This window comes from Ptychodera flava, chromosome 17 (genome assembly GCF_041260155.1).
Source record: "Ptychodera flava strain L36383 chromosome 17, AS_Pfla_20210202, whole genome shotgun sequence".
Taxonomy (NCBI): domain Eukaryota; kingdom Metazoa; phylum Hemichordata; class Enteropneusta; family Ptychoderidae; genus Ptychodera; species Ptychodera flava.
In genome coordinates this window covers 2311037-2552500 of record NC_091944.1, presented here as the reverse complement: position 1 = coordinate 2552500, position 241464 = coordinate 2311037, and the positions used below count along the sequence as shown (strand labels likewise).

The window sequence follows — 241464 nt, the reverse complement described above, 5'->3', positions numbered from 1 at the left end:
AAGCTATTTTCCATTTGAACTTGTGCAAAGTTGTGCTCTTATGAGTACCCGATGATCTGTAACGATTCACTACTTTTCATTTCGGCAGAGCCTTTTACATTTGTCGATGATGCGGCGACGAAACGAGGGCAACGAGGTCAACAACGCTTACGAAACCAAAACCAGAGAAATCAAGACGGAAACAGCAAGATAAGGACGATAAATCTACCGGATTATAGCGCTCCGTTAGTATTTGCCAATAAATATATTATATATATATATATATATATATATATATATATATATATATATATATATATATATATATATATATACAATAAATATTACAATAAATATGAGAACACATCAAATATATGATACCTATTACTCGAGTTTCACGCACACACGCGATCGTCAGATAGGTAGATTTTATTGTATGAAATTTGCTTCAGGTGCTTACATATAAGTATCAGGTCGGGTCAAACCATTCGGTGTTGTGGGTTGGATAGAAATTTGACAAGTAAAATTTGTTTTCGTGTCGGCATTTGGAGACCAACTCGGAACGCTTGTTTAAAAGGCTAGATTTATCTGCATCGATGTATGAATAGCTTCTCTGTAAGGCAAAGGTTGCATTTCTTTGACACATTTGAGTAACTGCTTTCTTTTGATAGGATTGACCATGATATATTAAATGGTTTGTCCTGAGATTTCAAGTGACAGACATATTTTGATAATTCTGTGCTGTTGGCATATGCCTTACTTCGGAAAGATTGGACATGATTTGCATAGCGTGTTTTAAATGTGTTGTCAGTTAGACCGATGTAATGTTTCGCCTCATTGGCATCGCTTGTAACAGTAGCTTTATAGATTATAGATTTAGACTGGCAAGTCCCCTGGAGTGGGCAATTGGTCTTGATGCGACACTTACATACGTCAGTAAGATTTTTATCATTGCGCTGGGTGACGCAGCGCAATGATAAAGAAACGTACTGACGTATCCCGGCATCGAGCACTTTACCCCTCTGAGAAGATACAAACAAGTTTTGGTTTATAATTAATATATATATATATATATATATATATATATATATATATATATATATATATATATATATATATATATATATATATATATATATATATATATGTGTGTGTGTGTGTGTATGTATTATAAGAAAACTGTATGGAGCACACTACTTTACCCGGTTGTATGGTCCATGCATATTTTAATGAAGATGCAACACAGCGTTTCGCTCCAACACCGGAGCTTCTTCAGGTGTAATGTATCATTGAAAATACATACATACAGAGAGAGAGAGAGAGAGAGAGGAGAGAGAGAGGGAGAGAGAGAGAGAGAGAGAGAGGGAGAGAGAGAGAGAGAGAGAGAGAGAGAGTACTGATATATGTCCTAGTGGATCCTCCATGCGGTATTTTCGTGATAACTTCAAAATACGTTACATAGAAATGCACATAAAATGAGGAGAGAGCCACAGTTCACAGTTATAAACGTATGTGTTTGAATCTTGTGCCTGGCTCTGTATTGTGCTTTATACGGGGGACATTATAAATCCAAATGTTACTTGCTGGAAGTGATATTTGTCAAAAGTTTTTTTTTCAAAATATCTCTATTTTTCATATTATCTTAAATGAATTAATTATTATGCTACATTGATATTTAAAAAGCTGATTTTCCTTTTTAAGATTGAAACGCACAGATAGCGGTGAGGAGAATTTACCACCAAAACAATCCGATGAAGAGAGAGAAGAATTCATCCGTCCTCAAAGTGAGTTTTGGTTTTGACTGAAAAGTATGAATTATGATAATTTCACCATGACAGAAGTGGTCATTTGAAGAAGGCCACAAATTTTCGATTGTAAAGACAGTAATTTTTTTCTCGCCCAGAATCTCGAGTTCAAAATCTTACCCAGATTTCCTGTGACTCTTATCACCCCTTCCTGTTAAAACTCTTTTGCTCAAAGAATCCACCCTTTCTCTTCAAAACTGTTGGTGCGAGCAGAGTCGAACAAATTTACTTTTCTTGCAAAATCTTCGTCCTCAAAGAATGCTCCCGCTCGAAAAATAAGCACTATTCAGAAGGTCGTTAAGTCGCACACAAGACGAGACGAGGGTATTTGTCTGCTTTACTTGCTTTACTAAGAGCGAATCGCTTGTTGATTTCTTTCTTCTGTCGTCCAGAGGCCATTCATTTTGCCTGGAAACAATGTTCCTTCTTTTAGAGCAATTTTCGTTAATCCGGTTTCGAATCTCTTAATTCTCAAATATTGCTCTTTCGTCAGGCGAAACGTTGGAGTCTCTGGCTGAAATCAAGAGTATGTTAAGAGGTGAGTAAAGCCATGGTCACTAATGTAAGGTTCGCTGATCGATGACCTTTGATCCGACCGTCGCATGGTTCAGTCAACATGGATGGGCCATGCGCACAGTTTCCATTACCCAGACTGCACTGCGGGGTGGGTTCTCATCCGTCCGCCTTCGCACATGATGGAAATCTGGAGAAGATACTGTACTCAGGGCGAGAATTATTGTCACTGGTTTGAAAAAATTTCAAAGTACCGTTTGTTCAATACCCGAAAGAATTTATTTCCATTTCAATGACTAAAACAGTGAGATTGCAAGGGTCCAACAGTGGCGGTAAACTATCAACACGATTGGAACTAATTTCAGATAATGGATGGTGATGTAATGTCAATTTAATCTGCAAATGTGACCTCGTCTACTTTTCGTTCTAAGTTACACACTTGTTTTTATGAGTAAATTGTAATATTAATTCATCAATTTAGTAATTACAGCGTTCAGCTACAGGGCACTTAACACTTTTGAGATATTTGAAAAATATGAAGATCCAATTATAGAAAATTAGTTCCAATCGTGTTTATCATTTCAGTAGGAGAATTTACATAAAACAGACAAGTAGTCAGTAACGTTTTGTAGTAACAACAAAGTTATCTTATAAAGGCCTCGCAACATACCTCAGAGTGGTTATTCCTCTAGCATTTTAGATGTGGTTTTTACCTCTAAGTTTTTAGGTTTCTAAAGACGTTGGAAGACGTTTTCAAAATCTGTCTAACTTCATAGAATGTTAATAAACTAAAGTACGATAAATTTCTCTCATTACTACCCATTTCCAGGCCGGTAACTAATATCATGGAACTCGCGCTGTTTGGCTTCACATATTTGTATGCTTCTCAATGGGACACACCTTTGAGTCAGATCCTTCCCAGATTCAGATCCCTCTAGATTCAATAATGTTTAAGATGTGTTCGGGCCAATGCATACTCCTGCTTTGTACTTTCGATGTTTTCTCTTCTTTTTTCTGGTTTTTACCATGGTGCCAGTTCTCAGGTCAATACACTGACCGTGTCTTTTGAATTGCCTGTGTACAATGTTCATCGATTGTGCATATAGTAACAAATCACAAACACTCATAAATACATAGACACGTAGAGAAACACAAAGCCCATCCATCCGTCCATTCATCCATCCATCCATCCATCCATCCATCCATCCGTCTGTCCATCCGTAAGTAGTTGCATACATATACACACTCGCAAACATACACACATCCATCCGTCCATCCATCCATTTGTTCGTACGTTCATACATAAATACCGCGCGCTATTAAGTCTTCGGTTAGCTTATAATTCGTTTCATTAGTCGGGTAGATCACTGATCTTTGTAGATTTTTCGATAATCAATCAACTAGAATACAATTGATCTCAAAGTAACAAGTCACCAATTTGCATTGCATATAGTCTCCAATAACTCTCACGGATCAAAATAAACTTTTCTCAAAGTCCCAGCGGCCTAACTTATCCTGAAACAATTAGATATACCAATCTACAATGTTTAGTCTTTCAGTCATGTAATTATCATGCTTGTTATCTCAAAAAACGAATCGACATTGAAGCATTAGTGCCTGGATCGATAATATTATTACTCTGCCCTGAGACGCAAACATGTTTTGTTTGGCTTATCAAGCAGGTTGCTCTGACAACGGGTTTTGTTTGTCTTTCAGACTATCTTTCAAGGGACGCCAATCCAAGCGAAGGGCTGTCACTGAGAGACTACGGAACGGGGTAGGTCATTTGAAAACAGCATGCGCCACGAATGTGAACGATTATGTTTTAGCTCAAACTTCCCTCAAGAAAACTTCCAACCATTCTCTTACCAAATCAAACATAAATTTAAGTGTCACCTTTCATCAAAGTTTGCTACCAGATCAACAAATCACTTATCATTTACCGACATTTTACATTCAAAACGGCCGCCATCTCTGTGTCAGCTCAATGAAGATAAATAATTTTTTCCATCTTTAGAAAAAAATGAGACGGTGAAAATTGTCTTTCTCCAAGGGCTTTAAAATGAGGCCCCACGAGTTGTAGATGAGAAAAGTTTAAAAATTACTAAGAGTCCGAATATCTGTCCCCGAAGTGCATTCTACCTTATGATTGTTTGATTTGCTTATGTTTATAGAAGTGTGACTCGGTAAAGATATTATCTATAGGGTACAGCGGACTCACCTTTTGAATTGGGTTTCAAAACTTTATAAAACTTTATACCTTAACATGATTTGAAGTATTTTGGGATAATTGGATCTTCATATTTTTCAAATTTCTCAAAAGTGTTAGCTGCCCTATAGCTGAATTTAGCAATATTACAAATTACTTATAAAAACATGTGCATAACTTAAAAGAAAAGCAGATGAGCTTACATTTGCAGATTAAACCGGCATTATTTCACCATCCAATTATCCCAAAATAGTTCCAATTGTGTTTCTTGTAGATTTTTGCGTGAACCCCCTTCAAAAAAATACATTCACGTTCTTCCTTTCTAAAGAATAAATAACACTCATTTTCTAAAATGAAAATATTCTTGAAAACCCAGTTTTCCGACAGCCTTTCCGGATATTTGCGTCGGTAATATTTGAATTTTTGCTCGTTTGTTTTCCAATACTTACAGCATCAACAGTGGAACGGCTGACCAAGCACAGAAAGGTTAGTACTACCAGCACCTTGTTTCAGGTGCAGCCAACGAACTCGCGAACAATGCACTTTTAAAGGGGTCTTTACTATGATAAGATATTTTGTGCATGGCAAGTAATGTGAACTGACTAATTTTAAGTCATGAGGGTAATTAATTAGCTGTTCATAATTTGCCCTGCCACTGAAAACTTTTCGACTTGCCCTCCCGCACTCAAACTTCATTTTTACCCTCTCCCCACTTATTTTTGCCTGTTTCCCCTCCCCACTGTCAATTTTTGAAGCTCCCCTGCCCTGTGACGGAAAAAAACTTGCCGATTTCCCCTGCCCTGCAAAAAATTCCCCTAAAAGTGTGTCATTCCATTTCCCCTGCTAACATAGAGCTACCCTACCCTGTGATGAAAAAACCTGTCGATTTTCCCCTGCCCTGTGAAAAAATTTCCCCTGAAAACACAATGGCTCAACTTCCCCTGTCCCCGGGACAACCAATCGATATCTGCCCTGCCCAACAAAAAAACTAAAATTTGCTCCCCTGCCACCTAAAATATGTCCCCTGCCCTAGCAAACTTATAATTTCCCTGCCCTCAAATATTGCTCCTGGAATAGCTTTTTCGATGAATAGCTCCGTTGGCTGCACTATTGTTTAACAGTCATGATTGTCAAATTTGTCCGTTAGGGTCGATCAGTAGATCTTGGCGGTGTTAGGTGTCAATCAGTTGATCTTTGGGGTTACTAGGAGTCGATAAGTAGATCAGTTGTTTTGGGTAAATCCGTTGATCATGCGGGTGTTAGAGGGTGTTGGGGGCCAATCAGTAGATCTTGGTGTGTTAGGGAGTCGATCAGTAGCTCTTGGGGTTATAGTCAAAATGAAACAGAGCTGAAGAGCAAAACTTGCGAAAAAATTTTCAGCATTGATGTATATCAAAAAGTTGAAATTGGGAATACACAGAGCGTTGATACGGTGCACATTGTGTCAAACATTGACACAAAAGAGACAAATTTCATTCCAAAATCCTAACCGACTCATCCTAAGATCCAATGGTCATGTTTCATCGAGTCGTGTTGAATTGCACGCCTTGTGAACTGATTCTAAACGTTGTAGAGAATGTTTACACGACACTACCGTCTTTCCTCGTCGTGTCTCCATCGGTCTGTCTTTACTAATATCTTCCTCCCCCCGGTAACGCAAATCTAAAACTCGAGTATCCTTCCCCTTACAGCTGTGCCTCGCCTTGACAAATCGGCGAACATAATTTTATCCGAGAGCGAAGCAATGATCATGATAATTATCTCTGATGATGATGATAATGCACCATATTGCTTGTAACACAACAATAATCATTTATGCTAAATTTCGATACACACGTATTGGACATCTTTAAAGGTAGTATGCGCCTCGAAAATGAAAGATTTAAACGTTTGCTCAAACTTTCCTGAATGAAACGTTCAACAATGCTCTCACTATAAATCAAGAATAAAAATCAGGGGTTACCGCGAAAAGTTTGGTACTTAGAGAAACGTATCATCTAATTAGATTTCAAAATGGTTGCCATCCCCATGGTAACTCTATCAAAGGAAATAAAAATTAGAATTAAATAAGAGGGTGAAAATATTTCTTACTCCAAAACCTTTAAAATGAGCCCCAATAAGCGATGGACCCTGAAAGTATCGTAGAAATTTGACAGTACAAATATCTGTCCCCGAGGGGCATTCCATATTGATCAAGTTCCACTATTCTGACTTTGATCAGGTGATCTTGAGATCAAATTCAGTGAATAAACAACTCTCCAATAGTCTCTTTCCCGTCTGTTTTCGTCAAAGGAGTAGTTTCAACAACAAGTGCTTGGAAACGACGAAAGGGAAGAAAACACAGGATTGTACCTCTTTATGACACTAACATGATGTAAGTTTTGACATATTTAAGCTTGTCTTCCTCAAGCGTTGATATGATGTTATAATGTTGCCATTGCAAATGAAGAAAGTGGTCATCATCACGTCACACTTTTCATGTGATTTCATATCATGTTTGTCTGTCTGTATGTCATATTGTCTGTCTGTATGTCATGCCAAACACAAGCTAACACTCTATCACTTCTTTTCTCTCCCCGCTCCTTCCCTCTCTGTTTCTCTGACTCTCTATGTCTGTCCGTTTGTTTGTTTGTTTGTTTGTTAGTGTCTATCTCTGTTTCTGTTTCTGTCTGTCTCTGTATCTCTATCTCTGTTTGTCTGTCTCTGTCTGTCTCTGTCTCTCTGTCTGTCTGTCTCTGTCTCTCTGTCTGTCTGTCTGTCTGTCTGTCTGTCTGTCTGTCTGTCTGTCTGTCTGTCTCTCTCTCTCTCTCTCTCTCTCTCTCTCTCTCTCTCTCTCTCTCTCTCTCTCTCTCTCTCTCTCTCTCTCTCTCTCTCGCTAAGTGCATGTCATGTGTTTGACTACACTATCTCAGGAACACAATGTTAGTTTATTCATTAAAGCCATATTCGAACTTTAGATTTACAAGCAGCTATATATAGAGTAACTCAGGGCCCATTTGATTTGGACGCGAACACATTCTTCCATGAAAATGCATCAGCAGAGACATATGTGCGTTGGGGTGCGATACACTTAAGAATGAGATGCAATTAAACAATGTTTTGTAGCAGTTATACTGATTCGGTAATACGTGAAGAAATTTCGACGAAGTTTCGAACATATCACACATATCATACACATTTTGAAAGTGACTATTCGTGCAGTTTGATCACAGACAATGTGCTTTTTGTTACGCATAGTCAAATGAGGGGTTGCTAGAAAGACAAAGCCCTGTGTGCTCCACCGAGAACACTTTATTTGGTTGAATGAGATGGATTAATAATTCCATTAATAGGGGTCATTTTCTTCACCAACATTTTGTGTAATTTATTCTAATATGAGAAAATTTACATAGAAAAACATGCTTGTGTTTGAACAATGTGCGATAGAGAAAATTAACATCACCTACGTGTACGTTTAATTTTCATTATTGTGCGAGCAATCAGCCCGCACATCAAAGAACGAATTAATTGACCAATACCGTCCGCTTCACATGTAGGTGTGACAATTACAAAAATACACCTTCTTTTATGATCCATTAATAGCTCGAAATGAGGGTTTGAAAAAATAATACTTCAGAAGAACAAGCCTCTTAAGGTTCGTTACTGTGTTACCCATTGGTTGACAGATTCGTCAGGTCACGTCGTTTAAAACCAGATATGTTTGCGCTATCAGCCGAAACTTTCAATATATATTCCTTAACTTTTGTGCTGTACATTTCATAAGACGCATTTTAAAATATCGATTCTTATGATGGTTCAAAACTGCATTGATTGTTAAAAACAATTTGTCAAAGTGGGGTTTTTGTCGAAGTATTCCTGCAATAATTTGTATCCATGCTTAATGATACTCTCAACAGGAAAACCAATAAGAACATAAAAAATATATATCTTACCGAAACGTACTGTTTATAGCAGAGTTGATAATCAAATAGAATGTATTTCAACGTCATTTTACATAGGGATAGATAAGTTACCATTACCTTTTGAGAGAATGTATTTCTTTAAGGAGGGGTCTCCGAAATGGCTCCGATATGAAATCCAACTTCCATTGATGGTTATCGAGTTTATATAGACGAAAGATGATATACGTACTTTTGTTTTAGGGATGACATGTTGAAAAAGGCAATTAGTGAATAGTTTTCAGTTTTCCTAAATTTTAGAATGACGGCACTATTTCGTTACCAAGGCTGAAATCTATGACTCGTCTCGACGCCAATAGTTCGATTTACGCTTCAATTGACAGCGGCACATTGAACCGTAACACAATTGCTCATCGTGCTAATTGCTCTCAGAATTTGTAATTTAGCTTAATTGTGTACGAACATCAATATTGATATGTTGATATTATTGTCTTGAAAGCTGAGCGATTAGATTAATTTGTCAAATGATAATTCCCTTCAATTTCAGGTTGAGACGTAGTGGCACTGGTGTCGCAGGAGTGAATTCCTATCAAGGAGAGAGAGATACAAATGGCCAGAATGGAAAAGGTACTGATATAATAATCAGCTTGTCTTAACAACGTTGGGTTGTAAATGTTAAAAATGCGGGTCGTCAATAGTTGCGTTGCTTTCTTCTTTCCGAGATCGTTTAAGCGGAGATGTGCTACAATTAAATAGAGGTCATAACACGGTATTAAAGCACGACAAGCGTCAGCTACGCATGCCCCAATGTTTCTTTTCACCATTAACTCCAAAAATACCAATAAAATACTTGAACCAAGGTTAGGTTTCAGTGGCTGGCTTGCTTATGACGGTTTCTTCAGGAGATGATGAAAACCTCGAAAAATCGGTTGGGCGCTTGGAGCAATAAGCAATTCCCTTTTGGGTATATGTCAAACAGAAAAATCACGTGATTTTTACATTAGCAATACTTTTCAACACAATAAGATGAATGTCCGGGTTTTGTGAAAATCTTTCCTCTGCTGGAAGTTTAAAAATGAATGCTTCAGTTCTGACGCAGGAATGCTTTAAGACTTTCCGTTATGACTTCAATTTCACCTTGTACATTTCCAGGTACTATACCAGCAAGTAACAACCGTAGACCTCAACCGAAACGAATTGGTGATCAACTTGGAACAATGTAAGTTATTTAAGAGCACTGTCAATCAGATTTCTTTACAGGGAAAACTGTCATCGTTTACTAAATAAAAAAATAAGCCAGTTTATTATTAGGGTAATTAAATCAAGCTTTACAGCATACATTTTCAACCTTCTCCATGACTCGTCATTTTTTATAAAACGTCCTTTTGTGCAACAAAATTTTTTACTTTCGCTCATATTTAACTCGGGAAACTTTAAACCATGTCATTCATGACCGATAATAAAAATCTGGGGTTGCCATCATGCAAATATCAGATTGGAGAAACGAAATACCTGCATCTTACCTATATATGAAATGCAAAATGGCTGTCTGCCTGCTTGCATGTGTTCAGGGGCAAAATTGTGTACGGCTGCCTGCCTGTGTTAACTCTAAGGGCTAAATTTTAATGTACAATTTCCACAAAAAACATCACAGTAAAAACTTTATTTGTTTGTTAGACGTAAGGTGAATCGACATAAACAGCAGAACTGCAAATTTCTGTCAAAATTTGACACAGTCGCTTTTGGTTCGGAGAACGATTCTTCTGACCTAGAAAACCAGATATGAACTGAATATGCTCACGTGTTTTACAGCAGGTTCATAATAGTAGTATGCTTCACAGAACAATAAGATATATGTTATCACTAATGAAGCAGGTTTTTTCAACTTAGCACAGTACTCTCAGAGTTTAATCGCTAATTACAAAATTTTATTTAATATGCAATGAGCTGTTAATTGACTTGACACTGCTCAATGCTTCATGGGACAATTAGATATCCATCAGATCAACATTTGTAGCACGTTTCATTTAATTTAATGCTGTAATTTTAGAGTAATGTCACTAATTACAAAGTTCATTAAATATGCAAATTATCCCTAAATTAACTTGACACTGTTCAATGATTCATAGCACAATTAAATATTTATCAGATCAATATCTGTAGCACGTTTCACAAAATTTGGTGCCGTAATTTCAGAGTTATATACCTAATTACAAAGTTTATTAAATATGCAAATGAACCCTTAATTAACTTTACACTACTAAATGCTTTACAACACACTTAGATATCTGTCAGATCAGTATATGCAGCAGTTTTCATCACATTTGATGCAGTTATTTCGGAGTTATATGACTAATTATAAAACTTCATGAAATATGCAAATGAGCTAATTATTAACTTGACACTGTTCAATGCTTCTCAGTACAATTGGATATTTATCAGATCAACATCTGCAGCAAGTTTCATCAAATTTAACGCTGTAATTTTGGAGTAATATCACTAATTACAAAGTTCATTAAATATGCAAATAAACCCTTAATTAACTTCACACAAATAAATGCTCTACACCACAATTAGATATCTGTCGGATCAGTATCTGCAGCAGATTTCATCACATTTGGTGCAGTTATTTTGGAGTTATATCACTAATTACAAAACTTCATAAAATATGCAAATGACCTATTTGTTAACTTGACACTGCCAAATGCTTCTCAGTACAATTAGATATTTATCAAAACAATATCTGTACCAAATTTCAAAGACTTGGGTGCCGTAATTTCAGAGTTATATACCTAATTACAAATTTCATTAAATATGCAAATGAACCCTTAATTAATTTCACACTACTTAATGCTTTACACTACAGTTAGATATTAGTCGGATCAGTATCTGCAGCAGATTTCATCACATTTGGTCAAGTTATATTGGAGTTATATGACTAATTACAAACCTTCATAAAATATGCAAATGACCTATTTATTAACTTGACACTGCCCAATGCTTCAAAGTATAATTAGATATATATCAGATCAATATTTGTTGCAAGTATCATCAAGTTTGGTGCAGGAATTTCAGAGTTATCTCGCTAATACAAAAGTTCATTAAATATGCAAATGAGAAGGAAATTGCCATGACACTAACAGTACCATCATAATGTTCTGAGATTGTCATCTGTGAAAAGTTTCATGACATTTTGTGCAGTATTTCTTGATATATGGCTACACTGTCATTACCGTCTCCATAGGGAAACCATTGTACGGAAAAAAAACGATATTGCATAACTTCATTAATATGCAAGCCACACTAACCAAAATCTAATCAGTTCTTGCAAGTAGCATACTGTACCTGTGTACCAAATCTGACTTGAATCCGTTCAGGCGTTTCGAGTTATCGTGTAAACAGACAGACAGACAGACACACACCCACACACACTAACACACACACACACACACACACACGGACAGACAGACAGACATCGCTATGACAATAGCCCACGTGTTTACACACGTGAGCTAGAAAAAAATGGGTCATCCGCCGTGTACCTAACTGAAAACGACTATGAAATTTGAGAGCATGAAAAATCTACGTGAAGTTAACGTTTCGGTCATTCAAATCCTAGCCGTATTATCCAAGTCTCAAAAAACTGTTGACAATGAAGGATTCTATAAGCAATTGAAATAGGAAACGCAACTCTTGTCAAATAATTTCATAAAAGTTCCAATGACTTAAAATGTCAAAATGGCGACGCCAAGGCAGGTACCCGTTCTCTAATTGTATCACTAATAATTTAGCGCAAACGTTTTTTCTTTATTTCTGTTCCTGTCTATCGATACCCACAAATACAGAATACACCGTGAATCAGGTGAAGAAAATGAAGGCTTGTCGAATGGTGAAATCAGTCGTGGTAAGTATGTTTTGCGTGAATGCGTTATTCTTCTGTCCCTGCTGTTCCAAGCAGTGGGATTCTGCGATATAGTTAAGTATGAGTGCATATGTTTTCCGTACGCTCTTGCCTATCCGTACACACATCTGTCTATTGCATTCGCGGCTCTCTTCCCCAAGACAGCAAAATTACCTGTAATGAAAGTGTATTTGTTACTATCAACGTTACAGTCTATGAGGACAAAGAGCCCGAGCAGTGAGATTTTTGCCTCGCATACAATATAACCAGAAGCGTAACTCAGTATATTTGTTTACCGATTACAAACATTTGAACAAGATCCAAACTATTAAAGTAGTTCGGGCCACGAAAGTGAGACTTAAACTTTTGCTCAAACTTTCATCAAGCAAACTTTCAACCATTCTCTCTGCCACAATCGAAAATAAAAATTGGTGTCACCGGGCAAAGTTTACTAGAGAAACAAATTACTCAATATTTATCTATTTTGAAATCCAAAATGACCACATCCTATCGTATTAATTCTAGGGGGGGGGGGATAAAATTCCCGATTTTCATAAAACTAAGGTGACAAAAACTCTCTTTACTTCATAAGCTACAAAATTAGTTTCCACAAGTAGGTAGGCCAAAGGAATATTGTAAAGGTTTGAGAGTCCACATTCTACCTTAAACTGTTCAACCCAGCGTCTACCTCGAACTGATGTCAACTTTAAGCATACCGTGTCTACAATGAACCGAGTTGTTAAGGTTTGATCCGCACTTACACTTGGCCCTATCAGCTACCCTCCGTACAGCATAGATGTATGGCCCTATCAGCTACCCTCCGTACAGCATAGCTGTATTGCTCTGTTTTGCCATTACACATTGTAAGAATTCAGTGTTCGCCTCGCGTTGGAGGAAAACAGCGGTACAGTTTGTGTGTAAACACAAAGCAGACCTCTCGTTCAACCATTTTCCAGCTATGTTGACAGTGTTTTTAATTAGAAATATCCTACTTAAATTTGATGAATATATTTTGTTGATTTCATCAAATGAGTGAGTCATCTCACCTGTTGTTTCTGTTCGATAGGGGATGCTGCTGATATTATGGCTGAAATCAAAGGTATCATAGACGGTAGGTGGATAACATTAATAACTGTTACATTAATAACAATTGAAAGTTTGTTCTTTGTTGTTTGAGAAAGCTATCCCCTTAATCTGAGAGACAGATTTTAAGAATCACTGTACGCAAATTGTGTGTGCTCATTTTGAAATCTGTGAATAAAATGATTATTTCTTGCACCTTGTCCTCAAAAAGCCGTCAGTAACATTTGATTGTTCACGAGTTATGATGATGAAAGGCCGCTGTTATCAACCTCAGAATATGGTCAATGTTTTCGGCAAATTGGTTTTGTAATGTCGAAACGTACGGTGACCTTATTTTTCTCAAGCTGTTGATTTTAAAGTCTTTTTCGAGGGAGACCTGAGACAAAACATTCAGCCGTATTTGTAGTATCGCTTTTCTCAATTTTATCATCCTTGCAAATCATTGGTAAAAAGCACTATGATACTAGGATTGCACATGGATACGAGCATGTCAAGGACAGATTCGGTCATTTTCAACTGTCAAATGTACAAATCATGCCTGATTTCTTATATTTTAAATGCATTTCCTGAAGTTTTCCTTCAATTCTGTCGCACTTTAGATATGCTTTCGGAGGACAAAGACCAAAATCAGAGAGCGGCGCCGTTTCAGATACCTGACTATGGTGGATCAATGTAAGTACGCCAAGACAGACAAATCGGCAACCGTGATGAATTGCTCCCGTACTAAATATCTTAATTAACACATAATGCTAACGTTTTATGACCATTATGGAGAGCGTATCATTCGATTTCAGCAATTAATTTTCCCATGAAGAGAATGATTTATGGCCACTTTAACGCTGAACGACGCAAGGAGGTCAGTACAATTGGTAGCAAATGTACGGTCGCAATGGTGGCCCGACAACCATGGTTTTTTGATTGTGAGTTTACCTGTCTCGGTACACGTAATTCACTCATTTTTATCACGTTTTATTTTCACATACAGCATTCTCCGTGAAGTGTCTGAAGGAAACCAAGAGTACGCAAATGATGATTCAACTAACGGTAAGTCCTATGCTACGTATTTCATCTTTAGTGTCCTCTCTCCAGATAGTTCGAGTCACCTGAGTAAATAATGTAGCGCCAAATACTATCACATCATTTGGTTTTTAAAGCAATGTGTGAAAATGAAACTCACTGTACAATTTTCATGGCGTCCATGAGATGCCACGTAAAAATATTTCATCGCAGTCTCTCGTACAATGCCGAAATTTTAAAACATCATGACTCTGCTGTGCCCCCCGATTCACCGCCTTAAGCATGTCTTTCTCTCAGTTCTGTCGGGTTCTAGTTCTGTATCACTGTCACAGCTGGTCACATGGCCGTACGTGGCGCATTTCTCTTTATCTCACTCGCTCCGTTCAGTCATGTTGCGCATGTACTGTAATCTGAAATTTTCTCAAACCAACAACTCCGCTTCCCTTTGTCATGTGTTTCATTTCTACCTGGAATCGAACCCTAAAATCATCAATATTTTCGCACCGTTACTGGTTGCAGTCCATTCGTCTCAGACCCCCTCGGTTTACTTCCTGTTGTTTCGGCGTCATATCCAATCTATCTCTGATTGATCATATGAAAATTCGAGCATGACGAAATTTTCACGCCTTTTTTGTCTTTCTATATCACAATGTCTTTGTCTATCTCTCTATCCAGAATTATTCAAGTCGCCTGGCTATACAAGCACACTCTTGCGCTCTGCGTTCGGGTAGGCATCTAAATATGATCTTCATCCTGTAATGATGAAAAATTACAGTATGAAGATCACAGCCCTTCCACTCAAACATCGAGTACAGTTGTCCATAGTTAATGAGTTTAACATTTTTTATTTGAATGTATGGAATGAATTATTAAAGTCGTATTAAGCGATGGCGACACTCAACCCAGTTTTTGTACAATGAATATTGAGGTAGTATGCGCCTCGAAAGTGAAAAGACTTAAACTGATCAAACTTTTCTCAATGAAACTTTGAACCTCTCACTCATTGAATCAAGAATGAAAATCAGTGGTCACCGTGCAAATTTTGGTACCAGAGAAACAAATTACCTAATACAATTTACCGATATTTGAAATTCAAAATGGCCGCCTTCCATGTGTTAACTCTATGGAGCAAAATAAAAATTTGGATTGTCGAAAATCTAAGACGGTGAAATTTTTTCTTACTGCGACAGTTTTAAAATGAGTCCCAACAAGTGGTAGATCAGAAGAGAGTTATTTAAGTTCGAGAGTCTGAATGTCTGTGCTGAGGTGCATTCCCTAAATAATTACTTCCATTGTCGATCAACTTGCAAACGATCAATCTTGTAGCTGCCAGATCGATGTTCTTATCTTCGCTCTGCATGCATTACAGTGTGTTCCCATAGTAACATATGCCTATGGGCGTCTTACTTTACATATCGGTGTTTAGTTATGGTAACAGGGCCTGTACTTGTAATTTTTGGTCTTTTCAGTTCTTATACATCAAAAATAACTCTGTAGTTCTGCCCTGCTAATACGATGATGATTTGATGCCGGTTCCGTTGTCTGTTGATAATAGACTTAAAAGACATTAGTCACTATCCAGTCAAGCTTTGAACTGAAACCATGGCTTTAAATAACTAAGGCAAGATCGGACACTATACTTTTTTTGTTCGTTAGCCAATATTCATATTGTTTCGTATATGACACAATATATGATTGCAAGTACAAACATTCTGGAACAGTATTCGCGAGAAAATCCACAAACAAATCTAAAGCTTGTTATTTTTATTTTTGTTTTTCAGAAAGTGGCTAGAAAATAATTTCAACGACAGTCATTGAAAGAAGATAGAAGAAAGATTACGATGATGAATTTTGGTTGAATTCTTGATAACCATACAGTTCTTTGAATACGTTTTACATAAATTATAGCCGTTTTACACGGAACATTACCACATATATTTATTATTATAATTAGCTCGTAACTTTTATTCACCACCATTCGATTTTTTTCCTTTGAAACCCCGTGATTGTCACGTGTCATCATTGCAACCAGAGGTCAATCCATCATGGTGTATACTGTAGTCAGGCTGGTGTAACTCCCCCGACAGAATATGGCGGACGAATTTCGCGAATGCCGCAATGATTAAATTAATATTCGTTTTACACGTATCGCCATTCCAATGATGGGGGCATTGCTGCGACCAATAAAAACAATTATTCTGCCGCTGAAAATTGTCACCAGGCAGACATAACGTCCTGGGAGGTCTCTGTTTCCTATGCTGCAGTCCCTTAGCCCAATACAAAAAATCTTCAGGGAAAATTGTAGACTAAGGAACTGCAGCAAATATTTCCTTTCACGAGAAATGGTAAGTCTCCACATCATCAATATTAAGGACAATTCCGCCTCCTTCTATTTAAACTTTTATTTCCTAGAATCACTGAAGATATTTACCTGAATTACCTTTTTGCAAAAATTCTCCACATTTATAAGGCTGCTGGATCATTAATTAGCCAACGTGTCTTTGCCATGCAAATATGTGACTGCAATATAGACACCTTTGATGACTTCGAGACATGGGTTTTCTAATATTAAATACCATAATTCGTAGATTAATTTTGTATTTAAGACAATATTCTTTACCAGAACTTTGAATCTAAATGGAACAACTTATTGGTATAAATTTTCATCGAGTTACAGAAGGCTGACGACAGGACTACACGCAATAATTCTACATTACATTCAGTTTTTATACGTTATGAACTCAGACAAGAACTGCTTATAGTCAAATATTTACAAATTAAATAATTGATAGGGAGACAGTGTGAGAAGACTTGTGAATGTAATGCGGCATCTTTGCGTTTACTCTTTTCAGAAAGTGACCGCTAGGTAAACCAGTATTATAATTGATTTTGTTCCCGCTGATTTAATCACACAAGTCTGTACAGTCTTGCGAACATAAGGTTTCATTGGAGTAGAGAAGTCAACAACAACGAATCGTATACAGATATAGAATAGACAAGTGAAAATACTCAGACATACACAGAAATAACCAATGAAATGAAGAGGTTTAGCATTGTCGAGCAAGCTGGTTTTCGTAATTTAGAATATATCTTGTCTATTTTGTGATAAAGTTTCTTCATTTGACGAGATTTACGCACTATAACGACGCACCTTCAATTGTACGAATTCATACTGTCAATTATGTTAGCTAGAACTTTTTAAAATCGTTTCAGATTTTGTTTTTAACCCAGCAAGAAGACTCTTTATCCATTTTATGAAGCGTATTAAATGCAAGTTTTTGTCACTGTGTTTGAAACGCTAAGTAATAATTATAACTGTTGTGTCATAGACCTGCGGGTCTGAGATTAAATAATTATGCAACTTGGTATTTTTTTCAAAACTGGCCCTGACTTCATAAACCGTTTTGACAAAACTCGTGCAGTGATTAGTGCCGTAGCATGCACAGGTTGCTGGCATCCTAGAGCTTTACTAAATTTAACAAAGTAATTGCTCCACGGAAACTATGGCAACATGGATGTGTTCAGTGCCGTATTGTATCAAACAAACTAGATAGGGTCCTTGCAAGCTCCGGCAGCAGTCACGATACTCTAAACAGTCTTATATCCAAACTCCAAAATTATTAACATTGAATTTCAATGCCTTTAAAAGCTGATTAATATGGTCAATACATGCTGAAATTACCAATTATTCACTGCTTTTGTGTGTTTACCTTGTGCGAGGTACACACAGAGATTTAATCTAATTTACTGACTTTATGAAATTGTGTTTCTTGATTTATAACAGCACATTATTTATTGATATTTCAATTTTAGTCTTCATTTAATATTCATGATATGCACCAATGAAAAGTTATTTGAAAATAAATAAAATATATATGTCAAAACTTTTCTCATAGTTTGGTCTCTTTCGGTTTTCTAATATTCCGTCACCGTTACTATGGTAACTAAGAAGCAGTGAAGAAGGCTCAATTGCTATGCAAAATATGTACATTCGTCTAAGGAATGGTTAAAGCTGAAAGTAAATCCACAAAGTTAGGCAAGGGAGCGGACGCTCGTCACCGAGGAATGAAGTATTGGAGTGGTTTTGGACAGAATTGTGACAAACAATAGTTTTGCATTCAAAACTTCGACAGTTTGATTCGCATTTCGCACGGCATGCGCATTCACCAAAAGTATATTCAAAACTTATTCGATAGGCCATGTCAATATTGTTTTTTTCCCCTCAAAAACTAGCATTTCTGCAATTTTTGCTCTCCCCCCCAACTTTTGACCACTTTTCCCCTGAGGATCTAATGGCTGAACCTTCTAATCAAGGATTCCGTTGGGAACATCTGTTTCTGAAAATTTTTATCAAGTTCACAAATAAAACCGCTGCATTGGTCAAGAAACGGGGCTTATTGCCTTTCCGGGAAGCTGGCTTTTTTTACTGTCACGTGACTGTCTCGTGGTTCACTGTACAGTTTTTGACTGACCCCCAGACGATTGTGCATTGTAGTAGTCGGTTATCTCATGACGGTTATAAAAGTTGACACCAATAACAAAAGTAAATTCAAAGTCACAACAAAATATAGATGTAAAAGCTCACGCCATAACCAGTATCCATCTATATAGAATCAAGCAATCAATCAATCAATCAATTAATCAATTAATCAATAAATCAGTCGATCAATCAATCAATCAAAGGCATTTATGTAGCGCCAAAATCCATTTCGAGGTAGGATGTTCTAAGGCGCTGAACAAGAACACAAAGATCAAAAAGCTCTCTCAAAGAAATGCGATTTCAAGCCCCTTTTAAAGGAGATCAACGTAGAATTGTTTAATTTGGATGGGAATCATGACAGGGTTTATCTGACAGGGCAGAATGTGAAAGTTCAGGGGGAGAACACGCGAGAGGCAGAGGGGGAAGTGTCAGAGGGAGGTGTCCATTCTCTTGCGCGGACAATTTTGAAGTTGAGAAATTGATTTGTGCAATGGTGCAGTCGGGTGCAATCTGAGAGATGTTTTTAATTTGTTTGTTTTCACTGAGTAAAACCGTTAGAACAGCCAAAGGGGGAGAGCACGAGAGGAGGCTGTCCCCTTCTAGCATAGAAAATTTTGAGAAATTTGCTATGTGCAATGGTGCAATGTGAGAGGTGTTTTAATTAATTTTGTACCAAAAATTGAGTAACCCCTTCTTTCTCTCCACATTTTAGGCGACCCCCCCTGTAGCTTTCAATTATTTGAGTGACCCGCTCTCAGATCCCTCCGACCCCCAGGCTGTAAATAATGACGGCTCTCTAGGATGCCCCCCCCCTCGATACTCTGAATACTATCCTGCAGTAAGATATGTGCCAAATAGTGGGCTAAAAGGGAGGCAAAGGTGGGCTAGGTTTTCTTAATGAGAAAATCTGTGTTTACTTTCAATCGTTGGGCATGGCCATCGGCATTGTGTGCTGATTGCCCGGCGGTGGCAGTCCCCGGGTTGGTGGGTACCCATGCTTGTTACCCAAGTTTGAAAAGTACCCCTTTCCTAGAATATTTCTGAGAAAAACACCCCTTATTTGTGGCAAATCTGGGAGAAATTAGCTGTAAAAAACATACCCTTATTTTCGAAATCTAGGAGGTTAGTATGTTGACTTCCAGGGTTGACCCTGGAGGTTGACTTTGTATACATGTACATACATCACAAATGTTTGTCGTCACCTGATTTTAGGTGATTTTAGATTTTAGATGGACCCTAAGTGATGGGCATGTATACGTCATATGTACATACAAACGTACGGTACTGTTTTTCATTTTCTTTGTGAGTGAGACTAGACCAGATTTAGTGTCCTAGGGAGATTATGAAAGGACTACCCCTAATCTTGGAGGTTACTCTGAAAAAGTACCCCTTTTTCACGATTTCACGGACCTAGAATTTCCGAGATGACTGAAGAAAAACATCCCCTTTTCCGTGAATTCGGTAACGCGCATGGGTACCCACCAACCCGGGGACTGCCACCACCGGGGCTGATTGTCATAGTGATGCGGAGAGACTGCGATCACTGATTTGGTTGCACGGCACGGCAGGCTTCCCTATATGTCACATGATCCCGGGGTCAGGTTACATGACCTTTGTTCAATGACCCAGCGAAGTTCAACATGGCGTTCGACCAGGGAGCGGGTATAAACCCCGACTTGCAAAAGGAAAGAAACAATGCAACTTTTGATCCGGCAGAACTTACGTATATCATCGACAAGGGCTCTGAACGAACGAGGAGGAGAAGATACCTCCGTAAGTATGCATTTCGAAAATGTGTATCCAGAAGAAGGTTTCATAGGGGCTACCTACACACCGTGTCGCGTAGGCTGGCTATACTTGCAGGTGCACTACATTATACAGCCTTTCCTCCTACACGGCCGGGAATACACATACAGTATCTGCTCTGTAACTGTTAGAAAATGAGTCTTCACTCAGATTTCAGGAGTACGATACATTTTATCAGGCGCTTACGTATCCTTGAACTCCGAAAAATATAAACCTTTTGAGGTAGCTAATGCTATTAAAGGTCGTTTATGCACCAAGTAGTTTCGGATAGCTGAGGTGATTTTAGCAGGTTTTGTTTCCAACAAATGTGTACAGAGTGTCGACACAGATGTAGAAGTCTCGTCGCTGGCGCCTTTGTATTGAGCAGAATTCCCGTCCGGAATAAAGATAGGGAAAGATACCGGCCATATATCTCAATGAAAACGTGCTATAAGTATAACAGTGAGTTTAGAGGGAAAGTAACACCGGTAAAATAATACAGTGGTCATGGACCCTCGATCGCAGAGTCCAGAGTTGAACGAACTGTCCAGTATTTGCATAGAACTCTAAGTGTCCGGACGAACTTTGACCCACGGAGTCGAGTAATGTGACAGCTTTAAAAGAAATGTCACCAAGAAACCGCAATAGCTTTTGCTGAGAAAACATTTTTTTTTCAAATTTTCCTCATCTTGTAAGTGTAGAATCGAGGTCTGTTTTTAACTCACTAAATTCATGAATTTCCAGCTCCTGAAGCTAATACATAAATGTGTGGAAAATTAAAATTCCCATATGCTACTGTTGATATGTTATGTTTGAAGGGTTAAGTTTACTGCACTCTTAAACTTAAACCAACTTGTGGACTCCAGGGACTCAACAGAGTAATTAAGTTTCCGAAATTAAAATGCAGTGCTTTTAGGAACTGTCTTAAAATTAAAACGATAGAAGTAACTCTTTGTACAAGAGTACAACAATGCGGTCAGTGCTCTCAGAAAATATCACTATCCATCAAAATATTGATCAGCTGATAACATTAATTTTCCAACATAAACCTTTGCCTCACTTACTTCCAGAATACCTGGCTTTGAATGATCCTGACCTGGCAGAAACAGACCCATCCTTTCTGACACGGGATGAAGTATATTCCAGTGTTGTCAGGAGATCTGTCATTTTAGTGAAGAAAATGAAGGAGTTGAATCTGACAGATCCTTCAGACCAACTTATTTATAAGGGGTGAGAATTATGTAAAGATATGCACTTTGAGTTTTGAATGTCCACAGAGGATTACCCTTCCTCTCAACTACTTAAAGTTCCATTTAATGTGTATTTTTACTTACAACAAAAATATCATTCAAACTTCAGAGAGAAGTTTTTATTCCTGTTATTAAGCTATGTTGTCTTTGAAAATGGTGATGGATACAGTTGCAGTGCTTGCGTGTTTACTTCTGGCAGCCACACTTCGGTTGCAACTAAAAAAATTTGCTAAACCTAAGTCGTACATTCTTCGCTAACATTTGAAAAATGTTCTGTTGTTTCACTGTGGTAAGCATTTTTACATGAGTTGCATTTGATTTCAAACCATCCTATCCAAACAAATTCAAAAAGATGCAGCTATTGGGGTTTCAATTTATATTTATGCGTGATTGACTGCATGATTGGTGACATTACAGCATACTCTATACTTACAAGTTATAGTCAACTTGTTTAGTTGAATATTGATACATATTTGTGTATTGTAAGGAAAATTTTAATATTCTGTGCTCATGAAATTTGTTCAGTCGTCAGATCAAACTTGACAGTGTTATGATAAATACTGTTTTAAGTTTTCGCTTGCTGGCTGTTCAGGCAGTTGATGCTTATGATCAGGTAGTAAAGATATGTAAATGCTTGCAAAATTTTCAAACCATATGAAACTTTATAACTGACAAGAAGAACTGCCATTCCAAATCACTTCAAATGTTTGTTTATATTTTTTTGGAGTTAATTCTCAATGATCAGCAAGACCATTACCATGGTGTCACCAATGTGATGCATAAGTGGAATATATTGTGTTACATTGTGGTATCTTCTTCAATAAGGGCTTCCCTTCGCGGAGACGGCAGTATATTTGCAATCCATGATCTGATGATGATACCAATGCTACAGACACAAGCTGATGAAACTCAGAAAAGGAAATGGCTGCAAAAGGCAATGAATTATGAAATCATTGGCACGTACCTACAGACAGAATTAGGACATGGTAAGTGAATAAAGTGTTGGAAAACATGCACTAGGCTTTCCATTCTGTCGTAAAACCAATAACGCTGATTGCAAATGACGTCACTGTTCTCTCTCATTAATATGCATAAATAAATATTTTTCCGCTTTTTCTGCATAAACCATGAAAATAAAACCTGGCAGTGTTACAATAGTCACACTAATTCGTATGAATTTATGGCTTAGACTACAAGCTGCAACAACAGCTGCACATTCCACAACAAAATTTGTCTGAATTTTAAGCAGCATTGTCCAAAGTTACACACCTGCAGCCATATTTAGTAACAAACTTGAAATCGCAATCAACGCAATTGCCAAATTACATGTTCAGTTTCATTCTATTTTATATAAAATAGCTTATACAGTTGTTTTATACAAGTATGAATATGAGAGGCAAGAGGTCGCTGGGTCATTACTTTCTCTCTATGACTGTACATTGTGAAGAGCCAATCACTTTAAGAGATTTTGTTTTATTTAATCCATGACAAAAAATAGGAAAATACTGTTTGAACTTTGTACAATTTCATGACTTCCAAAATATAAACAGGTTTCCAGACACAAAATAAATCTTTTAGCCAAAGTTGCTGCATAAATTGTGGAAGGACAGCGCAAATACAACCATCAAGTTTACATATGACTTTGGACGATGTCTTTCGCTAACTTTGGACGATGTCTTTCGCTAATTTTTGTTTTGTATGACAATGGCGAGTCCAGTTCTACTCCGCAAAGAATGTTTAAACATATACTATTTAGCTTGTCAACACAGTGTCTTTATCGTTAAAATCAGAATTCTAGGTTAGACTGGAGTTCACTTGTCAACAATAACAATGCAGTTTTTACATGTACAGGCTGAGTTGACAAACTGAATACTGTGTATCTCAACATGCTAGGGAGTATAGTGAGAAAATGTAATGAATATTAATAACAAAAATAGTGAAAAATTCATCAAAATATACAGCTATGAGCCTATAAAAAGTTCCAACAAGATTTTCCTATCCTTATTTTAACCCTTTGAGTGCCAAAGTCTATTTTTGTCCCCTTCATAAAATAAACCCCTGTCAACTTTTCTCAGATTTTTGCCAAAACTTTGAGAAAAAACTGTAGCCAATGAAATGTGACATCCATTTGGTCCAAAATTATCACAAAATTACAGAAAAATTCATAAGAATTGGTAAAATTTTGCACTAAAATTTTGGCAGGAGAAAATTACAGCATTCAAAGGGTGATACTGACAGCCCTTGCTGTCATTTATTGGCTGAATAACATAGAAGATGTCTAGTCTGATGTCTTCGTCTTATTTGCAATCAGAGTGTCATTAACTTTCCAAGTATCCACATGTACATTGAACCACCCACAGCAAAATTAATGGCAGTCTTGGTCAAAAAACCTGATGGACTTTGACAATTGAGTTTACTCTCTCCACCATCCATAGTTATTTTCATTGCACCACAACAACAAACGTCATTTTTGATGTACATGTAAAGTCCTACAACTGCAAGGAATCAACATGCTTTTTGTCAATTTTGAATGATGGTCACAGACAAGTACAACTTGAGTGCGGCAGAAGCCATGTTGAATATTAGATGCAATGCTCTGATATTGCTGTCTGCAGCCATAAATGAGGGGTATTGCATGTGAAAATATTTTACAAAAAAATAGAAATTTGTTAATTGAACCAAATCTGGGTCAGTTGGGCTCGTTGAACAGACATTTTTTTTCTCGCCTAATATATTGGTACCAAATTATGGTCAACATTTACAACAAACAAGTGTGCTTCCATCCACTCTCCTCCTGAACTCAAACTGCTCTCTCTTTTTAAATTGAGAAACTAAGTTGCACCTGCCCTTTGAAAAAAACTTTTTCAATTTGTACATGTCATTCGTGGAATTGTAAGTTTTTATTTTATACACATATATATGTATATATATGAAATACATAAGATTTGTAATAGTATTTGTCAGATTTTGGCAATTCACCAACAAACTTACTTCGTTATCATTTATTCCCTGAGTCACCAGGTATGCAATGTACTGTCTGCCAACACAATCCAATGATATAGAAATATTACCAGCACAATATAATAAAGCAGATAGAATAATATTAAAATTTAACCAAAATATCTTGAAAAAATGTTTTTCAAATCATGATCTGCTGATGAGAGGGTAAGAATTGCAAAAGACAACATACAGCAGTGTGAATTTGCAAACACTGATCTGAGACAAATGTGGTTTGCCTCTCAGGTACATTTATCCGTGGTTTGGAGACAACTGCGACCTATGACCCCAGTACCCAAGAATTTATCATCAACTCGCCGACACTGACTTCCACAAAATGGTGGCCTGGATTTTGTAAGTGTTTTATCACAATTTATGTCAAAATTATGCTGTACAAAGAAATGAAATCGCACTTCTAATGTAGATCTTTAATAAAATATACGAACATCAAAGAATTTGTTCCACTGTCAGTTTATTGTGTCTTTAGAGACTGAGTTGTTTGAACAGCACTATCTACTTGTGCGTGCTCATCATACATATCTCAAAGTTAGTTTTCTCTCACATTTCTGTACACTGTATGTGTAGATGTATAGCAATTTGAGATAACATTGTAGATGTGTCATGTCTGTGGTCTGTACGTTTAACATGTTTCTAGCATTTTCACAAGATTACATCATGTCACAGAACTTTCCCATTTGTGAATGGAGATATGTCTTGGTATCCATGTATTTTGATTGAAGAATTACTTTTCTTTTTGTAGTGGGCCGCTCAGTAAACTGTTGCATATTGATGGCCCAGTTATATTCGCAAGGGAAGAAATATGGTCTGCATGCATTCATTGTGCAGCTGAGAAGATTTGACAATCATGAACTCTTACCAGGTACAGTATTTGTTTACAAAGTGATGTATTTGTTTACAAAGTGGTGAATTTGTTTACAAAGTGGTGTATTTGTTTACAAAATGATGAATTTGTTCACAAAGTGGTGAATTTAAAATGAAAGTAATACTTGAAGTGTACCAATTCATTCTCAGTGATTGCCAACACTGTAGAACCTAGAAACAGATGGCTACACAAACTCCAACCCAGAAATTAAACAACCTTTGAATCACCAAAAGTACATATAGTAATCACAAGCCAGACTTATCACTTTACAAAACGTCCACTCTGTGATGACTGTTTCTGACTGAAGACGTCATCAAGTATCTTGCTGTAAGACTGATTTCCTCTATGCCAAACAAGTACACCACAGGCCATCTCAAATCTGTTAGACGTGATTTTTATCAGTTCAAAGGTCATGTCCAACTGGATAATCAATCTGATCATTTCTTTATTGAACAAAGAACATCTGCTTGAAAATGCATGTGCCTTTGGTCTTCACCATCTAAAAAGTTTTACATTGCAAAAATAATCCATGTCATTGTCATTTATAGGGGTGTGTGGTTATAGAGATGTTCATGTGTATTGTATTGTTTTGTTTAAACAGGTGTTAATTTGTTATTAATATTAGGGCGAGTGTGTTATCAGCTTTGCCTTTAAAACAATTGTCTTACACCATATAAATAGGCCAGGAGAATTAGCATGAGAAGGAGGGCTTGAGGACTGCCCCTTTAATAAGCAATGTGTAATATTCTCTTACAGAAATCATAGACCTTCGATAAAACGTTTTTCTCTAGGGTCTATGCGGAAATATTCAGATCATTGTAATTATTTATAAACAGTTAGAGATAATAATGAACAAGAACAAATTGAAATTTTGCACAAGGATTATTGTTTGTGGCAACATGAAAACAATGTAAAGATTGATTGGTATTTCTGTGCATGTGTTTCTTGTAGGTATCACAACAGGTGACATTGGTCCAAAAATGGACATGAGCGGTAACGACAATGGTTTCTGTAGATTTGACAACGTTAGGATTCCAAGAGAAAACCTCTTGTCGAAATATGCCAAGGTAATGTCAGAGTAATGATGCATGCTGGGAAAAATGGAGTGAGTGAAAAGGAACCACCAGGATTACAACGACAAACCTAACCAGGCCTGAAATTGATCCCCTATGTTACTGATGATTTAACAAATGCTCAATTACTTAATGCATGTCAGAATCATTTTTAAAGATTGCACATTTTTCAGAATTTTACTCATTTAATACTAATGGCTGACATTTCAAGAAGGTCATGTTTTTTTATCAATAAAATAAGTGCATTAATGATTAGCCTACTTACATATGCATATCTTACTGGTTGTACATGCTGTTGGTCTGGTTTGCATGCCACTCTAGAGAGTGTCTAATTCTTCATCTGCACAAACATTCAATGTCATTCCACTATGTACTCAAAACAATGATTTCATGGTCATTGACCTTAACACATTTTATAGAACACTTTGATAAATGTTAATACTTTTGTCTTTGCACTCTATGGCCATAAACAAATTTTTGCACAAAAAATATTAATTTATGTTTGTCAACAAGTCCACATGTACAAAAGATGATCTACCCTATAGGGTTCTGTGTTGGGTATTGTAGCATCACAAGCTGAGACACTGCATTTTCAACCATGATGATATTGATCTTGCCATTATGCTTTACGTTTCAGCTGTGATCAACAATTTTTTATGGGGGCTGTGGCACTCAATCATGATAGAAATTTGCCTAAGCAAATTAAATGTACCGTGTACATTCAATTGGTAACAACAGAACCATTTAGGACATCCTAGGGTTCCCCTCTGTTCAAGTTTTCAAGGTTTCAAATTTCAAGGTTTTTCTCAAAGCGATAGTAACGTTGTTGAATGAGTGTAAGAAGGTCGTGTCATTAAATTTTGTTTGTTTGTCAGATTTCGCCAGAAGAACTTACTCATATAATAGTTTGTTGTTGTAATATAAATATTAAACAAGTATTAAAAAATACTCAACAATGACGTCATCCTGAAAAATTATTTTGTGTGAACATTGACCCCATTTAAGAAGAAATTCTGAGTAACTTTCGTAAGAAGAGTGATTACAATCAAATTGTTAATTACAACTTTACAGTAGTGTACTTGCACAACAATATATCAGTCTTTTAATATTGTATGTTAATAGATTGATCCAGATGGGACATATCATCCTCCAATCAGTGACAAGATGGTCTATGCGGGGATGGTTTTGACAAGGGTCTCCATGGTTGCCATGGCAGCAGGGTCATTGTCTTCTGGCTGCACCATAGCAACAAGATATAGCTGTGTAAGAAGACAGACTGAGTTAACTCCAGGGTAAGTGATAATTTTCTTATCATCAAATTTTAATTCATGATTTTTAGTTTTCCATGGCAACCTGGTGTCTGTGACTATCCTTTCTTCAAGTGGACATTATGATGTTTTGTTTGGTAAGTGTATAAACAGAACAAACTCAAAAAAGTCCTAATGTAATTCTCTTTTATTGCCACTTCTATAGTGAGCCCAATTCAAACAAACTAAGTCCAGTACCAGGACTGTATATATCACTTGCCTTGTAAGGAACAGGTGTATTTAAATCTTTTACTTTCTAACAATTTATGAAGTGTTATGTATTTATGTGATTTATGGCAAAGTGTTTGGTCCAGCTATTTCACATTCCATGCTTTGTCAGATTTGATGTACCATGTTCACCACAAAGATTTAGCATGTGTAATATTAGCAGTCTTGTAATGTACATGTACTTGTAGAACCTATTCTATCAGTAGCCATAGATATTCACTTTGAAGTGGTTTATGTTGTACATTCCAATATCCACTGAAACGCCAACATTTACCTGACCATCACATAAAAGGATTGTACTGTCAAATACACATTGAAACACCAAATTCATGTGACAACTTATATTATTTATTAAGAGACAATAAGCAACAATCATCATTAAGGTGAAATTTAGTCACTCTATTTAGAGTGCTTTTTAAATGACTTCAACCATCTTACAGAGATTAACAAAGAATATTTTGATGTATTTCAGTGTCTCACAGAATATATCGATCTAGCTTGAACTGTTTACCTTCCTAAAATGTAATTATGTGATAAGTTTTCATGACATAAATACATCAATGTATTCCACCAGAACAACATCATTAAAGGGAAAGTCAGGGGTGAGCAAATCCAGTGGTCCGAGGTCCGGGACCATCGATTTTTTGCCGCGGACCATTAGTTTTCCACTTTGTCTGGTCCGACGGACCAATAAAAAAAAAAACAGATACAAAAAGATAGCAAAGTGCGCAATCCGATACCCGCAAGCGTGTACACAACGTTGCCAGTCCTGCACTGCCATCATTCTCGGGTCATATTTGGTATCAGGTGACTTCCACTGCCACTTACATCATCTTTCACGCAACAGGGTCAATAGGGGTACCCAGTATTGCTGAATTGACTTGTAGTTGCCGATCATGCTGTTTCTATAGACAGTACAGTAATTGAATAGAGCTCACACAGCAGTGGTCGATCGTCTGCTGCATTGAGTCAACTTTGTTCTGCATAAAGAGCAGGGTCTTTGAATGACTATAGCTAATCATTTGAGATATGATTTTGTCAGAAAACAGCTGGCAAAATAGTCCAGCGACAATGTGGAAACACAGTCCCTCCACCAATCGGTCGGGAAACGCTGTTGTCAAAATGTGCGAACGAGGAGATTAGCTGGTAGGATGCACGTTGCGCTGGCGTTCGCTGTTGATGACGTCACACCAGCTGTAGCGTCCCCTCAAAGAGTGGGTACGGTGGTGTCGTCTTTGACGAAGAAACTAGCCTGAATCGGCCGTAAAGTATACAGCTACTTTGAAACGTCAGTGTATTCTCAATAAGCAATATTTCTTGATAAGGAAAGTGGGTGATCTTTTTATTCCTAATCGATTTTCAGCGCTAAATCGGCGTTTGATTACGCTATCGCGTTTAGGTCATTTTCATTGAATTGCGTCTTTCATAATGTGTCAGGAGAACATGAATTTTTGTTCGCTCTACACTGCAAAATTATGACGGTCTGTTTCATTCTGATGTCTGTTCTTGTGATTAAGTATACGTAAAATTAAACTGACGAACCCAGTTTTTGAATAAAGGTTTATAATGAGACGCAAACTGATAGTTTATTGTGTAATGCTTTGCTCCGCAATTTAGAAAAAGGCGTCCACTGACGATCTGTATTCTTGTTGTGTGAAGAGTCCAAATATTCATGGTTTTCGTTTTGATGACTGGTCAAATAAGTTCGATTGGGACCTATTTATCTGATTGAAAGCAATTTCAACTTATTTTAGCGATTCAATAACTGCAAATCAAAGTATAAAGAATAGAAAAGCAGATGACCCAAACTCGGTCGAACGCAATTTTTTTTGCGACCCTCGCAGAGTCGATGATCGATTCTTTGAAATCTTTTCTGCTCGCTGTGCCTTGCGTACTACATGGTATTTTAAGGTAGATTTTCTTGATTTGGTACTTGTAACACTAACTGACGACGCAATTTTTGTGATCAAACGTATCCATTGGCGGGAATTTTACATGAAAAATATTGTTTTGATTCAAACCCCATTGCGATTTTTCTGGCGTGTCATGAAGCCCTATCGAGCCAAGTGCTTGATGTGTCACACAGGTCTCCCGGTAGCTGTAAAACAATGCCACTACGAATAGGAAAATTTACATTAAGAAAGGTCATTTTTGTTTCGATGTCCTTCCTATGTCCTCGAAAACCGCTGGCTCCATGCACTTATGCACTCGTTTTCACGGACGGGGCATGTGAACTTCGTTTTAACTTAAACTTAAAGTTATACAATCGGAACACTTTAGACCTCTTCACTCAGTTCCTCTGAAATGGTGTTGAAATCGATGTCTTGTCATGGTCATGGTCGTAATGATTACATTGGTGTTGACTGCAAGTGTAGTCCAGTCAAACGCAACCAGCACGTGTAAATACGAAACACAGCCTATGTACGCATGCGAATTGTCCTTTAGTTCATTGCATGTCAGGTAAAAATGGTGTCATCATTTATGCTAATGTTAGACCAAGTTGCGATAATCTCTTTACGCGAATAAACAGTATAACGGAAGCGCAACGCGCATCAGGACAATAGAAATACATCACCCCAACATCACTACGCTTGATTTTTATTGAAATTAAAGCGAATGTTGATTATGCTCGTGATTTTATTTATTACAATTTACAAAAAAATGGGGGGAAAGGAGGACCACCAGACCAAGTTGCAGGACCACTGAATTGTTTTTGCTACTGGTCCGGGGACCACTGGATTCAAAATGGATTTGCTCACCCCTGAAAGTTCAGCGAGGCAGATATTTACATTATTTATTAACACTTTCTGTGTTATTCCGAAAAAGCCATTTTTTGCCGTATATAAAGCAATTTATTACAAAAATGGACAAAAGTAGTGCCAGAAGTTACAGTTCAGGGCAATGTATTTTGCATCATGAGGGAAAAGTACCAAGCTTGACACTTTCATCATGTGATATGGCAGGGACCATCTTCTGATGGGTATGGCATTGTCCACTCTCTCACATTCACACTAGGCTGTGTGTATTTGCATCACATAAACAATAGTTATAGAAATACGCACAGCCTGGTGTGAACATAAATAACAATGCCAACTGCAACTTCTGGTAGTATTTTTGTTGGTTTTTGTAAAAAAATCGCCAGAGTTATGGCTTTTCCGGAATAACTGACCCCAAAGCTAGCACATATGTAAAAATCAGCCTTGGTGAACTTCCCCTTAAAAGAGCAAGAATGATTGTTGGTGAAGATCAACAATATGAGAAGTAGAATTCTGTCGTCAAAAGTTTATATTTTTATTCACTTGCAAATATAGGAAAATTAATTGAAGACTCAAAACACCAATGTTTTAACATGAAAGAATGTGTGTATTTTATGTCACCCACAGTGGTGAAGAACCACAGATTATTGATTACCAGTCTCAGCAGTTGAAACTGTTTCCACAATTGGCGGCAACATATGCATTCAGATTTGCTGCTCACAATATTCGCACACGATGTGATCAGATTCAAGCTGATGTTAGGGCTGGTGATATTTCCAGTTTGCAGGAGGTGAGTTTGTGTCTCTTGTATCTTTATTCCTATCAATAGCAGCAAAGCAATTTAACAATTTACAATATAAAATATCCCAAATTTATTTTTCAATAAAATGGAGGCAATAAGACCGTAGACCTGAGTGTGTTTTAGTTACGTTTCATATGAACAAAACATTGCTGTGAAGGAAAAAATTGAATGGACTGATTTCCCTGCAAAACGTCAATGTGAATTACATGTATTGCTATTTTGCCACAGTTACATGGCTTGTCTGCTGGTATGAAGGCATTCTCCAGCCTTGCTACAAGTATGGGGTTAGAGGTGCTGCGTTTGTCATGTGGCGGCCATGGTTACTCCCAAGCCAGTGGCTTTCCTCGAATTTATAGTGGTGCTACTGCTTTAGTAACAGTGGAAGGAGAATATAGCGTACTCATGCTGCAGACAGCAAGGTAATGAAAGACTGTTGCAATGGGTGTTTCCATAACAACGGTGTTCCCTCTTACAACTGATGAAGTTCCTTCTGGAAGTAAGACAGAGTTGACCATTATTGTTTACAAATACGTGTTGCCATAGATATGCCAATGATAATGTACCATAGTGACATCACTGAAAGATGAATGCAGTCGTCATATACTTAGTACCTGTGTTATCATAAAGTTGTCTACTACTAGTACACTGTATCACATTTTTAACATCTGAATTTTTTGGTCATGTAATGCAGATGTTATTTTGCATGCATGGTACATTACAGTCAGTGACAATATTGCTTTTTTTGAGAATATCGACTTGGTAATTTTCCATTGCTCTATCTGCAGGTATCTTGTAAAGTGTGTTGCCAAGGCTGCATCTGGTGAGAAATTACCACATTCTATTGCCTACCTGACAGCCAAACCAGAATCCAAGTGTCCAGCAAAATCTGAAAATGACATACTGGATCTGGAGGTCTTGGTGAATGCCTACAGACACAGGGCACACAGGTTAGGAAATACTGATAATTTATCATGAATATGTGCTTGTTTTATGAAATTCCTGTCAACCATTCAACATGGCTAACACAATGCACAATAGCAATTTCCAATACACGTTTAACCAATTAAAATCCAGATACATCTCAAAGCTGTCGATAAATCAATATGACTTGGTAATTATTCTTTTCCCCAAATGCTATATTGTATTTGTAGGTGGTTTCCCAGAATTCGAGGTGGTTTTCTCTGTGGAAAATAAATGTCTGGTCCAAATAAAGATACAGCCAAGTATTGGCCAATATCTCCTGGAAATCATCGGTACAATTTAGGGATCATAAAATTTTGAGAAATTACCCAAATAAAAGTAATAGACTGAATTCTTGTTAAACTACTATTGTGTATATTTTACGTTTTCTGGACAAAAGACCAGTGATTGAAGGTGATCAGTACCAACATGTAATCTTGTAACAACTTTATTGTTGTCTAATGAAGGTGAGACCACTATTGAGGGTACACTGGGTGAAAGGGTAAACCCTTTTACCTCCGTTTCTTTGTGTAGAAGTCCAACTTTTCAGTAGAAAACAATGGGATTGGGCCAAACTATGGCTGTGATAGGGTTAAATTTGACCTAAATGCATGATATCTCTTTTCTGTTCAATAGACTCGTGAACGAAGCTGCTGAACAACTGCAGGCCTGTCTGCTTTCTGGCAAGCCACAGCATGTGGCCTGGAATGAAAGTCACATGGTTCTCATTAAAGCAGCAGACGTGAGTGAATCAAGGTTTTCTTTCTTTGATTGACATTGTGTCTGTATCTCAACTCTTTATATTGATACATACACCAATATTTTTTCTGATTTTTTCATATGTATATATAACAATGGGAACTTATCTGATAGGTCGAAAATCCAGTTTCTGTCTGTTTGTGTGAATGTACATGTATGTCTGGCTATCTGTCCATGGCATCTATTCAAAAACCACTGAGTAGATACGGTAGCTTGGACATATAAATATCACATAAATACCAATGAAAATAGAACACAGTTAAATTTCATTTATAACCAATGTGATTTCTGTATTGCAGGCACACTGTCATTACTACACTGTTATGAACTTTGTACAGTATCTGCAATCAACAGAAATGTCACAGCCTCTGAGAGATGTATTGACCAGTCTGTGTCAGCTCTATGCCTTATATGGTATTGAAAACAACGCTGGTGACTTGTTACAGGTATTTATAGTTCAATATTGCCCTACATTGTGGATGAATACAGAGGTCTGTGTATGTTGCATTTCAACATTTGCAATAAGCAGTGTGCAAGAAGTGGAGCCAGGTGTACACAACTGATATGCAAATGAACCAAGTAGTTTTTCCTGACTCACACCCTTTATTGAATAATGTTGGATGTTGTTGGTCATAACCTGTATTTTTTGTCAAATTGATAAGAACACAAACCAGTTCCTGATTCACTTTTTGAAATTCAGCAGTACTGTCTATTGAACGAAGATGTGTACCTTTATAGCACACACACACACACACACTTATCATCATTGCTACAGCACATCTAAATATTTCAAATGTGGATGTAACTGATGGTGTAAGATACTTTGCATATCATTAGGTAACTCGTCACTTAGTACTTAGCAACATATCATCTCTCTGATAGGATGGCTACATGTCTGGGGAGCAGATTTCCATGGTAACAAACCAAGTAGCTGCATTGCTTGCAGTGATTCGTCCCAATGCTGTTGCCTTGGTAGATGCCTTTGATATTCCGGATGAGATGTTAGGATCCATACTTGGTAGATATGATGGGAATGTCTATGAGAACTTGTATAAATGGGCCAAGGAGTCACCACTCAATCAGACTGAGGTGAGAAATATTGATATTTGGTACCTGGCTTGTTTCCATCCTTCAACTCTAGCCTGTGGGACATTTCAGGTTTTTTTCTAGTTGATATGGGGATCCATAAACAGGAATATCTGCGTTAAAGGGTGAAGGTTTACTTTTTACCACTGACTGACCATTATTTCCCCACTGTGAAATAAAACCTGTAGTGTTGTATTGAGAGAGAGAGAGAGAGAGCAACAAAGAAAAGAGGAAGTAGCACTGCATACATTGAGAGAAAGACATGTCTGTAAACCATAGCTAGTCAACAACTTAACATAGCAGTACTTTCTCTATCTATCTATTCAGTTTTTTGACAAAGTCAAAAATATGCCATATTGAAACAGCAAGAAGCTGTCACATATGAACGAGGTGATCAAATTTGGAAGTGTTTATATTAATTTTACTGTGACTTAACTGTTGATTTTACTGAGAATGCTGCCAACACAGGCTGTACTGAGTAAGTATGGATTTTTTGTTGTATAGGTTCACCACTCCTACGATACATATCTCAAACCTCTGTTGCACCAAAGTCACATGGAGGCAAAGTTGTGATATGGGAATCCTGGAAAGACTGAGACCATCTTACGTACGATATGAACTGTTCAGATGTCAAGACTTGCTGAATGACTGAAATTCCAGCGGAATAAAGAACTGATCATATGATAAAATGCACACTCATATAAACGCACGAAAGTCCTGTCAGGTTGAAGATTGTTAATCTTTCATTATCACTGTCTCAAAAGTAAAAGTTGTATATTGATTGAGGTGATAGCTCATCTATACAATTTTCGCAAAAATATTACAGAATTCAGAAAAATTGTTAGACAAGGGGACATAACCAAGTATGATGTTGGAGTGATGTGTTCAGAGGATTTACATCATACTTTGAATTGTGATCAAAGAAAATCTCTACATTTATGAAGAAAAATTACAGAACAACCTCGGAGGTATGGATTTAAACTTGCCCACTTTCATAACCAAACTTAAGTTTATGTAAGAAGAGACGTAGAGATTCATATTGTCAATAATGAATGCACATTGGAACTTCTATTGACTTTGGCCCAAACTTGTTGTGGTATCCAAAATAAAGTGCTGGTTAGATAGAAAAAACACTGACATATTTGTCCAAGTAATTTGGTGAATGTCATCTAAGAAATGTACTCTCCGGAAATCGATGTTTACTGACAGGTATTATTTACTAGATTCATGGTGATTTGACAGGGTTCATTCCATTTATCAAATTTTCAAGTGCAAAATCATTTAACTGAGATATTTTCATTGTAAAAAAACTGATACCTTGAGCTCCCATTCTACTGCAAGAGTAAGATTACTTTCAAATTTTGAATGTGAAGTTAAGGCATCATGAAACATTACTGTAAATTTTTTCACACATTGCCTGTGACAAAATCCAGTCTCTTTTTGTAAATTTGTAAAATGAAATAATTTTATGAAATAAATTTTCATCTTAAAAGCTGTGAGACATTCTTTTTTATCGCACATCAAAGAAACAAAAAGAAAGGAAGTATTGTGACCACAACAGGTTGATCATCCCTCAATGTGTATCTCAATTTTATAAAAAATTCTGGTTACCATAATTACGATATTTTTAGGAATTCTGCACCTTCTATAAGTAGAGATTATTTCGATGATACATGTACCTAAATCTACTTGGCTTGTCAACTGAGCCTGTAGGTCCTTTGCCAGCTTTCTCACACCAAATGACTTTGAAATCCCGATACAAATTATTAATAAAAATAAGAAAGCAATATAACACTTGAAAAGCCAATTTTAGTGTTTCAAAATGAGGGAAAAGACAGGAGATCTGTAGCTGAAATCTGCCATGGTTTCTTTGTAAACAGTAATGCTGCAATGTCTGTACATAGATATGAAAATACTGAAATAGAGAAATACCTTGAAGACCTTGAAACAGAGACATGTACAAAGTGATTCATCATCTCAAAGAAAGACCAATAAATTACAGTTAATGTATTGAACAAACACATTGGAAATATGGTTTTCAATTGGGTTTGAACTCACAACATATGGCAGCCAGTCACCTAGTGGAGAAGCAACAGACAGAACCACTTGGCCAAATCCCCACTCTCGAAAAAGAGTGGTTCAATAACTGAGTTAAATTGTTACAATATTTCTGACTGAAATTCCTCCACACTGCTGTAGAGTTCATGGAGCACTTGCACTTACATACTCGCTGTCACAAATCACAAACAAACATTAGAAAAGCGACCAATATTATACTGCTGTGATATTTAAGATAATTAAGGTAAGTGTGGCGGCTTTGTCAGTTAAGGAAATACTGGATATATATGGATAGGATATGGATAGGAAAGTCCAACCTATGACCATCAGCATACATCAGGGCCGCTTGCGACTGCTTTCGCACTTTGCCTGAGTACTACTAGCATTTAAAAATAGCTTACCTGTCCAGACACGCATTTTGTTTGATAAAAAACTGCAAAAAATCATCAAAAATATAAGTATGCAAGTTTTATCATAATTTCAACAAATCTGAATCGGGTCGTCCCTACAAACCTGCATACAAAAGCAATTAGACAAGAGATTCTAAGAACTTTGATAGTTTTTGTTTTTTCTAATGTCAATGGAACCTTCGTGGACATTTGTTCTCTACCATGCAGAGTACTTTTTTTACCAACAAAGATAGTCTGTAAAGAACGTTATGCCTGATTGAGTTTTCTAAAACCAGCAATGTTTGTCTAACTTTAGCTTCACATTTGAAAAGTTCGTAAGAACTCAGGTTCAGTATCCAATGTCACTGGAAACTTAGTGGAGATTCGTTGGTTCACTGTCATTCGGACTACTTTTGTTACAGTCCACAAGGAAAGTATTACTGCACTCGATTGGTTTGTTCAACGTCATGCGGAATACTTTAAACATTCCCAAGGGGTGTCACTTCATTGCCACACACTTTTTTTCGATCGCCAAAAATGCACCTAGCATGCATCGAAATCGGTAAAATTCGACGTAGGGTCAAAGCGGTAAGAGGTAAAAATGTTGAGTATTATTGAGAAAGACTAATGTGCTTTGACCCTACGTCGAATTTACCGATTTCGATGCATGCTAGGTGCATTTTTGGCGATCGAAAAAAGTGTGTGGCAATGAAGTGACACCCCTTGGGTAATGTTAGGCTGTATTGTGTATTGAATTTGCAACGCACATGTATAGTTAGGCAGCAACGCACATGTATAGTTAGGCTGTGTTGAATTTGCGACGCACATGTATAGTTAGGCAGCAACGCACATGTATAGTTAGGCTGTATTGAATTTGCAACGCACATGTATCTGTGTATAGTTAGGCTGTGTTGAATTTGCGACGCACATGTAGGCCTATAGTTAGGCTGTGTTGAAATTTGCAGCGCATACTTTGTTCTTTTCTGCAAATAGTATCAACAACGACAACAACAATAACAACAACAATAACAACAAATTTACTGAGTCCAAATATATGTTTATTTATCTTCATTTTTAAATATTTAATCATCATCATCGTCATCATCGGAGATTGAATCCCCTGTGGCTGGTTTTCATCATTTGCACTGCACGATATTTCAATTTTCAGTATATCCCTCATTGGAAGAGCCAGATGGATTCTTGATGTAGAACGGAATTTCCGGGCCCCGATAGAAAATCATGTAAGTACTTTCAACTTGGCAGACTTTTCAAACATTTTGCTCGATCGATTCCAATGGGATATGTAGAATGAGAGTGTAAGTTATGTATGCTGGAGGAATGTGTACTTACTTCTGTCATTGTGTTAGCTGCAGTACTGTAGCTCGAGGTTTTGCTGAGGTTTTGGGTCGGACGCTAAACTCATGTGGCACAAAGACTACACAATGCATAGACAGTGGAATTATATAATCTGAAGTGACAGAATTACTCAAGTTACTCAGAGGGGTTATGACTGGGTGTCCCCTCCTGAAAGAAAGAAAATCGAATATTTAACATTAAAACGGAGTCATTTTGTAACCACTTGTGTTTTAATATCAGAGTTTTCAGGAAAATTTAAAAGTACATCAGACACAGAATCGTTTCCAATGATTACCTAGTAAAGAGAGAAAGGTACATATCCAACGAGGGAAAATTAATTTTGCTTCTATTCTGAGACTCTATGCCTCTAGTTCCATGTAAACTTGTGCTGCTGAACATTTCGTTGCCAATTTACTTTTTTTCATTTCATGTATTGAATAAAGTTAACAGAAAGAAGATGAAGTATTGACTTGAGCGTATGCGCGGGTGAAAAAAAAAAAAGATTCCTCCGAGAAAATTCGTACTGTTGAAAAAACTAAGTGAGGTAAGGAGAAAAAACAATGCCCCCAATCAATTTTTCAAGCAACCTTGATTTTCAATGCTCTATCAATAATATGATTTTTACGATATTCTACCTGGGAAAAAAGATGCCTCCGAAATAATTCGCACAGTTGAAAAAAAACTAAGTGAGGAAGGGAGAATAAAAACCAACGCTCCCAATCAATCTACCGAGCCCCTTGATTTTCAAATGGTCTACCCCTGATATGATTTTTACGATATTTTCCCTTTAATACCACTTGACTAGGTACATACAGCTATGCCAGCCAATGGGCACGGCAGAGTTAACCTAAACGACTCGGACCCGTCTTCCTGAACGGACAAAAAACCAACAACAACAATCAAAAGAAAAGTTACGGACCAACAAAATTAAAATCAAAACAATATGTTCAAAAATACTCTGTAATCTAACCGTTGGGCAACAAAATAGATGTCACTTTGTAAGCTTAAGCTTATCGTGTGATATCATATATTTTGCCAATAGCTTTTCAAAAACCGCGAAATGCATATAATTAATCTTATGCCTTGCACTTTTTCTTTAGTTTTTGTGTTTTATTTGAAAACAATTGTTTTTTTTGTAGATCTAATCATTCATGTTTATAAAATTTGTAAGCGAAGCTTGTGGCTAAGTCTGTATATAGGCCCTATAACAACAAATATTGCGAATCAATCTATAGATTGCGATGACAGTACAAATCTAGAATTTCAATAAAGTTGTAGCCTTTTACTGTGTCAGAAAATGCAATAGGAATTTGACTTATTGAGTTAAAAAGAAAAAAACCTAAAAGGGGCAGGGAGATATACATAGAACATTAAGTTGCTGACGAGTATAGAAAAGAATAATCTGCAATCAAACAAACCGGAAAACACTAGCTGGTTTTCATCATTTGCACTGCACGATATTTCAATTTACAGTATATCCCTCATTGGAAGAGCCAGATGGATTCTCGATGTAGAACAGAACTTCCGGGCCCCGATAGAAAATCATATAAGTACTTTCAACTTGGCAGACTTTTCAAACCTTTTGCTCGATCGATTCCGATGGGATATATAGAATGAGAGTGTAAGGTATGTATGCTGGAGGAATGTTTGCTGCGAATCCGTAGCCTCTGCCACTCGGGTAGGTTGGTCATTGGAGTGGTAGCCCCACTCCCAGCAGAACACGTCAAGGAGTGGCAGGCTCGTTTTCGCAGCAAGAGGAATGTGTACTTACTTCTGTCACAGTGATAGCTGCAGTACTGGAGCTCTACGTTTTGCCTGGGTTGTGGGTCAGACGGCAAAACCAGACTTTGCCGTCCGACCGAAACACCCAGGCAAAACCTCGAGCTACTGTACTTCAGCTATCACTGTGTCAGCTCTTGACTCACGTCAAATGCAACGAATGAATACACTAGTAAACACTGTTATCAACTGTAGGTTACTGGTTATGCCATCTAAAACCAACAACACAAGAACGGGTTAATTTGACCAAATACTAATACTTGACCCAGCCCAAGTCAATGCGACTCCATGATGTTGTAGGCCTACTCTGAATTATTTTAACAACAAAAATAAGTTCCTGTCCTTATTTATTTATTTATTTATTTATTTTGAGTCAGGGGTCGAGGTGCCCTATACGCGCGTACCCCGTACTTTTTCTACTAGATTAACAAGCTGCATTTTGCCATTTCTTGATAGTTTCAGCAAAAAGGACGCCAAAAACTTGTCAAGGAATATTGTCATGTTTTCAGATTTTTTGCATGTGTTGTGCTTTTATTTATTTTAACATCAAAATAAACCAGAAACAGAAGGTCGCCGTCCTACTTTTTAAGTTAGGGATCGACGTAGCCCGACCTCACGCTTTTTCCATTATAGACATGCAGACTTACTGTTTCCTCATTTTCTTTGATAATTTCAGCAACAATGAACAGAGAGAAAATGATGAGAAAGAGCAATGTTAAATCTTAATTTTTTGAGATACATCTTAAAGAAATAAGCCATACTGGTAGATTTTATGCATTTCACTCCTCTCTAAGACAAACTTCAGTTCTTAAGCATGCATAGAGTTGATAAGACTAAAGTAGTGCTATTTCCTGCAGTGAAGAGTTTGAAAAAAATCTTTTACAAATGACTGTTACATTGTGTAAGGAAAATGAGCATTGCTGACCACTTGATGACGTAAGCAGTTTTCTACATTCTTCTGTAGAGAGAGAGGAATACTCTTGGCAGTTTATCTTGAAATCTATCACGGCAACACCATTCTTTGAATATAGTTTTCAAAGTGACTGCTTGTTTCAAGTATTTTTTTGAAAGTTTCAAGAAAGGATTTTGTCTTGCATTTCTAAATGCAAAACTATGGAATTGGCTGATACTGTGTTATCCATTGGTATTTCCCCACCTTAGATTAGGATGACCCTGATTGTTATGTTTAAGTCATCATAATTCAACCTGTTAGTGCTAGAGAATGGCATTGGCATTGCTGCGACCATAATTTGAAATGTGACTCTGTAAACACAGCTATATATACACACAGATGAATTTTAATATTTAGACAGTTATGACAATCCCGGCAAGTACAGCTATATCATCCGATAGTACATGTGTATAAGAGCAAAGATTTCAGAGCTCATCACTTGAGTGTTTGCCAAGACCTGAACAGATACTAATACGGGCATGAAATCAAGGCCCTGTCCCTTTGATCACATCATGGAACACAATTGTGTACCAGTGTATGCTATCACAGGCATTCATAGAGATCAGTGTCAGACTGGTGCCTTCTTTGTTGGCACAAATCTGTTCTACAGCTTCCATGTATGGCCTGAACAGACCCTGTCACAGGGTGATTTTCATGCTATGGACTATATCTATAAAAGTATACTTAAAATTTTTGGGGTGTTAAGGCCCCACTAGCTGTATCTCTTAGCATAATTTTTATGATTACAGTTTCAAGCTAAAATAACTTTGTGATAAAGTACTAATTTAGGTGTGTGTATACACTGATTATTAACTACCCTCTGGGACTGTAGATGCAATTTTGAACAAGATAGAGATTACACTGTGATTAAATGTTTTTCTGAACATTAAACTGTAGTCTCATGCGGAAAAGCAAAAACAGCGGATACTATGCATATCTGCACTGAAATTTTCATATAAACTGCACAGAGTAGTCCAATGTAATGCATAGGGGTGAATGTTTTCAACTGTGACATTGTATGTTCTGTTTCCTTTGTAATATCACCAATTTTTTAAAAAGGGGGGGAAACCAAACTGACTAAAATGAAAAAATTTTAAAATTTGAATTTTACTTCTAAAATGTTTCACAAAGGAATGGTTTCCTAATGCAGTAAAAGCGATATAGCATTAAAGGTAGAATTCAGAGTAAACTAGGACAAATAGAAAGATATTTTGAGGTCAACATATTTCAAGACTTACAGCCAGTGGGGCTTTAATGTTTTCCTTCATTCAACTGATACATTTTACACCTTTATTAATCACTTTATACCGGTACCAGAGAGACCAGTGGCATGGAAATATAACCGGTTGTTTTCTTGCTGACACGGATCTGTGTGATAATTTCTAGTAGGATCCCTGTCACAGGGACGAAATCTTCTGTTACTTTGTACCGATGAGATAAAAAGTTTTTTTCAGGTTTAATATATTTTGCATCATTTTCTTGATATTAATGAATAAATTACATATATGTATCTGTACTTAGTTCATCATGTACACTGCCTTTTTCTCTCTCAACTTTCTAGCCTATTTACCATATATTACTAAGATGTACTATTGACGGTTTGGTCACATGACTAAGTAGCTCTTACTATGCAAACATGCCAAAATTACTTTAAAGAGAAGACAAAATACTATTATGTTACCTCAAATTATCAAAGGTTTCTGAAACAACAGAAATTACTTCCACAATACTCAGATGTTTGTAGGCTTGCCTTAGATGAAACATTGTACACACTCAGATAAAGTGTTACCAATGTAACCATTATTAAAATTCATAATGTTATCAGTTTTCTTACACACAAAACTTACTCAAAATATATTTAGAACTTTGTATCCTTGCCATGAATAAAACAAAAATCAAAGGCGCTTTTCCATGTACCGGTGCATACATGTTTTATTGCATTGTGGGTCATTATTTCTGTTTCTTTACAGAGTCACTTCTAGACTTTGGAACAGTATACATCTTTAGTCAGCTGTAGACCTGAAATACAATGTACATCATCACATGTAAAGACAGTTGTTGGAATACTGATGGGTCTACAAATACAAAGAAGAGTTTCTTATCCTACAGATCCAGATCAAAATATTTTTGAATGAAATCTAAATGTCACTTTGAACTTAAGGTGAAGGGCGACGAATTCGGACACGCACACGCTTTAGAACGTTTCTTCGCAGATTTAACTCCAGCCTGCCGCAAATGGGTTATTTTGTAGCATATATTTAACATCACCTGTCATTGTTGAAATTGCGCTTTTACCTAATTTTTTGACCCAGTGTCTTAGAAATACATGTGACCTATAACCTTGTCATATTTTGACCCCCTAGGAAGCTGGTTTTTATTCAATATGAGCGAAAAATTAACATTTCTCTCCCATTTATGTGGCGCAAATTACCCATTCACCTGGAGATATTGTAAAAAATAGCGTGGTGACACCCTTTTATTAAAAGTGTAAACTAAATGGTATTATGTCAGGATTTTATTCGCCAAGTTTGGTCAAAATGACACCATTCAAAGCGACAGGAAGAAAGTTCGAATATTATGTAGTGATATAATTTCGATATCGTCATTTTGTAATCGATACTTATGTTAAAATTTCTTTACAAACATCATGAAAACTATACATTCGATAGATATGGATCTTACAATTAACTCATTTGCTAAGCGTTTTATAATTGCTTTCTTTTTATTTAGTTCTAACGACGCCATTTTAAAGTCCGTTTCCACGGAAACCAGCTTGATGACCCCCATTTTTTTATTTCATTTTTGCACTTGCACAACTTCCAAGAATATTTGTGCAAAGTTTCAAGAAAATGACAGCACAACTTAATTTTGACGTAATTCGTAGTACTTCACCTTAAATGATAGAGTAGGTATTACTTTGTGTAATACTTTCACTGTTCATCAGTATTCCAACAACTGTTACTGTTATTAAATGTAGAGACAGTTGTTGTTGGAATACTGATGGCTCTTGCAAATACAAAGAAAACTTTCTTATCCTATAACCAGATCCAGATCATAAATATTTAAAGTCTTATTCAAATGCCACTTTTAACTAATAGTGTTAGAATAGCAGTCACTTTTAGTAACACTTTCACAGGTTTTATGCAAGAAAACAAATACATTATTCTCAATCCTCTCCGTAAAGTATGTTTACAATACAAATCATACATCCTGCCATCATGTTGGATTGAATACTGTAATGGTGTACCGATATGTCCTGTCATTGTTGACAAATAAATTCCAGTCTGGACTGGAGTTCAGTTGTCATTGTTGACAAATAAATTCCAGTCTGAACTGGAGTTCAGTTGTCATTGTTGACAAATAAATTCCAGTCTGGACTGGAGTTCAGTTGTCATGTTCTGGAGTTCAGTTGTCATTGTTGACAAATAAATTCCAGTCTGGACTGGAGTTCAGTTGTCATTGTTGACAAATAAATTCCAGTCTGGACTGGAGTTCAGTTGTCATTGTTGACAAATAAATTCCAGTCTAGACTGGAGTTCAGTTGTCATTGTTGACAAATAAATTCCAGTCTAGACTGGAGTTCAGTTGTCATTGTTGACAAATAAATTCCAGTCTGGACTGGAGTTCAGTTGTCATTGTTGACAAATAAATTCCAGTCTGGACTGGAGTTCAGTTGTCATTGTTGACAAATAAATTTCAGTCTGGACTGGAGTTCGTTGTCATTGTTGACAAATAAATTCCAGTCTGGACTTGAGTTCAGTTGTCAACAATAACACGGTACATGACATACAGATAGGTGTATTTACAGGTTGACCACAAGACAGTGCAATATTATTGTTAGTAGATTGTAATCTTCCATCTGTTACATGGAATGTGGCAGTGAATAATTACAATCATCATTTAAACAGGAAAAGTACTCATAACAAAATCAAAAATACCTGAGTTTATTTTGCCTCAACAATTTCATCATCATTGATCAATGGCTGCAATCTGTACCTCCAACTCCCAGTACCGGTACATCATGGGAGAAGTGCAGGAGTTTCCACCGCCCCTTATCAGCAATTTTCATTTGTTCCATGGACAGTCATTGCATGTTACATGCACTAAAGTGATGTTAGTAGACAAAATATACTATGAATGATTTTGTAATTAATGCACTGCATTATGACTATTTATGTTATTCCATTATGTTCAACATACAATAACTGTCCATAGAACAAAATATTGAAAAATATCAATGATATACAGAATATTTAACATATAATACTATTGATTGTATATCCAATATTTTATATACAGGGAATTGATTGCATTACAAGTTATAAAAATATAAATCGATAACAAAAATAGTAATAGAAGTAATAATAAAAATAATTATGAATATTACATAACTTACGGTAGGGTATATTCAATACAAGACATTCTGCATTCAAATGAAAACTTTCTACTGTTCTATATTTACATAGCATTAGAAGAATGCTCAGAGGTGTAGCGTATGAGATGATAGTGTTCATTTGAATTAACTGATGGATAAACTTGATGATACCAATTGTCTGGCTTTTCCTGCTTTGATACTATTGACTGTAATTCAGTACATTCAGAGCTGTTTTGCTTAATGAGTGCCCTTAGTGTGATTGAATCCAGAGTAACCTGATTTGTTTCTATTTCTTTGCTGACAGGTATTAGTAGATTGTTCATAACACTCAATGCATTGTCATCATACAGGGTTTCAATCTTCAAGTGTTTCAGAACCTTGTTTTCCCTCAGAGCTGCTGCTATGCTCTGACACATCTCATCAGTAACACCATAGTAGTTGTAGTCATAAATTGTCATTGACTTGGCATACTTGTTCTGTTTTATAACACTGCAAACTGATTCATCTGTTTCATCGCTGATCCCCATACCTATATCATTCAATGTCATGTTAGCTGACAAAGCATTGTACAATTCAGAATGAGGATACAATAAGTGCAGTGATTTCAAGCTGGGGCTTATTTTCATCAATGCTGTTTTAATTTTCAGAATTAAATCTGATCCGAAATGATGATCCATATACACTTTGAATGACTCTGTAGTATTACAGTTTTCAAGGAAAGCGCATAAAACATTGACTGATGCATTTTTCAAAGTCATGCGTTGACCACTGTCCTTCATGTAAACAATTTCTCGTGTGCCATTTTGTGTCATTGATTGAAGTATGTCATCCCATCGATTTGATACAAATTTGAAACATTTTACTGATGTGCATTCCTTAATTCTTTCAAGTACATTTTTTAACCCAGGTTTATTTTCTTCATTTCCTGCATCAAAATTTAATGATAAGGTAATACTTCTCCCCTGAAATTCTTTATTATAGCAGCCAAATTATCAGTATCTGTCAGTGTCCATTCAGATTTTGAATAAATAGTGAGAGATTTCATATGAATAGGATTTCCTTTCAGTATTTCTAAACATCTCTTGATCTTTTTATCTTCAGATTCTAGCACACATAGAGTGTCAAGAGTCATACTGTTTTTTCCAATGAGTTCCAACAAGTGCAGTAAATTTTGAAAGCTGCAGAGTTTTTCATCTAACTTGATTGGAGTTTGATATTTCAAATCCAAAAAGAAGAAGGTACCTCTATAAAATACCCTAGGCTTTCCATGTGTGTAAACTATGGATCCATGATGTAGTACATCAAAGCAGGTAATTAAGGCTTCAGAATACTTTGATTCGAACAAGTATTTTATGAAATCATCATAACGTTTTTTAAAAGCTGTCAATGCTTTTCTCATATTCTCACAATCAGTGTTCGACGACTGCAGCTTTCCATGCATTTTCTGCAGATTCTTGTTTAATTCTATGAAAAACAAACTTCCTGTCTCTTTGGTGACATTACCAGCAACAAATTTTAGTATTTGGAAACTTTTGTTGGGTGTTTTGATCAATTCTTGGAGAATTTTTGTGTTTTTTGATTTCAGTTGAGATGACACATGCAATGCTGTGAAGTATTCAAGCCATGTCATGTGATAGAAAAAGTAATTTTCCTCCTGAATTTTCGTAAAGCATGTCCAAGATCTTTCACTAGTAACCCAAAGTTTAGAGATGCTTCAGAAGAGATATCTGACTTATCAAACATCGTTTTTTTATTTCTGTAAGCTTTATAGGAGTCTAAGGCTAGGGCATCTATTTCACTAATAATTTCCTCAGGTAGCTCACTATCTATTAAATCAATCTTATTCTTAGCACAGTATCTCTTTAGTACACATTCAAGTATCTCAGAGTAAAGTTTGGTTAGTGTCTCTGGGAAAGAGTAACCCTGTACCTTGTGAAATTCCCAAAGAATGCATAGAAATGAGACATGTAATGGATTCTCCAGAAGATCTGTTATAAAATCTGTCCCAACCTTCTGTTTTTCAATTTGTTGGATCAATAAATCACCTTTTATGTTATCATCCTTGAAATACTTTAAAATGTATTCATTTGTGCGGTCTGATGTGAAACCCTTCACTAGTAAAAACAAATCACATGTTTTCAAGTAATTGTCACAAAGATGTGGTCGTGTAGTGATAACAGCAGTACACCAGTAATACAGGTTACCTGCAATGAGTTTTGGAATATCTGTTTTTGTCAAATGAGAGTCATCTAATTCATCTAATCCATCACACAAAAAGAGCAGAGACTCTTTGTACTGTGAAATTAGTTCTGAAAGCTCTTGCTTTGAAAGGTCGAAGTCATCTGGTATGAGCTGATGGAATATTTCAGTAACCATGTCAAGTTCCACTACATGCCTCATTTCCAGAAAGAAAAGCAGGGTGTACTGCTGTAACTCACCACAAGACCAATCGTAAGCTAACTTTCTACAGAGAGTTGACTTTCCCATAGCTGGTGCGCCCTCTATCCTTATACGCCTGTCATCAGACGACTTAAACATGTCATGAAGATTTTCTAGCTCTGCTCCCATTTCAAAAGTCGCCCCCTTTACTTTTTTCACTTCTAGTGTTGTGTATACGTCATGAAGATTGAGATGAATGTCATCATTCCATGGAATCGGTAGGAGTTTAGAGTAGTGACGTTTGTATTTGTCCGTCAGTAGTTTAACCAATGCTGATAGCTTAATAGACATCACACCTAGTAAAAATCAAAACATTTTTGAAAGTCAATCATTAATATTATAATTTGATATACTATCAAACACAATAAAGACAAATAAATAGATAATAAATAAATTGCATATTCAATAATTCTAGTGCTACAGCAGTAAACTGTCAGAACGTACAAAACACTAATTGGATTTTGTGTACTATGTATGATATTACATTGCTATGGAATAACGCTTTATGTCAAAACATGGTTGGATTTGTCTTACGAGCGATCGATGTCTTGTTTACAGTATGTGGTGTGACATAGTACACAATAAGAATGACTTCGCCAGCAAGACCTTTCATCAAAGGCGGTATAAAGAAGGCCATAGTAACATAGATTACAGTTCTACACTTAGTGTCTCACATTTTTACTGGTTCAACATGTCACAGTTCAGTATGCTGTATTTGAGTGTTTGTAAATGAACCTTGGAAACTTTTTTATTTTCTGTATCAGTAAAATTCGTATTCTTGACATTTGTGTTACAGTTCATCTAATAGCAGTGGTCCTCCTCTAAATGCTTCGAAAATTGTAAAAGCTCTCCCCAAACACTTTATAAATAATGACCCTATCCTAAATTGCACCAGCACTCCCCGTCGTCAATTCTTTCAAGGTCCTTACTGAAGGAGAAATTTCCCGTAGTTTTGATATTGAAAAATTTGTATTTACTTTTTCCGATTTATTGCTGGGTGTCACAAATGAAACATGTTCTGGCACAATCTTAACGAGATTATCAACAGATTACTTTTTTCTGACATCTTTTTCATTCTTAAGTAACGGAACGGCTTAAAATGCTTTTCATGCGACTTAGACAGTTACACATTTTATGGTTCTGTTTTTTATTTCGCCAAGCCACAAAAATCATATCGTCTTCAACGTAGTATTGTGACAGAACCAAACTTTTCCTAGTAAAAATGAAGCTATTTTGGCAAATTACTACCTGTCCAGTCAAACAACATCTGTCCAATAATAGAAATATCTGACAGGTATCGATTACGGCCAAGCCTCACATGTGTATCAGTCATTAATATACCAATTAAAGATATGGTAACGTATACCGAGTGGTGTTCTTTAAAATACAAAGTCATTTCGACATTTTGAAATTTGCTGTTGAATATCTCACAAATCTGATATGGACACGTAACCCGAAGTGACTCGCATTTGAAAGACGGCATTTTTTTTATTTAGGGGAACTTTGAAAGTACTTTGAAAACTATTTGTAAAATTTAATAGAAATCTACATTATTAACATGTAAATTATTAGCTCATGGTTAACGACTAACGTGCACAAAATATTCTCGTAAAATAGATGTGATGCTCATTTTGTTAATGGTTTACCGCCATTGCTACCATCTCGCCTTTCCCGTCACAAAATAGGCAATCATTTTGTTCTCAGTACGTATCTCTCCTGATGCTGAGAAAGATCTGGTATAGCCGCGACTATATATAACACAATAACACTTGATTTATATGCCGTTTCGCAAATTATCTCGCAAATTGTCAATTTTGATGTAAAATACTGGGGGCTGGCATGTCTGTCTATATGCATTGGCAGGAACACGTATCACAAGCGCTGAGACAGTGATCGGAAAAATTCGGACAGGAAGTCGTTTATTAAAGGTGAAGGGTATCTGTAATACTCTTGCCTATCTTGAATCCCTCTTTGGTGAGAAGAAGAAACCCCTCTAAGAAATTTAGTGTCAAAGTTTAAAGGTATGCGTCGCGATGTATCGCGATATTCAAGTTACCATCAGTCATATCTAATTTAATTTGACAACAAATGCCTATCAACAGGTACATTTGAAGTTACATTTCCATCTGAAGAAAGTTTGGCCTAAAACAGCAATTTTAAGAATTCGCTTTCTTTTCCAATACTTTACGAAAAAAGGATTTTGTTCAAAGAGGACAAACCATTCAATCGAACGGCACACGATATTAGTGATGTCTGACTTTACTTTCCTGGATTGATCAAGAATTTCACACATGTAATGGGTTCAAGTTGTAATGTGGCACAAATTTTCAATCTACGCATTTCTTTCCCTTTTTAATTAACCTTTCTGATACCTCTCTATTGATTAACCCTTTCACCACCATGGTTTGGTCCAATCCCATTGTTATCAATGGTGATTGTGGACCTGTTTACAGGGAATTGGGGGTGAACAGGTTAAAAGAAGGATATTTCAGAACATTAATATAGACTGATCATAAAAGTAACGGCATTTGTTTGTATCCTCAGGCCGAATAGTTGCCGAAAACTGGTGCGTTTCACAAAGCAATGGTAAGCTGCTTTGGACCCCTCAGCGACAACTCATTCCTCTCTGAAAATGCATAGACAGAAAAAAAACGTTTTCTGACAATATACGGAAGATCACCATCCGATTGCTGTAACATAACTTTTGACGGCGCTGTCAGCATCAAATGCGACAACTCAAAGCATGACTTTCTTCGTTCACAAAACATCAGTTAGCGTCAACGTTGCTAGTAGGCAATGCAACTTGACCTTCTGTGAAAACAGGGCACAGGGGTAACAATATATGGGGAATTAAGTGTGATGTTGAAATAAAACGATGGCGGCGAATGCTTAACCGTGGATGCTGACTATAATAACACTTGATTTATACGCCGTTTCTCAAATCATCTGGCATATTGTCAATTTTGATGTACAATAATGGGGCCTGGCATGGCATGTGTTTGTGCGTTGGCCAGAACACATCACAAGAGGTGTGACAGTGATCGGGAAAATGAGGACAGGAATTAGGAATGAAATAATTTCGAATAAATGTCGAACACAATTAAAAAGAAACTATATTATATTCATTGTTTTCTTTGATGTAAAGGGCAAGGTTCGAGGATAATTGTCGGTCAGTCTTACTTAAACTCTAGAAGTTAATGCATATTTCTAAGGCGAAGGCTGTAAAACAGTTATGATTATCAGGCAAAGTCGAAAATGACATGACTTGATAAAGTTTGTCACAGGTCGTTTACGTTTACGATATATCTTTCGTCGGGCTGATGTTTTGTCTATGTCGTCCCGACGTTATCAATGCTTTCGATGCATTGAAATATCGGACGGGCCATAAAAGATGACAACAGAGAATTTTGATGTCTCATTTGCACAAATTCTCATCAGCAGATGGTCTAATATTTCAGAGATAAGTAAAAACCCCTAATTTACAGAAGAAGTAGGGGTCGATATTGCTGCGATTTATTTATAGATTTATTTATTTACTTATTAATTGATTTATTGATTGATTGATTCATGTTTAGTAGTGTTTTGTATCACGGTCCCTCTATCACTGTGATAGAGGGACCATGATAGTATGTACGTTCCTTTTTGATTTTTGTAAACTACAAGTTCTAACAAGCTATGATCGATGAGCGCATACAGAATCACAGTTCTGAGCATGAGCAGAGGTTTAAGCTTTCCTATGGCGACAAGAAGCAGTGTTAACACAACAGGCGACTGGTCGGCTTGCCTCCGGGTGTAAACTCAGTCAGTTACAGAATGTCTGAGTCTACTCAGGTATAGGAATTTGATGTACATTATCTTACCATCTGTTACTTGTTGTGACAAGTATCTGCGACTTTCAAAATCGGATGAAGTCATGCTTGGAGGAGGATGTTGCCCAGTTGCAGTTGCCCTGGATGAGGCGAGATTTCTGTAACAGTAAAAATATCAACACAAAATTTAAGTATTTTAGCTGTAAAAATACATATTTGTGCACTATGTTTAAATATAGAATAAAGTTCATAAAGCGCCTCCAACTCCAGAGAAAAAGTCAATCTTGTCAAGAAGCACATAATCCCCCAACGATTATTAGGAAAACATGAAACATTATGTAAAAAAAAACAGTCATTCAATATCAGTTTGATGTTCGAGCTGAAACAGGATATACAATTTAAGTACCTTCCATTGTTTCTGTTCTAAGGGAGCATTCGTTTATACGGGAGGGGGAGGTTGGTGGAAATCGGGGAGGTTTATTTTTACAATCTTCTTTCAGGGGGGGGGGGGTCAAATTTACAGTAAATGATTGGAGGATGGGGTCAAATTTTACGAAGGTTTTGTCTGGAGTTGTGGCAAAAACCTACAGAATTGACCGAAAAAGTATATGAAAAAGTATATAAAATCGAATACAAACATGTCTTTATTCTGTCTGAACGGCTGATAACAAGTGTAGAAAAGAGCACTTTTGTTCATAAAAATTACAATTTTCAAGGTGACCAAGAGAAATGTGTGTCATGCCATGTTCACCATATAACTTTCTTGTGGGGGGGGGGTTATGTTTATGATTGATGCATTGGGAGGGGGGTCAAATTTTATAAATTTAATTTGGAGGTGGGGTTGCTTTTTGCATTTCATTTGTAGCTTAAATTCCATCGACCCCTCCCCCTCCCCGTAAAAAGCGAATGCTTCCTAACATTTTCTTGCCAGAATGATTACGGGGATTACAGGAGTGGTTTTGGCCAACAAGGAAGGCAGCACAAATTGTATTTACGAAATTGAAGGATTGTTTAAAGGAAACGAGAGAAAAAAGATAAATAGCATAGACGAAAATCTTAAAGTACAAATATATCGAAATATGACAATCATCCCTGCTCTCTAGCCATTGAAAGAATCAATTATTGCTGCTCTTCAACTGCCAGGGTTTCCAGGTCACGAAGAGGGCGCACTCCATACCACATACTAGTATTTAATGACAGAGTGGGATTTATGCTTTCGGATTTGGGAAAAGGAAAGGCATTTTGAATCACGGGAAAATATGAACAATATGGCGAAAAAATAAGATAATTATAGACAATGAACATGAAAAATAATTTACACCTGTTAAGTCGATGCAGGTTTTGATCTTTCAAAATATCCAAACAAGCTGCGCCATGGCATAATTTTGTAAGATACCTACGATAAAAACAAACTAAATTTGCATCCATCGCTTTCTTGTTTTCTCTGTAATGAACGCGCATTAAAAAACTAGCAGCTGCAAATTGTGATAATTATTTTTCCACTATTTTTGTTGTGTAAGTCTATTGCAAGTTCTTGTTCAAAACCAAAAGTGTTTTGAAACATAATTTAGGTTGTCACCACAGCGTCTATGAGGGTGAAATACAAGTTATCGTGTCAACAATGCAGTCTATACATGTACACGCTGTATTGACAAGCACAACTGCGTTTCTCAACACATGCTTCAGGAGAAAGATTAATTAATTGTAATTGGCATTAAAATCCAATATAGTGGAAAAACATCAAAAAGTTAAATTTACAATTACCACTTTGTCCCTTTAACATATAAATCAAACTGAAGTCAGCAGTAGTCGCACAAATGCATTACACGAACGGTTACAAAAATGTTTTATGAACATTGTGTACACGTTCAGTTAAATTGCCTTAATTATACCTGAAGGTTTGAAATGCTTTTCAAACAGAGCATTCAGGTCAATTTCGTCTAAGACATACACCTTAAATAACAACTTTCTTGAATAATTCTTACTTGATGCAATTAGTACGCTCCTTTAATATAGATTTATACATTTTCCTTCAGCCTGATTATCCAAAAATTTCAGATATACAAGGAAAAAATAGTTTGCTTTTCATCCTAACCATTCGCGTCGTTCAGCTTGAAAAATAAAGAGTAGATTATGCACTGCAGAAAATGTAATCTCTGCAAAAGCTAATCATCTGTTTCATAGTACTGACACAGTATAGAGCATTGGTGTTGGATCCAATGTCAGTGGTTTGGATAAAATTATGTTTTCCTTGCTTATACAAGTAACAAATGGATTAAGGTGCTGCAATGGTTCCATGTTTTCGATCTACCAGTTATCATTAATTGCCTTAAGTCAAGGGAAAGACAGTCCTATTTGAGTAGTGGTTGTATTTCATGTACTACTTTCTTGACACCGAAAGTTCACAGACAAGCGTTCCGATACGCAGATCATATGAATGTGTGATTCTACTTCGGGATGTTTTTGAAGATGGCTTCAATATCGAGAATATACTCATCTGGCAGCATCAAGCGTGTGCTACTCATTCATGAAACAGTTCAGGAACATTCAGCACAAGGATCACAAAGTGTAAATATAACTGTTATCGTGATCAATTATCCGAACTGTGCAAACACAAACATCATCTTGTTCATTTAAGCATGTGCTATTGCTGTATTGTTTGTTCAAGTTGTTTTCTTGTTATTGATCAAATTTTGTGAACTGAACACACACAAATTAAAACCAGTTTATGTGACCCAATCCTTCTGTATATGATCCCTGATAGGAATTTTTTTAACTGCTGAACCAAGGATGTCCAAGGGATTGTCAAATCAATGTTTCGTCATATCTTTCTCTATTCATTAATAAATAAAACAAAATTAATCAAACTATTCATAGTTCAATTACCTTGATATGTTGAAGGTTTGAAATATTTTACGACCAGTGCATTCAGACCAATTGTACATAACATGTCTTCCACAAGCACTGTGTTTGATTCACTAATGAGATTTTTATCACACAACATATTTAATAAATTGCTAGGATGTCTTAGTGAATCAAGTTCCCGTGGAGTCAATTTGTCCTTGCAAAGATTTTTCAAGTCCTCAAGCTTTGCTGTTGAAAAAAAGATAAATAGAAATGTTCAATATCATATAAAAGCACAATTGACTCTGATTATATTTATGTGATCAGGTAGGTAAAAATATGATATTCCGTTACAATAACTTTTCTGTAATATAACCATTATTTGACAAAAATCATTTTGACAAGTTGTGTGATTGCAGCGATGCTAACCATACAACAACCCAACTCTATATGTGCTTTGAAGCACCATCGTTAGTGTTGTCATTTTGTCATTTTATTCTGATCAGTTTTAGGAACGTTTTTCAGTTAATACGCTTTACTTTCGTGATGAGATGACAAAAGAGAACATTTTGTACCAGCAGAAGCCACTGGCCCTCGGCAAGGAATGAAGAATAGACTGTACTTTATTTACAAGAATACTCAGTAAATAGTTATATTCAATACATTTCTAAGACATTATTTGCCTTTGGGTTCGCTCAAGGACGCAGTGTCGATCCTTTCAGCGTCACGCTGCTAAATGCAGCATTACAGAAACAATGTAGTGCAGTTCAACTCTACATCGAAAAGAAAGCGAATGGTGGTCTGGAAATATACAATACAAAAAGAAAAGTAGAAAGTAAAGTCAAATACTGAAAGATGATACAATTTTAGCGTAAGGCTCCGCATTCTGGAACCACAAATCAAATGATTATCGTGCATTCACTTTATGAAGACAATAACTGTAACATATGATTATATAATCATGATTTATGTTTCTTATGCAACTTTTGTGTTAGAATACAAAGTATTAGCCTTCTTTACACAACGCGATATATATTCTAGTTCACACGAAAGCTTCAGTCGTCTATGATAAAGACGATTGGAAGTAATTTGGGATAATTGGATGGTGAAGTAATGCCGATTTAATCTACAAATGTTATCTCATCTGCTTTTCTTTTTACATTACATACTTGTTTTTATGAGTAATTTGTATTATTGCAACATTCAACTATAAGGCACCTAACACTTGAGAAATTTAATAAATATGAAACTCTAATTATCCCAAATTAGTTCCAATCGTGTTGATAATATAAGACATGCACAAGTTACGTCGGCAAGTCCAACACAAGGCGTTTCAACATGATTTAGAGAGTAGAACATAAAATGTACTTTAAAATCACAACATATTTACTTGAAAATAAATGAAAACATAGTTGATAGAGATTAATCAGCAGAAATCGTGTATATTTTTAATTTTACTGCATATAATACAGCCCATTTGTGATTATCAGTATATATTGATGTAGATGTGACCTTAAAATTGCGTTTTCCATTTACAAGAAGTTGAATGCTTTTTTCTTATCAAAAAGGTCAAATTGTTTCGTCTGCAAAATTCAAATTAAGCTGCAAAAGTGCTTTAAGAGTGCATGGAGGTTCTTTCTACCTCCATGTTCTACCTACCTAGTTTAATGTTTTTCATGTATATTCAGTTTCTCGGTTTCGAATAGATTGACCAGCCAATGACTCAGCAGGAGGTCTAAGCATAACAATTATATAAATTAACTTACCATCTGTAATTTCTTGCGCTAAATCATAAAGTTTTTTAGTGAATGAGTCACTCAGACGTTCATCGGTTGGTATTTGTTCAAAGTTATTCCGTGAATCTTCGCCATCACTTTCGATCTGATCAGATGAAACCCCTGTCATGAAAGGATTAACAAGAAAGCAAGTCGCCATGAGTATGATAAGCTTCAATTAGAATGAACCGTAAATACTGTAGAAGAATCATGATTATATTACCATGCACTGTCCGTCACATTTTAATTTGTCAAGCTGAACCACGTGACTGACCACAAATACACATTAATAGAATACATGCCCTTGAATATGAATAGCAAATACGAACATCGTAACTTTACAGCTAAAACGTAAATTGTGATTTGCACCAAGATCATAATCAATCACAAAACAAGACGAAACACTTGTGGGCCAACATTGGACACTTTAGACTAATCACTTGTCATTTCAAACACGGCAGTTTGAGTTCACCTTAAGCAATGAGTTGCATGATTGTATTGTTAAACATTAGCAGTACAAGTCGTTTCAACAACATATCAGATGAGCATAGCTAATTCCAGTGACGGTACATCTGAGTATCATGTTTTTATTATGTACAATGTCTTGCCTTATGTAATTTGTGGCGGGAAGTAACACTCACTGTTGTGTATTCAATGAATGACACCAACCTTCATGATTGGATGGAATCCTTTGACTAGCAGGATTGTACTGTCTTTGATAATCTTGCCCAGCTTCAATTTCTCTTCCTAATTGATTAGATAAAACTCCTGTCAAAAAAGTAAAAGAAGACATTGTGGCCAGAGTTTATATTTATATGCGATTAACAGATGACCAAAATTTATGATTCTAAAGTTAAGCAATACTATTGGGAATCCAAAATACCCTAAGTTGATTCAAGATGTACAGGCCAAGTTTTTTCGATGAAAATGCCCATTTCTTAATGCTAATATCAGTATCTGTGGCTATCTACAACTAGCTAACAAAATAAAACAATCATTAATACACATTCATCATTGACAAGGCAAACTGAATGAGAATCTCGTATTAATGACTTCACGATCTACATTTACCTTGGGTCGTCATTTGTGTAGGCCAATCAGATTGCCTTGAATTCAGGGAATCAATGTTACTTTCAGAAATCAATGAGATCGTCTGGGGTACAGGATAGCGTTGTCCTTGATAACCATGCATAGCGTGAATTTCTTTTCCCGTTTGTGTCGGATGTGATGACATCCCTGTAAAATATACAGTGATGGTATACAGTTTGAGGACTGCATTATCTGAGCAAAGAATTTTCGTCTTTCTTCATGGGACACAGCAGAAATGACAGAATTCGCCATTGGCATATTTTTTTCGACTTACACTTTTGACAAGTTCAAATAATGTTATCATACATGCATGGTTTCCAATGGAAAAGGTTACTTCGTCCAATCCTTTGAAATTCTTAAAGTCACAAACTGATCATGAAGTTCGAATATAAGTAATTTCATGCTAAGGTGACAACAGATCGTGACTGATTATTAGAATCATCGCCGGTAATATCCGACACACTTAATAATTCATTAAGTCGTCTATACCAGTTTATTCATAAGCTTGGGCTGTGACTGTCAGAGACAGATTACATCTGAATACTATGAATTATACCGTGAAAACTATCATACCTTGTGTACTTTGTGGTGGAATATTGTACTGTTGTGCACTGTACGGAGCATTCTGACTTTCATGATAGGACGGAAACTCTTGTGTTGCAGCGTAGCGTTGTCTCTGATCTTGCAAAGCGTGAGTTCCTCCTCTCGTTGGGTGAGATGAGACCGCTGTATATCAACACCAAACATGAGTATGTTAAGTTTCTTTGTATGTTGCGAAATGTTGTATGACAAATGTATCTAATCTATTTTAATATCAGTTCTATCACCTCTACACCCTGCATGCCAGTAACTGTACTGTGTGATCTAATATGTTTCACCATCGATCACTTTGACAACTATCACAAATTACAAGACTGTTTATAGAACACAATTCACATATTTTATCGCTCTTAGGATGGCTCTGCATGGTGTAGTCTCAATTGTTAAAGTTTTCATGCAAAAAATGTCATCTCACGAACACTCTTTTCAATGCAAATGAGAACTACCTCGGGTCTAATCCTGTGTTAGGTTTCTACAGTCAATTAGTCATTATGAAGTCCACATAGAATAAGTTAATGTTGATTACATATTCCTTCTGAAACGGGGGAAGTTTACCCTTTTTGAACGAACAGCACTTAACAGTTTGAACGCAAAAAAACTTTATTATTAATAAAAAAATTTTGCTCTCAACCGAGTTGTACCAGCATTGCAAACTGCATTGACGATATATACTGAGTATCGTGAATTTATTATGTACATTAACTTACCTTGTGTAATTTGTGGGTCATTCGTTTCTGGATTTAATGAAGAAATCTCACTTCCATAACGAGATTGGAGCCCTTGGGTTGCTTGATAGTGTTGTCCTTGATAATATTGCTCAGCGTGAATTACTCTTCCCGTTGGATCCGATGAGAATCCTGTCAAAAATGTACAGTAAAAAGTGTCTCCAAGTTTCCATAAAAATAAGAACTGCATTATATCACTGATTGGTAAACACTTTTTAAATTCACCAGCAGTATCGTTCAAATTACACTATTCACAGTTAATCTTGGTAAACCGTTTCAACAATCAGTTCAACTGCTTGTTTGGAATCCATGTGATGCCGTTGTATTTGACTCTACACACAAAGAAAATCCATAGCATACAAACTGTAATGTCTGGTACTTCAATAAATCAGACAACTCTCAGACTGTCTGCAGGCATGGCAGCTCGTCATACTGCATTTAATGCACAACAACAAAACGTGGTCTACATGGACTGATGACGCGGTGGTCATGACGTTGTAACATATACGTTTGGCCATACTGATTGAAAGTTTAGTTGCATGTCTGGATATTACATTTCTCCTTTTCTTTTGAGATAGCTAGGTTGTTTGTTTTGTAGTTAATGATTGTCATTACCGTGTTCTTTTTCCAGTGTCACTGTATTTGTGGTGTCTCTGTGTTTTGATCAGGTTCTCAATTTAATGTGACTTTTTCATGATGTATCAATACTGTCCGTGACCATTTAACATTAATCGTGAACAGTAAACGCATTAATAAAAAAGTGTGTGATTGAAAGTCTGAGGTATTTTCTCATGGTCTTTTTTTTCGAACAATTTAAATTTTGAATATGAACAATAAACAAATGTGAAATATGTACTGCTTAAATGCGTATTGCTCTTTTGATAGCAGAATTGAATATTGTCATGTTGCCTGCTATTCATAGTAGTCTTCCACGTAAGCTGTTCGCCGGCGTTCTCTCTGAGGTCGTAGTCTCCTCTCTGGCGACTTGATTGGTTCTGGCATTGGTTTGCATGAGATATCGCCTACTGATTCCATTTCTTGTTGCTGATCAGGTGGTTTCAATTCTTCCTCATCCTGGTTGGTTTTCAGTAGAGCTTTTTCTCGCCAGTCTTCTGTGTCAGGTTTTCCTAGTTTCCTTTCTGCTAGGTTTTTCTCATCTAGGTTTTGTACCACTGCATTTACGAGTTGAATTTGCTTGCATCGCGATATACTTCTCTTCCATCGGTAACTCGTCTTGCTGCAATACTTGATCCGTCCACTCTGTATATTACGTAGAATGCTGGTTCATAGGCTGTTGACCATTTGTTTTTCTTCTGTTGTTTCAGTAGTACATAGTCTCCCACAATGTAGTTGTGTGGTTTTGTGTTTCTGTTCTCAGCAGCCTGTTTTATCTTCTCTTTATATTCTCTGTCTCTCTCATTGATTCTCATCTGTTTTCTATCCTCCTGATTGTGATCTTTGATGCATTGGTAATCTAGTCTGGTTCTCACAGGTCGGTTCATCAGTGCTTCATAAGGTGTGGTATTTGTAGCTGGGTGTGGCGATGAACGTTTACCTGTCAACATGTCTTGGATGGCTGTTTCTCTATCTCTGCCTTCCAAGTGTGCAATTCTTTCTGTTTTATTCAACATTTTCATGAAGCTCTCAACTTCTCCGTTGGCTCTTGCATGTTGTGGAGTTACTGCGTGGTGATGGAATCCTTCTTCCTTAGCAAATTTGGCAAATTCTTCTGAGTCGAAGGGTGGTCCATTGTCACTCTCTAGCTGTCTTGGTATACCGTGTGTTGCAAACATTTTCTTCAATTTTCTTTGTGTCGGTTTTGCTGCAGTTGAGTATACAGTCTCCACTTCTGGATATCTTGTTCTTTTGTCAATCGCTACTAAGTTGTAGTGACCGTCAGGGTATGGCCCTCCAAAATCCACTGATATCACTTCCCATGGGTTTTCAGGTATGGGTGTCATCTTGATAGGTTCTTGTTTGTGTTGCTTGGTTGTTACTTGGCATTCGTAGCATTGGCCTATGATTTCTTCAACATAGCTGTTCATCATTGGAAACCAGTATTTCTCTCTCAACATCTGCTTTGTCTTGGTCATGCCTAAGTGACCTAGCTTATGTGCTGCTTTGATTACTTTTCTCTGCAGACTTTGAGGAATCACAATACGGTTTAATCTGAAGATCAAGTCTTCTGCTGTGCTCAGTTCTTGTTTAACTGTGTAGAATGGATTAATATCGGGGTCTTTCTTTCGCATCTCCCAGTTGCCTCTATGTATCACTTTGCTCAATTTCTGTAGCTGGCTGTCTGCTTTTGTTTCTTCTTTTATTCTGTCTATCACAATTGCATGCTCTGTCTCTATCACTTTCTTGATGATTTTCTCTGTACCATCTCTTTCTGTTTCTGGTAATGGGTGTCTTGACAGGAAATCTAGTGGGTCAGCAGCATCTTTCCCTGGTTCATAGAGTAACTCATAATCTACATCCTGCATTTCCATTACCCATTTCTCTATTCTTGGTGGCAGCTTCATTGTAGCTTTGTTGAACATCGGGATGAGTGGTTTATGTGCTGTGATGATTTTGAATTTAGGTGCTCCTAGTAAATATGTTCTGAATCTATTCTTTGCCCATTTGACTGCTAGTGCGTCTTTTTCTGTCTGGCTGTATCTTTTCTCAGCACTTGTCATGGTACGACTGATGAAGTGTACAGGTCGCAGTCCTTTCTCACTTTGTTGAAATAGTCCTGCTGATAGCCCTTCATGGTAACTTGCTTCTACTCTAACTGTGATTGGTCTTGATGGGTTGAAGTAAGCCATAGTATCTTCATTTGTGATACTATCTTTGAGTTTTTGGAAAGCTGTGTTTTCCTTAGGTCCCAATCTGAACTTGACATGTTTGTGTGTAAGTTCCCTCAAGGGTGCTGTCAGTGAGGTGTATCGCGGAATGAATTTTGAAAGGTATCCTATCATTCCAAGGAAACTTCTCACTGCCTCCTTCGTTGCTGGTGCTTTACATTCTTTCACTGCTCGTACCTTCTCAGGTGTTGGTTTCAATCCGTCTTTTGTGAATCGGTATCCGTAAAACTCAATCTCCTCAACTCCAAATTGGCATTTGTCAAGGTTGAATGTGATACCGAAGTCTTGTGCCCTCTGCAGAACTGTTTCCAGTGTTTTATTGTGTTCTTCAACTGAACGGCCTCCTAAGAGGATATCATCTCGCTGATTGAGACATCTTGGTATGTCACCAAATATTCTGTATATAGTTTCATCGAACAGATCTTGCGATGACTTGGCTCCAAAGATTAGTCGTTTGGGTCTCATGTTGTCCCAAGGTGTGCTGAATGTTGCCACTGATCTTGACTCTGGATCCAGGAGTAGCTGGTGGTATCCTTGCCTCATGTCAAGCTTTGAGAATATCACGCAGTCGTTGAATTTGTGTTCAAAATCCTCAACCACTGGACTTTGAGTTATGCGGTTTCTCTCCATGAACTTGTTTGGTACCCGTAAATCAACACTGGCTCTGATCATGTGTGGCTCTAATTCATCTCGTGACGTCTCACAAAATCTTGGTTTTGGTTGTAACTTGTACAACCAAAGGTGAACACCATGTCACTGGCTCTCCTGGTGGCACTTCCTCAAATATTTCCTCTTCTTTACAGTGCTCTAACCATTTCTTTAATGGCTTCTGTAGGTAGTATGCGACAGGTCTTGGTCTCTGTGCCACTGGTACTGCTTCTCTTTTCATGCTGAACTTGGCATAAATCTCTTGGTTGTTCTTGTTATCTCTTATTCTTCCTATTCCCTTGAATACATCCTTGTACTTATCTGTTATTTTGTTTACTTGGCTTTCAAGTGTTCTGTCCTTCACAACGGTTTTGATATTTGAAGTTTCTTTTATCCGTAGACTGTTTATTCCTGCCAGAGAACCATCCGGTCTGATTTGCATCATGCCCAATTCAGTGAGCGTGTTTCTGCTGAGGAGTGGTGGTGAATTTATTCTACCTCTAACCACGATGAATTTGGTTTCTACTCCACAGGTCTTGTTTCGCACAGTAGTTTTGAATTCCCCTTGACTGGTAGCTGACTTTGCAAAGTATTGAGTTTTGTGTGGCTGGTCTGTAATTTAAGCCTTCGGTTAGATCTATGCAGTAAAGCCTTGAACTGATGTTCATCCATGACATTGACCTCTGCACCCGTGTCAGGTTCCACTTGGGTGTCAACATCGTCTATTCTAACTCTCACAGTTTTCCCTGAGTGGTTTGCCTTGGTTATACCTTTGATGTGCTTCACTGTTTGTTCAAAGAAGTCGTCGTCTGAGCTTGTGGAGTTATCTTTCTCCTCCAGGCTGGTTTTCTTAATTTGCTTTTGCGGTTTTCTGTATTTGTATGTACCGCGTGTGTCGCCTGAGTTCTTTCTGTATTTACTATCTGTGTCTTTATTTCCTCTATCTGAGCTTGTTCTGCATACAGCAGCAAAGTGGTTCTTTTTCTGACATTTCTTACATTGTTTGCCGAAAGCAGGGCAGTTCTGTCCCTCTTTATGTACTCCAGTTAGCCCGCAATAGCCACATGGTTTGCCTTCTGGTGTGTGTTTTCGCCTCTCAAATTTCCCTTGTTTCTTGGGTTGCCTATATTGCTTTATTTTTGCGACAGATCTTTCTCCAACTGGCTTCATATCACGCATTTGAAGTGATGTATCTTCGATTTGGGCTGCCTCAGTCAAAAGTTGTGTCAGTGACCATTTCTTATTTATAGCTTTCTGAATCAGGGTACAGTTGTCAATAGTTTGTATGATATGCTCTAAAATTCTCTCTTCACAATTCGCACCAAACTCGCACTCATTGGCTTTTTCTCTAAGTCTGGCTGCGTACGCGACTGTTGTTTCATTCGGTGTTGGGGTCATCTTGAGAAACAAATATCTCGCGTGGTGCTTGTTTTTCTTTGGGGTGTAGTATTCATTCAGTTTCGTTTTTAGTTTTTCATAGACATGGAGCCCTTCTGTGGTAGGGTTGGGTAAACTTTTCTCGAGTCTCACTATTTCTTTTCCCCATAGATTATCATGGTGTCTTTCTTATCGACCACTTCCGTTATCCTAACATATCGGAATTCACACTCAGTGCCCTCTAACCATTCTTCCCAAGCTTTTCCAGTAGTGATCTCGTCATCGGTATGTACGAATGGTTGGCAGTTTAGGTTTCTAGTTTCTGTAACTACGGTTACCGCTGCGGGAGCTTCAACCATTGCGTTGTCTAAATAGTTCCCTTGCACGTGATTTAGATTGTCCCGCTCGGGTGATCGCCTTTTCTAATTTGCGGCAATATCTTCAATGGAGTTCTGAGAAATCATGGTTCAGATCACTCACCGGACATTTATAGTTGTTCTCTATCCCGATCTCGTCGCCATTGTAATGTCTGGTACTTCAATAAATCAGACAACTCTCAGACTGTCTGCAGGCATGGCAGCTCGTCATACTGCATTTAATACACAACAACAAAACGTGGTCTACATGGACTGATGACGCGGTGGTCATGACGTTGTAACATATACGTTTGGCCATACTGATTGAAAGTTTAGTTGCATGTCTGGATATTCCACAAACTATTAGTGTCAAGTTTTTATTATTGTCTTTATGGTACATTTTCTTACCTTGTATAATTTGTTGAGGCAAGTAAGACTGTTGCACACGTGTATTAAAGGGATCAGTCTGACTTTCATAATTGTATGGATGCCTGTGGGCTGCAGGATACTGCTGTCTTTGATAATCTTGCCAAGCTGGAATTTCTCTTCCTGATGAATCGCCTGAAACTGATGTCAAAATACAATAGCAGATGTATCCCATTTTTTCATGAAAATGGCGAACTACAGAATATGACAATCGTTACCTACGAAAAGGCTGGCATTTGATATTTCTCAAATAAGAAGACAACCAGTTCGTAACGATTGACAGTAGAATATTTGACGCTTACAACTAAATCTTGGTTAAGTTCCTTGGTACCATTGTTATTTACTAATCGATCTTATTAAGCAGGCAGTTCTATGACTTGTTTTCACAATCAAAATGACATCTTAAGTATAATCAATAGCGCTATGTACATTATCTTACCTTCTGTAATTTGTGGTGGTAAGTAAGACCGATGTGTAATAAACAAATCACTCTGACTTCCATAAGTTGGTGCAAGACTTTGGTTTGCAGGATAGTGTTGTATTTGATAATCTTGCCCAGCTTGAATTCTCATTCCCGATTGATCTGAAGATATCTCTGTGAAATATAATAACAATACAGAAAGTATTTTGAGTTTTTATGCAATCGTCGTATCGGGACTGATTCCCGATCGCATTTCATTCGCTCTGCATGGATTCTTTGCTCTCGCATCCTTGTTTCTGTATGAAAACAACCAGAACTGTCAGAGAAAACGAGTGGTATGTGTATCTGTCATTTCAACAAAAATAGACTGACAATGTTCCTATTGTTTCTGTTTATTTCTTGAAAAGAACCTGAACAGAAAGATAAAACGAGAACAGCCAGGGGTCTGACTGTGCTTATGTCCATGCCTAATCACTTATCAAAATATACGCTAAATAATTTTATTCGTAACGATTATAGCAGTGACACCAAGGACACCAGCGACCACCTTAAAACACAATTGACATTTATACAAACTTCATTCAGCAACTAGCGAAATGACAAGCATAAGCATATCTAAGTATCATGACTTGTACTATGTACATTATCTTACCACGAGGAATTTGTCCCGATTGCCATGTATTGGACGAATTACCCAGACTTTCATAATGCGATGGAATCGTTTGGGTTTCAACTTGTCTGCTGTAATCTGGCCCAGCTTGAACTCCACTTCTGATGGGATTGCGTGAATACACTTTAAAAAGTATAAACAACTATTGTAAGTAAATTGGTAAAGACTTTGATTGGATCCTAAAATGAAACACTGAAGTCACCTCCAATTTCTCAGGGATGTAATCAGTCAAATAAATACTATTCAGATACGAGACTATGATTGACACTTGCTGATAAAAATAACATTCATGAGGGATGGGCTATTCCATTTTGACAAGGGATGGTCTGCATATAAAATTCATTTTAGTTACATTGAGAGCCTCTTTTTGGTTTTCGTAGGTTTGGGCAGCCAGTGTATGCGTACTTTTGTTGCTTTAACGTCAAATGAATGATCTATAGTGCGTGTCAATTTAATCAATCGTTGCATTGTAATTTAACTGTTACGCTAATTCCATTCACCAATAAATGCCGTGACTAGTGAATTGCACTGAAAGCACGTATGAGAGTAAATATTTTATAGACGTGTGTATAATCGCAATCATACCAATCCATAATCCAATGACATTAGGTCAGAATTCGCAAGACAATAGTTGTAAACATAGACACAAGACAGCACAGAACAGACAGTAAATAGACGGTACACAAACAAAGTCATATTCATGAAAGAAAGATATATGGACCTCTGGCCAGAAGACAAAGAAGTGATGATATTATTTTACCTTGTGTTATTTGTAACGGCAAGTTACCACGTTGTGTTTCGAAGGAACCACTCCGACGTTCGTAATTGGATGGAACACTTTGGTTTGCAGGATAGTGTTGTCTATGATAATCTTGCTGTGAAGCAGCTCGACTTCCTGTTCCCATTGGATCAGATGAAACCACTGTCGAAAAGGTAAAATAGAGGGCGTGTCCATAGCTTGTATACAACTATATACCCTATTAACATATTGTTCTAATTACCTAGTTGACATTTATGGCGGCTTTTCAACTTCCTGTGTCATCACTAAAAGGTTTAATTTACATCATGGTATTATTGAAAATCTATGGTTTCTAGTACTAAAGAAGATTTAACTTTGGCCAGACTGTTTAGGGCATTCCAAAAATAAGGACGAAACATCAAGAAAGCAAAAGGTTTCTTCTCTGCTTTCTTAACATTAGCGGATTATTCTCAAGAAGCAATTATAAATTATGTTTGGAATTGCAAGCAGTGGGAACGTCGACACTAACGCTTGAACCCAGTTACCCAGTCTTTTTACAAATATTATTAGCTGACCAGGTTCGATGAGTTCCATTGCTCTTTGAAGTTACAGCATATCATGACTTACCATAAGTACTTTGCTGTTGGAAGTCTGTCTGCCTTGCATTGAACAAATCATTCCCGCTTTCATAATTTGATGAAGTCGTGTGGGTTGAAGGATGTTGTCGTCTTTGATAATCTTGCAAAACTGGAATTCTTCTTCCTGTCAGATGAGATAAGATCACTGATAAACAATATACAATAGATGAAGTATGCTAAGTTTTCATGAAATAGGCAGACTGCTAGTGATCCAACAAATCGAAAATTGAACCAAACAAACAAACAAACAAACAAACAAACAAACAAACAAACAAGTATACATTAAGGTCTGTAAAACATAAATTAGCGGAGTAATAATGTATCACTTTTCTAAGCCATTCATGCATTCAATTACGATATTTTAATACATTTGAATCAAGATTGAATTTTCATTTCACTCAATCGAATTCAATGATTATTATCAGTCTCAAAGGATGAATCTACCTTTTAGTTGAGTTACTTCACTGTCACTATTTTGCAATCTGTCACTTCTAACCCTCCAAAATTCAGTAAATCCATAATATTTTAGGTATGAAAAAAGAAAATTCTTAAAAGATTGATGAAAGGGATACCTTGTATGACTGTCAATAGGTGCAGCATTTCACAATCAATTCATTGGACTATGAGATAAATGTATGGATCAAAAAGTCCACAAGTAGTTACTTGAGAGGATTACTTACTTTACGATGTCAATAAAAAGTTTCCCGTAAAGGAAACCAATATATATTAATAATGTAACTTACAAATCTTGAACTTTATTAATGTTGTGATTAGTCAATCAATGTCGAGGAACTACATTTTTGGAGAGATAAACGACACACGAATTTTTCCCCCTTTAAAGATATCATTTCATGTGGCATATATTTAGGGCTGGTATTTGTTTACAAATGTGTGTTGCCAGCTTGTTCTCGAAAGCAAATTGTTCTTTGTGAGAAGGTGGCGCTGTTTTGGTGTACGACAAGTTTCGTGAGGAGTCTTCGTATTGCAGTGGATCACTCAAGGTTTCACAATTCATACTCATAAACAGAGTCTAATCTACATGGTGATAAACAGGTCAAACGGTTCACTTGGTTCTTAAAGTGATAGGGTATTTTCGTAGTAATTCGTAAAGCTGAGTTGTTGTCATATTTTCAGTTCCGTGACAACACAGTCACCTCTGAACTCAGTGTCGCATGAATTGTTTTCGCCAACACATTGTAGGGTAGCCAGGACAAGTATTTGATATTTTCCTGTGCTGTGTGAAAATGTACCGACGGCCAGTGATAATGGTGAATGTCGTCATTTTAAATAATTATGGCCATTGGAAAACAACTTCAGTCGACTAAATAGTTTGACCAGATAATTCTTATCCCTCCATGTAAGTATTTGCGTGGATTTTGAAACACAAAATCGGCTTGAAAATATGGCGGACAAAGTTAACTGAACGACAGATTCAGGTCGTCGGACAGCACATAGAATTATGTCTTCCCAATTTTTAAAAATTGCCCTTTTATAGAGTGTTCATTAAATATAGATTTCGATTATGGAGCATGTTAATGTAGAATCATGGACTTGAAAATATTGAGCTTTGTCAAATTTTGTTTCAAAATGCGAGTCGATCGGCAAACGTCCATTTTGAATCAGTTCTAATTTTATGACATTTGCATAGATCTGACAAAGTAACATTCTTAAATAATATCACGATTATTCAGACAAGACTAGCCTCCCTATTACGTACCGGCATGGGTTTCTCCTGATGAGTGATAGTTTCTATCAGGTGTATCAACTCTTCGTTTCTTGTGCTCAGTTTTTCCTGTATGACTTTCCGACGACTGACCGGACGCCATATCTAATCGACCGAGGCAAAAACGGTTAATTAATTATTAACCACCGGTTATTCATTAAGCATGTCCATAAATTTGAATCCTATGACAAGGTACAATGAACCAAGCCGAGCACGACAAGGACAGCTATATCCATTGATAACATGTATTTCTTGAAATACAATTACATTAACCGTTTTTATCAAAGTGGCCTTCGATAGCTAAAAAGGTACAGCTAATCTTACGGTAAAGATGCTGCAATTGCTGCGTTGAATGCGTCAAAATCACTCCATTGGTATCGTGCTTCTGAATGTTTCAGAGACTTTCAGAAAATCACTTTAGTGAATGACTCAGTAGCTCTAGTAAATACCTGACAACTTGAAGACAACCGGTCATTGAAGGGTCGATTAATTTTCACGAAGGAACTGTACTATTTGTCTTGCAGATTACCCGTTGTTCATAGAGTATATTATGAGTTACATAAAAAAGTTACATAAATGGTGTTTTGGATGGTAACGCAAGAAAATGGAAATGAAACCAAAAGAAATACGCCTGCAATAGACAAGAGAGCAGTGAATTTTCATGCGAATCAAAGGGTGTATCAATTGCGTGCGTTACTAGCAAAATAATTCGTAATGTCACGTTGCTGGGATCTCATGGTATCTGAGTTCTTTTACTCCAGATAATGATAATATACCCTGTGACTTGACTCGGTATGGTGATACCATCGAAAAGGCAATGTGGTCTCAGCCTGTACAACTCCTTTGATAGTAGTGGCGGTGTGATGCCATCGCAACTCTTAGATTGTTTTGAAGCTTGTTTTTAAGACAATAGTTTATGTTTAATTTTGCTCCGAATCTTTATTTGTTCTCTGTCTCTATCAAGAACATTAACGTAACCAATTCACATTTTCTCAAAGCAATATTTCTTATCAAAGATAACACGAAAAAAACACCTTATACTATATATTTTCAAAAAGCAAAGAATCTTAAATTTAGTATGGTGGCAAAAGGTTTCTTGAAGGATAACGGGAATACATCTTTTTGGTCGAAAACCCAAATTATAGTATTAATGATAAAAATTAATTTAAGTCAAAAACTGTGAACTGCTTCGTGAAATTTAGCGTCCAATTTGAAACAAGAGTATATGTAAAAACACAGACAATTATCTATTCTCATCCTTAAATGGCAGGGGTTGAAAGATTGACAGTCAAAAATGTGTTTAAAACATAATAAGCACACTTTTTGAAATGTTGATGACGCGAATGAAAAGAAGCCAGGATATTCGATACTTTGCATAAAAGGCACATAAATTTTCACTTCTTTTTCACCCAACTTACGACTACTTGTCATGCTGAAAGGTAAACCCAACCAAAATTTTAATCTTTGGTGACAATGAAAATTGAATCTTTACAAAAACTGATTTTTAATAAAATACGCTGTGTTTTGAGCAACGCCACCTTAAGGGTTCTCATACACACTTTCGAATTAAAGAGGCACGTTACGACTTACACGAACTTCAAATTTAAGATGGCCGCCATTCTTTGTGTTAATTCCATAAGACTTGTTCGAATGTCTTGTGTAAAAGATTATTCATAAATATCTCCAACAATGTGTTACACCGGAGAAGAACTGCAAGATTTACAAAAGTCAACAATTCAATGATCTGTCTTTGTGGTGCGTTAAAATACACTTTCTTTGAATCGGTTTGTAATGCATAGCCTATTACACATCATTGTCCACAGCTAAGTGAGGCATAAGGCAACGATCGCCTTATAACATCTTAAAACAAGTTAGTAACACAATACACGATTGTTAAGGTAATACATGCATGTAGACGCCATCGACTTCAGCTTATACGATAACCTCACATTAGTATACCAAATGTGACCTAAAAAGTAATCTGCCTCACCGTGATTTGATATTTAGTAAATTTCACTGTCCATTGATATTATCACTTTTGTGATACTTTCACTGTTTGATCATGTCTTGGGCACCAGACGATATTGTATAAGTCGTCGGTTGATAAATAATGGCAGCACAAAAAACAACAAGACAAAAGTTCTTGATACGATTGTTTTGTGAACCCAAGATATGGCTTACATCTCTATTGCATGGAAATTAAGAATACCAGTGTGAGTGTTTAAGGTAGAACGCACCTCGGGGACAGACATTCGGACTCTCAAACTTTTACAATTCTCTTCTGATATAGGGGGGTTCATTTTAAAGCTCTTGGTGAAAGAAAACTTTTCACCGGCTTAGTTTTTTGAAATTAGAAAATTTTTATTTTTCGCCATAGAGTTAACACAGGGATGGCGGCCATTTTGAATTTCTAATATCGGTAAATCTTGGGTTATTTGTTTCTCTAGTACCAAAATTTGCACGGTGACCCCCTATTTTTATTCTTGATTTGAAAGAGAATGATTGAAAGATTCCTTGAGGAAAATTAGAGCAAAAGTTTAAGTCTTTCACTTTCGAGGTGCATATTACCTTAAGGTAGTACGTGTCTTGAAATTGAAAGGCTTACACTTTTGTTGAAACCCTGCCAAAAGAAACTGTCAAACATTTTCTTTCAAATTATTTAACAAAAATGAAGAGACTACAGTACAAAACCTGGGACTAGAGAGACAAATTACCCTATATATGGCCGCCGTCCCCGTGTTGACCCTATAGTGAAATATTAAATGTTTGATTCTTCAAAAACTTAAGACGGCGAAAAGTTTCTATACTCAAAGAGCTTTAAAATGAGTGCCCACGAGCGGTAGACCAGAGGAGCATCATAAAATCAGAGAGTGCTAATATCTGTCCCCGAGGCACATTTAGGTGAGGCAGCGAGATGAAGGGGCCTACAATACTGGACAACTACATTGTTATTCATCTGCAAAAGTAAAGTAAGTGGATACCTTGCAATGAAAGTGATTAGCCATTAACAAGGCTGTAGGGAAAAAATCTTGAAAATTGGGGATGCAAATAACTCTCTCCACAGCATAACGATGGGAATACGGTGACAAACAGTTGTGTCACGAGTTTATCGTGACAAAACTCCCCGTGAATGCCAACTTTGTGAGCCATCAGTTAAAAGTAACAACAAATAGATATATCTTGTCTATTTCTTGGTTATGTTTTCATCATAACAATTGTACATGTATACACAAACATCTTGAATTATATTGAGAGAGTGTTTGGCAAATTATGTCTTCGTCAAATTCTCTTGCAGCAATATCTGCAAAGCGGCGGTGGCATTATCCCTGATATCTATCTTGAATGTATGAACATGAACGCGTACCCCGACAAAATAACTGCTAACCTCAGCTTCCCATACACGATCACAATTACTGAGTTAAGGTAAAATGTGCCCCGCGGACAGATATTTTGACTCTCAAACTTTCACAATATTCTCCCGGGCTACCACTTGTGGGGGTTCATTTTGAAGCTTATTGAGTTAATAAGGTTTTCACCGGCTTTTGTGAAAGTTTACTTCAGGAAAGTTTGAGCAAAAGTTTAAGTCTTTATTTTCGATGCACGATTATAAGATTGTAAGATGTCGTTTTATGACATATCAAAACATACAAAATACAGCGCCACGAAAAAAATGAGTGTTCTTGGTGTGGGCCATAAAAATTCCAGGGAAGGTAAGGGGTAGGCCACCAAAATTTTGCAAGAATGTTGTTTTCACTAAAGCATATATTAAAAGTTATATGGATTATATATGTGTACAACTTTGTACCTATGTAATCTTTCTTTTTGGGAGAGGGGGGCCACAAAAATCTTGTTGCCGGTGATGGGGGAGCAATAAAATTTTTGCTGGTGTTAGGGGGGGCTGTAAAAAATATATGCACCACATATTTCCTCTTCAAGCCCCCCTGCCGTTAATTGTGCTCGTTCCCTTATCCACCAGCAATTGATCGACAAGTGATAGCAAGAATTGACCAGCCCCGGTACCTGACATCCGAGTCCAAGTGCAAGAGACAGTGTCTTATTCAAATATTTACCGGTCATGTCTACACAAGGCATATACGAATCCTGAAAGACAACACAGACAATTTACAACAGCCGGTAATTGTGCTTTAACAAAACGTTTGAGGATCTCTAGGAGGACTGTAAGGTTACAGTTTCACCATGATACATCCCTTGTTACTTTTTTCTTGTGTTTGTATCTTTATCTTTTTAAGTAAACAATTTTATATAGGAGTTCAGGTAAATGCTTTAAGAATTATATGTATGGCTGCTACGATATAATATAGTTCACGTTTGAACTTTTTAGTAACTCCAACACCGTCATAAAAATAAATCATCGTAGCGTTTGGCATTATTCTCACCTTTCTAAAACCATTGAGTAATTTTTTAACTCTGAAAATTGAGGAACAAGTAAGGAGATACCCGTATAGCTTTGATTACAAACTTTACTATACAACGGCAATCCCATTAGTTTGAGATTCACCTATACAGATCATACAGTGTAGCAATTCTGTTGATGTAAATGTTTAAATGCAAGAACATGTTATCGTACTATTTTTTTCTTGCAAATTTCATAACTCCTTAAGAGAAGCCATTTTAAAAATGTATTCAAATCTTTTCTTCGCAATAACGGTGCTACATTTCAAAATCAATGGCAAACACGTGTTTCTTTACAAAAGACCTCGTGAAAATACCGACTCTGCAATGATTCATAGTGCTTAGATAAGTACTTAATTTAGTATCTTTTACTGCTTGGTCAGAAACTGTCTTATGCCTCACACATAAAAATTTGTTGTGGCGAAATATCTTAGCAAACTATCAGGACTGAAAGGAAACGACAGCGCTTCAATCTTAATCAGCTTCTTGCTTCTTTGAAGGTTGATGTTTGTAGTGAAGCGATATTAGCACAGAAAATTGAACAGCAGTATGTATTTCATATGATATATCTCAAAAAGTATAACTGAAGACGAGTTTTTTTGAATCATCATATGTATTTTTCCATCATTGGTATTTGCAAACACGATTGGAACTAATTTGGGAAAATTGGATGAGAGTAATTATTTGGTTAAATATAATGAAATCGAAATTTTTACAGCTGAAATTTAACAAAATGATAGAATAGTGTAAAATTTGAAATATTGTTCTCATCGGACAAAACAACGAAAACACAACGATTATTGCATACCTCTTTCATCGGATTCATTTTTATGAAAATAAGTTCATTTTTGTGTAAATGTACTGAAGAAACGAGACAAAATGCTTAAAATTCCTCTAATTGACGCATTTTGAGTCAGGGAACTTTTGAAATGCCCCTGACTTTTTCATGAATTTAAGGCTTCATAAACATAAAATTGAGTCAGGGCACATTTTAAAAGACCCTGACTGACTTAACTGTAAATCAATCGAAAATCTTCATTTTGGTCGAGGAAAAATGACAAACTGACATTATTACTAGTGTTTTAGTAATGGAGAAACTACAGACAAACTCTCATATTTTCATTCAAATATGAATATTGTTCATATGTTTTAAACAATATTGCATTAGATACTATCATACACTGATTCTTACTCATAAGATTTCAACAGCATCGTAAATTGTGTGTAAAATTTTAAAGATGGTGAGCAAAGATGGTGTAAAATTAGAGAAATTTCTAAAACTCTTGAGAAATTCTGCCAATCCAATTATCCCAATTTAGTTCCAATCGTGTTAATAAATTATACTCAAAGGAAAATTCCGATATTCTAACCACTATCATTACCTTTATTGTCCTCTAACCTGAATTATTCTATCTTTCTATTCTATTCTATTCTATTCTATTCTATTCTATTCTATTCTATTCTATTCTATTCTATTCTATTCTATTCTATTCTATTCTATTCTATTCTATTCTATTCTATTCTATTCTATTCTATTCTATTCTATTCTATTCTATTCTATTCTATTCTATTCTATTCCATTCTATTCTATTCTATTCTATTCTATTCTACTCTATTCTATTCTATTCTATTCTATTAATCAAGTCTTTTATACTGTCAAGTGTCAACGACCAAAGAATTCAAAAGCATTTCTTTTATTTTTAATGAAAACAGCATGTGCTGTAAACTCACCAGCGAGGCCGCCATATGTAAAGTACAGCTGATGAAGAGACGTAGCGAAAGAGCCCAGTAGTAAACCGCTCGTGCCCAGCGCACCAACTAACATCACTGTTGGCCGATGACCAATTCTCCTCACTAGTGCGCTGGACATAGCAGTCGCGATCACAAACATCAAATTAAAGATTGATCCAAGTTTTTCTCGAGGGTCTATAATAAAATGAACTTTTGAGAAGCATTGTATAATAAAATTGCAAATAAAATTGTGAAATGATGTTTAGTTTAACGTTTTATGTAGATTTGTGTTGTGACAAAGTAGTTATTTAGTATGTAAAACCATCCAATTATAGTCGTACATTAAGCCAAAAGGTCTAAAAATAGGTTTCAATATATTTAAGCAGAGGCGAGTACTCGGCCGTGTGAGGGCGTTTTGAGGTGCCTCAAGGGGAAAAGAAGCTCGGCCGGGGCGAACAAAAGTTCCTAAAATGGCCGAATTTTCCCCTTTTTTTCTCTTGAAATCCAAATTAATAAAACTCATATACAGATTTAGCTTATATTCAAGCATGTAATTGACCTTCTTTCGACATACAACCACCTAGCAGCTAAAATTGTAGATGAAAGCATCCACAGGTAGGTAAGCTTTAAAAATCCAGTCAGAAAAGTATGTTAGATTTTGATGCTTTGTTTTTGTTGCCTGTCTGAACATTTTCCAATATCGGTGGATCTCTTGTGGAGATGAGTTAGATGCTTGCCTAACTTGAGCATTAGATATGTAAGTTTCGTGGGACATCTAGCTAGTTCAATGTCATGCGGAGTACTTTTGTTATCTATAGTCCGCAAGGAAATTACTAGCTGAGTTTGAGTTTTCCGACATGCAGCAAATTCTTCTTTATCTTGAGATTAAAATGTGAAAGATACGTGATAAAAACCTTTCATATTCCTACAGATGTGTAAACTGAGGTGAGGAGTTAGTGTCTGAAAATGTTGTCCCTCTCAGTGAAGCAAAGGCGAGTACTTAAAAGTCAAAATAAAATTGTATAATGTCTAGAGTAAAATTTGATATAGATTTTGTAAGGTTATACGTAGTTGTTTATGATGAAAAAGATCCGATATTTTATAAATATTTTGGTCAATATGGACAAGAACCATGTGTAAGGGTCCATAAAATGGACTTCTGAGAACCATAGTACCTCAAAATTGCAGATAAAAAAGTAAACCAATTATGTTTCGATGATTTTGTGTCATTGGGCGTAATAATGAAATGGTCAATAAAATGGACTTTTGAGAACGATGGTATCCTAAAATTGCAAATCAAATTTTAATTAATGTTTAGTGTAACATTTCATGTGGATTTGTTTAAGGTTGTGATAAAGTAGTTATTTATGATAGACAGATGAAATCATCCCATTCTAAGACGTTTTTTGGTCAATATTACCATGTGCCATGAAATACAATTGGAACTAATTTTGGATAATTGGCTCTTCATATTTTTCAAATTTCTGAAACGTGTTAGATGCCCAATAGCTGAATAGTGCAATATTACAAATTACTCATAAAAACAAGTGTGTAACTTCAAAAGAAAAGCAGATGAGGTTACATTGGCGATTAAACCGACATTACTTCACCATCCAATTATCCCAACTTAGTGCAAATCGTGTTATGAGTAATGGTCCATAAAATGGACGTCTGAAAACCATTTTACCTCAAAAATGCACATAAAAAAGTTAAACAATGTTTTAATTGATATGATATGATTTATGATATGATTTATTTCACCTAGAAAAGGTATGATCACAAATCAAACAAATGTGTGTTTTGATTGTATACAATCAAACAGTGTTTACAGAACTAGGTGAAAGGCTAGAACGAACTAATCTAGTCTAGCCAATCAGAACACTAGTTTAATAACATAGAAGAATTTGACAGCTGCAGTTAACAATAAACAAATACATCAAATGGAGTGTGAAGAGAAAAATTCAAATATTTGCATAACAAAAAACCGTTCAGGTTCACCTAGCAGGTCAAATTTTAGATGAACTCTACCGTAATAAACAATTGAATCACGTATCTCCTAAAACATATCTTGCCCTACAGAGATAGTCTTGATCAATGCAAGCGTTTACAACCAGTGCCTTCATAACATACCATTGCTTAACAAATCATGACGTCACCTTTCTAAGGGCGTGTGTTTTTCATACTCTGCTATAAATTGGTATTTTTTACCGACCGCCTACTACATGCTGCTTACCATTTACCTTCCATCGTCTGCTGATGTTTAAGTTAATCTAGATTCATCATGTTTTTTCAGTGACAAAATATGCGACTTTCAAATTACTTTTCCATTATACATTAGTTTATGAAATAGCCTAAACAACCCACGTTTAAATTTCACACTTTAAATTTTAAACAGAGTGGACGTTTATAGAACCGTAGACCCTGGAACGAAACTTTCTCAAATCCACCATTATCAAATCGACACAGATTTTCATATTACAGGCCCCTCACCATACTTGTTTTCAATCTTTTTTCTAAATGATCAAAATATTCTATATTTTTAAATTACAACCACACAAGAAAAGAACCATTGTAGATCTGTTCAAGCGACGTCGTCTGCTTGGTCGTGTATGCATTGCTTGCATAATTTGGTAAGTCTGTTCTTCAAATACAAACCCACCAACGAAAAACCTGGAAAATGGCCAATAGTCTGCAAAAAGTAGTATAAAACAACTAAATTTCAAATGTATATTCAATCCTATTTCGAAAATTCCGAAATAAGTTCGTTGCTACTGGAATGCATAAGGTTACAACTTATCAGCAGAGATACAATTGATAGGTATGCAGGTAGATGTGTAACAGAACGATTTGTCTGTACGTGTTGTTAGGAGATAGAAAAAGTGATAAAAAAGAATAAGACCTTGAAATATTGAAATTTGGTCCAATTTTAATGTAAAATGATAATGTGAACTGACTGAATAATGAACTCTCCTACCTTACGATTTAAGGATGAAAAATGGTTAGCCGTAAAAAGTTACAAATCATGCCACAATACTTTACAATGCTAAGAAAGCACATTCCAGATCGAAATTTTGGTCCAAGTGAAATTAAAAGCTCTGGTACGAACTGATATGAAATAATGAAATTTGCACATATTTCAACTGTCATTGTTTGATTTTAGGGTGAAAAGCTGGTTGGCCGAATAATGTCACGAATTTAGCGTATTCATACTAAATTTACTATAACATTACATATCCCCATCGACCCCCACCCGCTACTCCATCCTACTCGACCACTCATCGAGCCAGCAGAACACGAACTAAATACATTGCCGACAGAGGGCGTCTACACTTCCCAATAAAACGTCGCACAAAGCCCAGCATCTGGATTTTACTTGTGGCAAAGGCCCTGTAAAGCATCAGAAAAATTTGGGCCTTCACTTTGTATAAAACCATAAGCGACTGTGATCTCAATCCTAACTGAAGAACCAAAACCTACTAAGGGGTTGGGCCATTTGATATTGGGGGGGAGGGGGCTTGGAAGAATTTTGAAAAAGATTCAAAGAGGTTGCCTTTGGGAAAAAATCTGGCCAAGGACGGAAGAAAAAATAAACAAAGATTGCAAGTGGACATGAATAAAAAAGCACAGTCATGTGCTTTCAGCCATTACATTTCGTTTTTGGTGCGCCCTTCTTTTGGTGCGCCCTTCGGGCTTTTTATTTCTTTAAATCTTTCATTTATAGAAACAAGTCAGTGTGGACTCAATTTGTACATAACCACTACCATTGTTAGTGATTAAGTTTGTTCGTGGGTAGTAAGCTAAACTCATGTGGCACAAAGACTACACAATGCATAGACAGAGGAATTATATAATCTGAAGTGACAGAATTACTCAAGTTACTCAGAGGGGTTATGACTGTCAGGGTGCCCCCTCCTGAAAGAGAAAATTTCGAATATTTAACATTAAAACGGAGTCATTTTGTAACCACTTGTGTTTTAATATCAGAGTTTTCAGGAAAATTTAAATAAAGTACATCAGACACAGAATCGTTTCCAATAATTACCTAGTAAAGAGGGAACGGTACATATCCTACGAGGGAAAATTAATTTTGCTTCTATTCTGAGACTCTATGCCTCTAGTTCCATGTAAACTTGTGCTGCTTAACATTTCTTTGCCAATTTACTTTTTTCATTTCATGTATTGAATAAAGTTAACAGAAAGAAGATGAAGTATTGACTTGAGCGTATGCACGGGTGAAAAAAAAATTCCTCCGAAAAAATTCGTACTGTTGAAAAAAACAAAAAAACAAACAAACGAGAGAGGTAGGGAGAAAAAACAATGCTCCCAATCAATTTTTCAAGCAACCTTGATTTTCAATGCTCCATCAATAATATGACTTTTACGATATTCTACCTGGGAAAAAACATTCCTCCGAAATAATTCGCTGAGTTGAAAAAAACTGAGTGAGGAAGGGAGAAAAAAAACGCTCCCAATCAATCTACCAAGCCCCTTGATTTTCAAATGGTCTTCCCCTGATATGATTTTTGCCCTTTAATACCACTTGACTGTGTACATGCAGCTATGCCAGCCAATGGGTACGGCAGAGTTAACCTAACGACTGGGGCTGGTCTTCTTGAACGGACAAAAAAACAACAACAATAACAAACAAAAGAAAAGTTACGTGCAAACAAAATAAAAATCAAAACAACATGTTCAAAAATACTCTGTAACCTAACCGTTGGACAACAAAATAGATGTCACGTTGTAAGCTCATCGTGTGATATCATATATTTTGCCAATAGCTTTTCAAAATCCGCGAAATGCATATATTAATCATACGCCTTGCACTTTTTCTTTAGTTTTTTGTGTTTTATTTGAAAACAATTGTGTTTTTTGTAGATCTAATCATTCATGTTTATAAAATATGTGTAAGCGAAGCTTGTGGCTAAGTCTGTAAATAGGACCTAGCTATAACAACAAATATTGCGAATCAATCGATAGATTTCGATGACAGTACAAATCTAGAATGCATAGAACATATAGGTTGTTGACGAGTGGAGAAAAGAATAATCTGCAATCAAACAAACCGGAAAACACTAGCTGGTTTTCATCATTTGCACTGCACGATATTTCAATTTACAGTATATCCCTCATTGGAAGAGCCAGATGGCTTCTCGACGTAGAACAGAACTTCCGGGCCCCGATAGAAAATCATGTAAGTACTTTCAACTTGGCAGACTTTTCAAACATTTTGCCAGACCGATTCCGATGGGATATGTAGAATGTATGGAAGACCGGTCACGACATGCGACATGCGACCTGCGACTTCAAAACTGCGACCTGCGTCCCGCGAGTTTGAAACATGCGACTGCGACTTCGGCATTTAGACCTAGGTGTATAACCTGCGACTTCACAACAGCGACCTGCGTGTTTGTCAAACTGCGACATGCGACTTCACAACTGCGACATGCGACAACAACACGTAACGTTTCATGGTGTTTTCCTCAGTATTAGATTGGAGGCGTCTTGCGTGAACTTTAATCCTTTGAGCGCCAAAGTCTATTTTTGTCCCCTTTATATAATAAACCCCTGTCAATTTTTCTCCAATTTTGCAAAAAAAATTGGGAAAAACCTGTAGCCAATGAAATGTGATGTCGATTTGGTCCAAAATTATCAAAAAATTACAGAAAATTCATACAATTGGTAAAATTTTGCACTAAAAGTTTGGTGGGAGAAAATTACAGCGCTCAAAGGGTAAAACGTGGAAAGGAGATTTAACGTTCAACATCGATCAATTAATAAGCCATTGCTTTCGCTTTGGTAAATCGTTCACAAAGTCTGGCAAAACTCAATTCATGTACACACCAGTTCACTCATTTTCATCTGGAGAGATAATTTTATGACGGAAATGTTGACAGTACGTGTTAATGCATGGAAAATAATATGCTACGTGATCTAGGCATTTATATGTTTATATTATAATTTCAAATTATTTTAGATATTCTTCGTCTGCCTTACCTCGCTTCTTTCCTTATGTATCAACAAACTTTTTGATTTTTAGAAATCTCTGGTATTTATCCTCATTTCACTGTGGTATAACCATCTAGCTGTCTGTTTAATTCATCAGTTGTCCCCCCTGTATCATAACTGCGTCAGTGTCATTGCAAACATTCGAATTTTCAGTTATTGTCGTTCATTTTCTAACATTTCCAGTTTTGTTCCAACTCTCAGTGATTGATCATCGGATGTTGCCATCTTTTCGTCTAATTTCCTTTTTACTTTTCGTCAAAAAATCGAATTGATCCAACTTTTGTTCAGTTGGAAAAATAAAAATATTCTTACTGGTTAACTTCGGACTACATTTGTCTACACAAATAACATATGCAAAGTAAAGCAGTTAAAATAGGGTGGCCAAGCCATTTTTTTCTCTTGTTTATACACACAGTTTAAATGGATTTTTAGCAAGAATGGGGTAAAAGAAGAAAAAAAAAAAAAAAAATTATGCAAATAGCTGTATCCAATCAAAAGTTATGAAGTTTTAAAGCAAAAAAAATGCCATTTTTTCGCGGACAATTTTCGGCAAATTTTAAAATTATTTCAATGAATGCCGATTCCTTCAAGTTTGGCAACCCATAATTTTTTATTTACTTCACATGGAATCATTAAACTATGTGTCTTGTGCACAGATTTACCAAATATTACGGAAAAATCAAGATTTGACTGATGCACAGTCTTGGATTTTGAAACTGTGAGTGTTGAAAATTGAAAATATTTTGTCTGACTTAGTCAAAATTGCGGCGGCACCGTACCATCGAAAAATGGATGGATTTTTATGTTTTTATGAATTTTGAATTCACATAACTTAAAAACTAGAGCTCACAATACAATGAAATTTTGTCACAATGTTATTAATAACACTCAATTCTAACAAATCAATTTAAACTGCCAATTGTCTTTTAATGCACTTCATTTTCAGCCATGAAATTGTAAGAAATAGCTGTCCCTAACTTCAGCCTCAGGCAGGCTGTCAATGGTGTGTCAGTACAGTGTGACTGCCTTCCGCCGCCATCTTGAGTTACACTGTACTGAGGTCTATGAATGAACATGATTTTTTTTTTATGATTCGAACTTGTGCTCGTGGACAGATTTTCGTCATATTTCACAGAAATGTTGGAATGATGTTTAAAAAGAGCATGCTACAAGTTTTATGGCAAAAATATGTATCTAAATGGGAAAAATCTACACCGAATTCACCGTACTCACTTAACCTCGTGTTTTGCTGGCTAAAATTCCCAGAATATAACAAAAACTCACCACTACATGTAAATGGGATGGTCTTCCGCTTCCTGGCCAAGTTTCACAGTTCTATGACAGCGTGCACAGGGCCCGAAAGCAGTTCCGTTGCGAAATAGGTATTGACTGGATTCAGAAGTGCGTGCCATGAGCGGCGACCGCTCGAGCGCTGTGGCCGGTCAGTACAAAGTGGCATTTTTGGAGAGGAAAAACACTATTTTTCTATCGTTTTTTTCTTCAGTTTTTTAATGAAACCTGCCTCATACATCGATTTTAATTGGAAATATCTATTTTTTCAGTAACTGAGCTACTTATTTTCAGAAAAAATGGCGTTTAAAATTCACGAAAATCAAATTTCACTTTCAGTGTGCGTGAGTTGCGTATAATGTCGCAACATTTTAGCTTAACTTTGGCCACCCTAGTTAAAATAATACTGATATTGACAGAAGTGCAAACATATTTGCTAACCATGAATAGCCAGAGACCGACTCAAGTTCTTTATAGATAACACGAGTTAAAACTGTAAAACAGGACATAATTAAACCCTCCTACAATCCTATTTTCAGTCTTTAAGCCTAATATGTACATACTATAATATGTACATATTATTTTTTGTGTGTATATAATATTTTAGATCATGTAGGCAGAAAAGTTCCAGAAACTATTAAACACTGATGTAGACGTTTAAAACCATATTGCTATTGCATTATTTCAGATCGGTGAGCCTTTCGTAAGAAGGAAAATAAATTTGTGCTCTTCGTTTGTGGAATTCTCTACCGTCACAGCTTCATGCACTTCTATCGCTGGTTGAATTCTTTCGCTGGCCGATTTTTGCGTAGGCCAGCGGTGCGAAAATAATGCTCTGGTCGCGAGAATGCGGTAAACCGGCTGTTTTAATATAGTGCAATGGTGTCCCTCGTGTTTTTCAGGCTCGTGTTCAGAGCAATGGTGCGAACAAATCAAGGCTGATATCGCAGTTTGACAAACACGCAGGACGCAGGTCGCTGTTGTGAAGTCGCAGGTTAGGCCTACACCTTGGTCTAAATGCCGAAGTCGCAGGTCGTATGTTTGAAACTCGCAGGACGCAGGTCGCAGTTTTGAAGTCGCAGGTCGCATGACGCATGTCGTGACCGGTCTTCCATATGTAGAATGAGAGTGTAAGTTATGTATGCTGGAGGAATGTGTACTTACTTCTGTCACAGTGATAGCTGCAGTACAGTAGCTCGAGGTTTTGCCTGGGTAGTTGGGTCGCATGGCCGTCCGACCCAAACACCCAGTCAAAACCTCAAGCTATACAGTACTGCAGCTATCACTGTGTCAGCTCTTGACTCATGTCAAATGCAACGAATGAGTACACTAGTACTAGCACTGTTAACAACTGTAGGTTACTGGTTATGCCATCCAACCAACAGCACAAGAACAGGTTAATTTGACCAAATACTAAAACTTGACCCAGCCCAAGTCAATGCTCCGTGATGTTGTACTCTGAATTATAAGTAAACGGAGTTCCTGTCCTTAGTAACTTTTTGAGTGAGGGGTCGTGAAGTACCCCTATACCAGCGTACCCCATACATTTTCTACTAGATAAACAGGGTCCATTTTGTTGCTTCTTGATAGTTTCAGCAAAGCAGACGCCAAAAAAATTGTCAGGAAATATTGACATGTTTTCAGATTGTTTGGATGTGTTGTGATTTGATTTATTTTAACAACAAAATAAACCAGAAAAAGCAGGTGTGACCGTCCTACTTTTTGAGTCAGGGATCGATGTAGCCCTACCTCACGCTCTTTCAATTATAGACATGCAGGCTTAATACTGTTTCATCATTTTCTTTGATAATTTCAGCAAAACACAAAAAAGTTGCTAGAAAATATTTCTATCAACAATGAACAGAGAGAAAATGATGAGAAAGAGCAGTGTACAATCTTAATTATTTGAGATACATCTTAAAGAAATAAGCCATACTGGTAGATTTTATGCATTTCACTCCTCTCGAAGACAAACTTCAGTTCTTAAGCATGCATAGAGTTGATAAGACTAAAGTAGTGCTATTTCCTACAGTGAAGAGTTTGAAAAAAATCTTTTACAAATGACTGTTACATTGTATAAGGAAAATGAGTGTTGCTAACCACTTGATGAAGTCAGCAGTTTTCTACATTCTTCTGTAGAGAGAGAGGAATACTCTTGGCATTTTATCTTGAAATCTATCACGGCAACACCATACTTTGAGTAAAGTTTTCAAAGTGACTTCTCGTTCCGAGTCTTTTTTAAAAGTTTCAAGAAAAGGATTTTTTGAGCATTTCTACATGCAAACCTATGGAATTGGCTGATACTGTGCTATCCATTGGTATTTCCCCCTCCTTAAACTAGGATGACCCTGTTTGTTACGTTTAAGTCATCATAATTCAACCTGTTAGTGCTAGAGACTGTCATTGCCATTGCTGTGACCACAGTTTGAAATGTGACTGTGTATGGACACGGCTATATATCTATATATACACAGATGAATTTCTATGCCTGTTATAGGGGTCATACATTTGTAATATTTAGACATTTATGACAATCTCGGCAAGTACAGCTCTATCATCCGATAGTACATGTGTATAAGAGCAAAGATTTCAGAGGTCGTCACTGTTTGCCAAGACCTGAACAGATACTAATACGGGCATGAAATCAAGGCCCCAGCATCCCTGTGATCACACCATGAAACACAATTGTGTACCAATGTATGCTATCACAGGCATTCATAGAGATCAGTGTCAGACTGGTGCCTTCTTTGTTGGCACCAATCTGTTCTACACCTTTCTGGTAGGGCCTTAACAGACCCTGTCACAGAGTGATTTTATGCTGTGAACGAAATCTATAACAGTATACTTAAAATTTTTTGGGGTGTTTAAGCGGGAATTGTCACCTGTTCCAATTTTGCCACAGTTACCATGGAAAGAGAAAATCTAACCAATCACAGATTTTAAGCGGGTGGCCGCTTTTTAAACTGTGCCCTCACACGGCATTTTGAATACAAAGGAACTCCCATTTGACCATATACGGGCATATTTAGATTACAGGTGACTGTATACCTTTAAAGCCCCACTAGCTGTATCTCTTAGCATAACTTTTATGATTACAGTTTCAAGCTAAAATAACTTTGTGATAAAGTACTAATTTAGGTGTTTGTATACACTTATTATTAACTACCCTCTGGGACTGCATATGCAATTTTGAACAAGATAGAGATTACACTGTGATTAAATGTTTGTCCGAACATTAAAATGCAGTCTCATGCGGTAAAGCAAAACCGTGGATACAGTGCATATCTGCACTGAAATCTCCAAATATACTGCACAGAGTAGTCCATGTAATGGGTAGGGGTGAATGTTTTCAACTGCGACATTGTATGAGGGTAGAATTCAGAGGAAACCAGGAGAGAATAGGAAGATATTTTGACATCAACAAATTTCAAGAGTTACAGCCAGTGGGGCTTCAATGTTTTTCTTTCATTCAACTGATAAATTTTACACCTTTATTTAATCACTTTATATCAGTAGAGACCAGTAGCATGGAAATATAACCGGTTGTTTTCTTTGCTGACACAGATCTGTGTGATAGGTTTTTAGTTGGATCCCTGTCACAGGGATGAAATCTTCTGTTCCTTTGTACTGAGGAGATATAAAGTTTCTTTCAGTTTTAATACATTTTGCATAATTTTCTTGATATGAATGGATAAATTATATATCTGTATTTTGTAAGTTTAATTCATTCATCATAGACACTGATTTTCTCTCTCTCAGTTTTCAAGCCTATTAATCATATATTACTAAGATGTGATAGATGCAACCTGCCAAAATTATTTACCGAGAAGACAAAATGCTAATATGTTACCAAAGTAAAATCTTATACGTCATCTCAAATTATCAAATGTTTTCTAAATTAATAGAAATTACTCCCACAATACTCACAGGTGTGTAGGCTTGCCTTAGATGAAACAAGTACACACTAAGATAATAGTGTTACCAATGTAACCATAATTAAAAGTCATGTTAATATCAGTTTTCTTACACACAAAAATTACTCCAAATATATATCTAAAGCTTTGAAGCTCTGCCATAAATAAAACGAAAAGAAAGACTTTTTTTTCATGTACATATAAGTTTTATTGCACCATGGATCATTATTTCTTTCTGTTTTCTTCACAGAGTCAGCTGTAGACCTGAAATACAAAGTACATCTGAACATGTAGAGCCAGTTGTTGGAATACTGATGGATCTACAAATACAAAGAAGAGTTTCTTATCCTACAGATCCAGATCAGAAATATTTTGAATGACATGCAAATGTCAGTTTGAACTTAAATGATAGAGTAGGTATTACTTTGTGTATACTTTCACTGTTCATCAGTATTCCAACAACTGTCTTTACTTGTAAAGACAGTTGTTGATGGAAAACTCATGGGTCTTACAAATACAAAGAAGAGTTTTACCTTATAACAAGATCCAGATCAGAAACATTTTGAATGACTGTGCGCATGCAAATGTAAGTTTGAACTTGAATGGGAGAGAAGGTATTACTTTGTGAAATACTTACACTGTTCATCAGTATTCCAACAACTGTCTTTATTTGTAAAGACAGTTGTTGATGGAATACTCATGGGTCTTACAAATACAAAGAAGAGTTTCTTATCCTATAACCAGATCCAGATTATAAATATTTAAAATCATATTAAAATGTCAGTTTTAACTAAAATGGTGGAATAGCTGTCACTTTTGGAAATACTTTCACAGTTTTTGTGCTAGGTAATAAGTACATTGTTTCTCATTCCTCTCCCTAAAGTATGTTTATAATACAAATCATACATCCTGCCATCATGATGGATTGTATACAGTACTGGTGTATGTCCTGTCATTGTTGACAAATAAATTCCAGTCTAGACTGGAGTTCAGTTGTCATTGTTGACAAATAAATTCCAGTCTGGACTGGAGTTCAGTTGTCATTGTTGACAAATAAATTCCAGTCTGGACTGGGGTTCCATTGACATTGTTGACAAATAAATTCCAGTCTGGACTGGAGTTCAGTTGTCATTGTTGACAAATAAATTCCAGTCTGGACTGGAGTTCAGTTGTCATTGTTGACAAATAAATTCCAGTCTGGACTGGAGTTCAGTTGTCATTGTTGACAAATAAATTCCAGTCTGGACTGGAGTTCAGTTGTCATCGTTGACAAATAAATTCCAGTCTGGACTGGAGTTCAGTTGTCATCGTTGACAAATAAATTCCAGTCTGGACTGGAGTTCAGTTGTCAACAATAACACTGTACATGACACACAGACAGGATGTATTTACAGGTTGAACACAAGGCATTGCAACACCGTTGATAAAAGATGTAGTAAAGATATTTTACAAACAGCAAAGAAAATACAGAATGTATGTCATACATGTCAAAGTGTCTTTTGAATGATTCTACTGTAAATGAACATACTATTGCTTTGATATTGCAAAGATGTTTGTTTTGTGAAAAAATATTTAAAAAGAGAAATGGAATTTAAACAAATTCACTAAAGATGCTTTGAGGTTTTTTAATGCATATGAACAAAGGTGATGTATAATTTCATCCAAGTAGATATCATTATCACTGCTAAGAACTCAATAATGATGAAAGACACTTCTTAAAATGAACTTCTAGAAAATTAAATATTATAATCTTCCATCTGTTACACAGAATGTGGCAGTGAATAATGATAATCATGATCAGGAAAAGTACTGATTACAGAATAAAAAATACCTGAGTTTATTCAGCCTCAACAATCCATCATCATTGATCTATGGCTGCACTCTTTGCCTCCAACTCCCAGTGCATCATGGGAGAAGTGCAGAAGTTTCCATTGTCTCTTTCTAGCCATGTTCAATTGCTCCATGGACAGTCATTGCATGTTACATACATTAAAGTTATGTCAGTAGACAAAATATACTCGTAATGATCATGGACTTAATTCACTGCATTGTGACTATTTTTAATATTTCATTATCTTGAACATAGCATATAGCATAGCACAAAATATTTAATTATATCAATGATATACAGTATATTTAACATACATTGTATATCCAATATATTATACACAGAAAATTGATTGCATTAAAAGCCGTAAAAATATAAATCAATAACAAAAATAATATATAATAATAAAAATAATTATGAATATTACATAACTTACAGTAGGGAAATTCTATACCAGACATTCTGCATTCTACACAAATGAAAACTTTCTACTGTTCTATATTTACATAGCGTTAGAAGAATGCTCAGAGGTGTAGCGTATTAGATGATAGTGTCTATCTGAATAAACTGATGGATAAACTTGATGATACCAATTGTCTGGCTTTTCCTGCTGTGATACTAATGACTGTAATTCAGTACATACAGAGCTGTTTTGCTCAATGAGTGCCCTTAGTGTGATTGAATCCAGAGTAATCTGATTTGTTTCTATTTCTTTGCTGACAGGTATTAGTAGATAGTTCATAGCTCTCAATGCATGCCGATCATAATAGGTTTCAATCTTCAAGTGTTTCAGAACCTTGTTCTCCCTCAGAGCTGCAGCTATGCTCTCACACATCACATTAGTAACATAATTGTAGTAGCTATAAATTGTCATTGACTTGGCATACTTGTTCTGTTTTATAACACTGTAAACTGATACCCTACCTGTTCTACAGCTGATATTCATACCTATATCATTCAATGTCATGTTAGCTGACAAAGCATTGTACAATTCTGTATCATTCAATATCATGTTAGCTGACAAAGCATTGTATGATTCATCATTAGGATACATAAAGTGCAGTGATTTCAAGCTGGGGCTTATTTCCATCAATGCTGTTTTAATTTTTGGAATTAAATCTGATCTGCTCAACTCAAAGTACAATTTTAATGACTCTGTAGAATCACAGTTTTCAAGGAAAGTGCACAAAGCATTGACTTCTGCATCTGTCATGGAAGAGTCATTGTCCCTCATGCAAACAATTTCTTGTGTACCATTGTGTGTCATTGTCTGCAGTATGTCATCCCATTGATCTGATTTAAATTTGAAACATTTCACTGATGTGTTTTCTTTAATTCTTTCAATTACATTTTTTAACCCAGAGTTATTTTCTCCATTTCCTGCATCAACATTTAATGATAAGGTGATACTTTTTCCCATGAAATTCTTTATTATAGCAGCCAAATTATCAGTATCTGTCAGTGTCCACTTAGTTTCTGAATAAATAGTGAGAGATTTTACTTGAATTGGATGTTCTTTTAGTATGTCCAGGCATCTATTGATCTTTTTGTTTTCAAATCCTAGCACACAAAGAGTGTCAAGCATGATGCTGGTTTTTCCAATGAGTTTTAACATATGTTTGAAATTTTGAAAGCTGCAGCATTCCTTGTCCAACATGATTGATGTGTAACTTCCTACGTCTAGTAATTCCATCAATTTTATGAGCTCTACTCTGTCATCTGTATTAATCTTTCCATGACTGTATATCACAGATTTCTTGCTTAACATGTCAAGACTCTTGATGAAATTTCCAGGATACTTTGATTCCAGCAAGCACTTAATACAATAACCATAAAGGTGTCGAAGAGACGTTGATGTCCGTCTTACACTCTTGCAATCTCGGTTAAGTGACCGCAGCGTCTCCTGCATATTCTTAATTTTCTCACCAAATTGCTTGAAAAACAAGTTCCCTTCTTCTATGGTGACAATACCCGCAATGAATTTCAAAATTTGGAAGTTTTGTGCGAGGGTGTTCAAAAATCTCATTAAGAATTTCAATGTTTTTAGATTTTAGCTCAGTCAGGATATGCAGTGCTGTAAAGTATTCAAGCCATGTCAAGTGATAGAAAAAGTATATTTCTTTGGATTTCCTTATCGCATGTCCAAGATCTTTCACTAATAATCCAAAATCAAGAGACGCTGTGGAAGAAATATCTGACCTCTCAAAACTTTTCTTTTTGTTTTTGTAAGCGGAATAAGAATTTAAAGCCAGTGCATTTCTATCTTGAAGAATATTCTGTGGTATCTCACCATCGTGTAATTCAATCTTGTTTTTCGCACAGTATCTTTTTAGTATACAGTCCAGTATCTCAGAGTATAATTCTGTGAGTGTCTCTGGAAAGTGATCATCTTCTAATTTATGATATTCCCAAAGAATGCACAGAAATGAAACGTGTAATGGGTTTCTCAAAAGATCTGTAATAGAAGCTCTACTATCTTTCTGTTTCTTAATCTCTTTGATCAGTAAATTACCTCTCTCAATTTTCTTCTTAAAATATTTTAAAATGTACTCATTTGTCCGTTTTGATGTAAACCCCTTTACAAGTAAATACAAATCACACCTGCTTAAGTACTTGTTGCAAAGTTGTGGTCTTGTTGTGATAACAACTGTGCACCAAGAATACAGATCCTCTGAAATAAGCCTAGGAATTTCAGAACTTATCACCTGATGTTCATCAGGTTCATCTAAACCATCACATAAAATAATACAGAGTCTATGTTTTGTGAAACTATTTCTGAAAGCTTTTGGATGGAAAGGTAAAGTCATCTGGTATGAGCTGATTGAATATTTCGTCGATCATATTATTTTTCGCTATGTGTCTCATTTCCAGAAAGAAAAGCAGGGTGTACTGCTGTAACTCACCACAAGACCAATCGTAAGCTAACTTTCTACAGAGAGTTGACTTTCCCATAGCTGGTGCGCCCTCTATCCTTATACGCCTGGTGTCTGATGATTTAAACATGTCATGAAGATTTTCTAATGCTTTGAACGTTTTTAACGCCACTCCCTTCATCTCTTTCACTTCCAACGTTGTGTATACTTCATGTAGGTTTAAGTGAACTTCGTCATTCCATGGAATTGGAAGAAGTTTAGAATAGTGACGTTTGTACTTGTCCTTCAGTAGTTTAACCAATGCTGACAGTTCAACAGACATCACACCTAGTGAAAATCAAAACAATTTTGAAGTGTTTTGAAAGTCAACTATTAACTATTTGGTATACTATCAAACCGATAAAGACAAATAAATAGATAATAAATAAATTGCATACCCAAGAATTCAAGTGCTACAGCAGTAAACTGTCAGAACGTACAAAACACTAATAGGAGTTTGTGTACTATCTATAATATTACATTGCTATAAATGGATGTTTCATGTCAAAACACGGTAGGATGTGTCTTATGCGAGCAATCGATGTTTTGTTTACAGTCTGTGATGTGACATAGTACACAATAAGAATGACTTTACCACCGTGAGTGTCTTCTCATCGAAGGCGGTATAATATGACATCAAATCGATTCCAGCAATCATTATCATTCAAGGCATAAATTACCAGGTCCAATAAACAGTAAAAACAAACACACAAAGAAACATAAGATCACTGACAAAATCGGTAGTACAATCTTGAACCACTATATAAGTGGTGGTACCAGGTGTCCGGAATGGGTAAGCGTACCCTGCTAGCATGCTACACCCGTCAAGATTGAACTAGTGTGACAAAGTTATTGTACGGTAATTCAGCTATCTGCTAAATTACTGTTCTGAGTCAAAGTCGGGAATACTGTCTTTCATCATCTGAGTGACAGATTTGCCATATTTAGATATAAGATCTCCATATCTACCATAGAACTTCTTAAAAGATCTAACCAACCTACTTTGTGAAAATCCTTGTCTCACCAGCTTTAAGACTAATAAGCTGTGTCTCTCTTGAAAATCTCCATATGAATCACAAGCTCTACAGTATCTCAGTAGTTGTGAAATGTACACACCATAAGCTGGACTCGACGGAATATTACTGGTCAAGTAGGGAAAGTTAATGATTTCAAAATTAAAATCATCCCTTTTATCATACAACTTGGTGTGTATTGCATTGTGTCTAATTTCAATAAATAGATCAAGATACGATGCTGAGTTCATGCTCTCCGTTGTTTCTTTAATTTCTAATTCATCTGGATATATGTGATGGAGGTAATTAGAAATTCCAGGATTGTTCAAACTGATGAGATCATCAATATATCTATAGGTATTATTAAAGGACTTTGCAACTCTTTTAGATCCTGAACTATGAAGAGTCTGCATGAACTCAGCTTCATATGAATACAAAAATAAATCAGCAAGAAGTGGTGCACAGTTTTGTACCCATAGGAATGCCTATAGTTTGCCTGAATGTCATACCGGCAAATGAGACATATATGTTGTCAATTAGGAAGTGTAGCATCTTAATTACTTCCGTATCAGTGTATTTGCATTTGGCATCACTGTTGTTACTAAAATAGCCTGAATTGTGTTTGATGACAATGTAATCATACCTACGACTGCCATTCTTGTAAAAGAAGGCCTGCTTAACCAATGATGACAACCTAGTTTTAAGCTTGTTGTGTGGGATGGTGGTGTAAAGTGTAGAAAAATCAAATGTGCGGATTGAACCATACTTGCTTTTGTTGGTATCTAGAGTATGTAATAATTCTTTAGAATTTTTCAATATCCACATCTGATTAATCCCACTCGTTTCATAAACCTTGTCACAATATCGTACCAGACCAGATTTGATGGTTGACAAAATTGTGGTCAAGAGTTGTGACAAGCGTTGGTTGTACATCTGCTGCAACCTGCTATAAAACGTTGCTTATATGGATTCTTATGGATTTTGGGAATCCAATATAGTCGAGGTAGAACATTGTCATCATTTGATAGCTTGATGCCAAATGCATTCAAAACCGATGAATGATTATCAAATATTTCCTGTTTGGACAGCTTGATGGACAGTAGGTGGTATTACTGTCACCTGAATTAATTTTCAGTTCATTCATCAAACACTGAATGTAAAATTGCTTGCAGACAAAAATGATGTTATTAGAAGCTTTGTCTGCAGGCACGACAACATATTTATCATGCAATGCATCTAGGCATTCACGTATGGTGGAGTCATCAAATGAAGATGTTGTCTTGATGACAGTATATGAAGAACGAAGACGTGATATACGTTTCTGAACTTTATCTCTGACAGTACGTAACCAGTCAGAGAGGCACTCAACGTCTTCATCTTCTACAGAGGCCCACTTCTTTGCATAAGTCTCGGCAGCATCCATAATGATTTTAAAATTATAGTTCCAGTTTATGGTTGGTGGCTCACGATATTTAGGGCCATACTGGAACAACTGCCGAAGTTTATTATTCGTGACGATGTTTAGGTCACCAGTTATTACATGACCATACGGCTTGTAACAAAAGGAAGATGACGTGCAATCACAAGTAATGTCATGAATGTTCTCCAGGTCTAGATCCTTTAAAACCTTGTTGTAATTAAATAGTTTCCTACCTATAGTTCTAGAATAGCTGTAGGAAACTATAGGTGGTTCTTGAAATTTAAAATGTGGAGGAACTTTATACAATGACATCCTTGTTGTGTAAAATATTGCTGATATTAATACTGTCAATTCCTTTGTTGACAACCGTACAGGGAAAAACATCCTCTGCTGACTGTTGATGCTGTCCGTCCGAACAGGTCTAAATAGCCGATGATGGCCTATATCTATAATAATAGATATTAACCGATGTTCGGGTGTTTCCAGATTGTAATTCATGTTATCAACAGTCAACAAAAGCGATCTTAACTTTTGCAAGGAACATCCAAACAGCTCAGTTCTTATTTTGTGAACACCAAAAGGTTGGTTAAGCATGGTAAGAGATCACTGAACTGGGGATTTCTAGTGTTGTTACCATGTCTATGACCATGGCTTCGTCGTCTTCTCGGACGAGAGTTGAACAAACCCATGACATTGACAGATTTCCCTCTAGGGCTTGATAGATTCCCACACCTAGAACATTGTCATTACAGCCATATGGCATAGCTGTGCCGAGTTCAGTGATCCAATGGTGTTCACGCTGTTTGCGATAGCTCCTGCTTAGTTTAGAACTATTGGAAGGATGGTAGATTTTTTCCAATATTCTAACTTTCATGTTTAAAACTGAATGTAGAAGGCCATAGTAACATAGATTTAGGCAAAATGCTACGTGTCCAGCAGGGTTTTCTCTTGACTGCGCAATTGCGCAAATTGCGCATTTCGAGCCATTGTCTGCCCTGAAAAAGTTACTGACAGCGCGGAAATCGCGCACAAAACACAGCAAGCAAAGACGCCCAATATATTAGGGTGTCCCAAGCACACAGTTTGGCTACCTGTGAATTTACTGTTGTTTCTCATAATACTCTCTCTGAATGACAAAATATCGCCTGTCATTCAGCCTTGGTGACGTGCATGACGTGGTACGCATCGAAAAGAATAGCCAACGACGTAGTTGCAGTTCAGTCCCCGTGGATACCGGTGCAATTTGATGTTAATGTTTTGATAGTGATAAAGTTTGAAAGCAGAACTTCAAACACTGCATCAGTGATTGAATTGTGGAAAATTCTAACGTTAGCACAGTGACTGCCCCCCCAAATGCCAAGCCTGCCCCCCTAATTTTGATGAATGGAGCGCAAAGTGCCCCTTTTCAATGAACATGTAGGGAAAACACTGGTCCAGTCAAACTGTAAATCAAAATGCGTCCAATGACAGAAATGTCCGACGGGTATCGATTACGGCCAAGCCTCTTGTATGCGTATCAGTCATTAATGCACCAAATAACGACATGGTAACGTATACCGAGTGATGTCTTTTTAATACAAAGTAACTTCGACATTTTGAGATTTTCTGTTGAAGTTGATATGGAAACGTAACCCGAAGTAACTTACGTTTGAATGACAGCATTTTTTATTTAGGGGAACTTTGAAAATACTTTGAAAACAATATGTAAAATTTATTAAAAATCTAAATTATTAACGTGTAAATTATTAGCTAATGGTAAAAGTTAGCGTGCACAAGATATTATCGTAAAATGGATGTGATACTCATCATTCAAACAATTCTATTGATGGCTTCCGCCATTGCTACAATCTCGCCTTGTACATCTCGCCTTACCCTTCACAAAATAGGCGAACTTTTTGCCCTCAGAATGTATCTCTCCTCATGCTGCGAATGACATAGCCGCAACTATATATAACACTTGATTTATATGCCATTTCGTAAACCATCTCGCAAATTGTCAATTTTGATGTACATTACTGGGGCCTGGCATGTCTGTCTATGTGCATTGGCAAGAACACATATTACAAGAGCAGTCAGTTGTGACAGTGATCGGAAATATTAGGACAGGAAGTCGTTTAGGTTAAAGGAGAAGGTTGTCTGTAATACTCTTGCTATCTTGAATCCCTCATGGAAGGAGAACCCCCTGTGAGAAATTTAGAGTCAAAGTTCAAAGATATGTACATAAGTGTATCGCGATATTTGCAGTTACATTTCAATCTGAAAAAGTAAGGCCAGACACAAAAATATTATTATAAGAATACACTTTCTTTTCTTATAGTTTACGAAAAAAATATTTTATGTTCAAAGAGGACAGACCATTCAATCGAAAGGCATGCGATATTAGTGATGTATGACTTTAATCTCCCGGATCGATCAAGAATTTCACACATGCTTTGCTGTTAGGTTGACTGAACATTTTGAACAAAACGATGGGTTCAAGTTGTAATGTGGCACAAATTTCCACTCCACACATTTCTTTCCCTTTTTAATAAACCTTTTCTAATACCTCTTGATTGATTAAAAGAAGGATATTTCAGAACATTTACATAGACTGATCGTGAAAGTAACGCCATTCGTTTGTATCCTCGCAGGCCGGATAGATGCCGAAACCTATGCGTTTCACAAGGCTATGGGAAGCTGCCTTGGACCCCTCAGCGACAACTCATGCCTCTCATAGACAGAAAAAAAAAAACGTTTTCCGACGAAGTACACGAAAGAGCACTACCAAGCTACAACATAACTTTGGCGGCGCTGTCAACATCAAAATGCAACAACTAAAACTAAAAGCATGATTTTATGCGTTCACAAAACATCAGTCAGCGTCAACGTTGCTAGCAGGCTATCTGTGAAAACAGGGCGCATGGGTAACAATCTTGAATCTATGGGGAATTCAGTGTGATGTTGAAATACTAGTAAAACGATGGCGGCGAATGCTTAACCGTGGATGCCGACTGTAATAACACTTCATTTATACGCCGTTTCTCAAATCATCTCGCAAATTGTAAATTTTAATGTACAATAATGGGGCCTGGCATGTCTGTCTGTGTGCGTTTGCCGGAACACGTCACAAGAGGTGTGACAGTGATCGGGAAAATTAGGACATGCAATAGGAATGAGAAATTTCTATTAAATGACGAACACAATTAGGAAGAAACTATTCATATTCATGTTTTCTTTGATGTAAAAGGGCAAGGTTCGAGGATAATAGTCAGTAGAAGTTGATGCATATTTCTAAGGCAAAGGATGTTAAACAGTCATGATTATCAGGCAAAGTCGAAAATGACTTGCTGAAAACGAATGACTTAATAGTCTGTCACAGGTCGTTTGCGTTTACGATATGTCTTTCGTCGGGCTGATGTGTTGTTTATGTCGTCCCGACCTGATCGATGCTTTCGATGCGTTGAAATACCGGTCCATAAATGATGACAACAGAATTTTGATCCCTAATTTGCACAAATTCTCACTCAGCAGATGTCTAATACTTCAGAGATAAGTAAAAACCCCTAATTTTCGGAAGAAGTAGGGGACGATATTGCTGCGATTTATTTATAGATTTATTTATTTACTTAGTTATTGATTGATTGATTTTTAGTAGTGTATAGTAATACGGTCCCACTGTCACTATGATAGAGGGACCGTGATAGTATGTACGTTCCTGTTTGACTTTTGTAAACTACGTCAGGTCCTAACAAGCTACGATCGGTGAGCGCAAAAAGAATCACAGTTTTGAGCATGAGCAGAGGTTAAAGCTTTCCCATGGCGATGAGACGCAGTGTTTACACGACAGGCGACTGGTCGCCTAGCCTCCGGTGGTCAACTCTATCAGTTACGGAATGTCTGAGTATAGGAATTTTGATATGCATTATCTTACCATCTAATACGTGTTGTGACAAATATCTGCGACTTTCAAAATTGGATGGAGTCATGCTTGGAGGATGTTGCCCAGTTTCAGTTACCCTTCGGCCCTATCATCTAAAGACTTTAGGTATATAAGGAACATTGTTTGCTTTTCATCCTAACCATTTGCGTCGTGCAGCTTGAAAAATAAAGAGTACATCATGCACAGCAGAAAATAGAGTCTCTGCAGAAGATAATCATCTGCTTCATAGTCCTGAGTAGGGTATCGGTGTTGGATCCAATGTTAATGGTTTGGATAAAATTCTAGTTTCCTTACTAATACAAGTAACAGATTGACTAAGGTGCTGCAATGGTTCCATGTTGTCAATGTACCAATAATCATTTATCGCTTTTATGTCAAGGGAAAGACAGTCCTATTTCATCAGTGGTTGTATTTCATGTACTACTTTCTTGGCACCAAAAAGTTCAGGGACAAGCGTTCTGATATATAGATCATCTGAATGCGTGATTTCTACTTCAGGATGTGTTTGAAGATGGCTTCAAGATCGACATTACACTCATCCGTGTTAGGCGTGTGCTACTCATTCATGAAACATTTCAGAAACATTCAGCACCGGATCACAATTTACAGGTGTAAAATAACTGTTATCGTAATCAAATATCAGAACCGTGCAAAACACAAGCATCTTCATGTTCATTTAAGCATGCACTATTTTCTGTATTGTTTGTTCAAGTTGTTTTCATGTTATTGATTAAATTTTGTGAACTGAAAATAACACACACAAATTAACAGTCAGTTTATGTGACCCAATCCTTCCGTAGATGAATCCCTGATAGAAATTTTTTATCGCCGAACTAAGGATATCCATGGGATTGTCGAATCAATTTTTCGTTATATCTTTCTCTATTCATTAAAAAATTTAACGGCATTAATCAAGTTATTCATAGTTAAATTACCTTGATATGTTGAAGGTTTGAAATATTTTCCGACCAGTGAATTCAGACCAGTTTTACACAACATATTCTCAACCAGTGCTGTGTTTGATTCACTAACAATATTTTTTTCACGCAACATATTGAACAAATGGCAGGGATGTCTCAGTGAATCAAGTTCCCGTGGAGTCAATTTGTCCTTGCAAAGATGTTTCAAGTCCTCAAGCTTTGCTGTAGAAATAAGGATAAATAGAAATGTTCAATATCAAATAAAAGCACTATTGACACTTGTAATATTCATTTAATCAGGTGGTTAAAAATTAGATATTTCCGCTACAATAACTTTTCTGTAACATAACCATTATTTGACAAAAATCATTTTAACAACTTGTGTGATTCCAGCAATGCTAACCATACAACAACCCCAGTCTATGTGCTTTGAAGCTCCCTCGTTAGCGTTGTCATTTTGTAATTTTATTCTGATCAGTTTTAGGCAAGTTTTAGTCAATAAGCTCTTCTGTCATGAAGAGACGACAAAAGAGAAAATTTTGTACGAGGAAAGAAGAATAGACTGTGCTTTATAGAAGAACACTCAGTAAATAGTTATATTACAATATATTTCTAAGACATTGTTTGCGGTTGGGTTCGCTTTAATAAGGAGGCAATGTCGATCCTTTCAGCGTCACCCTGGTAAATGCAGCATTACAGAAACAATGTGGTGCTGTTCAACTCTACATCGAAAAGAAAGCGAATGGTCTAGAAAAGTGCAATATAATATGGGTAATGCAAGAAAAGTAGAAAGTAAAGCCAAATACTGAAAGATGATACAATTTTAGCGTAAGGCTCCGCACTCTGGAACCACAAATCAAATAATTATAGTGCATTCACTTTATAAAGACAATAACTGTAACGCATGAATATATAATCATAATTTATGTTTATGTGCGACTTTTGTGATAGAATACAAAGTATTAGCCTTCTTTACACAACGTTATATTCTAGTTCACACAAAAGCTTCAGTCGTCTATGCAAAAGTTACGTCGACAAGTCCAACACCAAGCGTTTCGAGATGATTTTGAAAGTAGAACGTAGATTGTATTTTAAAATCACAACAAATTTACTTGAAAATAAATGAAAAATTAGTTGATAGAGATTTATCAGCAGAAATCAGGTATATTTTTGATTTTACTGCATACAATGTGGCCCACTGTTTGTGATTATCAGTATCTACTGATGTTGATATGACGCTTTTTTTATTCACAAGAACTAAAATGCCTTTATTCTTATTAAAAAGCCCTTTTGTTTTGCCTGTGGAATTCAAATTAAGCTGCAAAAATGGTTGAAGAGTGCATGGAGGTTCTTTCTACCTCCATGTAAAGCGTAAGCACATCGTTTACTTAGGCGATCTTCTTGGTATAAGGCTTTTCATGTATATTCAGTTTCGCGGTTTCGAATAGCTTTACCAGCCAATGATTCAGAATGAGGTCAAAGCATCACGATTATGTAAATTAACTTACCATCTGTAATTTCTTGCGCTAAGTCAAAAAGTTTTTGAGTGAATGAGTCACTCTGACTTTCATCTGTTGACATTGGTTCAATGTTATTCCGTGAAGCCTCGACATCACTTTCGATCAGATCAGATGAAACCCCTGTCACAAAAAGATTAAGGAAAAAGTAAGTCACCATGAGTATGATACGCTTCAATTAGGAATGAATCGTAAATACTGTAAAAGAATCATAATTATATCACCATGCCCTGTTTGTCGCATTTTAATTTGTCGAGCTGAACCACGTGACTGACCACAAATACACAGTAATGGTGTGTGTTTATGCCCGTGAATATGAATAATAATATTAACATCGTAACTTTTCAGCTAAAACGTAAATTGTGATTTGTACCAAGATCATAATCAATCACAAAACAAAATGAAACACTTGTGGGCCAAGCGTATACACTTCTTTCCAAAAAGATCTCCGGATTTGCAATTTTTTTACAGCGCGTGTGACAGTGCGTCGCGTATTGCACAAGTTCTGGGACCCTGGTGTCTTTTGTGTTGGAAATTTTCGAAAATTCTGATTGTTATCTGGGTTCGTTGATAATATAATGGAAATAACAGACTCCGCCCTGACCATTAACATTTATTTATGGGCACAGGCGACTTGAGAGGAAAGCCAAAATTAACGAGCTCCGCTTGCCCTGACCATTAACATTTATGGGCAAGGGTGAGAGGACAGCCAATAACAGCAGCAAATATCTTTTTCTACGAACAAGGAAACCAATTAGCAGTAATACCCTTTATGGACGGAATGTATTGCATTAAAATTTAACTCGTTTGTCATTCGTTCCATTCATTCATTCATTCATTTAAATTTTGTCTACCTGCTAATTCAGTGATAGTATAATTGAAGATACTCTAACTTGCATTATCTTACCGACTGTACTTTGTCGTGGAAAATTAGGCCGTTCTGTATCAAATGCAACACTCCGACTTTCATAACTTCCACATGGATCCGTCTGCGTTGAAGTATTGTGTTGTCTTTGATAACTTTGTCTAGTTTCAATTCCTGTCGTCATTGGAATAGATAGGACACCTGTGAAAGATTTACAGAAAAGTTATCATCTTGACTTTGTGTACAATCAGAGTACTGCACTTTATGACTTTCCAATCCTATCTTTGTACATTGAACACTACAGACTAATCACTTGTCACTTCGAACGTAACAGTTTGCGTTCACACCAATACCTTCGAGACAGTTTTACGGAGTATATTGCTTGCATTTTGCGATCAATAAATGGTCAACGCGACAGTCTGCCCTACTAACTCTTTTAATTTACGCTGTTATGATTGTACGAGTCTAGATACTTGAAGTAAGTCTTGGGACACTGCAAAAATGATTTAATTCGTCAACGTTGTTCAAATTACACAAATCACATGTTCTACGACAGAAATTGTTTATGGAATCTTTCAGTCTACAAACTTATAGAGTTCACATACCATTTTTCTAAATACACGTTGACAACCTATCAGTCCTTAAGCAATGAGCTGATTTTCTTGTTAAACATTAGTAGTACGATTAACCCATTTGAACAGCATACCAGATGAGCATAGCTAATTCCAGTGACGGCATATCAAAATGCTCTAAGTTGATTCAAGGTTTTTTTTTCAATGAAAATGCCCATTACTTAATGCTGATATCAGTATCTGTAGCTACCTACATCGTTAATAAAATAAAACTATCATTTATACACATTCATCATTGACAAGGCAAACTGAATGAGAATCTCGTATTAATGACTTCACGATCTACATTTACCTTGGGTCATTTGTGTAGGCCAATCAGATTGCCTTGAATTCAGCGAATCAATGTCACTTTCAGCTATCGATGAAATCGTCTCGGCAACAGGATAGCGTTGTCCTTGATAACTATGTATAGCTTGAATTTCTCGTCCCGTTTGAGTTGGATGTAATGACATCCCTGCAAAATATACAACGATGGTATACAGTTTGAGAACTGTATTATCTGAGCAAAGAATTTTCGTCTTTCTTCATGGGACACAGCCGAAATGACAGAATTCGCCATTGGCATATTTTTTTCGACTCTCACTTTTAACAAGTTTAAGTAATGTTGCTTCGACCAATCCTTGGAAATTCTTAAAGTCACAAACTGATCATGAAGATTAATTTTTATTTTATTTTATTTTATTTTTATTTTATTTACACTTTTACTAAGCGGCCGAGTTACTGAAATAATTTTCATCGGGGCTCATACAATTTTCGAAAAAAGGAAAAGATACATCTGTCAATGCAAGAAAACAAAAGTATATTAAAGGGAAACATTTCTTTGAACATATTCTTTCAGTTTACATTTGAATGTGTACAGACTGGTCATGGAATATAAGTCATTTCATGCTAAGGTGACAACAGATCGTGACTGATTATTAGAATCATCGCCGGTAATATCCGACACACTTAATATTCATTAAGTCGTCTATACCAGTTTATTCACAAGCTTGTGCTGTGACTGTCAGAGACAGAATACATCTGAATACAATGAATTATACCGTGAAACTAGCATACCCTGTGTACTTTGTGATGGAAAATTGTACTGTTGATGTGCACTGTACGGAGCATTCTGACTTTCATGAGAGGATGGAAACCCTTGTGTTGCAGGGTAGTGTAGTCTCCGATCTTGCCAAGCGGGTATACCTCCTCCCGTCGGATGAGATGAGACCCCTGTATATGTATATCAACAATAGACATGAGTATAAGCATGTTGGGTTTTTTTGTAATTTTCGAAATAATGTATGTCAAATGTATTTACTGTAGTTCCTTTTTGGCCCACGCGGTGGGCGAAGCCCACCTAAGTGGGCCTCTGTTATAGGTTGGCGTGTGTTAGTCTGTATGTGTGTCTGTAATATGTCTGTGTGTGTGTTATGGATTTGTGTCGTCGATATCTCTCAAACTCATTCATCAAATGTCATGAAATTAGGTACACAGAATCTTTAGGATGGAAACTAGATCTGATTAGGTTTTGGGGGTTGTTGGTTGCATAGTTCAGCAGAAATTAATTTTTGAAGTAATATTTTGACTTATTTTTGCTCATTTTTGCTCATTTACATAGCAAGGGAGGATGCACTAAATTATGAGCAGTGGGGCATGCAGGACTTGCATAAATTGAGTATTAAAAACCCCACCCTTTAGTATAAAACGGTCCAGCCCTAGATCACGTGCAACATCAAGTGCGCAAGCGCATACAGTCAACGTCGTCATGAAGGTAGTTGCTCCAAGGCCGACATGATTACCTGCTAGCAACCGTGATCGGTATGACTGTTGCAGTGTGAAGTATTTAACGTAGCTTTCTTTGAGAACTATACGGTGATATGTTGTTGATATACCGTACAGCAGGTAAGTTATTTTATGGCTTTTTCAGAGTGTGAGGTGTCATGTGTGATCACAGCACTGAAAATAAAGTATTAAAGCATAGATAGCTCCGATAATGCGCCAGTCAATGTAAACCCCCACCCCCCCCACCTCGGGCGATACGGGAAAAATGTGGGGGATTAGACCGTGTGTGCCATGAAACTGTGCCCGAGGGGGTGGGGCAATTGCCTCGTTTTGATCCCCCTATTCCTTTGACGGACAGGCCCAGAATATGTTCGTAAATAACTACGCATGCGCACGTATGCAGGGCCTGAAATTACCCTAGGTCCCGGACCAGTGTTTTTATTCCCGAACCAGTACTAATTACCCCTAAAAAGTCCGTGCAGACCAATACAAAAAAGGAGCCAATTTATTTTGCAAGGGAATGTCCAGTGCTTTCCCAGATTGTGTTCTAGTGTCTTTTGACGAAAAATTAGAAACTACATCCCCCCCAAAATACCGAAGTTACTGAAACCATGGAGGTAGCAGAGACGCACTAAAGCCAGTTACACTAAAACTAAGAGCCCATTCCATTGAGAGACTACGTCTTATAGGTACAAATTTACAATAATTATCGCGTCTTTAAGTCGATATTTAAAATTTAGTCTATTTCTTTCATCACAACATAAACTCTAAAGGAAAATCAGTTACTCTATTACAGTTTGCGATTCATGATATGAGCCAGGCGATGTGCGTCCACTAGCCACTGCACTGCAAAAGTCAAATGACGGGCCACGTACTCATTTTACATGTAAAATTTAATGTGGTAAAAACCAGACCATAGCCTCAGCTAAAAATATCAGCAACCCCAAAATTGTGTGAAAATATTATATCTCTGTCTATTAAAGTAGTATTTTGCAGTAAAATTCTCTGGAAGGAGTCTCATTACAACTTTCCGATCGTCCGTGGCAAGCAAGCTTCTGAATTTAGAAGGTCACCATGCTGAATTCTTTATATAGTCAAGACCCCCTAGCTCGATTGTAGTTGACCTTAACAAGAACCGCCTAGCTTGTCAAAACAGCGTTATGGCAATTTGCTATTGCTATCAAAGGAAAAAGAAGTCCCTCTCAGATATTTGGTGTTTTCAACCTATTTTTTACAATTTAAATGGAAAAGAATCAACCGCTGGGCAATTATAAAAATGAAGTGAACTTTATAGCAATAGTAAAAAACATGTCAAGTGTGTGTACAAGAACTTGAGAAAACTACCAAGTAAATGTTTATGCAGTGTGTCTGTATTAAAAAGATTGGCAGTTTATGCTGTATGTAAATCCCAAGCAAATCTGATAGAAATGCATATATAACATGAGTATGAGAAATGAATCATTCTTGTATTGTTATGCAAATTTTTGAGGACCAGTGGATTTTACCTTTGGACCAGTGAAAAAAAAAAACAGGTCACTGGTCCTGGGACCAGTGGGAAAAAACAGAAATTTTCAGGCCCTGGTAATGGATGTTGTTGTTCAGAGCGGTAGCATGGCGAAAGGTGGCTGTCAAGGCCATGTGGGCCGGTAAGCAGCTTTTCAACTGGCTATTGATGAACGCGATGCAGCAATATTCAGAGGTGTGTATGACAGTATATTTGTGATTGATGGCTTAAATATCGATAACTAAATAAATGATTTTCATCCGCCGTGTATTCTTATTTTTTGAAAACTGAACATACCATACGCAAAATTTCCCGCATTTTCCCACGTGAGCGTGACATTTCGGATGTTCACGATGCGTCATCGACATGGTCCAGCACTAAAAAGACCTCCGGGTCAACTCTATTTTTGATAAAGCTTAAAGGGACAAAGTCAGCCATTTTTCATGAATTTTGTTTGATGCGATATACTACTTATTTTGTTTGACATGTTGAAAGATACTGAATGAATGAGTGACCATACATATATTCGACCCCAGTTTTATACAAATTAAGTAAAACCATCGCGAAAACGAATTAATGGTCATGACCATTAATTCATTTTCGCGATGGTTTGCATGTATCGTGTCTAAAACCGGGTCGAATATAGCATGGTCAGCCATTCTTTCGGTATCTTTCGACATGTCAAACAATATAAGTAGTATATCTCACATCAAACAAAATTCATGAAAAATGGCCGACTTTGTCCCTTTAAATTGCTTGTGTATTTGGAAAACATGTTCGGTCACGACGGGATTCCTTTTTATGTCCGCTAAATGTATTATCAAATTTATTCATGATGACCCATATAGCTAGGGAAACAGTTCTGTTTCATCAGTGTGATTATTCTGATCATCTGTTCTCTTGAGTTTTACACAGTATCTTTCTGCCGTGTTTTATGATGAATAAACACGGATCATTATGAATTTTCATTCCTCTGCTTGTTTTAAATCAGTGCATGACTGATGTAGAATTGTCATTGTGCTTGTAGCCTGAGAGCGAGAAGACAAAAAAGCTACACTTGTGAGATTGGACATCATGTATCTTGTTTATCAGCTTTAATTAGTTTATTGAGGCGACATGTCTTGTGTGATACATATGGTGTTTTGATCTAATTAAATCATTTGTTCTAGCCTGAAATATGTTTATGCCTGACAACATACAAGCAAACTAGACTGAAAATATTGTAAATATTTGCTCCAAAATAGGTGACGTGACTGTGACACCTCAACACTTTTATCTGGTCACAGTATAAGTGGCTGAAAAACAAATGCGAAAAGTATGTTATTTTCCTGGATCTATTTGTGTTGATTGTGATAGACATTTGTGAACAGCATAAATGTCACAAAACCCTGTTTTAAATGATAAAAATTGTTCTAAAGTTGAACATGAACTTTTTATATTGATGCAGGTTGTTTACGACATGTATTGAAAATTCCAAAGAGTGGTTGTGTGTGTAGGAATTTACAAATTCCCCACCCGTATGTGGGGGATTTACTTGGTTTAGGTGGGGATTTTCCGGATTGTCTTGCCCAGGGGGTGGGGCATTTGGCAGATTTCACAGGACTAATTTCCAAATCCCCCACTAAACCCCGAGGTGGGGTGGGTGGGGGTTTACATTGACTGGCGCATAACTTCTGCCAACTGCCGTACACGTTGCCCTTTCCGAATTGACGTTTCGCTTGACCGAAAGTATCTCTTTACAGTACCCCGTTGTCAATACAGATTTAGCCTTATAGTGCTTTATAGATTGCCTAAGGCTCCAAAAATAAAAGTGAGTCTGTGTTATTTCATTTGAATGTTTACGTTCCAGTTTTCAGTGGAAAAAAATCGATCTTTGTAGAACGTAAATCAACGTGAGAAAGATACGGTAGAGCAGTTACCAGTTCATCTCTCTCTCTCTCTCTCTCTCTCTCTCTCTCTCTCTCTCCTCCTCTCTCTCTCTCTCTCTCTCTCTCTCTCGTCCAGCATACCATTTTCAATGGTGTTATTTTATTTTATTTTATCGACATAAACACAGTCCCTTCACGAGGGGCTGTGACATGTACCGGTTCGCGTTCATCTCCTTGCGCTCGCTTTTTTTATTCCTGCCGTGTTTCATATCATACACACTGAACTTGAGTTGCTAAATGTTTGCGGTCTTATAATAACGTGAATAGAAGGATACACGTTAGACACGGTTAGATGCAAGCATTGACGGTGAAGTGATAGTGAAATTCAAGCAATATACTTTGGCAGTCTTTCGTCTACAGGACGTGTGATGAACGCGAAACTCACATTGGCAAACCAGCTACTCGTAGCAGCAACCGCGTACGCCAAAACAAATTCCTAGTGACAAGTTTAATATTTGAAAGTCGAAATCAAAACGGCGACAACAGTGAAAAGATGAAAACGTCGATACGACATTTTTGTGAAATGCAGAGGCCGAGAGGAACTCTGTAACCGCTATCGCTTCTTCCTAATGAAACTTACAGGCAAATTACCTCGTCCGTAAAATGAAATAAACAGCAATACTGAACCATCCAAGAAGCCGCAATCCTAAAGACGTCCATTCTGCAAGTGAAATTCCACCATTCAGAAAGTTACAATGTTAAACACAACAGCAAAAACACGATTGAGTGATGGTGTCGGATGCGCAAAATCCACGCACTCTCCGTAATTTTTAACATTGCTCGGATAGGGAGAGAAAGTTTAATTTGCTCCTTGGCATTTAATATTTGACTTGACCTCCAATTTTCAATTCACACGGTGTCCTGATGTTTCAAACAAAAAAAGTTCATCGTCTCTGTCATTTTGAACATGTCATATATATCCCTTTCTTTACGGCTCGCTAGCTACTCTCAGTCGAAGACATTAACCACGTATTGGAATACTGATCACTTCAAGGCCAAAATTTGCATCGTAACTATGGAGACTAGCGGTTTGTTTCTGAGTAAAACAGACTGAATTCCGAGAACGCGGCAACTATTATCTAAACGCTGCCAATCACAGGATTTGTCAGCTACGTGAAATTAGTAAAATTTGTGAACTTTGATACATTTATCTGTCAATCATTATTGGATGCATCAAAACATGGATAGCCGTCCCGGGGTCATGAACATTTACAAATGACCAACAACTCTGTAGCGGATCGATACTTTTTGACAAAATGAATGGGCCGAGGCCTTAATGGTATCCTATATTGCCCAAGTGCCCATTCCGTATGTCTTAATTGTTTTGCAAGATTGTGAAATTGTCGATAGCGGTTCGTAATATTTTTTTATTTGTTTCGTATTTTTATGTAGCCTGATGTTCAAATAGGACTCTAAAGTTGTATGTAACCATGCGAACATCATGGAAAACAGACTTTTGTTTTAACGCACGACTTTTGAAGACTTTGTGTAGCCAATGGTCTTCATGATGTTTGAACTAATAGTGTTCCCGCTGGTATGGGATATACAGTAAAAGCTAGGCTTTACCGCGGTTTTTTTTAATTCGTGTAATGCACTTATCAGTGTTTTCCACGGGGACAGGAGTGCTGGGAAATTGATCGAACATCGTATTCCGGCAACTGGGAATTTGATCACTACAGTACGCCCAACAGGTGGGGATTTGACAATGTCCCAAAATAGTAATTTTTGTTTACTTTATTTACATTATACTTGCAATGTTCCGTTCAGTTCAGCTTCGGCATGCAGATTCTAGCATCGGAATGGATCGATTTTCGTGCAACAATATGATACAATATTGCAATAATGCTCGTCTAGGGAGTGTTCTCCTGCTAAATTTAGCATAACGGTGTCGGGCCTGACAATAACGACAAGACAATGACTTCATTAGTTCTATATTTCAACCGATTTGGAATTTACGTTTACACAAATGTAAATAGTACTGCCCTTAATTCTCTGTTTTCTTGGCTTTCATCTTCATTTGTAGCGTTCAAAACACACGGTTAACTAAGAGTGAGATTCTTATGTCAAGCTCATTTTCATGTTTAATTAATGTCTGTAATTAGGCTATGTATCAATATTCAGTGCATCGATTTAAATTGGTCCTTTGCCTTTTGCTGATCATATCTAGTGTTAGTTGCAGTAAAAGGTTCATATCTATGACATTTTAATCAATAGATCATTTGCATATTTAATGAAACTTTAATAAGGCAGTGTATCAAAATGCATTTGATTGGACTTCTTGGAGTACATTGGTTATACTTACTAATAGATTTATTCATACTAAAAATATGATGACCATGTAAATCTGATTTAAAACGTGTATCTAATGAAATTCTCTACTTGGTTTATATGTTGAAAGTGAATGTGATATTTGATATGACTTCTAAGCTTCAGCAGCTATACTTACTTTAAGTCATGCTTGAAGTTTATGAGTATGTCATATTATAATAAGCTCATTTACACATTTGATGCCTATAAGATAGGCCATGAACAAAACTGAATGAAGTTAATTTGATCCAAGATTCGTTAACATATATGCTTTCACTTAATGAGCATACTATGAGTCCTCATACTTACATTTTGCAATATTTTTTGGAATACATTTTTGAAGTTTGATGAGTTTCCCCATATCATAATTAGTTCATTTGCATATATTTGCATACATTTGATATGTATATCCCTTTTTCTCTCCACAGATTTCTGAAGAGCTGACCATAATAAATAACCAATTAGCCTGTGGCATTCACCTCCGGGAGCACAGAAACGACAGTGAAAGATGTCAACTGTCAATCATGCCAAATTCACTTACTTTCACCTGATCATGTCATTGCTCCTACACAATTTGAATGCATAACAGTCCGACAAAACAACCCATCTGGAATCATTCATGTCATAATTCCAAAGTTGCACTTCAAAAGTTTAACTTTTTCTAACTTTATTGTAATTGTTGTGTAAATTCCTGAGTTTGTTCTTTGTCATTGTATAGTGTAATTTGCAAAAAACACATTGTTTGTTCATTTATTAAAACTAATTGTCTTGCTTCATTTACTCTAGTAAAAGAGTTATTAATACTCCTGTGTCATGTAATCATTGTCAATGAAATATTTTGGTATTCCATTATTTATATACGCCCGTGTAACTTCAGAGACCCCGTGCTTGCTTTATATCGGAACGCATATTCTATTTTTTTGTAAATTTTTATTGTGACAAATTCTGTTATTTCAATTAATCTTGCATTTTTCCACTATTTCCGCGTGGGCAACTTAAGTTTTACTTTGATTTAATATCAGTTCTATCACCTCTGCACCCTGCACGCCAGTGCACTTTACCGTGTGATCTAATATGTTTCACCATCGATTATTTTGACAACTATTACAATTACAAGACCGTCCATAGAACACAATTCACATATTTTATCGCTCTTAGGATGGGTCTTAGTCTCAATTGTTTAAGTATTTATGCAAGTAAAAATATTATCTCAGGAACACTGTCTCTTTTCAATGCCAATGAGAACTACATCAGGTCTAATTCTGCGTGGGTTTCTACAGTCAAGTAATCATTATGAAGTTTACATAGAATTTAAGTTAAAGTTGATTACATATTCCTTCTGAAACGGGGGAAGTTTACCCTTTTTGAATGAACAGCACTTTACACCTTGAACGCTAAACAGCTTTATCCTATTATTGATAAATATGTTTGCTCTCAACCGAGTATTATGACCAGTATTGCAAATTGCATTGATGATATACTTAGTATATCGTGAATTGATTATGTACATTATTTTACCTTGTGTAATTTGTGGGTAATTCATTACTGGATTTAACGAAGAAATCTCACTTCCATAACGAGATTGGGGCCCTTGGGTTAATGCTTGATAGTGTTGTCCTTGATAATATTGTCCAGCTTGGATTAATCTTTCCGTTGGATTAGATGGGAATCCTGTCAAAAATGTACAGTAAAAAAGCGTCTCCAAGTTTCCATAAAATGGAGAACTGCATTATATCACTGACTGATTTACACTTTTTAAATTCGCCAGCAACATCGTTCAAATTACATAATTCACAGTTAATCTTGATAAACCGTTTTAATAATCAATTCAACTTAGTTTTTGGAATCTATATGATGCTGTTATACTTGACTCTTGAAACAAGACAGAAAATCCCTAGCATAAAAACTATCTGTGTCGAGTTTTTATCAAGGTTTTTATGATGATGTGATGATGATACCTTGTGTATTTCGTTGAGGCAAGTAAGGCTGTGGTACACATGTATTGAAAGAATTGCTCTGACTTTCATAATTGTATGGATGCCTGTGGGTTACAGAATAGCGCTGTCTTTGATAATCTTGCCAAGCTTGAATTTCTCTCCCCGATGAATTACCTGAAAGGGACGTAAAAATACAATAGCAGATGTATTTTTTCATAAAACTGACGAACTGGAATATGGCAATCGTTTCCTACGAAAGGCTGACAGTTGATTTTTCTCAAATAAGAAGACAACTATTTCGTAACGATTGGCAGTAAAATATTTGACGCTTACAACTTAATCTTAGTTAAGTTTCCTTGATACAGGCAGTTCTACGCTTGAGATGACATCTTAAGCATAATGAATAGCGCTGTGTACATTATCTTACCCGATGTAATTTGAGATGGTAAGTTTAATATAGACTGCCGTGGATTGAATGAATCACTCCGACTTTCATAATTGGCTGGAAGCCTTTGGTTTGAAGAATATCGTCGTCTTTGATAATCTTGCTCTGCTTGAATTCTCGTTCCCGTTGGATCTGATGATGTCTCTGTCAAATATATACAATACAGGAAGTATGTTGAGTTTTTATGCAATTGACGTATCGGGACCAATTCCCTATTTGTTCATAACTAGGCTGCACGAATTATTTGCTCGGTCATTCTTGTTTCTGTTTGAAAACAACCGGAATTGGCAGAGAAAAAGAGTGGTATGTCTCTGCTGTGTACCTGTCATTGCGACAAAAATAGACTGAAAATGTTCCCAATTGTTTCTGTTTAATTCTGCTTTGAAAAAGATCCGAATACAAAGATAGAACGAGAACAGCCAGAAGTCTGACTGCGCATATGTCCATGTCTAATCATTTATCAAAAACTACGCTAAATAATTTTTGTTTGTAATGATTAGCAGTGACACCAAGGATGCCAGCAATTTCAATCATCTTAAAACACAAACTGTCATTTATACAAACTTCATTCACCCAATAACAAAATGACAAGCATAAGCTTATCTAAGTATCATGACTTTTACTATGTACATTATCTTACCATGAGGCATTTGTCCTGACTGCCGTGTAGTGGATGAACTACCCAGGCTTTCATTATGCAATGGAGTCGTTTGGGTTTCAACTTGTCTGTGAACTCCACTTCTGATGGGATTGCGTGAATACACTTTAAAAATATAAACATCTATTGTGAGTATATTGCTAAATTGGTATGGACTTTGATTGGATCACAAAATGAAACATTGGAGTCACCTCCGATTTCTCAAGGATGTAATCAGTCAAATAAATACTATTTAGAGACGAGACTATAATTGACACTTGCTGAGAAAAAATAACATTCATAAGAAATGGGCCATTCCATTTTGACATGGGATGGTCTGCATATAAATTCATGTTATTAAATTGAAAGCCTCATTTTGCTTTTTCGTAGGTTTGGGCAGCCAGTGTATGCGTACTTTTTGTTGCTTTAACGTCAAAGGAATGATCTATAGTGAGTGATAATTTAATCACTCCTTGCATTGTTATTCAATTGTTATGCTAATTCTATTCACCAATGAATGCTGTGACTAGTGAATTGCAATGACAGTACCTATGAGAATCAATATTTTTATAGACGTGTGTATATTATTTTACCTTGTGTTATTTGTAATGGCAAGTTACCACGTCGTGTTTCGAAGGAATCACTCCGACGTTCGTAATTGGATGGAACATTTTGGTTTGCAGGATAGTGTTGGATATGATAATCTTGCTGTGAAGCAGCTTGACTTCCTGTTCCCATTGGATCAGATGAAACCACTGTCGAAAAGGTAAAACAGAGGGCGTGTCCCTAGCTTGTATACAACTTGTGATTTGAAAATATGACGAGTGAATTTGTACTTTTATTTTCGTGCATAAGACACTGCTGAACATGATGAAATCGAAAGTCGGCTTTGCAAATGGTAATACTTGGTGTACAACGTAAGTATTTGTTAATAATAACACAGAGTACCATAGACAGTACTGGTACTCTGTGATAATAACCATAAAAGTGATTTGAGTCCTAAAGTCCTTTCAAAGGTGTGTTATTCAGTTTGCTAAGTGATAAACTGAGAAAAGAACTACCCTATTAACATTTGTTCTGATTACCTTGTTGACATTTATGACGGCTTTTCAATGTCTGGTTTGATTCCTAAATAATTTGAATTTCAATTACGATATTATTGAAAAATCTATGATTTTCAATACTAAAGAGGACCTAACTTTGACTAGAGTGTTTAGTGCATTCCAAAAATATAAGGACAAAACATCAAGAAAGCAAAAGATTTCCCCTCTTCTTTCTTAACATTAGCGGATTAGTCTCAAGAAGCAATAAAATTATGTTTGGAATTACAAGTAGTAATGTCTACACTATCGCCTGAACCCAGCTACAGTCCCTAAATAAAACTGTCTTTGTTTACAAATATTATAGCTGACCAGGTTCAATGAGTTTCATTGCTCTTTGAAGTTACAGTATATCATGACTTACCATGAGTAATTTCCAGTGGAAAGTCTGTTTGTCTTGTATTAAATGAATCATTCGGCTTTCATAATTTGATGAAATCGAGTGAGTTGAAGGATTCAGTTGTCTTTGATAATCTTGCAAAGCTGGAATTCCGCTTTGTGCCAATGAGATAAGACCCCTGATAAAAAATATACAATAGATGAAGTATGCTAAGTTTTCATAAAACGGGCGAACTGCTGGTGGTCCAAGATAACGAAAAAAAACCCAAAACGCAAAATAGTATAAAGTCTGTAAACATAAATTAGCGCAGTAATTTTTTATCACTTTTCTAAGCCATATTCATGCATTCAATTACGATATTTTAATAAACTAGAATCAAGAATCAAATTTCATTTCACTCAATGGAATCCATTGGTTATTTTCAGTCTCAATGAATGAATCAACCTTTTTTAATTGTGTCACTTCATTGTCATTATTTGGCTGTCTGTCACTTTTAACTCTTCAAAATTCAGTAAATCCATAATATTTTCGGTATGATAAAAGAAATTTCTTAAAAGACTGATGAAAGGGATACCTTTTATGACTATCAATAGGTGCGACATTTCACAATCAATACTTGGGACAATGAGATAAATGTATGGATTGATAAAATATATATTAATAATGTAACTAACAAATCTTGAACTTATTAATGTTGTGAATAATCATTCAATGTCGAGTAACTATATTTTTAGAGAGATAAACGACACACAAATTTTGCCACCTTCAAAGATGTCATTTCATGTGGCATATAATTTAGGGCTGATATTTGTTTCTAAATGTGTGTTGCCAGCCTGTTCTCGAAAGCAAATTGTTCTTTGCGAGAAGGGGGCGCTGTTTTAGGTGTACAACAAGTTTCGTGAAGAGTCTTGCTGCAGTGGATCACTCAGGGTTTCACAATTCATACTCATAAGGCCGTGTTCACAACAAACAGTTAGGGGGACTGGAAGAATTCAGGGGGATTCGAAATTTTAAGGGGTAGTAGAGGGGGGACTTGAAAGTTTTGCTCTACCTACAGGTGGGCCTGAAAATGTTTTGGTTCCCCTTTTTTTTACAATTAATGAAATTTAATAACATTCTAATGTCACCCAATTGTTCCAATGTTAGTAACAATCATAAAAGATCTAGATCCATTTCGTATCATTTCATTACTTTTATCTCAAAAAAATCTTAAGGTGTATGAATTTTCATTAAAAAGCAAACAAGTAGGCGTAGTATTGGGGCAGAAGCTGGAACTGTTGATAAGTTTTTCAATAGTTCTATGCAATACACCAAATACAGTTGCTTGCTGTCTCCTTACAGTATGCTGAAACACATATTATTCAGTTTGTCGACAAAGCCTGCATAGGAATATTAGATGATAATTGAATTAGCCCAGACTGATAGTTTTTGTAAATGATTCAAATACTGGTATGTATTCACAGGCTGTGTTGGCAAGCTGAATACTGGACAGTTCAACATGGTGTAGGAGTAGAACAAGACTGCAGTTGTATAAACTGAAAAAAATTGTTGTCAAAATTATCAAAGCTAATATAGCTACTGCCCTGCTGCTGCCTACAGGCAGTGTCACTGTTACTGTATACTATAGCAGTAGTGACAGATATAGCTCTGACTATGAAGTAGCTTAAGAAGAGTGGCGGTGAAACATATTTGTACACAAGATCAGGCCAGAAAGCAACACATGGAAGACCAGGAGACTTGAAAGTTATCAGGGATTTTTGAATTCTAGCATTTGAAAATAATTATATATTTCAAATATTAAAGAAAAAAGATAGGGGTCACCATGCTTGATTTTCTAAATTTTCATATTCTCATTGTAAAATAACACTAATAAAATTTGTGCAGTAAAGAATCTAATTTTAATGAAAAATGAGTGACCATATGGAATTATTTTAATTTTACCAAATTTACCATTAGTTCACCAAACTTTCAGGGATTAAAACGTTTATTTGATGGAATATTTTATCCTTCCTAATTGGTATTGTGAATTTTGTACAACTTATAACAGGTAGCCATTGGCGTGGCCAGATCGAGTTGGATTAACTTAAGTCGGCTTCGACTGACAAATCAAAAAAGTCCACTGATGCACTTAAAAATGAATGAATCTAAGAATTTGCCTTAGGAGTATGGCTCTACAAACTGTTAATAACAGGTAGTGTTAAACATTTCCGAGCAGCACTGCCGAATAGATGTTTATATATTTTTTGCGTGCATCCCTAATACATATGCAGCTATATGATCAGTGTTAACCCCTGAGCAATTATAAAGTGGTGGCCGCGTACGTGGGCCGCCACTCTTTAGTTTTTTGTAAACAATAGAACTAAATACCATAACAATTACTTTATTGTTATGCAAATTGTCTCCACTCTATTATAAATGAAATGTTTTCTGGTCGCAAACAACTTCATTCAACTAAATTTAGTTTGACTAGATAATTCTTATCCCTACGTGTAAATATTTGCGTGCCTTGTTTGAGACACAAAATCGCCTGGCCAATATGGCGGACAAAGTTTACTGAACGACAGATTCAGGTCGTCGGACAACCATAGACAGTAGAGGGGGTCTACTGTCTGTGGACAACACATAAAATTAAGGCTTCCTAACTTTTAAAAATTGCCCTTTTATAGAGTGCACATTAAATGTAGATATTTCGATTATGAAACACGTTAATGTAGAATCATGGACCCGAAAATATTGAACTCTGTCAAATTTTGTTTCAAAATGCGAGTCGGTCAGCAAACGTCCATTTTGAATCAGTTCAAATTTCATGTCATTTGCATAGGTCTGACAAACTTACATTCTTAAATATATCATGATTATTTAGACAAGGCTAGCCTCCCTATTACGTACCGGCATGGTTTCTCCCGATAATGAATAATAGTCTTCCTCAGGTGTACCAACTCTTCGCTTCTTGTGTTCAGCTTCTCCTGTATGACTCTCCCGCGACTCACTGGACGCCATAACTGTTCAACTGAGGTACACTAAAAGGTTAAATGTTGACCATTACTTCCTCATTCTTCATGTCAATAACCTTTGAACCACGTGACATATTACAAACCCGGCGAAGCACGACATGCACAGCTACCTGTACATGATGTATCTATGTCATAGAATTATATTAATCGTTTCTATCAAAGTAGCCTTAGATAACAAAAGAGGCAAGGTTACGCTTACGTTAAAGATGACGCAACTCAGCCGCTACGTTGAATGATTCAAAATCATGAGACAGAAAGTATTGAACTTTGTCAATTTGTTTCAAAATGAAGAGTTAATCGACAAACGTCCAATTTGAATCAGTTCAAATTTACTGCTTTTGCATAGGTCTGACAAAGTTACATTCTTAAATATATGAGGATTATTTAGACAAGACTAGCCTCCCCATTACGTACCGACATTGGTTTCTTGTGAGAATGAGTGATAGTCACTGTCAAGTATATCAACTCTTCGTTTCTTGTGCTCAGTTTCTCCTGCATAACTCTCCGACGACTGACCGGACGCCATAACTAATCGACTGAGGCAAAAAACGGTTCCTTAAAAATTACCCATCGGTTACCCATTATGCATGTCCATAAACTTTGAACCACGTGACAAGGTACAAACCCAATCAAGCACGACAAGTACAACTATCCGTTGATAACATGTATTTCTTGAAATAAAATTACATTAACCGTTTCTATATCAAAGTGACCTTCGATAGCTACAGAGGTAGACCTAACCTTACAGTAACATGCAGCAATTGCTGCGTTGAATGAGTCAAAACCACTCCATCGGTATTGTGCGTGTGAATATTTCAGAAATTTTCAGAAATTAACTTCAGTAAGCGGTTCAGTAGCTGTTGCAAATATCTGAAAATTTGAAGACACACGTTCATTGAAGAAATATGCCTGCAATAGACAAGAGAGCAGTGACTTTTCATGCGAATCAAGAGGTGTATCAATTGCGTGCGTTACTACCAGAAATGACAATTCGTAATATCACGTTGCTGGGATCTAATGGTATCTGAGTTCTCAGTTACGAAAGATACTGATAATATACCCTGTGACTTAACTCGGTATGGTGATGCCATCACAAAGGCAATGTAGTCTCAGCCTTACACAACTCCTTTGATAGTAGTGGCGGTGTGCTGAATGCCATTGCAACTCTTAGATTGTTTTGAAGCTTGCTGTCAAGACAATAGTTTATGTTTAAATTTGCTCCGAATCTTTATTTGTTCTCTGTCTCTATCAAGAACATTAACGTAACCAATACACATTTTCTCAAATCAATATTTCTTATCAAAGATAACACGAAAAACCCTATACTATATATTTTCCAAAAAACAAAGAATCTTAAGTTTAGTATGATGGCAAAAGGTTACTTGAAGGATAACGGAATACATCTTTTTGGTGGAAAACCAAATTGTAGTATTAATGATAAATGTTAATTAAAGTCAAAAACTGTGAACTGCTTCGTGAAATTTCGCGTCGAATTTGAAACAAGATTATATGTAAAAAACACGGAAAATTATCTATTCTCATCCTTAAATGGCAGGGGTTGAAAGATTGACATTCAAAAATGTGTTTAAAACATAATAAGCACACTTTTTGAAATGTTGATGACGCGAATGAAAAGAAGCCAGGATATTCGATACTTTGCATAAAATGCACATAAATTTTCACTTCTTTTTCACCCAACTTACGACTACTTGTCATGCTGAAAGGTAAACCCAACCAAAATTTTAATCTTGGGTGACAATGAAAATTGAATCTTTACAAAAACTGATTTTGAGTAAAATACGCTGTGTTTTGAGCAACGCCACCTTAAGGGATCTCATACAAACTTTCGAATTAAAGAGGCACGTTACGACTTACACGTACTTCAAATTTAAAATGGCCGCCATTCTTTGTGTTAATTCCATAACTTGTTCGAATGTCTCGTGTAAAAGATGATTCATTAATATCTCCAACAAAGTTTTACACCGGAGAAGAACTGCAAGATTTACAAAAGTATACAATTCAATGATCTGTCTTTGTGGTGCGTTAAAATGCACTTTCTTTGAATCGGATTGTTATGCATAGCCTATATATTACACATCAAATTCAGTAGATGATAACAAACAAAGATGACAAATAGTCTAGCATTTCTTTGTTAGTCTCAGACGTAGGTTTGTCATGTAGGATCCAATAATATCTCTGGCGTTATAGTCGATACGGACTATAACTGTCCACAGCTAAGTGAGGCGTAAGGCAACGATCGCTTTATTACATCATAAAACAAGTTAGTAACACAATACACGATTGTAAAGGTAATACATACATACAGACGCCATCGACTTCAGCTTATACGATAACCTCACATTGGTTTACCAAATGTGAGCTAAAAAGCAATCTGCCTCATCGTGATTTGATATTTGGTAAATTTTCCCTGTCCATATTTGATATTATCACTTTGGAATACTTTCACTTTTTGATCATGTCTTGAGCACCAGACGATATTGGACATTGGGAATACCAGTGTGAGTGTTTTAGGTAGTACGTGCCTTGAAATTGAAAGGCTTGCACTTTTGTTGAAACCTTCCCAAAAAGAAACTGTCAAACATTTTCTGTCGAATCAATGTACAAAAAATGAAGAGATTACAATAAAAAAAACCTGGGACTAGAGAGATAAATTACCCTATATGTGCATACTTTAAAACCAAAATGGCCGCCGTCCCCATGTTGACTATTTTGACTAAAAAAATTTAATGTTTGATTCTTCAAAAAATTAAAACATCGAAAAGTTTCTATACTCAAGCGCTTTAAAATGAGTGCCCACGAGCGGTAGACCAGAGGAGCATCATAAAATCAGAGAGTGCTAATATCTGTCCCCGAGGCACATTCTACCTAAGGGCACAACACCGAGAGACACCTTTGTTGTTTAGCAAAGCAGCGAGATAGCTGAATAAAACCGATTCGCCATTAACAAGGCCGTAGGGAAGAAATCTTGAAAATTGGGATGTAAATAACTCTCTCCACAACATAACGATGGGAATACGGTAACAAACAGTTGTGTCACGAGTTTATCGTGACAAAACTCCCCGTGAATGCCAACTTTGTGAGCCATCAGTTAAAAGTAACAATTAACAAATAGATATATATTGTGTATTTCTTGGTCAAGTTTTAATCATTACCATTGTACATGTATTCATGAACACCTTGAATCATGTTGAGAGAGTGTTTGGAAATTATATCTTCGTCAAATCCTCTTGCTGCCAGCGGCGGCGGCATCATCCCTGGTATCTATAATGAATGTATGTAAATGAAACGCGTACCACGACAAACTGACTGCTAACACCAGCTTCCCATACACATGGACGATGACAAGTACTGGGTTAAGGTAAAATGTGCCTCGCTGACAGATATTTTGACTCTCAAACTTTACAGTCTTCTTCCGGGCTACCACTTGTGGGGCTTATTTAAAGCTTAGGGAGTTAATAAGGTTTTCACAGGCTTTTGTGAAAGTTTTCTTCAGGAAAGTTTGAGCAAAAGTTTAAGACTTTATTTTCGAAGCACGATTATAGGATTATAAGATGCCGTTTTGTGATATATCAAAACATGCAAACATGCGGCGAATTAGTTCCCTTAAAGGGAAACCTAAGTCCAGCGACATTGACCGTTTATCCCTTCCAAAATCACCCTTGAATAAAATGCAGCTCAAATTTGCAACATAATTGCACGCGCCGACGACTACGGAGCGACGAAAAGAGAAGTTGAAGTAGACGACATTTATGGAAATGGGCTCGGAATCCCATGGGCGCGAAAGGGCTCATGGGAGAAGTGAGCGTGACGTCATCGGTGATACACGAACGTATGTGACCGCTTACCAAAGCATTGGAGTCTATGACTGCAGGAGTGCAGTTCTGCACGTTACGACTCTTTAATTCTCATCAGTAGCATAAAAAATTATTAACTGTTGTTCAGTTGAGTGCAAAAATCACTCAAGGAAGAACAAACGGAATCAGCTTTTATCGTCGTCCCACAGAACAGCTTTTTCGAAGACAGTGGCTAAAGAAAGTCGGGCGAGTTTTAAAATCTCAAAAGATACAAAGTTTTGTTCTACTTCTTTCAGGATGATTTTATAAGGGATTTCGGGACTCTGATACCGATACAAGACGTACTACACAATGCGGTTCGTATCTTGACATGCTGAGTCAGCCTATTACCGCCGGTTTTAACCAGATATATGTTGATATTGGCGATTTCGGGACTCTAAAATCCGACTCGGAAGACGAAACTACACAAAGCGTCTCTCATTTTGACAGCCCGGATCTGCGAAATCGCTCTTATATACACGATACATATAGGCAACTTCGTGACTATATCTGGTAATATTGATATTACAAGATACTGGAATGACTTCTTGCCTATTCTCGACCGCGAAGTGACGTCAGTAGGTGAAACGCATACGAGCGAGGTGAATGAGAGATCAGACGATACAGAAGAGAGAATGATACAGAAACTGTGTGGAAAAAAGCAGAACTAAAAGTTATGTCATTTATGTATATTGAAACTTTGAATATTTCTTTGGTGGTTGAAAAATTCAAACTTTCAACGGCGCTGACGCAAAAATGACGTAAGAATCCGCAAGTACCCGGATGGCCCGCGGTCGAGAATGATGTGTCTCGATCGGCACGCCGGGTCTAAAAAATCGCCGATATTATATTTACCCAATAAATATCAATTGCACCGGGACTCCTAGGCTAATATCGATATCGATACCAGACGATACTAGATTAACGTGCACTGTGTGGTGTCGGCACGCCGGGTCTGCGAAATCACGGATATTTATCCGATAAATATCGGCGACTTTGGACATTAACTCTGATACTAGACTCTACTTTGTCAAAATGTGGGTAAATATCCGATGTATATCGGAGATTTCACCAGGTGCCTAACAGTTCTGACCACCCGACCACCTCTGTCCGACTCTTAGTTCATAGCATCCGTGGCCGATAGTCAAGAATAATGTATGTTTTACATTATTAGTATTATTCATGCACGAAATACATTTTTTACATGTAAAGGATTTTTTTCATTAAATTTCCACACGAACTTTCATACACTACAATCGGAACTTCGTCGAGAGGGCCGATCAGATATCACCGTGAGTTGGGGATTGCCTTGCAGGAATAACATTCTTTACATGTAATACATTTTTACTTGGCGATCGAGACCTGAACAGAGGACATATCGGACATCGTCGAGAGTTTTGGCTGATCTTGTATGAAATGCATTCTTTACACAATATAGACGATACTATTGTTTTAAATAGCGGGCAAATATCCATTATATCGGAGATTTCATCACTTTGTAGATCTGAGTAAGCCCGACTTCCTAAGTTCGACACCAACTTCGAAAAAAAGACGACGCTATACATTTGTCAAATTGCGAATAAATATTTTCCGATATATATTGAAGATTTCGCAACCTTAAAGATCTGGCTAAGCTCGACTTACGTATCATTCACGAACCAAAAATTAATTTTAAGCGACTGATAAAGAAAACTCTGTTTTAGAAACGTAACGCTGAAGGATCGCAGAGTCACTCAGTATCAGGTCTCCAATCCAGTTCGGGGTCTGTAGGCCTACAAGCACAGTGACTCCCTCCGCGGAATTACGAACGATGTGTGGAGATACTTTCCCATTATTAATATCTTGTTCAAATTAGTATGGTTTGATTTCAGTGTGGGAAAAGTAATACTCGATGTCAGAAATATCGCTGTCCGAACTCTCCAGAGTCGTCTTACGAACGCGCTAAACTGTTCACGGTACTCCTCCAGCTGCAAGCTACAATCGTCTGTATCGCCGATGACGTCACGCACGCTTCTCCCATGAGCCCTTTCGCGCCCATGGGATTCCGAGCTCATTTCCATAAATGTCGTCTACTTCAACTTCTCTTTCGTCGCGCCGTAGTCGTCAGCGCGTGCAATTATGTTGCAAATTTGAGCTGCATTTTATTCAAGGGTGATTTTGGAAGGGATAAACGGTCAATGTCGCTGGACTTAGGTTTCCCTTTAAGAGACGTGGAAGTTGTTTAGTTTTGATTAATTTCAGAGACGTCGAGTTAAATGACTCTGAGTCGGACACCGCAGATCGTACTCTTAACAAAGACACTAAACAGGTGTTTGTGAAGTCGAGTGCCTATAGCAGAAGTACAGTACAGTCTTTCTTCACGATGCAACGGTCTGTTGAATATCTGGAAAGCTTCTTTGGCTGTTTGTTGACTATATTGCATGGGAGGTGTATAGCAAATAGTAATATCTCCCAAAGTAATAATAACAACAAAAACATCTTACTACATGCGTAGTTACAGTTATATGTCCCATTGGGATGGCCACCAGAATATACATCCAATACCATGGGTAGGTCAGCAATTCCCTATCGTACATTGATGAAAAAATGAAGTAACACGCTTACATCGTTGAGGGCAGCATTTACACGTCCTCTCACGAGCACCTATATCCATCTGCGCTTTTATGTATCGTTTCATTTTCATATTTTGACATTTCATAACTCACGCTTTCAATAGTTTCGTTGAAAGATACCTCCGTCCCACGATCGCAATTTTGTCGTAAACTTTGGCTTCCTTGCCTTCGAAGTGACTTGTACTTTTTCAGTGGTCGCAGGAGGGCGCCAGCCAAACACACGAGGAAACTCACAGCGGCCAGAATTAAAAGAGTACATCGCCATCCATACTTTAAATAATATCCACCAGCAATTGATTGACAAGTGTCAGCAAGAATTGAAATGCCGAGTCCAAGTGCAACAGATATTCTCCCTTTAAAATATACACCAGTCATGTCTACACAAGGCATATATGACATTCCCAGACCAAGCCCTGAAAGACAACACAGACAATTTGCAACAACCGGTAATTGTGCTTCAACTCAACATTTGAGGATCTCTAGGAAAACTGTAAGGTTACAGTTTCACCTAATATATCCCTTGTTACTTTTTATTATATTTGTATCTTTATCGAGTTAAGTAAACAATTTATAAGAGTTCAGATAAATGCTTTGGAATAATATGTATGGCTGCTACGATAAACTACTTCACGTTTGAACTTTTAGGAGCTCCAACACCGTCATTAAAAAAAATCATCGTAGCGTTTGGCATTATTCTCACCTTTCTAAAACAATTGAGTAATTTTTTAACCCTGAAAATTGAAGTACAAGTAAGGAGATACCCTTATATATCTTTCATTACAAACTTTATTATACAACGGCAATCCCATTAGATAGAGATTCACCGATACGGATCATGCAGTGTAGCAATAAAAAAAAAAATTGATGTAAATGTTGAAATGCAAGAACATGTTATCGTACTGTTCTTTTCTTGTAAATTTCATCACTCGTTAAGAGAAGACATTTTAAATGATGCCTATACTGACAACATACAGACAGACACAAGTGTTGGGGGTCAAGGTCAACAACTTTATTCCGATGTTGACTGGCTATGAGCCGATTTCCGCCACTCTAGGCGTAATAAGATACATATTCTAAAGACGACAAAGCAGAAAAGAAAGAAAAAGAAAAAAATCAATTTGCAAGCTAGTAGGATAGGGAGGGAGGGTGGGGAACGCTCTGAGGTCGAAGCCAATACTGATTAACTATAGGTGGCCTCGTCCGGAGACCGTCCCACCCACAGCCTCGAACCCGGCCCATTTAAACTACAATAAAACAAGTATTATTGTTCACTAAAAAATGTATTCAAATCTTGATGTCGCAATGACGGTGCTGCATTTCGAAATCAGTGGCAAAAACGTGTTTCTTTACAAAAGACCTCGTGATGAAAATACCGACTCTGCATTTTTTCATAGTGGGTAGACAAGTACATCATTCAGTATCTCTCACTGCTTGGTCAGAAACTGTCTTATGCCTCACACATTATAAAAAATTGTTGTGACGGAATATCTTAGCAAACTATCTGCACTGAAAGGAAACGACTTCAATCTTAATCAGCTTCTTGCTTCTTTGAAGGTTGATATTATTGTAGTGAAGCGATATTAGCTGCAGAAAATCGAACAGCAGTATGTATTTTATATGATATATCTCAAAAAGTATAACCGAAGACTAGTTTTTTGAATCATCATATGTAGTTTTTCCATCATTGGTATTTGCAAGAAACTATATTCAAAGGAAAAATTCCGATATTCTAAGCACTATCATTACCTTTATTGTCCCCTAACCTGAATTATTCTATCTTTCTATTCCATTCTATTCTATTCTATTCAAATCTATTCTATCATTCCAACTTTTCCCCACACAGAAACTGGGCAGTTTGGATTATTCATACCTATCTTAATCCTACTGTTCGTAATGTTTATGTTGTAAACACATCTATCGCACACTTTAAACACCTTTCCCGGGTTCTTGAACCCGGTTGGTCAAAATTGGCTGTTCTGGCCTTTTTGATCACCCCTCTCAAAATGCTTGGATAGTTGACTTGGAAAACAATTAACATTAAAAGTTTCATTAGCAATTAAGCCAAACACCGGAGACATCATGAGACACGAACAATCGCAACAACACCAATTCAAAGAAAAGTCAAATTGGACTCCACGAACAGCGAAAAATACAAAAACCTGAAAGCTATCTGAAGCTGCTAAACTCGCACTTCTAGAGATACCCTTTCAAACAAGGAAACAAAACATGTCGCGTGCCCAAAGAATCGCGATAAACCAGCTTGCAAACAGTAGACAAATTACCGTAAAAACCTTTGACAAGTGTCTTTGTCAACACAAAAGATTACGTACACGAATGCGAAAGGTAATTACGCAACACTAAGTATTATACACAACTAGCCAGTGACGACACAGAACAAATAGTAAACAACGTACACGAACTATTAACAGAATGTACGGAAACAAACACATCGATCATGATACTTGTAAGTATCTTGATCAAGAAAACATAAAATCCGTACCCCGCAGTGGTAATTATTGCCTAAAAATTCACAAACCTCGGCAAAATTCTAAAAGACACACTATTCAAAACAAAATTTACTGAAGTAAAGAAACATAGAACAAACAAACTGAACCACCAAACGGACTCACAACGAGACCCAAACATTAATATACTTGCCTCGCTACTCGAAGAGCAAGACCACTAAAATGCATTAAAATAATTTTTCACAAACACAAACTAAGGAAAGAATCTACACTGCGACTGATGAGAAACCACACTCGGGTTTCGAAACGCAAGCGTCAAAGGGCCACTCTATCAACTCTGTAACACAATTCTCGACCGCGGAGTGACGTCAGTAGGTGAAACACATACGAGCGCGGTGAATGAGAGATCAGACGATACAGAAGAGCGAATGATACAGAAATTGTGTGGTAAAAAGCAGAACTAAACGTTATGTCATTTATGTATATTGAAACTTTAAATATTGCTTTGGTGGTTGAAATATCCGAACTTCACCACGGTGCTGTGACGCAAAAATGACGTAAGAAACCGCAAGTACCCGGATGACCCGCGGTCGAGAATAGGTCCGGCTGCGTCTCGCCATAAGCTTTCCCCACACAAACAAAACATTACCGTACACACTGATCCAAACTTCCCTACAAATATCCGAGGCGAAACAAACATTTTTGTTAACACAAACAATCGGATAAGAATGTAGGAACACATTTTTGAAACGAATCAAACACAAACTCGACACAAAAACATTTTGGATAGTTAGGTGGGAGCGTCTTTCACACTTTTTACATTCATTGCTCTCGTGTGGGGGTTGTCAACCTGATGTAATCGCATATCCTCAGATTTCCATCTGATATAGATATGTACGTAAACAAGAAAGTAAACTCATGAATTTAATGACGGGGTGGCTGAGACCAATTTCAATAGAGATTGGTCTCAGCCACCCCGTCTAAGTCTGTGTGGGGAAAAGTTGTCATGTTGTATTCTATTCTATTCTATTCTATTCTATTCTATTCTATTCTATTCTATTCTATTCTATTCTATTCTATTCTATTCTATTCTATTCTATTCTATTAATCAAGTCTTTCATACTGTCCAGTGTCAACGACCAAAGAATTCAAAAGCATTTCTTTTATTTTTGATGAAAACAGCATGTGCTGTAGACTCACCAGCGAGGCCGCCATATGTAGAGTACAGCTAACGAAGAGACGTAGCGAAAGAGCCCAGTAGTAAACCGCTCGTGCCCAACGCACCAGCTAACATCACTGTTGGCCGATGACCAATTCTCCTCACTAGTGCGCTTTACATAGCAGTCGCGATCACAAACATCAAGTTAAAAATTGATCTAAGTTTTTCTCGAGGATCTATGATAAAATGAACTTTTGAGGAGCATTGTATAATAAAATTGCAAATCAAATATTAAATTAATGTTTAGTGTAACATTTCATGTGGATTGGATTAAGGTTGTGATAAAGTAGTTATTTATGATAGACAGATGAAATCATCCCATTCTAAGACGTTTTTTGGTCAATATGACCATGTACCATGAAATACAATTGGAACTAATTTTGGATAATTGCATGGCTCTTCATATTTTTCAAATTTCTGAAACGTGTTAGATGCCCAATAGTTGAATGTTGCAATATTACAAATTACTCATAAAACAAGTGTATAACTTAAAAAGAAAAGCAGATGAGGTTACATTGGCGATATAAACCGACATTACTTCACCATCCAATCATCCCAACTTAGTACAAATCGTATTATGAGTAATGGTCCATAAAATGGACGTCTGAGAACCATTTTACCTCAAAATTGCAAATAAAAAAGTTAAACAATGTTTTAATGAAATGGGTCATATTGATTAATGTTCGGTTGAGACAAATTAGTTATTTGTACGTGATGCAGAACCATCCTATTTTTTACACCATTGGGTCATTGAGGGTAATAACCATGTGAAATGGTCCATAAAATGGACCTTTGAGAACCATGGTATCCTAAAATTGCAAATAAAATTGTAAAATAATGTTAAGTTTAACATTTGATTTAGATTTGTGCAAGAATCTGATAAAGTATTTATTTACAATGTAAAACCATTCCTTTATAGACGTATATTAACCCAAAACGTCGAAAAGTGGGTTTCATTATATATAAGCAGAGGCGAGTACTCGGCCGTGTAAGGGCGTTTTGAGGTACCTCCAGGGAAAAAAAACGCTCCGCGAGAGCGGACAAACGTTCCCAAAATGGCCGAATTTTCAAGTTTTTCTCTCGAAATCCCAATAAATAAACTTCATTTTGCAAATTCAGCTATATTCAAGCATGTAATTGACCTTTTCCCGACATAGAGCCACATAGCAGGTCAAATTTTAGATGAACTCTACCGCAATAAACAATTGAATCACGTATCTCCTCAAACACATCTTGCCCTACAGAGATATTCTTGATCAATGCAAGTGTTGACAACCAGTGCCTTCATAACATACCATTGCATAACAAATCATGATGTCACCTTTCTAAGGGCGTGTGTTTTCCACACTCGGGTATAAATTGGAATTCTTCACCGAGTGCCTACTGCATGCTGCTTACCATTTACCTTCCATCGTCTGCTGATGTTTAAGTTAATCTAGATTCATCATGTTTTTTCAGTGACAAAATATGCGACTTTCAAATCACTTTTACATTATACATTAGTTTATGAAATAGCCTAAACAACCCACCTTTAAATTTTAAACAGAGAGGACGTTTATAGAACCGTAGACCCTGGAACGAAACTTTCTCCAATCCACCATTATCAAATCGACACAGATTTTCATATTACAGGCCCCTCACCATACTTGCTTTCAATCTTTTTTCTAAATGATCAAAATATTCTGTATTTTTAAATTATAACCACACAAGAAAAGAACTGCTGTAGATCTGTTCAAGCGACGTCGTCTGCTTGGTCGTGTATGCATTGTTTGCATAATTTGGTAAATCTGTTCTGCAAAATACAAACCAACCAACAGAAAAACCTGGAAATGGCCAACAGTCTGCAAAAAGTAATATAAAACAACAAAATTTCAAATGTATATTCAATCCTATTTCGAAAATTCCGAAATAAGTTCGTTGCTACTGGAATGCATAGGGTTACAACTTATCAGCAGAGATACAAATGATAGGTATGCAGGTAGATGTGTAACAGAACGATTTGTCTGTACGTGTTGTCAGGAGATAGAAAAAGCGATAGAAAAGAATAAGACCTTGAAATATTGAAATTTGGTCCAATTTTAATGTAAAATGATAATGTGAACTGACTGAATAATGAACTCTGCCTACCTTACGATTTCAGGATGAAAAAATGGTTAGCCGTAAAAAGTTACAAATCATGCCACAATACTTTACAATGCTAAGAAAGCACATTCCAGATCGAAATTTTGGTCCAAGTGAAATTAAAAGCTCTAGTACGAACTGATATGAAATAATGAAATTTGCACATATTTCAACTGTCATTGTTTGATTTTAGGGTGAAAAGCTGGCTGGCCGAATGATGTCACGAATTTAGCGTATTCATACTAAATTTACTATAACATTACATATCTCCATCGACCCCACCCCTACTCCATCCTACTCGACCACTCATCGAGCCAGTAGAACACGAACTAAATACATTGCCGACAGAGGGCGCCTACACTTCCCAATAAAACGTTGCACAAAGCCCAGCATCTGGATTTTACTTGTGGCAAAGGCCCTGTAAAGCGTCAGAAAATTTTGGGCCTTCACTTTGTATAAAACCATAAAGGACCGTGATCTCAATCCTAACTGAAGAACCAAAACCTACTAAGGGGTTTGCCATTTGATTGGGGGGGGGGGGCTTGGAAGAATTTTGAAAAAGATTCAAAGAGGTTGCCTTTGGGAAAAAATCTGGCCAAGGACGGAAGAAAAAATAAACAAAGATTGCAAGTGGACATGAATAAAAAAGCACAGTCATGTGCTTTCAGCCATTACATTTCATTTTTGGTGCGCCCTTCGGGCTTTTCATTTCTTTAAATCTTTCATTTATAGAAACAAGTCAGTGTGGACTCAATTTGTACATAACCACTACCATTGTTAGTGATTAAGTTTGTTCGTGGGTAGTAAGCTAAACTCATGTGGCACAAAGACTACACAATGCATAGACAGTGGAATTATATAATCTGAAGTGACAGAGTTACTCAAGTTACTCAGAGGGGTTATGACTGGGTGGCCCCCCCCTGAAGGAAAAAAATTCGAATATTTAACATTAAAACGGAGTCATTTTGTAACCACTTGTGTTTTAATATCAGAGTTTTCAGGAAAATTTAAATAAAGTACATCAGACACAGAATCGTTTCCAATGATTACCTTGTAAAGAGGGAAAGGTACATATCCAACGAGGGAAAATTAATTTTGCTTATATTCTGAGACTCTATGCCTCTAGTTCCATGTAAACTTGTGCTGCTGAACATTTCGTTGCCAATTTACTTTTTTTCACTTCATGTATTGAATAAAGTTAACAGAAAGAAGATGAAGTATTGACAGAAAGAAGATGAAGTATTGACTTGAGCGTATGCGCGGGTGAAAAAAAAATTCCTCCGAGAGAATTCGTACTGTTGAAAAAGCTGAGTGAGGTAGGGAGAAAAAACAATGCTCCCAATCAATATTTCAAGCAACCTTGATTTTCAATGCTCCATCAATAATATGATTTCTACGATATTCTACCTGGGGAAAAAAGATTCCTCGGAAATAATTCGCACAGTTGAAAAAAACTGAGTGAGGAAGGGAGAAAAAAAAACAACGCTCCCAACCAATCTACCAAGCCCCTTGATTTTCAAATGGTCTACCCCTGATATGATTTTTACCATACTTTCCCTTTAATACCACTTGACTGGGTACATGCAGCTATGCCAGCCAATGGCAGGGCAGAGTAAACCTAAACGACTCGGGCCGGTCTTCTTGAACTGACAAAAAACAACAACAAAAACAAAACAACAACAACAACAAACAAAAGAAAGTTACAGACGAACAAAATAAAAATCAAACAATATGTTCAAAAATACTCTGTAATCTAACCGTTGGACAACAAAATAGATGTCACGTTGGAAGCTTATCGTGTGATATCATATATTATGCCAATAGTTTTTCAAAACCGCGAAATGCATATATTAATCTTATGCCTTGCACTTTTTCTTTAGTTTTTTGTGTTTTATTTGAAAACAATTGTGTTTTTTTGTAGATCTAATCATTCATGTTTATAAAATATGTAAGCGAAGCTTCTGGCAAAGTCTGTATATAGGCCCTACAACAACAAATATTGCGAATCAATCTATAGATTTGCGATGACAGTACAAATCTAGAATTTCAATAAAGTTGTAGCCTTTTACTGTGTCAGAAAATGCAATAGGAATTTGACTTATTGAACTGCCCTATTAAAAAGAAAAAAAACCTAAAAGGGACAGGGAGAGATACATAGAATATTAGGTTGCTGACGAGTGGAGAAAAGAATAATCTGCAATCAAACAAACCGGAAAACACTAGCTGGTTTTCATCATTTGCACTGCACGATATTTCAATTTACAGTATATCCCTCATTGGAAGAGCCAGATGGATTCTCGATGTAGAACAGAACTTCCGGGCCCCGATAGAAAATCATATAAGTACTTTCAACTTGGCAGACTTTTCAAACCTTTTGCTCGATCGATTCCGATGGGATATATAGAATGAGAGTGTAAGGTATGTATGCTGGAGTTATGTGTACTTACTTCTGTCACAGTGATAGCTGCAGTACTGTAGCTCGAGGTTTTGCCTGGGTATTTGGGTCGGACGGCAAAACCACGCAAACTTTGCCGCCCGACCTATTAAAATACCCAGTCGAAACCTCAAACTATACAGTACTTCAGCTATCACTGTGTCAGCTCTTGACTCACGTCAAATGCAACGAATGAATACACTAGTAAACACTGTTATCAACTGTAGGTTACTGGTTATGCCATCTAAAACCAACAACGCAAGAACGGGTTAATTTGACCAAATACTAATACTTGACCCAGCCCAAGTCAATGCGACTCCATGATGTTGTAGGCCTACTCTGAATTATTTTAACTACAGAAATAAGTATAAACGGAGTTCCTGTCCTTATTTATTTATTTATTTATTTTGAGTCAGGGGTCGAGAAGTACCCCTATACCCGCATACCCCATACATTTTCTACCAGATAAACATGATCCATTTTGTCGCTTCTTGATAGTTTCAGCAAAACAGACGCCAAAAAACTTGTCAGGGAATATTGACATGTTTTCAGATTGTTTGGATGTGTTGTGATTTGATTTATTTTAACAACAAAATAAACCAGGAAAAGGAGGTCACCGTCCTACTTTTTGAGTTAGGGATCGATGTAGCCCTACCTCACGCTCTTTCAATTATAGACATGCAGACTTACTGTTTCTTCATTTTCTTTGATAATTTCAGCAAAACACAAAAATAGTTGCTAGAAAATATTTCTATCAACAATGATTAGAGAGAAAATTATGAGAAAGAGCAGTGTACAATCTTAATTTTTTGAGATACATCTTAAAGAAATAAGCCATACTGGTAGATTTTATGCATTTCACTCGATCCTCTTTAAGACAAACTTCAGATCTTAAGCATGCATAGAGTTGATAAGACTAAAGTAGTGCTATTTCCCACAGTGAAGAGTTTGAAAAAATCTTTGACAAATGAATGTTACATTGTATAAGGAAAATGAGCATTGCTGACCACTTGATGAAGTCAGCAGTTTTCTACATTCTTCTGTAGAGAGAGAGAAATACTCTTGGCATTTTATCTTGAAATCTATCACGGCAACACCATTCTTTGAATATAATTTTCAAAGTGACTTCTCGTTCCAAGTCTTTTTAAAAGTTTCAAGAAAAGGATTTTTTGAGCATTTGTACATGCAAACCTATGGAATTGGCTGATACTATGCAATCCACTGGTATTCCCACGCCTTTAATCAGGATGACCCTGTTTGTTACGTTAAAGGCATATCATAATTCAACCTGCTAGTGCTAGAGACTGTCATTGGCATTGCTGTGACCACAGTTTGAAACGTGACTGTGTATGGACACAGCTATATATATATATGCAGATGAATTTCTATGCCTGTTATAGGGGTCATAAATTTGTAATATTTAGACATTTATGACAATCTCGGCAAGTACAGCTCTATCATCCGATAGTACATGTGTATAAGAGCAAAGATTTCAGAGGTCGTCACTGTTTGCCAAGACCTGAACAGATACTAATACGGGCATGAAATCAAGGCCCCAGCATCCCTGTGATCACACCATGAAACACAATTGTGTACCAATGTATGCTATCACAGGCATTCATAGAGATCAGTGTCAGACTGGTGCCTTCTTTGTTGGCACCAATCTGTTCTACACCTTTCTGGTAGGGCCTTAACAGACCCTGTCACAGAGTGATTTTATGCTGTGAACGAAATCTATAACAGTATACTTAAAATTTTTTGGGGTGTTTAAGCGGGAATTGTCACCTGTTCCAATTTTGCCACAGTTACCATGGAAAGAGAAAATCTAACCAATCACAGATTTTAAGCGGGTGGCCGCTTTTTAAACTGTGCCCTCACACGGCATTTTGAATACAAAGGAACTCCCATTTGACCATATACGGGCATATTTAGATTACAGGTGACTGTATACCTTTAAAGCCCCACTAGCTGTATCTCTTAGCATAACTTTTATGATTACAGTTTCAAGCTAAAATAACTTTGTGATAAAGTACTAATTTAGGTGTTTGTATACACTTATTATTAACTACCCTCTGGGACTGCATATGCAATTTTGAACAAGATAGAGATTACACTGTGATTAAATGTTTGTCCGAACATTAAAATGCAGTCTCATGCGGTAAAGCAAAACCGTGGATACAGTGCATATCTGCACTGAAATCTCCAAATATACTGCACAGAGTAGTCCATGTAATGGGTAGGGGTGAATGTTTTCAACTGCGACATTGTATGAGGGTAGAATTCAGAGGAAACCAGGAGAGAATAGGAAGATATTTTGACATCAACAAATTTCAAGAGTTACAGCCAGTGGGGCTTCAATGTTTTCTTTCATTCAACTGATAAATTTTACACCTTTATTTAATCACTTTATATCAGTAGAGACCAGTAGCATGGAAATATAACCGGTTGTTTTCTTTGCTGACACAGATCTGTGTGATAGGTTTTTAGTTGGATCCCTGTCACAGGGATGAAATCTTCTGTTCCTTTGTACTGAGGAGATATAAAGTTTCTTTCAGTTTTAATACATTTTGCATAATTTTCTTGATATGAATGGATAAATTATATATCTGTATTTTGTAAGTTTAATTCATTCATCATAGACACTGATTTTCTCTCTCTCAGTTTTCAAGCCTATTAATCATATATTACTAAGATGTGATAGATGCAACCTGCCAAAATTATTTACCGAGAAGACAAAATGCTAATATGTTACCAAAGTAAAATCTTATACGTCATCTCAAATTATCAAATGTTTTCTAAATTAATAGAAATTACTCCCACAATACTCAGAGCTGTGTAGGATTGCCCTAGATGAAACAAGTACACACTAAGATAATAGTGTTACCAATGTAACCATAATTAAAATTCATGTTAATATCAGTTTTCTTACACACAAAAATTACTCCAAATATATTCAAAGCTTTGAAGCCCTGCCATAAATAAAACGAAAAGAAAGACTTTTTTCATGTACACAAGTTTTATTGCACTATGGGTCATTATGTCTTTCTGTTTTCTTCACAGAGTCAGCTGTAGACCTGAAGTACAAAGTACATCTGAACATGTAGAGCCAGTTGTTGGAATACTGATGGATCTACAAATACAAAGAAGAGTTTCTTATCCTACAGATCCAGATCAGAAATATTTTAAATGACATGCAAATGTCAGTTTGAACTTAAATGGGAGAGAAGGTATTACTTTGTGAAATACTTACACTGTTCATCAGTATTCCAACAACTGTCTTTACTTGTACAGACAGTTGTTGATGGAAAACTGATGGGTCTTACAAATACAAAGAAGAGTTTTACCTTATAACAAGATCCAGATCAGAAATATTTTGAATGACTGTGCGCATGCAAATGTAAGTTTGAACTTGAATGGGAGAGAAGGTATTACTTTGTGAAATACTTACACTGTTCATCAGTATTCCAACAACTGTCTTTATTTGTAAAGACAGTTGTTGATGGAATACTCATGGGTCTTACAAATACAAAGAAGAGTTTCTTATCCTATAACCAGATCCAGATTATAAATATTTAAAATCATATTAAAATGTCAGTTTTAACTAAAATGGTGGAATAGCTGTCACTTTTGGAAATACTTTCACAGTTTTTGTGCTAAGTAACAAGTGCATTTTTATCATTCCTCTCCCTAAAGTATGTTTACAATACAAATCATACATCCTGCCATCATGATGGATTGTATACAGTACTGATGTATGTCCTGTCATTGTTGACAAATAAATTCCAGTCTAGACTGGAGTTCAGTTGTCATTGTTGACAAATAAATTCCAGTCTAGACTGGAGTTCAGTTGTCATTGTTGACAAATAAATTCCAGTCTGGACTGGAGTTCAGTTGTCATTGTTGACAAATAAATTCCAGTCTGGACTGGAGTTCAGTTGTCATTGTTGACAAATAAATTCCAGTCTGGATTGGGGTTCCATTGACATTGTTGACAAATAAATTCCAGTCTGGACTGGAGTTCAGTTGTCATTGTTGACAAATAAATTCCAGTCTGGACTGGAGTTCAGTTGTCATCGTTGACAAATAAATTCCAGTCTGGACTGGAGTTCAGTTGTCATCGTTGACAAATAAATTCCAGTCTGGACTGGAGTTCAGTTGTCAACAATAACACTGTACATGACACACATACAGGATGTATTTACAGGTTGAACACAAGGCATTGCAACACCATTGATAAAAGATGTAGTAAAGATATTTTACAAATAGCAAAGAAATACAGAATGTATGTCATACATGTCAAAGTGTCTTTTGAATGATTCTACTGTAAATGAACAAAATATTTCTTTGATATTGCAAAGATGTATGTTTTGTGAAAATATATTTAAAAAGAGAAATGGAATTTAAACAAATTCACTAAAGATGCTTTGAGGTTTTTTAATGCATATGAACAAAGGTGATGTATAATTTCATCCAAGTAGATATCATTATCACTGCTAAGAACTCAATAATGATGAAAGACACTTCTTAAAATGAACTTCTAGAAAATTAAATATTATAATCTTCCATCTGTTACACAGAATGTGGCAGTGAATAATGATAATCATGATCAGGAAAAGTACTGATTACAGCATCAAAAATACCTGAGTTTATTCAGCCTCAACAATTCCATCGTCACTGATCTATGGCTACACTCTTTGCCTCCAACTCCCATTGCATCATGGGAGAAGTGCAGAAGTTTCCATTGTCTCTTTCCAGCAATGTTCAATTGCTCCATGGACAGTCATTGCATGTTACATACATTAAAGTTATGTCAGTAGACAAAATATACTCGTAATGATCATGGACTTAATTCACTGCATTGTGACTATTTTTAATATTCCATTATCTTGAACATAGCATATAGCATAGCACAAAATATTTAATTATATCAATGATATACAGTATATTTAACATACATTGTATATCCAATATATTATACACAGAAAATTGATTGCATTAAAAGCCGTAAAAATATAAATCGATAACAAAAATAATAATAGAACTAATAATAAAAATAATTATGAATATTACATAACTTACAGTAGGGAAATTCTATGCCAGACATTCTGCATTCTACACAAATGAAAACTTTCTACTGTTCTATATTTACATAGCATTAGAAGAATGCTCAGAGGTGTAGCGTATTAGATGATAGTGATCCTCTGAATGAACTGATGGATAAACTTGATGATACCAATTGTCTGGCTTTTCCTGCTGTGATACTAATGACTGTAATTCAGTACATACAGAGCTGTTTTGCTCAATGAGTGCCCTTAGTGTGATTGAATCCAGAGTAATCTGAATTGTTTCTATTTCTTTGCTGACAGGTATTAGTAGATTGTACATAGCTCTCAATGCATCGTCATCATACAGGGTTTCAATCTTCAAGTGTTTCAGAACCTTGTTTTCCCTCAGAGTTGCTACTATGCTCTGATACATCTCATCAGTAAAACCATAGTAGTAGTAGTAGTAGTGGTAAATTGTCCTTGACTTTGCAGACTTGTTCTGTTTTATAACACTGTAAACTGATACCCAACCTGTTCTACAGCTGATATTCATACCTATATCATTCAATGTCATGTTTGCTGACAAAGCATTGTACAATTCATCATTAGGATCCATAAAGTGCAGTGATTTCAAGCTGGGGCTTATTTCCATCAATGCTGTTTTAATTTTTGGAATTAAATCTGATCTCCTCAACTCAAAGTACAATTTTAATGACTCTGTAGAATCACAGTTTTCAAGGAAAGTGCACAAAGCATTGACTTCTGCATCTGTCATGGAAGAGTCATTGTCCCTCATGCAAACAATTTCTTTTGTACCATTGTGTGTCATTGACTGCAGTATGTCATCACAATGATCTGCTTCAAATATGAAACATTCCACTGATGTGTTTTCTTTAATTCTTTCAATTACATTTTTTAATCCAGAGTTATTTCCTCCATTTCCTGCATCAACATTTAATGATAAGGTGATACTTTTTCCCATGAAATTCTTTATTATAGCAGCCAAATTATCAGTATCTGTCAGTGTCCACTTAGTTTCTGAATAAATAGTGAGAGATTTCACTTGAATTGGATGTTCTTTTAGTATGTCCAGGCAACTATTGATCTTTTTGTTTTCAAATCCTAGCACACAAAGAGTGTCAAGCATGATGCTGGTTTTTCCGATGAGTTTTAACATATGTTTAAAATTTTGAAAGCTGCAGCATTCCTTGTCCAACATGATTGATGTGTAACTTCCTATGTCTAGTAATGTCATGAATGTTATGTGCTTTCCCATTTCTTCTGTATTAATCTTTCCATGGCTGTATATCACAGATTTCTTGCTTAACATGTCAAGACTCTCGATGAAATTTCCAGGATACTTTGATTCCAGCAAGCACTTAATACAATAACCATAAAGGTGTCGAAGAGAGGTTGATGTCTGTCTTACTTTCTTGCAATCTGGGTTCAGTGACCGCAGTGTCTCCTGTAATTTCTTAATTTTCTCACCAAATTGCTTGAAAAACAAGGTCCCTTCTTCTATGGTGACAATACCTGCTATGAATTTCAAAATTTGGAAGTTTTTGCGAGGGTGTTCAAAAATCTCATTAAGAATTTCAATGTTTTTAGATTTTAGCTCAGCCAGGATATGCAGTGCTGTAAAGTATTCAAGCCATGTCAAGTGATAGAAAAAGTATATTTCTTTGGATTTCCTTATCGCATGTCCAAGATCTTTCACTAATAATCCAAAATCAAGAGACGCTGTGGAAGAAATATCTGACCTCTCAAAACTTTTCTTTTTGTTTTTGTAAGCAGAATAAGAATTTAAAGCCAGTGCATTTCTATCTTGAAGAATATTCTGTGGTATCTCACCATCGTGTAATTCAATCTTGTTTTTCGCACAGTATCTTTTTAGTATACAGTCCAGTATCTCAGAGTATAATTCTGTGAGTGTCTCTGGAAAGTGATCATCTTCTAATTTATGATATTCCCAAAGAATGCACAGAAATGAAATATGTAACGGGTTTCTCAAAAGATCTGTAATAGAAGCTTTACTGTCTTTCTGTTTCTTAATCTCTTTGATCAGTAAATTACCTCTCTCAATTTTCTTCTTAAAATATTTTAAAATGTACTCATTTGTCCGTTTTGATGTAAACCCCTTTACAAGTAAATACAAATCACACCTGCTTAAGTACTTGTTGCAAAGTTGTGGTCTTGTTGTGATAACAACTGTACACCAAGAATACAGATCCTCTGAAATAAGCCTAGGAATTTCAGAACTTATCACCTGATGTTCATCAGGTTCATCTAAACCATCACATAAAAATAATACAGAGTCTATGTTTTGTGAAACTATTTCTGAAAGCTTTTGGATGGAAAGGTTAAAGTCATCTGGTATGAGCTGATTGAATATTTCGTCGATCATATTATTTTTCGCTATGTGTCTCATTTCCAGAAAGAAAAGCAGGGTGTACTGCTGTAACTCACCACAAGACCAATCGTAAGCTAACTTTCTACAGAGAGTTGACTTTCCCATAGCTGGTGCGCCCTCTATCCTTATACGCCTGGTGTCAGATGATTTAAACATGTCATGAAGATTTTCTAATGCTTTGAACGTTTTTAACGCCACTCCCTTCATCTCTTTCACTTCCAACGTTGTGTATACTTCATGTAGGTTTAAGTGAACTTCGTCATTCCATGGAATTGGAAGAAGTTTAGAATAGTGACGTTTGTACTTGTCCTTCAGTAGTTTAACCAATGCTGACAGTTCAACAGACATCACACCTAGTGAAAATCAAAACATTTTTGAAAGTCAACTATTAACTATTTGGTATACTATCAAACACGATAAAGACAAATAAATAGATAATAAATAAATTGCATACCCAAGAATTCAAGTGCTACAGCAGTAAACTGTCAGAACGTACAAAACACTAATAGGAGTTTGTGTACTATCTATGATATTACATTGCTATAAATTGATGTTTCATGTCAAAACACGGTAGGATGTGTCTTATGCGAGCAATCGATGTTTTGTTTACAGTCTGTGATGTGACATAGTACACAATAAGAATGTTTACCACCGTGAGTGTCTTCTCATCGAAGGCGGTATAAAGAAGGCCATAGTAACATAGATTACAGTTCTACACTCGGTGTCTCACATTTTTACATAGTTCAACATGTCACTGTCCGGCATGCTATGTTTGAGTGTCTGTAGATGAACCTTTTATAAGTTGATTTAATTTAATCGGAATAATTATGTCTGGGCGTGTTTTAGATTGCTGATAACATATCAACTAATTAACATATCCACTTGCACTGTTATTAATGTTAGGGGCTTATTCTCCTCTTTTTCAATAACTGTTTGACAATTTAGCCATTAAATTGGTGTCATTTGGTGACATTATGGGTAAACGTTTAGAAATGTACCAGCCAAGTGTCCAACTCATTGAATGGGACAATTCTTTTGTATATATATTCTTGACATTTGTGTCATAGTTCATCTTAGAATAGAATAGCAGTGTTCTTCCTCCAATGTTTCCACAAATTTTACAAGCCCTCCCCAAACACTTTATAAATAATAGTTACCCTCTCCTAAATTGCACCAGCCCTCCCTGTTGTTAATTCTATCAAGGCCCTTACTTAAGGTGAAATTTTCCGTATGTTCTGATATTGAAAAATTCGCATTTACTTTTTCTGATTCATTGCTTGGCGTCATAAATGAAACATTCTGACACAATCGTACCAACATCAACAGATTACTTTTTTCTCACGTCTTTTTCATACTCAAGTAACAGAATGGCTTAAAATGGTTTTCATGTGACTTAGACAGTTACACATTTTATGGTTCTGTTTTTCATTTCATCCTCAACATAATATTCTGTCATGACCAAACTTTTAAATAGCTATTTAGGCAAAATGCTACGTGTCCAGCAGGGTTTTCTCTTGACTGCGCAATTGCGCAAATTGCGCATTTCGAGCCATTGTCTGCCCTTAAAAAGTTACTGACAGCGCGGAAATCGCGCATAAAACACAGCAAGCAAAGACGCCCAATATATTAGGGTGTCCCAAGCACACAGTTTGGCGACCTGTGAATTTACTGTTGTTTCTCATAATACTCTCTCTGAATGACAAAATATCGCCTGTCATTCAGCCTTGGTGACGTGCATGACGTGGTACGCATCGAAAAGAACAGCCAACGACGTAGTTGCAGTTCAGTCCCCGTGGATACCGGTGCAATTTGATGTTAATGTTTTGATAGTGATAAAGTTTGAAAGCAGAACTTCAAACACTGCATCAGTGATTGAATTGTGGAAAATTCTAACGTTAGCACAGTGACTGCCCCCCCCCCTAAATGCCAAGCCTGCCCCCCTAATTTTGATGAATGGAGCGCAAAGTGCCCCTTTTCAATGAACATGTAGAGAAAACACTGGTCCAGTCAAACTGTAAATCAAAATGCGTCCAATGACAGAAATGTCCGACGGGTATCGATTACGGCCAAGCCTCTTGTATGCGTATCAGTCATTAATGCACCAAATAACGACATGGTAACGTATACCGAGTGATGTCTTTTTAATACAAAGTAACTTTGACATTTTGAGATTTTCTGTTGAAGTTGATATGGAAACGTAACCCGAAGTAACTTACGTTTGAATGACAGCATTTTTTATTTAGGGGAACTTTGAAAATACTTTGAAAACAATATGTAAAATTTATTAAAAATCTAAATTATTAACGTGTAAATTATTAGCTAATGGTAAAAGTTAGCGTGCACAAGATATTATCGTAAAATGGATGTGATACTCATCATTCAAACAATTCTATTGATGGCTTCCGCCATTGCTACAATCTCGCCTTACCCTTCACAAAATAGGCGAACTTTTTGCCCTCAGAATGTATCTCTCCTCATGCTGCGAATGACATAGCCGCAACTATATATAACACTTGATTTATATGCCATTTCGTAAACCATCTCGCAAATTGTCAATTTTGATGTACATTACTGGGGCCTGGCATGTCTGTCTATGTGCGTTGGCAAGAACACGTATCACAAGAGGAGTCAGTTGTGACAGTGATCGGAAATATTAGGACAGGAAGTCGTTTAGGTGAAAGCAGAAGGTTGTCTGTAATACTCTTGCTATCTTGAATCCCTCATGAAAGGAGAACCCCCTGTGAGAAATTTAGAGTCAAAGTTCAAAGATATGTACATACATGTAAGTGTATCGCGATATTTGCAGTTACATTTCAATCTGAAAAAGTAAGGCCAGACACAAAAATATTATTACAAGAATACACTTTCTTTTCTTTTAGTTTACGAAAAAAATATTTTATGTTCAAAGAGGACAGACCATTCAATCAAAAGGCATGCGATATTAGTGATGTATGACTTTAATCTCCCGGATCGATCAAGAATTTCACACATGCTTTGCTGTTAGGTTGACTGAACATTTTGAACAAAACGATGGGTTCAAGTTGTAATGTGGCACAAATTTCCACTCCACACATTTCTTTCCCTTTTTAATAAACCTTTTCTAATACCTCTTGATTGATTAAAAGAAGGATATTTCAGAACATTTACATAGACTGATCGTGAAAGTAACGCCATTCGTTTGTATCCTCGCAGGCCGGATAGATGCCGAAACCTATGCGTTTCACAAGGCTATGGGAAGCTGCCTTGGACCCCTCAGCGACAACTCATGCCTCTCATAGACAGAAAAAAAAACGTTTTCCGACGAAATACACCAAAGAGCACTACCAAGCTACAACATAACTTTGGCGGCGCTGTCAACATCAAAATGCAACAACTAAAACTAAAAGCATGATTTTATGCGTTCACAAAACATCAGTCAGCGTCAACGTTGCTAGCAGGCTATCTGTGAAAACAGGGCGCATGGGTAACAATCTTGAATCTATGGGGAATTCAGTGTGATGTTGAAATACTAGTAAAACGATGGCGGCGAATGCTTAACCGTGGATGCCGACTGTAATAACACTTCATTTATACGCCGTTTCTCAAATCATCTCGCAAATTGTAAATTTTAATGTACAATAATGGGGCCTGGCATGTCTGTTTATGTGCTTTTGCAGGAACACGTCACAAGAGGTGTGACAGTGATCGGGAAAATTAGGATATGCAATAGGAATGAGAAATTTCTATTAAATGTCGAACACAATTAGGAAGAAACTATTCATATTCATTGTTTTCTTTGATGTAAAAGGGCAAGATTCGAGGATAATTGTCAGTCAGTCTTACTTAACTCTAGAAGTTAATGCATATTTCTAAGGCAAAGGACGTTAAACAGTTATGATTATAAGGCAAAGTCGAAAATGACTTGGTGAAAACGAACGACTTGATAAAGTCTGTCACAGGTCGTTTGCGTTTACGATATATCTTTCCTCGGGCTGATGTGTTGTCTATATCGTCCTGATCTGATCGATGCTTTCGATGCCTTGAAATATCGGACGGGTCCATAAATGATGACAACAGAATTTTGATCCCTAATTTGCACAAATTCTCACTCAGCAGATGGTCTAATACTTCAGATATAAGTAAAATCCCCTAATTTTCGAAAGAAGTAGGGGACGATATTGCTGCGATTTATTTATAGATTTATTTATTTATTTATTTACTTATTGATTGATTGATTTTTAGTAGTGTATAGTAATACGGTCCCTCTGTCACTATGATAGAGGGACCGTGATAGTATGTATCGTTCCTGTTTGACTTTTGTAAACTACAAGTTCTAACAAGCTACGATCGATGAGCGCAAACAGAATCACAGTTCTGAACATGAGCAGAGGTTAAAGCTTTCCCATGGCGATGAGAAGCAGTGTTACACGACAGGCGACTGGTCGCCTAGCCTCTGGCGGTCAACTCTGTCAGTTACTGAATGTCTGAGTATAGGAATTTTGATATGCATAATCTTACCATCTGTTACTTGTTGTGACAAATATCTGCGACTTTCAAAATTTGATGGAGTCATGCTTGGAGGATGTTGCCCAGTTTCAGTTGCCCTTAGACGAGGCGAGACTTCTGTAACATTAAAAATATCAAAACAAAATTTAAACTATTTTAGCTGTAAACAGTTGCATTATTGTGAAAGATGGTTAAATATAGAAATTAATATTATAAAGTGCCTTCACTCACGCGAAGAAATAATCCAGAGAAAAAGTGTGTCTTGTACGAAAACACATTACCTCCGACGATTCTTGGGGAAACATGGAACGTTATGTACAAGGATGGATCATTCTATATCTAATCGATGTTTGAGCTGAATTAGGCTATGCAGTTAAAGTAGCTTCAATGTTTCTGTTCTAACGTTTTCTTGTTAGAATAATGACGGAGTGATTTCTCAGCCGACGACGAAAGGCAGCACAAACTGTATTTACAAATCTGAAGGACTGTTTAAAGGAAACAAGATAAAAGATTTTATGGCAGAGACTTAAATCTTCTAGTACAAATATATCGAGATATGACAATCATCCCTACTGTCGGTGCATGAATCAATATTGCTGCACTACAATTGCCAGGATTTCCAGGTCACCGAAGAGGGCGCATTACATACCACTGAATGAAAGGGAGAGGGAGTTATGCCTTCGGGTTTGAGGAAGAGGTCAATGTTAGAAAGTAAAAAGGAAAGGCATTATGATTTACGGAAAAATATGAGCAGTATAGTGAAAAAAGCAGGGCTCAAAATAATACCTGTCTGCCTGTCCCCCGGACACGTGAAATTTGGCCAAGGACAAGTAGTTTTGAAAAATACTTGTCCAAGTGGATAGGTACCGGTAGGTTTTTACAGCCTGAAACCAGTATTTCAACCTATTGACTAAGGGATGGACCATTAGACCTTGGGGGGGGGTGGTCACAATGAAATTGTGAAAATTTTTTTTTTACAATTGTAAATTTCTAAATTTTTTTTTCCAATTGAGATTAGCTGTGCAAATTTTTTTTTAGAGTAAATTTTCAGATTCATAATTTTTTTTTAGTTCGTCGCTGTCTGAAGATAAAGGGGGCAAAGATGTGGTGCGAAGCACCACAAGCGGGCGCGCAAGCAGTTGGAGCTTTTGAAAAATAGAGATTAAAATGGTGTTATTTGGTGGCACTTGGGGAGTATTTTTGCGGGGGGAGGTCAGGAGGGGGGTGTCCCCCCTCCTGCCATTGGAGCTTTTGAAAAAAAGAGATTAAAATGGTGTTATTTGGTGGCACTTGGGGAGCATTTTTTCAGATTACACATCTTCCTCTGAAACATGGTCTTCTTGCTCCTCAGTAGCTTCCTATAGTTTTGAAAATTGACTATTTTGGTTTCCTGGCTTCCCTTTCTACTGCGTGGTGAAATGCCTACATTCACCCCACCAAACATCATGCATATCTCATGATTTACAATTGATTTTGACAAGCTGAGAAGCTGTTTGCAAAATATAGTGAAATTTGCATATTTGTGTTTTTAGAGCAATTGTTGCCTTTTGATCAAAACATCTATTTCTCTGTAGCAGCATGTCCAAATTGATTGGATGTGTATAGATATGGTGAAATTTCAATATTTGTCTTTTAAGGGCAATTTATGCCATTCATGGTCAAAAATCTGTATTCTCTGAAAGGGCTTGTCCAATTTCTTTGAAATTTGCTACATAAGTCCCTTAAGATTTGTTTAAATCATGCTCTTTTTTGTGGTGGAAAAATTCTTCAGATAATTGTCATTCAGCATTTGCTACATACAAACGATTAGTCACGCAGATTTATTCAGTATTTGCTATCGAGAAACTTTCAAAGTTCAACTCTTTTGTGTGTTTTTGTGTTGGGATTTGTTGGATAGATGGTATTCTACTTAGTGTATTGTTGAATGTTAAAAAATGTGTTGCTGTTGTTTTTTGAGGCTGTTTTTTGAGAAAAAAGAATTGAAAATGCCTTTTTAAAAGCAAAATAATACATAATGACTTCGTATGTTGTTTTATCATTATTGACGTGTTTCTACTTGTTCACCCATTCTTGCATTCATCATTGCAATAAAATGCTGGGAAAAAATGAACCTGATGTGGCCTGCATCTGTTCACCTTGATCTTAAAAGGCGAATACAACTTTCTGTCTTGACAACCATACCATAGTTTCAATGTTTTAGCTAGTGTACCTGCTTGGTTTGTACGCAGGAAACAAGTAGAAAACAGGCTCTATAATTTTATAATTTTCAAGTGAACAGAATACAAAAGTCCTGAAAAGATAAGATAATCACAACTTCCAGTATAAGGGATACAGTCACTCTAAATGTATAAATTACAATTAAAAATGTGCCTGGAGAATGTTGCAGATTTTTTTTTACGCATTTGTCTTCTTATTTATTTTTTTTATTTTGCAAAATAGTTTGAAGATTTTTTTCCCCTAACTTTCTGCTCTGAAATTTTTTTTTTCTGTTTTTGACCACCCCCTCCCACGATCTAATGGTCCGTCCCTAAGGCAAATATTTATGTTTAAATTTATGTACCTTTTAAAATTTTGAGAATTGTTATTTGGATATTTACCTGTCAGAAAAAAGTAAAAGAAAGTTCAATAATATCTAATCACTGTTTACAGGAGGCAGTCATGTTGATTTATCTAAGGTCACGTCTCAAATCTCTTAGATTGGGAAATTCTCAGAGCTATCTCGACACCGAGGGCGCTGTTACGCCAGTTTGCATACTATACAGACATGAGTTGTAATTGCATTGTAATTTTAACGCATTCACAGTTATATAGATTTGTTTTATTTACGACCATGTTGAAAAAAAATTATCTTTTTCAAAAACAATATACAGACATGAGTTTGTTGAATTGAATTGAAATTAGTATAGTTTCTTAGAATAAATTATGCCATTTTGGACAGGTACTTTTCTCACTTGGACAGGTACTTTTTATTTTGACTTGTCCAGTGGACAGGTTGTTGAAAAAAAGTATTTCGAGCCCTGTTAAGCATGCACTGTTTTCTGTATTATTTGTTACAGTTGTTTTCATGTTATTGATCAAAAGTTGTGTATTGAAAAACAACACACACAAATTAACAGTAAGTTTGCGTTACCCAATCCTTCCGTATATGATCCCTAATGGGAATGTTTTAGTTGTCGAACTAAGGATATCCAAGGAATCGTCCAATCAATTTTTCGCCCTAGCTTTCTCTATTCATTAATAAATTAAACATCAATGACATTAATCAAACCGTCCATAGTCCAATTACCTTGATATGTTGAAGGATTGAAATATTTTCCAACCAGTGCCTTCAGACCAATTGTACACAACATTTCCTCCAAAAGCGCTGTGTTTGATTCACTAATGAGATTTTTATCACACAACATATTGAATAAGTCACCGGGGCATCTCAGTGAATCAAGTTTTCCTCGAGGCAGTATGTTCCTGCAAAGAAGTTTCAAGTTCTGAAGCTCTGCTGTAGAAAAATAGATAAATAGAAATGTTCAATATCAAATAAAAGCACTATTGACTCTGGTGATATAAAAGTAATCAGGTAGGTAAAAATGTGATATTTCCTTTACAATAACTTTTCTGTAACATAACCATTGACAACAATCATTTTGAAAAGTTCAGTGATTTCAGTGATGCTTACTATACAAAAACCCCAGTCTATATATTAGCTCTGAGAGACCATCGTTAGTGTTGTCATTTTTATTCGAATCATTTTAGACACGTTTCAAGTCAATGAGCTCTTCTGTTGTATAAAAGGAGACAAAAAAGAACTTTCTTTTTACGAGGAGAAGCCACTTGCCCTCGGCAAGGAAAGAAGAATAGACTGTTGTTTATCTAGAAGAGTACTCAGTCAATAGTTATATTCCAATATATTTCTAAGACATTGTTTGCAGTTGGGTTCGCTCAAGGAGGCATTGCCGATCCTTTCAGCGTCACCCTGCTAAATGCAGCATTCTAGAAACAATGTAGTGCTGTTCAACTCTACATCAAAAAGAAAGCGAATGGTCTAGAAAAATGCAATATAATACGAGCAGTGCGAGAAAAGTAGAAATTAAATTTGCAGTAAAGTCAGATACTGAAAGATGATACAATTTAAGCGTAAGGTTCCGCATTCTGGAACCACAAATCAAATAATTATCGTGCATTAACTTTATGAAGAGGTAAATTAATAAAGGAGGCAGTTCAACCAGTACTCCTTGTCTTCTAATGATCTTTATTTAAAAATACCGACGTTCGGCAACACACAAGTTGCCTTCTTCAGGGCAAAAGCTGACAAATAAAAATGAGCAACCAATCTCTTACCAAAGCAAGAATAAAAATCAGGGGTCACCGTGCAAACTTTGGTACTAGAGAGACAAATAACTTGCGATTTCTCGATATTTGAAATTCAAAATGGCCGCCATCCCTGTGTTAACTCTATGGGAAAAAATAAAATTTTCGATTTTCGTAAAACTAAGACGTTGAAAACTCTTCTTTCGCCAAGAGCTTCAAAATTAGCCCCTACAAGTGGTAGGTCAGAAGAAACTCTAGTGCTTTTACTCTTATTGAAAAGCCCAATTGTTTTGCCTGCCGAATTCGAATTAAGCTGCACAAATGGTTGAAGAGTGCGTGTAAAGTGTAAGCACATCGTTTACTGAAGTGTTCAACCTGGTTTAACGCTTTTCATGTATATTCAGTTTCAGGGTTTCGAAAAGATTGAGAGGCCAATGACTCAGGAGGAGGTCAAAGCATCACAATTATGTAAAGTAACTTACCATTTGTAATTTCTTGTGTTAAATCATAAAGTTTTTTAGCGAATGAGTCGCTCAGACGTTCATCTGTTGGTATTTGTTCAAGGTTATTCTGAGAAGCTTCTACACCACTTTCGATCTGATCAGATAAAACCCCTGTCATGAATAGATTAAAAAAAGCAAGTTGCCATGAGTACGATAAGCTTCAATGAGGAATGAATAATCTAAAATAATCATAATTATATTATCATACCCTATCCGTTGCACTTTGTCGAGCTGAACCACGTGACTGACCACAAATAAGCTTACACAGTAATGGTTTGTTTACATACCCGTGGATATGAATAATAATTATGATATGATAATCGTAACTTTACAGCTAAAATGTAAATAGTGATTTGTGCAAAGATCATAATCAATCACAAAACAAAATGAAGCAATTGTGGGCCAAGTTTAGACACTTTTTTCCAAAAATCTCCTGATTTGCAAAATATTTACAGCGCACATGACAGTACGTCGCGTATTGCACAAGTTCTGGGCCCCGGTGTCTTTTGCGTTAGAAATTTTCGAAAATTTTGACTGTTTTCTGGGTTCGTTGACAATATCATGGAAATAACAGACTCCGCCCTGACCATTAACGTTTATTTGTGGGCAAGGGCGAGAGGAAAGCCAAAAATTAACGGACGAGGCTTGCTACCATACTAAACATTAGAATCTCTGCTTTTTCAAAATATATAGTATGAGGGCATTTTCTTGTCATCTTTGATGAGAAATATTGATTTGAAAAAAGTGTGTTGGTTAAGTTCAACTCTACCTTAATTAGTCTTTAGATGTGATTTCTTTTTCAGATTGAGCGGAGCAAGAATACGTTTTAATTCGAGTATTTCATATGATATTTGCTTAAAGTTAACTGAAAATTTTGAACAAAGCAATAGGTTGTAGGCCTAATGTTGCACAAAGTTACACTCAGTACATGCCCGTCCCTTTTTAATGAACCCTTCTTGATGTCACTTTATAGTTTGAAAAGAGGCATATTTCCCTATCCTCATATTTACTGGTCATTAAATAACAGCATATGTTGCTTGAGGGAGTGAGAGTCGTCTAAAACCTATGTGTTTGGTCTCAGGACACATGATATTAAAGTAAAATTTGTTGGAACTCCTTAATTCACACCATTCTTTTGGTCTCCAGGAACTCTTTCTCATCAGCCAATCTCAACCGTTAGGGTGTACTTAGAGGTCAAAAAGAGACTCCGCACAAAATTGGTGCGAAGACAATTGGAGTCGTTGTGAACCGCAGCAAAATATCTTTTTCTGCGATCAAGGAAACTAATTAGCAGTAATACCCTTAATAGCCGGAATACATTGCACTAAAAGTTTAAAGTTTTAAGACCATCAACTCGACCGCCATTCATTCATTCATTCATTCTTTCATTCATTCATTCATTCATTCCTTTAAATTTTGTCTACCGGCTAGTTCAGTGATATTATAATAAAACATACTCTAACTCGCATTTTCTTACCGACTGTAGCTTGTCGCAGACAGTTTTGCCGTTCTGTATTGAACGCATCACCCCGACTTTCATAAATTCCACGTTGATCTGTCTGGGTTGAAGGATTGTGTTGTCTTTGATAACTTTGTCCAGTTTCAATTCCTACCATTGTTGGACTAGATGAGACCCCTGACAAAGAATTTACAATAAAGTCAGCATCTTGTCTTTGTGTGCAATCAGCGCACGGCCCTTTATGACTTTCCAATCTTATCTTTAGTACATTGGACACTATAGACTAATCACTCGTCATTTCGAACAGTAGTTTGTGTTCACCCCAACATCTACGCGACGGTCTTAAAAAGTATATTGCTTGCATTTCGCGATCACTAAATCATCAACGCGACAGTCTGCCGGACTAACTCTTTTAATTTACGCTGTTATGATTGTATGAGTCTACAGAGTTGAAGTAAGTCGTGGGACTGTTCAAAATTGATTTAATTCGTCAACGTTGTTCAAATTACTCAAATTAAATGTTCTACGACAGAAATTGTTTATGGAATCTTTCAATGGAGATACTTATAGAGTTCACATACCTTTTTTCTAGGTATACGTTGACAACCTATCAATCCTTAAGCAATGAGCTGATTTTCTTCTTAAACATTAGCAGTACAATTAAGCCGTTTGAACAACATACCAGATGAGCATAGCTAATTCCAGTGACGGCATATCTGAGTATCATGTTTTTATTATGTACAATGTCTTGCCTTATGTTATTCGTGGCGGGAAGTAACACTGTTGTATTCAATGAATGATACTGACCTTCATTGGATGGAATCCTTTGACTTGCAGGATTGTACTGTTTTTGATAATCTTGCCCAGCTTGAATTCCTCTTCCCCATTGATTAGATAAAGCTCCTGTAAAAAAAGGAAGGCATTGCGGCCAGAGTTTATATTTATAGGCGATTAGCGGATGACCGAAACTTATGATTCTTAAAGTTAAGCAATGCTATCGGGAATCCAAAATGCTCTAAGTTGATTTGAGATGTACAGGCCAGTTTTTTTTTCGAAGAAAATGCCCATTACTTAATGCTGATAATAAGATCGTGTTTTAAAAAAGATCAGCATTACGATTTCCTATATCAGCAACTGTACCTACTTTCAACTCGCTAATAAAATAAAACTAATTTACACACATGTATCATTGACATGACAAACTGAAAGAGAATCTCGTAATGATTTAACGATCTACATTTACCTTGCGTCATTTGTGTAGACCAGTCAGATTGCCTTGAATTCAGCGAATCAATGTCACTTTCAGCTATCGATGAAATCGTCTCGGCAACAGAATAGCGTTGTCCTTGATAACTATGTATAGCTTGAATTTCTCTTCCCGTTTGAGTTGGATGTGATGACATCCCTGCAAAATATACAATGATGGTATACAGTTTGAGGAGGCTGCATTATCTGAGCAAAGAGTTTTCGTCTTTCTTCATGGCACACTTTTTGACAACTATTACAAATTACAAGACCGTCGCTCTTAGGATGGGTCTGCATATCATAGTCTCAATTGTTAAAGTTTTTATGCAAGAAAAAATGTTATCTCAGGAACACTCTTTTCAATGTAAATGAAAACTACCTCGGGTCTAATCCTGTGTTGGGTTTCTACAGTCAAGTAATCGTTATGAAGTTGACATAGAATTTAAGTTAATGTTGATTACATATTCCTTCTGAAAGGGGGAAGTTTACCCATTTTTGAATGAACAGTTCTTAACACTTTAAACGCTAAAAAACTTTACCCTATTATTGATAAAAAAGTTTGCTCTCAACTGAGTAGTATGATCGGTATTGCAAACTACATTGACAATATACTGAGTATCGTGAATTTATTATGTACATTATTCTACCTTGTGTGATTTGTAAGTTATTCATTTCTAAATTTAACGAAGGAATCTCATTTTCAAATTGAGATGGCAGCCCTTGGGTTGCTTGATAGTGTTGTCCTTGATAATATTGCCCAGCTTGATTTCCTCTTCCCGTTGGATCAGATGAGAATCCTGTAAAAAATGTACAATAAAAAAGTATCTCCAAGTTTCCATAAAATGAGAACTGCATTATATCACTGATTGATTAACACTTTCAAATTCGCCAGCAACATCGTTCAAATTACATAATTCACAGTTAATCTTGATAAACCGTTTTAATAATCAATTCAACTTAGTTTTTGGAATCTATATGATGCTGTTATACTTGACTCTTGAAACAAGACAGAAAATCCCTAGCATAAAAACTATCTGTGTCGAGTTTTTATCAAGGTTTTTATGATGTACATTATCTTATACCTTGTGTAATTTGTTGAGGCAAGTAAGGCTGTGGTACACATGTATTGAAAGAATTGCTCTGACATTCATAATGGGATTGGAGTCTGTGGGTTGCAGAATAGCGCTGTCTTTGATAATCTTGCCAAGCTTGAATTTCTCTTCCCGATGAATCACCTGAAATTGACGTAAAAATACAATAGCAGATGTATCCTAATTTTTCATAAAAGTGACGAACTAGAATATGGCAATCGTTTCCTACGAAAAGGCTGACTGTTGATATTTCTCAAATAAGAAGACATCCATTTCGCAACGATTGGCAGTAAAATATTTGACGCTTACAACTTAATCTTGGTTACGTTCCTTGGTACCATTGTTATTTACTAATCAATCTTATTAAGCAGGCAGTTCCATGACTTGTTTTCAAAATCGAAATGACATCTTAAGTATAATGAATAGTGCTATGTACATTATCTTACCGTCTGTAATTTGTGGTGGTAAGTAAGACTGGTGTATATTGAACAATCACACTGACTTTCATAACTTGCTGGAAGCCTTTGGTTTGAAGAATAGTGTTGTATTTGATAATCTGGCTCTGTTTGAGATCTCGTTCCTGTTGGATCTGATGAAATCCCTGTTAAATAATTACAATGCAGGAAGTATCTTCAGTTTTTATGCAATTTACGTATCGGGACCGATCCCCTATTTGTTCATAACTAGGTCGCACGAATTATTTGCTCGGTCATTTGTTTCTGTTTGAAAACAACCAGAACTGGCAGTGAAAACTAGTGTACATGTCATTGCGACAAAAATAGACTGAAAATGTTCCCCATTGTTTCTGTTTAATTCTGCTTTGAAAAAAATCCAAATAGAAAGATAAAACGAGAACAGCTGGAGATCTGACTGTGCGTATGTCCATGCCTAATGATTTATCAAATTATTAGCTATTTTTTTTGTTTGTAACGATTAGCAGTGACACCAAGGATGCCAGCAATTTCAAACATCTTAAAACTCAATTGTTATTTATACAAACTTCATTCACCAACTAGCAAAATGACAAGCACAAGCTTATCTATAAGTACCATGACTTGTACTATGCACATTGCCTTACCATGAGGCATTTGTCCTGACTGCCGTGTATTGGACGAATTACCCAGGCTTTCATTATGTAATGGAGTCGTTTGGGTTTGAACTTGTCTGATGTGATCTGGCACAGCTTGAACTCCACTTCTGATGGGATTGCGTGAATACTCTTTAAAAATATAAACAACTATTGTTAAGTATATTGCTAAATTGGTATGGACTTTGATTGGATCACAAAATGAAACATTGGAGTCACCTCCGATTTCTCAAGGATGTAATCAGTCAAATAAATACTATTTAGAGACGAGACTATGATTGACACTAGCTGAGAAAAAACATCCACAAGGGATGGTCTGCATATAAAATTCATTTTAATGAAATTGACAGCCTCTTTTTGCAACCAGTGTATGGGGTACTTTTTGTTGCTTTAACGTCAAAGGAATGATCTATAGTGAGTGTCAATTTAATCACAGCTATGTTGCAGTGTTCTCCCCAGAGGGTTTTAGCGTATCGGGGCCGATACGCTTTAATTTTGGCCGATACACTTTCACAATGGCCGATACGCTATCCGATACCCTATTTGAACCAACCGCCGTGTACAAATGACCTGCTAATGGGTAGCTGATTACCGTGCACCAGCAAGTTTATTGTCAGTGACGGACAAAAAGTGTACTTCACAAGTTTATAAAAAAGGTGTCAAACGTGATTTGATGTTGCATATGGGACAAAGGGATCGACATTTGGTAACAGACAGATGGTCGTCCGTAACTTTATCAAGAATGTTGACAGCTGCATCCGGGCAGCTAGGTTTGAATTACTGTAAACACAAACCATCGACCGTTGACAAGTTTGTTTCCTGTGGCAGACATGCTAAAATAAACTCTAGGGCCTACAGTCACTATTAATTTGTAACTGAAGAAGTAAATCAAGGTTGTAGGGCCTCGGAAATTCAGTGGTAAAGCATAACGACATCTCTGAAGTGTCAGTGTCTCTTGTCTGTCAATTACTATTACACGCGTACGCTGTACTCTCAATTGAGCGATACGTGCACACCGTCTTTCCGTCAATGATAATATACAAACCAGCCATTTACAAACCTTTTGTTCAAAGAATTCATCGTTTTTTGGTCCAAAACAACATAAAATGGATAAATGTGGCATTTTAAGTCTCAAAGTTTGACAAGAAATATCGACGGCATCCAAACAACCACACTGCAGCCGACATATTGACAGGCCATATTGCTGCGTCACAAAGGTAGACACCCTAAGATGCTGGTTTGTGATTAGACTCCCCAAGTCCTTCGGAATACGTACAGTTCAACACGAACACAGAGGAAATGACACTATACAACAGTGTTCTCCCCAGAAATTTTTTACAAGAGGGCTTAGGTGTGGTGCGTAGCACCACAATGCGACCGCGCAAGCGGTCGCGGGGGGGAGGTCAGGAGGGGGGTGTCCCCCCTCCTGCCGTTGGAGCTTTTGAAAAATAGAGGTTAAAATGGTGTTATTTGGTGGCACTTGGAGAGTATTTTTTTCAGATTTTCTGTGTATAAAAAACTCAAAAGGAAAAGAAATCAGAGACAGCATTCACATACACTTTTATTCCAGTTCCAGTTTATTTCATGTTCCTATCACACAACTCAGTAACTCATTTAAGAAGCAGTCGCCTGTTTTTGAGACTTCCCCATTGCATTACTGCAGTTTCAAAGTCAAAATTGTCAACATCTGGTCCATCAATTGAGATTCTCAGACAATGATTTAATGTACTGTTTTTCATTTGACTCCGGAGCCGAGTTTTGACACGTTTCATAGTTGAAAAGGCTCGTTCACAGTCAGCTGTGCTGACTGGAACAATCATCATGACACTGGCTAATTTGAGCAAATTAGGGTACAGATCCATCATTGTAGGGTTAGATTGTAAGTTCTGCATTAGATCATTCCTGGACAAAGTTTTGTTGGTTTTCAAGTACTGTCTCAGTCCTATCCACTCATCGCGTACATCACAGGTCACAACACCATCAGCTCTACCAAAATGATCCATCAGGCACCGCAATGATGATATCCCATAGTCATCAGGTACAGGGTCTGGTAAACTGGCTGGCTCAAAAATACCAAATGCACTCAGGAGAGGTGTCATAGAAAACCTATCCTCCAAGTTTGAAATTAGGTTTTCAACAAATGGCTGAAAATGAATATAAGAAAATCACAGTAAATTATTTGAAATTAGCCATAATTACAAGCAGTTTTGTTTTTGAATGTACATTTTCTTGTAGTATGTGTAGTCCAAGGCCACAGCCCATTCTCATGTTTTTATTGTCATCACTATAATCCACAGGCTGTGTCAAATAAACTTTAAATAATTTACTTCATATATTTTAACTAAAAAATTACCCTCTGAACTTCAACTCTCCATCTCTCCTTGGCGTCATCTGAGGCATGAGTAATGACAAGGTACCAGTCTACCAGTTATGTCATCATCAAGCTGGGAGAGGCGTGAATCTGGAATAACAGTGTCTTTCATAGAAGAAACAACTTCAATTTTGACAGCAATATGAATGTTGATCTGTTGCAAGTCCACTTGGTGATGCTGAAAGCACTTGCTCAGAGCTGAAAGATGGGGTAGCAAATCACACAAAAGGTATAAAGTTGCCAAGGTGCTGTACTTTTTTATCCAGGTTGCTAAACCTGCTGCTGTTGCATTCTGTCTGGCTTCATACTCCAAGCTGGTGATGACTGCAGGGAGAGAGTTGAAGAGGGCTTTACAGGCCAGATCATGACTCAGCCATCTTGTATCTTTAGCCTCCTTGAGTGTCAATTGAGCAACGTCCAATATTTCCTGAAAATTAATTGTCCAAGAAAACAGTTACCCAATTTTATTTAATGACAAAGTAAAGAAAAATTATTTGAATTTTAACACATTACGAGGTAAGTTTAATTGCTTAAATACAATACATTAAGCTCACCTGTATGTCATGAAGCTTTGCCATTCGGACACCTGAGTAGTCATAAAATCTGAATAATTCTGACAGATTAGGCTTGAAGGAATCTCTCAGAAGGTTTACACGACCAGCAGCCTGACTCACAGCCAAACTAAGACGATGGGCAATGCAATGTATTGATATCATCATAGGGTTTTCTTTGGCCAGTAGAGTTGCAACACCACCTTTTCTGCCTAGAATTAGAGATAATTTTTCACAGGCTTAGTTGTTACTTACAAACAGGATTAAGCAAGAGGAAAGAAATTCAATAGACTCAACAAGTATCACAGACTATCACTCACCTACCATACAAGCAGCACCATCTGAACCAAACCCCATCACTTTCTGAATCCCAATTTTATTTTTCTCTAACCAATGCTGTATGGCTGAAGTTATGGTAACAGCAGTTCCATCCTTGATTGGTATGATTTCCAGAAAACAACTGCCCACTACACCTTTGTCTGTATATCTGAAAGGATTAAAAATTACACACAATTGGCACAATTGGCAATAACTGATTTGATTGCAACTACTTTAAAATAATCAAGATGAGCAATCATTAACAAGTGATTACCTGCCATACAGAACCAACTCCTTTGTAACAGAAATATCAGTGGACTCGTCACACATCAAACCAATGTATAAACTACCATTCAACTTGTTCATCTGTTCACGAGATATCTGATCAGCCATCACCTGCAAGAAATAACAAGAACACTTTTATTAGACAGTGTTAATGAAAATACATTACCGGTATGTTGTGTCATCAAAACCATGAAATTTAAGGGCCATACATGTAACAATTTGAGTGCTGGTGTAATGATCATTCCTCACCTGAACAAGTTCTTGAATTATCCTCTCACTGGTATAATGCGCATTACCACCTTTATCCAAATGCTTCAGGATATCACAGCCTAAGTGGGACTTGGCAAAGTCTAAGAGCGATCTGTAGTTACTTGTATGGGGAACTTCTTTCTTGATGAGCCAATACAAACTCTTCATGGCAGTTTTAAGTGCTTCCTTGTTCAGTTCAATCTACAAAAAATAAAATCAATAAAATGTACAACAACTTTGCAATTTTTATTACTCTTTTAAAACAATGTTAATTCATAATCTAATACTTAGTAAGAACATATGTTGGCAGCAAAATTTGAATACTAGCTAACCTGAAACTGCAAAGACTGTTGGATACCTCCATCCACTAAACTATTCAAACTATCCATTTCTGCTATCATGGCCTTGAAATGCTGTTCTCCTTCCAGATGACCTACTATCTTGTCTCGCCTCAGATAGGTTGCTGGGACTACGGACCACGTCCATTCTCCATTTTTCTGTCTAACACTATGGCGCTTACAAAGGTCACATAACATTCCTACAATATTTCCCTTATCATTGCTGACAGGAATTATCCACTTATATTCACTTTTCCATCTTTCCTGCCAGCCTACTTTGTGTCCGGATTTCCTGTTGATGTTTTGAAATATGAAATTAATGGGCAATTAAAATTGCATTCCTATCATTGTTTATGGCTGTCCAGGCAATGAAAACTGCAACTGGAAGTGGAAGGAACAAACACAGTCCCTCCACCATGGAAATACTTTGACATAAAAAACTCAAGAATGTTTAGGTTTATTTTTATTTTACACAATTTACCTTGTAAACTTATCATGGAATTTATCCTTCCTTTTCTGAAGTTCATCAGAGCTAATTGTCTCGCCAGGAACAGTCGTGCATATAGAATTGGAGCACCCTTCTCGTGTTTCGCCTGATATTGCAGCTGACAGTGCACAAGGGGTGTCAACATCTCGCATTGAACAGCCATAGTTATCGTCTGCGTCGTTGGGGCATGACTCTTCCTGTACGTCAGTTCCAATTTTGAGTTAGAGTTTCCATTTTTACGATTTGAGTCCTAGTTAACGTAAGAGAAATGGCAATATGTGAAAAGAAAGTATAATTAAGACCCGGTGTTTCGCATTTGTTACATAGACTGACACGTTTGGTAGCTAAACAACTATACACTAGCAATCAGTCACAGAGCTACAAAAACAACCGCAGTGATTTGCAATATCCGGACGATCTCAAAGTCATCTTCACTCTATCTTTCTTTCACCTGAACGTTTCAATGAAAAGTAACTTTTTTGAAAACGAAAAAATAGCGATAGACATATTCATCGATGTCCTAATGCAAGAGAACACACTCATGCATCCTCAGTCTGAGTGATATACACCGTCCGGTCCGAGTCTGAAAAAAATACGTTGTTTTATAGCTTGGGAGGAAATATACAAGCGAAATACCACGGTCGCTCGACCGAGGAAATACTAACCTTCTTGAAAAACTTCAGTACACTCTGCTGACCTTGGTTACCTTCACGCTTCCTTGGCATGTCAACTTGAGGTCAGCGTACTGTCTGTGTTATGCGGCTGCAAAATGGCTGCCGTCGACGGCTGCCTAGCGTTGCACATGGTCTTATGATCTCGGATGACATCACAAACTCGCGAGATTTGCAAGATCCATGAGAACTACGATGGCAGTCCGCACGATCGACTCACACGCTTGTGTACTGCCTGTAAATCACTGACATCTTTATTTTTGCGTAAATTTTATTGTTTTATTTGGAAAAAATTAAATTGTCTTTCATTTGTGGCAAGGGGGCGCTCGGAATTTACAAGAGGGCGCCACGCCCCTGTTACCTTATTCAGGGAGAACACTGTACAATATATAATCTTCAGGTTTAATTTTTTTCAAAAATTTTAACGAAATAATTAATTAAAATAATCATGACTTATTGTTATGTAAATTTATGCTAATTAGCCGATACTCTGTGACTTTTTCTGGGGAGAACACTGTGTTGCATTGTAATTCAACTGTTACGTTAACTCTATTCACCAATGAATGCTGTGACTAGTAAATTGCAATGACAGCACCTATGAGAATCAATATTTTTATAGACGTGTGTATATTATTTTACCTTGTGTTATTTGTAATGGTAAGTTACCACGTCGTGTATTGAAGGAATCACTCCGACGTTCGTAATTGGATGGAACACTTTGGTTTGCAGGATAGTGTTGGATATGATAATCTTGCTGTGAAGCAGCTTGACTTCCTGTTCCTATTGGATTAGATGAAACCGCTGTTGAAGACGTAAAATAGAGGGCGTGTCCCTAGCTTGTACACAACTTGTGAATTGCAAAAAATGACGAGTAAAGTTGTACTTTTATTTTCGTGCATACAGCAGTGCCGAACATGATATGAAATCAAAAGTCGGCTTTAAAATGGCAATGCTCAATTCCTTTGTGTTAACGTAAGTATTTGTTAATATTACACATAAAAGTGATTTGAGTCCTTTTTAAGTCCTTTTAGAGTTGTGTTATTCAATTTGCTAAGTGATAACTTGAGGTAAGAACTACCATATTAACATATTATTCTAATTACCTTGTCGTCATGTACGACGGCTTTTCAACATCCGGTCTCATCCCTAAATGATTCGAATTTCAATCACTGTATTGTTGAAAAGCTATGATTTTGGATACTAAAGAGGACTTTACTTTGGCTCGATTGTTTGGGGCTTTCCAAAACTGAGGACGAAACATCCAAAAAGCAAAAGGTTTGCACCTATCTGCTTTCTTAACATTAGCGGATTAGTCTCAAGAGGCAATAAGAATATTTTTGGAATGACAAGCAGTAGGAACGTTGATGCTAACGCCTTAACCCAGCTACAGGCCCTAAATAAAATTGTCTTTTTTACAAATTTTATTATCTGACTAGATTCGATGAGTTTCATTGCTCTTTGAAGTTACAGCATATCATTACTTACCATAAGTACTTTGCTGTTGGAAGTATGTCTGTCTTGCATTGAACAAATCATTCTCCCTTTCATAATTTGATGAAATCGAGTGGGTTGAAGGATTCTGTTGTCTTTGATAAACTTGCAAAGCTGGAAGTCCGCTTCCTGTCAGATGAGATAAGACCCCTGATAAAAAATATACAATAGATGAAGTATGCTAAGTTTTCATAAAATAGGCAGACTGATAGTGGTCCAAAAAATCGAAAACAAACAAACAACAAACAAACAAAAAAGTATACATTAAGGTCTGTAAAACATAAATTAGCGGAGTAATAATGTATCACTTTTCTAAGCCATTCATGTATTCAATTACGATATTTTAATAAATTAGAATCAAGAATCGAACTTTCATTTCACTCAATCGAATTCAATGGTTATTATCAAGTCTCAATGAATGAATCCACCTTTTAATTGTGTCACTTCATTGTCACTTTTTGGCTAGCTGTCACTTTTAACTCTTCAAAATTCAGTAAATCCATAATATTTTCGGCATGATAAAAGAAAATTCTTAAAAGATTGATGAATTTATGACTATCAATGGGTGCAACATTTCACAATTAATACGTTGGACTATGAGATAAATATATGGATCAAAAAGTCCACAGGAAGTCATTTGAGAGGGTTACTTACTTAACCATGTAAATAAAAAGTTTCCCGTAAAGGAATCCTAAAATATATATTAATAATGTAACTAACAAATCTTGAACTTTATTAATGTTGTGATTAGTCATTCAATGTCAAATAACTACATTTTTAGAGCGATAAATGACACACAAATTTTGCCACCTTCAAAGATGTCATTTCATGTGGCATATATTTAGGGATGATATTAGTTTCTTGTGTGTCCAGCCTGTTCTTGAAGTAAATTGTTCTTTGAGAGAAGGGGGCGCTGTTTTAGGTGTACGACAAGTTTCGTGAAGAGTCTTGCTGCAGTGGATCACTCAGGGTTTCACAATTCATACTCATAAGGCCGCGTTCACAACAAACAGTTAGGGGGACTGGAAGAATTCAGGGGGATTCGAAAATTTCGGGGTAGTAGAGTGGGGACTTGACAGTTTTGCTCTACCTAAATGGGGGGGGGGCCTGAAAATTTTTTGGTCCCTTTTCTTTACGATTAAATTTAATAACATATTAATGTCATCCAATTGTTCTAATGTTAGTAATAATCATAAATTATAGCAGAGAAGTAGGCATAGTATTGGGGCAGAAGCTAAGTTTTTCAATAGTTCTATGCAATACATCAAAAACAGTTTCTTGCTGTCTCCCTACAGTATGCTGAAACACATATTATTCAGTTTGTCGACAAAAGCCTGCATATAGGAATATTGGGTGATAATTGAATTAGAGTAAAGAATGACAGTATTTGTCAATGATTCAAATACTGGGTATATATTCACAGGCTGTGTTGGCAAGCTGAATACTGGACAGTTCAACATGCTGTAGGGAGTAGAACAAGAATGCACTTGTATAAACTGAACAAAAATATTGTCAAAGTTAATACAGCCACTGCCCTGCTACTGCCTACAGGCAGTGTCACTGTTACTGTACATTTCAGTAGTATTGACAGAGAAAGCTCTGACTATGAAGTAGCTGAAGAGCAGTTCGGGTAATGTGACACTCATGCCGGTGAAACATATTTGTACACTGTCACAAGATCAGGCCAGAAAGCAACACATGGAAGACCAGGAGACTAGAAAGTTATCAGAGATTTTTAATTTCTAGCATATAAGTATCAAATATTGATGAAAAAAGATAGGGGTCACCATGCTTGATTTTCTAAATTTCATATTCTCATTGTAAAATAACACTAAAAAGTAAAACTTTGTACAGTTAAGACTAATTTAAATGAAAAATGTGTGACTTGATGGAATTATTTTAATTTTACCAAATTTACCATTATTTCACCAAAAATTTCAGCGATTAAAACGTTGATGGAATATTTTATCCTTCCTTATATTGGTATTGTCAACTTTTTACAACTTATAACTAGCATTAATGTAGCCCAGAATTCACAATTTGCATACTTTTTCATGGTCATCATTTTGTGTGCTCTTCAGCAGGTGCCATTGGCGTGGCTAGATAGAGTTGGATCAACTTAAGTCGGCTTTGACTGATAAATCAAAAAAGTCCACTGATGCATTTAAAATGAATCAATTTAAGAATTTGCCTTAGAATATGGCTCTACAAACTGCTAATAACAGGTAGTGTTGAACATTTCCGAGCAGAACTGCCCAATAGATGTTTATATTTTCTTTGCGTGCAAACCTAATACATATGCATATGATCAGTGCGATTGAAGTGATAGCCGTGTGAATATAAGTACTCACCTTAAGCTAGAGCAGATGACTCTCCAGAACAGGAATAATGCGTCTGTTCAGACAGTCGGATATCTGGCTTCTCAGTGAGTAAGATAGATATATGTTATCGTAGCGTAGAGCTGTAGATGTGGTTCGTATGGCGGTAATAGTCGTTCTGGCGTGTTCCGATGCGGAGATCACATGGTCCCAGGACGCTGACTCTGCGGGGGGTCGGCAGTATCCCCTAGCAACCAACAGGGGCAGTTGGGGGCGCTGTTCACACTACACTCCTCCCCGTTTTATCAGACAGGTGGGACCCGCATCCACGACCTGGAAGGAAACAAAAACGAACAAACAAAAAGAACAGAGAGAAAGGGATAGCAGTTGTTTTCTTCTATCTTACGGGCGAGAATATTTCCCACCGGTGTTGCTCCCGTCACTGAGGGCGCTACAAAGGTAAGGTAGCTCCCCTTCTTGGATGGGTTGTTTTTCTTCTACATCGTTCCAGCTGGAATATTTCCCACTGGTGTTGCTCCCGTCACTAGGGGCGTTACCGAGGTAGCTCCCCGTTAGATGGGTGGTTGTGTACTGGTTGATCTTCAGAACACGTACCCTCTGGGGCCTGTAAGTCCCCTCTTAGGCACGAGTCCCTCTCCAGTACACCGGGCAAGGTCAGTCAATTCCTTGGTGTAGCTATGTGTATTGATTGACACGCTGAAAAGAACCAGAAAGAGAACAGGTTAGTGATCTTTGAAATTGGTGCACTGTGGGCAGATGAACTTACCACGATACGTTTTTCTAGAGGTATCAATTCCTACACACATTGCGTGGAACCAATCGAAGCACGCATCGCACTGTAGCATCAATTTTCCATCATCTGGCTTCCCGCACACGCAATACACTCTCCCTCCCGAACCGACCTGATTACTGCGGCCTTTCCTACCAGCCTCCTGATATTTCTGGATCCAATCCGGTAGAACGTTGTCCCTACACAGCTCTCCTATCGTGGTGGACCACGCTTTCCTGCCGTCTGATCTTGACCCTATACAGGTATGGCGTCAGTTTCCCCACCACGATTCCGGGGCCTTTCCAGGGAGGACTAAGCTTTCTACATTTCCCCTGATTGTGGCTGTGTCCAAAATGTAGACGCGGTCGCCAAGGTTATATGCCTTGGTGTGACTCTAAGGTCGTAATCGCGCTTCATCCTCTCCTGGTTGGTCTTGAGAGTCTTGCGTGCAATTTCGTGTGCGGTCTTCAGGGTTTGTTCCAGGTTCTGTACATATTGCCCGAGGTCTTCGGCTGAACTGGCAGATGGTTGGCTGTACATCAGCTCTGAGGGCAGGTTTACTTCCCTCCCGAGCATCAGTCTGTTGGCCGTATAGCCGGTACTGCGGTTCACGGATGCTCGCATGGCTGCTGCGATTTGAGACAGGTTGATATCCCAATCATTCTGCAAATTTCCAACGTAGCATCTAACCGCGTTCATCAGCGTACGGTTATAGCGTTCCACTTGTCCGTTCGCTGACGGTCTATACGGCGTTGTTCTACGTTTGTGAATGTGTAAGAGGTCACAAACTGCCGCGAAGAGCTGGCTCTCGAAGTTCCTACCTTGGTCGGTGAACACTTCAAACGGACATCCGAAACGGGCGAAAAACTCATTAACTGCCGCCTGGGCTGTGACCTCTGCCTCCTGAGATGGGAGTGGTATACATTCCACCCACTTGGTGAACTGGTCTACCATCATCAGGATGTGTTCATTTCCATTTTTAGTCTTTGGCAGTGGTCCCAAAAAGTCGAGGTGCACCCGTTCCATTGGAGATCCGGCATGGAATTTGACCATTTCGAACTTGGAGTACTGTCGAGGCTTCTTGTTCTTGTTACACTTCGGGCAGCCGGCTATGAAATTTCTTACATCATCCGACATTCTGTGCCAGTAATACCTCAGTTTGATTCTGGAGAGTGTTCTTTGCACACCCTGGTGTCCTGCTGAGGGGATAGAATGGTTCAGGTCTATGACCTCCGATTTCAGTGAGGCCGGGATGACCAGTTGTTTTTCCCCTTCTTCATTCCTTCCCTCCACAGTACACCTTCTGTGATGAAGAACATCTCCTATTGATCCAGTAGTGCTTAGTTGCTGGGCTCGACAGTTTCAATTCGCCCTCGCTGGGTTCAGTCCCACCGTAAGCCCACTCGTACACATACTGTAACTCAGGGTCATTCTGCTGTGCTTCCTTGATGTCATCCGTAATGCCCCTAGGAATTGCCGTGCCTTCGTTTTGGTCACTGCTGCGGGTCACTACGTAGACTTTCAAGGTCGCACGTTCGCTGTCCCATACATGCTCGATATCGGCATGAGTATGGAACGCTGTTGTCGTCATGGGGTCCTCCGTGTGATTGTATTCGTTGTCCCATGATGTTCCGCCAGGGTCCCATGGCCAGGTGGGGCACTCATCGAATTGCTCCCTTTGGCGTGGTGACAGCGTCTCTTCGGCGCTTGTCAGAACTTCAGTACCCTCTAGGCTCTCGCTGTCCTTATTCCTCCCATCGGCACCAGTCCCTGTATCCGGGCCAGCTAATAGCGTCATATCTGGACCGTTGGTTGGCATCAGTCATTTGGCTGTATACCCGGTGCTGCGATTCACGGATACTCGCATGGCTGCAGCAATTTGGGGTAGGTTGATATCCCAGTCATTCTGCGAATTTCCAACGTAGCACCTAACCGCGTTCATCAGCGTACGGTTATAACGTTCAACTTGTCCGTTCGCTGACGACCGATATGGCGTGGTCCTACGCTTGTGAATGTGAAATAGATCGCAGACCGCCGTGAAAAGCTGGCTCTCGCAGTTCCTCCCTTGGTCAGTGAACACTTCAAACGGACATCCGAAACGGGCAAAGAACTCGTTAACTGCCGCCTGGGCTGTGACCTCTGCCTCCTGAGATGGGAGCGGTATACATTCCACCCACTTGGTGAACTGGTCTACCATCATCAGAATGTTTTTAGTCTTTGGCAGTGGCCCCAAAAAGTCGAGGTGCACCCGTTCCATTGGAGATCCGGCATGGAATTTGACTATTCGAACTTGGAGTACTGTCGAGGCTTCTTGTTCTTGTTACACTTCGGGCAGCCGGCTATGAAATTCCTACATCATCCGACATTCTGTGCCAGTAATACCTCAGTTTGATTCTGGAGAGTGTTCTTTGCACACCCTGGTGTCCTGCTGAGGGGATGGAATGGTTCAGGTCTATGACCTCTGATTTCATTGAGGCCGGGATGACAAGTCGTTTTTCCCCTTCCTCATTTCCTTCCCTCCACAGTACACCTTCTGTGATGAAGAACATCTCCTATTGATCCAGTAGTGCTTAGTTGCTGGGCTCGACAGCTTCAACTCACCCTCACTGGGTCCAGTCCCACTGTAAGCCCACTCGTACACATACTGTAACTCAGGGTCATTCTGTTGTGCTTCCTTGATGTCATTTGCGGTGCCCATAGGAATTGCCGTGCCTTCGGTTTGCTCACTGCTGCGGGTCACTACGTAGACTTTCGAGGTCGCACGTTCGCTGTCCCATACATGCTCGATATCGCATGAGTATGGAACGCTGTTGTCGTCATGGGGTCCTCCGTGTGATTGTATTCGTTGTCCCATGATGTTCCGCCAGGGTCCCATGGCCAGGTGGGGCACTCATCGAATTGCTCCCTTTGGCGTGGTGACAGCGTCTCTTCGGCGCTTGTCAGAACTTCAGTACCCTCTAGGCTCTCGCTGTCCTTATTCCTCCCATCGGCGCCAGTCCCTGTATCCGGGTCAGCTAATAGCGTCATATCTGGACCGTTGGTTGGCATTGTGTCGGAGCCTGAGAGTGCTGTGGTGTCAGGGTCCGAGAGTGTCACCTCCCGGGCTGCATTTGACAGCGGCACGACGTAGTCTATGTCCTCCATGAAGGGTCCCCACTTGGTGTGGGCCCTCTCACAGTAGGCGCACCCTCCACAGGGCAGATGTTCCAGGGCGACATCGTGTCGGTAGTTTGGGCAAACGGCCCCTTCGCCTACTCTGGACAGAGCGTCTGCGTTGAGGTGTCTCCGGCCGGGTCGATGTCTCACTTCCATGTCGTACTGACTTAATTCCTCCAGCCACCGGGCAAGTTGTCCCTGCGGCGCCTTGAAACTCAGCAACCACGTCAAGCTGTTGTGGTCCGTTCGGAGGAGAAAAGGCTTTCCCAGCAGGTAGTGCCGGGACTGCCGTGTAAACCGCACCACGGCCAGTAGTTCTTTCCTCGTGGTGCAGTACTTGCGTTGCTCCGGTGTTAAGCTGACACTGGCATATGCTATGACTCTTTCCTCCCCGTCCTGGACCTGCGACAACTCTGCGCCGAGGGCGGAATCAGATGCGTCAGTGTCCAGGACAAACCTGCCCGTCTGATTTGGCATGGCGAGTCTGGTGGCGACAGCAGTGTGGCCTTGATAGATTCAAATGCGGCCTGTTGCTCTTCTGTCCAGCAGAATGCCCGTTTTCGGTAATTGCATAAAGGGGAGCTGCTAGGTCAGCAAAGTTCTTAATAAAACTACGGTGGTAGTTTGCCAACCCGAGAAAGCTCTCCACGTCCCTTGTCTTAGTGGGTAAGGGCCAGTCCTGGATCGCTTGAATCGATTCCTCTTCGAGGGCGACACAATTGTATGTGACCTTCCTACCGAGGAACGAGACGCTTGTCTGGAAGAGTTCGCACTTGCGGGGCTTCAGCTTCAGCTGGTATTGCCTCATACGCTGGAATACATCCCGCAAGTTCTGTAGGTGGTGCTCGAAGGACGTCCCCAGCACCATGATGTCGTCGAGAAAGGCAAGCACTACCTCCCATGTCAAACCCCTCAATACCAGGTTCATCACACGTGAGTACGTGGCGGGAGCGTTGCAAAGTCCAAAGGGCATCCTCGTGAATTCGAAGAGCCCGTACTTGGTAACAAATGCAGTCTTCTTCCTGTCTTCAGGGTTGACTCTAACTTGCCAGTATGCTGAGTTGGCGTCTAACTTCGAGAACCATCTGTTCCCGGCCAAGGTGTCCATGCAGTCTTCAATCAGGGGGAGTGGGAATACGTCCTTGGTGGTCAGATTGTTGAGGGCGCGATAATCCACGCACCAACGAACGGACCCATCCCGTTTCCGGACAAGTACAGGTGCGGAGGCCCACTCGGACACCGATGGCTGAATGACTTTGGCGTCGTACATCTTCTTGAGATGTGCCTGCTCCTCAGCCGCAAAGCATCGTGGGGTTCGCCTCATCTGGTGTTTGATTGGGTTTGCGTCCCCGGTGTTGATACTGTGATTCAGAGCAGTGAAATTGCCCAAGTCAAATTCATTGGCTGCAAACACGTCCTGGTACTCTATCAGGAGGTCTCGCAGCTGGCTTGCTTCGCCTGGACTTAAGTTTGTGCATGATCTCTCGAACAAGTCCTTCAAGTGTTCGGGCAAGCTTGCGTCACTGTTAGTTGTTGGTGTAGAGTTGTCAGTTGTTTCTTTGACCTCCTGTACCGTTACACTTTCAGCTAGTTCGGGGGTACCGATTGCCTCAATTTCAGTTGCCGTGGCAACAGATCTGCCCCCTTTTATAGTTATCGGCACGTCGGTTGGGTTGACAAAACACACTTTGGGTTGCTGGCCACCTTCGTGAACCGTACGGGGCATAACGACCTGTAACTCCGAAATGGGTTCGATCATATACTCCCCAAGGGTCTGACTTAGGTGGCATGGGGCCCTAACCACTGAGTTAGGGGGTATAGTTGTTCTACCCTGCAGTGTGACCTTTGCAACTTTACCGAAATTTCTCTACGGCCAAAAGCCATGGGTACAGTCTCGTCACCGAACATTAGGCGGTTGTTGAGCATATCTAATACAACCCGTCTCGATCGCATGAAGTCCGCGCCTAAAAGCATGTCGTCCCCTATCGGTGCGACATACACATTTTCGGTAAATTGGGTGGTACCTAGTTGGATCGAGACTGGCCCCACCTGGTAGGCTTTCATGCCCATTTCTCTGCCTGCTGTCTGCATAGTCGTAACCTTTATAACTGGAGGGCGGTCCGCCAATCGGTGGTAAAGGCGGTCCGAAATGATTGTTACTTCGGCAGCTGTATCCACGACCGCTTGTATTTCTTGGTCGTCCACTGAGATAGGTACGCTATACATGGAGCCAGACACAAGTTGATAAATCGTGATCGGTGTGGGGTCCTCTTTTTCGGCTTTCGGTTCGTAAGTCGGTACTTCGGTTGCTGTAACCAGTGGTGTATCATGTTCTAGATTGTCGCAATCCAAGTCCCATGGTGGCTCCTCTGGGGCGGTTGTCCAGAAATACTGAACAGGCTCTTCCATTGGAGTTTCTTCCACAGGCGTCTCTGGGACGTCCGTTTCCTCGTACGTCGAGGTGTCGGATACGTCCCCTGTGTCAAGTTGGCTGGTGTGGGTCCGAGATTCAGTCCCACCTTCAGTTTGCACCTGAACCTCCTCCTGCCTCGCGCGGGTTAGGGTTATATCTTCCCAGCCCTCCTCACAAAGTTGTTCGGAGAGATCGGACCCCCTATCTTCGCGTGAGATTGGCAGAGGTACAGGTGGGGTATTGTCGGGTAGGCCTGCTGCGTCGTTACGGGTCAAGCCTAGGCCCTCTCGGTTGACCCAGCCTCGTTTAACCCCTCACTGAAAGTGACTTTCTTTTCTGGTGTTGTTGGCGTCTTAGTTGAGGGCAGTCTTTACGGAAATGTCCCACTTCGCCGCAGCCGAAACACTGAGCGCGCCCAGGTGAAGGTGATCTACTCCGCGGCCTGGACGAGTGTGTCATCGCGCGCGCCAGTTCGGTCATCTGTTTGGTGAGTGCCTCTAGGGTCGTACTGAGGGCGCCGATCTGAGTGACCTCAGCGTCTACCCTAGCCATACGTTCCTCAAGGCGAGCCAAACGTCGGTCGGAGTCGGGCTGGCGTCAGGTTTTTGCCTGTCCGAGCTATCACGACGGTAATCGGGCGAGTTCAACCTCCTCGGTTTGTCTTTGGAGGTATAACGCACGTTGAATTTTTCATGTCGCTGTCGGGGTCCGACGAGACCCGGCGAACTTCGCGTTTTGCTGCCCGTTTGCCATAAACTTCCCGGTTTATGTACTGACGTACGCGAACCTCGTCAATGGCTTTATCCATCGTGGCTGGTCGCTGAGCAGCAGCCTCCCTTCCGGCCTCCCTATCAATACAGCCAGTGCAAAATTTCATGATTGCCTGTCTGTCATTACGGTCGGAGAAGTCTGGGAAAGCCCGAGTTGCCAGTGAAAGCACACGGTCCGCCCACTCTTCTAAGGTTTCGTCAGGCACCTGTTGTGACTGCTGGAAGTTAAGTTGCGCTGCTTCGGGGAGTTCTTGATACCCGAAGCGTTTCTCTAGTTTCTTAATGAGCTCTTTGTAGCTGATGTTTTTCCCCTCTCGCTCGATAAGGAGGGTATAGTACTCGCTCGCAAGACCTTCAAAACACCAGCACAAATAGTTTTTTCTCTCTTCCTCAGTCCAGTCATGCGCTTTCGCGAAGGAGTCGAATGTGGTATAGAAGACGCCCCACTTCCTCCCCTTTTCTCCCGAGAAAGTCAGCGTCTTTGGAAGCGTAACCCGCTTAAGCGGAGCTTCTCTATCTCGGCGGGTAGGTGGGGGGACATCTTCGTCAGTGTCCTCTGAATCAAGTCCGGACCATTTCCCCTTTGTGCTATAGCGCGGGTTCCCTCTAGCTGTGGGAGGGCCCCATGCTATCGCCCGATGGGGCTGGTCTCTCCTCACGCTCTCCCTGGCCCTGCTACGTCTTTGGCGGGTTTCCCTATCTGGGGAGTCCCTCCTTTGACTCAGGGGATAGGGTGGCGGCGGAGTGCGGTACGCGTTAGAGTCGCGGGAGTAAGGTTGGTCCGTGCGACGGCTTCGCCTCTCCGAGCGGTAAGTTATTTCTTCACCGTCGTTGTCGTCACGTTCCTTATAGAACCCATCCGATTTTCTTCCTGACGAAAAGTCCGCGTTCGCTGGTCTGCGGGCCTGCGCGCTGTGGCGACGGTGTTCTCCCTCTCCCCTCTTTGAGCGGTGAGGGCGCCAGTCATCGCCGTCAGAAAGGAAATCATCGTCGGATGGATAGTGGGAGGGGCTCGCCCTTCGTCCCATCCTTACCTCCCTGTGGGGTCGTTCGTCCCCGATGTCTTTATATTCAAGCCTTGGGTGAGCCCGTTTACTAATGCTATTGTCGTAGTTTTGGCTCAACCTATCGACTCTCTGGGCTAGTTCAGGGACGGGGACTGACACTACGGAGTCTTCGTCATCCCAGTCCTGGGCTGCTTTTGTCGCCCAATCATCCCCTCCCCTGGTGTCATAACCCATGGTGTGACCTTCCCTACGATGGGCACCTGCTGTCCTTGGCCCATAGGTTATCATGTCGAAAAAGACAGCTTGGGGTCTAAAATTCTTGATGTTCTCTAGCCCCCTCGGGGTGACCCCTCCAGGCTGGTCCCTAAGTTTCATAATTTCTTTCGCTGTTTTTTTCCCGACCCCAGGTAGAACGAGCAGTGTCTCTGGGTCACAGTGGTTTAAGTCGATCTTGTCCTCTGTAGACTCCATTGTGGTGGCAATAATTTTTTGAAGTTGAGGACTTTAGGTTGAGGACTTTGTCTGGTATTGGAGCTCAAAGTGTCACAAAGTGGGGCTGTACTTTAAAACCCAATGGACAATGATGTTTTCCAAAAATTTATTGAGCTCAACAATTATCAAAATCTGTCAAAATACTGCACTGGGTATACTACCCTATTCCTCCCTTACAAAACAATAGTTGCTTATAAAGGGTCTAGGAAGGGCGCCACCCTGCGCTAAAGTTGTGCAATGTGACTGATGGGGAGGGCCCGGTATACTTACAAGCACACACACAGACACTTCCCTATCACACCGCTGGCTGACGTTAGCAACACCAGCTTAGATTTTCAACAACAAAATCTTTATTGAAAATAAACTCGAAAATAAATAATGGTCCTTGTTTTCACACAAAAATAAAACGGTAAACGTCAACAAAAAGAATCAAATTCAATCACGCTGTACGGGGCACCGTCAGGCGACAGCCGAACCAACCTGTGGCGCGAATCCTGAGTCACGTGACGGAATTTTCCCAGCGCGCGGTAAATTCAGTGAGAGAATTTGAGCAAGGGCCGAACGTTTCCAAAACGCACCCTACGGCAATTTGCTGCAAAAATCCTCGCACAAAATGGACAAAAACTAGTGTGAGAGGGTCTGACTTACGTCTCCCTTCTAATTTTAGAACAGTGAGAGCTCCCTTGCCCTGATTGAAAACTGTTCTTTGATCTCACGCGTGTGTGGGCAGCCGCGTCACTACGGACTGGCTTTCCCGTGGTTGCGTGAAAAAATCAAAGCCGTACGATCGCACCACACCGTACAAAAAATATGACTTGCCCCAAAACCTCCGTCCCCTCCTCCTTCTTGGGAGAGAAAAGGCTAGCTGGGGAAGTCAAAAACTAAAAAATTTCGCAGCGATCACTCCCTTAACCCAAAGGCAGTGGACCGCGGCACGACGGACGAGTCTAACTCTGAATCGCCTCGTGCAAAATTAGAAAAAGTGGCTAGCACCCCACGTCTGGTTCGGAGCTTTTGCTCGCAGCGCCAGTGAAGTGATAGCCGTGTGAATATAAGTACTCACCTTAAGCTAGAGCAGATGACTCTCCAGAACAGGAATAATGCGTCTGTTCAGACAGTCGGATATCTGGCTTCTCAGTGAGTAAGATAGATATATGTTATCGTAGCGTAGAGCTGTAGATGTGGTTCGTATGGCGGTAATAGTCGTTCTGGCGTGTTCCGATGCGGAGATCACATGGTCCCAGGACGCTGACTCTGCGGGGGGTCGGCAGTATCCCCTAGCAACCAACAGGGGCAGTTGGGGGCGCTGTTCACACTACAGTGCAAAAACAACATGGTTTCCTTCAGTTGTGTCGATCGTCGATCCCACAGGCGTTCTGTTTTGTGGGTAGTTTGTAAAAGTGTAGTTTCTGCTACGTTCCGACGTTCTCTTAAGGCTACGGAAGAGAACGTCGGAACGTAGCAAAAACTACTATGTCACGTAGTTCAAAGGTTATTGACATGAAGAATGAGGTCAACATTTAACCTCAGTTGACAGTTGAACGGTTATGGCGTCCAGTGAGTCGCGGGAAAGTCATGCAGGAGAAGCTGAACACAAGAAACGAAGAGTTGGTACACCTGAGAAAGACTATTATTCATTATCAGGAGAAACCCATGCCGGTAGGTAATGGGGAGGCTAGTATTGTCTAAATAATCGTGTTAGATTTAAGAATGTAAGTTTGTGAGACCTGTGCAAATGCCATAATTGAACTGATTCAAAATGGACGTTTGTCGATCGACTCGCATTTTGAAACATCTGTTAACATTTGACAGAGTTCAATATTTCGGGTCCATGATTCTACATTAACATGCTTCATAATCGAAATGTCTACATTTAATGTACACTCTATAAAAAGGCAATTTTTGTAAAAGTTGGGTAGCCTTAATTATGTGTTGCCCGACGACCCAAATCTGTCTTTCAGTTAACTGGCCAGATGATTTTGTGTCTCAAACAAAAAAGCCACGTGGTGTCACGGCAGTGTGTAAAAGCAGCTAAGAAGGCAAATAAAGTTCTGGGTATGAAAATATGACAACTCGGCTTTACGAATATCTACAAAAATATTCAATCACTTTAAGAACCAAGTGAACCGTGTGACCTGTTTATCACCATGGCGTTGGAACTCTGTTTAGGCTGCATTCACAAATAACGGTTGGAAGGGGGGGCTGGAGGAATCGTGATTAAAATCGTATTTTTTTTCAGATCCCCCTCAATGCAAAAATTTTCAAGTCCCGCCATCTATATTATCAGAAATTTTCAAGTCCCCCCCCCCCCCAATTATCATCAGTGTTCTTCCCAGAATTTTCTGAGTGGAGACAATTTGCATAACAATAAATGCAATTGTTATGGTTATGAGTTTCTATTGTTTACCAAAAATTATAGAGTGGCAGCCCAAGCAGCCACCACTCTATAAGTGCTCAGGGGTTAACACTGTAGTGTGAACAGCGCCCCCAACTGCCCCTGTCAGTTGCTAGGGGATACTGCCGACCCCCCGCGGAGTCAGCGTCCTGGGACCATGTGATCTCCGCATCGGAACACGCCAGAACGACTATTACCGCCATACGAACCACATCTACAGCTCTACGCTACGATAACATATATCTATCTTACTCACTGAGAAGCCAGATATCCGACTGTCTGAACAGACGCATTATTCCTGTTCTGGAGAGTCATCTGCTCTAGCTTAAGTGGAGTACTTATATTCACACGGCTATCACTTCATTGTTTTTGCAGGAGGGTGGGCAACACCAACAATCATAACAGTGTGTCAAGCAAACGAAAGTAAAAGTGAAAAACACTTGCAAAACTTTTGGTGGCGCTGTGTCATTCTGCTGTCACCGGGTTCAATCGCCTGTCCTAGAGTTTGACCATAGGGGCCTCAGGCTCGCGATGATGAAAGTAATATTTAAAGCCTAATCACTTGGCTCAATGATATTGCCTATTGTATGAAGGATTGGATAGGATGCGAGCATCGTTGCTTCACATCAAACACAACGTATTCCTTTACTGAAACCTAGTCTACCATAAACTCTCAACCTCCCAATCCTTATTTATTCTCCCAATCCTAATTTTCCCATTCCTCAATTCTCCCCATCCTCACATCGATATAAAATAAAGGACATTGAAAAATCATTTCACAAAAACTTCCCAGCCATTATACTATACCCTGACTTATATAACCTCCGGTATCAATCTGTCATAGATAGCGGATGCAATGAACTTGCCGAATTATTTGCATGACAAATTCTTCTGACGTGTCACAGGCGATGGGTAGTCGTAACAATCCCCTTTATGCCCTTGCACGGAGTTCCGTACTCCGATACTTTTACCCCTTCGGTCCAGAGCCAAAGTTAAAATGAGATTACCTGGCAGATTTTCAGTCAACAAATGCTAAGCTGCAAATGATTATGTACTTCTCCTGCAATGAACATATTTAGGTTCTGAAGATCAAGTCGTCATGGGAGACTTACTCCTTCCTGCCAAAACTGCTTCTATGTAGAAACACGCGTGTCCGATCCCCGTCTTGGGGCGCCTCTGGCTTACTCAGGTAAAGGTTATCCGACGCTAAACACTGATCACCTGTATAATACATCTTTCAGTTTTGGAATGCCAAACTGAGCAAAAAGCCCTTGTAAAATTTACAGAGGGCGCCCCCAGACAGGATCCTGCAACTGGCAGGCGGCCGTAAGGCCAGGGCTTTTAGTATTCGCCCCCCTGTCTAAGGGAACCACTACTGAGAAACGACAAACTATTTTGCATTTACACTTTAATGATATTCCCTCAGGAATTGACACAACAGATAAAGCACTTCAACTCTGTCGCTGAGATGTACTAACGGACTTCTCCAACTCGTCGAACTTTTTTTTTTCTTTTCTGTAACTCCGTCAGTTGGAGCCGCATCCACAAGCACATACACAGAAAGGCAGTTTCACAATAGCACACCTCAAATGTCTACAAGTTTCCTCTCCGAAAACAGAGGTTGGTAGAATACCGGTATATCTTTATTAGCGATACAACGAAACACTTACCCACCCTGGGGAAGGACATGTAGACAACACCCTGTGCTATAAGCTTACGTTCAATCCCTCACAGGGAGAAATCCGTCACCATTTAGCCGTGGCCGTAACCACAGTTACTACATCTTCCATACCCTCGCAGGGAAGACAGGGTGGGCATCGCATGCAGCCACCTTACTATACATTCCGTCCCTCACAGGGACTACATCATTCCCTCGCAGGGAAGACAGGGTGGGCATCGCATGCAGCCACCTTACTATACATTCCGTCCCTCACAGGGACTACATCATTCCCTCGCAGGGAAGACAGGGTGGGCATCGCATGCAGCCACGTGCACCTTACTGTACATTCCGTCCCTCACAAGGGACTACATCATTCCCTCGCAGGGAAGACAGGGTGGGCATCGCATGCAGCCACCTTACTGTACATTCCGTCCCTCACAAGGGACTACATCATTCCCTCGCAGGGAAGACAGGGTGGGCATCGCATGCAGCCACCTTACTGTACATTCCGTCCCTCACAAGGGACTACATCATTCCCTCGCAGGGAAGACAGGGTGGGCATCGCATGCAGCCACGTGCACCTTACTGTACATTCCGTCCCTCACAAGGGACTACATCATTCCCTCGCAGGGAAGACAGGGTGGGCATCGCATGCAGCCACCTTACTATACATTCCGTCCCTCACAGGGACTACATCATTCCCTCGCAGGGAAGACAGGGTGGGCATCGCAACTGTGCAACTGTGCAAGAAACTCTTAGACTTCATTTATTAACTCGTAATTATATGCATTTTCAATTCTCTCACATGAAAATAATGGGACAACTGTGCCCAACGTGGGCTAAACTTGTAATAGTATAGTTTGCCGTACAGCTAAAATGAGTGGCCCACTGCCATACACAAATTGTAATAATGAAGAGCTATGTCACTGTCATCATGGGTGTGCATCCATGCTGTCATATGGTCTCTGTAATATCTGACATAAAATCCATCCACAATACTCGGCTCAGTCTAAAAATACACGTACCTGAACGCTTTCTTTACCGGGGGTTGGACATCCCCACTAATGGTGGACGCCATACCGGCAAACGCACGTGGCACAGTAAGGGGAGCTGAGTGCCCGGCACAGGTGGCCATGAACGTAGCAACTGCCAGAACTGGTCGTTGAGTCTGGATTTCTCGATGCGCTGAAATGCCTGGGCAGTCGCCGAGGTTGCACAGTTGGTATGAAGAAGGGTGGAAGCTGAAACCATCCTGAGCTCGTTGTCGTCGGTGCCCTGGCTGTGTGAGGAATGACACCTTGTGTTCCCTGGGGACTACTTTATACTTTGTTGTATTCATGATATTTATGAGTTCACACCTGGCGGAATATTTTCGCTATGTGCTTAGGCTTTGAATATGATGATGATTAAACATTTAAAAATGAAGAAAAAGATATATATTTGGACTCAGTAAAGTTGTTGTTGTTGTTGTTATTGTTGTTGTTGTTGTAGTTGATAGTATTTGCAGAAAAGGACAAATTATGCGCTGCAAAATTCAATACAGCCTCACTGTACACATGGAGGTAAGCTACCACCATGCTATACACATGCGCTGCAAAATAGTTAGGCTGTATTGAATTTTGCAGCGCATGTGTATATAGTATAAAGGCTGTATTGTCTCATCAGAAAATTTACCCACCAGATTACAATTTCAATGGAAAACAAAAGGCTATCACAACACCACAAATCCTCGTACAGACAAGAACAAAGGCGATCCCAGGGATCGCGAACAACGAGACGTAAGCCTTCGGGTGCCCTTACTTGATATACGTGATATCTGCAGTTATAACTTGCTGGTGCGCTCGTTGTAGACTTTGTCAAAGTTAATCCGGTGATAATCTGGTGACAGCGTCCATAGATTAGTAATTTACCCTTGCTTACTTTGGCAAATTAGGCACTCAAACTATTCAGATAATAGACTAAATTACTACCTTGCTTGCATGGACGCAACACAGTGACAAAACTTCGTTAAAGTCAAGATTGTCATAGGACAAATACATTGTATGGCGAAGGAGGAAAAGAAATCGTTACAAAACCAGTGCTAAATAAGACAAACACCAAAGTTGCAAAGAAAGGTTGGTGGTATAAATCTTTATCGGCAATATATATCATAGTCAAACGTATTAAGAACCTTGTGCTTAGACACCCCTACCCCCATCCCTATCCCTGGGGACGGATTTTTGTGCGATCCCCTATGATTATGCCGGGTAGGTTTGGTGGATCTTTATTTTTCAGAATGGTGTCTCTATTGTCCTTGTCAAGAATGGCTTTCACTGTATGTAATAGTCTACTTTTACTGACACCGAACCCTCTCTGACCCATACCTATGATCCATTCTGCTAGCTTCTTTTCCTCAGCGGTGGTTAAAATTGGTGGTGGTCCATTACGCCTATCAATGCCAACTTTACTGACTCTGTCACTCAGTGTTGATCTTTTCACACCCCATTTTGCAGCTGCTTTACGGGGGGACATTTTGTTTTCCACAATATCCTTCACCGCTCCGGCAAATATTTCTCCCCTTTCCAAGACTAATATGAAAAATAAATCTTTTTTTTCCTGCAAATTAATTTGTATACTTACTTTAAGAATAGCTTGTTCTTGTATACCTGTGTCATGCTTTAAGTAACCAGTTACCTATGAATATGAAATAATTAGAGTTACTTTGTCAGTGGCTTTATCATGCATTGTTTGGAGCAACTTAATTTAAACGTTTTAACCATAGCAAACAAAACCCAAACAAACAACACATAACATATTTTATATAAAATTTAAAATTCCCGGTACAATGGTAAATGTTAATTATTCAGTATATTCAAGTTTAAATTCAAACAATTTTGTTTCTATTATTAAGAGTATGTATGTGTGTGTATGTATGTATGTATGTCTACATGTATGTGTCTGTGTGTATACTTGTATGTATGTATGTATGTATGTATGTATGTATGTATGTATGTATGTATGTATGTATGTATGTTTGTATGACATTTTATGAAAGTATTCGTGTGTTTTTAAAAAATATGCACTTTCTCATAATGCCAATGAACAAAAGACAAATTTATATTTGAAATATCAAAATGTTCTAAGAAGAACGACACACGATAATTATGTCAATTCAAAATTATTAATTTTAATTATTAATTAATATTAATAATTGATAATTCCCCCCTAAAACTCAATTCAAAATTTTTCATATTGTATGTACGTATCTATTAATGTTTTGTTTGTTTTGGTAGAATTTGGTCAAAATTATGAAAAAAATATCATATGTACATTTCAAATTACAGCAGATAAAAGCACACTACTTATCGAAGGTTTTGAAAGGTTACACAAGCGATGAGTGATAGTCTCTGTCACGTGTGTCAACTTATCGTTTCTTGTGCTCAGTTTCTCCTGCATGACTCTCCGGCGACTGACCGGACGCCATAACTAATCGACTTAGGCAAAAAAACGGTTCGTTAAAACTTAACCATCGGTTACCCATTATGCATGTCCATAAACTTTGAACCACGTGACAAGGTACAAACCCAATCAAGCAAGACAAGTACAACTATCCGTTGATAACATGTATTTCAGGTATTTCTTGAAATAAAATTACATTAACCGTTTCTATCAAAGTGGCGTTCGATAGCTAAAGAGGTACACCTATTAAACCTTATGTTAAAGATGTTGCAATTGCTGCGTTGAACGTGTCAAAACCACTGTATCGGTATTGTGCGTGTGAATATTTTAGAGACTTTCCAAAATTCACTTCAGTAAGCGGTTCAGTAGCTGTTGCAAATATATGACAATTTGAAGACAAACGTTCATTGAATCATCGAATAAAGTAGAGTATATTATGAGTTACATAAAAAGTTACATAAATGTATTTTTTTGGATGGTAATGCAAGAATATGGAAATGAAACCAAAAAATCTTTTATTTCTCTTTCTCTATCAAGAACATTAATATAACAGTACACATTTTTTCAAAGCAATATTTCTTATCAAAGATAATACGATAAAATCTTATACTATATATTCCAAAAAGCAAAGAATCTTAAGTTTAGTATGGTGGCAAAAGTTTACTTGAAGGATAACTGGAATACACGATCTTTTGAGTGGAAACCCCAATTATAGTAATAATAATAAAACTTTATTAAAGTGAAAAACTGTGAACTGCTTCGTGAAATTAAGCGTCACATTTGAAACAAGATTATATGTAAAAAAAACAGACAATTATCTGTTCTCATCCTTAAATTGCAAGAGTTGAAAGAGTGACATTCAAAAATGCGTTTAAAATCGCGATAAGCACATGTTTTGAAATTTTGATAACTGGAATGAAAACGAGCCAGGATATTCGATACTTTGCATAAAATGTACATAAATTTACACTTCTTTGTCACCCAACTTACGACTACTTGTCATGCTGAAAGGTAAACCCAACCAAAATTTTAATCTTGGGTGACAATGAAAATTGAATCTTTACAAAAACTGATTTTGAGTAAAATACGCTGTGTTTTTTGAGTACACTCGTTCAAATTAAAGAGGCACGTTACGACTTACACGTACTTCAAATTTAAAATGGCCGCCATTCTTTGTGTTAATTCCATAAGACGTGTTCGAATGTCTTGTGTAAAAGATTATTCATAAATATCTCCAACAATGTGTTACATCGGAGGAGAAATGCAAGATTTACAAAAGTAAACAATCAATGATCTGTTTTGTGGTGCGTTAAAATGCACTTTCTTTGAATTGGTTCGTAATGCATAGCCTATATTACACATCATATTCAGTCTTTTTGCTTTCCGCAGATTATAACAAACAAACATGACAAGTAGTCTAGCATTTCTTTGTTAGTCTCAGACGTAGGTTTGTCATATAGGATCCAATAATATCTCTGGCATTTTAGTCGATACGGACTGTAACTGTCCACAGTTAAGTGAGGCGTAAGGCAACGATCGCCTTCTTACATCTTAAAACAAGTTGGTAACGATTGTAAAGGTAATACATGCATATAGACGCCATCGACTTCAGCCTATAATACAATAACCTCACATTGGTTTACCAAATGTGAGCTAAAAAGCAATCTGCCTCATCGTGATCTGATATTTGGTAAATTTTCCCTGTCCATTTTTGATATTATCACTTTTGGGATAATTTCACTGTTTGTTCATGTCTTGAGCTCCAGACGATATTGCATCAGATCGCCGGTTGATGAATAATGCAGCATAGGCGTAGAAACAAACAAGACGAATGTTTGTGATACGATTGTTTCGTTTGCTTTTTTATTTCTTACACGCACTACACATGCATCTCAGTGCGATTTACACATTAAAAAAAAAACAAAGAAGCAAACAAACATTAAAAACCAGCAACAGCAATAAAAGAAAATGAAAACAAACAATGTCAAAATCTCAGTCAACACCTGTACCATTCTCGTACATGACTAGAGGTGATAATATAAAACAAAAGACGGAGAAAAAATTATGAAAGCAGCAGAATAAATTAAAAAATCCAAAGTAAAAACCATACAGAAGATGATCCTAAAAACTCAATCACAAAAAGCACTGATTAAAAAGATTAGTTTTTAAAAGACGTTTAAAAAGTGAACAGATCTGGCGTTGCGAATTACTGGCGGAAGCGAATTCCACAGAGCAGGTGCACAAACAGAAAATGCCTTATTAAATTTTCCATGAGGTGGCACCAACCGCAAAGAGTCAGCTGATCGGAGATCTCTGACGGGGTTGAGATCTCTGACGGGGGTTGTAAATTTCAAGCAAATCAATTAAATAAAGTGGTGCGAAGCGATGAAAGATTTTAGGCAGTTAACAAATTTTTGAATTTGATGCGAGCATCAACCGGCAGCCGGTGCAGATCAATAAGAACAGGTGTGATGTAATCGAGTTTCCGAGACGAGCCGCAGCATTTTGAAGTGATTGTAGGCGATCCAGCTGAGTCTTACTAACACCATACAGGAGACTGTGATGTGTCTGTGTGTGTAGTGTGTGTGTGGACACAGGGACAGACACTGTTGTAGGGTTGATTTCGAGTGATCGGGTGTACTGTAGTAAATCCTTCAAAGTCATTTCTTCACGTAGAGCTCGTCTTCGTACTCTCTGTGATGAACAGTGTTCGATGATTTGAGTGAGGATTTCGTCATCGTTGTCGTGGTATTGACACTTTTTGATCAGTACCCGTAATCTTGCGTGGTATCTGTCGATTGATTCGCCTGGTTTCTGTTTGGCTTGACGAAATAGATGTCTGTAGTATGCTTTCGTTACTTTTGGTGAGTAACGGGCTGTTAGCGCGTCGACTAACTTCTGCTAATCTTCATCGCCACCTATTTCTGCCTCTGTCATTGACTCGATATCATACTGCACGTCTTTACCTGCGTAGTGGAAAAGTAGAGCACGTTTTCTCTTGTTTTCCGTTATGTTGAAGCCTTTCATGAGGTGCTTGAAACCTTTCAACCATTCTTCCCATCTGGTCGCATTGGATCCAGCTTCGACATGGACTGAAAATGGTTCATAGTGAGGAACAACTCCGGTTGCCATGATATCTCGTCTCAATCCATTGTAGCTTGTACGTGAATTTTCTCGCATCCGCTAATCCTCGTCGCCAATGTGATGTGTCTGTGTGTGTAGTGTGTGTGTGGACACAGGGACAGACACTGTTGTAGGCTTGATGTCTAAACTAGAACTCATTACTTTAAGGGCCATTATTTGTAACTTTTGACCATTTTTTACCTCGGAAAATTCCATGTTGGAGGCTCATATTTGTTGCAAAATGTTGTTTTACGAAGAAACAAACATGATTAGTGGTGTTATAGCCACATAAAACTGCTAATTTTTGTTCAAACGTGTTGCCCTTCCGAGCTCGTTTGTTGACGTCTGGCATGCTCAGCGTGCTGGGGAGAACACAGATATGGTGACGCCGCGATCACGCCAGATGTACAAGTTCACGTTTACTGAGGGATCAAAACAACATTGGTCGTGGATTGCCAGACATCTGGCTACGCAACGTGCTCGGACAATGGACTACGACGTAAGTGCCGGGCATAAGTAATGAATATTTATTTTGAAATTGCTGTAAATGGCTCGCGCAGGTGTAGAAGAATGCCTACGTTGCAATCCGCGTGTCAACAAAGTTTGTATTTCTGTCCGGACAAAAATTGAAATTTTCATTGTAAAATCACATGTTATTTAGTTGTAGGGCACGTAATGTTTCCGAATAATATGCGATTCTCTGTTATTTGACAGGCTATTCAACATGAGCCAGTGATCATTTCAATCAAAACTAACGGAAAAATCGCAAGAAGATACAACTAATGGAACTTTTATTGTCTAATAGTAAAGACTGTAACACATAACGTCATGGATGATTAATCTCTGAAATGTGATTGTCAAGTTAGTATATTGACTCAAGGATGTTTACTTGATGGAAGTGAGCAGATGTGAGATAGTGTTGAAACACTACAGAGACTATTGCAATAAGGCCAAAGTAAGTAAATTCTTTGTTATGTCCTAAAATTTCCTATTCAAATACACTGTGTGTGTTTTTTTATGAATACCTTAAAAACCTATGCGGGTTGGGACGCAAAACAAAGAATTTAATTACTTTGGTCTAATCCAGCTGAGACGTAATAAATGCATGTACCATGCATCTTTTCCGTTGTAGGTTTGTCCCCGTGTTGACTCTATAGCATAATATTTAATGTTTGATTCTTCAAAAACTTAAGACGGCGAAAAGTTTCTATACTCAAAGAGCTTTAAAATGAGTCACACAAGCGGTAGACCGGAGGAGTATCGTAAAAATCTGAGAGTGTCCCCGAGGCACATTCTACCTTAGGGCGTAACACCGAGAGACACTTTGTTATTTTGCAAAGCAGCAAGATGAAAATGCCTACAATACTGAACGACTACATTGTTAATACTTATCTGCCAAAGTTAAGTTTGAGCTGAATGAAACTGATTCGCCATGAACAAGGCTGTAGGGAAGAAATCTTGAAAATTTGGGATCTAAATAATTCTCTCTACAATACGAATACGGTAACAAACAGTTGTGTCACGAGTTTATCGTGACAAAATTCCCGCGTGAACGCCAACTTTGTGAGGCATCAGTTACAAGTAACAACAAATAGATATATAATCTATATTTCTTGGTCAAGTTTTAATCATTACCATTGTACATGTATGTAGTCATGAACACCTTGAATCATGTTGAGAGAGTTTGGCAAATTATATCGTCAAATCCTCTTGCAGCCAGATCTGCAAAGCGGCGGTGGCATTATCCCTGGTATCTATCATGAATGTATGAACATGAACGTGGACCACTACAAAATGACTGCTAACCTCAGCTTCCCATACATTATCACAATTACTGAGGCAAGGTAAAATGTGCTTCGCGGACAGATATTTTGACTCTCAAACTTTTCTCTCGGTCTACCACTTATGCGGGTTAATTTTGAAGCTTATTGGGTTAATAAGGTTTTCACCGGCTAAATTTGTGAAAGTTTACTTTAGGAAAGTTTGAGCAAAAGTTTAAGTCTTTATTTTCGAAGCACGATTATAAGATTGTAAGATGCCGTTATAATATGACATATCAAAATTGCATAATTACAGCGAATTATATAATTAATTCCCTTAAGCGACGTGGAAGTTGTTTAGTTTTAATTAATTTCAGAGACGTCAAGTTGAATGACTTTGCGTCGGACAACGCAGATCGTACTCTGAACAAAGACGCTAAACAGGTACTTGTCAAGTCGAGTGCCTATAGAAGAAGTACAGTACAGTCTTTCTTTACGATACTACTGTCTGTTGTATGTTTGGAAAGCTACTTTGGCCGTCTGTTGACTATTGCATGGGAGGTGTACAGCAAATATTAATATCTCTAAAAAATGAAAGTAATAAGAAAAATATCTTACCACATGCGTAGTTACAGTTATATGTCAAATTGTTGCCTATAAAAAATTGTTGTGCCGGAATATCTTAGCAAACTATCAGGACTGAAAGGAAACAACAACACTTCAATCATTATCAGCTTCTTGCTTCTTTGAAGGTTGATATTTGGAGTGAAGCGATATTAGCCGCAGAAAATCGAATGGCAGTATGTATCTTATGCAATATATCTCAAAAAGTATAACTGAAGACTAGTTTTTTAAAATCATCATATGTATTTTTCCATCATTAGTATTTGCAATAAATTAAACTCAAAGTAAAATTCCGCTTTTCTTGCCACTATCATTACCTCTGTTGTCATCTACCATCTTTCTACCATCTTTCTATTCTATTCTATTCTATTCTATTCTATTCTATTCTATTCTATTCTATTCTATTCTATTCTATTCTATATTCTATTCTATTCCATTCTATTCTATGCTATTGTATTCTATTAATCAAGTCTGTCATACTGTCAAGTATCAACGATCAAAGAATTCAAAAGCAATTTTTTTATATTAATGAAAACAGCATATGTTGTAAACCTACCAGAGAGGCTGTCATATGTTAAGTACAGCTGATGAAGAGACGTAGCGAAAGAGCTCAGTAGTAATCCGCCGGTGCCGAACGCACCAGCTAACATCAATTTTGGCCGTTGACCAATTCTCCTCACTAGTGCGTTGGACATAGTAGGCCTAGTCGCGATCACAAACATCTGACTAAAGATTGATCCAAGTATTTCTCGAGGGTCTACGATAAAATGAACTTTTGAGAAGCATCGTATCCTAAAATTGCAAATAATGTAAAATGATGTTTAGTTTAACATTTTATGTAGATTTGTGTTGTGACAAAGTAGTTATTTACGATGTAAAACCATCCCATTGTAGACGTATATTAAACCAAAAGATCTAAAATAGGTTTCAATGTAGTTCAGCAGAGGCGAGCACTTGGCCGTGTGAGGGCGTTTTGAGGTACCTCCAGGAAAAAAAAAGCTCCGCTGGAGCGGACAAAAGTTTCTAAAATGGCCGAATCTTCCCGTTTTTTCTCTCGAAATCCCAATAAATAAAGTTCATTTTGCAGATTTAGCTTCTATTCAAGCATGTAATTGACCTTTTTTACAACATACAGCTACCTAGCAGGTCAAATTGTAGATGAACTCTACCGCAATAAACAATTGAATCATGTATATCCTAAAACGTATCTTGCCCTACAGAGATATTCTTGATCAATGCAAGTGTTGACAACCAGTGCCTTCATAACATACCATTGCATAACAAATCATGACGTCACCTTTCTAAGGGCGTGTGTTTTTCATACTCTGCTATAAATTGGTATTTTTTACCGACCGCCTACTACATGCTGCTTACCATTTACCTTCCATCGTCTGCTGATGTTTAAGTTAATCTAGATTCATCATGTTTTTTCAGTGACAAAATATGCGACTTTCAAATTACTTTTCCATTATACATTAGTTTATGAAATAGCCTAAACAACCCACCTTTAAATTTTAAACAGAGTGGACGTTTATAGAACCGTAGACCCTGGAACGAAACTTTCTCCAATCCACCATTATCAAATCGACACAGATTTTCATATTACAGGCCCCTCACCATACTTGCTTTCAATCTTTTTTCTAAATGATCAAAATATTCTATATTTTTAAATTACAACCACACAAGAAAAGAACCATCGTAGATCTGTTCAAGCGACGTCGTCTGCTTGGTCGTGTATGCATTGCTTGCATAATTTGGTAAGTCTGTTCTTCAAAATACAAACCAACCAACATACCTGGAAAATGGCCAATAGAGCTATGGCCAGTAGTTGGTAAAAATGCACGTTTCACATTGTTGAAGCTATCGTGCTATGGGCAATTGTATGCCATTGTACATTATAGAACCCAAACGTGTAGGACAAACGTGCATGACTAAACACTGTAAAAGTCTGCACACGTTAGACATTTTAGACACGTTAGGTCCGTACACGTTAGGTTTGCACGATACACGATAGGTTAGCATGATTGGCATGGTAGATTTTGACCCATGTTGAAAACCTAAAATGACATACACGTTAGACATTTTAGACACGTTAGGTCCGTACACGTTAGGTTTGCACGATACACGATAGGTTTGCATGATTGGCATGATAGAAATTGGTGTCATGTGGAGAACCTAAAATGACATACACGTTAGACATTGTAGACACGTTAGGTCCGTACACGTTAGGTTTGCACGATACATGATAGGTTTGCACGATTGGCATGATAGATTTTGACTCATGTTGAGAACCTAAAATGACATACACGTTAGACATTTTAGACACGTTAGGTCCGTACACGTTAGGTTTGCACGATACACGATAGTTTGCATCATTGGCATGATAGAAATAGCGTTGATCGCGATTTCGGATTTGTTACTAAATATAGCTGCACGTGCGCGACTTTCGGACAAATATGCTGAAATTCGGACAAATTTTGTCGTTGTATGCACGGCTGTTGTTGCAGCTTGTAGTCTCAGCCATCAATTCATACGAATAAGTGTGACGCTAAATAGCCATTCTAACACTCGCAGGTTTTATTTTCGTCGTTTATGCGGAAAATGCGGAGAAATGTTTATTTATGCATATTAATGAAGAGAACAGTGACGTCATTTGCGATCAGCGCTATTGGAGTCATCTTGAGAACCTAAATGACATGCACGTTAGACATTGTAGACACGTTAGGTCCGTACATGTTAGGTTTGCACGATACATGATAGGTTTGCGCGATTGGCATAATAGATTTTGACTCATGTTGAGAACCTAAAATGATATACACGTTAGACATTTTAGAAACGTTAGGTCCGTACATGTTAGGTGTGCACGATACAAGATAGGTTTGCACGATTGACTTGATAGAGTTAGACCTTACCGTGTTTGTAGGCCATCACGTGAATCTTGAGACATATCGTATAAGGTGCCGACCTAAGATTTATGGAGCTAACGTGTCTAAAATGTCTAACGTGTATGTCATTTTAGGTTGTCCACGAGTCAAAATCTATCATCCCAATCGTGCAAACTTATCGTGTAACGTGCTGACCCAACGTGTACGGACCTAACGTGTCTAAAATGTCTAACGTGTATGTCCAGATAAGTCGAATGGTATGGTACCATATGTCAATTGTACAGTCATGATATAAGCTTACAGGTTAGACACTTTAGACACGATAGGTGCATACATGTTGGGCGTGCACGATACACGATAGGTTTGCACGATTGGCATGATAGAATAGGACTTATTTGTACGCCCTAAAATTCTATACATGTTAGACATAGGTTCTTTAACGTTAGGTCTGCACGATACACGATAGGTTTGCACGTTTGGCATTTTAGACACGTTAGTTCCGACCTGACATACACGTTAGACATTTTAGAAACGATAGGTGCGGATATGTTGGGTCTGCACGATACACGATAGGTTTACAAGTTTGGCTATTTTGGTCACGTTAGTTCCGACCTAACATGTCAAACATGCACTACTAAAATGTAAAAATGTCTAAAATGAAAAAATCCCGACTTCTGGCCATGGATGCAATAGTCTGCAAAAAGTAATATAAAACAACGAAATTTCAAATGTATACGGCTAGTTTTCAAATGTATATTAAATCCTATTTCGAAAATTCCGAAATAAGTTCGTTGCTACTGGAATGCATGAGGTTACAACTTATCAGCAGAGATACAATTGATAGGTATGCAGGTAGATGTGTAACAGAACGATTTGTCTGTACGTGTTGTCAGGAGATAGAAAAGCGATAGAAAAGAATATGACCTTGAAATATTGAAATTTGGTCCGATTTTAATGTAAAATGATAATGTGAACTGACTGATTAATGAACTCTCCCTACCTTACGATTTCAGGATGAAAAAATGGTTAGTTGTAAAATTTACAATTCATAGGGCGCTAATCTGTGGTAAGCTTACATTGCACCCAGTCATTACCGTACGTGCTGAGAAAGCACATTCAATATCGAAATTTGGTTCAAGTTTAATAAGTTTGTAAGCTCTGATACGAACCGATATGAAATAATGAAATTTGCACATATTTCAACTGTCATTAATTGACCCCCACCCCCTACTCCACCGGCGACCACTCATCGAGGCAGTAGAACACAAACTAAAATACATTACTAACCGAGGGCGCCCAGGCTACTCTTCCGAATAAAACGTCGCACAAAGCAAGCCTTGAGGAGTTTACTTGCGGTTCTATACACGACGATGGCCCCTCCCGTAAAGCATTAGAAAGATTTGCTTACACGGGCCTTCGCTGTGTTCAGAACTACAAGCGACTGTGATTTCAATCCTAACTGAAGAACCGTAATCTACTAAGGGGTAAGCCATTTGATTTCGAGGGGGGTTAGAAGAATTTTGAAAATAAGATTCAAAGAGGCTACCCCTGGAATAAAATCTGGCCAAGGATGGCAGAAAAATAAACAAAGATTGCAAGCAGACATAAATTTAAAAAATAAGCACCGACATGTACTTTCAGCTAGCCATACTTTTCATTCTCGGTGCGTCCTTCGGGCGTCTCATTTTGTAACATCTTCCATTTTTCGGCGCACCATTTTCATAATATCTTATATTTTCGGCACACCCTTTGGTCACTACATTTCACAACACCTCATTTGATCATTTCATTAATACCAATTGTGATTATAACTTTAACTCATATCTTGCTGTCGTTCAACATGTGTCCGTTTATCAATTCGACACACCAAAAGAGTATATTACGCTTCTGCAACAGTTTCTCATCCTTGCTCCTGAAACACCTTGCCTGCACTTAATATCCCTTTTAGTCCTCCTCAACAAAAGTAAATACGAGAGGAGTTCCCGCACCCATCACCAAAATTAAATGTGTCTAGAACTTCACAATTTTTCAATTTCCAACATTTTTGACCTTGCAAAACCTTTACAATGCAAGCTGAAGAGGTTTAGACAAAGCTTTGGGCTCAATGTTTTAAATAAGTGTCTTAATCTGCTTATTTAAGGCGAATTGCACCTGTGAGAGTTTCTTGATTACAAACAATGTATTTCGTGCACGATATCTAGATGCACCTCATCATCATAGCAGCAACATTTAAATTATACGATGTAGATTATCATAGACATGTTTTAACTTTCATCAATCACCATCATACCTTGGATACAGTGTTTAACGTTTAAGTTAGTCATATGGGACCCATACGACCTTTGAGCGCAGTTCCGACGACTGTATCATTTTAATGACATAAACACATAAACTTTTGAAATCGTAGAAATCCCAAAAACTTATGTTGTTCTAGAATACTATTTGCAAGAGCTGCATTTTGATTTCTTTGCATTAACAAAGAAGCTAAATAGTTTTGATATTTAAGTTACAGTGTCAAATAGAGTAATTTTCACTATTTGGATTTGTACCTATCTCTCTTTACAAGGTAATCATTGGAAACGATTCAGACTGTGTCTGATGTACTTTTAAATTTTCATGAAAACTCTGACATAAAAACACTGCAAATGACCACAAAATGACTCCATTTTAATGTTTAATATTCAAAATTTTCTCTTTAAGGAGGGGGACACTCCGTCATAACCCATCTGAGTAACTTGAATAATTCTGTAACTTCAGATTATATATTCCATTCCCTATGCATTAGGTAGTCTTTTTACCACATGATTTTAGCCTACTACCCAGAACAAACCTAAATCACGATGGTAGTGATTAGTTAACAAATTGAGTACACGATGACTTTTTTCTATAAATCGTACAGTTGAATTTGCTTCTATTCTGAGACTCTTTCGAACGTTCCAGCTTTCTGAAGCAGATGTTGTATACCTTTTAGTTCCATGTTAACTTGTGCTGCTGCAAATTTCTTTGCAATTTAATTTTTCATTTCCTGTATTGAATGAAAACCTAACAGAAAGAAGATGACATATTGACTTGGGCATACATATGCGTGTGGGGAAAAAGATTCCTCCGAAAGAATTCGTACAGGTGAAAAAATCTGAGTGAGGAAGGGAGGGAAAAACACAATGCTCCCAATCAATCTTCAAAGCCACTTGATTTTCAAATAGTCCACCCCTGATTTGATTTTTACGATATTCTCCCTTTAATACCACTGGTGCAGCTATGCCAGCCAATGGGTACGGCAGAGGAAACATAAACTACCGTGGCTGGTCTTCTTGAACGGACAAAAAACAACAACAACAACAACAACAAAAACCCAAAAGTCACGGACGAACAAAAACAAAAATCAAAACAATAATATGTTGAAAAATACTTTGCAATCTAACCATTGGACACCAACATAGATGTCATGTTGTATCGTGTGATATCATATATTTTGCCAACTGTTTTTCAAAAACCGTGAAATGCATATGTTAATCTTATACCTTGCACTTTTTTTAGTATTTTGTGTTTTATTTTGAAAACAATTGTGGTTTTTGTAGATCTAATCATTCTTGTTTATCTTTAACTGCAAATAAAATCTGTAAGCGAAGTTTGTGGCTAAGTCTGTATATAAGATAGGCCAACAACAAATATTGCGAATCAATCTATAGATTGCGATGACAGCACAAATCTAGAATTTCAATAAAGTTGTAGCCTTTTACTGTGTCAGAAAATGCAATAGAAATTTGACTGATTGAATTAAAAATAAAAAAAAAACTAAAAGGGGCAGGGAGAGACACATAGAACATTTGGTTGCTGACGAGTGGAGAAAAGAATAATCTGCGATCAAACAAACCGGAAAACACAGCTGATTTTCATCATATGCACAGCACGATATTACAATTTACAGTTACTGTGCATATCCTCATTGGCAGAACCAGATGGAGTCTCGACGTACAACGTAACCTCCCTGCCCAGATAGAAAGTCATTTAAGTACTTGCAACTTGGCAGACTTTTCAAACATTTTGCTCGACCGATTCCGATGGGATATATAGAATAAGAGTGTAGATGGGATATATAGAATAAGAGTGTAAGGTATGTATGCTCGAGTTATGTGTACTTACTTCTGTGATAGCTGCAGTACTGTAGCTCGAGGTTTTGACTGGGTATTTTTGGGTCGGATGGCAAACTTTGCAGTCCGACCCACATACCCAAGCAAAACCTCGAGCTATACAGTACTGCAGCTATCGCTGTGTCAGCTCTTGACTCATGTCAAATGCAACAAATGAATACACTAGTAAAGCATTGTTATCAACTGTAGGTTACTGGTTACGCCATCCAACCAACAACGAAAGAACGGGTTAATTTGACCAAATATTAACAGCCGAATTACTACGCGAAATTACTACGCAGATTATGAATATTCATATATGGTATTATAAAAGGCCAGTGACCATCTAATCAGTGTCACTTGCTAACGACGGAGGCTCCTTACAACAGCTGCACTGCCATGGAACCAACCCCTTCAGCTTCCACTGCTGCTCAGAATTTTGCCTCAGCGCACGTACAACCACCTGTTGAGCCTGCAACCCGCATGCAAGCAGAGCAACCTCCGTCCTCGGCCTTACCATCTGCGACCGCTGCAGTTCCAGTGCCGTCTACAAGTGGTGCTACTCAACATGTAACTACTCCTCCTATTGTGCAAGCAGCGGCAAACCCTGTGCCACAGGTTAGCTCCTCCATTTGTAGTTATGCCCTTTTTTATGAGTGGGATACTATAGCTTACCTTTGTCATTATTATTTTTTTCACGGTACAAGTAGGAAAATTTCGTTCCTCAGGTGAGCCCCTTCATATTGTAATTTTACTCCTTTTGTGAGTGGGTTACTCCTTCGTGCTGACAGCGCCAGTTTTGCTTCTGTTTGCGTTTAGCATAATTTTTCTTATTATCATAGCACTTTTCTAATTTATTTCATCGTGATTCTTGGTTGTCTTTGCATGTAGGCATTCCTCACTCCTGTGCTGACCATACCTTCGTTTTGTATGTGTACTTTCAGGTTGTTTTTTTTTTGTTATCTTTTCCATATTCATTTTGCTATGTCGCGCACCTGTTGTCCTTTGCTTTCACACCTTTGTTAGAATTTCACCCCTTTCACACCTTGCCTTCCTTACGACTACAGTTATTTTTTTTCCTTTCCTATTCCATCCTATTATCTTTCTCTATACTCTCTACTTGTTCTTTGAAGTCTTTTTGGTTAAATATGGTGGGAGCATATGCATCTAAACTAAGTATAAGCCACTGTAGAGACTTGGGAGCACGTAGAGATTTTATGCACGTGTACGTTGTAGATTTGCATAGTTAGGTAAGGATGCCCGTGTATTATGCTGTCTACGAAGAGGTAGACATTAGGAAGACATGTGAATTCCCGGCGTAGAGGCGCTCTTTATTTATTTGTGAAACGAATAAAGTCTACTTGTTTCTTATGAGAGATGAGAGATTGGAGTAGAGCGAGGAGGAGGAGGCTCTGGTAAATGATAATGTTCTACGACGAGGTAGATATTGTAGAGCGATGAGGCTCTTAAGAATGATAATGTTCTACGAAGAGGTAGACGTTGGAGAGCAATGAGGCTCTTGTAAATGATAACGTTCTACGAAGAGGTAGACATCGTAGAGCGAGGAGGCTCTTGTAAATGATGTTCTACGAAGAGGTAGACATCGTAGAGCGAGGAGGCTCTTGTAAATGATAATGTTCTACGACGAGGTAGACATTGTAGAGCGATGAGGCTCTTATAAATGATAATGTTCTACGAAGAGGTAGACATTGTAGAGCGATGAGGCTTTTGTAAATGATAATGTTCTATGAAGAGGTAGACATTGAGCGAGGAGGCTCTTGTACATAACTTTGTTCTACGAAGAGGTAGACATTGAGAATAAACTGCTACAGAAATAAGAGTTTGTGAGATATGACTGTCATTAATTAGATATCGGCTTTATGTTGCAGGTATCTGACAGGAATGCTCTGTACGAGTTACAGCAAAAAGTCGATAAGCTGCAGCAAGCTGCTGACACGGCAAATGTTGAAGAAGCGCTATTGAAAGTGATGGATTTAGCCCACATGTCCGCGTCACGGTATCAATTGGTTAACGCCCTTAGAGTGTTGGTAGACAGGGCTACGATTGTCAACCATCCGACGTTGAAGCGATACAGAGCAGTATTATCTCAGTTCGAGGGGAATGAATTTGGAAGCGATGCTGGAAAACTAATTGTGTTATTACTCGGAATAAGGAAGAAGAAGAGATTGCCTCCAAAGTTGGAAAATTCTAAAACACACCAGACCTACAAGAGACTATCGTCCGTATCGAAATTCTCAACGTCCACGATTTGATTACCGTCAAAGCATGAAATGTTTCGTATGTGGAAAATTGGGTCATTTAGCAAGAAACTGTCCTGATAAAAAATAATGATCTTTGCAGATGATGACGGACTGGAACTTATGAACTTAACTTCCCGTAGTTTGGAATCTTGTTTGTGATGTTACTTTGTTTAAAAAAAAAAAAAAAAATTATGGTATGTTGTTTTATTATGGCATTAAAGTGATCAGTGAGATCGCATTTATCAATGTGTCATTTCATTTACTTCATCCACCCATAATTGTTGGTACTCCTTGACAGGGGGGCCTTCTGAGTGCCCTCCGCCTTTTTAGGCGGCCTGCCATTCGCATGGTCCTGTCCGGGGGTGCCCCCATATCAACATCCATTTCCATTTATACGGATATATATATATATATATATATATATATATATATATATATATATATATATATATATATATATATATATATATATATATATATATATATATATATATATGTAAAGTATGTATATATACATAAAAATGAGAGTTTACATCTGTCAACAGATTGTTCATGATTGGGAAATGTCTCATCAAGTAAATAACAAACACTGCTATCAGAAAAAGTTATGGATGGATAACGCTTGGGGGCGCCCTGGGACCGGCTCCACCTAATCTAAACCTGGCCGAGATTTCAGCATTGTCGAAAGGCGAGAACAAAAGATCGGCAAGCAGTTGTGGTTTCGTAATCCAGACGAATTTATGGCCGGGGAACTTCATAAACACATCGATGAATGGACTGAGATCACAAAACCTCTAGATAATGGTGCCGAAATAATGAATTGGTTACAAGAAGGAGTAAAAGTTTCTGACTACATCAGACACTTTCAAGGAATGTTTAAGGGGGTTAATTACGACCATGATGTCCCACCACCAAAGCAGTTCGAGAACTACGATACCAATAAAGACTTTGCACAATTTATCGCTGATACAATTACAGAAAGATTAAAAACTGGTGCAGTATCGTTTGGGGAATTGTAGGTCGGGACGACCCTCCTCTTATTGTCATGCCAATAGTGGTGGAACCTAAAAAACCAAGAATGTGCATAGATATGCGATATTTAAATCTCTGGACGGAAGACATCCACTTCAAGCTTGATAAACTAGTCGATGTTACCAGTTATCTAGATAAAGACGACTTCCAGTTCAAATGCGATGACAAGAGCGGCTACGATCATGTTCTAATTACCCATCAGGATAGAAAGTTTTTGGTTTTCAATGGGGAGGTACTTGGTATGTATGCAATACGCTACCATTTGGATGGAAGTTGTCTGCTTACATTTATCATACAATGGGTTACGCTTTAACGAGTTATGCGAGAAACCTGGGGGTCCCTTGCATCCAATATATCGATGATCGTCATGGGGGACCTCTCCAGCTACCACAAAATATTCATACTAAGAAAGTAAAGTGGACCCCACTCGAATGCACAGAAATAGCCGCTTATATCTTGGCAGCTTTGTGTGTGATAGGGGTTACTTTTGGCGCTTGCAAAGAGTACGTTGAACCCGGTTAAATCACTAGTAATGCTAGGCATGGAAGTAAACACAGAAGACCTAGCCTTCAAGATTCCACAAAATAAAAGAGAGATTTTTAGAGTTAACTTCAGAGATCCTGCAGAAAAGAGCCGTCCCACTACCTATAATTCAAAAAATAATGGGAAAATGCAACCCTTCGCTCTAGCCATACCTTGCGCAAGATTGTATATCCGCCATATGGCTTTAGCAATATCCCATGCTCAAAATAGGGCAAATCGTTTAGTACAAATAAGACAAGGTATAAAAGAAGAGTTACAGGAATGGCAAACCATAGTTGCCGATCACAAATCTTTTAAGTGGCCACCTACAAAACATAACGAGCTCAAGTTATTCACCGATGCTAGTTCGTACAAGTGGGGGGCAGTGTTACAATTCGATTCCGATTCTAGTGAAAAGAATCAAATGGAAGTAAGTGACATGTGGGAAGACACGTGGAAACAAGAACCTATAAATGTGAAGGAAGCGGAGGCTCTCCACCGTGCGCTTGTTGCCTTCGAAAATCGACTGAATAATGTTAGACTAGATGTAAGAGTAGATTCGATGGTACTTGTACATGTTTGGAATAACGGCTACCCGGGTTCGAAGTCGATCAAGCTCAATGAAGTCATTAAAAATGTATTTCATCAATGCTTGAAGCAAAACATAAGACTAAAATTGTTACATGTTAATTCTTCGAGTAATTTGGCGGATAAACCATCGCGGCAAATTGATATTGGCGAGACAACTCTAACTGATTCTGCATGGCAAAAAGTTAACCGTGCATTCGGCCCTCATACTGTAGACGCAATGGCAACGAGCTCAAATACAAAGTTACCGCGTTTCATAGCCCCTTTCTCCAACCGGGGTGTGAAGGTTCTAATTTCTTTGCATACTCCTTCGACAAAAATGATAACTTGTACATTTACCCCCCACTTCCAATCCAAATGCCGGTGGTATCACACGTTATAAAAGAGCATCTGAGGGCCACTGTGATGATACAATTTGCCAAGTTTGTACCACCGTGTTGGCCCTTAATCAAGAAACACGGATCAGCATATATAAAAATAGCAGATAAGGGTGCCGAAAATATCATTTTGAGACCGTCAAAGAAAGGATACGTTAAAGCGATAACAATTGGCCCCCTGTTTGCGGTTCAATTTAGCTAAAGTTAATATAACAGAAGTTCAAAAGGAAGAGATAAGTAGTAGTAATGTGAAATAAAGAATCAACTCGTCAGATTGATAGCAAGATAATATTATTATTTAGGTAAAGGCGAATGACTGTTAAAAAAAAAAAAAAAAAAAAAGTGTGTCCATTTATTATATAGGCATACTTCACAAACAAATATCTTCTTTTATCACATAGCTTATCCGCTATAAAGCTTATAACGTATATGAACATGCGTTGGGCATTACTACATTTCTTTATACCTACAGACATGTTGGATATGTGGAGCTGTGGAATACAACACCGAAAATTACAGTAATGACAAATGTCACATGTGCTCCGCTAAGAGATTCCAACAAAATTGTAAACCGTTCACATTAAAACAAGGAACGCCTAACATTCAGGAGATTGACAAACGGTTGCACGAACTATTAGGTACAAAATCAACATACGAAAACCAGAAAGACGCGCTTGCACAGCACTTCGAGTCGTTTCTTCAGCAGCTCCCGGGTGGAAAAGACTTAACACAAGCTACCCCACAAGACATTGTAAGATTCCTTATATATAAAGACAGGGATGCGCGCACGAAGGTGCACAACGTCATGTGTCCTTTTCTTGGAAAGTCAACAACCTGTGCAAATGAAGTATGTGATTGCCCTAAGCGGCTGCGTCTAGGTACAATAAAAATATGGTAGCCAAACTAAAATCCTTTTATGTGGCTATGCAGAAGCTTGGGATATGCCAAAACAACCCTGTAGTCTCCATCATGGTAGAGAGATACATTAAAAAATCTGGCGAAGAACAAGCTAAGGCTCAAATCACTCCAAAACAAGCTACACCAATATTCACTAGCAAAATTAGGAGCCTTTTAGAGCACATAATGAGTAAGTTTTTGGGTGCTAGCTCCAACACAGAAGTATATATATATGCAAGAGATATAACGTTATTCAAAATATTAATGTCTTCAGGTGATAGGGCCGGGATCTGGGTCAAATAAAAACTCAGGAAATAATACGCCTTGCAGACAATTCAGGATTCATATTTAACCATACGTTTGGCAAAACATTGCGAGGGGAGAATACGAACATGTTTGCGATAAAGAAGTGTGAGGACAAAACCTTGTGTGCGGTTACTTCCCTTGAAGAATATGTTAAATTAGCAAAGAAAATTGGTATAGATTTAACTGTTGGCTATTTGTTTAGACCCACAACTCCATGTGGTAAAGTGGAAAACAAATGTCTGTCTTCACAAGCAATTTACGCCCGTTTGAAAACGTACTTACAAGAACTCAACTTGGATGAGGGCGAAACTCCACATAGCTTTCGGAGTGCCTGTGCTTTAATGTTGGCGTTGTCGGGTTCAGATGTTAGTGATCTAATGGCACATGTTGGGTGGACTTCTGAAAGTCAGCCAATCATTACATGAAACTACATAATGTTATGAAGGGTGAAGCGCCAGCTTCAAAGATTATAGATGCATTAGGAAAAGAGTCAGATATCACACAGAAATATGAAAAACTAGAAAGCATCACTACCACATGTAAAATTGCATTTCCATATACCGAATAATACAATGTAAAAGTATTTATAAATGATAAGAAATGTATAAAAATTGCCTATGAATGAATAAAGATATAAATAATTTACCCAACTTAAATCACCCTGAGTATTATCTGCTTGTTTGATTAAGAGCAAAAAGCTAGAGAGAAGAAGGTGAAGGGTGTGGATGGATTTATTTTTGGGGTATGAAGGTATGGGAATATATATGAAGTGGTAGAATGGATGTGATATTTATGACTTATGCGCAATGCAATGGCAAAAAGATATCCCGATCCCATACCTTATAATAATAGGCTATATTAATGAGTAGTAATGAGGCTTTAAATATTATATTATTCAAAGCCGAATTACTACGCGAAATTACTACGCAGATTATGAATATTCATATATGGTATTATAAAAGGCCCAGTGACCATCTAATCATTGTCACTTGCTAACGACGGGAGGCGACTTTAATAACAGAGGAACCAGGCATGATAGCAAGAGCAAGACGTCGGATAGTATTGGATGATAGATGTGGTTTGATTAGGTGGGAATAGGTGGTTTTCCCTCCCACCCACCCTCTTGACCTGACATTCGCTCAATGTATAGCCTCAAAAAGATATCCCGATCCCATACCTTATAATAATAGGCTATATTAATGAGCGTAGTAATGAGGCTTTAAATATTATATTACTAATACTTCACCCAGCCCAAGTCAATGCAACTCCGTGATGCTGTCCTCTGAATTACTTTTAAATTAACAACAAATAAGTAAACGGAGTTCCTGTCCTTAGGGAGCCGTCATTATTTACGTCCTGGGGGGGGGGTCGGAGGAACTGAGGGGGGACACTCAAAAATCGAAAGCTACAAGGGGGGTTGCTCAAAAGTGGAGAACAAGAAAGGGGAGGGCTACTCAATTTTGTTGATATGTACTGAAGCATTTAGTGAAGTTATGAATTAATACAACAATAATATGTATGCTTGAGATATGTATGTTCATACCAGGTATATGTACACACACACACACACATACACACACACACATAATATATATAATATATATATATATATATATATATATATATATATATATATATATATATATATATATATATATATATATATCATAATACAGGTGGTTTCAAGTAGAAACTAAAATCTCATTACACTATGTGTTTCACGTTATTGTGATCTTCAGACGAGAATGGTCAGCTATTTGACGTGGCAAGTCTTATGTTAGAGGCTAGTACTGAGTACATTTCCTAATTAAAGATTGATATACTTGCCTGATCATTCATGAGAAACGTCTGCTTTCTATATTCTACATTGTATAGGTTACCGATAGGGGAAAATGTGTAAAGCAAGCTAATTCTGATTCTATAAAGTTTAAAACCAGTGGAATGCCTTGACAACAAACCCATCTTTTATTGAAGGAAAATAATAATAAATAATAAATGTGAATAAATGTATGTCTGTCGCTATTTTTTCATTTTCAAAAAATGTAATCTTCATTGAAATCAGTGAACTGGAATATAAATTTTGGAATACTGTCTCAGATTTCTGTTCCTTTGAGTTTTTTATACGAAAAAAATCTGGAAAAAAATACTCCCCAAGTGCCACCAAATAACACCATTTTAAACTCTATTTTGCAAAAGCTCAAACAGCAGGAGGGGGACACCCCCCTCCTGACCTTCCCCCGTGACCGCTTGCACGGTCACTTGTGGTGCAAAAGCACCACATCTTTACCCTCTTGTAAAAAAATCCTACGGAGAACACTGCATGTCGTCAGAGCACTAGATACAGACCTGTACATCAGCCCCTGTCACAGCAATGGAACCTCTTTCCAACACAGACCTGTTCCACAGGGTTTAATCAGGGTCTGTACAGGGCCTGTCGCAGCAGCAATCAATTTTACTGTATAGATATTTAACTTTCCCAATTTTTTTTTCGGGGGGGGGGGGGGGTCACTCAAAATTTCTGTAGCAGAGAGGGGGGTTACTCAAACACGTCATGGTTGGCAGGGGGGTTACTCGAAATTTTGGAGTTTCTAAAGCAATTCCTCCGACCCCCCCCCGGCCGTAAATAATGACGGCTCCCTTAGTAACTTTTTGAGTCAAGGGTTGTGAAGTACCGTATACCCGCGTATCCCATACATTTTCTACTAGATAAACAGGGTCCATTTTGTCGCTTCTTGGTAGTTTCAGCAAATCAGGCGCCAAAAACAGGAAATATTGAAATGTTTTCAGATTGTTTAGATGTGTTGTGATTTGATTTATTTTAACATCAAAATAAACCAGAAAAAGGAGGTGTGACTGTCATACTTTTTGAGTTAGGGATCGAAGTAGCCTGACCTCACACTTTTTCAATTATGGACATGCAGGCTTAATACTGTTTCTTCATTTTCTTTGATAATTTCAGCAAAACACAAAAGTTGCTAGGAAATATTTATATCAACAATGAACAGAGAGAAAATGATGAGAAAGAGCAGTGTACAATCTTAATTTATTTGAGATACATCTTAAAGAAATAAGCCATACTGGTAGATTTTATGCATTTCACTCCTCTCGAAGACAAACTTCAGTTCTTAAGCATGCATAGAGTTGATAAGACTAAAGTAGTGCTATTTCCTACAGTGAAGAGTTTGAAAAAAATCTTTTACAAATGACTGTTACATTGTATAAGGAAAATGAGTGTTACTAACCACTTGATGAAGTCAGCAGTTTTCTACATTCTTCTGTAGAGAGAGAGGAATACTCTTGGCATTTTATCTTGAAATCTATCACGGCAACACCATTCTTTGAATATAGTTTTCAAAGTGACTTCTCGTTCCAGGTCTTTTTTAAAAGTTTCAAGAAAAGGATTTTTTGAGCATTTCTACATGCAAACCTATGGAATTGGCTGATACTGTCCATTGGTATTCCCACACCTTGAACTAAGATGACCCTGTTTGTTACGTTTAAGGCATCATAATTCAACCTGCTAGAGCCAAATAAAAATAAATTGCTAGAGACTGTCATTCCCATTGCTGTGACCACAGTTTGAAATGTGACTGTGAATGGACATGGCTATATATATACACAGATGAATTTCTATGCATGTTATAGGGGTCATAAATTTGTAATATTTAGACTTTTATGACAATCCTGGCAAGTACAGCTCTATCATCTGACAGTACATGTGTATAAGAGCAAAGATTTCAGAGCTCATCACTTGAGTGTTTTCCAAGACCTGAACAGATACTAATACGGGCATGAAATCAAGGAGCATCCCTGTGATCACATCATGGAACACAATTGTGTACCAGTATATGCTATCACAGGCATTCATAGAGATCAGTGTCAGACTGGTGCCTTCTTTGTTGGCACCAATCTGTTCTACAGCTTTCTGGTAGGGCCTTAACAGACCCTGTCACAGAGTGATTTTCATGCTGTGGACTAAATCTATAAAAGTATACTTAAACATTTTTTGGGTGTTTAAGGGGGAATTGTCACCTGTTCCAATTTTGCCACAGTTACCATGAGAAGAGAAAATCTAACCAATCACAGATTTTAAGCGGGTGGCCGCTTTTTAAACTGTGCCCTCACACGGCATTTTGAATACAAAGGAACGCCCATTTGACCATATACGGGCATATTTAGATTACAGGTGACTGTATACCTTAAGCCCCACTAGCTGTATCTCTTAGCATAATTTTTATGATTACAGTTTCAAGCTAAAATAACTTTGTGATAAAGTACTAATTTAGGTGTTTGTATACACTTATTATTAACTACCCTCTGGGACTGCATATGCAATTTTGAACAAGATAGAGATTACACTGTGATTAAATGTTTGTCCGAACATTAAAATGCAGTCTCATGCGGTAAAGCAAAACCGTGGATACGGTGCATATCTGCACTGAAATCTCCAAATATACTGCACAGAGTAGTCCATGTAATGGTTAGGGGTGAATGTTTTCAACTGCGACATTGTATGAGGGTAGAATTCAGAGGAAACCAGGAGAGAATAGGAAGATATTTTGACATCAACAAATTTCAAGAGTTACAGCCAGTGGGGCTTCAATGTTTCTTTCATTCAACTGATAAATTTTACACCTTTATTTAATCACTTTATATCAGTAGAGACCAGTAGCATGGAAATATAACCGGTTGTTTCTTTGCTGACACAGATCTGTGTGATAGGTTTTTAGTTGGATCCCTGTCACAGGGATGAAATCTTCTGTTCCTTTGTACTGAGGAGATATAAAGTTTCTTTCAGTTTTAATACATTTTGCATAATTTTCTTGATATGAATGGATAAATTATATATCTGTATTTGTAAGTTTAATTCATTCATCATAGACACTGATTTTCTCTCTCTCAGTTTCAAGCCTATTAATCATATATTACTAAGATGTGATAGATGCAACCTGCCAAAATTATTTACCGAGAAGACAAAATGCTAATATGTTACCAAAGTAAAATCTTATACGTCATCTCAAATTATCAAATGTTTTCTAAATTAATAGAAATTACTCCCACAATACTCACAGGTGTGTAGGCTTGCCTTAGATGAAACAAGTACACACTAAGATAATAGTGTTACCAATGTAACCATAATTAAAAGTCATGTTAATATCAGTTTTCTTACACACAAAAATTACTCCAAATATATATCTAAAGCTTTGAAGCTCTGCCATAAATAAAACGAAAAGAAAGACTTTTTTCATGTACACACGTTTTATTGCACTATGGATCATTATGTCTTTCTGTTTTCTTCACAGAGTCAGCTGTTGACCTGAAGTACAATATACATCAGAACATGTAAAGACAGTTGTTGGGATACTCACGGATCTACAAATACAAAGAAGAGTTTCTTATCCTACAGATCCAGATCAGAAATATTTTGAATGACATGCAAATGTCAGTTTGAACTTAAATGATAGAGTAGGTATCACTTTGTGTAATACTTTCACTGTTCATCAGTATTCCAACAACTGTCTTTACTTGTTAAGACAGTTGTTGTTGGAATACTGATAGGTCCAACAAATACAAAGAAGAGTTTCTTACCCTATAACAAGATCCAGATCAGAAATATTTTGAATGACATGCAAATGTCAGTTTGAACTTGAATGGGAGAGAAGGTATTACTTTGTCAAATACTTACACTGTTCATCAGTGTTACAACAACTGTCTTTATTTGTAAAGACAGTTGTTGATGGAATATATATACTGATGGGTCTTATACAGATACAAAGAAGAGTGGCCCACCCCTCAAAATCCCCTTGTGGGAGAACCCCGCAGTAGAGACCAGCAGCATGGAAATATAACCGGTTGTTTTCTTTGCTGACACAGATCTGTGTGATAGGTTTCCAGTAGGGTCCCTGTCACGGGGATGAAATCTTCTGTTAATTTGTACTGAGGAGATATATAGTAAAGTTTCTTTCAGGAGTAATATATTTTGCATAATTTTCTCGATATTAATGGATAAATTATATATCTGTACTTTGTAAGTGTAATTCATTCATCATAGACACTTCTTTCTCTCTCTGTTTTCAAGCCTATTAATCATATTTACTGAGATGTGATAGATGCTGCTTTAAGGCAACTTGACGAAGTGGCTCTTACTACACCAGCATGCCAAAATTATTTACAGAGAAGACAAAATACTAATATGTTATCAAAATAAAATCTTGTAGGTCATCTCAAATTATGAAATGTTTTCTAAATTAATAGAAATTACTCCCACAATACTCAGAGCTGTGTAGGATTGCCCTAGATGAAACAAGTACATACTAAGATAATAGTGTTACCAATGTAACCATAATTAAAATTCATGTTAATATCAGTTTTCTTACGCACAAAAATTACTCCAAATATATTCAAAGCTTTGAAGCCCTGCCATAAATAAAACGAAAAGAAAGACTTTTTTCATGTACACACGTTTTATTGCACTATTGGATCATTATGTCTTTCTGTTTTCTTCACAGAGTCATCTGTAGACCTGAAGTACAATGTACATCTTTACATGTAGAGCCAGTTGTTGGAATACTGATGGTTCTACAAATACAAAGAAGAGTTTCTTATCCTACAGATCCAGATAAGAACTATGGCTGCGAAACGTCATGCAGATCTGTCACCGTCACAGTTAGACGATATTTTGATGCAAGTAAACAGCAAACGAACGAAAATGGCAACAAGGAATGCAATTTCTGTGTTCAGCGACTATGCAAGCAACAAATTGCATACGCCACCGAGGAGATCGGCAAACTTAAGCGGCAATCTTAGACTCGGCACTGTCAACATTTTACGTTGAGGTCCGGACTCAGAAGGCGAACTGTACTGGAAGAAGTCTTTGTGTTTTTGTTCCTTTGCATGTTTGTTTGTTCTATGTAATAAAAATAATAACACATGAGAGCTTGGGCAATATCACGATGTTTTGCCTGCCCTCGGGCTGGTGGTCATGATCGAAATACGGCTCGGGCATCATCAGTATTACCACCATCCCTTGGGCAGGCAATAAGTATAGTTATCGCACGAGGCCGCAGGCCGAGTGACTTTTACAAACTGATGACCAAAAGTGTTGTGATAACAACCGTAAACCCACCGTTACGAGTTGTGATAACCGACTTATACCACGACAAACACACAAATTTGGCCAGAATTGCGATGGTTGCCTTTGCCATCATTTCGAATGTCACTTGAATGACGACCGTTCATTTACATGTGAATTAGAACCAAGTACTAAAAAGAGCATCTGTGAGGAAGGAAACTGTTTTCTGATTGGCTCTTTTATACAGGCTCCCTTCTTTTTTTCTAATCGTCCCTTGCAAGCGCAGGTGGTGCTGAATGGGCTATTATTTTCTGATTGGCTTATTTTAGTTTCATACGCTTAGAGATTAATGTGATTGGCTGAAATCAATTAATTGTTCATGACGTTCTCACCACGTGCACTGCCCTCGCTAAAGTTCTCAGTTTCTGTTTGGCTCCTGGAGAGCAGACATGGACGCTGCTCAATATTCTGATATTTTCGACTATGACAGCGATATTGAACGTTTTGTGTCACAATATGATAAAGCAGATACCAACGAGGAAATAGCGGAGGAGGAAGCATTCACCCTGACCAAAACACAAGAGCAAATGCGTTAAAATTCAACGTTTACGTGTGCCGCAGAACACGAGGAGAACGATTAATTGGGGTTTCAGTTACAGTCTGCGATACCTGCGGATGAGGAATGAACGTATCAGTAAATCAGGCTGTGGAAGTAGTGAAGTGTTTACATTTGTGCCTGCATTATCGTATGATATCGAAGCGAGGGAACTCAATTCTGGCTTTGTCGTTTCGTGGTTGAAGTTCGTCGAGCGGATGGGACAGAATATCCATCGCAAAGTTTGAGAGATTTGTGTCGTAGCATTCTGCGGTATTTGTAGAGTGTCGTCGGCGAGACCTGAATTTTATGAACAAATTCTGAAAAATCATTGATAGACGTGGAATCGGGGTCGACAAAAAAAAGCACCACCATTCACACGAGAAGAAGAATGTAAGTTGTGGGAGAAAGTTTTCTCAGTCAATTCTGCCAAGTTGCGCTGTGTATTTCTACGTGTCTAAAGTAATCTGCAGGTTGTATTCTGATTCACATTGGACATGGTTCAAAAACAGATAAATATCCATTTTTAGACAGTGTTTGTCAATTATATGCCTTTCAAAAATTACGTGGCTTTTTGTGTTCATTGTATATGCGTATGAATGGTTGGAATCCTGAATTTTCAGGTGGTTTCTACTTGTATGCAGATTTTGTTATCAGCCATACTTTCTTTCATATGTTGATAAGTTATCACCACTCTTTTTTGATATGTTAATTATGTCTATTCATAAAAGTGTGGTGATATCTTATCAACAAATGAAAAAGTGTGGTCGATAATATAATCTGCATAAATACAATAGAAAACGTGTGAGTTTATGAGAATTGATGCACTGCAAGAACAATAGGTCACATGACCTAGAGTGGTATAAATCATGATATTGCCCTAGCTTTCATGTGTTATAATTATACTGGTGTATGTCCTGTCATTGTTGACAAATAAATTCCAGTCTGGACTGGAGTTCAGTTGTCATTGTTGACAAATAAATTCCAGTCTGGACTGGAGTTCAGTTGTCATTGTTGACAAATAAATTCCAGTCTGGACTGGAGTTGTCATTGTTGACAAATAAATTCCAGTCTGGACTTGAGTTCAGTTGTCATTGTTGACAAATAAATTCCAGTCTGGACTGGAGTTCAGTTGTCATTGTTGACAAATAAATTCCAGTCTGGACTGGAGTTCAGTTGTCATTGTTGACAAATAAATTCCAGTCTGGACTGGAGTTCAGTTGTCATTGTTGACAAATAAATTCCAGTCTGGACTGGAGTTCAGTTGTCATTGTTGACAAATATATTCCAGTCTGGACTGGAGTTCAGTTGTCATTGTTGACAAATAAATTCCAGTCTGGACTGGAGTTCAGTTGTCATTGTTGACAAATAAATTCCAGTCTGGACTGGAGTTCAGTTATCATTGTTGACAAATAAATTCCAGTCTAGACTGGAGTTCAGTTGTCAACAATAACACTGTACATGACACACATACAGGATGTATTTACAGGTTGAACACAAGGAATTGCAACATCAATTGGTAGTAGAGATAGAAAATGTATTTTATGAACAGCCAAGAAAATACAGAACGTATATCAAACTATAAGAGTGTTTATAGCACTTCAGTATCTTTTGAAAGATTCTACTGTAAATGAACATTATGATTATTGCTTTGATATTGCAAAGACGTTTGTTTGTGAAAATATATTTAAAGAGAGAAATAGAATCTAAACATTCACTGAAGATGATTTGAGGTTTTGTAATGCATACGAACAAAGGTGATGTGTAATTTCATCTAAGTAGATATCATTATCACTGCTATGAAGAACTCAAAAAGGATGAATGACACTTCTTTAAATGAAGTTTTAGAACAATAAATATTGTAACCTTCCATCTGTTACACTGAGTGTGGCAGTTAATATTAAACGGTAAAAGTACTAATTACAGAATAAAAAATACCGGAGTTCATTCAGCCTCAACAATTCCATCACAATTGATCTATGGCTGCACTTTGTGCCTTCAACTCCCAGTGCATCATGGGAGAAGTGCCTCTTCCCGGAATTTTCATTTGCTCCATGGACTGTCACTGCATGTTACATACATTAAATTGATGTTAGTACACAAAATATATTCTGAATGATTTCGGAATTAATGCACTGTATTGTAATTTTTTTTTCAATTATTTTAACATACAATAACTGTCTGCAGAACAAATATTGAAAAATATCAATGATATACAGAATATTTAACATATAATACTATACATTGTACATCCTATATTTTATATACAGAAAATTGATTGTATCACTAGTTATAAATCAACAATAACAACAATAACACAGGCAATATTAAATAATTATGAATATTACATAACTTAGGGTATATTCTATACCAGATATTCTGCATTCTACAGAGATGAAAACTTTCTACTGTTCTATATTTACATAGCATTAGAAGAATGCTCAGAGGTGTAGCGTATGAGATGATAGTGATACTCTGAATAAACTGATGGATAAACTTGATGATACCAATTGTCTGGCTTTTCCTGCTTTGATACTATTGACTGTAATTCAGTACATTCAGAGCTGTTTTGCTTAATGAGTGCCCTTAGTGTGATTGAATCCAGAGTAACCTGATTTGTTTCTATTTCTTTGCTGACAGGTATTAGTAGATTGTTCATAGCACTCAATGCATCGTCATCATACAGGGTTTCAATCTTCAAGTGTTTCAGAACCTTGTTTTCCCTCACAGCTGCTGCTATGCTCTGACACATCTCATCAGTAACACCATAGTAGTTGTAGTCATAAATTGTCATTGACTTGGCATACTTGTTCTGTTTTATAACACTGCAAACTGATTCAGTATCTGTTCCATTGCTGATCCCCATACCTATATCATTCAATGTCATGTTATCGACAAAGCATTGACAATTCATGATGAGACACATAAGTGCAGTGATTTCAAGCTGGGCTTATTTTCATCAATGCTGCTTTAATTTTTGGAATTAAATCTGATCCCCTCAAATCAACGTACAATTCTAATGACTCTGTAGTATCACATTTTTCAAGGAAGGAGCATAAAGCATTGACTGATGCATCTGTCAAAGAATCACCACTGTAAACAATTTCTCGTGTGCCATTGTGTGTCATTGTCTGCAGTATGTCATCACATTGATATGCTTCAAATTTGAAACATTTTACTGATGTGCATTCCTTAATTCTTTCAAGTACATTTTTTAACCCAGGTTTATTTTCTTCATTTCCTGCATCAAAATTTAATGATAAGGTAATACTTTCTCCCCTGAAATTCTTTATTGTAGCAGCCAAATTATCAGTATCTGTCAGTGTCCATTCAGATTTTGAATAAATAGTGAGAGATTTCATATGAATTGGATTTCCTTTTAGTATTTCTAAACAGCTATCGATCTTTTGTTTTTAGATCCTAGCACACATAGAGTGTCAAGCGTGATACTGTTTTTTCCAATGAGTTCCAACAAGTGCAGTAAATTTTGAAAGCTGCAGAGTTTTTCATCTAACTTGATTGGAGTTTGATATTTCAAATCCAAAAAGAAGAGGCTACCTCTGTAAAGTACTGTAGGCTTTCCATGTGTGTAAACTATGGATCCATGATGTAGTACATCAAAGCAGGTAATTAAGGCTTCAGAATACTTTGATTCGAACAAGTATTTTATGAAATCATCATAACGCTTTTTAAAAGATGTCAATGCTTTTCTCATATTCTCGCAATCAGTGTTCGACGACTGCAGCTCTTCATGCATTTTCTGCAGATTCTTGTTTAATTTCTTGCAAAACAAAATTCCTATCTCTTCGGTGACATTACCAGCAATAAATTTTAGTATTTGGAAACTTTTGTTGGATGTTTTGAATCAATTCTTGGAGAATTTTTGTGTTTTTTGATTTCAGTTGAGATGACACATGCAATGCTGTGAAGTATTCAAGCCATGTCATGTGATAGAAAAAGTAAATTTCCTTGAATTTTCGTAAAGCATGTCCAAGATCTTTCACTAGTAACCCAAAGTTGAGAGATGCTTCAGAGGAGATATCTGACTTATCAAACGTTGTTTTTTATTTCTGTAAGCTGTATAGGAATCTAAGGCTAGGGCATCTATTTCACTAATAATGCTCTTAGGTACCTCACTATCTATTAAATCAATGTTATTCTTAGCACAGTATCTCTTAAGTACACATTCAAGTATCTCAGAGTACAGTTCGGTTAGTGTCTCTGGAAAAGAGTAGCCCTGAAACTTGTGATATTCCCAAAGAATACATAGAAATGTGACATGCAATGGATTCTCCAGGAGATCTGTTATAAAATCTGACCCATCCTTCTGTTTTCAATTTGTTGGATCAATAAATCACCTCTAATGTTTTCGTCTTTGAAATATTTTAAAATATATTCATTTGCACGTTTTGATGTGAAACCCTTCACTATTAAAAACAAATCATACGTGTTCAAGTATTCATCACAAAGATGAGGCCTTGTGGTGGTAACTACTGTACACCAGTAATAGAGGTCACCTGAAAGGAGTCGTGGAATTTCAGTATGTGTCAAATGACTGTCATCTAGTTCATCTAGCCCATCGCACAAAAAGATCATAGATGTTTCATACTTTAAAATTAAATCTGAGAGGTCTGCTTATGAAAGATGGAAGCCATCTGGTATCAGCTGATTGAATATTTCGGCAATCATGTCAAGTTTCACTACATGTCTCATTTCCAGAAAGAAAAGCAGGGTGTACTGCTGTAACTCACCACAAGACCAATCGTAAGCTAACTTTCTACAGAGAGTTGACTTTCCCATAGCTGGTGCGCCCTCTATCCTTATACGCCTGTCATCAGACGACTTAAACATGTCATGAAGATTTTCTAGCGCTGCTCCCATTTCAAAAGTCACCCCCTTTACTTCCTTCACTTCCAGCGTTGTGTATACTTCATGTAGATTGAGATGAATGTCATCATTCCAAGGAATTGGTAGGAGTTTAGAATAGTGATGTTTGTACTTGTCCTTCAAGTTTAACCAATGCTGATAGCTTAATAGACATCACACCTAGTAAAAATCAAAACATTTTTGAAAGTCAATCATTAATATTATAATTTGATATACTATCAAACACAATAAAGACAAATAAATAGATAATAAATAAATTGCATATTCAATAATTCTAGTGCTACAGCAGTAAACTGTCAGAACGTACAAAACACTAATTGGATTTATGTACTATGTATGATATTACATTGCTATGGAATAACGCTTTATGTCAAAACATGGTTGGATTTGTCTTACGAGCGATCAATATCTTGTTAACAGTCTGTGATGTGACATAGTACACAATAAGAATGACTTCGCCAGCAAGACCTTTCATCAAAGGCGGTATAAAGAAGGCCATAGTAACATAGATTACAGTTCTACACTTAGTGTCTCACATTTTACTGGTTCAACATGTCACTGTTCAGTATGCTGTATTTGAGTGTTTGTAAATGAACCTTGGAAACTTTTTTATTTTCTGTATGAGTCAAATTCATATTCTTGACATTTGTGTTACAGTTCATCTGATAGCAGTGGTCCTCCTCTAAATGCTTCGAAAATTGTAAAAGCTCTCCCCAAACACTTTAAATAATAATGACCCTATCCTAAATTGCACCAGCACTCCCCGTTGCCAATTCTTTCAAGGCCCTTAATGAAGGAGAAATTCCCGCGGTTCTGATATTGTAAAATTTGCATGTACTTTTTGTGATTCATTGCTGGGTGTCACAAATGAAATTATACTTTGGCACAATCTTACCAACATCAAAAGATTACTTTTTTCTCACATGGTTTTCAGTCTCAAGTAACAGAATGGCTTCAAATGGTTTTCATATATATTTTATGGTTCTGTTTTTCATTTCGCCAAGTCACAAAAATCATATCGTCTTCAACGTATTGTTCTGTGAAGGCCAATCATTTCCTAGTAAAAATAAAGCTATTTAGGCAAATTACTACGTGTCTAGTCAAACAACATCTGTCTAATAATAGAAATATCTGACAGGTATCGATTACGGCCAAGCCTCACATGTGTATCAGTCATTAATATACCAATTAAAGATATGGTAACGTATACCGAGTGGTGTTCTTTAAAATACAAAGTCATTTCGACATTTTGAAATTTGCTGTTGAATATCTCACAAATCTGATATGGACACGTAACCCAAAGTGACTCGCATTTGAAAGACGGCATTTTTTTTATTTAGGGGAACTTTGAAAGTACTTTGAAAACTATTTGTAAAATTTAATAGAAATCTACATTATTAACATGTAAATTATTAGCTCATGGTTAACGGCTAACGTGCACAAAATATTGTCGTAAAATAGATGTGATGCTCATTTTGTTAATGGTTTACCACCATTGCTACCATCTCGCCTTTCCCGTCACAAAATAGGCAATCATTTTGTTCTCAGTACGTATCTCTCCTGATGCTGAGAAAGATCTGGTATAGCCGCGACTATATATAACACAATAACACTTGATTTATATGCCGTTTCGCAAATTATCTCGCAAATTGTCAATTTTGATGTAAAATACTGGGGGCTGGCATGTCTGTCTATATGCATTGGCAGGAACACGTATCACAAGCGCTGAGACAGTGATCGGAAAAATTGGGACAGGAAATTGTATGGTTAAAGGAGAAGGTTGTCTGTAATACTCTTGCTATCTTGAATCCCTCATGGAAGGAGAACCCCCTGTGAGAAATTTAGAGTCAAAGTTCAAAGATATGTATTAAGTGTATCGCGATATTCAAGTCAACATCAATCATCTATAATTTATGTTTGACAACAAATGCCTATCGACAGGTACATTTGCAATTACATTTCCATCTGAAGAACGTTAGGCCAGAAACAACAATTTTAAGAATACGTTTTCTTTTCTAATACTTTACGAAAAACAGGATTTTGTTAAAAGAGGACAGACCATTCAATCGAACGACACACGATATTAGTGATGTATGACTTTACTTTCCCGGATCGATCAAGAATTTCACATATCGAATGGGTTCAAGTTGTAATGTGGCACAAATTTTCACTCTACACATTTCTTTCCCTTTTTAATTAACCTTTTCTGATACCTCTCCATTTCAGAACATTAATATAGACTGATCATAAAAGTAACGGCATTCGTTTGTATCCTCAGGCCAATAGTTGCCGAAAACCTATGCGTTTCACAAGGCAATGGAAAGCTGCTTTGGATCCCTCAGCAACAACTAATTCCGCTTTGAAAATGCATGGGCAGAAAAAAACGTTTACATTTTACGAAGAAGTAAACGATAAAGCACCACTCGGTTACAACATAAGTTTTGGCGGTGCTGTCAAAATCAAATGCGACAACTCAAAGCATGACTTTCTTCGTTCAGAAAACATCAGTTAACGTCAACATTGCTAAGTAGGCAATGCAACTTCACCTTCTGTGAAAACAGGCACAGGGGGAAGAATCAATGGTGAATTCAGTGTGATGTTGAAATAAAACGATGGAGGTGAATGCTTAATCGTGGATGCTGACTATAATAACACTTGATTTATACGCCGTTTCTCAAATCATCTGGCATATTGTCAATTTTGATGTACAATAATGGGGCCTGGCATGGCATGTGTTTGTGCGTTGGCCAGAACACATCACAAGAGGTGTGACAGTGATCGGGAAAATGAGGACAGGAATTAGGAATGAAATAATTTCGAATAAATGTCGAACACAATTAAAAAGAAACTATATCACATCATTGTTTTCTTTGACGTAAAAGGGAAAGGCTCGTGCATAATTGTCAGTCAGTCTTACTTAACTCTAGAAGTTAATGCATATTTCTAAGGCAAAGGATGTTAAACAGTTATGATTATCAGGCAAAGTCAAAAATGACTTGGTGAAAACGAACTACTTGGATAAAGTCTGTCACAGGTCGTTTACGTTTACGATATATCTTTCGTCGGGCTGATGTTTTGTCTATGTCGTCCCGACGTGATCGATGCTTTCAATGCCTTGAAATATCCGATGGGTCCATAAAAGATGACAACAGAGAATTTTGATGTCTAATTTGCACAAATTCTCATTCAGCAGATGGTCTAATACTTCAGAGATAAGTAAAAACCCCTAATTTTCAGAAGAAGTAGGGGCTGATATTGCTCATGATTTATTTATTGATTTATTTATTTACTTATTAATTGATTTATTGATTGATTGATTCATGTTTAGTTGTGTTTTGTATCACGGTCCCTCTATCACTGTGATAGAGGGACCATGATAGTACGTACGTTCCTTTTTGATTTTTGTAAACTACAAGTCTAACAAGCTACGATCGATGACCGCAAACAGAATCACAGTTCTGAGCATGAGCAGAGGTTAAGCTTTCCTATGGCGACAAGAAGCAGTGTTAACACAACAGGCGACTGGTCGGCTTGCCTCCGGGTGTAAACTCAGTCAGTTACAGAATGTCTGAGTCTACTCAGGTATAGGAATTTGATGTACATTATCTTACCATCTGTTACTTGTTGTGACAAATATCTGCGACTTTCAAAATCGGATGAAGCCATGCTTAGAGGAGGATGTTGCCCAGTTTCAGTTGCCCTAGGACGAGGCGAGATTTCTGTAACAGTAAAAATATCAAAACAAAATTTAAGTATTTTAGCTGTAAAAATACATATTTGTGCACTATGTTTAAATATAGAATAAAGTTCATAAAGCGCCTCCAACTCCAGAGAAAAAGTCAATCTTGTCAAGAAGCACATCAATCCCCCAACGATTATTAGGAAAAACATGAAACATTATGTAAAAAAAAACAGTCATTCAATATCAGTTTGATGTTCGAGCTGAAAAGGATATACAATTTAAGTACCTTCCATTGTTTCTGTTCTAAGGGAGCATTCGTTTATACGGGAGGGGGAGGTTGGTGGAAATCGGGGAGGTTTATTTTTACAATCTTCTTCAGGGAGGGGGGGGTCAAATTTTACAATCAATGATTGGAGGATGGGGTCAAATTTTACGAAGGTTTGTATGGAGTTATGGCAAAAAACTACAGAATTGACCGAAAAAGTATATATGAAATCGAATACAAACATGGCTTTATTCTGTCTGAATGGCTGATAAAAAGTGTAGAAAAGAGCACTTTTGTTCATAAAAATTTACAATTTCAAGGTGACCAAGAGAAATGTGTGTCATGCCATGTTCACCATATAACTTTCTTGTGGGGGGGGGGTTATGTTTTTGATTGATGCATTGGGAGGGGGGTCAAATTTTATAAATTTAATTTGGAGGTGGGGTTGCTTTTTGCATTTCATTTGTAGCTTAAATTCCATCGACCCCTCCCCCTCCCCGTAAAAAGCGAATGCTTCCTAACATTTTCTTGCCAGAATGATTACGGGGATTACAGGAGTGAATTATTGGCAAACAAGGAAGGCAGCACAAATTGTATTTACGAAATTGAAGGATTGTTTAAAGGAAACGAGAGAAAAAAGATAAATAGCATAGACGAAAATTTTAAAGTACAAATATATCGAGATATGACAATCATCCCTGCTCTCTAGCCATTGAAAGAATCAATTATTGCTGCTCTTCAACTGCCAGGGTTTCCAGGTCACCGAAGAGGGCGCACTCCATACCACATACTGAGTATTTAATGAACAAAGTGGGATTTATGCTTTCGGATTTGGGAAAAGGAAATGCATTTTGAATCACGGGAAAATATGAACAATATGGCGAAAAAATAAGATAATTATAGACAATGAACATGAAAAATAATTTACACCTGTTAAGTCGCAGGTTTGATCTTTCAAAATATCCAAACAAGCTGCGCCATGGCATAATTTTTGTAAGATACCTAAGGTAAAAACAAACTAAATTTGCATTGCTTCCTTGTTTTCTCCGTATGATACGTGCAATAAAGAGCTAGTAGCTGTAAATTGTGGTGAGTTTTTTACTATTTTTGTTTTGTATGTCTATAGCAAGTTCTTGTTTAACTCCGAAAGGCAGTTTGAAAGACTAGCTATTTAGATTGTCGATTGTGTTTGTGCAGTTGAAATAAAAGTTATCGTGTCAACAATGCAGTCTACATATGTACACGCTGTATGACAAGCTCAACTGCGTTTCTCAACATATGCTTAGATTAATTAATTGTAATTGGCATTAAAATCCAATATAGTGGAAAAACATCAAAAAGTTAAATTTACAAATACCACTTTGTCCCTTTAAGGTGGAACGCACCTCGGGGACAGACATTCGGACTCTCAAACTTTTACAGTTCTCTTCTGATATACCACATGTGGGGGTTTATTTTAAAGCTCTTGGTGAAAGAAAACTTTTCACCGGCTTAGTTTTTTGAAATTCGAAAATTTTCATTTTTCACCATAGGGTTAACACAAGGACGGCGGCCATTTTGAATTTCTAATATCGGTAAATCTTGGGTTATTTGTTTCTCTAGTACCAAAATTTGCACGGTGACCCCCTATTTTTATTCTTGATTTTGAAAGAGAATGATTGAAAGATTCCTTGGGGAAAGTTAGAGCAAAAGTTTAAGTCATTCACTTTCGAGGTGCAAATTACCTTAACATATAAATCAAACTGAAGTCAGCAGTCGCACAAATGCATTACACGAACGGTTACAAAAAATGTTTTATGAACATTGTGTACACGTTCAGTTAAATTGCCTTGATTATACCTGAAGGTTTGAAATATTTTTCTATAAAAAGCATTCAGGTCACTTTCTCCTGAGACATAAACCTGAAATAACAACTTTCCTGAATAATTCTCACTTGATGCAATTAGTACGCTCCTGTTGTAGATTTTCCTTCAGCCTGATTATCCAAAAATTTCAGATACATAAGGAAAAAATAGTTTGCTTTTCATCCTAACCATTCGAATAGCGCAGCTTGAAAAATAAAGAGTGCATTTATATGCACTGCAGGATATGGAATCTCTGCAGAAGATTATCATCTGCTTCAAAGTCCTGAGCATTGGTGTTGGATCCAATGTCAGTGGTTTGGATAAAATTATGTTTCCTTGCTTATACAAGTAACAAATGGATTAGGGTGCTGCAATGGTTCCATGTTTTCGATCTACCAGTTATCATTAATTGCCTTAAGTCAAAGGAAAGACAGTCCTATTTGAGTAGTGGTTATATTTCATGTACTACTTTCTTGACACCGAAAAGTTCACAGACAAGCGTTCCGATACGTAGATCATATGAATGTGTGATAATAATTTCGGGATGTTTTTGAAGATGGCGTCAATATCGAGAATATACTCATCTGGCAGCATCAAGCGTGTGCTACTCATTCATGAAACAGTTCAGCAACATTCAGCACAAGGATCACAAAGTGTAAATATAACTGTTATCGTGATCAATTATCCGAACTGTGCAAACACAAACATCATCTTGTTCATTTAAGCATGTGCTATTGCTGTATTGTTTGTTCAAGTTGTTTTCTTGTTATTGATCAAATTTTGTGAACTGAACACACACAAATTAAAGTCAGTTTATGTGACCCAATCCTTCTGTATATGATCCCTGATGGGAATTGTTTAATGCTGAACCAAGGATGTCCAAGGGATTGTCCAATCAATGCATCTTTCTCTATTCATAAATAAATAAAACGACATTAATCAAACCGTTCATAGTCCAATTACCTTGATATGTTGTAGGTTTGAAATATTTTCCAACCAGTGCATTCAGACCAATTGTACACAACATGTCCTCCACCAGTGCTGTGTTTGATGCACTAATGAGATTGTTTTCACACAACATATTGAATAAATGGCTGGGATGACTTATTGAATCAAGTTGTCGTGGAGTCAGTTTGTCCCTGCAAAGATGTTTCAAGTCCTCAAGCTTTGCTGTAGAAATAAAAAGATAAAAAGAAATATTCAATGTCAAATAAAAACACTATTGACACTGATGATATTCATTTAATCAGGGGGTAAAATTTGATATTTCCGCTACAATAACTTTTCTGCAAACATAACCATTACTTGACAAAAATCTTTGTGAGAAATTTTGTGATTCAAGCGATGCTAACCATACAACAACCCCCGTTTATTTGTGCTTTGAAGCACCATCGTTAGTGTTGTCATTTTGTCATTTTATTCTGATCAGTTTTAGGAACGTTTTTCAGTTAATACGCTTTACTTTCGTGATGAGATGACAAAAGAGAACATTTTGTACCAGCAGAAGCCACTGGCCCTCGGCAAGGAATGAAGAATAGACTGTACTTTATTTACAAGAATACTCAGTAAATAGTTATATTCAATATATTTCTAAGAATTCTTTGCCGTTGGGTTCGCTCGAAGACGAAGTGTCGATCAGCGTCACGCTGCTAAATGCAGCATTACAGAAACAATGTAGTGCTGTTCAACTCTACATCGAAAAGAAAGCGAATGGTGGTCTGGAAATATGCAATGCAAAAGAAAAGTAGAAAGTAAAGTCAAATGCTGAAAGATGTCACAATTTTAGCGTAAGGCTCCGCATATGGAACCACAAATCAAGTAATTATCGTGCATTCACTTTATGAAGACAATAGTTGTAACTTATAATTATATAATCATAATTTATGTTTCATAGACAACTTTTGTGTTAGAATACAAAGTATTAGCCTTCTTTACACAAGGTGATATATATTCTAGTTCATACGAAAGCTTCAGTCGTCTATGATAAACACGATTTGAAGTAATTTGGGATAATTGGATGGTGAAGTAATGCCGATTTAATCTGCAAATGTAATCTCATTTGCTTTTCTTTTTACATTACATACTTGTTTTTATGAGTAATTTGTATTATTGCAACTTTCACTATCTGGCACCTAACACTTTTGAGAAATTTAAAAATGTGAAAATCCAATTATCCCAAATTAGTTCCAATCGTGTTGATAATATAAGACATGCACAAGTTACGTCTGCAAGTCCAAAAACACAGGGCGTTTCGACATGTTTTAGAGAGTAGAACATAAAATGTACTTTAAAATCACAACAAATTAACCTGAAAATAAATGAAAACGTAGTTGATAGAGATTTATCAGCGGGAATCGTGTATATTTTTAATTTTACTGCTTATAATATGGCCCTTTGTTCGTGATTATCAGTATATATTGATGTAGATGTGACCTTAAAATTGCGTTTTCTATTTACAAGAAGTCGAATGCTTTTTTTCTTATCAAAAAGCTCAAATTGCTTCGCCTGCGGAATTCAAATTAAGCTGCAAAACTGTTTTAAGAGTGCATGGAGATTCTTCCTACCTCCATGTAGAGTGTAAGCACATCATTTACGTGTTCTACCCGGTTCAACGCTTTTCATGTGAATTCAGTTTCTCGTTTCGAATAGATTGACCAGCCTATGACTCAGCAGGAGGTCTAAGCATAACGATTATGTAAATTAACTTACCATCTGTAATTTCTTGTGCTAAATCATAAAGTGTTTTAGTGAATGAATCACTCCGATTTTCATCTGTTGGCATTTGTTCAAAGTTATCCCGTGAAGCTTCTACACCACTTTGAAGCTGATCAGATGAAACCCCTGTCACAAATAGATTAAGAAACAACAACAAGTCAGCATTAGTACGGTAAGGCTTCATTGAGAAATGAACCGTAAATACTGTAAAAGAATCATAATTATATCACCATGCCCTGTCCGTCGCATTTTAATTTGTCAAGCTGAACCACGTGACTGACCACAAAACACAGTAATAGTTTGTTCACATGCCCGTGAATATGAATAATAATATGAACATCGTAACTTTACAGCTAAAACGTAAATTGTGATTTCTATCAAGATCATAATCAATCACAAAACAAGATGAAACACTTGTGGGCCAACATTGGACACTTTAGACTAATCACATGTCATTTCAAACACGGCAGTTTGAGTTTACCGTAAGCAATGAGTTGATTGTATTGTTAAACATTAGCAGTACAAGTCTTTTCAACAACATATCAGATGAGCATAGCTAATTCCGGCGACGGCATATCTGAGTATCATGTTTTTCTTTTGTACAATGTCTTGTAAATGTAACACTGTCATGTATTCAATGAATTACACCGACCTTCATAATTGGATGGAATCCTTTGACTGGTAGGATTGTACTGTCTTTGATAATCTAATCCAGCTTGAATTCCTCTTTCCAATTTATTAGATAAAACTCCTGTCAAAAATGTAAAAGAAGACATTGTGGCCAGAGTTTATATTTATATGCAAAATTTACGATTCTAAAGTTAAGCAAAACTATCGGAAATCCAAAATTCGCTAAATTGATTCAAGATGTACAGGCCACTTTTTTTCAATGAAAATGCCCATTATCAGTATCTGTAGCTACCTACAACTCGTTAATAAATAAAACTATCATTTATACACATTCATCATTGACATGGCAAACTGAATGAGAATCTCGTATTAATGACTTCACGATCTACATTTACCTTGGGTCATTTGTGTAGGCCTATCAGATTGTCTTGTATTCAGCGAATGAATGTCACTTTCAGAAATCGATGAGATCGTCTGGGGTACAGGAGAGTGTTGTCCTTGATAACCATGCATAGCTTGAATTTCTCTTCCCGTTTGAGCTGGATGTGATGACATCGCTGTAAAATATATATACAGTTTGAGGACTGCACTATCTGAGCAAAGAATTTCCGTCTTTATTCATGGGACACAGCCGAAATGACAGAATTCGCCATTGGCATATTTTATTCGACTTACACTTTTGACAAGTCCAAGTAGTGTTATCGTACATGTATGGTTTCCAATGCAAGAGGTTACTTTGGCCAATCCTTTGAAATTCTTAAAGTCACAAACTGATCATGAAGATTGAATATAAGTAATTTCATGCTAAGGTGACAGCAGATCGTGACTGATTGTTGGAATCATCGCCGGTAATATCCGACACACTTAATATTAATTAAGTCATATGTACCAGTTTATTCACAAGCTTGTGCAGTGACTGTCAGAGACAGAGTACATCTGAATACCATGAATTATATCGTGAAAGCTATCATACCCTGTGTACTTTGTGGTGGAAAATTGTACTGTTGTGCACTGTACGGAGCATTCTGACTTTCATGATAGGACGGAAACTCTTGTGTTGCAGCGTAGCGTTGTCTCTGATCTTGCAAAGCGTGAGTTCCTCCTCTCGTTGGGTGAGATGAGACCGCTGTATATCAACACCAAACATGAGTATGTTAAGTTTCTTTGTAATTTGCGAAATGATGTATGACAATTGTATTTAATCTATTTTAATATCAGTTCTACCACCTCTGCACCCTGCACGCCAGTAACTTTACCGTGTGATCTAATATGTTTCGCCATCGACTACATGTTTTATCGCTCTAAGTATGTGAATCAATATTTTTCTAGACGTGTGTATATTATTTTACCTTGTGTTATTTGTAATGGCAAGTTAGACCGTCGTACAATGACCGAATCACGCCGACGTTCATGAGGGACTGGTCAGTTTCTTCAGCCGGGGGGGGGGGCGGTGGATTCATGGGGGGGGTCACCCTGTTTTTGACTTTGGTGATAGGGGGGGTCACCATGTTTTTGAAATGCCCAATAGGGGGGGTCAGTGTGTTTTTGAATTTTGAAACAGGCTCATCATTGCCTAAAATGCTAGTGTCAGCCACAAAATTCATCATTCAGTTGTATTTTTCGGCGCGCCCTTCGGGCGCGTAACTTTAATAATCAGTCATATTTTTCAGCACGCCCAACTTTAACATATCAAGCATACATACATCAGAGATATCTGTATGTTCAATATTTTTCAGCGTGCTCTTCAAGCTCATTACTTTAATATATCATACATCTTTCAGCATGCCCTTCAGGTGCATGACTTTAATATACAAGGCATATATATCAGAGATATCAGGATGTTTCATATTTTTTGGCGCGCCCTTCAGGCGCCATACTTTCAGAGATATCTTGATGTTTGCTAAGTGAAAGTGTACCATTATGAAATCTGCATTTCATATGAAAAGGATGACAAATTCCTGATACTTTTCTGTTCTCTCTGTGAGAATTCAGTATGAGAAAGCAACATGCACAAATATTTCACATATATATTTGATACAGTGACTTATTTTAGAGATAGAAAAATGACAAGATATCTTTCCTTCTCATTGATGCAATTATTTTCCTTTGTTTCATAGGTTTTCTGTAGAAAGATGCTTTTTTATGAACAAAATAACAGTTAAAAAAGGCAGTTTTGTCATTATTAGCTGTGCTTTTATGGTTTCAATGTTACACAAGAAAAGGTCCTCTCAGACACTGTACACATCAGATTTGGCTAAAAAAGCTCTCTATGGCTCCTCAGTAGATTAATTGGATGGTTGGCAAGTCTTAACACCCATCAAAGTTTTTGATTCACTGCTTTTTCCTCTTTGATATTAATGATTGACATCCATTTCTGTACAACAGTTCAGGACATCTGGTTAAGCAGAGAAAGTGTGAAATACATTCACAGCTCATTCAAAATAGAGCTCATTCAAAATGTACTGTATTTAAACTTTAAGATTGACACTTTGAAATTCCTATCTTACAACTGACATGTCAACAATTTCACTAAAACATAGAATGACTATTTTAAAATATAAATATATGTAAAATGTAAAATATATATATATATATATATATATATATATATATATATATATATATATATATATATATATATATATATAATTATGTCCATCTTTTGTTTTACCTTTGTCGCGCCCGGGGGGGGTCACCCTGTTTTAGAAATTTGGAATAGGGGGGGTCACCCTGTTTTCAAAATTTGGAATAGGGGGGGTCAGCCACTTTTTGACGTCGGCAAAAAATAATCCACCGGCCCCCCCCCAGGCCGAGAAACTGACCAGTCCCTTACTGGATGGAACACTTTGATATGCTGAATAGCGTTGACTTTGATAATCTTGTCTTGCAGCAGTTTGAATTCCTGTTCTCCTTGGTTCAGATGAGACCACTGTTGAGGATGTAAAATAGAGGGCGTGTTCCTAGCTTGTATATAACTTGTGAATTGCAAAATATGACGAGTGAATTTTTTCGTGCATAAGGCACTGCCGACCATGATGAATTGAAAGTCGGCTTTAAAAATGGTAGTCCTCAGTCCCTTGATGTTCGCGTAAGTATTTGTTAATATTAACCATAAAAGTAATTTGAGTCCTTCTAAAGTCCTTTTAGAGTTGTGTTATTCAATTTGCTAAGTGATAAACTGAGAAAAGAACTACCTATATACATATTAGTCTAATAACCTGTGGACATTTATGACGGCTTTCCAACGTCCGGTCTCATCCCCGAATGATTTGAATTTCAATCACGGTAGTATTAAATCTATCATTTTCGATTTTAAAGAGGACTTAACTTTGACCAGAGTGTTTACGGCATTCCAAAAATAAGAACGAAACATCAAGAAAGCAAAAGATTCCCCCTCCGCTTTCTTAAAATAAATCATTAAGTCATCTATACCAGTTATTCACAAGCTTGTGCAGTGACTGTGAGAGACAGAGTACATCTGAATACTATGAATTATACCGTGAAAACTATCATACCCTGTGTACTTTGTGGTGGAAAATTGTACTGTTGTGCACTGTTGGGAGCATTCTGACTTTCATGATAGGATGGAAACTCTTGTGTTGCAGCGTAGCGTTGTCTCTGATCTTGCAAAGCGTGAGTTCCTCCTCTCGTTGGGTGAGATGAGACCGCTGTATATCAACACCAAACATGAGTATGTTAAGTTTCTTTGTAGTTTGCCAAATAATGTATAGCAAATGTACTTACTCTAGTTACTTTTTAATATCAGTTCTACTGCACCTCTACTCCCTGCATGCCAGTAACTGTACTGTGTGATCTAATATGTTTCACCATCGATTACATTGACAACTATTACAAATTACAAGATCGTTCATAGAACACAATTCACATATTTTATCGCTCCTAGGATGGCTCTGCATGGTGAAGTCTCAATGTTAAAGTTTTTATGCAAATGCAAATGAGAACTACCTCAGGTCTAATCATGTGCTTCTGAAACGGGGGAAGTTTACCCTTTTTTGAATGAACAGCACTTAACAGTTTGACTGCAAAAAAACTTTATTATTGATAAAAAGTTTGCTCTCGACCGAGTTTTATGACAAGCATTGCAAACTGCATTGACGATATACTGAGTATCGTGAATTTATTATGTACATTAACTTACCTTGTGTAATTTGTGGGTTATTCATTACTGGATTTAACGAAGGAATCTCATTTTCATGACCAAATGATGGCAGCCCTTGGGTTGCTTGATAGTGTTGTCTTTGATAATATTGCCCAGCTTGAACTCCTCTTCCCGTTGGATCAGATGAGAATCCTGCAAAAATGTACAATAAGGGAAGTATCTTGAATTTTCATGCAATCAACGTATCGGGACCAGTTCTCCACCCTATTTCATTTGTTCATAATTAGGCTGCATGAATTCTTTGCTCGCTCATTCTTGTTTCTGTTCGAAAACAACCAGAAGTGGCAGAGGAAAAACGAGTGGTACATCTCTGCTGTGTACATGTAATTTTCAACAAAAAATGGATTGAAAATATTCCCTATTGTTTCCTTTTAATTCTGCTTGAAAACAACCAAAACAGACAGATAGAATGAGAACAACCAGAGGTCTGACTGAGCTGACGTTCATCTGTAATCATTTATCAAAAAATTAGCTAAATACTTTTTGTTTGTAACGATAAGCGCTAGCAATGACACCAAGGACGCCAGCAATTTCAACCATCTTAAAACACATTTTCGTTTATAGAAACTTCATTCACCAACTACGAAATGATAAGCATCTAAGTATTATGACATATACTATGTACATTATCTTACCACGAGGTATTTGTCCTGATTGCCGTGTAGTGGACGAATTACCTGTAATCTTTCAGTATGCAAAGGAGTCCTTTGGGTTTCAAGTTGTATGGTGTGATCACGCCGAGCTTGAACTCCACTTCCAATGGGATTGTGTAAGGGACGGACCATTAGATCTTGGGAGGGGGGTGGTCAAAAACAGAAAAAAAAAATTTTCAGAGCAGAGAGTTAGGGAAAAAAAATCTTCAAACTAGTTTGCAAAATAAAAAAAAAAATAAATAAGAAGACAAAGGGTAAAAAAAAATCTGCAAAAGTCTTTAAAATTTTGAATTTTTTTTAGATTTACCGACAGTAAGCAACTTTCTGTATTTTTAATACATCCTCCCGGCACATTTTTAATTTTAATTTATACATTTAGAGTGACTGTATCCCTTATACTGGAAGTTGTGATTATCTTATCTTTTCAGGACTTTTGTATTCTGATCACTTGAAAATTATGAAATTATAGAGCCTGTTTTCTACTTGTTTCCTGCGTACAAACCAAGCAGGTACACTAGGTAAAACATTGAAACTATGGTATGGTTGTCAAGACAGAAAGTTGTATTTGCCTTTTAAGATCAAGGTAAACAGATGCAGGCCACATCAGTTTCATTTTTTTCACAGCATTTTATTACAATGATGAATGCAAGAATGGGTGAACAAGTAGAAACACGTCAATAATGATAAAACAACATATCAAGTCATTATGTATTATTTTGCTTTTAAAAAGGCATTTTCAATTCTTTTTTCTCAAAAAACAGCCTCAAATAACAACAGCAACACATGTTTTAACATTCAACAATACACTACGTAGAATGCCATCTATCCAACAAATCCCAACACAAAAACACATAAAAGGGTTGAACTTTGAAAGTTTCTCGATAGCAAATACTGAATAAATCTGCATGGTTAATCGTTTTTGTGTAGCAAATTTCAAAGAAATTGGACAAGCCCTTTCAGAGAATACAGATTTTTGACCATGAATGGCATAAATTGCCCTAAAAAGACAAATATTGAAATTTCAACACATCTATACACATCCAATCAATTTGGACATGCTGCTACAGAGAAATAGATGTTTTGATCAAAAAAAGGGCAACAATTGCTCTAAAAACACAAATATGCAAATTTCACTATATTATTTAGCTTATTTTAGCTTCTCAGCTTGTCAAAATCAATTGTAAATCATGAGATATGCATGATGTTTGGTGGGGTGAATGTAGGCATTTCACCACGCAGTAGAAAGGGAAGCCAGGAAACCAAATAGTCAATTTTCAAAACTATACGAAGCTACTGAGGAGCAAGAAGACCATGTTTCAGAGGAAGATGTGTAATCCGAAAAAAATGCTCCCAAAGTGCCACCAAATAACACCATTTTTATCTCTATTTTTCAAAAGCTCCAACAGCAGGAGGGGGGACACCCCCTCCTGACCACCCCCGCAAAAATACTCCCAAAGTGCCACCAAATAACACCATTTTAATCTCTATTTTTCAAAAGCTCCAACAGCAGGAGGGGGACACCCCCCTTCTAACCTCCCCCGGCAAAAATACTCCCCAATGTGCCACCAAATAACCCATTTTAATCTCTATTTTTCAAAAGCTCCAACAGCAGCAGGGGGACACCCCTCTCCTGACCTCTTCCCAGTGACCGCTTGCGTGGCCGCTTGTGGTGCTTGGCACCACATGTTTGCCCTTCAGACAGCGACGAAAGAAAAAAAAATTATAAATCTGAAAATTTACTCTGAAAAAACAATTTGCACAGCTAATCTCAATTGGAAAAAAAAATTTCAGAAATTTACAATAGTAAAAATAATTTTCACAATTTCATTGTGACCACCCCCCCCTCCAAGGTCTAATGGGCCATCCCTAAATGCTCTTAAAAGTAAAAACAACTATTGTGAGTATATATTGCTAAATTGGTATGGATTTGATGGATCACAACTGAAACACTGAAGTCACCTCCGATTTCTCAAGGATGTAATCAATCAAATAAATACTATTTAGAGACGAGGCTATAATTGACACTTGCTGAGAAAAAATAACATTCATAAGAAGTGGGCTATTCCATTTTGACATGGGGTGGTCTGCATATAAAATTCATTTAAGTTACAATGAGAGCCCCCTTTTGCTTTTTCGTTGGTTTGGGCAGCCAGTGTATGCGTACTTTTTGTTGTTTTAATATCAAATCAATGATCTATAGTGAGTGTCAATTTAATCACTCGTTGCATTGTAATTCAACTGTTACGCTAATTCTATTCACCAATGAATGCTGTGACTAGTAAATTGAAGTGATAGCACGTATGAGAATCAATATTTTTACATATGTGTATATATTATTTTACCTTGTGTTATTTGTAATGGTAAGTTACCTTGTCGTGTATTGAAGGAATAACTCCGACGTTCAAATTGGATGGACCACTTTGGTGTTCAGGATAGTGTTGGGTATGATAATCTTGCTGTGAAGCAGCTTGACTTCCTGTTCCCATTGGATTAGATGAAACCGCTGTCCAATACGTAAAATAGAGGGCGTGCCCCTAACTTGTATACAACTTGTGAATTGGAAAATATGACGAGTGAATTTGAACATTTATTTTTTTGCATAAAGCACTGCTGAACATGATGAAATTGAAAGTCGGCCTTAAAATGGTAATCCTTGGTGTACACGTAAGTATTTGTTAATATTAAGCATAAAAATGATTTGAGTTTCCATCCCATTTCATTTGTACATAACTAGGCTGCATGAATTCTTTGTTCACTCATCCTTGTTTGTGTTTGAAAACAACCTGAAATATCAGAGAAAACGAGTGGTACGTCTCCGCTGTGTACCTGTCAATGTGAAAATGTTGCCTATTGTTTCTCTTTAATTCTGCTTAAAAACAACCTGAATAGAGAATGAGAACAGTTAGAGGTCTGACAGTGCTTATGTCCATGTCTTATGATTTATCAAAAAAGAAGCTAAAATATTTTTGTTTGTAACGATTAGCAGTGACACCAAGGACGCCAGCAATTGTCATTGATACAATCTTCATTCAGCAACTACGAAATGACTAGCATAAACATATCTAAGTATCGTGACTTATACTATGTACATTATCATACCATGAGGCATTTGTCCTGACTGCCGTGTATTGGACGGATTATCCAGTAGGCTTTCATAATGCGATGGAGTCGTTCGGGTTTGATCTTGTCTGGTGTGATCTGGCAAAGCTTGAACTCCACTTCCGATGGGATTGCGTGAATGCTCTTTAAAATGTAAAAACAACTATTGTGAGTATATTGCTAAATTTGTATGGACTTTGATTGGATCACAAAATGAAACATTGGAGTCACCTCCGATTTCTCAAGGATGTAATCAGTCAAATAAATACTATTTAGAGACGAGACTATATTGACACTTGAAAATAACATTCATAAGGGATGGGCCATTCCATTTTGACATGGGGTGTCTGCATTATAAAATTCATTTTAATTAAATTGAAAGCCTCATTTTGCTTTTTCGTAGGTTTGGGCAGCCAGTGTATGCATACTTTTTGTTGTTTTAATATCAAATCAATGATCTATAGTGAGTGTCAATTTAATCACTCGTTGCATTGTAATTCAACTGTTACGTTAATTCTATTCACCAATGAATGCTGTGACTAGTAAATTGAAGTGATAGCACGTATGAGAATCAATATTTTATAGATATCAAACTCTGGATGACACAAACATGCTACAACTCAACGACTCAAAAACAGAGGTCATTCTCATTCGTTCGAAGTTCGACATTCTCAAAATCCTGTCAGCCAAATCACCATTGGCTCAAATGTTATTACGTCAGTCAAATCAGCCCGGAATGTTGAAGTTATCTTTGACAATACCCATATGTTTCACAAGCATATCCAAACAACCTGCCAGTCAATTTATGCTCATCTACGTCGAATCGGATCCATCAGGAAATATCTGAGCAAGGAAACTTGTCAGGTATTAATACATGCTGTACTGTCGTCAAAATTGGATTATTGTAACTCACTTCTATACGGTCTCCCAGATCCAATATCGGGCTGCTTCAACGAGCTCAAAATACCGCAGCCAGAATCGTCACCCGTTCAAGAAGAACAGATCACTATCACCCACAGTACTTCGCAGTCTTCATTGGTTGCCAGTTCAGTACAGACTTGACTACAAAATTATCCTGCTAACTTACAAAGCTCTCAACGGTCTGACCCCCGTCTACATTCAGGATCTGATCAAGCCATATAAACCCGTCGTTCACTACGCTCCAACTTTAAGAACCTGCTGTGTGTACCCAACTACAGACTTAAAACGTATGGTGGACGTGCTTTCTCCATCACAGCACCACAACTCTGGAATGCTTTACCTTCTGACATTCGACAGGCCCAAAGTGTTAACATTTTTAAACAAAAACTCAAGACTTATTTATTTGCCAAAGCGCATGAACACTGATGTTAAAAACTCAGCGCCTTTGAAAATAACATGGTTATTGATCCTGGCGCTTTATAAATGTTTTTGATTGATTGATTGATTGATTGATTGATTGATTTGTGTATATTATTTTACCTTGTGTTATTTGTAATGGTAAGTTACCTTGTCGTGTATTGAAGGAATAACTCCGACGTTCATAATTGAATGGAACACTTTGGTGTTCAGGATAGTGTTGGGTATGATAATCTTGCTGTGAAGCGGCTTGACTTCCTGTTCCCATTGGATCAGATGAAACCGCTGTCGAAAACGTAAAATAGAGGGCGTGTCCATAGCTTGTATACAACTTGTGAATTGGAAAATATGACGAGTTAATGTGTACTTTTATTTTCGTGCATAAGACACTGCCGAACATGATGAAATAGAAAGTCGCCTTTAAAATGGTAATACTTGGTGTTCACGTTAGTATTTGTTAATATCAACCATAAAATTGATTTGAGTCCTTCTAAAGTCCTTTTAGAGTTGTGTTATTCAATTTGCAAAGGATAAACTTAGAAAAGGACTACCCTGTTAATAACATATTCTACTTACTTTGTTGACCTTTATGACGGCTTTTCAACGTCTGGCTTGATTCCTAAATGATTTGTATCTACATCATGGTATTATTGTAAATCTATGATTTCCAGTACCAAAGAGGATTTAACTTTGGCCAGACTATTTGAAGCATTCCAAAAATAAGGACGAAACATCAAGAAAGCAAAAGGTTTCTATTCTGCTTTCTTAACATTTGCGGATTATTCTCAAGAAGCAATTATAAATTATGTTTGGAATTGCAAGCAGTAGGAAAGTCGACGCTAACGCATGAACTCAGCTACAGTCCTAAATAAAATTGTCTTTTTAAAAAATATTATTAATGACCAGGTTCGATGAGTTCCATTGCTCTTTGAAGTTACAGCCTATCATGACTTACCATAAGTACTTTGCTGTTGAAAGTCTGTCTGTCTTGCATGTAACAATCATTCCCGCTTTCATAATTTGATGAAATCGTGTGAGTTGAAGGATTTTGTTGTCTTTGATAGTCTTGCAAAGCTGGAATTCTGCTTCCTGTCAGATGAGATGAGACCCCTGATAAAAAATATACAATAGATGAAATTTGCTAGGTTTTCATAAAATGGGCGGACTGCTAGTGGTCCAAGAAATCGAAAAACAAACAAACAAAAAAAAGTATACATTAAGGTCTGTATAATAAATTAGCGGAGGAATTTTGTATCACTTTTCTAAGCCATTTATGCATTCAATTACTATATTTTAATAAATTAGAATCAAGAATCGAATTTCATTTCACTCAAATCGAATTCAACGGTTATTATCAGTCTCAATGGATGAATCCACCTTTAATTGTGTCACTTCATTGTCACTATTTGCTACTGTCACTTTTAACTCTTCAAAATTCAGTAAATCCATAATATTTTCGGTACGATAAAAGAAAGTTCTTAAAAGACTGATGAAAGGGATACTTTTTATGACTGCAATCAATACCTTGGACAATGAGATAAATGTACGGATCAAAAAGTCCACAAGAAGTTACTTGAGAGGGTTACTTACTTAACCATGTCCGATATATATATATATATATATATATATATATATATATATATATATATATATATATATATATATATATATATATATATATATTTTATATATATATATTTTATATATATATATATATATATATATATATATATATATATATATATATATATATATATATATATATATATATATATATAATAATATTTCCCGTCAAGGAAACCTAATATATATATTAACAATGTAACTTACAAATCTTGAACTTTATAAATGTTGTGATTAGTCGATCAGTGTCGAGTAACTACATTTTTAGAGAGATAAACGACACACGAATTTTTCCCCTTCAAAGATGTCATTTCACGTGGCATATATTTAGGGCTGGTATTTGTTTACAAATGTGTGTTGCCAACTTGTTCTCGAAAGCAAATCGTTCTTTGAGATAAGGGGGCGCTGTTTTAGGTGTAAGACAAGTTTCGTGAAGAGTGCCGCAGTGGATCACTCAGGGTTTCACAATTGACACTCATAAACATAGTTCAAACGACATAGTGATAAACAGGTCACACTGTTCACACAGTTCTTAAAAGTTATAAGGTATTTTCCTAGTAATTCGTAAAGCTGAGTTGTTGTCATATTTCAGTACTGTGACAACACATAGTCACCTTTGAACTCGGTGTTGCATGAATTGTTTTCGCCAACACATTGTGGGGTAGCCAGGACAAGTATTTGATATTTTCCTGTGCTGTGTGAAAATGTACCGACGGCCAGTGATAATGGTGAATGCCGTCATTTTAAATAATTCTAGCCGGTGGCAAAACAACTTCAGTCAACTAAATAGTTTGACCAGATAATTCTTGTCCCTCCATGTAAGTATTAGCATGGATTTTGAGACACAAAATCGCCTGGCCAATGCACAGTAAGTGAGGCTACCCACAATTCCCCTTGATTTGTTCGCTCAGACATTTTTTTGCTAAAGGCTTTTTAAATTTTATCAGTTTCTTAACAATTTTTAACTTGCATTTAAGTTCAGGATTATTTGTTAAACTATGTTCCAAAATTATTGATTATGTTTAAAATGCAAGAGTAAATTGAATGAGAAGTCGATGTTTGGAGGTGTTAAAAATTGCACACTTGTCAAGATAAAGTTATCAGCAACTATGGTCTCATCATACTACCTGTCAGACATGCATAATTCCTTTGTTAAAAACATTCAAAACAAATCAATACCCTTTCTTTTGCCAACACAGATGCAACTTATTGCCTTAGATTGCTTGAAAATATTGTGCATGGCTGTCAAAAATCTTTGTCGACAAAATTACAAAATTGCTATCTCCTCCGCGGAAAAGGGGTTGATCTTCTCATTATTCACAGTGAGAATCAGAAAATTATGATATCAGAACTATGTTGCCAGAATTTGAAATATGGACCTAGTTGTTCTTTGTGCAGAAGAAATTTGCTTCAGTTCAATGAGTAATCTCCATGTGTACAGATCATGGAGAATTGTGGGTAGCCTCACTTACTGTGCAATATGGCGGACAAAGTTAACTGAACGACAGATTCAGGTCGTCGGATCCGACAACACATAGAATTATGGCTTCCCCACTTTTAAAAAATTGCCCTGTTATAGAGTGTACATTAAATATAGATTTCGATTATGAAGCATGTTAATGTAGAATCATGGACTCGAAAGTATTGAGCTTTGTTAAATTTTGTTTCAAAATGCGAGTCGATAGGCAAACGTCCATTTTGAATCAGTTCAAATTTTATGGCATTTGCATAGGTCTGACAAAGTTACATTTTTAAATAATATCACGATAATTTAGACAAGACTAGTCTCCCCATTACGTACCGGCATGGGTTTCTCCTGATGACGAGTGATTCTCTCTATCACGAGTATCAACTCTTCGTTTCTTGTGCTCAGCTTCTCCTGTATGACTTTTCGGCGACTGACCGGACGCCATAACTAATCGACCTGAGGCAAAAATGGTTAATTAATTATTAACCATCGGTTATTCATTAAGCATGTCCATAAATTTGAATCCTATGACAAGGTATATTGAACCCAGCCAAGCACGACAAGTGCAACTATATCCGTTGATAACATGTATTTCAGGTATTTCTTGAAATACAATTACATTAACCGTTTCTATGAAAGTGGCCTTCGATTGCTAAAAAGGTACACCTAACCTTACGGTAAAGATGCTGCAATTGCTGCGTTTAATGATTGTACTGAGTCAAAACCACTCCATTGGTATCGTGCTTCTGAATGTTTCAGAGACTTTCAGAAAATCACTTCAGTGAATGACTCAGTTGCTCCAGTAAATATCTGACAACTTGAAGACAACCGTTCATTGAAGGATCGATTAATTTTTACGAAGGAACTGTACTATTTGTCTTGCAGATTACCCGTTGCTAGTAGAGTATATTATGAGTTACATAAAAAAGTTACATAAATGGTTTTTGGGATGGTAACGCAAGAAAATGGAAATAGAACCAAAAGAAATACGCCAGCAATAGACAAGAGAGCAGTGAATTTTCATGCGAATCAAAGGGTGTATCAATTGCGTGCGTTACTAGCAAAATAATTCGTAATGTCACGTTGCTGGGATCTCATGGTATCTGAGTTATTTTGCTCCAGATAATGATAATATACCCTGTGACTTGACTCGGTATAGTGATACCATGGAAAAGGCAATGTGGTCTCAGCCTTACACAAATCCTTTGATAGTAGTGGCGGTGTGATGCCATCGCAACTCTTAGATTGTTTTGAAGCTTGTTCTCAAGACAAAGGTTTATGCTTAAATTTGCTCCGAATCTTTATTTGTTCTCTGTCTCTATCAAGAACATTAACGTAACCAATTCACATTTTCTCAAAGCAATATTTCTTATCAAAGATAAAAGAAAAAAAACCCTTATACTATTTATTTTCAAAAAGCAAAGAATCTTAAGTTTAGTGTGGTGTCAAAAGTTTACTTGAAGGATAACGGGAATACATCTTTTGGGTGGACAACCCCGATTATGGTATTAATCATAAAAATTAGTTCAAGCCGAAAACTGTGAACTGCTTCGTGAAATTTATCATCACATTTGAAACATGAGAGTATATGTAAAAACACAGACAATTTAGTGTGCATTATCTTTATGGTAGACGTTAAAATATTGACATTCAAAAGTGTCTTGAAAATCATGATAAGCACATTTTTTAAATATTTATGACCGGAATAAAAGAAGCCAGGATATTCTATACTTTGCATAAATTTACTTTTTTCTCGCCCAAATTATAACTGCTTGAACCCAACAAATATATCAATTTTGGGTGACAAATTGATGAAAATTGAATCTTTAGTAAATACGCTGTGTTTTGTGCTACGCCACCTAACGGTTCTCGCGTACACTTCCGAAAGTTAAAGAGCCATTTTACGACTTACACTTACTTCAAATTTAAAATGGCCACCATTGTGTTAACTCCATTAGACTGTTCGAATGTCTTGTCGTAGAGATGATTCCAAAATATCTCCGTAAAAAATTTGCACCTGAGAAGAACTGCAAGATTTACGAAAGTAAACATTTCAATGATCTGTCTTTATTCTTTGAATCCGATTGTTATACATAGCCTATACACATCAAATTCAGGATTTTTTGTTTTTCCTCAAATGATAACAAACAAAGATGACAAGTAGTCTAGTATTTCTTTGTTAGTCTCAGACGTAGGTTTGTCATGTAGGATCCAATAATATCTCTGGCATTTAGAATTGTATGCTTAAATATTACAGTTGATACCGACTATAATTGTCCACAGCTAAGTGAGGCGTAAGGCAACGATCGCTTTTACATCATAAAACAAGTTAGTAACACAATACACGATTGTAAAGGTAATACATGCATACAGACGCCATCGACTTCAGCTTATACGATAACCTCACATTGGTTTACCAAATGTGAGCTAAAAAGCAATATGCCTCATCGTGATTTGATATTTGGTAAATTTTCCCTGTCCATATTTGATATTATCACCTTTCCGATACTTTCACTGTTTTATCATGTCTTGAGCACCAGACGATATTGTATCAGATAACCGGTCGATGAATAATACAGCATAGGCATAGAAATAAACAAGACAAAAGTTCTTGATATGATTACTTTGTTAACCCAAGATATGACTTATATCTCTATTGCAAAGAAATTTAGAATTAAAAGTCTGTGTTCAAGGTAGTACGTGTCTTGAAATTGAAAGGCTTACACTTTTGTTGAAACCCTCCCCAAAAGAAACTGTCAAACATTTTCTTTCGAATTATTCAACATAATGAAAAGATTACAATACAAAACCTGGGACTAGAGAGACAAATTACCCTATATATGCATACTTTAAAACCAAAATGGCCGCCGTTCCCGTGTTGACTCTATAGTGAAAAATTTAGTGTTTGATTCTTCAAAAACTTAAGACGGTAAAAAGTTCCCATATACTTAAAGAGCTTCAAAATGAGTCCAACAAGTGTTAGACCAGAGGAATATTTTAAATTAATATTTCTCCCCAAGGCACATTCTACCTTAGGGCAAAACACCGAGAGACACTTTGTTGTTTAGCAAAGCAGCAATATGAAAGAGCCTACAATACTGGACAACAACATCGTTAATACTTATTTGCTAAAGTTAAGTTGATACCTTGAGCTGAATGAAACTGATTCGCCATGAACAAGGCTGTAGGGAAGAACTCTTGAAAATTGGGGATCTAAATAACTCTCTCTACAACATAAACGATGGGAATACGGTAACAAACAGTTGTGTCACGAGTTTATCGTGACAATTCCCGCGTGAGCGGCAACTTTGTGAGGCAACAGTTAAAAGTACCAACAAATAGATATATCTTGTCTATTTTTGGTCGAGTTTTAATCATAACGATTTTACATGTATTCATGAACACCTTGAATCATGTTGAGAGAGTGTTTGGCAAATTATGTCTTCTTCAAATCCTCTTGCAGCCGGATCTGCAAAGCGGTGGTGGCATCATCCTTGGTATCTGTCATGAATGCATGTAAATGAAACGTGTACCCGACAGACTGACTGCTAACCTCAGCTTCCCATGCACAATCACAATACTGAGTTAAGGTAAAATGTGCCTCGCGGACAGATATTTTGATCCTCAAACTTTTAAAGTATTCTTTAAAATGGTCAGGTCTTCCTTTAAAAAATGGTGCGGCGACGGCGATTTTATTTTTTTTGATTTTTTTTCCTTCAAGGGAGGGAGGAGTGTCAGTATTATAGTTTTATCAATATAGTCACATATATACTGTTCATGCAGTCACTGATCATGCCCCCAAAGAATTTTCTCTTTCTCTTCAGCCATTTTGGGTTGGTGTCAGCCACGGCCGCCGGCCACAAACAGGAAAAAAAAAGGTGACGCGCTGTTGTTCAAGTGACGCGCGCGCTGACCAGAAACATTTCTTTTTCTTTTTTTTGGCCTTATCGTACTGTTCTTTTCTTGAAATTTCATAACTCGTTAAGAGAAGCCTTTTAAAAAAAAACGTATTCAAATCTTGTCTTCGCAATAACAGTGCTACATTTCGAAATCAATGGCCAAAGCGTGTTTCTCTAAGACCTCGTGAAAATACCGACTGCATTTTTTCATCTTTTACTGCTTGGTCAGTAACTGTCTTATGTCTCATACATTATAAAACATTTGTGGCGGAATATCTTAGCAAACTATCAGGACTGAAAGGAAACGACTACGCTTCAATCTTAATCAGCTTCTTGCTTCTTTGAAGGGTGATATTTGTAGTGAAGCGATATTAGCCGCAGAAAATCGAACAGCAGTATGTATTTCATATGATATATCTCAAAAAGTATAACTGAAGACTAGTTTTTTTGAATCATCATATGTAATTTTTCCATCATTGGTATTTGCAATAAATTATACTCAAAGGAAATTTCCGATATTCTAACCACTATCATTACCTTTATTGTCCTCTAACCTGAATTATTCCATCTTTCTATTCTATTCTATTCTATTCTATTCTATTCTATTCTATTCTATTCTATTCTATTCTATTAATCAAGTCTTTCATACTGTCCAGTGTCAACGACCAAAGAATTCAAAAGCATTTCTTTATTTTTAATGAAAACAGCATGTGCTGTAAACTCACCAGCGAGGCCGCCATATGTAGAGTACAGCTAACGAAGAGACGTAGCGAAAGAGCCCAGTAGTAAACCGCTCGTGCCCAGCGCACCAGCTCACTGTTGGCCGATGACCAATTCTCCTCACTAGTGCACTGGACATAGCAGTCGCGATCACAAATTATCAAACTAAAGATTGATCCAAGATTTTCTCGAGGGTCTATAATAAAATGAACCTTTGAGAAGCATTTTATCCTAAAATTGCAAATAAATTGTAAAATGATGTTTATTTTAACGTTTTATGTAGATTTGTGTTGTGACAAAGTAGTCATTAATTATGTAAAACCATCCAATTATAGTCATACATTAAGCCAAAAGGTCTGAAAATAGGTTTCAATATATTTAAGCAGAGGCGAGTACTCGGCCGTGTGAGGGCGTGTTGAGGTGCCTCAATGGAAAAAGAAGTTCCGCCGGGGCGAACAAAAGTTCCTAAAATGACCAAATTTCCCCTTTTTTTCTCTTGAAATCCAAATTAATAAAGTTCATACGCAGATTTAGCTTATATTCAAACATGTAATTGACCTTCTTTCGACACACAACCACTAGCAGCTCAAATTTTAGATGAAAAGCATCCACAGATAGGTAAGCTTTATAAATCCAGTCAGAAAAGTAGAGTGTTATAAATCCAGTCAGAAAAGTAAGAGTGCTAGGTTTTGTTGCTTTGTTTTGTGTGCTGGTCTGAACTTTTTCCGATATCGGTGGATCTTTTGTGGAGATGAGTTAGTTGACTGTCATATGGAGTGCTTTGCTTACCCACGAAGATAGTCCGTAAAGAAAGTAGTACCTGATTTCGAGTTTTCTAAGCTGAGCTATGCTTGCCTAACTTGAGCTTCAGATTTGAAAGGTTCTTGAGGAATCGGTTTTAGCTCCAAATATATTATTCAATGTCGGTGGAAACTTTGTGGAGACTAGTTAGTTCAATGTCATGTGGAGTACTTTAGTTATCCATTGTCTGTAAGGAAATCACTACCTGAGTTTGAGTTTCCTATATGCAGCCAATTCGTCTTTAGCTATAGATTAAGGTGAAGTACTACGAATTACGTCAAAATTAGGTTGTGGTGTCAAGTGCAAAAATGAAATAAAAAATGGGGGTCACCACGCTCGTTTCCATGGAAACGGAAATTAAAATGGCATCGTTAGAAATAAATAAAAATGATATAATTCTCTTAAACTAAAGAAAGTAATTATAAACGCTTAGCAAATGAGTTAATTTTAATAAATACCAAGAATAAGATCCATATCGATCGAACGTATAGTTTCATGATGTTTGTAAAAGAATGTTAACATAAGGGACGATTCAGAATTTACTTCCAGGGGGGGTGGAGGATTTTCAGGGGGGGGGCACCCATTTTTCCCAAGAAAATTTAGGGGGGGCCAGACAAAAATACCACAATCTTTAAGGGGGGCCAAGGAAAAAAAACATCAATTCAATATTTGCCCAGAATTTCTGATCTCTACAAAAGAGCACCGTAGACGCTACCTGGGTGACAGATAAACTCAACATGTTTAGTTAAACTCCTTTAGCTGCCAAATTCGGTAATATTCACAGTGGTTTGTTTTATGCATCTACTGCAGTATCTTGTTCTCCTCCCTGAAGCGTTATGAAATGTCCAGTATTTAGCGTGTCAATACAAACCATACAGTGAACAGTCAGGGTTGTTTTTGTGAAAAGAGATCTCAGATCAAGTCCAGACTAGAATTCATTTATCAACAATAACAATGGTCATTTATGTTCACACTGGTATGTTGCTAAATACAGCATTGGGTGTTCTATGTAGTGATAGAATAACAAACAAATGCTGATACACAGAGATGAACATTGAACAAATGCTAAAAATTACAGCAAATGTCTTTTTAAGGTTGGGTTTACCTTGTAGCTTGTAAAGCAGTTGAAAGTTGCATGATAAAGAAGTGTTAATTTATGCAAATGTATGCAAATCACCTGATTTCTTGGCTTCTTTGCCTCCCAATTTCAAAATTTCCAACGAATTTAACTCCACTCCGGCTGGGTCAAATTTTCTGAAATTTCACATTATGTTTTTTAAATGCTGTATAACACAACAACTATCAATTGGTTTTGTTTGGCAATAAAGCTCTTACATTTTGAATAAGAGGCATTTGAATAAGAGGCATTTTAATTTTGCTGATAATGATTTTAATCAATTATTAGAGTGTCAGTCTTTAAACCCTACAATTTTAAAATGAAGATGGATAATGCCAAGTAAAATAGTTGTTTTTTTCTACATGAATACTATCCTTTCAAGTGAAATATTACATTTCAGAAAATACTGTCTAGTTTTCGACTTAAATTAATTTTTATCATTAATACAAAAATTGAGGTTTTTTACCCCAAATATACACCCACTTCATCCTTTGAGTAAACTACTGCTACTGCTACTCTTCTTTTCTGCTCCTTTTTTCTATGTTTCATTCTCATCAATTTTACCCTTTCTAAATTTTTTAAATGTTCTACATAACTTTTTACAGTGCTTATACATCTACTATAAACCTTTTGAAAATAAATTTATGGCCGTCTCATCTTCAAGGTGCTTTTCAACGAATAGTTTTAATGTTGAAAATAAAAATATTATGTATTACTGTCAAAAATATATGGTGAAAAATTTACAAAAGGGTTCATTTTCCAGTAATCCTGTATGTGCATCCAGAAGATCATGTGGCACTGCACCAATGCTATGGTGTCGGATTGTTGAAATATTGTGTACACATGAAATTTGCTGTAGTCCAAGAAGTGATCTCAGTGTGTATGAGGCTGGGAAAAATGTGGATAGGCTTACACATTGTGTATTGATGCTAATACTTTTGTGTCCCATTCGTTCTGATATGTATAATCAAAGATTTCACAGTGGCGGCTGGCAGAAAAGGCAAAAAAACAAATTAACATGTATTGTTTCGTGTCATCTGAAAACATGCGCATCATGACTATTTTAAAATTAAAGTTTGTTAAAAAAATTTGAAATATGAATGCTCTGTCAATTTTGAAAAATACTGCTCACAAAATGTGAATTTTGACTTACACAGGGTTATCTGCATTTTAATATGAACATTGCATTGTGAATGGAATGAGCAGAATAACATGTGAATTCATGTTTTGGATAAGGTGTTTTGTTCAAGAAATGTTCTAAAATATTCCTCAGCATTGTTGCTTTCAGTGGCAGCAACTTGGTTTTATGACAACCAAATTAGAAAAAAAAAGAGAAAATTAAAAACAAGTTGGCTTTCACCAATTTTAATTCCTAATGTTTAAAACTTTCACCGTGAGTCTGCAAATATTCAGCATCATCAAATGAAAATGTATGCTGAACGTGTGCATGTACATGTACATCTCACTTTCCAGAAATATCTGGATATCTGCAAATGAGATGTACCATTAAACTTCAAGATATATATCACTTTGCCAATTATCTGCTCCTCTGATTTTCTGTTCACCATTTCTAACTGACATCTTTGCTTGTCTTTGTGTGCATCATATGTATCAGTGAGACATAACGAAAAAAGTATTCATATTTAGTAATTAACTTTTCTTCAGAAATTTACAACCAGATATGTTTATTGCTACCCTTTCCAAAAGTGTGCCACTTGCAGTCCCTGCAAATCATTCTTTTATAGTCATATAACCCTGAAATGATTTGTTATATCATCGATTAAATGTCCACTACAGTTCCTGCAACTTGTTAGACTGGATATGTCTATTATGTATAAGCATGCATGTATATATTAGGGGGGGGGGCCATGGAAAAAAAAACAGGAAAGATGAGGGGGGGGGCCATAGATTTTTTCTATAATTTACTAGGGGGGGCATGGAAAAAAATCACCAAGAAAATAGAAAATCCTCCACCCCCCCCCCCTGGAAGTAAATTCTGAATCGTCCCTAAGTATCGATTACAAAATGACGATATCGAAATTATATCACTACATAATTTTCTAACTTTCTTCCTGTCGCTTTGAATGGTGTCATTTTGACCAAACTTAGTGAATAAATCCTGACATAATACCATTTAGTTTACACTTTTAATGAAAGGGTGTCACCACGCTACTTTTTACAATATCTCCAGGTGAATGGGTGATATGCGCCATGTAAATGGGAGAGAAATGTTAATTTTGCTCTCATATTGAATAAAAACCAGCTTCTTGGGGGTTAAAATATGACAAGGTTAAAGGTCACATGTATTTCTAAGGGACTGGGTCAAAAAATTAGGTAAAAGCGCAATTTCAACAATGACAGGTGATGTTAAATACATGCGCTACAAAATAACCCATTTGCGTCAGGCCGGAGTTAAATCTGCGCAGTAACGTTCTAAAGCGTGTGCGCGTCCGAATTCGGCGCCCTTTACCTTAACATGTGAAAGACACGCGATAAAAACCTTCCGTACTGCTACAGATGTGTACAGTGAGGTGAGGTGAGGAGTTCGCGTCAGAAAATGTTGTCGCTCTCAATGAAGTAGAGGCGAGGACTTAAAATTCCAAATAAAATTGTATAATGTCTAATATAAAATTTGATATAGATAATTTGTATAAGGTTATACGTAGTTGTTCATGATGCAAAAAGATCCGATATTTTATTAACGTTTGGGTCAATATGGACAAGAACCATGTGTAACGGTCCATAAAACCATGTGTAACGGTCCATAAAAATGGACTTCTGAGAACAACGGTACCTCAAAATTGCACATAAAAAAGTAAACCAATTATGCTTCGATGATTTTGGGTCATCGACCGTAATAGGCATGTGAAATAGTCAATAAAATGGACTTTTGAGAACCGTGTTATGCTAAAATTGCAAATCAAATTGTTAAATGGATATAGTCGTCAGAAATGCGCCTGTGCGAGTTTCTTGTTTACAAACAATGTATTTCGTGCACTATATCAAGATGCACCTCATCATCATCATTTAAATTATACGACAATAGATTATGACAGACATGTTTTAACTGTCATCAATCACTATTGTGCCTTGGATACATTGTTGCCATGGGTCGTATGGGTCCCATACGACCTTTGAGCGCAGTTCCGAGGACTATATCCCTTTAAGTGTAACATTTGTTTTGGATTCGTTTAAGGTTGTGACAAAGTGGTTATTTATAATGGACAATCATCCCATTTTAGACGTTTTTGGTCAATATGAACAAGAAGCATTACTAATGAACCTCTGCGAACCATGGTACGTTAAAATTGCAAATAAAAAAGTAAAACTTAATGAAATGGTTCATATTGATTTATGTTACGTTGGGACAAGTAATTTGTAATGCAGAACCATCCTATTTATTACGCCGTTGGGTCATTAAGGGTAATACCTTTGTAAAATAGTCCATAAAATGGACCTTTGAGAACTATGGTTTCCTAAAATTGGAAATCAAATCGTAAAATTATGTTTAGTTTAACATTTGATATAGATTTGTGCACAGTCCCTCTAGAGGGACTGTGATTTGTGTAAGATTGTGACAAAGTAGTTATTTAGGCTGAAAACCATCCCATTATAGACGTATACTAAGCCTAAGGTCTAAAAACAGGTTTCAGAGGCGAGTACTCGGCCGTGTGAGGGCGCTTATCTTATCGTCTATCTTTATTTCTAAGTTTCTGCAAAAGAAATTCAGCATTGTGCTAAAATGAAACTTTGATCATGACACACTACAATAAAATCAAGAGATCGTTCGGAAAACAAGTTTTGATTGGGTCATGTGATCATAGCCTGGGAGTTGCAGAAAATTATCTGAAATATTGATCACATCTCGTACTCCCATGGAAAGTTGAAAAGTTGAAATAAATAATCTGTCTCGTGGGTCGTGGTCGTTTCGGGGGAAAGGATATGATATACAGCAGAACGAGCGTTCGCTTTATCGCTTTGTAACACTCCACGCGTGTTGCAGACAATCTGTCATGGCGTAACCGATGCTGAAGTCAAAACGTTGAAATACAGTGCTGATTGACCATGGATAGTGGACCGATGTTTAAGTTTTTAAAGCACATGTGTGCAGCATCCGAATATCGGAAAATAAATCTTCCGGGGATGTTACTTCACTACATTGCAAGTTATTGATGCTATGCTCGGGAAGTGTTTCAGCATTCACAGCAGAACAAGGTCAATGACTTTAGCAACAGTAAAACTGCGCACCTGCACACGTCACTGAGATGAAAACCTAGCTTTTACTAATATTTTACGGTTGGGTGGTGTGCCGTCACGATAAGTGTAGAACATTTTCGGTGCGGCATAACAAGGTAAATGGGTCCGCCAGAGCAGACGAAAAGTTGCCAAAATGGCCGAATTTTCCCTTTTTTCTCTTGAAATTCCATTTAATCAATTTGCTTTCAAATTAATCTTATATTCAAGCGTATAACCGACCTTAGCACAACATAAAGTCACCTAGGTGGTCAACTTTTGGTTGAAAGGTAGATAAACTTTCATCCAATAAAAAAACAAACTAGGAGTACTACATTATTTCTAGAAGACATTCAGCTGCAAAACTATCGGGCATCGGCTCAATATGTTCCCCAACTAATCGGGAACAAAAACAGTAGAGCATGACATGCGCAAACCTCT

General features: G+C 37.3%; 7 protein-coding genes and 1 long non-coding RNA gene across 14 annotated transcripts in view; 2 read left to right on the top strand and 6 right to left on the bottom strand.

Annotated features, from left to right (window-relative positions):
• Window positions 1-18294, top strand: part of LOC139115137 (uncharacterized) — a 37918-nt gene extending 19624 nt beyond the window's left edge. Inside the window, exons 7-20 of one of the 4 annotated variants that reach the window (XM_070677044.1) lie at window positions 89-224; window positions 1681-1763; window positions 2278-2322; window positions 4014-4074; window positions 4967-4992; window positions 6799-6880; window positions 8953-9032; window positions 9558-9624; window positions 12251-12309; window positions 13373-13417; window positions 13989-14061; window positions 14375-14433; window positions 15082-15133; window positions 16188-18294. In XM_070677044.1, the coding sequence (XP_070533145.1) occupies window positions 89-224; window positions 1681-1763; window positions 2278-2322; window positions 4014-4074; window positions 4967-4992; window positions 6799-6880; window positions 8953-9032; window positions 9558-9624; window positions 12251-12309; window positions 13373-13417; window positions 13989-14061; window positions 14375-14433; window positions 15082-15133; window positions 16188-16224 (905 nt within the window). In that variant the 3' untranslated portion in view covers window positions 16225-18294. Of the gene's footprint in view, window positions 1-88; window positions 225-1680; window positions 1764-2277; window positions 2323-4013; window positions 4075-4957; window positions 4993-6798; window positions 6881-8952; window positions 9033-9557; window positions 9625-12250; window positions 12310-13372; window positions 13418-13988; window positions 14062-14374; window positions 14434-15081; window positions 15134-16187 lie in introns of all 4 variants that reach the window. The other 3 variants (XM_070677043.1, XM_070677047.1, XM_070677045.1) reach the window with 3 other exon arrangements.
• A 2141-nt stretch (window positions 18295-20435) lies between these two features.
• On the top strand, window positions 20436-36267 carry LOC139115139 (peroxisomal acyl-coenzyme A oxidase 1-like). The gene is made up of 14 exons (XM_070677049.1): window positions 20436-20659; window positions 21742-21901; window positions 22747-22907; window positions 25165-25272; window positions 25679-25798; window positions 26753-26868; window positions 27997-28166; window positions 31793-31955; window positions 32196-32386; window positions 32753-32914; window positions 33564-33669; window positions 33986-34132; window positions 34569-34775; window positions 35277-36267. The coding sequence occupies exons 1-14, from the start codon at window positions 20527-20529 to the stop codon at window positions 35343-35345; spliced, it is 2013 nt and encodes a 670-aa protein (XP_070533150.1). The 5' UTR covers window positions 20436-20526; the 3' UTR covers window positions 35346-36267.
• A 9465-nt stretch (window positions 36268-45732) lies between these two features.
• LOC139115136 (NLR family CARD domain-containing protein 4-like) lies at window positions 45733-55017 on the bottom strand. Its single transcript, XM_070677042.1, has 3 exons — window positions 54816-55017; window positions 51981-52087; window positions 45733-48416 (listed from the first exon to the last, which is right to left on the bottom strand). Exons 1-3 carry the CDS (start codon window positions 54872-54874, stop codon window positions 47308-47310), a joined length of 1275 nt encoding a protein of 424 aa, XP_070533143.1. The 5' UTR covers window positions 54875-55017; the 3' UTR covers window positions 45733-47307.
• Window positions 55018-55691: 674 nt separating this feature from the next.
• On the bottom strand, window positions 55692-68919 carry LOC139116587 (uncharacterized). The gene is made up of 11 exons (XM_070679183.1): window positions 68801-68919; window positions 67073-67207; window positions 66467-66628; window positions 65689-65829; window positions 65055-65210; window positions 64598-64756; window positions 58945-59094; window positions 58211-58363; window positions 57218-57316; window positions 56540-56671; window positions 55692-55711 (listed from the first exon to the last, which is right to left on the bottom strand). The coding sequence occupies exons 1-11, from the start codon at window positions 68907-68909 to the stop codon at window positions 55692-55694; spliced, it is 1416 nt and encodes a 471-aa protein (XP_070535284.1). The 5' UTR covers window positions 68910-68919.
• Window positions 68920-88854: 19935 nt separating this feature from the next.
• On the bottom strand, window positions 88855-222102 carry LOC139115135 (uncharacterized). Of its 4 annotated transcripts, XM_070677039.1 has the most exons (11): window positions 159253-159555; window positions 152489-152629; window positions 151857-152011; window positions 151402-151554; window positions 150318-150479; window positions 149882-149977; window positions 149093-149251; window positions 147595-147726; window positions 146097-146303; window positions 142823-142927; window positions 133885-138678 (listed from the first exon to the last, which is right to left on the bottom strand). In XM_070677039.1, the coding sequence occupies exons 5-11, from the start codon at window positions 150475-150477 to the stop codon at window positions 136016-136018; spliced, it is 3522 nt and encodes a 1173-aa protein (XP_070533140.1). In that variant the 5' UTR covers window positions 150478-150479; window positions 151402-151554; window positions 151857-152011; window positions 152489-152629; window positions 159253-159555; the 3' UTR covers window positions 133885-136015. The 4 variants fall into 4 exon arrangements, with proteins under 4 accessions (XP_070533142.1, XP_070533140.1, XP_070533139.1 ...); XM_070677038.1 differs by lacking the exons at window positions 151402-151554; window positions 151857-152011; window positions 152489-152629; window positions 159253-159555 and adding an exon at window positions 222052-222102; XM_070677041.1 differs by lacking the exons at window positions 133885-138678; window positions 142823-142927; window positions 146097-146303; ... (3 more) ...; window positions 152489-152629; window positions 159253-159555 and adding exons at window positions 88855-91191; window positions 98191-98397; window positions 99684-99815; window positions 222052-222102.
• LOC139116432 (uncharacterized) lies at window positions 111720-113324 on the bottom strand. Its single transcript, XR_011548289.1, has 3 exons — window positions 113176-113324; window positions 112305-112466; window positions 111720-111837 (listed from the first exon to the last, which is right to left on the bottom strand). It is a non-coding gene; the product is annotated as an uncharacterized lncRNA (long non-coding RNA).
• Window positions 154035-157901, bottom strand: LOC139115133 (zinc finger MYM-type protein 1-like). The gene is made up of 9 exons (XM_070677035.1): window positions 157762-157901; window positions 157091-157346; window positions 156604-156901; window positions 156272-156472; window positions 156012-156133; window positions 155740-155906; window positions 155423-155631; window positions 154851-155295; window positions 154035-154641 (listed from the first exon to the last, which is right to left on the bottom strand). Exons 2-8 carry the CDS (start codon window positions 157246-157248, stop codon window positions 154885-154887), a joined length of 1566 nt encoding a protein of 521 aa, XP_070533136.1. The 5' UTR covers window positions 157249-157346; window positions 157762-157901; the 3' UTR covers window positions 154035-154641; window positions 154851-154884.
• A 3003-nt stretch (window positions 222103-225105) lies between the features above and the next one.
• LOC139115134 (uncharacterized) lies at window positions 225106-228155 on the bottom strand. Its single transcript, XM_070677037.1, has 4 exons — window positions 228118-228155; window positions 227313-227447; window positions 225825-225968; window positions 225106-225228 (listed from the first exon to the last, which is right to left on the bottom strand). The coding sequence occupies exons 1-4, from the start codon at window positions 228118-228120 to the stop codon at window positions 225127-225129; spliced, it is 384 nt and encodes a 127-aa protein (XP_070533138.1). The 5' UTR covers window positions 228121-228155; the 3' UTR covers window positions 225106-225126.
• Between the last annotated feature and the right edge of the window lie 13309 nt (window positions 228156-241464).

Bases quoted from the DNA above. Each gene is read 5' to 3' on its own strand.
- LOC139115136 (XM_070677042.1), bottom strand. From the start codon at position 54,874: ATGTACAATTGGTCTGAATGCACTGGTCGTAAAATATTTCAAACCTTC. The intron at 52,088-54,815 runs GTAATTGAACTA...TTACTGTTACAG, and splicing joins CAAACCTTCAACATATCAAG to AAATCTCGCCTCATCCAGGG. The intron at 48,417-51,980 runs GTAAGATAATGT...GATTTTTACTAG, and splicing joins GTCACAACAAGTAACAGATG to GTGTGATGTCTATTAAGCTA.
- LOC139115133 (XM_070677035.1), bottom strand. From the start codon at position 157,248: ATGCGAGATGTTGACACCCCTTGTGCACTGTCAGCTGCAATATCAGGC. The intron at 156,902-157,090 runs GTAAATTGTGTA...AAACATCAACAG, and splicing joins TTCCATGATAAGTTTACAAG to GAAATCCGGACACAAAGTAG. The intron at 156,134-156,271 runs GTGAGGAATGAT...TATTTCTTGCAG, and splicing joins TAATTCAAGAACTTGTTCAG to GTGATGGCTGATCAGATATC.
- LOC139115135 (XM_070677038.1), bottom strand. From the start codon at position 222,076: ATGAATAACCCACAAATTACACAAG. The intron at 146,304-147,594 runs GTAAGTTACTTT...ATTTTTCTACAG, and splicing joins AACACAAGAAATTACAAATG to CAGAGCTTCAGAACTTGAAA. The intron at 138,679-142,822 runs GTAAGATTATGC...GATTTTCACTAG, and splicing joins GTCACAACAAGTAACAGATG to GTGTGATGTCTGTTGAACTG.
- LOC139115134 (XM_070677037.1), bottom strand. The intron at 225,969-227,312 runs GTAACTTACCAT...TACATTTTAAAG, and splicing joins TTCCTTCAATACACGACAAG to AGCATTCACGCAATCCCATC. The intron at 225,229-225,824 runs GTATGATAATGT...CGTATTGGACAG, and splicing joins GTCAGGACAAATGCCTCATG to CGGTTTCATCTAATCCAATG.
- LOC139115139 (XM_070677049.1), top strand. From the start codon at position 20,527: ATGGCGTTCGACCAGGGAGCGGGTATAAACCCCGACTTGCAAAAGGAA. The intron at 20,660-21,741 runs GTAAGTATGCAT...ACTTACTTCCAG, and splicing joins GAGGAGGAGAAGATACCTCC to AATACCTGGCTTTGAATGAT. The intron at 34,776-35,276 runs GTGAGAAATATT...TTTGTTGTATAG, and splicing joins CACCACTCAATCAGACTGAG to GTTCACCACTCCTACGATAC.
- LOC139116587 (XM_070679183.1), bottom strand. From the start codon at position 68,909: ATGGCGTCCGGTCAGTCGTCGGAAAGTCATACAGGAAAAACTGAGCAC. The intron at 66,629-67,072 runs GTAAGTCATGAT...CCTTTTCGACAG, and splicing joins CCAACAGCAAAGTACTTATG to TGGTTTCATCTGATCCAATG. The intron at 55,712-56,539 runs GTAAGTTAATTT...CATATGTTACAG, and splicing joins AGCGCAAGAAATTACAGATG to TTATTGTCTTCATAAAGTGA.